This window comes from Cygnus atratus, chromosome 14 (assembly GCF_013377495.2).
Source record: "Cygnus atratus isolate AKBS03 ecotype Queensland, Australia chromosome 14, CAtr_DNAZoo_HiC_assembly, whole genome shotgun sequence".
Lineage (NCBI taxonomy): Eukaryota > Metazoa > Chordata > Aves > Anseriformes > Anatidae > Cygnus > Cygnus atratus.
This window is the reverse complement of record NC_066375.1, coordinates 18,697,909-18,986,266: the sequence shown is the minus strand read 5'-3', so window position 1 is coordinate 18,986,266 and position 288,358 is coordinate 18,697,909. Positions and strand designations below refer to the sequence as shown.

At 36.5% G+C, this 288,358-nt stretch overlaps 1 protein-coding gene across 2 annotated transcripts; it reads right to left on the bottom strand.

Moving 5' to 3' along the window:
* Positions 1 to 84,542: 84,542 nt before the first annotated feature.
* Positions 84,543 to 251,804, bottom strand: GABRB2 (gamma-aminobutyric acid type A receptor subunit beta2). 2 transcript variants are annotated; one of them, XM_050713577.1, is made up of 11 exons: positions 251,728 to 251,804; positions 250,867 to 251,099; positions 250,652 to 250,743; positions 249,675 to 249,742; positions 185,162 to 185,382; positions 153,797 to 153,879; positions 107,940 to 108,077; positions 106,593 to 106,745; positions 105,218 to 105,462; positions 89,650 to 89,700; positions 84,543 to 86,144 (listed from the first exon to the last, which is right to left on the bottom strand). In XM_050713577.1, exons 2-11 carry the CDS (start codon positions 250,941 to 250,943, stop codon positions 85,797 to 85,799), a joined length of 1,476 nt encoding a protein of 491 aa, XP_050569534.1. In that variant the 5' UTR covers positions 250,944 to 251,099; positions 251,728 to 251,804; the 3' UTR covers positions 84,543 to 85,796. The 2 variants fall into 2 exon arrangements, with proteins under 2 accessions (XP_050569534.1, XP_035419871.1); XM_035563978.2 differs by lacking the exon at positions 89,650 to 89,700.
* Positions 251,805 to 288,358: the final 36,554 nt, after the last annotated feature.

Below are 288,358 nucleotides of genomic sequence, written 5' to 3'. Positions count from 1 at the left end.
GAGAAGAAAAGATAGTGAAAATAAAATATAAGATGCATACTTGCAGCACCTAGATGTTGCTAGATAGAAGGAAAACAAGAATTTTCCATGTAAAAACAGCATTCTTACTGCTACTAAATGCTATTGTTAAAATAAAATATTATATCAGAAAAGGATCTAAAAAAGATTTTTTTTTGGATCTAATTCATTACAGAATTTCAAAGGGAGTACATGTTTTAGAAGTCATGATGAATACTGCAATTGATGCTCTACTACACCACATTCACTGGAATACGAGAAACAATCAGATTTGGGAGCACACTGCTCTACAGATCAGCATTGACAGCTAGTGATCCAGAAGCTTCCACGGGGGAAAGAAAAAAGGTTTACAGTGTGGGGTGAGAGACTTATCCCATCACTTTGGTGCCACACTACACAAAGGAAGGACCCAAACTGGTACAGAAGCCAACTAAAAGTGTTATTTTGAAAATGACAGCCCTGAACTCCTTAACTGCTACTGGTGTATGGTTAACTAGCTTGGTACAGGCAAATCCATGATAGTTTTATAAGTAAACAGAGACAAGATATGCACCGGTAATGCCACAGGCATCCAAAAGAATTGGCGTAGATTGCAAATGCTCTTTATGTGTCTGTGGTTTCCTTCACCACTCCCAATTTATCTAACGAAGAGGGGAACAGATGCTGAGGGAGTCTTGGACCAGTCTGCTCATGTTAAATTGATTCTGTTGGCAATATAGACTCAGAGTCAATGGAAACATAGGATATTGTAATTTGTTCCCTTCCATACTAAGCATGGCAATTTTAATGAGTAGTTGATTCATAAAACTCAGTCTGTTCTGATAACCCAATACTATAGGACATCTTGCAATATCATGCTAGAGAATGTTTAAGGTCTAGTTACAGTTACTGGCAATACTTGGTATGGGAACATATCTTTATGGTACATATTGTGCCTGATTGATAGTATATGGGTGCATATTGATAGTATGTGGGGGGACCTAAATGTTATTCTAAACCAAACCAACCAAATTCCCCCTTGTCCCTCCCCCCCCCAAAACCAAAACAATATGTGAGAAACAAAAAACAAAAAAACAACCCAAAACCCACAAGCCCCCCAAAACACAAAACATCCCCCAAAAAACCCAAACCACACAAATAAATATAAGCATGACTTACAGAGGTGGTTTGGAAATATAACTTCATTTCCACTTATACCTTTTACACCTTTAAAATGATTTATTCTGTATTCCTTCCTTCCCCCCCCCCCCCCCCCGCAAGGAAATGGGAATACAACCATGCCAATTAAGAGAACCAAATAACGCAAAGCAGAGAGACACTTTAAAACTTACGTATATATGCAAAATGAAACAAAACTACAAATGATGCTGTCTGACACACTTCCTTTACCACTAACAGAACTGGGAATTTTTGCAGAACTTGACAGTTTCTGTGAAAAAGGGCCAAGTACTGTAATTTTTGTGACTTTTGAAACTGTTAAAGTTTATGCATGGAAAGCCTTCAATAGTTCATGAATAAAATAAACCTTACTTTTATATGTGTTTCATTAAACTATAATTCATGAATGATGTGGTATTACAAATTGTTGCTTGGCATTAATAGAAAAAAATCAAGCCCTTCAGTTTTTCACAGTAAGTCCTGATGTGATGAAGAATGCATCGTCCAAGTTGCAAAAGCATTATTGCTAAACACTTAGCCTTTGAGTTAGACATTAAAACCTTCCCAGTCTCTTCAATCAGTTGCTCACTGCCAGGAATGCATTCTCATCAGCGATAAATTCACTGGCTATCTGTCAAGAAATCTGTCCCATTTTGTCTTAAAGCAATAACAAACAGAGGCTGGCATTCTCTAACCCGGAACTTCAATACCAGCATTTCCATTTCTGTAGGAGAAACTGTCTATAAAATATCCAGTTAAAAAGCAATAACAGTAATATCAACTTTTACGCAGATTTTAGGTTTTTTTTTCCTTATGCACAATCAGATGTCATTACTTCTTCTATTTTGTAATAATTTTATTACAAAAGATTTTTAGCCATGGATAACAAATCACAGCAGTAATTTAAATCAGCAACTCCTCCCTTATTTCCAGTTATTTCGAACTCCTCCTGTGTTCAGGGCTTCGATTCCCCTAAGATTACAAGGACTAAATCTTGATATTATTCCTTCATTGGAACTTCAGTTGTACAATCTTCTATTTTTCTTAGTTGAACTCCTAATTAGACAACCAATTAAATAAAAGATTGTGATAAATTTATTCTATACTCTTGGATACTTAAATCTTTGCATTTGCATCTCACACAGGAATTTATTCATTTTCCAGAGCACTGAGTCCTGTGACTGTGAGAAAGGACAGGAAAAGAAATATTTCATACTTGCATATCTTCACCTATTTATGGAAGCTACTATGTGGCAGTTCCAAGAGTCTTGCATGTCATTTTTTCTCATAACCTTGTTTTCAGGTCAGTAAATCTTCACTGCCTTTTTAAAGGGTAGTCATTGGATGCTTATTGATTTCAGTAACTCATACTCATTATATACAATATCTTGAGGGGAAATAAAAACTGTAAATAAGACAAATGCATTGCATCTCTTGAAACCTTGCTTTCCCTGCCTGAGCACACAATCACCTTGTTTTTTCCTATTTCTAACAATACTCCTATTAATCAAAAAGAATAAAGCAAGTGGCATAAGAAGTTAAGAAGTTAATATGACATTAGCATATAATTGCACTTGTTCTTTGAAAAGATATCTCAGGGGATAAACACAGAATAGATGATTGAACTGTGCTGCCTTTTTCACTTTACTAAAAGCTCACTCAAAAGACAAATAGTTTGAAATATTTGAATCTAATAAGCACACGCATATTTACCTATCTCTACCTTTAGCAATATTTAAAAGATAACTCTGGAAATATCTGTTTTTAATTAAAAGTCTATAATTGTATATTGAGTGAGAAGAAATGAGAGCATATTCTGAAGATTCAGACAAAATGGATTTAAACCATCTGGTTGTGTCCTTTACTTCTTCCAAAGCCTGAAGAATGACATGCAGTGAAATGAGATAAGCTAGTATGTTACTAAAGGAAATTTTGAAGATTTTCATAGTGCTCAATTGTTGTTGGTAGTCAAGGTCAAAATTGGAAGATAACTGTATTTGAACTGTAGTTGAAGAATGTGAGACATCAAAGTTCTATTGATTAAGTCTAACACTACTTTGTCTTGAATTCATTCATAATGCTGTTGGAATAAAGAAAAAAACAGCTTATTATTCTGTGCTTGTATAATAAATGTCACAATGAGATTTTTATCAATGAAAAGATATTGCAGATAAAAAATAGTTCTTTTTTATTTTTAGTCAGTTTCTGGTAGTCTGAATAACCTTTTTGATGGTTAAGATATTTTAATACACTGTACAGACGGCAAATTCATCCTGATAGCAGAGTAACTGCTCTAGGAACATAAACAGCTCTCCTAATCTAGAGAAATGAAATAAGTGAGACTTAAGAGTTTCACAGTTGTTAATGTAAGACTTTATCTGACAGAGATCTTCCTGGGTGTAGTTTCACTATCTGGAAATTACCAACAGAATGTGGCATGAAGAATAGAAAAGGTTTATTCCTTGGTGAACTTCTTAGTCACTACAAGAAGATTTTGAGGTTTCTGAAAAACCCTCTTCTATATTGCAATTATAATATTCATACACAGATAAAGAGGCTTACAAGATACACCTACATTTCAAACAAGAACTATTGCTAAGTGTAAACAATATGTTTTTTTTTTACAACAGTGAGATTATATAATTACAAAATATTTGAGCATCAGAGCTGTGAACTTCTGACCTGGAAACTGCAGAAATGATAAGAGGTGGTAAAAGTGGAGAACAATTGAGTTAGAATTTTTTTTTTCGATGTCACTGTGGCAACTAGAAAAAATGTGAGGTATTTTGGGCATTAACATGTACTTAGAATTTAAATGGATTTTGTTCCTGTAAAATATGTTTTGTGATATATTTTGCAGTTTCAGAAAAGGTTTTGTGAATAAATATGAAAATGATATATATATTTGTTAAAAAGTAATAATAACAGTGTTACTAAATCATCAGATTTATTTATTTTGACATTTTATTTCATTTGCTGAAATTTTAAAACATTTAGGTAAATTAACAAATACTTTCTCCTATATAAAATTGTATCAGAAAGAAACTCAATAGTTTGGTTTAACCAGTAATCATCATCATGAATTTACAACAGGGGCACTGTGCAGCTGTAAATCTCAGTGCTATCAAAGGGCAACTCTTCTGGATGCCTTAAAACTGGGGTACTAAAATCCAAAGAGATGAGAAGAGACAAAAAAAAAAAATATATATATATATATATATATTTTTTTTTTTAACCAGAATCTTCATGTGTCACGGGTCTGTTGTGAAAAATTTAGCTTTGTTTCAGGTTATTTCAGAAACCTGGAGTAAATACTTTATTATTGTTATTATTATTAAAAACTATCAATATGATTGCTCAACTTTGGATTTATTTTATTTTATTTTTAATTTTACTAGCAGTACATTATTGATAATGTAGTAATGTTTGCAGTAAACAGCAATGCAAAAAACCAGACAATTTTATATATGTGCTGAAATTTAACTGAGTCTGCCAAAGCACTATGGATGACAACTGCTATTGTATTCAGGTGTAGAATTTAATTCTGAACAGTAATATTGATGCCAGTCCACTAATAACTACCCGAAGTCAGCAATTAAAAGCATCTTTGAAAAGAAAGATGGTTGCTGGTTTCAGATGACCATTACAAGTAGTCTTTCCCCATCCTTCACTCTCCTCAGCATTGTAAAATATGGAAAACTAATTTTGACCATCTACTCAACCCATTTTAGGACTTCCTGACTTATTCTTGCTTGGTTCTAAGGATTAATATTAGGTTTATGAGGATTAAAATTAGGTTTATCTCCTAAACTTCTACAGGGATGTCCCTACTTTTAAACTTCACTAATTATAAATTGTTGTCCCAGCATTTTTTCTTCCCTTTAATTTTCCATCCATATTTATTTTGGAAGCAGATTATACAGTAAGATGTGAGACTGAGCACACTTCAGAATATTAATGCAGAACATCACCTTTTAATGTCTAAATTATTGTTTTCTAAGTTTTTTTTTTTCTACCTTGTTTTGAACTCAGATGGCCTCTAGGTAGCCATTTTATGTAAGGTAGAAGCACAAAAAATACTGCTGAATTCAGTTCCAATTTCTATAACCCATCATTTTCTTTGATTTCCATAAAATAAGTATAGTTTATTTTCAAATGTACCTTTTGACTATGACCTGATCAGAGCAATTATTTCTGCTGCTAAACTTTCTATTTCCACCTAATTCTGAAGGTTTTTTTTTTTTTTTTTTTTTTTGTAGCTGGGTACTTAATTTCAACTATAAAGCAGCTTTCGCTTATGTCAGAAGACTAAGACAATACAGGTAGGGAGACAAGACCTTCCATTGCCTAGACAGCACAAAACACACTTCTGTCCCCTTTCCAATGAGAAGAGTGCTAGTTACAGCAAGGAAATGAAAAGTATGGTAATGATCTAGTTTGGCCCTCACAGTTGTCCTTCAGTTGCTTCTTGTAATGACAGATGAACTTTAAAACTGGTCCTGCCTCTGAATTAATCACACAGCAGATAGGTAAAATTGACTTTCCTTTTCAGTGATGTATCGGGTTTACATGACAAGGTTTTGGTAGCAGGGGGGCTACAGGGGTGGCCTCTGTCAGAAGAGTGCAGTAGCTGTCCCATTTTAGATGAGTCAGTGCCTGTTGGCTCTAAAAGGGACTTGCTGCTGGTGGAGCTTGGTTACCTACTGGTATTAAACAAACATAAATGATCAGTGGTTTAGAAATAATTACTGCAGTGTCAAAATATGTTCAAGTGGTAGGATTGCATGATGATGAAAACATTCCTGTCTACTAGAAACTTATCTGGGAGACTATGGAGTTCCCTCAAGAGACAACCCTTCTCCTTTCCTAGATGGCTCCATCTATTCTCTGCTATGCTTTAGGGTTGCACTGAATTAAATGCCAACATATTATGCATGAGTTTGCTCAAGGAATTTTTCTGCTGTTCATCAGTAATAGTTAATTGACCAAGAAATTTCAGATCCATGTCAAAAATGCTCAAATTAAAAGTATTTTACCAAAGAGGTTTTACATGATGAAATATTATTTCTAGGATGGTTCTTTCGATTTATAAGGTTAATTCAATTTTATTGTGGAATAATCCTATTTGCTTTAAAAAAATAATCTGAGTTTATAATTTTTTTTCAGCATCATCATGAAAAAGACTCTGTATATAAAGAATTTCATATCTGAGAGATATTTTTGGTAACAATCTATTTTTATTAGGCACAATATTATCATGTTATCACATAAACCAATGGGAGTCTTTTGCTTTGGCAGAAGGAGGATGTGATGAATCCCACTGAGTTTACACAACCTTTCAGGATCACTCAGAGGAAGCAAGAAGTGTCTTAATGATCTGCCTACTATTTTTATGCTTTTGGAGGGCATTATATCATTTAATTTTTTCTCTTACTCACTTCAGAGCAGACAGATACATGCACGCAGCTGCATTTTTCTGTTATCACCTTTCCTGATAAACAAGACAAACAAACCACATTAAGTGGCATTGGAATAGGCTGCCCAGGGAAGTGGTTGAGTCACCATCCCTGGAGGTCTTTAAAAGACGTTTAGATGTAGAGCTTAGTGATATGGTTTAATGGAGGACTTGTTAGTGTTAGGTCAGAGGTTGGACTCAGTGATCTTGGAGGTCTTTTCCAACCTAGATGATTCTGTGATTCTGTGAATTACCATTTTAGTAGGCCTGCACAGAGCTGTATGGGCAGGGATGCTCCATACAGCAGCTCAGCTGCAGGAGTGAAAGGCCACACGACAGTGCCTTCAGCCATCTTGTCTACTTCTGAATTCCATCTAAGAGAAACACCAGCAAATCCAGAGCACCTCTTATATATCACAGCTTTAGAAATATGGGAAAGATTTCTGTTTTGATTTAATTTAACAAAAGTTTATCGGATTAACCCACAACACTATGTGCAGAACATTCTCTTTTCTTTCCTAACATATCACAGCAGGAATCTTACAGTCTCCTATATCCTACATATATTTATATATATTATATACTATATTTTATATATATATAAAGGGAAAAAAAGTTGGGAATCATCTCTAGCTGCAAGTGTACACAGCCAAGAGCAGACAAATGTACACATCCAAGAACAGATATTTTTATATTCAGAACTGCCTCTAGTCATGAAATTTTTCAATATGTTACAATGCTACTATAACTGCATTAATGAATTACTGGTCTTTGTGACCCTGTCACTACATCTCCTTCAGGTTCATTAATGCTGACCCTGTCTCAGTGTAATGTAGTTACACAGCTTTGGCACCAGCCTTTCACTGTATCTTCTGCAGAACTGGCTGCATAGTATCAGTCCCAGTCTTGTCAGTATTAAATAGATCAAAGCAAAGTAGCTTTAACAGGTAGATCAAAGCGAAATAGCAGAGCAGATTCTGGACAAGTACACCAGTGCTTTCACTAAAGGTTCAGGAGATTGCCAGGCAGATGTAGGCAACTATATTTACACGGCAATTCAGTTTTCATAATGAGGCCATCACAGCAACACACAACATAGGGCAGTCCAGCTGGCTGCGATATTCCTACATCTGTGATTAGAAAAGTACAAACAGACTCCTCTTGGTCTCTGGACTCTCATCCTCTTACAGACTTTTAGGAGTTGCATGGCATCAGCTAGAGGATTGAACATTGTCTCCAACATAATTATTTTGATTTCATGTTTTTTCAAATGAAAGTTTCTTTACTCCTCTCTGGTCTCAATTAATAGATACAACACTCTAAGCTGAATTCTCTTTTTTGTATACAAATATATGAAAACTTTTAGACACTATTTCCAAATTTGTTTACAGAGAGTAACATAAATCAACAATACTGTTCTTTTATGTTTTTCAAAAGTGGAATTTTACTACCATTAGCTGTGTGTGAACAGTGAGAAAAGACTTAAATAATGGGGCAGCTAGCAAATTCCTGTACCGTACATTCATGTATGTGGCCGACAAGTTCACTTCCTCCTCTTTAAAGTCCTGCCTCAGACAAAATCTCTATGAATCACAGTTAGGAACCATTATGCTACAAGTGATATCTGTCATTTCTTCCAAGGGTCTCAGAAGAGCTCTGAGCATTTCTGTGAGCTCTGGACTTGCCCTCAACCAAGAATGAATAAGATGAATATGAATTAAATGGAGCCTTTTCTCAAATTGCACTATGTATACTGTATCCGATGAACAAAATAGCAGACCTATCAGCTGGATATTTCACCAATATGCTTTTTTTGTTAAAGCCTCATAAATTCATTTTTATAGTAAAATAATTTGTTAGAGATACTGTTATCAATAGTTTAAGGAGGTAAAATGACTCTACATTATCCCTATCTAGCAGTATCCCTCTTTTTCTTTCATCTTAATTTTTAACATTATTATAACAGAATATGTAACCCTTCATCCTGAAGTGTCTGACTGAATAGATTTTTGAACAGCAATCTAGATTTTACCTAGAACTTCTAGAGTGCTACCAGAAGAGTGTTCACTGCTGTCCCCATATATGGATATACTGAATTTTCACTGCTTCTACAACAGCAGATTTCCAGTCCCAGAAATCCCAAGAAGCTCAGGCTGATTACAGTTTGTTTGCTGTGCTTGACACCACAGGATAAATGGAAAGCCTTCTTGGAAGGATACCCATTCCCCCTGGCATAACATTCATTTAATGGTGTTCACAATTATCTTTACAGCAAAGATCCTGGCTTATTATGAGCTATCATTTAGCCTGTGGTGCCATGTCCCTCTCAAGAAATTGCCAGAATTGATACAGACTGCAATGAAAGCAAGCTGTGTAAATTAGCTGTGCAGGGAGTTGCATAAAAGTCACAGTGCATGTTAGGAATTAAGATGGGGACACTCAGCCTTCTGTATAGTAAATATCAGTATGCAGTCACACGGTAAAAGTGGAATATAAGGTTTTCACATAGATGTGTCCATGGCAACTGACAGATTGTTTTCACTTGTCTTCAAAGATGTTTCCAGCATGAAGGACTCCATTAAACCTCATAGATAAAAATTAACCTCAGAAAGAAGACAATCTATGTTAAAACTACATTCTGTTTTTAGAGGGGAGTGGGACTTAGTTGTTTCATAAACCAACTCCTAATCACTTTTTATGACAGGAAAAAATGAGAGGAAGTTTTTCATATACACAGCATATAAAAACCTAAGGATTTAAGGTGATTGTAAAATGATATTGAATTAAAATTGTAATATTCTGGACCCATTTTCCACTGAGCGAGTTGTTACAAGAGGTTAAATGTAATTCATGAACTTCAAGAGTCAAACTAATTAACAATTAGACATTGGAACAGTTGACTGGAACATATAAGCAAAAATGCAATACAGAGTGCAGATGTGTGACTTAGATCCTGACTGGTGTTTCCCTGACACAACTGTAATGTTATAAATCCCTTGAAACTGGACTTCCCAAGAAGCTATAAGACATGCTGTGAGAATGCCAAGGAAGTAGTGCTCTCTGGAAAACCTACGATCATTAGATTACGAGGGAATTACACAGTTAAGGATAGTATGAAGAATGAACGACACTGATCCCTTCATTAAGATGGCCACTGCAAAGATCTGTGCTGGGGATTGCAATATTACTGGAAACTAGATATTCGTTTCCAAAGCAGTACATCTATTAGAAATCCCTACCACAGCACATGCCTTTTCATGCATTAAGTCTTATAGTAACCTTAATTTTTGCCCTAGTGTTGCAACTTTTCAGGGCTCTTGCGACTATTTGTGGTTATAGAACAAGCTCTCTTCTCTTCCAGTTCAAAATTGCTTTAACTGAAAATCAAGCAACATTTTCCACGAGAGCTAGATATTATTTTTATTTTTACTATGCATATCTTTCATTATTTGTTTTAATATTACTAGATTTTCAATAACATTTTTTGATGCCATTTTTTACCTTTTGTCTAAGATTTATGATGCCTGAAGCAGATTTCATTGTTGATCAATCTGTCTCTCCATTCCCTGGGGGCTCATTGCATATTCCTAATTTTCTCCTCTTGAGTAGACATCCACCCAGTGGCTTTGAAACCATTTCCTTCAAGGAAAGGAAAAGTTTGTAAAGATGACTCTGAAGAATTACAGACTTTTATTTAATAGTAGAAAAAGAAAAAGGAAAAAAAAAAAAAAGGAACAACAAAAAAACCCCTCATCCCCACTAAAAAGCTGGAGGTCTTCAATACTACTGAATTCACTGACAATTTTACTTTCTTAAATCTTGTCCTTTTGAGATAATAATAAAAACAACTTAGTAACCTATTTATTTTACATTTATATTACATTTAAATTGAATTAAATTAGGGTCACTAATCCAGAAATATTTCCTATGAACAGTTCTTCTCAGTAAGTTCTCTCTTATCTTTCTGGCTGCAAAATCATATAGCCTGCTCTTGATTCAATAAGACGTCTGTCATTTGCCATAGCCAGAAATTCATAGGCCTACCAAATACTAGTAGTATTTTGTCTCTAAGCTATAAAGAGAAACATGAAATGTACCTCAATGAAATCGTTGTGTTCAAAATCATCATTTGTTTTGACTAATATTAAATCTATACCCCAAATCTGGCCCTGGGGTTTAATAATATCAATATCATAAAAGACAGCATATGGCCTATCTCAGTTTTCAGGCTCAATCTGCACCTTAGTGCATTTAGTAGTAAGTGAAATGGTAGAATGAATGGTCATTAATATTTATTTTTTTGGATTAATCTAGCTCATCTATATTTAAATAGATGAGCTAGATAAAACACATTCTAATATTGTGGTCTGGTGTGTACCAGTTTTGATTTCTGAGACACATACTGGACAAAACATTCAACAATAATTGGTAGTAGACTGTCTCCAAAGAAAGAACATCAAATCTCCAATTTAAATCAATGATACTATTCACTATGTTTAAGCTCATAAAACATTTTTTTTTCATTTGAAATTTACCAAGCTGAATACAAAATTGTACCTGAAACCCTAGTGTCTACTTAAAGAAATTTCTTAAGACAACATTTTCCATGTGATAGAATTGCTTATCCAAGGCTTTCATATAAATCATTTAAAATATTAAAACTATAATATAATTTCATCTAGTTCTCATTACTTTCATGATGATAAATTTGCACATACATATGTTTGTGTGTGGGATATTATGCTTGATATCATGCCTTAAGGAAAAAAAAGACAAAATGTGCACTGCACTTGTCCAGCGTCAGGTCATATATGATAGTCTGAAAGAGTCTGAAAGTAAGAGCAAGTCCAAGAAAGAAAGAAGCAATAGAAAAGAGAAAATAGCTTCATAGAAAAAAAAAAAAAAAAGACCTAAAGGAAATACACAAACACACCAGAGTCTGGGAAAACAATAAAAAAATTTAGACCTGAAGACCTGTGGCAAAATGAACAGTTATCTGTTCATATGGACAGGAGAATAATGAAGACATACATCTTTTTGGTAACTATTATTTAACCACCACTTCACCCTCTGCAAATCAGTATAAAACAGCCTGTTGTACAGTTTGTCTCCTCTGCCTTGTTTAGGAATTAATTTGCATTTTTATACTTATTGTTTTTTATTGGATTGTCAATATTATAGATTTCTGCTCTGCATACACAAGCAGGTTCTACTAAGCCTATTTTCATTTAATTGTATGAACACTAAGAATTTGTAAATTTAACTTTTTCTTCATTGAACTCCAAACAGCAAATCATCATTAGTTAGACACCCTGCAGGAACAGAGATTAGAGATACGAAACGAAACCGAAAATCTCTCTCTCTTTTTTTTTTTTTTTCTCTTCAGTTCCTGCTATGCAATATTTACCAAACTATATCAGAACACTTTGAGTATTTGTTAAAGCAGCAAGAGTATGTTAACAACTAACGTAAGAGTAAATACTTTATGCAGTTCCTTGTTCTCTTCCCCAAGGAGAAAATTGCTTTTCAGGAAGCACCAGAAACACCCAAATTATGTTGCTTAGATCACTAATGAGAGCTGACCTTGAGTTCCCCCTTCCTTGAATTCGCATAGACCATCAGCACTGTCATTTAGCTTGAAGATGGCAACAGACTTATAGTTTGAACCACTCATCTCAAGTCTGCTCAGTCTCAAGGTACATTTAAAACTAACTGCTGCCAAAGCATACTGCTATATTGCTGATGTTTGGCCCATCTGTGATTAGAAACAAATTCAGAGTGCAAGTGGATTTCAAATTTATTTCTCCATTAACTTTGCTTGGAATGGTACAAAGGGACATATTTGACTTTTCAGCACCAGAGATGACAAATATGATTGATAATGAAAAGCTTTCAGTGTGATATTGATTAAATAAGAAACAGGAATCATAATTTACATGGCTCAGGCTGTTGCAGATGACTCCTAGTTTCATCTAGAGTATCAGTGTCTCATTCACTAGACATGTCTGGCCGTGGACTGCTGTTTTATACATTAGAGTGCCAAGCATGACATGTCCTGGCCCACAGTTAGTTTATGGGGACTAAAAATAAAATAAATAGTAATGAATTGATACAGCAATATTGATCACCAATATTCACACTGCATAATCGAGTCACACCCCAAAGCCTTCTGAGCATATACTAAAGAATAGAGTTGATTTGTTTTTAATTGTCTTTTGATTTCAGAGAGATATAGATCACATTTTCAAAGGTTCACTAGCAACTGTGATGCTTAAGAAAGAACTTACTCATTTTTCAATTTATTTATTTTTAGAAAACTCTTACTCTTAAATAGCTAACTGTATCTAGGTATCAGTAACTTCAGTTTTAAGGCAAACGACATATTATGAGTCATTATGAGTCATAATACAACATTGACAACATTATAATCAATCACATTCACTAAAGTGAAGGATTTTGTTTTTAAATAATTCTTGTATATTTGTGTGTGTGAGCAACAAACAGGGAGAGGGAGAGGTGGAGACAGACAGACAGACTGAGACAAATGCCTATAGTGAGAAGGCAGGAAACTCAGAAATATCTCTTGGGATTTTCCTGTGAATATTATAGTTGTGAAATGGTAGATTACCAAGTCTGCCCCCAAATCAGTCACAAAATTCCATTGAGATAAAAACCCATGAAATAGCAGTCTCCACTGGCAACAGGCACAGGTAAACTTCAGAGCAGATTGTTCTGTCCACTTTTCTGACTCAAGAAAAATCCTGGTATGTAACTCAATGCTTATTTAAGAACATGAAGACCATGCATGTCCTAGTGGATAAGCTTTTCATCGGGAGATATTTTGCTATTATCCTTTAAGAATTGAGCTGATTGTGGGGAGTTAGCACAGTTTTCTCCTACTTTTGTTTTCCCTGAATCACATCTCCTGCATTCTACAGCTGAGAAGTTTAATCTGTTTAGTTGCTGCTGTATTCAGTGCTAGTAACTGTAACCTCAGTTTTTACTATGGCCTCCTTTGCTTTATTACTTCAGCTGACTTGTATTCTGCATTTCTGAATTATATTCTGCATTGTATTCTGCGTTTGCAGTTTCCTCCATTCCAATATTTTGTCAGCTTCAGTTCCTCTTACCATTTGCTTACTTAAAACCTTACTTAAGCTAAGCACTTTACATTTCTATTCCCATTATCTGTTTTGACTGCAGGCCTGTGACTAGAGTTATTATCGAAAACTTATCATCTTAAGGCGTGCTGGGCTATGCAGGGGAACAAGCAGTTTCTAGCTGGGGAGATCAGTCATTAAGTAACACCCTGTTCAACTGATTTTACTTGTACTTAAGCGGAAATAATCAAACCAGTAAGCCATTTCTCATCTATTCATTCTATATATATCTATAGAGATTAGCAAAAAAATGTATCTTGTTTTCAGGCTTTATGGAGGATGTATTTCTTTTAAACAAAACTTCTGAAGTTTTGGGCATTTGTCATTTTTTTCCATGGAGAACTACAGAAATATTATAAGAAATATGGATGCGTTACTAAGATTTATTTTTAATTTCACCTATCAACTAAACAAAAACATTGAGCAACTCATTTAGAACTAAATCAAAAGTTATTTTCAAATTTTGATGTATTTGAAAAATAAGAAAAACTTCAACATATGTATTATTTCCATGTTATGCTGAACGTCATTTTTCATTCACATCAGATTCACTTGGTAAGGAGGTGATTTTGTTGTCTAATAAATCTCTGGAATGTTAATTACATTTAAAAATATTTTTGCATAGTGTTTTCATAATGAAGAAATGATCATTCACCAAGGAGCTACTTACATATGCATTTTCAAGTTTTCTCATAAATTATACCATAAATTCTGATTAAAACATTTATAAATCCATCTACTAATGGCAAGGACCCTGCACTCTTTGACATTACACACACTTGCAAAATTCTCCTCAGAAAAAATCAGTGCAGAATTATACACAAGAAACAAAGTTTCAGTGAAAAAGTTGTTAAGTTAGAAAAAGAAGAAAACTCAGGTTTGAATATCCAGAAATCTGACACGGTTTAATCCAATAACAAGTAGGTTGAACCTACCTATCTCAATCAACCTGATCAAAAAGTTGATCCAGTGTCTTCATTTTCTAAGAAAATACTTTCAGTATTACCTGGTATTTTCACCCTCTCATGGCTGTTTTCTAGGGTAAAAAGAATAAATGAGACTGTAAACAAATGTCCAAAGGTACATGAGACAATTTGTACTTTCCCTGAAGTTTCTTAAATTCTCATTTTATAGAAATGAAAAATTTCACTGAAAATTTAATGGCATAATTTTTTTTAGTATTTGCAAAGATCTCATAAGACACTACATTGCTGTGAATGAGGCAGTCTTTTACACAATATATTGCTCTTCCTGATGGATTTTGAGAAAAGCGAAAAGTTATGGTAACTCTGGAAGTATTCTATTTTAAACATAGCTTTGTTTCACTAGAAACAAACTTTAGCTTATACGGATTCAAATATCCTCCAAACTTATAATTTTATACAGCTAGAGGTCAGATACTGTTCAAAATCATCACAGCACCTCATGCAATTCTAAATTTAGGCTAGCTCTTCCCAGTCTGTGTTCCTTAGTGCTTTGATTTGCAATCATGATGTTTGACTGTGTAAACTGTTTTACCATTTTGATTAGCAAAATATATTTTTTTAATCTCACTACCATTACGAATCACACGGTAATGCAAGTCAGCAACAGAATGAACCTTCTCCTATCTTCCTTCTTTTCTACACATTACTTCAAGTTCTTGCACCCTGGGTTCCAAGTTAAAAAGACCGATAGCAGAAGTGGAATGATTACTGGTATGGTCAAATGTGAAATAGATTTGGGTCCCTAGAAAAGATTCTCTTTCTGTAGGAAAAGTACATTTTTTTTCCCAAATTCATACATATATATATTTGCCTACAACTTAAATTACAGATTGCACCTGAAATTTTTCATGCAGATGAAACTGCATTTTTATGCACGACTTAATTATTTTGTTGGTAATAATATGGCTTATTAATAGCTATATGCTCTTAAGCCGAGTAAGATTTAAAGAAATATGGAGAGGGCAACAAAACAAGTAATAAATTTTTTTTATAAAATGGATAAATCTGGATTTTCACGCTACTGGGTTAAGAAATATCAAGAGCTAACACTGTCATACTCCTTTGTAAGGATGATATTTTAATATAGTTCTTTTGGTCTAATGATTTCCTTGCCAAATTAGCACCCACATATTTGCACACTGGTTGCTTTCTAAAATTTGGAAACACTTGCCTAAATAAGCCTGAATTCTTCCTTGTAATTGAAGGGAATGAGTTGCAAGAATTATGTGTTTCTGCAGGACTCTGACAGTGCAAAAAACACTAGCCATATTGCCTGCTTAAACTTAGCTGTTTTATTCTACTTTATAGGAGTTTAGCCTGCCGTCCCTGCTTCTGCTAAAAAGTTTTGAATGTCTTCATCTATATCTAATCTCTAAATTCTTCCTAATCCATATTCACAAACACTGTTTAAATAACTGAGCTAAATCTTTCTCTTTAAAAGACTCAGTGTTTTAAGGCATTTTAAAACTCCTTAAAGTGTTTTAGAACTCCTTGATTTTGACAGTTTATGGTTACTGGACTTCTTAAATCCCATATAAGCACTGCTTTCACGGACTAATGACTTTAGGAATAGTTTATTTATAGTTCAGTTTTGGTGTCTGTTATGTCATATTTCCATAAACACAATCATAAACCACAAAATAAATCCAAAAGCTCATACAGGCACTCCTACTTTCAATTTATAATAACGTCAATATTTATAACAAGCATAACAACTCTGTCAAGTATATACAATCATAGCCCCATTCTTCCTTCAGGCACAAATTTATCCCTGATGGTTTTCAAAGGGATAACTTTTGTTCCAAACCATTACATATATAGAAAAGCAGATTCCATGAAAGTAATAGACTAGCACATTGATATTATGGTTCACAGAAGAAAATGCTATACTAAACTTAATTAATATGCAGCAGGAAGATTGGCACTATTCTCAGGTTTGTTCTTTTCTATCCATTTACAACAATATTGGAAGTTTTACTGAAATAGTAGCTTACTAATTATCTTGTGTTTATAAGGTCATTTGGTAATACCAAGGTATGAGTAAATGAATTCAACTTATGTTCCAGGAAGCCATTACCAATAATTTATTGTATTCAGCTGGTATTTCTACCCTCCCTCCCCCCCTCAAAACACCTCAAAAGCTGGGATCAGTGCTGGATTAACCTCATATCCTCTGTGAATACAGCTTTTCCAAACTCAGAATTGATCATCACAATGAAGTATTGTAAAAGCAATGGAGTTGGCCTTTTTCAAAAACAAGAAAAATGAGCCTCCAGCTCAGGAACTGGACCACACTGTCTCAAATATTTTGTAACATCTTGTTATCTAATATCTAAAATGAAAAGTTTGCTGTATCTATTTTTTATGGGTATTTGTTTAAGACACACTGTGCTATAAAAGAAACGTAACAAAATAATTTATTTGAGCTGCTGTGACACAGTTAAATATACTTTTGGGTTGATAGTGTTTTAATTTTACTGAATAGAATTATTTAAGTATACATCCTTGAAAAATCCTTGTATTATTTTATATAATTAACTGTGTATTGATCCGTACAATTCAGCAGAAAATTCTTTTATCTTATGATATTTTAAAAGTCAAATAGATATATTTCAGGAAGTCAGTTTTAAAGTTTTCAATATGTTCTGGCTCATTAACACTTCCAGCCTTGTAGACACAAGGCATGGTAGTCCTTGACCACAACAAACTTCCAGCATGTCATTTACTGGAGGTTGCTAAGTCCTCTCAAATTTACATACTCAACATGCATCTTACTAGCACTCTTGCACTTTTCAGTTCTTTCCCTGGAACACTGAATAACTCCTTCATCTTATCACTGTTTGCTTGTTTGTGTATTGCCAGCTACAGACCCAAGAAGGAACAGAATCACATTGCAGTTGGTGCTGTAGGTGAATCTAATCCAAAGAATGTACTGAGTAACTTCAGCTGAATAACATCATCAAATGACAATACAATACTTGTAATGATTGATTACACATGCTTCTTACTATGAGTATCTAATGAATGATTTTAAATCTGCTTTCCAAACAGGTTAGTTTAGTAGAGCAGATTTTAATAGGTTTAATTCCAAAATATATGTTTATGAATTAACAGGAGATACTCTTTAGACCTTTGATGTTATGTTTTTAAGTATAATGGATTGTTAATTGAATCACACTTGTGTTGGCTTTGGCTCTCTGCAGTCTTTCCAGTGAATCACTTTTGCTTAGAAACAAGTTATCTATAGGCTAATAGAAAAGCCTTTAAAAAAATAAACACTTACAGCAGGGCAGGATAATAGTGAGAAACCATAGGTTTTGGCTGGAACTTGCCACAGTGAAGAAGTAATTTGTAACAAAGCTTTCAGAACTTTTAGTGAGGTGGAGTCTCATTATAGGAGAAGTATACAAACCAAGTCACTCCTGCCATGAACAGCTCACAGTTAATTCTAAATTTAATTAATTCTAAATTAGAATTAAAACTAATTCTAAAAGGTAGTAATGTAAAGCACAGAAATAAAAATACAAATGAGTATGAATTTGCTATTATTCTTAGTCCTTTTCCCCCCTCTATTCAGTTGGACTTTTCTATTGCATTAAGAAAGTTTATTGTTGCTCTTAATATTGAAGCGTTAATATTAAAGTAAAATAACTACAATTCTATCCTCAAATTATTATACTTATTGGTCCATTAATTTTTATGTTCAAGGACTTTTGTTTGATTTTTAAGTGGACCAAATGGAGAAAATCCCAGGAAAGCAATAATAAGAAGTAACCTGCAAGCATAAAATATGAAAAATGTTTGAAGGAAGTGGATTTGGTTAATCTAGGAAGGAGAGGTGTAGTACAAAACTTTATGTACACTAAAAATACCTGAAAAGAAGGAGAAAAAGAAAATCTGTTTTCTCCTGTCAACAGAGGATATGATGAGATACAAAGGTCTCTAGATGGAGAGGGAGGAGAGCTGGGATTGCAAAGCACTGAAACAGATTGTCTGTTTCAGACTGACTGATTTCATTCAGTTTACGAATTCATCACCCCCCACTAGCTTGTTTGGATTTTTTAAAGTAAAACTAAGAAATGAAAGGACAGTTCTTTTTGGTACTAAATGAAACAAAAATAACACCAAAAATGACACTGTTATAGTATGTTCTGACAGTGGAACATGATGCCAGTGTGTGTGTAGGTGTTATTCCACTCAGGAATGCAGGACAGCAGCTTCACAAATTGCCATTGTGACTCTAGAACTCTGCAGTCTCCATGTTCTTACTGTCTTCCATTACTAAAACACAAAGACAATTGTCTATTTTTGGTCTCTTGAGTTCTTTTGAGGTAACAAGTTTTGCATTTTCTTGAGATGTAAATATAAATCATGCTTGGCTGTTATACAATTAATTAGGTACATAATAATTAGACTTTACAGGTCACTTACTTGTGAAAGAGCCACAGGCAGTAGTCTGAAAAATCACAGTTCTTTTGGTCTGTAAATAAAAGCAGAAAGGTAAGAAAAAATATGAAGTAGAAGAAAAATTATGAAGGAAGTAGAACTAGAAATCACTGGAGGTCTCAAACATCTTTCTACAAGAGTAAGTGAATTGAAAGAATTTGCCTCATAGACAATGATACTCCCAACAAAATTATTCAGAAATGATAGAATCCACTTTCACGTAAAGATGCAATGGTTAGAGGTCTTAAGTAATATGTGGGTATTGTATTGATGGACATCCTTACATTAGGCCTATACGTCACCATAGGCTTTCTCTCCCTGACATTACATGGTCTTTTCTTTCAACAAGGATACTTTATTTTCATGTTATGAACCCAACTGCTGCTATACTTTAAGGCAGTGGGAAATAAAGTGTAGGAATAGGAGTAAGGATATAGACAATTAAGGCACAGGAAAAGCAAAGGAAACAAAATTGGCCATCTCAGGTCTAATCTAGTAGAGAAGAAAGGTAAGTATATACAGTTTTCTGCTTCACATACTTACACCACTGAGACAGCTTGTCTGCCAACAATGGAAAACACATTAAACACTCCGTAATATAACAGTCTGTTTCTCAAATAGGAAAGAGAGAGAGAGAGAGAGGGAGAGAGAGAGAAAGAGAGAGAGGGAGAGAGAGAGAGAAAGAAGTGTATGTACTTACTCTAGAACTGTAATGTAAGTCAGAGTAAGAACACTAAATAAAATGGTTATTCCCCCCCCTCCATCTTCACCATACACACACACTTTGGTTCCAGACATGTGCTTTGCTTACTGGATCAGACCTCCTGACTGGACAAAGGTCAAGTCAACTCTTTCAAGAAAAAATGTTAGGAACATGATTTTATTAGTGACTGTTCTCTCTCTCTCTCTCTCTCTTTCACACACACGCACAAAAGTTAAGGCTCACAAGCAATTTCAGCCAACTGATGATTGCCAGGCAATAAACAGAACCTTGTTCTAACATAGGGCATCTTTAAGCACTTTCCAGCAAGATGGGTAAAACCTTATTTGTTCAAGGTCACTCAAGTGATGGAATTTGTCATTCTCGACCTGCTTGGTACTTAGTTCTGGGCTTCCTGTAACCCGTTGTTATTCTGAACTGAAAAAGAAGCCAACAACTCTTTTTCCTGTGTTATCTGGAAAAAAGTGAGTTCAGTAAGAAAAAACAAATCACCTTAAAAACACTTTTTTGGCATTTGGAAAATTTGATTCAATGTGACAATTCTAACAGCATTTTCCCATTTATTTTAAATTTTCTTGAGGCTGTGGTAAAACAAATTAAAAAAAGGAAAAAAAATGATTGAAAGAAAGATAAACAGGTACAAGGTTGAGATTGCATCCCACAAACCAAAGATATTAAATAAAAGATATTTTAGGTATATTTAGTATTTAATAGCAGTAATAACACTTTTTTTTTTTTTTAAATGTCTCAGATTTTAAAGCAGCTAAAAGTTATTGTTAAACAGTTTTATAGTTAAAGTACCAGCAGTTTCAGAGACAAGGCTCAGAGGAGGTGATACGCCGACATTTTTTAAGTTTGGCCTACTGTGCCAAATAACCATATAATGTCAGTTATGTATTATACAAGATTTTGATTTAGGATATTTTTCTCAATGCATAGGTGTATTTTCATAGAATGACATGATTGCAATTGTGTGTGTCCAGCAGAAGGAAGAGTTAAGTCCTCTAGGAATTGGAAATTCATGGCTCCATCAGTCAGTGCTAGCTTTTCAGCTTCTATATGTTTATTACGTTCATTCCTGATCAAAATGATTTATTACCCAATCTCCATATTTTATTATTTTGCCTTACACATCTTTCACTCAAGTGGCTGACTATAATTCCCTGCAGTTGTTCCAATAATAAAAGAAGTCTGTTAATATGATTTCCTCCATAGATCATTTAATATTCATCACGCCTGGATAACATAAACGATTTATGTTAGGTAACTGAGGTAACTGGAAGAAAGAATCCTACAGCTCTGTTCAGAAAACTGAAAAACAGTGCCTTATTACATCTTTATTATGTCAACTAACCCATTTTGACTTCAGATCATCTGGTAGAAAATGAGCTTTTAGCCAAACTAAAGAGCAAGAATTCAATATCATATACATAAGTCATAATAGCGGCTGGTCATAACATGATATCTTTACATAGGTCTGATTTCATAACAGTAACAATATCCATTGTATCAACCGAGGCCAGGATTTCACCTTTGACCTTACAAAACCAACCTCTTAACATGTATTTGAAATATTAGGCCTGATGCAATGCTGGATCTGTTATATTTATTAAAAAGCCTTCTAAATAACTTTGAAAGGTTATGTTATGAACCTGTCTTATAAGAAAGAAAATATTTACTGATAGGCAAGTTTTAGACTGACTGTTCCTAATTATATTTAGTGAAATATAGCAGGATTATATAATGTATGGAAATAAAAAGGACAACAGTGGAAATAATATTCAGGAAAACATGACGTAAATCTAAAATTGGAAGGCTGAATTTTGAACCAAGTTCAGAAACATTTTCTGAAAAAATAATATATCTTGGTGGACATAACTTTGAATATTACTGTAAAATACTTTTGAAGTGGTGACTTCCTTCTTGATGACTTTCTAATACTTGAACAAATATTAGTGGTGGTTTTATTATCATATACATAAAAATGAAGATAAAACAAAGCACATGGCCCAAGAATTCTTGGGCATAAGTCTTGCTTTAGTGGTCACAGATGTCTATTTCTGAAAATCAACAGTTTCAAAGGTTCTCATCTTTTCACAGAGGGTATCCCAGATTAGCGCATGAAATGCATCTTTCATTTTATATGTAAAATATTTTTTTGTTTTATGATTTGTCTTTTGTGGGAACCATTTTAATAAGCTATATTTCAAAACGTACCTGGGATTATAATTTTAAGCATATGTAGAATATATCAGAGAAAGCAAATCTAAGTTTTTTCTTACATAATATAATATCTCAAAACCTCTGTAACAACAACACAGTAAAGAAATGACATTTGCTTCTTCAAATTCGTACATCTCAGATATGTGTCTATCCTTTGATTGAATGTGTCAATGAGACAATAATGATACGTAATTATGAATGTGAAAAGAATATGGAACAATAATGTTCCTATTTTACACAGCCATAATTGAGACACAAATGCCAAGGTTTACAAAGTTAGAGAAGCTGTGTGTATGAATTCAGGTTACATATTTGCCAAACAAATTTCTAATAAACAACCTTTTGAGAAAACTGTTTCCATCTGGACTACTTACAATGATACTTCATTATCTTGGCAATTTTGCTTCTTGCCATAAATGGGCTGATAAGGACAATTGGAAAGACAAAAGTATAAACTGAAATGGTAAATGTCAAAATGATTAGGTAACAAACTATTGTTTACATTCTTTAAAATCCTGATACAGAAAAATTGAGTAAAGGACAGCAAGCATGTAGAAGAGCCAAGAAAAGAACTTATGTTTTATGAATCCCTGTACAAGAGATAATTACAAACCAATGCAGATTACTAATATGGTTCATGATTTGAAAAGGCCCTCAATGTTTTACATGCTTATTATTTGTTCTCAAAGATGCATATGAGCAAAGAGACAGATCGATACTCTGAGTCAACAATAGATATCAGGATACCTTGACGACCACTGCATGTGAACTAAATTAGCACCTATGAACCCATGGTTATATCCAAATACTTGCGAATTTTTGGGGAATACTGGATATGGGGGGAAAAAAAAGGATTAAGAGAAGTTGACATGAAGTGGACAATTTGATCAGATACTATGGAAGAATAGGGCAAATCCTACCCATTCCAGCTTTTAGGCTATTCTTCAAGTGGAAAATTTTAATTTCACATTAGCTAGAAAGGCACACAGCACTGCATGTTCTTATCTTTCACAGAATGTTTGAAATATTTGAATGTTTGAATATTTTCAAACCATTTAGGAGAATAAAAAAAAAATTAATCACCTCACTTTTTGTTCAGAATCATGTTCAGTATTTTTATTAGACCCAAAAAGAGACTTCTGCATAAAATGGGATCTGCATAAAGTGGTAAAATAATTATATTTTACCATTACAAAAATATTCACTCTGTCAAAGTGAGTACTTTAATTTGACATGTTCACTAAACCAATTTGAGCTGCATGTCATAGTTGTCATTTAGCTGGGAGTAAAGATACCTTTTTGCTTTCATACACGCAGCTCTCAAAGTATTTATTATAGCTCATTTATGTGCTCCAGAGAAACTAACTGGTATCAAAGGAAAATACCAATAAGATATAAATAATTACGTCTAGCAAAGGGAGTGATTGGTGATTGCGGCTCCTTTCATCCTAAGTTAATGGAAACTCCTTACAATGAACTTTTGCTTGGGCCATACATGTCCTAATTTGTAAAACACCATAAACACCAATTGTACAACCTTCTTCTCAATATTAGAGATCTCTTAGGAAATACCACTTGGCTTTGTGAGACATAATAAACTTAGCCTCAGGACCAAAGTTGTGACTTGACATGAGCGCATAAATTCAGAGGCCAACAGTGTAGAAAAATCCAAACACACAGTTGGATACTGTTTTCAGATACCAACATTTCAGCTACTAATACTGAGTTGATAGGGTCAAGCTGCACACAAGCATGCCCTGGGGCTGAGGGAGAAATAAATCTTTAGAATCACATCAAGGAATTAACAAATCTTTTCACTAATTTGATCTATTTTTGAGCAAGTCATATGGGGGGGTGTAATACAGACATCGTTAACCATGAGTAATTAAGGCAGCAACAACAGCAGGACTTGCATTCTGTCACTTCCAACTTGTAAGGACACTGTATTCTTTAATTCCTTTGCTCGACTGGATTAAGATTCAGCTGGACAAATGTATTTTGTCATTTATTATTTTGAAGGATACACCTCAAATAAAAATAGCAATCTCTTCGAAGACTCAATTTTCACCTTCTTAGTATGAAAAAGCAGTAATTTATGGACATAATAATATTGGTTTTATGCACCTCATGTTGGCTTTTTTATATTGTAGACACTACCACAGCAGTCGTTCTTTTGAAAATCCACACTATAAATTTGAAATATTAAAGACTCCAAAAAACTAAACAAGGGATTTTTTTTTCTTTCAAGAGCTATTAACAATATCAAGATTTCTTAGAAAAAGTAGAGCTAAGGTCAAGAACTGAACATGTTTTTATTCTGTGAGTTCATATTTCCAGAAACCTGCTACAAAAATCAAAGATGATAAATAATATGTAGTTTAATAAATATCTGTAACAAAACAGAAAACTTTATTTAGTTACCTGGAAAGCCAGAAAAAGCCATATTTATATACAGACATTTTATATACAGACACAAAAAGAATTTTTATTAGACAATTAGAAGAATGAATGTCTTTGATATAATTTAAATCATATTTGATAACAGCATCCTCATAAAATATGTAATCCAGTCAGTAACAATCTAGGTTTTACCATAGTTAAAGGAAAGAGGGGGGAAAAATCTTGCTTAAGAATCCTAAGGCAAAAAGATTACTTTTGCAGTAAAGATGATTCCCTTGATCTCTAGAACAAATTTGCATTTATAAACAATTATTTGTTGTGTTTCCCATTAGGGTACATCATCACAACTTACGTGTTCCATTGCCAACAGGTACTTTTTTCTAAGTGAAAATTTTCAGTAGAATGTAGAATTATATTAGAATTATTTTAAATTATAAAATCTTTTACTCAGATTTTAAAATTGCATTTTTGTTTCTTTGAAGGCCATATTTTTGCTATTTTTTACTTTACTGTCAGAAAATTTTGGAGGGAACAACTGATATTATCTAATTTCAAAAAAGTGAATTTTTTTTTTCCCCAAGGGAAAAAAAAATCCCTTTTAAATATCCCTCACAAAATTTAAGGACTATAAACCTTATGCCTTATGGTCTGTTTTAGACTGTGTAAGGCTATATCCTTTATCAGACATTGTTGCTTTTAATTCCCTTAGCATAGCATTGGGCAACTTAATGTACTTTAACAGAATGAATCTGGAGAGTTGAGGTAAAAAACAAACAAACAAATTAACAAACAAACAAAAACATATAGCCTGGCCTGAGATAATACGGCTCCCAAGATCACACTTTACTGTCTTGCTTACTTCAGAATTCATTTGTTGACCCTGCTGAATCAAAAGACTCCTTCAGTTAATACATCTTTGTTTAAAGGGTGATGGTTCAAACCAGTAGCTCCCATTCAGCAGCTGAAGTTATGGAAATGGCTGTGTGGATTCATTGATTTCTATATGGAACTAGTAGGACAGAGAAGTTCTTCTCTAAGTAATCACTCACATCACTGGGTCCTGAGTATGTTTAATTGTTTACCAAAAAAGTATGAAAAAAAACACAACAAAACACTAAAACAAAAAAAAAAAAAACAAAAAAAAAACACTAAGTAAACTCAAGTTAACATAGTTCAGAAAAGGATGAAGATTTTCGGTTTTGGAAAAAAGGTTAGGCTCTTCCTTCTTCTGACTAGTGGAACCTCAATTAGTTGCTGCAGACTCATTAAATTTACACTTCAGAATTTGGTGTGCGTTGGACATAATAGATAAGTTGTCATAGTTGATAATTCTGAGGACAGTGGCTGAATTAACAGAAGGTAGAATAACAGTGGAATAGAATAACAATAAAAATAGGTAGATGTTCATATGGAGAGATGCAAACCAAGTTGTTAACATAAACTTACATGTTGTCTGTGATATTGGGATAGGCAAGCCATTAGTAAATTCTAAGAGAGATTCTTGGAAACATGATACAAAATGGGATGATAAAGTAAGAGTAATTTTAGTTATAATCCTTGATTCTAACAGTAGTATCCTCTTTCACAGAGGTTAACACCTAGAAAAAACTACCATATGCTGGTTGTAGTAGGTCTGTTAGGAATCAGGAGTATTAATATGTAACCTAGTGAGTAATAAACACACTGAAATAACTGCTCTTGTTAACCTGATTTTTCCACTTTAGTGTACAAGTAGCATTCACCCCTAACAACTGATTTGTGTTCCTCTAATTAGACCCCAGCTTGGCTCAGTTAACAAAAATGCCCTGCTTTTATCCTTAAAGTTATGATCTAAGCACCTGAAAGAGATTTTTTTGAGAGCAAATCCATAATTTGTTAAGAACTTTAAAAAATGTAACTCTACTATTGTAGCTGATTCTCAAGAGAGGCTATTCATGTTCAAGTATGCTCTTAATATCCTCATAATCAACAAAGATGAGAAGGGAAAAATACATTCTAATATTCAAGAGGATAATGAAGCCAAAATGACTGAATTTCCTGGCTTTCAAGACAGAGCATAACGAGAGGTGTTGGCCATTTGTTTATTTTTATTTTTTTGAAATAATAGTATGCCTGAACAGTTACTGGACCCCATTACATAAAGGGCTGTATGAGTAATATTGCATTTACCAGGTCAAATTGGAACAGCAAGGTGAAAAACATGATGTTTTGTGTGAACTGTATTAGCAGTATCTGATCAACTTAACCTCCTTGAGCAACTGCAGTTATCATTGATGTAGTAAGACCTGTAAAATAAATTGGAAGTAACTCTTATTTTGTAACTATTGGTAAATTACGTGACATTTCTGCCAAAAAAAGCCTCGCAAGCTGCCATACCAGCTGGAAATACTTCTGTTTAATATAAGAAGTGCAACTCTGAAGAGCTTTTATAGATATGACTAATTCAGTTTAGCTTCATTGTAAATTAATGTATTGGGACAGCCAATAGTAAAGCTATCAAATAAATGAAACAGCGGTGGAATTGTCAAAATTTCTCCCTTAGCATGTATTTAAGAAGATAATTACAGCTACATGGGTCTCCAGTCAGTGGCAGAGATTGTCATACATTACATTCAAACATGCATGAGATTTTTTTGGGGAAAGGACTTGAGCAAAACAATCTGTCTTACCCACTGAACAGAACTATGTGCATGCAAATGAAATTTAGTTTAGTTAACAAGACAAAAGGTATAACACTGCAATTAAACAAAGAATGCACCCTATCAGGCAAAAGCCTGTCCAAACAGATGGGCTTTCCAATACCCTTGAAGGTCAACAGAATCTGAATTTGCCTATGCATTTGTCAGTAATTGCAAGAGATGATAGTCCTTTTCTATTGCAGCTACTGAATCTAACCTGTACATTTCTTGGCAATTAAAAGGTAGGGCGCATAAAGTAACTACCAAAGCAAACTGAAAAAGAAAGTATGTCCTGTTTTGTTAAAGAGAAAAGAAATTGTGCTGGCCCTAACTGGGAGAAGGCTGATAGGCAGTTTTAGTTTCACTGGGGGCTATTTGAATTTTGTCTGTAATCACAAAAAAACAAACAAACCAACCAAAAAAATGAACCAACCAACCAAAACAAGAAAACAGCTCCTTCCCTCCCCTCCCCCCCCCCCAACATTTAGAAACTACAGGGAGAAAATTTTCTAAGATTCTTTTGTGAGACTGACTTAGAAAAGATGTAACCTTTGAAGGAAGGAAATGTAAAACCAGAGGTAGTCTGGGTTGATCATCAAAGTTTTTTTTTTTTGTTGTTGTTGTATTTGGAAATTCTTTTTTGTTTTGATAAATGCATCTCAAGGGTAGTTCTTAAGTGAAATTTAAATGAATATACAAAATGGACTTCCACATGGAATACTGATGTTTTAGCATGACTTATTGGATGCTCCATCTGTACAGTCAAAGCAGGCAATTCTTATTTGAGAATATTTACAAATATATGGATAGAAGATGGGATGTGAAATTCTGAATCCTAGCCTTTGGCAAACTGAATGGGCAGACTGAACAGGACCTTTTATTGTGATAGGTGTGGACAATGTCCAGGCACTGAATATTTACCACCAAATATCACTGCCTTAATATTATATTTTCAATAATCAAAGCAAAATGACAATTTTTTTTTCATTGATACAAATCTTACATAGCACTATTCAAATCAATGACAAATCCAGTATAAAATTTAAAAATAAAAACAGAATTTAAAAGTTTTTCACAGTCAAGTTTTCCAGGACTAAGAATTTAAAGAATAGCAGAGTTTGATCCAAATTAAAGTGGTTTATATATCCTCATTTCTCATGTACCCTTTTCTAAAATCTGTGTCTTCGCTCGGTTTCTTTCTTCCATTTACTTTTCTTTATTACTCTCCTTTAGCTTTAGAAGACTACATTTGAATAAAAAGCACCTATAGAATGTAATACTTAAGTAACTCAAGTCTGTTGCTCTCAGTGAGGCTTTATTATGTTTCTTATTCTGTTCCGCTTGATTCATCTATCTTTATATTCAGCCTATCACTCCATCCTTTCCTTTTTCACACTTATTTTTAGTCTTCTTCCTTTGTTTTGGAAAAAGAAAAAAAAAAGGAAAAAAGCTCCTTGAACCACTAAAAACAGACCATCCACTCTGATAAATTACCAACACTGAAGACTTACTTGGAAGATAATTCTAATTAACTGGGAACGCTTTCTCAGGGAAATCTCTTACCCTAATATTCTTCCCCATCCTTACATTGTGGTCTGAATAACATAAAAGCAATTTATTTAAATTTTTTATGTCTGAAAGGCTGCTCCTATCCACCTCTGTTTCTCCTCTCAGCATCCCACATTGTGTTTCTCTTTCTGCCACAGAAAACCTTTGGATCTGCCAAATTTAATTTGGATTTGTTTAAGGATAAACCCACAGAGCCAGCCAGCCAGCCAGCCCCCCCCCCCCCCCCCCCCAACATACCAGAAGGAAAATAAGAAGGTAAAATTTAAACATTGGTGGCAATATGGCTCACCCAATCTTCTCAGACGTATACAGTATATGGTACAAAACATTTTCATTACTAAACCTTATTTCTTCATTTCTTGCCTAAATCTTAAAACTTAAAACTACAGTTTGAACAACAAATGATTATCACCAGCTTTCTTTGTAGCACCTTTTTCTGAGGTTCAATCCACTGCAGTAACCCACAGTAGTATCTCTACACTCTATATCTTTGTAAAGAAATTCTAAGAGGGATTTGTGTTTTAAAATAACGAAATATGCATCTCTGCATGACCAGTATCACAAGTCAGAATAAGGACCGATATTCTTTAAAAGAATCCTTCCCCTTAGCTCAGCACAAAAACACAATTCAACACAGGTTTTCGGTAGAATAAAAAGCCAGCTTTTTCATTTTAACAAAAGGAAGCAATTGTACAGAAAACACTTTTGTACAGCAGTAATCAGATGTACTGTATATGCTTCAGATTATTTGCATAAAAAGACGGGAAGATCTTTCCTCTGACAGAGGAAAGTCACAGCCCACAAACGCTATTTGTGTTTTTTTAAAAGAATTAGTAAATATCAGAAAAGGAGAAATTGTCTGGATAATAGTATATGTGGACTTCTAAACACTCTACACTAAGTTCTCAGCAAAGACACAAAAAGCCTTCGCATTCATTTGCAAGAAAATGATTTTATCTTGAGAGAAAAGGGAAGACATTTTTGTTAAACAAGAAAACACAGGTAAAAACAAATTATATGATTACATAAGTTCATAACGATAGGATTTCAGTCTCAGAGAGTTATATCCAGCACCTGTGTTGCAGATATACATACCTATATGATCTGAAAAAATGTCTGAATACTAAAATTCCTGTGCTAAATGTTTCATAATAACCAAAAATAAAAGTTACTACAAAGGGCTGCAGAAAAATCTCACAACATAACATGGCTTGGCAATAAAACTGCAGATGAGATGCAGTATGAATACAAATTAATACGCATAGGGGGAAAAATCCCTAAGTATATATACATAGGCATGGGTTCTAAAATACTACAATCAAGAATAGAAGTCTACAGGAATATAAGTTATTTCCTCCACAACAGTCAAGGAAAATTTTAGAACATTAGAGAAATGGTTAAAAGAACTGAGAGCAGAACAGAAGGCATTTTTAAGTGATTGTTCAAATCCATCTTGTAAATAATAGTCACCCAAACTCAAAAAATGATGTAGAAATAAAGTGCAAAGACCAGGGTGACAAGAAGATACAAAAGACACACTAGAAGACTGTATGGCTGAACAATATAATGAGTTGGAAACTACGCTGGTTGAGGAAAAAAAAAAAAAAAGAAGGTTAAAAATAATAGTAGTAAATTGAATCAGTTCTGTTATCAGAATCACCATATGGGCACAGAAGCACTTGTGCCAAAGCAAGTGGTAATGCAACATGGAGACAGGGATTAAATAACTGGGGGGATACAGTGATTACACCTTTCAGGGACAATCCTGTCTTAAAACATGTTTAAAATAACAGATTAACTAGACCACAACACTTCACCTCAGAAAGAAAAAAGCAATCGAGAAGGGATATGAAAACAACAGAACAAAAATTTCATAACTGAGCTCCTACATACAATATTTCCAAAATCACAACTGAAGGGAATTAATTTTTGCTTCACCTCGTTTTCAAAATCTCTTGGGTACCAATTTACTATTATCTGACAATCCCTTCTGTACAACATGGTCCATTCTTCAGGCATTATATTTATGTTAATTGAAATGTCTTAGGCAACTGAACAATTTATCAAATACAGAAAATGTTAATATACCATTTTTTCAGTCGCACAACTGCTCTAAAGGATGCATTTTTTTTTAATTTGTCCTGGTTTCAGTTAGGACAGAGTTAATTTTCCTCCTAGTAGCTGGCAGGGTGCTATGTTTTGGATTAGAATGAGAAGAGCGCTGATAACATGCCGATGTTTTAATTGTTGTAGAGCAGTGCTTACACCAAGCCAAGGACTTTTCAGCTTCTCGCTCTGTCCTGCTAGCGAGCAGGCTAGGGATGCAGCAGGAGCTGGGAGGGGACAGACCCAGGACAGCTGACCCAAACTGGCCAAAGGGGTATTCCATACCATCTGACGTCATGCTGAACAATATATAGGGGTGGCTAGCCGGGGCTGGGGGGCCGGCTGCTCGGGGATAGGCTGGGCATTGGTCAACGGGTGGTGAGCAATTGCATTGTGCATCACTTGTTTCGTACACATTATTACTATTAATACTATTATTATTATTATTATTATTGTTATTATTTTCCCTGTCTTAATAAACTGTCTTTATCTCAACTCACAGACTTCACTTTCCCGTTTCTCTCCCCCATCCCGGAGAGGGAGGGGGGAGGGTGAGCGAACGGCTGTGTGGTGTTTGGCTGCCAGCCGGGCTAAACCACAACAGTCCATTTGGCACCCAACGTGGGGCTCGAAGGGTTGAGATATCGACAGATTTGACCAGAGTGTGTTAAACTAAAATTGGTATAAGTATTCGACCTGCTTAATAGTTGCTAGTCACAATGTTGATTGCCTTAATCTCAAGTCTGCTGTGCCTGTTTCCCAAATTGAGTTTTATAGCAAGTTACTTTCTGTATGTGCTCCCTGTCGTGCTGTTTATCCTTTCTGGGCCCTGGTTTAAGATTGTTATGGTACTGTGTGGTGTAATGATGGCTTATGAAATGATGAGATATCTGGTCATGACTCTAACCTGGTATTTGTACTCAGCAGTGTCGTCGACTCTATACTTCGGAAACCATATCTCAGAAACTATTAGCAATTACACCTATTGCCTTTTTTCATCAGGGAGTCAATCTGTGGAGGGGACAGGGGAAGATATTTTTTCCTACCTGTTCACTCTCCCTTCCTCCTTCACCACCCTCTTATCCCCCAAGCTAGTTACGGTAGCTCTCCAAGATGTTGAATATCCTTGGGATACTCAGACCAGCATGTTCTTGTTGTTATGTCTCCTGAATGCGCTTCAGGTTTTGTTTAAGGTTAAACAACTACTTAGGAATCTCATCCGGAGATCTGTCTTGAGGCGGGATATTTGCGAGTGGCAGGGAGTGTGGGAGGATATGGGCAGGTTTCTAGGGCAGTGGGCACCTCCAGTGTTTTGGACATTCACCCCTGAACAACTGCAAAATCCTAAAAAACTGGTAGAATGCTTGAAAAAAAGGTGTCATGACTCTGGCAGTTCCAAAGTGACACAAATCACTGTGGCGTGCTGAGGTCTGGCTTGTGCCTATCGAGCTGCAATTGATGCTACTATCAACCTAGTGACAGACCCTGCGGCCGTTCCAGTCCCGGCTCCTGCAGCCGTTCCAGCTCCCGCAGCCGTTCCAGCTCCCGCAGCCGTTCCAGTTCCAGCTCCCGCAGCCGTTCCAGCTCCAGCTCCCCCAGCCGTCCCAGCTCCAGCTCCCCCAGCCGTCCCAGCTCCAGCTCCCGCAGCCGTTCCAGCTCCAGCTCCCGCAGCCGTTCCAGCTCCCGCAGCCGTTCCAGATCCCGCAGCCGTTCCAGCTCCAGCTCCCGCAGCCGTTCCAGCTCCCGCAGCCGTTCCAGATCCCGCAGCCGTTCCAGCTCCAGCTCCTGCAGCCGTTCCAGCCCCTGCAGCTGCTCCAGCTCCTGCAGCCGCTCCCACTCCTGTGGCTGGGTCAGAGAAACGAACTGTAGCAGTGCAAGTTGCCCCTGCAGAGGGTACTCCAACCCCTGTGTCAGACCCTGTGGCTGGGTCGGAGAAATGAACTGTAGCAGTGCAAGTTGCCCCTGCAGAGGGTATTTCAACCCCTGTGGCAGACCCTGTGGCTGGGTCGGAGAAACGAACTGTAGCAGTGCAAGTTGCTCCTGTAGAAAAGGTGAAAAAATGGTATAGAGACTCAGGTCGTTTAGAACGCAGAAAGTCTTCTGCTAAGTCTGGGTGTGGAGAAGACGAGGCTGGGCCATCAAGTGTGCAGGAGGATGAAGATGAGGATGAGGATGTCAGAAAATCAACAGTAACTACCCGAACCCTATACCAGCGTGAGCTACGAGATGTGCGAAAAGATTTTGGTCGCTGTATAGGTGAACAGCTTGTCACCTGGCTGCTCTGGTGCTGGGACGCTGGAGCCAATGGTGTGGAATTAGAGGGCAGGGAAGCCAAGCGGTTGGGATCCCTTGCTAGAGATGCAAGCATTGACAAAGCAATTGGAGATGGAGCACGATCTCACAGCCTCTGGAGGCGTCTCCTGTTAGCTGTGAAGGGAAGGTACCCCTACAAGGAAGAACTTGTATGTCTACCGGTCAAGTGGACCACCATGGAGAAGGGAATTCAGTACCTGAGGGAATTAGCCGTACAGGAAGTAATTTATAAGGACCTAGACGACGCACAAACATCCACAGATCCAGATGAAGTCCAGTGTACTCGACCCATGTGGCGGAAGTTTGTACGGAATGCACCATCAACATGGGCCAGCACATTGTCAATAATAACCTGGAAAGACGGTGAAGATCCCACAGTGGGTGACATGGCTAAACAACTCCAGGAGTACGAAGGAAATCTCTCCTCTTCCCTACAGGCCTGCGTCTCGGCTGTGGAGAAACTCTCTGAAGAGTTCCACCAACTTAAAGAGAATTTATCTTCCCCCCCCACCTGAACAAACCAGTGGCCACCAACTAAAAGAGAATACTTTGGAGAAACTTTTTGAAGAGGTCCACCAACTTAAAGAGAGTGTATTTTCTTCCCCACCTGTACAAACCAGCGTCTCAGCTATTAGGGGTAAACGCGCATCCGTGCAAAGAAGACAATATGGTGGGTACACACCCTGCGCCACCCTGTGGTTTTACATACGTGACCATGGAGAGGACATGAGAAAATGGGATGGAAAATCTACTGAGACCCTAGAGGCACGGGTACGTGAGTTGCAAAAGAAAACAATCGGGAGAAAGGGGTTCTCTGAAAAGTTTGCTGCTCCAACTTCTAGCAGACAGTCTTTTAAACACAGAAACGAAGATTCTGACCAGGACTAGAGGGGCCCTGCCTCCAGCCAGGGGGAGGAAAGGGACAACCGAGTTTATTGGACTGTGTGGATTCGATGGCCTGGCACGTCTGACGCACAGAAGTATAAGGCTCTAGTAGACACCGGTGCACAATGTACTCTAATGCCATCAAGCTGTAAAGGGCCAGAGCCCATCTGTATTTATGGCGTGACGGGGGGATCCCAGCAGTTAACTGTATTGGAAGCTGAAGTGAGTCTAACTGGAAATGAGTGGCAAAAGCACCGTATTGTGACTGGCCCGGATGCTCCGTGCATCCTTGGCATAGACTATCTTAGAAGAGGATATTTCAAGGACCCAAAAGGGTTCCGCTGGGCTTTTGGCATAGCTGCCTTAGAGACAGAGGACATTAAACAGTTGTCTACCTTGCCCGGTCTCTCAGAGGACCCTTCTGTTGTGGGGCTGCTGAGGGTTGAAGAACAGCAAGTGCCAATCGCTACCACAACTGTGCACCGGCGGCAATATCGCACCAACCGAGACTCCCTGATTCCCATCCACGAGCTAATTCGTCAACTGGAGAGCCAAGGAGTGATCAGCAAGACCCATTCACCTTTTAATAGTCCCATATGGCCAGTGCAAAAGTCTAATGGTGAGTGGAGACTAACAGTGGACTATCGTGGCCTGAACGAAGTCACGCCACCACTGAGTGCTGCAGTGTCGGACATGCTAGAACTCCAGTACGAACTGGAATCAAAGGCAGCCAAGTGGTATGCCACAATTGATATTGCTAATGCATTTTTCTCCATCCCTCTAGCAGCAGAGTGCAGGCCACAGTTTGCTTTCACTTGGAGGGGAGTCCAATATACTTGGAATCGGCTGCCCCAGGGGTGGAAACATAGCCCTACCATTTGCCATGGACTGATCCAGTCTGCGCTGGAGCAGGGGGAGGCTCCTGAACACCTGCAGTACATCGATGACATCATTGTGTGGGGTGACACTGCAAAGGAAGTTTTCGAGAAAGGGAAGAAAATAGTCCAAATCCTTCTGAAGGCCGGTTTTGCCATAAAACAAAATAAAGTTAAAGGACCTGCACGAGAGATCCAGTTTTTAGGAATAAAATGGCAAGATGGACGTCGTCAAATCCCAATGGATGTGATCAACAAAATAACAGCTATGTCTCCACCAACTAGCAAAAAGGAAACACAAACTTTCCTAGGTGTCGTGGGGTTTTGGAGAATGCATATTCCAAATTACAGTCTGATTGTAAACCCGCTCTACCAAGTAACTCGTAAGAAGAATGCTTTTGAATGGGGCCCTGAGCAACGACAAGCCTTTGAACAAATTAAACAGGAAATAGTTCATGCAGTAGCCCTTGGGCCAGTCCGAACAGGACCAGATGTAAAGAATGTGCTCTACACCGCAGCCGGGGAGAATGGTCCCACCTGGAGCCTCTGGCAGAAAGAACCTGGGGAAACTCGAGGTCGACCCCTGGGGTTTTGGAGTCGGGGATACAGAGGATCTGAGGCCCGCTATACTCCAACCGAAAAGGAGATATTGGCAGCATATGAGGGAGTTCGATCTGCTTCGGAAGTGGTTGGTACTGAAGCGCAGCTCCTCCTGGCACCCCGACTGCCGGTACTGGGTTGGATGTTCAAAGGAAGGGTCCCCTCTACACATCATGCAACTGATGCTACATGGAGCAAGTGGGTTGCACTGATTACTCAGCGGGCTCGAATAGGAAACCCCAGTCGCCCAAGAATCCTGGAAGTGATTATGGACTGGCCAGAAGGCAAGTACTTTGGGATATCATCAGAGGAGGAGGTGGTCTGTGCTGAAGAAGCCCCACTGTACAACAAGCTACCAGAGAATGAGAAGAAATATGCCCTGTTCACTGATGGGTCCTGTCGTATGGTGGGAAAGCATCGGAGATGGAAAGCTGCTGTATGGAGTCCTACACGACGAGTTGCAGAAGCTGCTGAGGGAGAAGGTGAATCGAGTCAGTTTGCAGAAGTGAAAGCCGTTCAGCTGGCCTTAGATATTGCTGAACGAGAAAAGTGGCCAGTTCTCTATCTCTATACTGATTCATGGATGGTAGCAAATGCCCTGTGGGGGTGGCTACAGCAATGGAAGCAGAACAATTGGGAACGCCGGGGCAAACCCATCTGGGCTGCTGCATTGTGGCAAGATATTGCTGCCCGGGTAGAGAACCTGGTTGTAAAGGTACGCCATGTAGATGCTCATGTGCCCAAGAATCGGGCTACTGAAGAACATCAAAACAACCAGCAGGTGGATCAGGCTGCTAAGATTGAAGTGGCTCAGGTGGACCTGGACTGGCAACATAAAGGTGAATTATTTATAGCCCGATGGGCCAATGACACCTCAGGCCATCAAGGCAGAGATGCAACATACAGATGGGCTCGTGACCGAGGGGTGGAACTGACTATGGACACTATAGCACAGGTTATTCATGATTGTGAAACATGTGCTGCAATTAAACAAGCCAAACAGTCAAAGCCTCTCTGGTATGGAGGACAATGGCTGAAATAAAAATATGGAGAGGCCTGGCAGATTGATTACATCACACTCCCCCAAACCCGCAACGGCAAGCGCCACGTACTTACAATGGTGGAAGCAACCACCGGATGGCTGGAAACATATCCTGTGCCCCATGCCACCGCCCGGAACGCTATCCTGGGCCTTGAAAAGCAAGTCCTATGGCGACATGGCACCCCAGAAAGAATTGAGTCAGACAATGGGACTCATTTCCAAAACAACCTTATAGACACTTGGGCCAAAGAACATGGTATTGAGTGGGTGTATCATATCCCCTATCATGCACCAGCCTCCGGGAAAATTGAATGATACAATGGACTGTTAAAGACTACACTGAAAGCAATGGGTGCTGGGACATTCAAAAATTGGGAAACACATTTGGCAAAGGCCACCTGGTTAGTCAATACTAGAGGATCTGCCAACTGAGCTGGACCTGCCCAATCAAACCTGTTACGCACTGTAGAAGGGGATAAAGTTCCTGTAGTGCATGTAAGAAACATGCTGGGTAAAACAGTCTGGGCTACTCCTGCCTCAGGAAAAGGCAAGCCCATTCGTGGGATTGCTTTTGCCCAGGGACCTGGATGCACTTGGTGGGTAATGCAAAAGAATGGGGAGGTTCGGTGTGTACCTCAAGGGGACCTAATACTGGGTGAGAATAGCCCATGAGTTGAATTGTAGTATGTTAATTATCATATAACACTGTATGTCATCACTACCATGGTTGCTATATATCATAGATGAAAATGGTGATTAATTAGAAGGTATTGGAAAGAGTGTAACCTGAGCATGACATAAATGGTATGGAATAAGGGGTGGATATCTGTCCTGGTTTCAGTTAGGACAGAGTTAATTTTCCTCCTAGTAGCTGGCAGGGTGCTATGTTTTGGATTAGAATGAGAAGAGCGCTGATAACATGCCGATGTTTTAATTGTTGTAGAGCAGTGCTTACACCAAGCCAAGGACTTTTCAGCTTCTCGCTCTGTCCTGCTAGCGAGCAGGCTAGGGATGCAGCAGGAGCTGGGAGGGGACAGACCCAGGACAGCTGACCCAAACTGGCCAAAGGGGTATTCCATACCATCTGACGTCATGCTGAACAATATATAGGGGTGGCTAGCCGGGGTGGGGGGCCGGCTGCTCGGGGATAGGCTGGGCATTGGTCAACGGGTGGTGAGCAATTGCATTGTGCATCACTTATTTCGTACACATTATTACTATTAATACTATTATTATTATTATTATTATTGTTATTATTTTCCCTGTCTTAATAAACTGTCTTTATCTCAACTCACAGACTTCACTTTCCCGTTTCTCTCCCCCATCCCGGAGAGGGAGGGGGGAGGATGAGCGAACGGCTGTGTGGTGTTTGGCTGCCAGCCGGGCTAAACCACAACATAATTTGATGAAGCCTCTGACCAATAAAAAATGATTTCATGTTTTTCTATAAAATCTACCATTTTCAGTAAATGTTTGCATCTTTTGATCTACATCTTGCACTTCCACTGATTTCATCACTTGCAAGATCAGAGACAGTGAAAACAGAAAAGACAATTGACGAATGAAGTAACAATCATGAATAGATAACCTGAAATTTGTAACACGTACTCTTTGTAAAATTCTTTCAGGTTCAAATATTGACTACTTTTTTATCCCTGCTTTACAGTTAGATAACTTACAAGTAAAGCTCCATCTGCAACATATTCAGTAGAATACATAACTAAAGTCTGAACATTTTTGCAATGACTATTCAAAATTTGGAAACTACTAACTTGTTTTTCCTTTATTTCACTTCTTACAGTGGTTTGTTTAGTTACAGATGGTATTAGGACAAAAAGAAAGCAGCAGTTTTTAATATCATCCACATCCTAAAATGGAGCAAAAACAAAATTTCAATTTTCCCAGTATCATTATTTCCCCAAAAGCTCAAAAGGGAATCACATGTTCATAGTAGAAATATAAGTTAGAAAGCAATCCATGATGAACAATGATTATAAAACACCGATCCTCACAGAAACCGAAAATTAGATAGTTCTGAATTTAGATCTGTCTTGAAACAAGTTTTCCCTGTAGTGTTACAGGGACGCTTTGCTTCTTGAGGGAAAATAAACTCATGTCCTATTTAGAAGATAGTATACAAACTTGTGGCTCTCAGAGAATATAAAATAACCAACACCTAATCTCCTTTAGTTGTTTAGCTTTTTTTTTCTTTTTCTGTTTTTTAATCTTTCTCACGTCATTAAAAAAAATGCTTCAAGTAATGTTAATAACTAAGCTTCTTCAGCTTATGAGGAATTATGTAACAACTCTGAGAAACCCATTTGGCAAAAAAGTTTCAGAGTTGAAGGATAGTTAAATTTGAATCACCAGAGATATCTTTAAATAAAATTAGTGGGAGAAAGACTATTAAGCATTCCAAAGGGCTATTCTTGCTTTGGTATGATTCATGCTGGAAAACAAACTCTTCTTTTAAACTAAACAAGGCCTAACACAAAGCCAGCTGAATTAGGCCACCATCCTGATGAAGAAAGGCTCCAGGTAGCTGATGTCTTGATGTACCTGTGTGCTGCTAATTTCATCTATGCAGAAAATGAAGGTGAGTCTGTGCACCCAGCATGTCAGTCGTAATAGTTCCATTATACATTGAAGTTATATTAGCAGGAAGGGTTTTTCATGCAGTTGTAGAGTGGCTGTGTACAAATATTTTTAATGCTTTTTCCAGATTTGCCTGACAAGTCTTTGAAAACTGCCATGATTTAGGAACCCAGAGGCAGGGATTGGTTCATACAGAAGAATGCTGGGATCACCATTGAGAAGATCTAATAGCAGAATGGAATGTGCAAAGCTATGACAAAAGAATGACTCGAGAATAGCAACAGAATTGTTTATTTGGGATTTAGAAGAATTAAAACCGGTATATCTTGGTGGTTCACCGCTTTACCTTCCACCAACTGAGTTAGAGTCTGAGTTAGAACATACCTAACCAAACACATATAAATGTTGGAGATGACTTACACCTGCATAGGGAGATTTACCTGAATTGTTCTAGATAAAAATTGTAGTACAACAATTAAATTTAATCACTTAGTACAGCGTCACACTTTCACCTATCATGCAGTCAGTATCAAGTCAGTATCATGCACTGTAGATCTTATTTCCAAGCAATTTGCAGGCCTGAGCTGAATAAATAAATTAAAATAAAGGAAAGAAGGGAAGAAAATCAAAATATCTTATGGTTGTCTTTTTTCTTTTTTTCTTATGAAATCTTCAACAACATGTTTCAAGCCTCAGGTTGTGTACGATGAACACAACTAAATTAAAGTTAATCAGAATTTATTTTCTTTCTAAAGCAAATTGGACAAATTCCAGGGTTACAAAAAAAAAAAAGAGTAGGACTGTTACAGAGAATTGAATGATAAAATCATATTCTCTTGTCATTTTGTGACCAATTTTCAACCATCTGCAAGTTATTACAAATTAACAATTTTTACTCTCCCTTGACCTCAGCAGGGAATTTATTTCACTCTCTGATGAAAGGATAATTTATAATAGAACTTACGATCTTTTTGCACATCACCTAGGTCCTCCTACCTGTTATTTCATATTTCACACAAATATTTACCCACCTCCTTTTCAATGAAATGCCCAGATTCTTAAATCTTTTTCAGAAATGCATACAAGAACTTATTTCTTGGCAACATGATTCACCCCAGTGTCTTAGCCTTATTAGTAAGCAAGGCAGATGCTCGGATATTACTGCTGTCTACAGCACATATATTTTTATTTAGCGTTTCATTTATATCTATATTTTTATATAGCATCTCATGTAATATAGATGGTATGATTATACAAATATGTATACAGAATATATAAAATATATATATATATATGTAATGCCTTGTCTTGGGAAACAGCACGAATTTTTGGTTGCATGTTAACAATTCTCACTCATACTTACAACTATCTTATTTACTTTATTTCACTGCATGGTTTTCTTCTTCAATTTTTGTCATGAATTATGCCTGCTTAGAAGAAAATAAACCTCCTTTGGGACATTTCATCTGAGTGCACTGCATATTCCAAAATGCCAATGGCAGAATCTCTTATGGGTTAGCAGTTGATAGTCTGCAGACTTTAATCAAGCCAGAAAGTTTTAATTATACTGCTAGAAGCATCCCATTAACATTTATTTCCTTTAATAAGAACTCTATGAGAAATTGAAAGAAAGAAAGAAAGAAAGAAAGAAAGAAGGAAAGAAGGAAAGAAGGAAAGAAAGAGAAAAAGAAAGAAAAGGAAAGAAGGAAAGAAAGAGAAAGAAAGAGAGAAAGAAAGAGAGAGAAAGTGAGAGAGAAAGTGAGAGAGAAAGAAAGAGAAAAAGAGAGAGAAAGAGAAAGAGAAAGAAAAAGAGAAAGAGAAAGAGAAAGAGAAAGAGAAAGAGAAAGAGAAAGAGAAAGAGAAAGAGAACGAGAGAGAAAGAGAAAGTGAGAGAGAGAGAAAGAGAAAGTGAGAGAGAGAAGAGAAAGAGAAAGAGAAGAGAAAGAGAAAGAGAAAGAGAAAGAGAAGAGAAAGAGAAAGAGAAAGAGAAAGAGAAGAAAGAGAAAGAGAAAGAGAAAGAGAAAGAGAAAGAGAAAGAAAGAGAAAGAGAAAGAGAAAGAAAGAGGAAGAAAGAGAAAGAGAGAGAAAGAGAGAAAGAGAGAAAAAGAAAGAGAGAAAGAAAGAGAAAGAGAAAGAGAAAGAGAAAGAGAAAGAGAAAGAGAAAGAGAAAGAGAAAGAGAAAGAGAAAGAGAGGAGAAGGAGAGAAAGAAAGAGAGAGAGAGAAAAAAGAACAGAAGGATAAACAGAAAAAAGAAAGAAAGAATAAAAAAGAAGGCTAAAGCTTGCAGTTCATTGGAAAGAAAGAGGAAGACACTCCTCTGTTTCTTAAACACAACCAAATCTGAACATTATCACTATGAAAGAATGATATAATTTGTTTTCTTTCATGGCAAGGAAGAGAAAATCATATGTTTGATACTGTTAATTATAATGCATTTGGACAATGTGACTGTACTAACAATAGCAGGACCTTTAAATAGAATTCTCCTCCCTAGACATTTCCCCTTTTTCTGTCTTCTGGCATTTAGTATAGGTAGTGGGTAGCCACATGCAGTTGGAATCTGTGCACCTGAACAAATACAGTTGTAAGAACAGCATGCCTCTTGCCCTATTTAAGCTCACCTTGAACAATGGCAAAGCAGGGGATTTTAGTTTGGGAAATGGAGCATCAAATATAAGACCTCCTCAGATCCCGGCTTTGTGAAAGAGACCATTATAAAGCGATCACATTTCGCTGTATCTGTTGGCCTCTTAAAGAGATTAAAGAAAAAAGAGCAGAAAGACTTTGCTGTCACCCATCAAGTCAGACTTTCTCTTCGTTTTAGAAGGACAGCATCATTTCACATAATAATTTCTTTTAGATTTACATGGATGTTCCAGCACTGCTACTAAAGTCATGATTGCAGTTATTTTTTGAATAATATTATTTGTTATTTCATGAAATAAAAAACATATGTGGAAGTAATGATATACTTTTGATCATCTGCACTTTTGGGCATGATTTCATAATTTGCCTTGTGTTTTCTGTGAGAATGAGCTCATTAGCCCCAGGGTTCCTGACTTTTCTCCAATTCAGGTAGCTCTTCTCCACAAATTCTCTTTAATCTTCATTTGGATACACTATTTCTCTCCCTGTTCTGAAAGTACTATTTATGTAACATTACTATTACAAAGTTTTTCCTCATTCATTGTACTCCATAGTTGGCAGCACCATAAGAGTAAAAAATAATATATATGTGATCAGTAATGGCTGTAAAGATACAGCTGGAAGATATATGATGAATAGGACTGTTAATTTATGTCACAGTAGCAGGATAATAGACAATTTGGCTGAAATTGCACTTAATACCAGATCAGCTCTGTTGACAGACTTCAAGTTTGACTGAGCAAATATTGCACATTTAAAACAATATAACTGCCCCCCAAACAGATAAGATACCTAACCACAGCTTCAAAAATGGACTTGAATGTCTAATACATAAATTACATGGAATTTAAGCTCCCAGACCCAAAGATAAAACTTTTCAAATATGCCCTTGCATTATTTGGACTCTAGGTAGCATATAAAATAAAAAGGAAGTTCAATATTACAGTTCTCCACGTACACAAATTTCTGCTTCTCTAAATGTCAAGAAACAAATTGGTCACAATAGACTTAAGTGTCAGGTACCTCACTACAGTTGGCAAACCTAACCATTCCTCTGCCTTACTCTTGTGAAAGTCTTGAGCTAGCAGGTTTTAGAGTGCACCACAATCAAACTCATTTCCTCTTAAAAAAATAAAATAAAATCAAAATCTCAGAAACTGTTTTCTATTTCAAAATGGCCAGAAAGACTTAGATTGTCCTTCCTAGCCAGAACAGTGACCATGTTTCTGTATCCCCCATCCAGAAAAAAAAAGGACAAATGTAATAAAAAACAATAAGGAGAAAAAGTGAAGGAAAGGGGATCTTTTCTTAAATGTTGTCTACTTCTCTTCATTATCTTCCAAATGGAACCAATTCTCCATCTCAAGCTGACTCCAGCAACAAGTACAGTACATTAGGGTACAGTGATGCTTATGCAACATATTTACAGCTGTTCCTATCTGGAACACAGGTGTCCCCTTTTGATATTCTTTTGGCTAGACAGCCACCATAATAATTTTTTGGAGATCATCCACAGCTATTTCATAAAGAGGATTGTACATCTTCACTGCCACTAATTATAGTAATCATCTTCCTCCATAACAAGCCAAGAGCTTGTGCCAGAGCAACTAATTTTGCTTTTACTCCTGACTCCAATTTGTTACTACACTGTCCAACCTTCTTTCCATTAGAAATTGTCTAAATGTTTAGTTTGACTTAAAGCAGAACAAGTAATAATGTTTGGTTCAAGATGTAGATCAGTTTCTAGATGTAGATTGTTCAACAATTCTGGATTTAGCAGAAGAAACTACATTTTGAGGTGTTTCTCAGGAGACTGGGTGTCAGGTATGTTTTAATATCATGTTTACAAAGAATCCACCTTTCAGATAAAAAGCACTTCAGAAAGTCTTGTTATGTCAGCAAGAATAGTTAAATCATCCCCCAATATTATCTCAGTTTTGATGAATGAAAAAGGACTAAACAAGGTAGCTATGTCAGAAGTGTAATTTTATGAGGTGTCAAAAATTGTACTAATCTATTTTTAATTAATATTCGGTAGGTAGTTATGGGAGCCAAAAAAAAAAAAAGAGAAAGAAAATGGGAATTAAGGGATAAAGGATATACTTAGTTAAAAAAATGAAATAATTACATTTTAATATCTGTGACATTCAGAAAATTCTTACAGAAATCTCCTGATTGATCTGAAACCTAGTTGTAACTTTGAAAACTACAGTACATATTAGAGTGTGGATACTATTCAGAGAAATTAAAACAATAACGATAATAGAAAATATAACAATTCTTGTTTGCAGTACCTTCCTCAATTACTGATTTTTTTAAGAACAAATATATTTATCCTGTCTTGTAAGCATTGTATCTGAAGTCATGTTAGATTAATTCTGTTCCATGTTTTTCCCATTGCTAATACTTTTGTGATTTTAAAATTATTTATACCTATGCAAGCTAGAAATTTTCAAATAGTATTTTAATTTATTTTTTGTGGTCACAAATTATTAGTTAGATGCACAGCACGAGACTGATATGACTTCACTCGGACATCTAAATGATACATAAGACTCAGCTAGCCACTCCGAGCCTCTTTAGTAACTGAAGAGCAAACATCTTTGAATGTCTGTGATTTGACCAGATAAATTGCCACTCTCTCTCTCCCCTTAATACCTAACAAATATAGGAATTACCCCCAAAAACTAGACATACAATTGTCTTAAAATTATTGAGATTTTCTATCTTGCCATTATGCAGTGTTCTGTTCACAGTGCAAGTTAAGAGAGTGCAATGAGTCATAGTTTATTGCATAATGGTGCAAAGTCTCCACATCTTTTCTGTACTCTTCACTGCAAATACCAAATGTGAAAACGTTGAACTTACTAGCTTGCGGTGGAACTTCAGTTGTTGTTCTCTGTCTCTTCATAGTCTTACTGTCCTTAAATGCTCTTGAGGGATTAGGATAACCTTGAGTTAAATAAAAAGAAAAGAAAAAAAGTAATTTATTGTGAACAGTACAACCACAGAAGCTATTATGTTGATAACGGAATAGCCCTGGAAAATGACAAATGCAAATAAGGCAGGCAGTAATGTACAGCATGTTTAAGAACTTCTTATATATTAGCGAAGTACGGGGGAAATCATTTCTTATCTAGTATGGCAGTTTTTGATATATTTGCAAACACCATGATGCTGTTCTTAGAAATGCACTGTTTCTTATCAGTCCTCCCACCCTTAATGTGTACATATATACACATTTATAAACATGATTAATAAAAACCAAAATCAATTCAAAAACTATTTTACATATTTTACAGTGTGCGCTTACGAGATGAATTTTAAGTAAAACACTCAGTTCAAAGTATGTTTCTGAACAAGTTATTGCAGCTGTAGTTTGAACAAGACAGGATATTTACAAGGTAATTCTCATTATCTAGAAAGGTAATTATGAGAACAATGTAAACAGAAGTAAGTAGAATCAAAAACATTCAGAGCCCCCCCCCAAGTTTTATGAAGTTACAGAATTAAAAATGGAAAACATTAACAGAATGCAGTTTAATAGCTTGGGTTTTGCTTAGGGAATACCCCTTTTTCTGTCCCATGCTCCCCGAAAGCATTTTGGATCCTTCAAGATTGTAGCATGATAGATAGATGTTCATGTAGCTAATGCACAAATGGGTTTGTACCTCATCCAGCCTGAAGTTAAGAAAATGAGACACAATAATAACATAATAAAAATAGAAGTGATAGCAATTTACCATCTTTTTAATTACTCAAAATTCAGATCCCTTTTTCCTCCAGCAGGCTGTTTGATTGCAGACAATTATATTGTCAGAATGTTTAGTATGATGGTGCTTCTCCTATCAAATGTTTTGATATGCAATGAAACAATATGGGGGTTGGACCCAATGACCTCTTGAGGTCCCTTCCAACACCTACAATTCTGTGATTCTGTGAATATTCTCTAAAAAGTTTTGGAACTGCCAATGGCTTTCCTGTTACAAAAATTAACAGACTGGCAAATAACTCTCTTGGTCACTTTCTTCTTTAAACTTTTTATATCTAGAAGGTTATTTGTTCCCCTTTGCTCATTTGGAGAGGTATTGCACTGGACAACACTTACATGATAAGGTACCACGTTATTTTGTCTCGTCTTCAATGAGCTAGTCAAAGAATGTGAAAGAAGTTTAAAAGATATATCATGTGGAAAAATATATTTCAGATAGCATATGAATAAAAATGGAGTGTCATTAAAGCCAGACATACAAAGAAGTACTGTCAGAACCAGAATGTTTTACTCAGCTTGATAAAAATGTCAGAGAAGCAACATAGTTATTCTGTATTTGAATTTCTATGCCTGTCAGTGATAACTTTTCACAATGACATTTGAACACCTTATCCACATTTGTTAACTGAAAGTCATGACACTATCCCTGCAAATCCAGAAAGTGTTTGAACATGAAAATTTTATAAGTAGAGGAAACAAAGAAATTATGGATCCGGTGTTCCAATACACCAAATTCTAATTGCTCCAGATTTTTGCTTGAGCTGACATGAGAAATATTTGTCAAAATAAGAAAACAGTTTTCCAGTGACTTGTACATAGAGTTATTCTTCCTGTGTAGCTAACCCACATTCTTGTATTTGGAAGTCAGTCTGTTTTATCTTTTATTATCTAAAACTGGTATGCTCAAATCCATGGTTAACCTACTGACATTTTCAGAAACTAAGAAAGAAATCTTTGATCCTTGGAGTAGCAAAATCTTTGCTTTACTGACCAAAAATTTTATTTCTACTTCCTTAGGAGTACCAATTCTAAAACATTTTCATATCCCTTTATCTGTTACTCAAACGTCACCTTTTCTGAATACTTTTCATTAAAGTTACATTTTTGAAACTGAGTTCAGCTTTTCAGTCAGAGTAAATCACAACTTCTTTTCTTTAACTTTCCACTTTTTCTTCAGCTAGGGTTGACACAAACTTTTTTCAAATATTCAAATTGTTTTTCTCTAGTGGAAGTTAATGTAGATTTGTACAGTATATTGCTCTCATATGACTCCATCAGCTTTTACAGACTTTTACCTCACCTATAAGGATGTTTTCCAGTGATATATAAATCAATAGTTCAGAGACTTCATTGTCAAACAGTTGATACTAGGCACTAATACACAAAGCATTTCAATGTATAATATACCAAAGCAGGAAACTTCCTCTCTCCCATTCCCTAACATCATCCATTATGTGAATCTTTACAGCATGGCTATTGATTTCCTAATACAAGAACACAGAATCTTTTATTTCTCCTTTTCTTAACACAAAAATCACTTTTAGACACCTTACGCGAGTTTTTTGCTCTATTCCACCCACTAACCTGGAGGAAGTGAGACTGAAAGCCTCTTATGCCATTGGTTGAGTACCTAAATGTTCACTGAAACAACAACAACAACAAAATTAAAGATCACTACATCTCAATTATACATTCTCTCTCTGAAGTTTTCTGTTTTCAGATAAAAACTTTTTTTTTTCCGCTAATGATGTTGTCTGGCTTTCAGCTATATTGTTGTTTGTTTTCCTAGACTATTTGAAGTGAAGGTGTATGCAGGTGTCTTATTTTTGAGACTTGAAGCACTGGTGGGAAATTACTGGAAATTACTGCTGAAAACATACCCACAAAAAACCTTTAACTTAGTTACTTCCTTTTTGTGTTAAGGTGAAAATGCTAATACTTTTTTTTAAATGATCTTTGGGTAGGTGTGCAGTCTCTTAAGCGATTTTCTTCATTCCAGTCAAACAAATTTCCTTACTCTAATCTCTGTGTAAGAAAGCTTATGTTGAATAATTTGTGGCTATTGGTGTTTGTATTCCCTGCACAGGCAGAGCACCCACACTATCTAGCTCATTACTGAAAATTGCTTCAGAATGCCTTCAGTATGAAAGGTGCTATTATAGTATCAAATTCTCCTCCAGTCTGCATTTCAAATTCTTGATTAAAAGAGTACTTTGGGGTAACAGCTTCTCCATTAACAACTCACCTATATGTTTCACCCTGAATAATTCTAAATAATTTGTTACAGCCAAGGAAGTTTAAGGCTGCTTAGAATAATAGCCTACTATCATTGCTTCAAATGAGATGTTTATTACAATGTTGGATTTGTTATTATCAAATATTATATTCAGTCAATCACTGCCACCAACAGAAGCTTCTAAACTTCTGTGGTGAATGGGAGCAATCCAGGGCTAACATTAAACACTGATATAAGTGTATGATCTTCAAACATATAAGTTAAAGGTAGATTCAGATTTATTTTTTTCTATGCATAACAGTCTGAAATACAATTTTGAAAAATTGCCATTAAAGGATACATACACAGTCTTTGCAGTAAGCATTATATACACTTTTGCAAGAGTATGGGCAGGACCAGGTTGTCTTACTCTTGCTTTTGGGAGTCTGGTAAGATGCACAACCTTAACATAGTGGTCTCCAGAGAGACAAAGGCTTACCAAAAAGAAATTAAAATGAAGTTCAGGACACAGAAATCCAAGGCCTGTTTATGCATTAGTTTGTTTGGTTTAGCAGCAGTTACTGAGGACTAGAAAAAGTTAAGTATTCTGAGGGAAATGGTGCCACAGACTGCATTTCTTGTGTCCCTTGTCAAAAAAACAAACAAACAAACAAACAAAAAAAAAACGTTCTAAAAGCACTGAGTGGGTGGTGGTGTTTTTTTTGGTGTTTTAGTTTTGGTTTTGTGATGGTGTTGGTGAATGGGGGTATACCAAGGTAGCAGAGGCCTAATTTGATTACCAGAGGTCAAGTCTAGAAGCATTGGGTGCTGAGGATGTCAAGGACCAAGAACACCATCATAAGCCTGGGTTATGGCTGAAAAGGCAGAGAAACCCTGAAAACACCAAATAGCTGTATCCTGACTATACAGCTGAAGTTGGGATTGTAGGACTTGGAAACCAGACTGCTAGGAGAGGCTCTGTGGAGAAGACCTGAGGCGAGACTCCCTGGGCCTTTGTCCCGAGCAGCAGAGTAACATTTACCTCAGGCCCTCAGCGTTGGCCTGAGCAATGGTGTCCCCACACCTGTGTTGGCCTTTTGCCTGGCTGACGGGACATCTCAGCCTGCTCTCACTGTGGACCAGTGTGGGGGGCAGTGGCCAACCTCAGTTATTGCCACCACTGGCACCACTCTCCCTGTTGGATACAGAGGGGCTGCGACTGGTGCGTGAGGACCCCAGGCGGCCATTTTACCTCTCCTCTGCTGGTCCCCAACAGGATTTTCCTCAGAGCTGCTTATCCTCTTCGCCTCCCCACAAGCTTCCCAGCACAGCAGCAGGAGACAAAGGCCGCCTTCCCTGCAGGCCTGTGTGGAAGAGCTTAGGTTTGGCATACTGTTATGAGGCCTGACTCATGGCCCATGTCCTGCTACAAAGTGCCTCCTTTGAAAAGAAATCTGATTGCCCCGTTCCAGTGGCCCCTGACCTCAGGCCCCGGAAGATCCTTCTTCATCAGCACAAAGACTTTTATTTCCAGGTAAAACTAAATTGCCAACACACTTCAGGCACTGAGATATGTGACAGAACTGCTTTTCTCTGCACAGGTATAGCTGTAAGCTGAGCTGTAAGCTCAGTTATGTTTAACATTGGATCTTCTCCCCACCAGAAAGGCCCATGTCCTGGAATTTAGAGGCATAAAAGCAGTAAAGCTGCTTCAGAAGAGTTTAATATCCAAGACAGGAGTGAGTAGGCAGAGACAAAGACAGCTTCAGAAGTGATCTAAGAAATTAGGTCAGACTTAGTTCCCATCAGGGTATGCCAATCCCTTAAGTGACTTAAATATGCATGTAAACTGCTTTATCAAAGTACTTCCTGACATCCTTACACAGAGAAAAGTTTCTTTCTACTATTCATACAATTGATTACCAAATCAAATCAAAAGTAGTTTTTAAAAATCAAATTTGTGAATTTTGATGACATTCCTTTACTTCTAAAAAATGATGTCACAAGTTCCCAAAGGAAAAACTGCCAAAGCCAAATGTGCAGGGTGACTTGATACTCAGGAAACTGCAGCCATAGGCTGGATTAATGGTAGAGAAATTATGAAATTGCATCTGCAAAGGTAAATGTCAGACACCTCAGGAGCTAATCTAGAGGAGTAAGAAAAAATCGACATATTTTAGTCTTGTACCATAACTTGGTCGAATAATCTTCAAAAATGGTACATCTAGTAGGAATATATCAGAGCCATTTTCATCTACGTCTGAAAAAACGTAATACTGAAGGTTGAAAATCTGTAATAATTTATGGCAGCTCATAAAATTCCAAAAAATCAATCCTTACATATCTTGGATGATACTTATATTTTCAGAAGAACTCTTGATTTAATTACTCATTATAAACATTTTACAATCTCTGGAGAACTGTGCAGGTTGTTTTTCCCTGTACATCTTTAGCAAGGATATCAATTTGGTCCACAATGATCTGAGTAGTTTACAGAAATGTGGGAGATAGAAACTGAGAGGCAAGCCTTCCATTTAATAATAATACATATCATCCATGAAAGGCATAGCCTTCAGTCAAGTACAGGCAATAAAATTAATTAGGATAAAGTCAGAAATGAGATTTTGATCAAAAAAGTGCAGACTAACTATTCTGTTATTTACACTTCTCCCCAATAAAGAAGTTTGAAATAATGCTTTCCCCCACTGATAGCCAAATAACTCTAGGCTATGTTTCTTTGATAAAAGTATAAAGCAAAATACTTTCAACACTGCCGAAAAAGAAATCCACAAGCTCAGCCTCAGTTCTGATGACCTTGATCTAAGTACCTCACATAGACTTTGAAATGAAGAAAACAACTTAAAAGGAAGGACAAATAATTCAAGTCCTGTTGTAGTTCAAAGTTAAAATTACATATCTTCCAATAAAGACAAAACTTTGAAAATTACTTGGTTTTGCATTATATTGCTACATGTTCACTGTAAAGTTAATGTTTTCTAGCAGGTCTTCACTATGATGAATTTATCTATGCATTTGAATCAGAAGCAAGCGAAATATGTTCAAAATTAAATTCAAATCAGTTAGATCTATTTCATCTTCATTTTGGACATGGTCCTGGCCGTGTACCACCAAGAGGACACTATAATCAGATATAGGAAGAGGACAAATGGGTGGGCTGACTAGACCATAATCTGAACAATGAGTCTACAAAGCATGAGAAACAGAGCCACTAAGTAAACAGGTAAATAAAATTAAGTGGGACAAGCTGAGATAGAGAAGACGTGGATCTACAATTAGAATAAATAAGACAAAATGAATGGGAAGGGATTAAACATGGCAAGGGAGAACAGAAAAATCTTTGATTACTGGCATAAACCCTTCTTTGGAATCCACATTGGAAACAAGATTCCTGACACTTACTGTTCTGTCAGCTATGATCTGAAAAAAAACATCAACCATGTTGAAAACACAGAGTTTAAATTACGGCATTTACTTTTTTGCTACTGTTTATTTTGAATCCATAAGATTTTCTCTTTACAGATATCTGGAACTTTTAATAAGTAACATTCAAACATTTGGTTATTAAATGAAACTCATTGATCTCAATTCAATTTAGAATTCGACATTTGTTCATGTCTCTGACTCAACATTCAAAATCAATTTGCTCTATCCTGGCACATTGGTTTTTTATTTATTATCATCCTGTTACGTGTGTGTGTCTGTAACTATTTTGTTCAGTTACATATAAAACAAAAATTCTAAAACATTAGCTATATTTAAATGATAGCCACCTTCTGACCATGAATTCAAAATTGGCATTTCTCAGCATCAAACAAGCAATCCAGGTAGCAAGATGTGATACAACATCCTACTTACCTTACAGCCCACTTTAGACTGGACTAGGAACAGATGTAAGCTCATGGACAAATGAACACAGTTACATATATCTCCTAACTTATTAAGTTGCTAACTTTGCAAGAATTAACTGCTTCATAAGCATTGACTGAAACTTCAGTGAGAGTAACTGTTATGGTTTCAGGTGGTACTGACTCAGTGATATTCACACCATCCCTCTACTATAGATGATGCCATCTCCCTTCAAAGTAAGAAGGACAGAACAAGTGCCCATCCCATGGTCTTTGAATTTAAACTCATGTTTACCTGCAACTTCAATTAAAGGTCCAGAAATTGGCTAGAAATTGTTGAAACATTATTTAATGTTCCTGATTCTGTTAAGAAACCTGTCACTTCTGACATAATTGGCAATAGCAAAAAGCTTAGGAACTGTAGTTGTTTTATACATTCGTCTTTACTTGTGAAAGATGGAAAGTTGTGTCTTTTAAAGAACCTAAGTTTTTAAAATTGTCATGCTATATTTACAGAGATCAAAGTATGCATGTCTTGCTTACTGCATTTCACAAAATAATTATATCTACATCAAACTCTGAGCAGGGAACAAAGCCCTGCAGGGAACAAAGAGGCAGCTCTCTAGAAGTGTGGTACCAGACCAAGCAAGACTTGGCTATCCCACTCACAAGAATGCAAGACATGTCACAGTCAATAAGAGAACTCAAGAATGCACTGGAAAATGAAATAGGGTTGATAGTCTTTTGCATTGGAATAGTAAGCGTAAGGAAGACACGATCACATAATCCCTTTTGTTCAGATAAGAATCTTGTCTCATGTTTTTTTTTTTTTTCTTCTTGTTTTCTTCATTTTATTTAGTACTGTAGACCACGGATCACCCATGTCAGTCCCTGAAAAGCAATTTTTAGAAAATAAATTGAAGGCTTTACTTGACTTGCCTGAATGAGGTGATTTTTCTGACTCTAAACTTCGAAATTTAGAGCTTATTTTTATTCCTTTTTTTTTTTTCTCCCATCAAAATGTGGCAGGTTTTGAAGCATTCAAGAAATCATCATTTTCTAGCTGCCATACATGCTCTCTGAGGACATAAACTCTTACTGCTAGGACAAGTGAAATCAAGACTTATAATCTAGGATGGTATGTAAACAGATCTCATTCCTTGACCCCCTGTTGCTCACAGGATGATATTTACTCGAAAGCGTTTGTTTAGCATAGAAAGGCTCAGCAAAGCTTGCTAGCAAATAGCACCTACATTTGCTTCCTATATGTTAAACTGTAATAACTCTACTTCTAGTAATTATTTCTTGAACTATGACTGAGTAAATAGGCAGTGCAGATGCCTCTAATGCCTTTTTTCCTCACTTCATATTTTGCTACATTTCAAAGAGAAACTGGCTGTCCATTTGAAGTACCATGCTGAACCACAGAGGGTTACAGTCCACACCAGCTGGGAGAGCCTGTGATGTGGTAATGGTGTCTTAATATATAGGCAATTGCCTGGTTGGCTCATAAAAATGGTGAAAAAAGCTAAAAATCTCTTCCCTAAGTAAAACCAAGTCATCTGAAGTAACTCATTTTTGTAACTAAAAATCTCCCAAACCACATTTCTGCAGAATTAGCTTTTCAAAAAGGGAGCATTTGCACAATTTTCTAGAGAAAAATCAGCATAATGGAGAAGAGCCACAGGGGAGCAAGAGAGTAGCCTGAACAAAGTTCGATTTACTGAACAAAGTAAATTGAAATACCTTGGCAGCATCATTTACTATTTCCTGAGGAAGAAATAATAGAATTATGAAAAGCTTTAAATGGTTATGAAAAAAATTTCTCACATTGACTGAAATATTGATGTTAAAATTGCCTAGGTATGACAACCGAGATAATGTTATTCAGATAACTTTTTATATTTATTGATTCTTCTTATAACATGCAAACAACTTCATTTTTTTCCCCAACTATTTTCTGATGTTGTGTTGTGGTTTAGCCCGGCCAGCAGCTAAACACCACACAGCCGTTCGCTCACCCTCCCCCCTCCCTCTCTGGGATGGGGGAGAGAAACGGGAAAGTGAAGCCTGTGAGTTCAGATAAAGACAGTTTATTAAGACAGGAAAATAATAACAACAATAATAATAACAATAATAATAATAATGATACTAGTACTACTAATAATAATGTGTACGAAACAAGTGATGCACAACGCAATTGCTCACCACCCGTTGACCAATGCCCAGCCTATCCCCGAGCAGCCGGCCCCCCAGCCCCGGCTAGCCACCCCTATATATTGTTCAGCATGACGTCAGATGGTATGGAATACCCCTTTGGCCAGTTTGGGTCAGCTGTCCTGGGTCTGTCCCCTCCCAGCTCTTGCTGCACGCCTAGCCTGCCTGCTGGCAGGATAGAGCGAGAAGCTGAAAAGTCCTTGGCTTGGTGTAAGCACTGCTCTGTAACAAAACATCAGCATGTTATCAGCACTCTTCTCATTCTAATCCAAAACATAGCACCCTGCCAGCTACTAGGAGGAAAATTAACTCTGTCCTAACTGAAACCAGGACATGTTGATACATGAAGACTCTATTATTCTCTATTTATTTATTTTATTATTATTTTTCCCCTAACCATTCAGATCTTTGCAAGTTCCTCTCTACTCAAATAAAAGCTTAATTTTGTTTGGTTGATTTTCATGATATTTTTTTCTCCTTTTAAAATACTCAGTTATTTGCTAAATAATATACGTGGCAGAATTTTCTCTCCTGTAAAGCTTGGAGGGAAGTAGAGCTCCTGTGATTAAATTTGCCTGTAAGAGGATAATATATTGTAAATCAGCAGTGATAATAGTCCATTACAATTAAAATACAAGAATTAAATGATTACTTTATGACAAAACATTTCATAAACCATGAAAAGTAATTTCATTAAGAAGTATAAACTTGGAAAAAAAAAGTACAGATGCATATGCCAAAGGTTTCACTTGTGTTTTTTTTTTTTTTTTTTGAAGTCAGGATAAGAACAACTATGAAAATGGACTGTGATGTCAAGTTGTACATACATTTCAAGGGATGTGCTATCATATGACATGTATTAATGCAATTTGCATTAATTCCTAATAAAAATATAAATTTCATGTTAACTATTTGATAGGTCTCTTTATAATTTGTCTTATGCTAATATTTGAACTCATTCTCTGTGCCATAAAACATTATTTGAAACAAATTAACCTCAAACCATAATCAAATCAATTTATTTGCTTGTCTGATAATTTGTAGGATAGGCTATAACATCAATGACTGTAAAGTGGTGTAGCCTGACCACATCATGTGAGATCACACTATCAGATGTTTGAAGATGTGGCCTTTGTTTATTTTTGTTTAGGAGCTATATGTAATATAATTATTTATTATAAATATCATATAGCTGTTGGGTTCTCTGTATGTCAGAAACTATCTAGAATATCAGAAATAAGTCAGAGAAAGCTATTTGTGAGAAAGCAAATAAGAGTCAGCCAATAAAGGTTTCACACCAAGAAAGGATCTTTTTTACATGCACAATTAATTACTAGTTCTATTATGGCCAACACGGATGACCTAGTTTTCACTTCTTAAAGCTAAGACATGCCAAGAGAGTACAACTTTTGAATCTGGAGTAATAAGGTAGTAACAGAGAACAGGAGGGTAGTGAGGAGTTCACAGGACTGAGATAAGTGGTTCTGACTGTCCCTCTATGTGGCAGAATGTGCTCTACTAGTCTTCTCACAGATTTTAGTCCTTTTATATCTTCTTCCTTTCTGTAAAGAAAAAACAAACAAACAAACAAACAAAACATAGAACACAAACAACCCACTGTTTTGAAAAGGTTTCAAATCTTCATATTCAGATATGGTCACAGTCTTTTAAAAGGAAAGACTCGTAATTGCTAATTTGCCTGTCATGTTGTGTTTAAAATAGTCTGGAGATAGAGAACAAGTTCTGTACTGTATTAAACTGTAGGGGCACCCAACTTAAGAAGATGAATTATGTTTATATATTATCTACCAGAATAATTGCTCTTCTTTGCAAGAATACTAAATTATTGGTGTAATAAAATAGCCCAGTTTAAAATAAATATCTCAATTCAATGTACACAAACAGGATAGTTTTTAATCAATGTAAATTAACTGAGGCTATATAACCTTCTCTCTAAATCTATTTTTTTCCTTTTAGATTTAAATAGTGTGTAATTTCTCTGTATAATACAGTCTAACTTCTTCATGTTCGCTGGAGTCATTTTTTCCTTTATTGTCAGTTTAAGTGCTCTACAAATCCTCCCAAGTCTCCAGGTGAACATTATCATAACTACCAAAAGCTTTTTCTGTGGTTTAGTAGCAGCATCAATATCACCAGCAAATCCATGGAATTCTTCTCAATAATCTCTTCTTCCTTGAAGACTTAGGACAAAACGTGAAAAAGCTGGGACACTGTCTTCCTGTCTAACAGAACACTTCCATTTGCTATCTTAACCTCTATAGTCAAGTTTAAAAGTCATGATGCTAGTCAGATAGGTTCAGCTGAATTGTTTCATTTAATTTTACTTTATCTTATGTCTTTCATACACAGAATATTAGTGCTTTCTCATTAAAGATAAGAAATGAGAATGAAGTGCTGTAATAAATTGGGTACATTGCCCTCATACAAACAGAATGACAGATGATTTTTGAAGATTGGCTAAAGTTTGAAGAATGTGGGTAGTAATTGCGCACAGCAGGAAACAGTAAAAGATAGAGATTTGAGGAAATCTTTCCAAAACTAAATATATGACCTGTGCATTATCCACTTGAAAACACACAGCCCAGCTATACTAACTATTTATAATTTTCTCTTCGTATTGGTACTGGAAATTAAATAACAAAAAATGTTGGTTAAGAAAATGATTATACATGCACTTGTTCAATTTATGCTTTTTTTTCCTGAAGTAGAGTTCTAAATGATAATGCAGGAGTAAGACTAAGTCACAATATTTCCTCTCCAATCCTATCTTTTGTAGAACAAACTTACACTATTCACTATGCTATTGCCATCCTATTATGCAACATAGTTGTGAAATTCTTAGAATTTTTGTCAAGAGTGAAACTAGATAAAGAAGAAAAGAAAGAAAACCCAAGACATTTCAACAGCTGTGGAAGCAAAATTATTCCTATTTTTAGCATTCAAATATAAATACTAAAAATAGCACAAGAAATAGAAACACTTGAAAAAAAGTCTGTAGAAATAAGGAAACACTTTGGAAATTGACAGGATTATGAACGGAAAAAAGAAGAAGAGATTGGATTCTGAGATTGTGTTTATGGAGTTAAAAATTCATCTCAGTATTCTGAGATAGATCAGAAAATCAGAGAAGAGTGATGTGGAATTCCTATAATGGATTCTGCAATCAGTAAATAAGGTTTTGCAAAGGATCTGAAAAGTGTACTGCCAAGTGACATTCACTAGAACTTAATTCACTCTCCTTTGACAACTAATATATGAGAAATTACTTGCAAACCTTATTGTATATGATTGAAACCTTCTAGTAGTTTGTAGTACTAGAAGTACTACAACAATACTTCCTTTCTTATAGTTATCCAGGAATAAGCCAAAGCTGATTAAGAGCCCCAGGATTTGGCCCTCTATTTTTTAAAAAAGTAACTCTTCAAAGAGATGATTCTGAGTCAAAGTCACAGCTCTATGCTGCTCTCAGACGTCATTGGTATGAATCCAATTATTAACTTGAATTTTACCACTGCACTTACTGTAATTGTTTCTAAATCCTGAATATAATTTTAGATATTGAAATCCTGAAAAGATTACTTCTTTGTTTCACCTTAAAAAGTAAGAAGAAATAAAAGAGCTGGCAAGAAGGAGTAACGCGGAATATCTGATTTGCACATGGAATGAGCATACTAGTACCTTAAGGACATTGTCATCTTCCCTTTCTATTTCTTTACTTTATCTTACCAGATATATGTGAAATGGTGTCTGAATTTACCACTTCCTACAGTAACTTTGAAATGTGAGTTTCTGCTGAAGAGAAGTAAACCTCAGATCTCAGCCACTGAAAATTTCAATGTCTTTTACTCAGCACTGAAGACCTCAAAACCAGACTACTTGATTTTTCTGAGGGAAGGGTGTTATCCATACACAATAAAAGAATTAGAAGTCTATGAAGAAAGTGTTTTATTATTTGAAGACTTTCTTCAAACAGTTATCCCTGGACATTACATTTATTGCTAAATCTACACTCATTGCTTTTATTTAATGAAATGCATCTTAAATGTGTTTCTGATAGTTCTGTCAGTTTTTCCCTTTTTAAAAGATGAGTAATAAATGCATTAATCATAAGTGTTTGTTCTGTAAGCACATACATATCTTCATGGTAGTGAGGAACACTAAGTGACATAGGAATTAAATATTATGTTCAGGGTTACCATAAAAGATTAAATGTAGACAAAGGTTCTATAAAATATATTAAATTGCAACCAAAGTTAACATGCATGTCCATCGATCCTTAGATACATTACAAACTAGATAGAAGATAATTTGGTAGAAAACTGCCAGTAAAAATACTGTCGTAAAATTTCATTGCCAAATGACTAGGTCTAAAGTTAAGCTTATAATTTATACTTGAGAAATAATCTTTGTGAGACATTGTGCACTAAAACAGTTGCTGTTGCTAGAAGGTGTCTGTATTAATTCTTGGATCCTCAAGATAAAAGCTCCATTCATAAATTATTTTTTGAACAATTCTTGAATGAAAGTACTTTGAAGTGGATTAATTTGTCAGAAAGAAAATGTGGAATTAAGAAGCTAATACCATTTAAAGAACACAAGTTAGCACTACTTGAAAGCAAAGTCATTCCTCACAGAAGAGCATTTTTTTTTTTCATTATTGATTCAATTTTGGGTAGAATAGAATCAAGAAAATATCAGGAGCTGAAAGAAGGAAAGGAGTTGTGATTCTAACAAATTACATTATTTAAAAATTAAGCTGTGGCTTGCTGTAAGAGAACAACTGAGCCAAAATCCATAGTGGAACAAAGGTTTTGCTAGGAAAGTGTGTCAAAATCCTTCTTCAATTGCCAAGTGGCTCTAACTGTTAAAAGAGGAACAAGGAAATAATTTTGCTTAAAGTGAGTTGGAAGTGAATGTGATGACAAACTTTTAGTGCATGGCTAAAAAGATCTTGTATAATTATCTTCTAAATTTACAACAAATGTGGTTCAAGTAAACTATGGAAAACACTACAGAAAAGATTTTACTTTATCTTCCTTCCTGTTTTCATATATAAGTATAAGGTTACTTTCCTTTCTCAGTACCCCTAAAGCACTTCTAGAGTCTTTCTTCTCATCTCAGCAATTCCTATAAGTCCCTGTTTCTTAGAGTTCACACATGTAGATTCCTTATTCCACCCCTATACACATACCTAATCTCATTATGTAGTACTGTTCAATATTCTCAGTATTGGCCTCATGAGGAAACACAACAAAAGTTGAGGAAAAAAAAACGCCACACACAAAACAAACAAACAACAACAAAAAATCCCACAAAGTAAAGAGAGAGAAAAGTGGTAAACTGGTCCTGTACAATTGTACAATTTAGGTTAACATTTTTAGATTGGGAAGCCAAGAATTCTACAATATCATTTTTCTTATGCAATTAAACAAACAAACCAAAAAGTGTAATTCCTGCTATTATTTTGGTAAAACCACCTTGAAAACATTTTTATTGTGTAGCCATGTCTCTTCAAAGAGAAGAGCTGGGATGTTACAAAGAATACTCGCTAAAACAAGGCAAAAGTCTGTAAACTTATTTTGAAAGGCAATTTGTATTCATATTAATGAGTAATTTGGAGCAATAGCAACAAACCTGTAGAACAAAAGAATTGGTACTGAGGCCTCAACTTTTACACTGCATGTGGTCTGAGTTTTATTTCAATATTCATTCTGACCCTCTGGACCTCTTGTCTCCACCAGTAAATGGTTGAGAATGCTCCCTATCTTCGTTACTATTCCCAACTAAAAGCTAATCTAGACAGAACTTGCAAGTATTAACACACACACACACACACACACACACAGGAAAAGGGAAAAGAAAAAATGGGGGAGTTTCCCCCTTTCCTCCCATTGTTCCATCAAAATATTTACAAAATGATGAAATATTTGTCCTTGGAACATATACCTGTGCAAAGGTTTGCATTGTTGACTTCACTATGGTCGTAATAAACAAGGCAGCAACATTATGGTAGAAAGCAGTGTGAGTGCCTGAAGAAATATTTGCAGAAAATATTTTATGGTCGCAGTTTGCTGTAGGCTAACATTCATTGTATACTTACAGAGTAGTCACAAAGTTAACGTGAACAGAAACACCTGTAGGAAAAATGGCATACTGTTTATAGATAGCCCACTAGTGTTCATCATAGCTGGCTTTTAGAAACACTTTGACAATATATTAGTGTGCCCAGAAAGAAAAAAAATAATAAAAAAATAAATTGGCAAAATAATTTTTTCAGAACAGTATAACTCTCCACATGAGTATCACAGAGACATTTTCTCTCAATATAGTTTTTAAGGTTTAAAAAAAAAAAAAAAGGAGCTAAAACAAACAACCCCCCTCCTTCACCTTATCTAGGTCGAGTTAGTTTACTGCCTTCAGTGTGAATACCCCTGTGTACAGGAGTTGGCTCACTGTGCCTCCAAACAAACCAGAAAGATCACTAGTTACAGATGTAAATACTCAGACAATTTTCTTTTCTCCTCTGAGATGATAAAGTGAAGATTCTGGGTAACTGACTGTGCTGAACTCTAGCAGAAACAGCATCTTCATATTTTTTAGAAAAAAACATACAACATTTGTTATTACATTAAAAAAAATTAACCTTCTCAACATTTTTCTTTCTGGCTTCAGTAACAAATTTTCTTTTTAAGCTTTAAATCCCTGAATGTGTTGATTTTTTTTTCCAGATGCAATGAAAGAATAAAAATGTCATAGATTATGTATGAATTATTATAGCTGTACTATTCCACCATAGTTTCAACAAGCAAGGGATTTAATGTGTGAAGACATTATCAGCAGTCTCCTTTCATTTCCTCATCATTTTAAAACAAAATTGACTTAATGGGCTGGATGAAAGATGGAGTTTCCAATTAGGGAGGAGGAAGTCATTGAAAAGTGGGCTGGTGGAATTTAGGCTCTTCTGAAATAACAGCATTCAGCAAACAATATTACTGTTTAAATCCAATATGTAATAAAAGAAGCAGATGGATGAAGTAATTCAGGTCAATATGCATATATAAGCTGTGTGGCATTTTGGCAAATGCACAGTTTGATACAGTTTCAACTATTCTGACTGCCTGTACAGGCTGAACAAATGATAAAAAGCAAGGCCCACCTCCAGTAATGAACCATATCAATGGCCACAAAAATTCCCCAGAGTATTCAGTTACACCTCTAAATATTAGGAAAAACATTGAAACACAACTCAGACATTCCCTGAAAAGCAAAACAAGATTTCTCACATTACTTACTGAAGAAGTAGTATGGAATTTTGTAAAACAAACAAGCAACAACAAACCACAAGAAATAGCTTATATTACAAATATTCAGAAAACTCATTATTTTCCTGCTGCCCTGTGCCACATAGAAAATCTGGTTAATATCTGTCACTATTCTGCAAATCAATACCCAGTCTTACAATATTTCAACTTTACTGCCGCTTCTTGGAGGAGGCACCCTGGGAAGGGAATATCTCTGAATTTCCAAATTCCAGAGGTAGCGGTTTCAGCTGGTTAGAACATTTTCGGAGCTCTCATAACAGCATTGCAATTATTATGCAAGAACTTCTGCCTAGATATTGTTTTCACTGACCAAAATCTTGATGAGGACACACAAGTACTCACTTGTAGCTAGCTGCTCTCTTCTGGAAGTCTCACTTGTTCAAAGTTGACCCCACTTCAAGGAGATGCTGAAATTCATCAGTCTGAACATTACTTCAAACTACGGGTTTTAACACTGCAGAAGGATTATTGTCTGACTCTCCCATCTTTAAATGTAATACATCCCTTCAGAATGACTAGACTATCATTTCCTGAGTAAAGCGTAACTTACTGATATGAAACCTCAGGATGTTTTTCCACAGCACTTTAAGTCTGATCTAAGTGCTGCCATAATTCTGTCAACTCTGTCTTTCTCTGGTAGTACATTCCTACTTCTTCCCTGATGCCAGCAATCATGACTGATGAATTATGAGGTGGAGAAGTTTGGGAGCTAAATGGGGATGGGCTATTTCTCAGCAATTTTAACTCTGGTATGATACAATGCACAGACAACCAAAAGGAAGGGACTGCTTGCCTGGATAAGCATACTTAGTACCTTGCTCTTTATAAACTGAAAGCCACACAGGTGTAATCAGCAAGAGAACTGGGCACAAAACTGTGTTTGAAGGTCCTGTGACCACTGGTCATAGAGAGAATCAAGCCATATGGGATAATAGAGGTTTTTATAGCGAATTCAGATTTTGTAGATCCCACGGCAATCCTGTGATGTACCTGCAACATATGTGATACTTCTAAAAACACCTAGGAAGGCTACTAGATGTGGTGTCAGAAGTATTCACCTGTCTCAGAGTTCAAAAGATAGTATGGATGAATGATGCAGGAAAAAAAACATGAGCACATGATGGAGTGAAGTCATGGTCTAGAACATGGTCTAGACTTTATATTTAGTTACATGCCTCTAAACAGTTGACTACAGCAAAGAGCCACAGGTTCTATCTTTTGGCTGTTGCTGCTTTCTGGCATGATGTTGCCATCGCTAGAACCAAAATTAAATAACTGCCATGCTGGATAAATAACGGAAGCAGATGGAAGGACAAAAACAAGCAAAACAACAACAATCACCAAACAACAACAACAAGCCAAACCAACAAACAAAAAAAACCCAACAACATAAATATTAATCTCCACATGGCAGGAACTTGATATTAGAAGAGCCCTAAGGTGGGTCTGCCCCACATTTCCTCAAAATAAATATATCCCTGTCCTGAGTTTCAGTCTCTGAAGGAAGGTTTTATTACAATATGGTAAACCTGAAAAAAAATATTGAAAAAATGACACCTTGAGGTCATCTAGGTGAGACAGACCTTGGGAGTGCCAATATGCCCAGTTACCAGTGTCCTCAGAGGGCAGCTCCTTGCCCCTGTTCTTTAGTGTCTTTGAGATGTAAACGAACCCCATCCCTTTTGCTGACCCCTGGCAATGTCCCTCTCATCTCCATGGCTTGGCTGTGTGTTCACCCCTTCCTGCTGCCAGAAACCTTGCTGTCAGCTCCCTTGCACCAACGTCTCACAGTTTTCTTTTTAAGAAGTCCAGAAAGCAGAGCATGTTTTACTTCTCTAAGTAAAAAAACATTCTCCTTACTAGAATAAGCGATCCATGGTACAGAGCCAGGGTACCCTGCACAACATCGTCTTCCCTCCTTTCCAACCCAGCTGAGTCTTTCATCCAAGTGCTGCACAGTACCTCCTCACAAATTGCTTAAGTAGCAAATTGAATACTTACAGTCTTCATCACAAACAGGATATGCCAAAGGCCCTGAAAAATGACCCATGTCCAGCAATAGGGTTAAGTAAAAAAAAATTACCATTTCTTTTTTCTGTGTGTGGTATTGTTGTTAGTAGTTGGTGGTGGTGATGTTTTTTTTCTACTTTTAATTCTCTTTTTTTTTTTAACTAAAAAAAGTAACCTGGAAGGAAATAAAACATTAAAATATGAGCTAATTATATAAAGTTCTATTAAATAACAAAATCAAAAAGTAAAGCAGAAATTACTTTAAAGCAAGTCTGTCAGTCTTTCACTCCGGGGTGCCACTTGACTCTGTGACATTTTACCACCATATTTGATTCTTTGTGCTTACACAATTATTTTTCCCAGGAGACTGCACACAGTTTCCTTATTCTCAAGAGAACAGTAACTAAATCAAAAATAGTCTTGCAACATACTAAACATACCAAAAGGTGCTAATCTGTAAGAAAGGAAGAATTTGAAAAATAAAAGAGGTTAAAATGAATTCTGCCCTTCTGCTCAAGCCAAGCATCCATTTTTTTAATACTCAGTTAAAGACTTCCTACTGCTGCTTGTGCCTGGACCACCTGTTCCCATCATGCACTCAGATCAGCAGGTTTTGGCACAGTGGGAAATAGTTCATAAAAATACTAGTTCAATATCAGGCATTTGGGGCGAGCAGTCTGAACCAGGTGACCTGAGTGCTATTTCATTGGCATGAAAAAACAAATGGTTAGGAGGAAGGAAAGAAGGACAAATACTGAGTAAAAATTGAGTACTGTATGTCAAGTTGGTGGAAGTGAAGAAAAGAGTTGGAAGGAAGTTCTAAACTGTATTTAACAGGATGAGGAGGGAGGAATGTGGATCATAGTTTGTGGAGTATGAATGATGTTGAATAAAGAGGTGAAAGAGGCAGTTTTTCTACTGATAGATAAGAATTGGAAGAGCAGGTGATAAATAATCTTATGCAAAGAAGAAATGGGTAGTATAAAAAAGAACAGAGATCAAGGGGAAAGGAGCAGGTGAAGTGATCAATGGCTAACAGATTGAATAGGCAGGTTAGTTAGATAAATAATTCCAAAGTGCCAGTTTTAAAAGCTCTCTGAATTATAAATTTTAAATCAACCCTTTCATCTGACCTCTAACAAAACTTTGTTATCGATAGCAATATATTCACATCTGGAAGAAAATATCCTGAAAGACAGTTACAAACCTTTTATATTTAGTTCATAGGAAACTCTTCTAGTTGCAAAGATGGAGATTTCTGGTCTTTTGTCTTTGAATTTCTCTCATTGTTTCAGACATAGACTCTGCAAATAGTTCACATCTTCTCAGGCAATGAGTGAGAAAGTACTGCCATCCCAGGACGTGAGGAGAAAGAGGGGCTCCTTCTCTTTTTGGAAGGAAGAGCTTGTCACTCACTCCAGTCATAACAGCAGGCCGGACCTCTGTCACTTGCTTTTTTCATGTAGAAAATATTTTATTCCAGGTCTTGGCACTGCAGTGTTATTTGGCACTCAATCCACAGGGGCATTATCCCACAAATAACACCATACTATAGGTCAATTCCAGACTTTTAAATAAGCAATACGAAATCTCATCCATTTCTTCCTCTAAATCTGAAAAAAATAAGGTCTTTTTGTATCCTTTCACAATTTGAAACAGAATGTACAACCTTATCAGCTCAGTGCGCATTGCATATTTCCTGGTAAAATGAGAGGCTTTCTTGGGTAAAGGTAGCTTTCTCTGAAGAGAACATGATACTTCTTAGTTAATTGGAACGTTAGTTCTGGAACTTGAAGAGGGGTTGAGAGATGGGTTAAAAAGGCAGTTCTTTGTATGAAGCAGTTCACAAAGGTAGAAATAAATGAATACTGGAAAAGAATAACACTTTTTATGTGCCAGCTTGTATCTGGCAGGGCTAGTACAGACTCAGAGCCAGTAAAGCCCCCAAATCCCCCTGGTCATTCTCTCCAGTGTCTGTGCTCGCAGACTCACAATTATGGGCAAAAGGTGCGTCCATTACGGCTGGGAACGTACAGCTGGCTCTGATCCATAATGCTGAACAGTTTCATAATATACATAATGATTTCTTCATACACTTTAAAAGCTTTTATAGCTCAAATGTTTCATCATCCATGGCAACCTGCAATACAGAAGACAGGTGAGAGTTGGCACAATTAAATACATATATATATATTATATTGACTAGGATATATATATATAATCCTAGTCAAAGCAGAAGTCTAAATTTTTAGTAAAGATGTCAGGGAATTAACACAACATGAACCTAAATAAGTATTACAGGAAAATACCTCCTACTTAAAATGCATACCTTCCTTTAGGATTCTGCTCATCTACATACCACCACGTTCTTTTTAGATTTCACCTGTGCTGATATCAAGAGTCATTGTTGAATTTAAGACAATTTTCTGAAAGAAATTTGGATTTTATTAGTACCTGAAACTGAAATTAAAAATGATTCCTCTGTTTCTTTGTTACGCAGGATTGAGCCCTTTATAACAGTGCCTTTGTGGTGTCTTGCCACTTAAACTCAGTACACAGAAACAGGTAGAAATTATTCACATTTTCTATTGAGAAAACACACTACATTGCACTGCTTATTAAGCTGTAGGACCTGTTCTTTTCTATTCTTTTCTAGGAACAAGGATTAAGTTAGTCTTCAGAGAGCTACATTTATTTTGTTATTGTCATTTCTTGATGAAAGTAGAAGAACTATAATACTGTTTTCTTTGAGTGATGCCCAGCTGACTCATGGTCCTTTTGTTTGCACCGCTATAGAGAATTTAGGACATCTGCCCCTGCATTTTTGTTGGTTTGGATCCCTCCACTAATCCTGAACAAATGCGTATTTCCTACACTTTCTGACATCATCAAGCTGGCAAACGTCTCTTCCAATTTCTGGAGCAAACCAAGACACTGGCATGGCTTTCTTGAATGGCAAATATCATCACTGGCGTGTAACAGCTGAGAATGTTGCCTCCAGCATCTGCCCACATGCTGAAGCACTATCTGGCACATCCACAATCTGTCTGCTACCAGAAAATTGTAAAACAAACAAATCAAAACAAACAAAAAAACACCTCTCAACACTACCAAAACTTTCAGCTTAAAGTGAATTTAGCCCTTCCTTTAACAAATACAAGAACATTACCATATCTGCTTCAAAAAAATAAGGCTAACAAGGAGAAAATCACTTATGCTACCCACACTCTGGCTCCTTCAAAGCTGCAAACATGATACAATAACAGAGGAAGAAATTATGTCAAATTTTGTGTGGCTACTGTTGCTTGGGAAACCACTTCCTTGGTAACTACAATACATTCTCAGCACGTCTCAATATCAATTTCTCTCCATCTCTGAGACACACAGACCTGCAGTATTGGTGTGAAGACAGAAAAAGAAAAAAAAAAAAAACAATAACAAAACCAACCTGAAGGAAAAAGGAGAGAACGAGCTAAAGATTTGCTGTTGTTGTACTTTCAGATATGTCTAAATGAAAAATAACATAACTGAAAATATAACTGGGAGCTGTTTTTAACATTGTTAGGAGGTGAAATTGCTGGTATATGTCAATAAGTGTGTCTGGAATCATAAGCATGAGGTTGGAGACAGGTGCTCGTGGGGCTCTGGATTACTGGCACAGTGGCTGGCACAAAGGTGGCTGTTGCTGCCTTTTTCTCCTCTCTGATCCACCATTTGTCAGGGCATTTGTTACTGAACTAACACGATGTTGCAGAATTCAGCTTCAGAAAACGTCCCTTAAAATAATTTCTTAGCATTTAAAAATAATTTCTTAGCAAAATCATTATAAAACAAAAAATATCATAAACCACAGAATTCTCTTACAGGCTGCTCTAGAGTCATGGCTACAGGAAACAGTGAACTTCTCCATCTCAGCAAATATGGAAACTTAAATAAGAATGTTAAACAAATACTTTAAATCACCCCTGTTATCACTGTAACAATGCATTCTTTTTATATGTATCTGTATGGATATGTCTGTACATAGATGCACACACACACTCCTGCTGTATTTAGTCCTTTTGTTGCTATTTTTGCAGACAAAATAACTAACCGGCTGAAGTTGTTTTTGTTCTCATGGGGCAACATCATCCAAAACCATTAATAGTGTCATTTTAACACCCTTAGTTCAAGCAAGCCTTCCACCCACAGTCCAAATGGTGGAGGATATATGTAAACCACAGCTCTTCCAGAAATTCAGTAATTTACCAAGTCACTGGAAACATTGCTGCTAAACTACAGCAATATACTCATCCATTTCCTAGTGCTGATTCCTGGATTAAATATGAGTACAAATTAAGAAATTTGAAAACTGAAGACTAGACTTTAAAGTTTGGTCTCTGAAAAAGCAGTTTGTATGATATCTACAATATAATGTACGGCTAGTTGGGAGAGGGCAGGAGGAATACTTTTCTTATTCTGATTACTAGAAAAGAGATGATGGAGGGATACAGTAGAGCTATGTGACAGTAATGGAAAGCATAGGAACTCCTTCTGTGATCACCACCTGGGTCAGCACTAGTTTCTCTCAAAGTATGCCTTAATTTAGAAAAAGAAATGAGGCTGTCTGGAAGAGTTGGGCTGATAGTCTATTGGGCTACTCTTCCCAGGTACTTGAAATACGTTCTTCAGCATACGCTTATTGCACTTTGAGAATGAAAATGACAGTGGGAAATGCCAAGTCTTCCACATTACTGCCATAGCACTTGAAAAGATTTGGCAGTACACCTTTCTCTCCCTGTGGAAGTTTAGGTACTCTATCCAAAAGCACCAACTAGCCATTAGTTTCAAAATTATTCAACTATGGATGCCATAAAAGCTCTAGCGAATGTGAACTGTAGGTCATCTGATGTATATTATTGTTACCAAATTAATTTTGACAAAAAGTTACATATATGGAAAAAAATGATAGCAGAGGGGCCAAATCAAGCTTGTATGTTTGAAGTCTCTATATGCTGACATTTAGCCTTCCCTGTCTTTAAATGTGAGCTAAATGAGAAACTGCCAGTTTCATTAGGGCGACATTCTGATTTTCTCACAACACACTGGGTGACATCTTACTTCAACAGCATCCCATTCACTCTGGGTGAGAGGACTTACTAGAAACATTTTAGACAAAGAATAATCTAGGAAAAAAAAAAAAAAAACAACTATAGAAACTTGACTGAAAAAAATCACTCCTGTATTGTCTCACATATTTTAGCTTACGATCGGATTATCTGTTCCTCTTCTGTTAAATAGAAAGATACCACTGATTCTTGTGTATTGCTGGCTTGATTCATCTAGCTCTTTAAAAATCACTGTTTGTATATTTAATTTCTCAGAGGATGATTCAACTATGTCTACAGTCGATGGAAGTCAAGTGAGATAATTACTCTTGCCTCCCAAATATTCACTTGCAGGCGTATCAGGTTTCTATGACTTTTTTTTTTTAATTTATGTTTGCAAAGATATGCAATGTCTCTTGCACAATGAGGTATATGTTAATATCTTTATTTGCAGCATGTTAAAAGATGAATGGGAGTTTATTATTTATTCTATGTTAAAAGAACTTCTCTTTTATTTCTATTGCAATGAGGGACAGTATCATCATCCCTATTTCTAAAATAGTCTCATTACAGAAGTCTACCTTTCTCCTGAAATGTTCAGTGCCTGTCTGTGAAGCTTTCCAAACCATTCACAGCAAGCTGTACTGCTCTTAAATATTAGAATACACCGATAAAATTTCAAAAGAAAGGCTTTTTAAAACATAAAAATCCTCTGAAGTATTTTTACATACAAACATATTAATTGAGAAGGGCTTTACAGAGTAAAACTGCACTGGACTAGCGGTGATTCCTAGCCAGAGCAAGGATTTGCACAGAACAGGGACAAATCTCTCTCTCTCCTGTGCCTTTAGTGGAAGTCCTAATCACCGGGATATTGGTATTCTGCACCATTTCCCGTACTTCTTTAAATATTCATCAAACTTACGAAGGGTGATTTGGAACATTGCCCATGACGTTAACGAATCAGGAAGCACATCTCAAACCTCAGGCTCCCAGCAGCTATTCCATTGTTGCTCTCTCTGATGTTTTCACAAACTTAATTTGCACAGTCTTAATTTGCTTCAGTGCAGAATAAAGAACGAATGTCAAAGCCTTACAATTTTAACAGAGCTACCAGTTTTCAATCAGCCTTTCCTACCTTTTCTAAAGATTTTTCCTATCACCCAGCAGAGTCACATTCTCATAGACAAAACCTGAACATAGTCCCACAGAAACAAAAGTTTTCACTGAACTAGGATAAACAAGCAAGTATGTCCAAATACTAACTAACAGAGCCCAACAGAGCCTCTAAAAATGTAAAGCTCCAGCTGGTAACTTGGACCAATAATTTAGTACTCTATCTATGTGGATTTAAACACCATTAGGGTTTCATAATGCCTGCCTGTAACGAGAGGAATCTTTGAAGCCCAATGAAATTCACACAATGAATTTCACACAACCAATAATCTAGATCATTATCAGTATCACAGAGAATGCAGGAACCATCATTTACTTTTATTTCTACAGGTAGTTAATGTATGTCTCGCTTTCTAGTTTCTCGTAGACTTATAGCTCTATATCTTCCCTTTATATGTTTTCCCTATATATTTTCACGTAAATTTGACTTATTCCTTCAAGTAATGCTAAACACACAAATCATTTTAGATACTTCATTTTCTTAACATTGACATCACATTTATTTTAGATTTCCACAAAAGTGAATAAAGGGATAGTCTGATCAAAAATACTATTTTTTTTCCCTTTTACATATTCATCCAAACACACAACAGTAACATGACACTGTACATATAGAACATACCCATGATTTTGGGTATAAAAATAAGGTAAAAATTAACAGTTTGCTACAGGATCAATACTCTATGCACAGATCACTACATTTTTAAGTTTTTTTTTTTTTTTTAAAACACCGTATGATATTTAAGCATGGCCATCATAAGTCAAAAGTGACTTTGCCTTTAGCTGCTGGCTATACTCTGTACTCAAATACTGCCCAAAATACAGTTGGCTTCCCTGCTGCAAGAGCACACTAAAGACTTGCAGTCATCTGCTTGTCCCCAAGGTCTCTTAGGCCCTTTTCTCCAAAGGTGACACTTCCTAAAGGTAGAAAACTGCTACCCACAGCATAAGCACTCCATTAAACCTGATTTTCATATTCTTATCTACTTTTACAATATTGATATTTATGAAGGCTGGAAAAAAGCCCTTTTCACCATTATTTTGGATTATTTTAAGCGCCTCCTACATAATCATCAGACCTAGCAAACAAATGCTTGTGTTACTGAATCTGACAGTGATCTTCATTTAGACTGTTGAATTATTTTCCTACCCAGAAGTAGTCCAAATAATGATGCAGAACAGTACTATATTTCCAGCTGTGTTCGTGGATCAGTAATTACAGTCTACATTAACCTTTTCTCCATTCAAAAACTAACCTATGAAAGCTCTGGTTCTTCATTAAAATGAGCTTAAGAAAACATTTTTTATAATTTATGAACCTTCAGGTTATGCATGAACTTTCCCGATGTCCAGATGATCAAAAGGAGTTTATTAGCTCCCAGACTTTACACAGCCTGCAAGGAAAGGTTCAGGTTTTAAATCCTCAAAACTTTATTTCCTTCCCTTGCCCCAAACTCTTGACATTTTCTCTAATGTCATTTGAAATGGTAGCACATATACTGTCCATTTCTTTGAGTTTCACTTAAGCATGTCTTTTCAGTGCAACACTGTAAAGACAAAAGGAAGCTGCAAATGCATGTAAACTTTTTTTTTTTTTTAAATGCAAACACAGGAAGATATGTTAGCAAATTCCTTAAGAAAAGTATTTGTTAAGGAATATGTTTTACTATGTATTTTGGTGTCCTTTCAATTCTTCAGAGGAACAAACCTGATTTAGACCCAACGCATTTTGAAAATATTTTAAGTTCAATTGGAATGCATCTCTTCCTGTCCACTGTTGATAAGAGATACACCTAATCTAAATCTATTTAAAAACGAAAGGGACTGGATGCACAATGTTGTAGAAAGATCAGGATAACCTGAGTTTGAAATTTTAAATGAAGACATTGAAATCCTTTGGGATTTTAAATGAAGACATTGAACCCTTTGGGTTTCTTAAGCAGAACCTCAGTCCTCTCCTGTTCAAGAGAGAGAGGATTATTTTCTGCAGAAAGCTCCAAAGGAAGATGAAGGGGTAGGGGCTGGGACAGCTTGATGTTTACTATCGCAAAGACCATCAGTGAAACATAATTCTAGCCCAACATTCAGCTAGTGTAATGCGATGTCAAGACACCTGGAGGAAGAAAACATACTTCTGTCACCCATCTCTGCCTATCCAAGAGGGGGAATAGAATCTGTGGAAAGATGAGTCCATTATCACTGCCCATAACTTCACTTCCACAGTTATCAGGACCAATGGATGTCGTGCCATTTTCTCAGGACAAAAATCATGTAGAATCACTTAAGCTTGAGGAGATGTTTCTTGCCTGAAAGGATGCAATTTGTTAAAGTCTAAAGAAGAAAAAAAAAAATAAAAGCAAAAATCCTTTCCATTTAACACACTTCTCTTCTTTCATATAAGCTTGTAAACATCTACTCTACACTTGTAAACATCAACTCTCTTTAATAAATTATCAGCTATTTGACCATGTGAGGAAGCCACATCAAATAGTAACATAATAGTCCTCCCATATATTCTTCTCTTTACAAAGTAAGGAAGATTTATGGCAGAATTCATAGGAACGTACTTCTTGTAGATAATGGCTTATAGTATATAGTAACCTGAAGACATTTTGAGCCTGAGTCTTCTCTCTTTCTCTCCTCTAAGAAGAGGGGTGACAGTTATGCTTTGCTTTTTTTCATTTTGTTAAAAACATGCTGGAATTTGGAAGGATTCTTCTCACATCCTACTTCAATAATGATTAAAAAAAAAAAAAGCTTTTAAAACAGCATCATAGGGCATATTTTGAAACTGTGCAACTAAACTGCTGTTATCTATACGTTAGGACAACTTTTGCTTCACAGTCTTTTCTATTTGCTGTGCTGTTTAGTAGCAGAAGCGGCTATAAGCTCCAGCAGTCAATCTGCCACTGTTGTCTTTTTATACAATCTGAGAGAATTTACATGGGCTGACAGACAAAATTGCCCTTTGTATGCTTTGTCTGTAGGGGAATTTGCGAGTATGTCCAAGTTTTATAAGATAATGATAATCATACTATACACCAAGCACAAAGGACAGATTTTCCCAGAGTCTTTTCCAAGCAAGTTAAAACTGTGGACAAACAGAAAATAACAGATAATACTTAAAAGAAAACCAACCCATTTATGCATCAAAGTTAAAGTGGGTCACTCTGCAATGTAAAGCACATTTTTACTGGATATAAATTTAGCAGCTCTCTGCAGCACTATGCATGACAGCAGTCTTGTGATATTTCAAGTACAGAATGGGTCCCTGGAGACATCATATAATTTATAATGGACTAACCATAATAAACTATAGCAGTCAGAAAGGGAGCTGCTTCCAATGAAATAAGGCATGCTGGTTCATTTGTCTTATAGGAAAGTCCTGTTGAAGGTCTAGCTTTTCTGAGGTCAGTTAGGAGGCTGGTTAGTTGTTAAAAATATTCCAAAATGGAGCTTCTCCTTCTTTGTCTTTCAGAGAATAAGAAATTGAGAGAGGAAAAAAAAAATCAACAAAACAAAGGGAAAAAAAAAAAACAAACCACCAACAACACACAAATACAAAGGATCCCAGTACACTTCTTCCATCAACTAATAACACCCCTGTCCCCCAAGTGCACAGTAAATGCCTTGCTGTTCTTTGTGCTGGCAAGGCTGTATCATAATTGGTGCAGTAACAAAATCCAGCAATACCTGCAGGATCATACGTACTGTCTTCCTCAGGTTTTGCAGCAAATTAATTAGATGCCAGCTGTCTACAAAGTCTCTCTTTATTTTTGACATATCTGTAACTTCATTTTTTCCACACAGTCCTTGCAGGAAGACTGTAGGTGTCTGTTTGCTCTGTTCATAGCTACTGAGGGTTGATATCTAACAACCCACGCTCCAATATGAGAACTGATAAGCAGATTAAAGATGCTGTTTTCCAAAACACAGATGTATCTAGCATATCCACTCAGCACTGGAATCTACAAGGGCCACAATTAATGAAAGAATTAGGTTAACCTAATGGTATTCAAGACCCAGAACTTAATTTATGGATCCTAAATTCTTATAGGCCTTTGATGACCTGATAATCTAGAAAAGATATTATCAGCTTGGATCTCTGAAGAGAAAGTTTCATTTGACTTTTTCCCATTATGGCACTTGATCATTTGAAATAAATGTTAAAAAAAAATTTGCTCTAGTTACACCATATTTTTCAGTTACCACTTAATAATATAATGAAGGCACAAGTAATTAAAAATATACTTAACATTAAATGTAATAAATTAAAATACTTAATATTTAATTTAACAATAGTTATGAGAGGTAAAGGGCTGCAGTAAATCTTGTAGGACTGTTCTGTTGCAAGTTGTTAGCAGGTGTCACTGACCTAGGCTGTGCGCTCAAGGTGTTTCTCCTTGCACTTTGGTGCTGTCACTCACTCACACAACACCACATGTGAGGACAGCAGAGGGAATTTTTCTCTTCAAGGAGAGAAAAAGGGAGATGCCACATGGGATACAAACCTCAGGCAAATCCCCATCTGACAACAGGCTTATTGTCTAGCTGCCAAAAGTGTTTAGAAATCCAAAAACATCTTTTTGAGTTCACGATATGCAAAAGCTATGGTAATCTTGATTTAATTCCTCAAAGCAAATTGACCTGGGTACAACAAACATAGTGCAAAATAATTGATTGCACTTTGCAGACATGCATATTCATGGATCCTACCTTGCAGCAAGCAGAGAAGTTGAGGAGGCCAGGTCTGCAGAAAGAGCACCACGCAGGCACCCAGTACTCATGCTTTACTAGGTCTCAGAGCTTTGAGCATATCTCATATAAGAATGTTAAACAGAAAAAAGAAATGACAACCAAATCAGTTATACAGTGTACAGAATGAACCAGAAACTTTAAGATTATGGCCACCAAAGCAGGCAGACTGAAAATGCCAAGTCATTGCTAGAGTTTTCTTGTCCATTCCTACAATCCTGATTCCTCATCATGCCAAACCAAAGTGTTGCAGAGGGAAGCTGACTGCTGAGCTGAAGTGCTTAGCTTTTATTTTTTCCAGAAAGCTTGGTGGAAAAAAAAATAACATTTTAGCAAATTTAACACAAACAGCAACATTTGACATTAAAAATGAAAAAAATGTTTTAGTTGAAAGTAAGAATAAAATCTCCTAGAAAAGAAAATCACTTCCCTAGGATATTAAAATAACTTCTTTTTTTTAAAGTGTTAAATAATGTACTAATATGATAATGTTCCTTTTTTTTTTTTAAAGCTTTCCTAAGATAAATATTTCATATAAATTTAAATCCAAAAGCATCACAAAATTTTTCAAGGGTATAAAATAACGAATACCAAGTTTTCAAAAATAAATATCCACAAAGTATATATTTTTCCATAAATATTTTTGATAGAGATAGACTCATCCAGCAAGAAATGAACAGTGTTTTCTCCAAGCAGTCACTATTAGGCAGTACAGCTATCAACAGGGATATAACTTTTATAACAGACAATCATTGCATCTTCACAAAGCAAAGTGTTTGGGAATATCAAATTTAGACATCTTGCTAATGAAAAAAACAAAAACAAACTCATCTATTATTTTACGCATTATGATTTACTGACAAAGAAATGGTTACCATGTGCTTTTAAGCTGGGAAAGTACTGGCACAATTCTTATCCTCTTTCAGAGTGGATCTCATAAACACAGAAACTAGCAAGAGGCATTCTGCATCTACTAAAGAATAATGGTGCAGAGGTTTTATAAAAATGACTTTTCAGAGTAATATGTACAGTGGAATAATATACATCATTAGAATTAAATAGCTCACTTTAAATCTGCCACTAAGGAGCAAAGCCAAATCTGTTCCCAATACCATAGAGATTTTGCATACAGTGTAGTTTCCACTTAGCAATGTGTGACTTCTTACAAAATCTAAGCAAGCAGTTTGAGTTTATAGGCTAACAGGTTTGCATCGTTATGTCAATTATTATTCAAGGAGAAAGATCTTCCCTCCCCTCCCTTGCTGTTTGAACCACTTTGACAACTTTCAAGGTGTGCCCAGTAAAGAGAAATTATTGGTTTTATACATGGTGTTTAACCCCTTGTGAAATCCTTTGGGGCTGAACCTGCTCACCTGAGCAAAGGGAGCAGGATTTGGTATTTGTTTTCAAGCACTCTCAGCTGTGAAGTACACTCCTAGGGAAGAAGCATGGACTTATGCCGGACATCCTTCCTGCTCATCAGCACCAGGAGGGCTTCCCTGACCTATGACTTCCCTGTAAGCAATCTGAGTCAGGGAGGGAGCAGGTGATGGATGGGCAGGCTGCAGTTAATAGACGGAAATATGCTATGACAGAAAAACAGCCTGAATTTAATTTAAAGTCTTCTAGCATGAGTGAGAAATTGTACTTTATATTTTATTTGCCTCTTCTATCCATTTTTTATTTTTATTTTTATTAAATATTTCTTGCTTTTGTAAATTTCCATTTGGATCTCATAAAAAGGTGGTTTTTTGTTTTGTTTTGTTTTTTCCCTCTTTCTCTTATCCTTAATTAGTGTGAATGTCAAACCTGTTCAGTAATCATGTAGCTTTGGGTAGTAATGAAGGCAAATAAATAATGCTTAACCTTTCACAGAGAGATCTGGAGACCCTTCCAAAAACAATTAAGGCTTGTATGATTCACAGGAATTAACAAATGTCAGCAAGTTAAGTTTCCAAACTTGTGTAAAAACAATAACATTAAAATAAGGGGGGGTGAGGGTGGGGAATAGATAGCCTGTCCTTCCTACAGTCTAAACCCCTCTAATTTTAAAGTATCTGTTATGTGTCGGAGAAATTAGGCAATGTTGATTAGATGCTGATGTTGGTTGGGAGGATTTCCCATGCTGTGGTTCTCTTGCTCTTTTCTTATCCAACACCCCTCGTGATTTTTTTTCTGCATGCTTGGCACACACTTTTCTTTCAGATAAGTTTTGATGCAAAAACAATTTGATGTGTCTGGAAACATTGCAGACAAATCTTTCTGTTCTGACGTGGAGGTTCTGGCCTCTGTATTACCACGTTCCTTCTCCAGACAATGCCCTCTTTCCTCAAGGAACAATTTCTTTGCATGACATGGAAGGGGAAAATACCATCCTCTCTAACTTAAACATTACTGGATCCTTCCATTACTACCTCAGCTTTTGTGCTGTTGGTTTATCACCGCACATCTTGTCCTTTTCGCTACTGTCCAAGAGCGTACAAAGGCCTTTGTTCCCTGTAACATGCATGACATTGTACACCTGTGCCTGCCTGTCATCTCTCCTCACAGGGTTTTATAAACATCAGCACTGTAAAATTTCAATAAAAAGTTGAAGATTAAAGACAAAGATGATCAATCAATTTTTCAGACAAGATCTTTGGAAACATCTAACAAGGAGATCTCAAAGGCCTCATACCATTCTTATGTGAGCTTAGGAAACATCAGTTTTTAGACATATTAACCAAACTTAGAAATGTAAGTATGTGTGACTATGCACATCAATATATATATATGTATCTCTACTCAAGTACTATTTGAACAATAATTAGCACCAGAACTAAAAATGTGCACAGTTTACATGACTTAGGTTTTAAAGCATTTGTAAGGGAACCTGAGTCGATCCAAAACCCAGAACTACAGGAAGATTTTGTTTCCTTAGCTATATTCTTTCTAAAAATGGGAAAATTTAAAAAATGGTCACAGCTGGAAGCATGCTGTTAGCCATTAAAGTGCCAAAATGAACACAGTGAATCAGCTCCGACAACCCATCAGAAATATAGAAGAAATACCCTTTTTCCAAGAATAACATATTTTCAAAATCTTTGCCCTAAAATTAAAAATGAAACAAAACAATACAATCACAACAACAACAACAAAAAAAAACACCTTGTCTTGGCCAGAGTCTTAGTCCAGTGAAGTGTATCTCTATTTGCATGAGTAATTTACATCACCTGAATATGCAACCCCATTTCTGTAGGTAACCATCCCTTTTTACTTTATTGAATACTTAGACTCATGAACATCATCATAAATCAGTCACTCCAAATATCCTTCAAGTATAATAAGCATTACAAATTAATAATGTCATGCTGGTTATTAATTTTGATAACCAAAGAATTTGCATTAGTGAATTTACTTGCTATTTAGTTATTAATGTTAGATTTATTTAACATGCAACAGTTACAATGTGTTAGAAGCAAGTTCCCACTATTTGATTCTTTCACAGCTGTTCAATATTTGGCTAATGCATAAGTTTGTTCCTTTAAATAATGATTTCCCTTTTATAATTTGAGAACTGTGATTTGTTAGATAATTTCCGATAAAACATTTTGTTACTCTTAGATTATCAACAAATAGTCAGTAGTACAATTTACCAATAAGAAGTTGGTATTAATATTTCTAAATTGCAGTCAAGTAAATTGAATGAAGGAAAGGCCATGTTACCCAAGTCGTGAAATAAGTGTTAAAACTCAGAATAGAAAAAAAATATATATAATAATAAATTTATTCAGATATTCTGCAGCAGATATTCTATTTTTGATATTCTATATCTGCAGATATTCTATTTTTGTGCCAGGGAGTTTGATATAACACTTACTAGGATGTGATAACATTAAATGTATTTATAGATACAACAGGTAAAAGGGTAGATATATAATTGCTCTATTTGGATTTGGAAATGATACTCACTAAAAATATTTGAGATATTTGATACTCAAGTAAAAATATTCTTAGACCCCAAAATCATGAATCAGTCTTAAAACTGTAATACATTTATTTCTAGCTTGTAATAATCTCTGAAAATAAGGGGTAACTGTCCATCACATACTTGTAACAAAGCAAATGTGCTAACATTTTAGTCTTTTCTCAGAACTTGGATCTACAATTCAGAAGCTCAGAGGAAGATGTGATATATTACAAAGAGTGAAGAGCTGAAATCATACTCAAGTTTTCCTTAACAGTCTGGAATATTTTACTTCTCTTGTATGTCTCCTGATGCATACCCAGCATCCTGTCATGAGCAGCTCCTCACCTCAGTACCAGGTGCCAGACTCCGGATCTTCCCATCTTCAATCTCCACTCCTTTTCTTCAGTAAAGGTACTCTTTATCCACAGGAGAGTGATACAGATCAGTCATAAAACCAAGACTGTTGGGCTGGGAACAGAGGGTAGCCAGGTGGATTACTTCAAAAGGAATTACCTGCTGCTGTCTGTGTTTCCAGACAAGAAAGAGGATTTGGCAGTTTTAGCCTTTGGCAGCCTTTTGCCTTTTGGCCATTTGTTCTCTTTTCTGGTGCTCCATCTGCTCCCCCTGGTTGAGCCAACCAAAGAATCAAGTTGTGGCAGGACCTGTGGGTATGTACGCCTAAGGCTACCTATAAATACCCTGCCATCTCCCCCATGTAGCAATACTTAGGGTTTGGAAACACAGCTATGAACTCCCTTTTGTTTGAGCTTCAGGCTGGGCTGGCATAACACAAGAAAAACTAATAGACATGAACTGTTCCCTCAGCAGTTTGACAGAGCTCTCTTCCTGGTTTGTTAATCTTGAATCATCTCTTATGCAATAGAACAACTCCAACTGGAAAAAGAGCTAATTCCACTATCCTTAAAGAGTCAATAATTTGGTTATCCAGGCTGTCTCCTGTTAGATGTTAAGTAGAAAGAGGAAGGAACAGAGCTTGGGTTTTCCATATGGGAACACCACATAAAATGATGTAAGACTGTTTAGACTTTTTTCTCTAAAAGGAAATACTATCCCACCACAAACAGCCACTGCCATATTTCTGTAACTAGGGCACCAGCAACTAATCAGAAGAGTTGACTCTGAGAAGGACTTACCAAACTTCTGAGGGGAGATTTTCAGCTGTTCCCCTTCCCTCAGCGTTTTCTGATTGACTAGCACTAAGCATCTCACTATACATTGCTGATGTTCCTGAGATGACGAACTCCCCAATGGCTGCATAGGCAAATCAACACCAAGTTATGGGTTCCCCTTCACACATTAAACCTACACTTCAGATGCCTCAATGCCCAGCTTCCTTGAGGCCTTTTTTGACCCCCAAATTCTTAGGCATTCACTTCAGATGAGAGCTGTGACCGTTAAATCTTCTGCAGCTTTGAGAAAAGAACCTGCCCGACATGACACAACTACATATACATCTTTTAGGTTTTCTTTATTTATATTTTTTTAGTTCAAGAATTACACACTAGCCAACATTATTATATATTTACATGCTGAAACTGGCTGCAATAATTTTAAATTCAAGAAAATATCTCTTATGTGCTACTCATTTACAATCATCATTTTACTACCTCATATATCCCAGAGGTTAGCAGTCCTTTTGAGAAAGACATGAAGATCTGATGCGATGATATCCACTAGTATTTTGCATTTTCTAGCCATTGAAAAATGTGCATTATGTGCATATAAGAAAGGCTACAAGGTCATTAGTAAGGCTGATGATTACTACATTATGAATTAAATCGTACTAACTAAAAAAGATAAATCAGAACTGTGCAAAGACAGTACTAACAGAACCATTTAAACACCCATGCAAATAAAAATGTGATAGAAGTCAAATCATAGTCAGCTTGTTAGAATTAATCATGTTTCAAATGTTCTTTTTGTCTTCAACTGAAAGTAACAGGACAGACCATGAACAATACAGCCTGGTGAATATCTGTCAAATGACACTAACAGTGAAAACATACAAAACATTATCAAATTGGAATAGATGACCTTATGTCTGAAAAAACATTAAAAAAATACAACCCTTAGTATGAAAGTATATGTGAGATTTTTCATCATTTAAGTTTTTTATTTTTGTCAAAGCACTTACAAAGAAAATGATTTTATACTTATGAAATGTTTCTGTTGCATATTCTTGTGCAGATGAACTATTTCAATTTAATATTAATGGATATTTAAATTATTACTATTTTTACAAAGTAAAATAGGGCAGTATTTCTGATCAACATTCCATTTGCTTCTTAAAAATTTAGACAAAGTGCATTTTATTAAGTTTTACCTTTGGTGTTAAGCAGTGACTTATTAGATTTCCCTTTTAAACAATTTCTGGAGTTAAGATTCTTTGGCTTTAGGGGACTATGCTATCTAATGGCAGTCAAACTTTTTCTTCTCTAAAGAAAAACTGTAAGTCTACTATTAGATACCATAAGAGATACAGATTTCAGAAACAGACACAGTATGCAGGCTTTCTGTAACAAAATCACTAACAGCTGAATTCTCACCTACTCTGGATTCCTTCATATCGCCCCTCACAGCAGCAACATAAAGGTACCTTATTGTATGTGAAAATCAGGCCCTATTTGTTTATGCTGAGTACTGAGTGCCCAACTACCGTCTTCTGCTGCTTGAACATTTTAACCATAAAAAAAAAAAAAAAGATCTTGCTAGCAGTAATAGAGTCGCAATGGCTATTTTACACAACAGTACTTTCAATACGTTTTTATATCTGGAATCCAAATCTGTTTATGCAAAAGGGTGTTTAAATTACTCTGCTAGAGCACTGCAATTATTGTACTTAGTAAAAAAAAAAAAGTCACTAAACAATTACTGTATCTATTGACTGCTCATTTACAGCTTATTTAATTATTTACATAATTTTAGGACACATTAATCTAAACCATAAATAGAATTAGCTTTTTGCCTTACCATAAAGTACAAATTAGAAGTTAAAAATGTTTAAGAAATCTGATAATATTTACACACGCTCAGCTTAAGTTATGGTTGCTCACATTTTATGTTTTATGTACACATAGCAAAATGTTATGATCTCTACTGATATAGTATTGTACCCTGGCCATCCCACTCTAGATTATTTTCTAGAAATAGTTAATATTTTTGCCATTTTTTCTTGATTCCCTTAGGACTGTTTTTGAAAACTTACTAGTGGACAATGTTGTTATAAAAAGAGAGAGAAGAAATAGGCAAGCAATGTGAGGACTAGTCTAATTTCAGATGCTAGGAGGTATAGTACTATCATCATGTCAAATGGTGCAATGCTCCATACAAATTATATGCATTGATCTGCTGATATAGAAATGCCCAGTTACCCTGTATAGTAAGTTGTTTTTTTTTTAATACATGAATCTTTTTTTTTTTCAAAAATATATTCATACACTGATTGATGGTAGAAACAAAACTATTATTAGCTTATTCCTTTAACACGCCAACATATGAATGTGTGTGCATATATATACACTCGTTTGTGTATATACACACATATGTCCATACAGACATTTAGACATATGTCCATATGCACATATAGTTGGATAATGTTTAACATTTGTTCTCCTATGTTCAGTACTGTGTTAATTATAGAATTGTAACTGACTAATAATTATAATGAAAAGTATTTGAACTTTAATTTTAATGCATATTTTGTCTGAAATAAGTAGGATTTACTCCCCAGGTGTGAGACAACCTCTCATTTTCTCTATGCATTGTGCTTTTGTACCTTACAGATTTTATGTCCTTTGTATTAGAATGTAAAAACTCTCTGAAGAACTCTGTGACATACTGTTATCCGTTCTCCCCTGGGAATGAGAAAATAAATGTTCACAATGTCATTGCTTGAGTCTTTCTTCCCAGTCATTAAACTGCAATAGGATAGAAACATAACATTCCTTATGCAAACACAGAAATATGTTGCATGGATTTTCAGTTCTGAAAATGTTTATCATACTTACTAGCAGTCATATACAGTAGATATTTACAGATTGATCTCAAAGATTTCATTAAAACTGTGCCATGTTATAGTCATAATTTGCCCATGAATTTCACAAAGATGAAAAACACCTTAATTGCTGGCTATCATGTATAGTAGAACAATAAAATGTGCAACTATAATTACATTACAAGGTTCATCTAAATTATTAACTTTTATATTTTGCTTATTGAAACTAACAACAATCAACAGGATTAGTAAGATCTAGAATGTTGATTTTCTGCCAGTTCTAAAGCAAAAGCAAATTTCTTCTGGTTTACCTGGAGGGTAGCACACCCATTAAAACCCATACCTCAAAGTACGTTGACATAATTTCTCACTTTCACTCAAGTATCTCAGAAGAGGAGTGAGTGCTCACCTTGAGTTCTACCTTTCCCTTGACAGTGCCTCACCAGTCTTTCTTACCCGCATCTTTTTGTATCACAGTGTTCAGCCTTAGTACAAAACGGTAACAACTCCTTTTCTGGAAGAAGCCTTCCCTTTCACTGATTTTATATATCACATTAATAGCCAGAAGGACATAGTAAAAGCAAAAGAGCTCCTTCCTCCCAGGTAATACATCTGTCCTAGTGGTACCTGAGCAGAAACCAAACATTTTCTTTCACGCTCTGAATAGTGACATCAGAGAGTATTATGGCTTATACTATAACTTCAGATAAATTAATGTGCAGTTCTAGGATTCAGTCTCTGCGGCTTTCATAATTAGTTCATTCAGTAAATCAATGTAGAGAGTCAACATATTCTCTGTAAGGTTTCATATTTGAGGTGTATCAACCACAAGCAGGCTGCCAGCTCCCTGTATTCACTCTATGCTTCTGTGAAATAAATAAATAAATAACAAATGAAAAAATACAGAGTTGGTAGCAATTTAAGAAATGAAAGAAAAACGTCTACAGAAGAATACTATAAGACGGCTTTTATTTATGATAATGAGTATCATTATTAAAGAACAGACTTTGAAGAGAAATTCTGAACTGTAATGTGGCACTTTTGATATTTTCTTTGAATTGGGAAAAAAAATCCAACGATTCACTCCTAACACTTGAAATTCCACATGCGTCTACACAGCTTAGTGCATTGTGCATGAAATGCAGTCAGAAAGTAAGTATATGAATTAAAAAGCAACATTTTTTGACTTGGAAAGTTTATCATATGATGAAAGCTTGACTCCTACACATTGCGGAGTCCAAACCTGAAAGTAGTATGTGAACATACAAAACAACTCAATTAAGAACAATAGATGGTGTCTATGCCCAGCAAATCCCTTTTCAGGCTTAAAACTATTCTCTCCCCATTGGAAAAAGAAATAAGCAAGCCACATGCTCAAAACAAAGTCAGAAAATCACCTATTATTTCACAGAACTGTTTTGTTCCCATCACTGTCATTGACTGTTAATGGGGGGCGGGGGGGACCAAACACACTAATTTGCAAGAAAATTACTTTCTTAAAGCAAGAACAAAAAAAAATAAAATATTTTATGAAAAGTGTTCCTATGAACTACTTTAAAGCATTGCCAAAGTTAAACAGGGAAATAGTATCTGCCTGAAAAAATTTCCTTTGCTATTTGGAAGGTACTGGAACTGGAATTTATTTCAGAAATATGTATGCAAAGGAGAGGTAGCATAGATACAATAGCATGTGGCTTTTGCTTCATTAAATATTTTCTGTTAAACAAGACTGGGGATCTGATTTTTTAAAAGCCATCAGGAATTTATACTTTTTATACCGTTCTTGGAAATGTTTAATTTTTTCATTACAGAAAACATTTCCACAACGGACTAAATGGCAAACTCCACTTTAACCTATAAAATTCTATTTTTGTCTATTCCATTTTGCCTATAAAATTAAAGCTCTATAAAAAAAAATATACTAAACAAGTTTCCTACAGCAAAAGCTGAATTTTGCTAGTTTGTCCAATGGAAAACACCCTAAAGCAGGAGACTTGCAAAAGGGTGGTGAGGCACTACCACAGGCTGCCCAGAGACGCTGTGGATGCCCCATCCCTGGCAGTGCTCAAGGCCAGGCTGGCTGGGGCTTTGGGCAGCCTGGGCTTTTGGGAGATGTCCCTGCCCATGGCAGGGGGGTTGTAACTGGGTGATCTTTAAGGTCCCTTCCAACCCAAACCACTCTATGAGTAAGTAAAGCGATTAAAGCGATAGCTACCAAATCTTTCCCTTTAAAATAGTACATTAAGCAAAACAAAACAAAAAGTGAAATGGTATTACCTACTCCAGACTGAGAAAATACCCTGTCAGTATCTTTGTACTGAAGTACATACGCTCAGATATTTACTGTTGAAAGAGGTATGATATCTTTAATCAAACTGAATGTTACGTGTTAAGCATAATGACAGTGACAAGCATAACACTAAAGAGACTGCAAACTTTTAAGAAATCACACAAACCCATATGAATATTTCAGACTAAGGTACGTACTGTGACTGACAACATTAATTTGCAGTGTGTGTGTGTATTTATGTCTGTATACACAGACAAGTAGGTATATGAATGCATGCAGACATATATACACACACACACTCTTAGATATATATAGCCTTGTCTTTTGTTGGTGCTTGATTTTTAATTGTTCTCTACCTTTCAGTAGAATGCCAGGGCACCATTGGTTTCCTTCAGCTACCTAGAAAATTATTATCTGGCCAACCAACTTTTGGCACATTGGAAAAATGATTCCCCTTCCCCAACACAAAACAACAGCACGTCTACCCATTCAGGACATGATCGCTTGATTCATTTTTATACCACTGCTACATTCCTCTACAGATCACAACCACAGTCATTGAGACTGCAAGCATATGCTCTCTCTTTAAAACCCAAACAAAACTAGTGCTTTATGCTTCAGCTTCTGTGCAAACACCCAACCCTAATATTATCAGTCAAAGGTTTAGCTCTTTCAATAATCAGGAAATATCTGAATATGGTTGGGAAACCTCTGACCATCATCATCTTGGAAAGATGATAGGCACTACTTGTTTTCAAGTTTACACCTTTAAAAGGTAAACTGTGTGTTTCATAAGCATAATAACAGTACACTCTCTTAAGTGTAGATGCATGTCTTGTGTACACAGTTTCACAGGGAATGGTATATACTGCTGTTGAAACTAGAACTTGTTACACCTGTAATTTGTGTCACTAAACTTACATGAGCACTAAAAGAAGATTGTGGGGGACAGCGAGACAGAGATGATTGTCAGAATCTAATTTGCATTTGCATTTGAATGCGCTTGTAGTTTGATAAGGGGATGTGTCCATACTGCAAATTTACATATTTATGACTTAGCAGGAACAACCAAAATGTTATAAAAGCACACCAGAGAGTGGGCCAGCAACTAAGGTGTTTTAAAATAACTTTTTGTCCTGAATAGAATTTTTCTAAGTCCCACTTTTGGCTGTACAACTGATTTGAAGAGAAATCCAGTTCTTGCTTCCTGTGTGGCTTTGTTTCTTAGTTCACATAGTAAAGCCAATAGACAATATTGAAGAAGGAAAAAACAACAGGGAAGAATATGCGTGACCATCTATCTATGGCATTTACATCAGTCAAGTCAGGGATGGTAATTTTCAGTTGAGATGCACGTCTCCGTAGCCTACTTTTCTTCTGTGCCACGTGCCGCTCCAGGGCATTGCGACCGAAGCTGTGTCTGGGTAAGCCAGCTTTCCGGTACTGGATGCTTGAAGTGTCATAGGCCAGCATCGTGCTCCTAGGGTCCCCAAGCCCCATCACAGCCTCAGAGGCAGCCATCTCATTTTTAATTTCAAGCGTGCTCAACAAAATATTTTCATGTGGATCCATCTGTAAGAAATAAGAAGGCAGATTTAGAAGGTAAGAAAAGAAGCCCATTCAGTTGCAAATTGAAGCCATGCTGACTACTCATTCTTTGGATGCCAGCCTATCTGAAAGACTTTAAGCATAGCTGTGACTGTATTTTTTGCCATTTTTCTGAGAACTCAGGGAGCAATATGGCTGATATCATATAATGGAATAAATGGTATCTCTCTAGACCCCATATTTAGTCAGCAGAAGCAATACCTGCATATGGTGTATATGCTCTGCTCCTGAAAGTGGGATTCTGCCATTGGGTAGGATATCTGGGGCTATTATTCTACTTTGTAGGGTTTATGGAGTGAAAGCAGGTGGAAAAGCCTTTGCTTTTTGTTTGTTTGTTTTGTTTCTTTCAAATGAAAGCTTCTGCTTTGACAAGAACTTCAGGTATTCACAAGGTGTCTCTGCCTCTATAAAAAGAGGCCTGGAGCATTGCACAGGAGGATGCACCTTTTCACTCCCCATTTCCAGACAGGACTGCTGTTTACTTGGGGAAAGATTCTGGCACAGTATAACCATGCCTACATGGAATCTCCACACCCCAGTGCTAATGTGTTATGTAACTACAGTGTGCATATTGTGGAGACCTGAACACTGGAATAGCAGATGGTTGCAATTTAGAGCAAGTAAAAACTTATACATGTAGTTCAGAGTGTAATCACATCAAATGTACTTTGAACACTTGTTTCAACTGGACAGTTTTGACTACTATATATATTCTTAAGACAGTTCAGAGAAATTTTGAATATAAAATCTTAGAAAGTTAAGAGGATTTCAAATATGAACCAATTCCACTCTTGGTCGATCTGAAATAGATCTGAAATATAGTAGGAGAACTTCAAAATAATTAATATATAGAAAACTAACATAAGGTCATTTAAGGAGTTCTAATTCTCCTCAGCCTCTCCTCCAAGCATATATTTTGAATTGTGAGATTACAGAGCATAATTCAATAAAAATACTTTCAAACGCAATAATAGGTAGTGAGCAGCTAAATAACTACACTACTTGAGTGATGGCAGTGCAGGTATACTCCAGGCCAAATAAGAAGTGGAACTGTTCCAGAGCTCCTTTAGGAATAACTCATCCATTTTAACCATTTATCATGTACATAATATATACTATGAGTATTACTGAAAGTGCACAAATTGTGACTTTTGTGGATTTCTAAACAGTAACACAGAATTAATTCTTTTGTAATATTTAAAAGCCGGCAGCCACCACCAGGCACCTCAGTGTGCTACCTGATATAGCGCAGTATTTCCCATTAGTTTAAAAAAAAAAAAAAAAAAAAAAAAGCTATGTCACTTCTTAATAGCATCCATTGCGTAGTGTTATGGAACAGGAAGATAGGTACTCACAAAAGTACTTTGGACCTACTGAAAACATTGCCATTTGAGTGATTACATCTGTTCAAGTGATGCATGAAAATCAGCATCGAGATGCCAGATTTCCCCTCTATTTTTCTCAATTTATGAGAGTTTGCACCCCTCTAGTTTCATTATATTTTACTTTTAGATTAAATGTAATGACTCAGTGTGAAACAGCCAACATCACTTATTTTGCTTGCTTCCAATCACAACTATATGAGATCTCTGAATTTTCTAGCTAGAGAAATCAACATTTGTTTTTGAGAAGCACCAGGAAAAATAGGAAAGTTGGGCTGAAACTCACGATGAATTCCTTTAAGTACTTTGTAGCATGATAATGAACACAGCAAGGAAATACTGTGTTCTAGCCAGGAAGATCATCAAATCAGTTCTCATTTGCATGAAGCAGAATTAAGGCAAAAAGTGTATTCTGCTATTGTAATATGAACAAAAGCAAACATATGGAAAATTTATCAAACAGATATATGAAACTTCACAAGAGGGTCTGCAATTATTTCCTTATAATGAGTACAGTTATTTAGAAAATTTTGAAGAGATTTCTGGAGACAAAATTGGCTGTCATAAGACTGAAAATAAAAGCAATTGTAGGCCCTCAAGAATTTTTAAAAACAAACAGGTAAATTATCTTACAAGAGGGGTGCAAAGACATTTTGGAAACTACATTGTTCATATTTTCACATATCCTTACCAAGACAAAAGAAATTTTAGTCCCAATGACATAAGGGGAAATTTGACATAACATCTACTAATACAAGGGCTTTACCCCAAAGCCTAGAGCTTGGGTTATTTTCACCTATGTGTTGTGCATTCAAAGACACTATCTTTGGAAAGATTTTGGTGCCAACAAATTTGTTCACCTCTTAAATATTCTTAGGCTGAATACACTCTAAAAAATTTTATCCTTTTGATCTGCAATGATATTATAAATTTGAGTGCTCTTTACACACTCATACACTTTTCTATGGAACACAAATATAACAAAAGTTATTTTAGTCTACCAGAGTTTAAAATAGACAGTGTACAGCTGGTATCATTCCCTCAGTTAACTTTTTGCTTTGATTCATTTGACATTGGATTTTACATTAAAATCAATGAAGTAAGAAGTTTACTGAATATATGTTGCTAACAGAAAATTGCTGCAGATATCTGGCAATCTTTGGCAGTAGTTAGCAATATTAGTGATGGTGGGCAGAAAGAACATCCAGCAATATTCTAAACTATCTTCTAGGGCAAAGTGTCTTCTGCACATACCACACTGATATAGGAGTTGGAACAAAGCATTTCTCAATATTCCAAGAATTTCTCATAAGAAATAATTCAAAGTAAAGTAAAAATTAGTGATGGGCGAACCTTCAAGTGTTAGAATAGACAGGTAAGCACCATAAAGTTCAGGTGCTTCTCCAGCACTAATCTGAACTTCCTGCACCCAGAACAGTGGATTGACAGTTACAAGAACTGCATTTTTCATACAATTTTGAAGAATTCCAATCCAGTTCCAATCTAGAAGTACAAGTAAATGAGTAAATGTGAAAATAAATGAAACAACAACAATAGAACAAAATTAACCTGACTTTTCAACCTCTGACAAAAGGTTCCTCAGTAGATTAGAGAGAGCTGGAAGTGTTATTTTCACCAAACAGGTTCGCCCAACTCTAATAAAACATGCTTCACAACTAAGGGAAGTCTGAGATAGAATATTAATGATTTACATTTATTGTACACAGCACCACCCATTCAAAAGGATCCCAAAGCGCTTTACAAGCATTAGAAAGTAGAACCACTTCCTATTGAAGTGCAATCACCTCTGAGGTGAAGTGCTGGGTCTGACAGTGCAGAACAATACACTATATTTTAGTCAAGGAAATGGAGAATGCTGTAGCCAATTAAAACTATGGGGTGGGTGAGTAGTGGTGGGGAATGTTAGGTAAGCAGAACAGTTACATAAATTGATATTTGGTCAGATGCTTGGGGCTGAGATGACCACTCTATAAAAAAAAAGTGCCATGGGATCTTTAATGACCATAAGTGGTCAGGACCTGAATCTTAAGTCTCTGAGGATAAAAACAGAAAACAATGAAAGATACCTTTGTTGAATACATTTCTGGACAATGATATGTGCCAATTATTCTTCTGTCCTGTAAGTTAATAAAATCAAGACCAGTTTCCTTAGAGATAAGGCAGCTATTATCTTTCATTTAAAATTAAAGCAGTCTAGGGTATTAATAGGACAACTGATTAAAAGATACAGGGACCTCTAAGCCAACAATTATCATAGGTATATTCTGGCTTCAGAGGTGCCATTACTGCCTTGCCCTGCTACTCAAGGTAACATAACTTTGTGATGTAAATGTATTTTTTCCAACTGGTCACTGTGACCAAGGAAGATATGATGATATGAAAACAATTGTTAAAATTATTCTGGGGGAAAAATAAGTGTAAAAGTGATTTCAAAAGAAAGTGGTAGAAGGTTAGAAAGCTCTCTCGGTGCTGAAGGACTGTTCAACCATAGAACTAGACTCTTTATGGTGAACAGGAGAATTCAAACAATGGAAAAACTCCCAGGGGCAAGGAACAAAGGGAGGACGTGAAGATGAAGAAAAAGCAGCAGCAAGGGCCATGAAAATAAAAAAGGTGAATGTGAAAGTGAAGGAGAAATGACTAGAGCTCAGCAACCATGCAAGAGGGTGTTTGTTTTTTCTTAAAATCAATCTTAAAGGTGGATGACAAAATATATGATATAAATGATATTCACTTATAGGTCCAGGTCAACCAGTGAAAAAGCTGACTCTGGAGCCTAGAAAGTGGCCATGACATTTTGATGGCCTCAAAGGGAATACAGAGGAAAGTGTAGAAATGTTACCATTATATATTCTTCCTGCTACCTACACATTCCAAAATGATGGCTATCTTGAGGAATTCCTCTTATGCTAATATATTAGCAACTGCAAAATACAAGGACATTACAACTCTCACAATCATACATACAGGCAGACGTATGTACATTAAGAATCCTCCAGCGATGACCACATCTCTGAAACTAGTAACATCTAGTAAACCAGCACCTTGGTGATTAAACTCTGCTGTTATGCCAAACAATTCCATAGTAGGAGGTAAATTCATACTGATGAATTGAAAAGATATAGCATTGACCCTTTTTACTTTCTCATATTCAATTCTTTTTCCCCTGTAAGGTAATCTTCAATTATAGGCAGGTACTGATGGCTCACTTTATGGCAGAATGGCACAAATGCCATGGATAAAACACTCGGCAGGACTGAAATTTCCAACTGAAAAACTTTATGAAACAAAACATTTATAAATTCCATAGAAATAGTTGTTTGATAAGTAAGGCTGCCATTAACTAAAATAAAATATGGTAAACTAAACCAAGAATGGAGAACAGTAGTCGCTGGTCTGCTACAAAGTTAACACTACAGATTAGGTTTCAGCATTTATAGGTCCTGTGAACCAACATTCTTAAGAAGTGAAAACACAGAAATAAATATCCCTGTAGCAATGAAAGTCAATGTGGCATGCCTAGATATATAATTTAATTTGTTAGAGATAAAACTCTTAGTGTTATCCATAGTATAGTTTCCCACCTCTTTGTGACTGAACTTTACTTAGAAAACAAGTAACAACCCATTCCTGACTAATCCCAGTAGCTCTAGCAATATTAGGTGAAAGTGCAAAACACTCTTTACATATAATAGGGATCTTCCACTTCATCAGTAAGGATTGCTTTATTGTTCAGGAACCACTGATCTCTGGGGATTGCACTGACTACTCAAGGTAACACATAGAAGGTAGATTAGTTTTGTATAAGATGCTGCATGTTTCACTCTGGAAGAAAAAAGAACTAATGATTTTCAAATGGCACCTACCTACAACTGTACAGACAATTCTACTGAGACAAAGCTATATCAACTAATAAAGCACAAATGCCTAATATTTTAAAACATCTGTATGTGAAACAATGCCCCTAAGAACGTAACTAACACTGTATTTCTATTGTCTGTATAAGATGAAAATTATTGCCAACATTGTAGTAACTGTTTACGAAACCACATTAGCATACGTTGACTCAGTTTGTGTTATACACCTATGACATGAGTCAGGCTGTAAAGTATGCAGTTAGAGGACAGTAAAAATAGACTTGACTTATAATTTTGGATTACTTCATTTCATTTCAGATCAGAAAATCCAAACTCTCCAAATTCAGTTGTGATTTTTTTTTTGGCTCTTGAGCTTCTCAAAGCCTAAAAATCTAAGAAAAAAAAAAAAAGCAAGCCAATAAGAAATAAAGAAAAAAACTCCAAAAAAAATGTGAGATCAGGACACAGAGCTTTAAACACTTTTCTAATGCCTTGTAATTCAACTTCTAAGCATCTAGTTTTACCCCCCAACATATGTGATTTCTTGATCATTATCATTAGTAACACATCGCTAAATTAGTCGTTAAGTATTGTAGAACTCTGGAGTAATGGTTGAAAACATATGCATTCTTTTGGCATCCACTACTTACATACAAGATTCCATACTTAAGACATTCTAGAATAAGTGCTTAAATAAAATTAAAGAGGGTGAACTATCTTTGACTTGACACTGGAATAAAAATCATGAAATAGGAACTTGTGCAAACTACTGCATGGAATCTAACATTCTGAACCAAAATCCAGCAAGCTAAATAGGCAAAATCAGGGGGAAGATAGGGAGAAACAGGAAAATGGCCCCTATTTCTGTCCTGAGGCCTGAAGCTTACACCAACATCTTGTGAAATATTACAAAAAAAAAATCCCTGTTCTGCTTTTTTTTTTTCTTTTCCTTGAATAAAGTGGGCTAAAGCACCTTAGCCAACCAAGAAAGAAAAATATAAAGTACACTGTAATCTACAGAAATGCATCTTCTTCCATCTCACCTTTGACCAAGATAATTCAGTACAATGCAATCTCTAATATAAAGTGGAAGGAATAAATTACTTAAGGTCTTGATCTTGCACATAAAATTTCCATTCCAGTATAGAAAATATAGTATACCATAAATAGTAAACAAGTATGTAAATCAGGAATGGAGCTTGTGACTTTCTTTAAGTGGATACATTAATTTAATGGGCCTTAAACACATACTTAGGTTAGTCATGCTTTCAAGCGATTTCCTGACCTCTGAATAAGACTGTCACTTTTAATCCAAAGCCACAAACTGTTTCCTTCTTCTGTGTATATGCACTGTTTTATTTTAGTCTACAAGAATATGTTACAGTGGTGGAGCTAAATATTAGTTAAGATGAATTCTAGCTGGTAAGTTTTTTTTAATTTCAATAAAGTTTGTATTGATGATATTTAAAGGTAGTTGCCCTCTCTTCTGGAAGCTTCAGGTACAGATTTCTTTTTATGTCCTTGAGACTGCAAAACAATCATTCAGATCAATGTCTTGAGTAAGTGACTGCATTTTAAAAATTAAACCCTTCCATACACACACAAAACAAAACAAAACAACAACAAAACACACCACAACTCTTCTACAGTAAAGTGTAAAAAAATCTCTAGGATAAAAGTTGAAAAAATGAAAAATGAATCTCTCTGAACCACCTGAGAGCATGTATTTCTACAAGGCCAACTCTATAAACACTAAACTGGAAGAAAATCAATCTTGAACCAGAAATAAACATAAAGAAAGTGACTTAAATAGAACTGGAATTTTTGAAATTTCAGCTTCAATTTTCAACCACATTTTTTTTACTACTGATACATTAAGAAGGAAGCAAAGGTAGGATATTTAGAATAGAAATCTCCTGGGGTACTGATTAATGACAGTTATACCATTTCACCAAGAAACAAGGTATTAGGCAGCTCTCATTCTTATTAATACTTCTCTAACAATATATATTGTTTGTTAAAGTGTCACCAAAGTTACATGTATGCATTTAACTCTCTTGGAGATCCTATAAATGAAAAACACACCTGCAAGAGCATTCAAGCATTTTCTTTCTTTAGTAGTTTCTATTAGAAGAACTTAGAAGATAATTTCATCAATTTCCTCTGTGCCCATAAACCGAGTTTCCTATTATGCTGTCTTGCAAAATATACTTCAACAGATATATCTAGCACCAGAAATCTACTACAGAAACTCAGTAAAATTGCTTCTATATATGTAGAAAAGCTTCATGAAAGATGAAAAATACATGAAACATTTGATTATCATTACAACTGGCAAAATTTTCAAGGTATAATTTGAATATATTTATGATTCTGATATATGAACTAGGCAGTAAAAATAAGGTTGATAAAGTAGCTTTTCTAGAACAGACTTTTATAAAATCCATAGATGCTATTTTTCTTGCTTAAAGTCAAATACAACATGGAAAGCACTACACATCATGCATTTGTCATAAAGGTGGGTGGGCTGTATGGCAGTCTACCAGTTTCATCCGCCTGAAACTTCCATCCATTTGCCTACAGACTTAGGCTTGTGATTTTGTAGAAGAACACCACCATAATGCTTGGGTGCAGCCCAAAAAGTAACATGGTCAAAGGCAGTAGACCGTACAAGGAAAGATTTCAGGAGCAGTGACAAATGTCAGATAAAACACTAGAGAGAAATTCAATTGTGGTGAATTTGACTCAGGAAATTCCTGAGATTTTTTATGGAAAAAATCAATGTCAAACTTTCAGTGTGGGGAAAGTGAAGATGAATTTCTGATTTTTGACACTATATTTTCAAATTAAATATCTAGAAATGTACTTATGATCATGTTCAGGGCTGATTTAGAAGCCTGAAACACTGCCAGTTTACAGCTATACACTTTGCAAGGTTCAGAGGACTGGTTCTGACAATATTTAAAAGAACAGTACTTAAAATAATCCAAAAATCTGAATTTGATGACAGAATTAGAATATTCCTGCATGATTCACTTGCATGCTGATAGTCTAATGTTTTGGGGAGAATCTAACATTTTATCACTCATTTAGAAATGAGTGACAAGAATGAAAAAAACTTTGTTGACAAGGAACGTTTAGTCATTTCAGATTTGTTTCTAAGTAAATTTCTGTGCATTCACTATATACCAATATTGCTTATCATGCAAATTATATAGCAATATTATGCACCTTTGCAAATTTTGTATTGTAATTTGTTTTTGTGTATGAATTAATCCTAGAGAAAACAAACAAAATGAGTTATAGTCTTCTTCCTGTCATTTTAGTGTTCTTTTATGCTTATATATTAAAATTGTCTCGAGTTTGATTACTAAAAAATATTATAGTTTTATAGTAATATATATACACATACAAAATATACATATTTGAATAGTAGGAAAATTTCAGCAAATATTTAAAGTGAAGAAAAAATGACTTTTTTCCTCCCCCCCCCCCCCCCCAATAATGTGTGGAGACCAAACCTAGATGTATTTTTAGGTTGCAAATGATTGTATATGCCTCATACACAGGCATATGAAAAGGAAGAAGAAATACAAGTTGAAGAATCCTCCCCCCCCCCCCCCCCCCCCCAGAAACCCTCTTCTAATGATAACTATATGGAACTGGCTTTTGGATCTTCTCCTCCAGATATATTATCATGTATTTTAGTAAACCCTCATGTAACAATTGAAACTTATGTAAAGAAACTTTTCCTATCCCAAATTACTATACCTTTTTGAAGCATAAAACCCTAGAATTCCATCTAGCAGAAAGTAAGCTAAAATCTTCTGTTTCAAAAGACTTTCTTTTAAAGTTACCTGCAGAAACCTTTGAATAGTCAAATAAATAGTAAAAAAAAAAAAAAAAAAAGGCCAGAAAACATTACCCCAAAATAATCATGCTACTTTAGGCTGTGTGACCTTTACTGTTACGACCCTCAGGCCAGCCCCAAACTGTTAAATTTCTGACAGCTAAATTAACAGAAAGTTGAGTTTGTTTTGAGGATAAAAGCAAGAATAGTTAAGCAAGGCTTTCTGTAAGATGCATTAAGTTCAGGGAGAAGACAATTTTTTTGGGTGAGGAAGAAAACTAAATTTCAGTCTCTCACACCTCTAAAAAGAGCAATGGAGACATATGGAAAAAAATAATAAAATCTCTCTCTATATATACACACACACTTCTATGTTTTAGTGTCTCACATCATTACAGAGCGATTTTTAAACCTAGTATCTAAAGAGTAAGAAAGATATATACATATATATACACATTTTTATATATACATACTTATATATATATATATATATATTAACTTTAGGCACAATCCTACCAGTCTCCTAAACCTTTTCCTAAGTTAGATAAAGAAAATAATACATGGTGTCTATCTTTCTCCGTATGCAGGATTCTGAGAAAGCAGCTAGTACCCAATGAATGAGTAGCAAATTGAATTTACAGAAAACTGTAGGTCTTCGTAGCCCAGAATTACTGTTTTTTTAAATTTAACATACACATATGCAATACACTCCCTAGCATGCTTTAAAAATAATATGTATAAGGAAATATAATAATTTGCACAGATGTGTATGGATGCCCCATTCATATACTACTTGAGTAATATTTTGCTGTGACTACTGTTCAGTATGTTATTTCTAGGTTGTATGGGCTATTCTGCTTGCTCTATATATTTTTTATATATATATATATATATATATATATATATATATATATAACCTTGCTCTATCTTGATCTTCATGTAAGGCATGCAGTGTCTTTGTGGCAGGGTGACTGCATGGCTTCTCCCCAAAGGAATTAGAACATTTCCACTGTTGAAAAAAAAAAAAAACCAACACTATTTTTGAGGAAGACGTGTTTTTGAAATATTGGGAAAAAAATCTTTAAGATGTGTTCTACCATAAACGCATACATTTTTTAACATTGTTGAAAAAATTAAATTGCTTCAGCCTAGTTGTTCATACAGCTTAAAATGTAAACTACAATAATAAAAAGTGAGGCATCATAATTAACAGTTACAGATTGACTACAAATGGGCAAAAATTACAGAAGAGGAATTTGAAATATCTATCTTTCTTACTAGTTCAGGATTCTATCATTCTATTTATAAACAATTCTGATATGAATTTTAGATTGTCTGAAATTGATTTCCCCTAAATTAGACAACAACATATTGTTATTTGCTAAAAGAAACTAAAGAAATGATAATTCCAGTCACTATAAATAAAGCAAAGGTAGCAGGGTTTGACAGACACCTCCTACATTACAGTAATATTTTTACCACTTAGTGTACACACGATCCAGTGATCTCAAGATTCGTCAACACAACCAGGTAACATCCCCTAGCACACAGCATTTAGTACAATCTTTATAATGAGTTATGATGATTATTATTATTTTTTAAATAGGAATTGGCTGACTCACGGCCATTCAATTAAACCTCGTGAAACTCTTAAGAACTGATCTGCTTTGGGAAACCAATTCCCCAGATTAACTAACCAGACATCTCTTATAGATTGTAGCTTAGTACATTTCTTCTACTTCACTATATATCTTTTTTTTTTGCTTGTTTGTTTTTGTGAAGCAATGCTCTTTTCCACCTGCAATCTGAAATAATAATATAAATTGTATTAATGGATTCTTTTTTTTTTTTCTCAACCAAAAGTGTATTTAATTCAGGGTCACTGGTGGATGGCAGGTTTGTAGATGTGCTACAAAAGCAAAGGGAATAATGTGCTTTCAACAAATGGATTGTACAGGCACTGTTCTTATATTAATTAAACGTGGCATTCAAAGGAGTGCAGCTGCAGAAAGAAACCCTCATGCAGTCGACTTGACCTTTATTCAGATGTCATGTTGAATACCACTACAGTTCATGGAAATAAATCACCTTCTGACTACTTCTGCAAAGTGCTGCAGGCTAAAACTGGAACTGCCTCAAATTTTACTCCTATCATACCCCCTGTTTCAACAGCACGTGCAGAGGCTGGCTGAGCACTTTGCATTGCTGGTTGTTTTGTTTGCAGTTATTCACTGATAACACAAGAATGTCAATTGAGGAGAAAGGCTGAGCTTCTATAATCCCTGCCTACTTTTGCTCCATGTCATTCAATAAACTTCTGTGTAAGGAATATCCTCTGTCCCTGGCTCAAGAATCAGTCCTCATGCAGTTTTATGCGTACTTCAAACAAAAGAAAAACTCTCCTTGGAGAGAAAGGAAGAAGAATACTTCCACTGAAAACTGGACAATGGCAGAACTAACTCAAGTGATACAGAGCAGTGAGGATGTAAGATTTTAAACTGAAATTTTAAGAGCTTTATGTTGCTACAGTGTTTTAATATCACACAGAGTTCATTAAGTGAGTTAATGATTTAAGATCCCTATGTGGCACATAGGGATCTTAAAATTCCTCTTCTTTTTTTTTTTTTTTTTTTTCCTAAAAGCTTTTACAGTATTATCTCCCTTCTCACATAGACTAGAAGCATCTCTCCTGCTGTTGGTATAAGGCATAGTTGTATGTAATAAACAACAATTCTTTTAAGGTACCTTTGCAATAGTTCTTCCTCCTCACCAGAAGTGCATTTACATGATTTTTTCAGATAGAAATGAACAAATAGTGCCATGAACTGAAAAGGATGGAGGGATGCCAGCACTAAATCAGAGTGGAAATAAAAGCATTAGCCAAGGCTAAGCTAATGAGCGTTGCTTTGGAGCAGGATATATTATCTCAGGCGTGCGGCTCTGTTAATGCATCTTTACACCACAGTCTGAAAACTGAGGAGAGTGACCTTGTGCATTTGCAGTGTGCCAAAAGCTCTCACAAGTTGGCCTGTAAAGGCCCACATTCATGGATTCTCATTGGCTGACATTAACGCACTCCTTCCTCTAATTCTACCACTTTTTTTAAAAAAAGACATACTTATGGATATGGCAGTAAAAAAAAAAAAAAAAAAAGCACAGACGCTTCCATTTATTCATTGGTAAAGAAAGCTAGGAAGCTGTCATGATATCATGAGAGAAAAGCTAAGGTGGCACAGCAGTACCTGAGCTCACTCTGCCATTTCAAAGCATGCTACTGTAATGGATGGCATTGCAGGCACAGTGAAGCAGAGTGTTCAGTCTTTGTGTTAGAACAGCCCATACCAAGCCAGTCAATCTAATAATGGGCACCTGGAGAAGAAGGATGCATGTCCTAGACCATACAATGGCCAGAAACCATCTACCCCCAACCTGCCCAGCTCCATAGGTGTAAGAATTAGGTGTGATCACTTACAAAACAGGTAATTGCATACTCTTGTTTGTCTTAAACTCTGGTAATGCAGTGGAGTCCTCTGAAAATGAAAGATCTAAGATCTAAGTTTTCTGCTTAAACTTGGTCTAACTCTTCCTTGGTCAAAGAGGTGTAGGGAAAAACTCAATTAGCAGCTGATGCAACATGAAGGGAAAGAAAGTTACCATGTTAAGTGCAGCTGAGGGGCAGGTTAGGCTTTTATTTGCTTTGTTCTTGCCATCTCCTTTAGCAACTGTGTGCTAATTTGGATATAAAAACAGTGGGTCAGGAGGGCAATGAATTGCCAAGATACCTATATTTGCTTAAATCTTCTTAGCTGCCTAAGCCCCACATTCATTCTTCTAGAGAACATTTCTATTGTGATTCAAATCTATTAATATTCTGTTTAATCTCATTATCATACTTAAGTTCCATGTTCTCTACATGCTACCCAAATTTCTTATAGAAAAAGGTCATTAGTCTGACAATTTCTGTTGGTCGTGACTTGGCACTGTGTTAACAGCAACACACTGCAACTCTCAGGCATGCTGACTTCGAATACCTTACGTAACAGACTACTGAGTAAAGAATTACTCATTGTTTTAAAAATACATGCAGTATATTCTTAAAAAAGTCTGTGTCCAGAAAAAAACACAAGCAAACAAACACCTCAACACCTTATCTAAACTTGTAGAGGCTAGCAATATCAGAATCTATAATTCTATGATTTTATGTCAGTGACATTTTATTTAAAAAAATGCTGAAAAAAATATGAGCAGTTTAATGAAGTGTTGCACAATATGCTGACATACTCCCCCCGCCCCTCCCCTTTTTTTTTCCAGAGGGAAATTGCTTTATTAAAGCTCACAAAAACAATAGTGTGATTGCAACATCAGAGGTAGAGTTTTATTTATGTGACTTATGTCATCACATACTTCAGGTATATAGCCTGTACACTTAACAGCTTCTCTTTGCTTCAAGCTAGGTTGGTAACTTCAAGGCTTCAATTATTACTATAGTGTAAACATTGCGATCTATTTACATTATGCAAAACACTTCTGTGAAGCGGCAAATCAAATTACTTTGAATCAATGTAATGAATAAATTTTATATAAGAAATGTTAATTTACAATAGCCACTTAATTTTTCTAAACATAGCTGACTTACCTATACAGAATAAATATAATTTTGAAATAATTTAAACGCAGCCTGAATAACAGAAATGATAAGCATAGGACTAGAAATGAAAGGCAAAATGCACCTAATCATCTTATGGTAACACATCTACTAGGTTATATATCTAGATTAAGAAAAAAAAAAAAAAAGAAACCAACCAAACAACCAAAACAAACAAACAAACAAACAAAAACAAATTCAAGTACTCTGTCCTGTTTCTAGCTAATATCTAGTAAGGAAGACACACTGATGTCCAAAAAAAGACTGACAAGGTGTTCCATGCAGAGATGGATCTGTAGCCTTTCTTTTAACAAGAGCCTTGATGAAGGAACTGATACCAATACTCACAGCCAGCACCATCTCTCTGCTGCCTGACACTCTTCCAGTCTGTTGTTTTGGAAGAGGATGGCATACAGCTGCTTTTCCACTGTAATCACCCCTTGTCAAATGTACAGCTGGTAAGACCCAAGAAGTGCTTCTTTACAGAGGAAGAGGCCATAAATCAGCCTTTCATTCAGCCCAGTATGTTTATCATGTTCCTTACGATGACAGTTCTGGTTTCCATTAAATTACTAGATAGCTGTAGTGAATGTTTTCTGATCTATCTAGAATAACAAATATACAGATATCACTGATATTGAAAAACATTTTCACCTTCCTTACACCTCCAGAGAAGCTAATATATTTAGTAATCTGAATTAAATAAGCAACTGTGGAGAAAACAGCAATGAATCCAAAAGACATAACAATAAGTAGCAGGTTGAATGGGAATTTAGTAACACAGGAAAATATACTGGAAACTTGAGAGGCAGTCAAACTAAATCTCATGCAACACAAAGAAGAGAAGATGCAATGGACACATCACAGTAATCACCAAGCCCATTCAAACCACAATTCCAGGATGGAAACAATCAAGCTAAAATTAGTGGATCCAACAATGCAAGAGAAAACACCAAAATTAATGAAAAACACTTTGGCTATTGGATACCTGAAGAAATTTCTGGGGAATAAATCAGTACTGAGAGAGCACACCAAGAAGTTAACTGTTTGAACTACAAGAAAAGAAATTAGTTATATTAAAATGGCTGTTGTACCATGTCTACACTGAGATCCTGGCTAGGCTAATCATCTTGAAGATGATATCAGGCTTCATAAAGGAGAAAACTAGGAGGGCTGTATCACAGTTACTTGTTTAACAGATGGAGGTTATGGATTTCACTGAAGCCTTTGACACATGATCTTAAAAACTGAGGATAAAATAAGACAGGTGTGTGCACAATTGCCCACAGGAATAGTCAGCTGAATTACATTTATGAAGCCAGAGGTTATAATCTGCCCCGCCCCCCCCTTTATATAAACATATAAATATATATGTATTAATCATGGGGAAGAACCACAAGAGAACATGAGAATGAACCAGATTAGTGCACTGAGCCTAAAGAAAAGTTGGCACAAAATGAGCCTACAGAGGATCAAAAGAATACAGACTCTTGTCAACATTCCTATCAAAAATAGAAAAGTCCACAGAATAAAATTTGTGAATAAAGTATCACAGAATAAAATACAGTAGTTAATGGGTTAGAGCATATATACACCATAGTTCACAACATATATTGTATCTTCAACAGCAGAAATGCCACACTCCCTGTTTATCCACCCTTCCACATGTGTTTGCAGTATTATGCTCGTCAGAACAGAAAAGATTCCTAAATCAGAGACTATAGAGATAATAAAGGCATTTGAAGAAAGGGAAGACATGAGGACATGCTTGGAAAAGAGATGTGAGGAGGAATGCCATCTCCAACAATGGAAGGATCTCTAGAGTAAGAAGAAAGGCAATGTAAGATAATTTCCCTGCAAGGAACAATATGACTGTTTACAGAGAGAACAATTAGCCTTGACAAAGGCAAAAGATGATGAGAGTTAGACTAAAGGAATAAACTGCTGAAAGCAGCTTGAGAAGTTTCAAGAGTGGAATGATTATACACACAGCCATTTCAACCTGAAATCATGGCAAAGAAAATTGAGCATGTGAGATTTAATGAGTCTGTGATAGCATATCTGCTGGTAATGAGCACGAGTCTTCCTCGACTTTATGTCCTTTGAATTTATCCAAGATTTTATTATTCACATTTTAGAATGCAAGAAGAAAACCAAGATACAGCTCTAATCCCTTCTCTTCTTTTCCTCTCCATATCCCAGTCAGAGCCAACAATCTTTGAAAGTAAGAGACTATACAAATTCACAATCTTCTGTTACATGACAATTCAAAACAACAACAATAAACCCACAACCAACCAAAAACAAACAAAAAAAAAGTAAACCAAAAAACACCACCAAAAGAAACCCACAAAACCAAACTCACCACATTTGGCATATGACATGAATTCAATCTAAAATTTAAAGAAATATTTGGCTACAGTTCCATCTGGAATAGCCCAGGGGAAGTTCTGAAGCCAGCCTGATGGTGTGTGCTCAAATAGAAAAAATATGGCATTCTCTTTCTGAGTCACCAAATCTCCAAGGGATTACTTGGGATTTAGCCAATACCTCAGACATGGAAGAGCAGCTTCTGTTTTTCTCCTGTACTAGTCTGTAGGCTCTGTGGTATCTTCTGAATAACACTGAACAAAAAATGAGAAGCTATCAGTGCCTTTACCTGCTCTAGAACCTCTCTATACCAGAGAATTTAACAGCATAAAGGGCATAGGTATTAACTGGTGCCCACGATTTTGCAAGTATTTGTGGATGGAAGAACTAATGGGCACTTCTCTTATGACCAGCTTTTGCTGTTCAGACAACTTCTAAGATGCTGTTACAAGAATTGTTGTTAGAAGATGAAGAAATTTATTATAGATTTGCTGATGTATACTGTATAAACAAAGATGCTGCACTGCAAGCAGCAGTTCCAATAACTATTCACCTGCCTTGTTTACAATGTCTATATGCAGTAACAGACCTGTATAGAAGTGTTCATCCTCATCATTTCTAGGATTATTGCTACTGCTATTAATTTTTTCCTCACGTTGTATCCAAAGACACAAGCGTAATTTCATAATATTCCATGTACTGATATTTGAGGAATGTAGTAATATCACAAAAGAATACTCGTACTTCATAAAATTAGTCCTTCAATGTTGGATCCTAATTAGACACAGAGTGCTCATTAAGGCTCGTTAAGACACACTTCTGGTTCTTGTGCATGAAAATATTACACAATATAATAAAATATTATAAAATATCTGGCCCCCTTTCAGAAAATAATCAGGTCCATTAAATACAAATCTTTTTTCTTGCTGATGGTCAGAAAGAAAGAGCAACTGTCAACTCCTCTCCTCCTCCCCAAAGCTGTCTATGTGCAGCAGGACAAAGTTCTCTGATCACTATTCTTTTCTCCCATCCTATTTGGTTCTAGGTCTGTTGCTTAAGGGATTGCAAACCTGATCATCAGATCAAGGTGTGATTGGGATCCCAGAGCAGAACTGCCACAGATTATGAACCGCACTGGCCTGATATATTAAGCTGAAGGCTCAATTTCAAAAATGTAAATACTGTAAAGTTTTCCCCAGTGTACTCCATGTTAATGCTGTGAGCTGATGAATTTCTGCAACAGACATTCAAAAGGACTAGTTAGTGCTTTCAAATTCTAGTTCGTGATTAGCGATTTGCCAATAGACTTTGATATTCTATTATATGGCTGATAGATCTATTGTATTCATATAGAGAATATCACAAGCAAAACAGTACAGGGGCTTGGAAGACATGCTGATACCTAAGAATCTTAAATTTCCACAGGAAAGGCCTTAGGTTGATGCAGATAGAGACAGAAAATTATCTACATGGTTTCTTAGTTAATGGCTTTGATTGTTTAAAGGGAACCTGATTATTAAAAAATAAAGTTGAAAAATGAAATAAAAGGTTATAAATAAAATGAAATTTTATTATTTTATACATTACTGAAAAATAACCAATAGAAAGAGAATTTATTTTAGATTTAAATAGTCATCATGAACATTGCAGCAGTAAAATGAGCATGAGCTGATCTACGGTATCATACCATCAAAACTGACTTCTTCATTATGCATTTGCCCTCATTCATTAAAACATGTTTCTCTCAAATTAAAAGAAAAAAATAAATTAATGAATGGGTGAGATCTCAGCCATGAAAATGTAATCCTGCATCTTAAAATACTATAAAACTATATACACCATAGGCTTTAAAACTGTAACTGTTTAATATTATAGATATGTGAGTTTTTGCAGTTCCATCCTCTGTCCACGGGCAGTCTATGACAGCACAGAAATTCTGAACAACCATGAGAAATTCCACCACTAGAGCTGTATGAAACTTATGTTTCCACTCAGAAATTGTTTTTTTTTTTCTCTTTTTCTTTCTGATTTAGATTTCTGATTTATTTATTTATTTTTTTACCTCCCTTGGAATATCATGTTGAATTACGAATACAAGAAGCTTTCCATACCAAAAGAAAAAAAAAAAAGGAGAGAGAATATAACTTTATTTAACTTTCTAATTTTGCATGTGTGTGAAATTTTATACATTTCACACTGAGTACATTTTAGCATTCAGCCCAGATTTGCCACTGTGTGAAACTCATCCAAAATGGTCACAGTGAAAAATGATAAGTACTTTATGATAAGTGCTCCATTTTCATTAAGCATAATGGATACTTTTTCCAAAAGTGTACATCTTGGCAAATGTCTTTTCTGCCTCAATTCTCCCTCCCCAGGGGACCATTTTCAGATTCAGAATTAAGTGCACAGCAAGTTGATGCCTTATTTCTGAGCAGTTTCTCATTTAGTCAACAACATTCTGGGCCATTATATGTTGAAAATATGCAAACTTTCCAAGCTTTAAACACTTTTGTAACAAACATTTCTTATCTAGGTCACTTGAAAGATTTATTGAAGTAGGTTAAATTTAATTTTTATTTCCAATGTTCCATACAGCTCGTACTAGAATATCAAATATAGCCATCATTTTGGGTTTGTTCCTTTGCAAACAGATTAGACATATTTAAGTCTACAACCCCACTGAGAAAACAACTCACAGTAAAGTTTATCTGAGTGCATGCCTTAGAAAAAAAAAAAATCATTCCACTTTCCAGGCTAGATGGCAGCATTCATTGATGAAGTGGCTAAGTATGCTGCTCTACAGAAAGCTAAGGCAAAATCATAATAATCCTGCTGCATTCATTTTGTATCAGAAATAACATTTTAAAGCTCTATCTGGCAGAAGTGAAAGTCAGCTAATTGAAAGCTACCTTATTGACATCCATTCGCAACTTCTCATTGTTGGCACTGGCAGCTTTTTCTGCTGCTTTCTTTTGACGCTGAGGTCCCCTGCCAAAGAAGATGTAGTTGACCAAAGCATACTCCAGCAGAGCCATGAAAACGAAGACAAAACATCCCATGAGATACATGTCAATGGCTTTCACATATGGAATTTTGGGAAGAGTCTCTCGAAGATGGGTGTTAATTGTTGTCATTGTGAGTACAGTTGTGATTCCTGAACAAAAAAAAAAAAAAAAAAAAAGAGAAGTCTGATTGAATTCATTTTTAATTTTCTAACATTTTAGTTCATAATATTCAAATGATAGTGCTGAAAAAAATCTAGGTGCTTCTAGATGCTTTTTTTTTTTTCTGCAAACAAGTAACTTCTGTTCATATTCCTTCCTTATCTTGTCTTTAATTTTTTTTTGCACAGCAAAGAAAATTATGCACATAACTAATTGTAATCAAAGAAAGAAACAGTAGTTGTATTCAACAAGCATGCTTTTAACCAGCTAAACCACAATCTTCTCTAACAGTCTCAGTTATAAATTACCAGCCTAGAGTCATTGTATCTTGCTTTCCTCCAGCATTTTCATGCTGTCTGCAGACTTAAATTCTTACTACAAAATGCAGAAAGGCCTGGAAAAAATAAATGTTATATAAACCTAAAATGTCAAATTCTCAATTGTCTTTTGTGGTGATTTACTTACTTATCTGATTCAGGACTATGCAGGAATCAGTCTGATTTATACAAAATTTGACAATAGATACTCATTTATTTTTGTAACTTGCTTGGATCCTCTGATGAGGGGCACAGTATAAACAAGGACACATGGGATTACTGATGAGATAAGAGTTCTCAACAAATTAATCAGGTAAATGGTTTTACTTTTAGAATGCAAGGTAACAGTAAAGAAAAAAAAGCCCTCAATTTAAGGAGCTTCAACTTCAGAGAAGTTACCTATAAAACCCTAGTAAAATTTTATTTAATTCATACCCAAAAGGAAAAGCAATCTATATTCCATAATATGGTGCTGACTGTGTGTTCTGGACTGCCATGAGCAAAACCAAATGAAATGCATTCTCTTTGAAGAACAAGCAGTAAAACAACAACAGAAAACATTGAGACAATTAGGCTAATTCTGGTTACAATGATTATACAGTTAGCTAATTCAGACATGAAATCACTTTAATTTTTATTTAAATTGGGATGATTTAAATGCTGATTCAAGTAATACAAAGCTTACAAGCCAGACATAAAAAGATCTGAGATTTATTTTTCAAATCATGCACTATCCACTAAGCCAGAAGCACGAAAAAGAATTCAGCTAGTGCACGCTACATGAGATGTGTAAAAATGCCTACCTAAAGCAACTCTTGCAGCTGAAGCATCGTAATTAATCCAGAAGGAAACCCAGGACAGGATAGTGATCAGAATAGAAGGCATGTAGGTCTGTAGAATGAAGTAACCAATGTTTCTCTTAAGTTTAAAGCTGAGAGACAGCCTTGGGTAGGCACCTAAAAGAGAATATTTGGTATGGCCATAATTTACTTGCACAAAGCCTGAAAATATTTTCCTATCATTCTGGTTTTATTGCTTCATGCAACATAGAATACACACAGAGTTGAAAGATCCAGGATAATCAGCTGTAAAATTTCTAGCAAGAATTGTGATTAAATAATCTTTTATTTTAAGGGTAACAAGGATGCTGCTAGGTTCTTTCCTGATGGTAATCATAATATTCAGGAATCAGCAGCCAAAACATATTTCACAGAATCAAAACATAAAAATGCTTCTTCACTGACAAGCTGCAGCATGCCTCCTTCGGGGTAACCTTTGTTCTAACCTTCTATCCAAACAATGCAACACTTCCCCTTTGTCACTGGACAGCAGAAAAAAAAAAAAAAAAGTGTATGAAACACTCATTGAAATGGGTACCTACAGATCACTATGTATTCAAGTCCTGCTCTCCCTGGTTTTGAAGAATTTGGAATGCACAGTCGTTCTATACTCCTTCCCAAGATGATTTCTGTCCATATCTAAAAAGCGTTGTTTTTTTTTTGTTTTGTTTTGTTTTTTCCTAATTTTATTTTGAACATACCTAGCAGCTATCTCAAGTAGGTAGAGAACATAAATAGAAATAGCCCAAGTCTTGTTTCTCTTGAATGATTTAATATATCTTTGAAATGTTTTAGTTGTTTGTTCAAGAATTCCAATCTTATTTTCCACTTCTTGTCCTACATCATATTTTCAGCCTTCCAAAAGTCATATGTTAGCTAGCATAGGCTAAACTACAGTCCTGTGGAAGGAGGACATGAAAGATTTTACAGTGAAGACAAAATAATTAGCCTTACACTGCTTGGCACAAGAAACATCTAGAAACAGTGAGAGAAAGGTTTCTGCAAGCTGGGCTATGTCTTGTTGGAGCTAGGGCACTGAGGTGGCTTAGTCAATTTTCATAGAAAAAAAGAAAAAGACTTACTTGACTGAGCCATAACGAGACAGGCTATTGTATCTTCTTCATATGTTAATGACTGATACACTGTGGAAGCTGTAATAACAACTGCTTTTTATTTTTTAAAATTCAGTTGCTGCCTTAATTTACTTCCATTTCTAAAATTCTTGTTCAGATCCTGAACTACAGATTGAGAACTCGCCCATTTTTAAAAGTCTTTCCAGTGAATTCCCCTTGTAGCTTCCCCTCCACAAACCTGTAGAGAAAACAACATTCTTGGTGATAAGCTTGTAGTCTACAATGGAGAACTGTGGCAGTTCGATCTTTGTCACTCCTGTGACTGCATTATCACCCCCTCGCCAATAAAATTCAATGTCATCTGTTGTATAGCCATCTATAAAACAGGAGCAAAGAGTTAAGATACACATCACTTTCCACATCATGGAGAACAGTCAAAAGAATTCATTCATAAAATACTTTTAAATATATTTCTAAAAAAACTAATGATAAAATAGATAAGTACACAGACATGGGTATCATTTCAAATGGCAATTCTAGGTATATTTCTTATCTTTTTTTTTTTTTTAATACTAATATATTCATAAAGCAAACCTTTAAGAGGAAACTACAATTACACACATCCTATCTGTGGATAGTAACTGCACATTCAACAGCTCAATGTAGCAGCTGATCCCAAGGCTGGAGAAAACAGTGTGGGTTTACTGCAATTGCAACACCTGGGCCAAAACATTAGCAATGGTAACCAAAATGTAGGCAGGTCACCAAGAGAGGTACAGAAGAGATGTATTTGTCTTGTGCAACCTGGTCAGCATAGGAAAGAGGACAGTGAGAGGAACATGGTTAAGAAAGAAGCTCAGCATACAGTATCTTACGACATTTGCTCTGAATGCAGAGTGGTTTATAACCTCACCTGTTATTTTATTTAATTTTTGTTTTTGATGAAAAGGAAAAACTGTGGTTCAAACCCATTTAGATTTACTTATAAAACAAGGCCACTCCTTTTCCCAAAAGAGGCTTGAATGCAAGAAAAGACAGTCACATTTAGTGTGGCACCCATAAAAAGCAACAATAACAGATTCAAAAGCCATCATGCCCTGGATAGCTAAAACAAACAATGACATCAAAACAAACAAAAAACCAACCAACCAAACAAACAAAAAGACAGGAAAAAAGAAAACAGCATTAGTGTTCTCACACTCGTGGAGCATATGCATGAAATCTGTATCTGAGTTCTCCTAGCAGCTGTTGAGCTAACCTGAATACTCTATTGGTGTAGAAAACTGACCAGTGGAGAACAGAAATAAATCTGCAACAAAAATAGGAAATAAGACCCTCGCAAAGGTTTGTAAATTACTGAAGATTTTTGCTGTTGAAAATTGTAAATATAAAGAAACAGTTATGAGCAAATAATGACTATTATATTGTGGGAAACTCACATAATAAAATTATATATATTTGAGTTTGATCTTGCCCACAGACAAAAAACAAAACCACACTGAATGACATTCACGAGTGCTCAAATGTGATTTGATTCCAAGTAATAATGCAAGTAATATCTATTTTGTGATAACCCAGAATTTATAAAAACTTGTACCATGCATCATTAATTTTTGATAAACCTAGTATAAACCAGGTGTACAGCAGTAGCAGAAAGCTAGCAAGTTTGAAGATATGAACCAAATGATACATGAAAACACTGAAACAACCATAAAAATCTATTCAATATACAGTAAGTTTTAAAGTATTTTGGTAGTCACATTCTTACAGCATTTTGATGGCAATTCCAGTTTTGTGTGTGTGAGACTTTTCTTCTGTTTTTCATGATGCTAGCATCATGAAAACCTAAATAAGTTTGATGGCAGAAAAATGAAAATTAAATTCAGCAACCAGAGCCATCTTATTTATATGGGACAGATTTTGAACATATGGTTGACATCAAGAATTCAAGATGGAACCTGCTCTTCTTTCAGAATTGCTGACATTAAAAGCAAAACTAATGAGAATAGATTTTTTCATCTCTTTGTGAAATATGTTCTTTCTTAACCTTGCCATTTACCAAAAAAAAAAAAAAAAAAGACTGGAACTAACTGACAACATGAACCAAAGACAAGAAGAGACCCATATCTTCCAAATAAGCTTCAACAGTGCAGGGATCAAAAAAACCAATGTGAAACATGCTATGACTTTTGACATATTCAGACTCCTTAAGAAACAGAGTTTGAATTCACATCATCAAATAGCTTACGTCAATAGTTACCAGTTTGTTGCCAGTCATACTTTCTCTTTTGCGTTACCAAGAGAAGAAGCAAAGGAAAAACTTAACATAATTTGGACTAATAGCCTCACATAATATTTAGCTTCCCTCTTCTGTTTGGACATTGCCGTCAAGTAAATCACCTAAATTCCTCTATATTGATTTTTTTGTGAAATGAAGAATCTCATAGATGTCAATCTTTACATTCAATGCATGTTACTTGTTCATAGTCTAAAACATGAGAGGTCTGAAAAGGAGCCAAGATTAATGCTATCTGTCAGTGGGTCTAACCTCTGTAATCAAACAAGCAGTAGCTTTGATTACACAATTGTACTGATGCTTCTTACATACTTTGTGATAAAAAATACGTTCAAGCTTTCACTTTTAATCATCAGAACCTACCAGTTTTGATTTAGCTCATGTAGAAATTTACACCATAAAACTGTAGCCTGTTGACCAAGAGATGTAGTATCTAGAGATAAGAACAGTTTTAGCACGACTATTTCCGATGACTATGCAATGCATTTTTTGTTCAGCCAAGCCTCTTGTTAGAACTGATTTTGAATTGTTCTATAGCATCAGATAAATTATTAAAAAAAAAAAAAGAAGTCAAATTTCAGATTTACCCAGGAGAATTTGTTCTCATGAGGAAATAACATAATTTGCTTAATTAATTATTATTTTCTGAAACTGCATATTTACATGAGTGCTTCCCTCCCTCTCTCTCATTTCTTCAGTTAACCTTGTTATATTTGCTCAACAGACTAAAACCAGCAAAAGGTGGTTGAAGATGGAAGGATGGAAGAGTACAATACTTTGTCTCTTCCCTTCCAAAATGTCCTGAGGCCCTTCTAAGTAACGAGGGATTAGTTTCTTGAACCAATGAATGCTATCTGTGAAACATACAGCTTGAAAACATTTAATAATAATAGTAACAACATATACAAAGCAAGTGATGCACAATGCAGTTTCTTACCACCTGCTGACTGACGACCATCTCATCCCTAAGCAGCAGCAGCCCCTCTGACCAGCCTCCCCAGTTTTACTCTCCCCTCATGATGCTGCATGGTACGGGGTGTCCCTGTGTGCACCCTGGGTCAGCTGTCCTAGTCCTGTCCCTTCCCAGCTCCTGGTGAACCCCCGGCCTCCTTGCTGGCAGGACAGCATGAGGATCTGAAATGTCCTCAGCTCTGCATGGGCGCTGCTCTGCAACAGCTTAAACTTCAGCGTGTTATCAGCACTATTTTCTCCTAAATCCAAAACAGGGCACATACCAGACCCTATGAAGAAAATTAACTCTGTCTCAGCTGAAACCAGGACAGTAACATAATATAACATATGAAAAAATCGGCTGATCTTGAGCTTTAAAAACAAGTATATATGAAAGAAATAAAAGAGCATCCTGTGAGAGTTTAGAAAGAATATTACAAAGCTTGTTGTGAGGGTTCACTCTTACTTGCTGAGTTTTTCTTAATACATCTCAAACCTACCCAACTAATTCAAACAGCAAGTTCCAGATTCTAAGTCTGTTTAAAAAACTTGGAAGGATTAATCAAGAAAATATTTTGAAGTAATTTAATTGTTAAATTTTAAAACTAATGCTTTTTATTTTTTTTCCTGACTAAAAAAATGCTAAAATAAATTCCAGTATGGAAAAAAAAAAAAGTTATGTTAGAGAAAACACATTTATAAAAAGTCCAAACAGTTCTTAATTATGTGTTTCAGAACATCTGATAGTAGAACTTTTCTGCCCAACTGCCCACATATGGTTTGGTCCCACTAATACTCTGCGGAACCGTCTAATCATACCAGGGCTCACACAGGAAGGAACTCCAGGATTCAATTTCTAGTACACTGTCAAATGTTCCAGTTCTCCCTCTCCACCAGTAAAAATGAGAGATGTGGTTACAGTGCTCTCTGTATTCTTACAGCCTTAGTACTAGGCAAATATCGACAACTACTTCTTGAAGAAGAGCTGAACTCCTTTGAAAAATCTCACCCAAAAATTCAAATTGATGATTCTAGACTATGCACTGCTGGGCTGCTCCAGGGAGACAGTGCAGAACTCCCTGCTGCTTAAGGTACTTTATGCTAGGAAAAATGTTCAACTGAGGCTTTGATGTTGAATGACAAGACTGGTTAGTGGGTATCAATAAGAAATATTTTAGGAAGTCTCTTCAAGCTTTCATTAAAGTACTTCTCTTTCCTCCCAAGAAGAATACATTCTCACTTTCATTTCATAAAATGGAGAAGGGGAGAAAAGAATATTATAGTCATCTTCAAATGAATACTTTTGTGAACTGCTAAAGTACCCAAAGATAATGGGATATAAGTCTAATATCTGCAAAACATCTGCCAGAAAAGAGAAAGGGCCTATTCAAGTCTCTAGTGGATGTTTTACAGGTATTAAAGTCCAATTATATGTGGTTATAATAAACCCCATCTGCAGGTATTTGGGACTCAAAACAACTCTACTGACAAGTTAGAATTATTTAAAGACCAAGGAATTTAAAACAGCAATAGGAAGCCTAAAAAGAATCAACTAAGGCCCTTGACAAGAAAGGCAAAATTAATGAATTTTAGTTCAGTATTTCTTAACAGTCAGATTACATCAGTAATGCAGAAAGTAAAGCATACAAAAAAAAAAAAATTCTGCAAGTAATTTTTTGCAAGAATCTGATTTTAGTAAACAAACAAACACACCAATATTTGATTTTGATTGCAAAAGAGTTGTTGTTTTACCATATATTAAATTGTACGTAGCACTGCTACCAGGACAGAGAATCTGATTGATTGCTTGTTCCTAAATCATTTATATATCAGCAGCAGCACGATTTACTTCACGTTCAAAATGTTCAATTTCTCATTTCTGTCATGCATCACACATCGGCAGTCAACCAAATCAATACATTGCCCTGGAAATATGGCACCAATCCTGAGGGAAGCAAAGCATTCTCAACTCCCATTAACATGGACAGGGTGTTTATCATTGCCTGTACTTCAGTGCTTTATCATCTGTCATTCCTTGTAGAAGGAAAACAAACAACTAGAAGCATGCAGAATAAAAACCTCTTCATACAGAAACTACAAAAAAAACAACAACACTTAAGTCTTTTTATCAGAAATCAAAATTTAGAAACTCTTTAAATGCAGACAACCTCAAATGAAAGCTGTAAAATTACTAGCTGAGCATGAGATTATTTGAACACAAGACAGTTATCAGAAACACCACACGTTAAAAAATGCCAATTTATCTAAATTGGATTGATCAGTGGGATTCATTGCCTTACAATGCTTTTGTTTGTACATGACAGCAGGGCTATATTCTAGATTGATATATATAGATACACGTATACTTCTAACAAGCAGCGTGCACTCTGTATGGAAATTCAAGTAGTCCACATATTAATGCTACTGTAGCACATGGAGACTAGAGATATTTGTTGATTTTAGGGGAAAAAAAGTAATGACAAACATGAAAAACAGTGTAAATACAGCCAAAATGTAGAGAGGATTCCGAGGCTGTGAATTAATGTCATTCTGTTCTGAACCATCAGAAAATTGTCTGAGCAGGTTTAGAACAGTGTTGGGGAATGGAAGTTTTCATTCTGCATCATGTCCAAACTAAGGAAAACCACTTCAGCATTAACAATGAGCCAAAGGGTTCTGTTGGGAACTTAATCCTAACTCTGTTCAAGTTCATCCGAGAAAATGTCCAAGTGTCCCTCTAGTTAGCTCTACTATCAATTGTTCTAGGCATTATCAGCACTGAAGCATGATGAAGGACTACTTGGCCACTCCAATGAGATTTTTGCCCAGCAGTTCTGGAGGTTTGGTAAAAGCTGGCATTGCACAATCTTTCTGATGACCTAACATATTTGACTTTTGGTCAACACCACCAAACACGTAAAAACTAAGCAGCAGGATCTGGAAAGAAATACTATTATAAAGCAACCTTTTACAGGAAGAACAGCACACATGTTGTGGAGAATAATACAGCTGTATTATAAACACTATTTTTTGAAAAATGACAGCGTCTTTACAATATACAAAAATCTATAGACTCATAGGGAGGGAAAGAGTACCAATGTCTGCTGCTATCAAATGGATTTTCTTTGCCTAACCCCTCAAAATAAAGTAGCTTCCCAAAGTAAAATGGAGAGCACAATGGATTACGCTGTCTATACCAGACTGAATGTGTTGATAAGAATACACAAAAATATTCTAAGGCGACAGTCCTAAGACGTATTAAATTAATTAAAAGCAGACTCAGGACTATCAGCCTAACTGAGAAAAACTTGACATCTAGAGACCCTGTAGCATGAGATGAATGCTATACAGAAACACTAAATAAATGGTTAATCTTGTTTGTATTAACAGATCACAGAACACCTTTAATAGTAGTATATGTGCATTTTATTTATTTTTAAATTATGAACTACTGAATTCTTTCAAAAGCAATTTCTTCAGCAGCTTTGCATTTGCACAGAGCACACAGCTAAATTTCCTTGTAAAATCATAATTCACATGCAAAGCATATTCTGAAATCCTAAAACCCTTCAGAAAACACAAACTTACTTCACTGCACCACTTCATTCTTCACCATCCACTGATTCATTGAAAAACATAGCCAGAAAAAAATAAGTTAGAAGTGTTTCTTTGAGTTTGTGGAGTTCTTCAAAGCTGAGGGAAATACAAGTCACTGCACACCAAAATCAATAGGACGATATGAAAAGGAGAAGGAAAGTCAGATTTGTGTACAGCTGAACACATTTGGCATTGAAGAAATTGAAAAAAAAACATTTCATACTTATTTCTTTCTCCTCTTTCTCACCCCTTTCTATCTTTCTGCATAAAACATTAAGATTCTTTTTACATTTCACATGAAAGACTTCTTCCCCAAAGACTTGAAAGATTTGGATACAAAAGGCAATGTACAATTTTCTGACTACAGTGAAATGCAATTGATTTTTAGATTAAATTGGTAACTTCTCAAAATAATAAAAAAAAAACTACAATTATCTTCAAGGTATAAAAAAAAAACAATTATTTTCAAGAAATAAAAATGGTTCCTTACTGGGGAAAGTGGACTAGGAAGAAGAAAGAAGGGAAAAAGGAAGTTTGACTCTATGATTCTGTAATCACCATAGGACAGCAAATTGCTTCTTTTTTTTTTTAAAAAAAAATAAAAAAGGCTTTTGATGGACAAGTGATATTACAGAATTGATTCCAGGGCTCAGAGTGAGCTTTTTATGGCTTTATCAGAACCCAGTTTAATTTTCATGTAGGTCTGATTCTTGCTTATGGTAAACCCTGCAACCTTTGTAGAATAGGTGCCCTGGTACAACACAATAAACCTACTTGCTGTTTTTTATTTTTTTTAATTTTTTTCCTTCCCTAATGAATTCAAAGGAAATCATGCAAAATGCTTTCAGAAGTAAACTTCCACTGTTAAAATACTTCTAGGAAAAGAAAAAGTTCAGAAATAGATGGGCAGGACATCAACGTAGTAATTCTCAAAAACTTTCAAGCACCAAGATCTTTACAATTTCTTGCAATCCTTCTACTTCCAAATTTGAGTTACTCTCACCAGTATAAATGGTCTAAAAACCACAGAGATTCTGCAAAGTTAAGGGTTCTTCAGGTGACAGAGATGAGTATATGCAGCACAGTGGCGCAATGATACGAAGCTAATGATGTCTAATTTGGCCAAACCAGGTGCCACATTGACAGAAACTGTCTTGTTTCTGAGATTCCACCAACACACTGTCCAATGCCAGTCTCTACAATGCCATAAACTGACAATATCTGGTTTGGTTTTATTTATTTAAATGTCTAAAGTTTAAGGATTTCCATCACCATTAAAATTACATATCTAATTTCTGCAACCAAGCAATGTAACTACATACATATATGTATGTAACTATATATACATGTAACTACATACATATATAGTACCTAGAAACATCCTAGCCCAGAGCTCTGTCACAGTTTGTATCTTCTTACTCATTTATTTCATTTACCAGATGACCAAGTCTTCCCTTCTGAGGATGATGTTGACAACAATCTGTTGGTTTTTGCATTGATTAACTCTGGATCATCTCTGAAGGGAATGCCTGCTTGAACTTTCTGCCATACCCAAAACTTCCAGTGTAAAAAGGATGTTAATCAAGTGCACTTATTTAATATACATAGCTAAAAATTATTACCCGAACAAAATTCAGTAAATGCATCATGCATCTCTTAAATATTAATTGGGTCATTATATAAAATCCATCATTAAACAAGTGGACAATAGTTCTGTTCAACTGTAATACTTTTACTGGATTTGTGCAGTGTTTTGTTAACTTATTCTCTAAGGGACTGAATAATTAAACAAGTACTGTATTAAAAAAAAATGAACTTTACAGTTCCTTTAAAAAGGTCTGTGGCACTTTTCTCACATAACAAGCCCACAACAATTGGATAAACTGACTGAGCATACTGGGGGCAAAATCACCCAAGAAAAAAAGTAAGTCATAGCTGTTTTAAATGAGTGAAAGGAAGCCACAAATCTCCAAGGCAATAAATACCATGATTTCTGGTCCTACACTATTTTCCTGCCCTCCTTCTACTGTTGATGGTACATTTCCTCAACTAAAGCAATTTGAAGGCATTCCACTATCTTGAACCTACTCAGCCTTAATCTGCTTAGTCTTCACTTGTCAAGTATCCTGTGCTATGTGTGAATATAACTGAGGAAAAAAAATTGACAGAATCTACCTCATAGATTTGAGGAAATACCTTTGTCATTAACAGAAGGACATACTTGCAAAATAACTAAAAATTGAATAGATTTCGCATGGGTAGTCTCTTCAACTGAATTCAAAGAATCACATATGAAGTCTCGTGTTTTTAAATGACACACGTGTAACTGAAGATTCAATTTGTACTTTTGAATTACATTAACAAAGTACTGTTATCTTTTGGCACAATATTAAGGATCCAGGTTGGGTGTGGAGGGAACATCTTTTTGGATTTTGATGCAAATATATACTCAATTTCTCAATTGTATCTCAAAGAGATAGTGTAGAAGGTTGATGAAAACCCCAGCTTTTTGGACAAAACTCAAGATTGCTTCTGATGTTTGAAAACAACTATTAGTAATTGTCTTCTGCACCTGATTAGGAGGCTATGTTTTCAGGAAGAAGACTCTGATAATAAAATGTGCACCCACACTGAGTGAGTAAAAATAACAAATATTCTCCTCCCACCCCTTACTATGGATACAGATCACATAAGAAAATCAAACACCTACATTTACACCAATGCCATCATTACAACCTGTATTCATCCTCATATTTGTTCTGATCTCTACATTTTTACTTTGATTGGCCACATTAATTTCAAATATATGCCTTGGAAAATCTGTGTACAAAAAATTGTATATGTTCCGGAAGTGATGAAAGGGTTCAGACATTGAATATTGTTTTCTAAGAGGTAAATAAATCTCCAAAGTTTCTAATTTAAGAGAAAACATCAGTGAAATACTATGTAAGTTGGAATTTTCCAATCAATAAATCTGATTTGAGATTTAGCCTTTTCAAAACTGAAAATAAAAAGATGAGTACATCAAAATAAACGAATCAGTAAAGCATCATCTACATAAGCTCATTTAAAATACCTTACAACATTTGATTTTGATATCTAAGTTCCCCACAACCCATTATCAGCCTACAATTTAAACACCAATGAACATTAAAAAAGAGAGAAAATTTGAACAACATCTGGCAACCTTAACATACTAGTTATAAAACTGCATTAATACTCCACTTTGCTTAATTGTTCCATAGCTGTACAAAAAAATCCAAGGCTGCAAGGAGAAAAATGTAATTTGTAGAAGAAAGCCCTGCTGTCAGGTGCCTGTGCCATTTGTTCAATTTAGAAAAATATTTATTCATTAAGATATATTAGTTTGCAGTGATGTGCAAGGCAATGTTCTTGAATATTATTCTACCCTTACCTGCAGTTATTCAGCACATCATAGTAACCAAAACATTTTAAGTAAAGATTTTGTTATGAAAGCATAGAAACATTGCTCCCTTTTTCAGACACTGAATATCTTAAAAACCTACTGATAACAGCTAGACTTCATTAGAATTTTGGAAACAAAAAAACAAGCTGTATTTACACACGCATAATTAAGGTTGGTTTGGGACACTTAATTGAGCTTGCAAAAATTAGTTTTCTTTTAGTAGTTTTCTTTTTAGTAGTTTATACACATAGATTTTTGAACTTTTTCTTAATATAGTTTACTATCTGGATAAGTTCTCTGTCTTCTAAAAGCTTTTTCAAGGATAATTACATGTACCCTTGCTGTGGACAACTATTTATACAGTATGTGTGAATGAAGTTTATGGGAATGTTAATTATATCCCCTGATCTTGTTAGAACTGCATCAGTATTTCCTCAGAACTGCCAGAGACCTGGAACATTCCTACACGACCTTCACACAGGCTGGCTGGTATGGGAAATCACATTGCTGCCTTCTCAAAATATTTCAGTGGGAACTGTGTGCCTCAAGGCTCAGAGGACTTTTCCGTAGGAAACTCTGTTGTGACACCTATATCAGAAAAGACAGCAAAGGTTGGTTGGCAGTATTGCAACTACTTTCCTAGGATACTGAAAGAGGTGAGAATAAATTCTTTTGACACCCCAAGCCTCCAGGTTGTACGTGCAGTAACAAAGAGAAGTTACTTGGTGGGTAACTAGATGCTAATGGTTGTGGATAGGTATGCATAAGGTAGCAGGAAGTGGAATTGTTTTAACAGGAGATGGGACAAGGCCAAAGGAGGAGAAAAATCATCTCTCTTCATTTAAGTGACACAGAAGCTGTAACCATGGAGGGCCCCAAACTCTTTGTTCAGCAGATGACTTCTGTAAAATCCACAGCAGAAGCAATGCCCCTTCCTCTTGGTCACTGGAACTGTTCACTTACTCTAGTCCATTCTAAAGTTTTGTCTTTTATGTTACACAAAACCATGTGAAATCCTTCCCTACAAGTACTACCCCGCTTTACCTTGTATTCTCTGCCACTCTCTGTGGTTGACCTTGATGTTGCCAGGCACCACACCAAGACGACTTCTTCACTGCATTTCACATTTCAGAAGGGTAAGTTAACAAAATTGTATAAAAGTTAACATTCACTTTTCTTGTGAGTAGCAACTCCACACATAGCTTGAGGATGTACTTATTTCATGAAGTTGATGTGACTGAGAAAGGATAATGCCAAACCTTAAAGGAACTTTTCTCTGCAAGTATATTTTGATACACACTGTTGACTTTTATTCTGTTTTCCTCTAGTTCTAGTATCGTAACTGTGTCAATATGCAAATATGTATTACGTAAGATTGCCTCTTGGGCTGGAAAAGCAGGATATCTGCATGTAAATGTTCATTAAACAGAATCCAGTACAATATTTTAACATACATAAAAGGAAAACAGCCTCAAATACAAAAGTTAAAGCACTACATCTTTATGCTGAGAGCCCCATGTGGACTGCACCTCTCCCATGCCTTTGAAATAAATACCCTTCTTCAAAAAACCCGAAGTCATTTACTAAAAGAAAAACACATGAATAATACAATAATGTATAATACACAACGCGGCAATGGAAAATGCTATTATTAGTACTTTATAATCACTACTTCTTCTGAAACTCAGAACTGCACAACTTCATTCTTGAAGGAATTATGACTCAAATTCTGTCCTGAAACAAACTAAAATATCAAGCAACTTGATGTTTTCACGTGAGAGTTCACAGTATTCCATAACTGTGCTTAAGTGTTCCCTATTTAAACTGTCTTCTTCCTTTTGCAGTGACATTCCTAGCATATTCTTCCAACCCACTGCTTATTTGCATCACACTTTAGTACCTACATTTATATTCTTATTTCCTAACTTCATCCTTCTTTTAAAAAGTGTTATCCTGCATGTATCATGTGTCATTCACCAAAGTTATATGCAGGAAGCGTGGTGCTACTGTATAGGAGCAAGAGGCTGCAGGTACAGTGAACTCTGTTACCACATGAAAGCTGTTTCCCCCCACCCCAGCTCTGTAGCATCCTGGGTCTCCAAGAGGCTGTCATAGCTCAGGAGCACATCAGTGTTGCAGGTATCTAACAGTCACTTTGTCACCATGTTTATTAAGCCACTGTCATACCTGCAGTGCTGCCAACTTTGCATAATATTTGAATTACTGTTGCAGTCTGTTTATAATTATTTATATGCTATAGTATTTATTATGATAGATTTTATTACTACTGTTGTATGAGGTAACTATTTGTCCAAAGCTTGGAATGAAAGGCTTCTTACATAGCTAAGTATAAATGGGAATGTGTAACACACACCGGAGGCGCTGAGTTGAAGATACTGATACATCTCATAGCGGTTTTATCATGTAATTTTGTCACAAGTTAGAAGTGAACTGCCCCAAAGTGGCTTTTAACAGCCATGTTGACTTGAAACATCTTGTGGAACTGTTAGACAAGTTGAAAGGCTGCAAATCCAATGTTTTCCTGGGTACAAGGTCTATCATTACACTCAGCTAGCATGTAAAGTGCTGAAATGGCTAAGAACACTACATACTCAGCACCAAGCACTCATAGAAAAACAGACTAAAACTGATTCTTGCTTTACAAAGTACTAGGTATTACTAAAACAAAAAGTGCATGTTGAGTGCTATGCCTAATAGTCCAAGGTGAAGAAATAGGATAATTTTTCTTTAAGGAAATGAAAACCAATTCATGTCTGCAAATTCATACCAATGCAGTGCTATTTAAAAATTGTTGGTGAAGATGCATTTAAAAACCAAATGAAAAGGGCTAAAGAAAAACAGCTCTTATTGGAGAGCCAGACAGGTTACTCTTCATGCTGTCTGGCAATTAACTACAGTATATTATATAGTAACAAACGCCATAAACATAAATGCATGTTAACATAAAGGAGGTTTCCCCCCCCTTCATTCTCCACTCCTCCCCTCAAACAAAAACAATAAAGCACCTGTATGGCTCTTAACACAAGCATAGCAAATACCAGCAGCCCAGCAGCACAGAGGCAAAGCTCATAGAGCAGCTTTCTGAGCGGATGCACCACCAAGCATTAAGCTACACACAACCACTGCACTGCCTCAAACACACCCGAAATTCCTCCTGCAGCCTTACTATACATACAGTTGAAAGGCACCACTTAAAACCTTTCAACATCAGAAACGTTATTAGAGAATGGAGTAACATCTGTATAATACTTCACATAAATGGGGAAAAAGGACCTAAAAACATTTAATAATATCTGTGTGGTTATATAATGACAAGTTTCCTTCCAAGGCTTGTTTGTTTATTTTGGATGAAATTATATACATAGGAAGCAGCAAAGCTAAATTAAAATAAATATAAAAATCTATGGTGCACTGATCAAACTGCCATCATATTCCCTAAACTAAATATATTCATGACCCTGTTCATTATAGCTATTTGATGCATCATTAAATAAGGAAAATGACACCATACTCTTAACATTTTCTGTTCGATCATCAGCACACTTAGAATGCGGTCAACAGTTGAAGACATGGAATTAACATAATACCAACATTTAAAGAACATATTGGCAAACTAGCAAGCAATCCATTGAAAACAATAGAATATGGGGAAAAAATGGAATGGAGTTCTTTTCTGAATGTATACATTAAAAATGCTAAAAGTATTTTTAAATATAGAGATTTTGAAATATTTTACCACTCTAATAGAATACATGGTATAATGCATAAAACCATGCATATAAAAACATACACGGTGGCAGATAATCTCTATATAACTTGAATATCAATTAAATCAAAAAAGATCACATACAAACAGCAAATATCAGGAAAATCAGGAAAAAAAAAAGACATCACCAGGCAGTCATATTTGTTGTATATGATAATGGCAAAATTCCTGAGAACCTAAATCTGAACTGCATATTCAGAAATGATGCTCTGCAAAAAAGAATTTTCACTGAGTTTGTTGAGAATAATCTTAAAAATACAATTGTACTACGAGATTTATTAGAAGTTTCATTACATCATCTGTGTTCTGCAAAGCTACCATATGCCAATACTTCAGAGTCATCGGTAATTCAGAAAGTGCAGTAAAATTGTTTCTGAGAAAAGAGATACAGTGGCAGATGATCAGATGGTGTTGATCACCAATAGAGTTGTGAGAGTTTACACCTTTTGAGGATCTGCCAATAAACTCTTTTCAGCCTGGAAAGAAGATCTGAAAGAATGTCACACTAATACTGAGTACCTGATTTTCAGTAGCTTTTGTTGTCATGACAACACTAGACAACATTAGAAACTGGACTGTATGAAAAACAGCATAATTGAAGGAAAATTAATTCCAGCTTACAAAGACTTAAAATATTTAAGCACTTAAATTACTGGAAGGCAAAACCAAATCAAATTATGAAAAGAAAAAACAATAATATTGCCACAAAAAAAAAAGAGTCTTAAAACAGAAAATGAATTAGAAACGTATTAGGAAAAATGCATGGGAAAATTTTGGTTACAAGCTGTCTGCCTTCACTTCAACTTTTGTAGACTATGAAGTGTCTATGGCTTATATCTAAATTCAGTTCAAGTATATATTTAAGGTACATGCAAATTCATGCATAGAGTGTTATGAAATGCTAACTTGTGAATGGTCTAACACATAGAGAACAGCAGTTTTTAGTAACATACCTCCAAATCATGTCTCCCTTATGAGAACAAGCAATGTTTCAGCTTAGTTCATTTTATAGTTTGTCTTTATACTACATACTGTTTTTAAATCATTTCTCAGCATGGATAGAAGTTTTTTTCTTTGTTTCTTTCTAAAGAAAGGGACAATTTACAGTTCTACCTGAACATTCCCATTAGACAATTCTCCAACAGCGCTTTTAGCTGAATAAAGTCATTTGAGAACACTGGGGGAACCAAGAAACAGTTTTGTCTGATGAGGATTTCATGAATTGTAGCTATCAGCATTAGTAAATTTTAAATCATTTCACTAATGATAAAATATTTTCTCACTTTGTATTTGGGGATAAGGGGTGTGTCACCTACCAATTAAAGGCAGACATTTAACAGCACAAAGTAGCATCACACAGCAATTTATGACATTCAGTGAGGAATACAAAATCCAATTAAAATTTCAGGGGGAATTTAGCAGAGCAGAATTTAATTAGCAAAGATAAAATTTTGCCATGAGACTGTGGCTAACACCTGTTCTGAAGTGTAAAGTGACATGGAATATGTAATAACAAATGTGTAGGTCATAATTTATGTTCTGTTGGCTACACAGTTCCTCTAGTCTCATTTAGATCCTTGTTGCTCTCAGAATGAGAGAAGTACTGCTTCCTCAGCTACCAGAGCTGCTTACAGAAGTCTAACTCATTCCAAACTTCTAATCCAACTCAAGCAATACTGTTTGAACACTGAAATATGCTTATTTTCTCATTTCTGCCAGTTTAAAACCCACTGATTATCACCTTTTACCTACTGCATACGTGAAAAGCTACAACGCCTTCTGTAAGCTGTTGTGAGTGGCCACAGGGATACAATGGTTGTGCCAACTCCACGTAGCAAAAGGACAAGGAGGACTTGCAAACTGTGCTGTGAGTCTTCTTCCCTTTGGAGGAAAACAACTGGATACAGCTGCAATGTCCCATCCGTGAAGATGGTTCAAAGTACCTTCTCAACAATGTATGCAAAACCAAGACGACTCAGTTGCATCACGTTTTTGAAGTTGACTTGATCTGAGACTTTTCTAAATCCCACTGTGCATCTTTTGCATGTCCAAACTAGCAGTGACCACACTGATTTACTTGACAGTATTGGAACACCTACAAAAATTAGCAATCTGTACTTCAGTAAGCGTTCCCAACAGTTGAAAATTAAATGATAAACCAAAATCATAAACTCAATCATTACCATTTTCTGTTTTATTCTCTCAGTAATTTTTAACTTTGGAGCAAGTTGGTATTTCTTTGATATGTATGCAAAACATCCACGGAAACGTACCTTTCATATCCAATTCTAAAGGTGCTATCTTGCAAAATTGTGATGAAATTATTTTCTACACCTGGCAAGTTGCTACAGTAACCAACTTTGTGAATTAAAATCCAAATTCATTTTTACAAATTATTGCAGTTAATGTTTTTCTCTGGCTTCAGTGATAACTTAATTAGAATTAACAGTAAGTCACTGGACTACCTCAATGATGAAAAGCTGAAGTCACTAAGCTATTCATTCTATCCATCCACATTATACTTATGAGTTAAAATCCTATGTTATTAATGATGAAAGGAATAAATATTAGAAGCCCATCATTAATGAGCCCTACTGTTAGTAAATCCACATGTATCTGCAGTGTACAACAAATAAAACATCAAGATTAAAGCTTTGATAATTACATAAATAACGAGAGAGAAAGTAATTTTGAAAACTGCACTTAATAAAGCCTTGTCAGAGTCTCTAAGTGGAAACGCAAAGAGCATTTCAAAAAATGTTCATTGTTGCCTCAAGGCTGTCCTTTCAACAAAGGACATCTGGAACACCATTACTTTAATTGTCATTTAGCATTTTGAATTCTATATTGAAAATACAAATTTTCATCATAAAATTGTATGCTCTGTATTTCTTAAAATTACTTTTATTGAAAGAAAAATAAAACCTTGCAATTTGAAGAAAAGAATGTGAACTAGGTTTATGTATTACAGATTACTTAGATCAGCAGCTACAACTTCAGGTTTTAATTTAAAAAAAAATATGTTACCAGTTCAGCTGCATACTCTGTACAGTTGAACATGACATTGCCAAATTACTAAGCTGTCTTTTTTGAAAAGTGGAGAGGGAGAACACCTGGTACTAGATAATCTGCTGTTATAACTAACATGTCTCACTCCACAGAACAGCATAGTTAAAATTGAGGGTGATGATCATACTGTGTATCATAAGGAAGGGCAGAAGTAGTTAATCCTTCAGCTCAGAGGTACAAAGATACTTATGGTAGTGAAAATTCAGTGAGCATCTGTAGAAAAAAGCTTTATAATTACCATGCTGAGAAAGCCAGGCCCTTTTTAGTGGCATCTACCGCCAGGACAAGAGGTGACCTCCAGAGGGCCCTTTCAACCTCAACCACTCCCTGATTCTTCAAAAACTTGAGCCACTTTATGTTTTAGCAAACAAGAGGATTCCGAAGAAGTCAAAAACTATCTGACTGCGACTTATATAGATTTATGCGAAATGTATTATTGCCTGACATTTTAATGAGAATAGATGGACAGGACATCAAAGAGGAGTAGGAATGACTATAGAAAAGCCTCTTCGTGGCAAATCTCGGCCCTACTGTCTACAGCCTGACACTGATGTTCTTCTTCCTCCCTCCCCAGCTGAAGCATTAATGAAAATACAGAATTGCACATTTTTCACATTGATACAAACATAGCTGATTGCAGCTACTACACAGTAGCTAAATGGGTTTGTGCCCATCAAGGAAAATGTGAGGAAGCATTCTTAATGTTACAGCCACTGTAGCCCAGCTGCTAAGATGTATTTCCTTTCTAGAATATATACTTATCAGTATTCCTGGCAACTGGTATCAATGCAATGGTTAAGAATTCAGTGCTAACTTTTCTTAACTGTTTTTCCTGGTGGCATAAATAGAGAGAACTAAAGCAGTAGGTTGTTGCAGAGTGGAAAAAAAAACATGAACATGTAGGCAATAAAGGAGGAAATGTTTAAAGTAATGTATCTAATCTGGCTGGAATACGAACAATTACTGGTATAGATGAGAGAGAACAAGCATGTTCTGGGAGTCCACCATGCAAAACCATCAAAATGATAGAAATGTCTGGATCATTTCTGTAGTGCATTCATTAAATACATACAGCTTTAACAAATCCTGTTTACTTTGTAAACATGTTTTAGAAGCAAAGTTGCTTTTACACTGGCAAGAAAATTTTCAGGGCATGATGTGTGCTGTGCAAATGCCACCTGTTTGTGCACTGTGGATTTCCTTCCCACTTCTCACCAAGAGCATTTGGTTACCCTAGCTCAGCTCTCACTCAGCAAGTGACATTAATTATCCACTGTAAAATAGCTGTGATCTGTTGATTAAAAAACAATGACTTAATTCCTGTGTATGCATCTAGAATCAATTACAACATGCACCCATAAAATCAGATATTTAAACTGATTTTAAATCACTGCAACATGTAGGAATTGACATTAAGAACAAACAAACAAACAAAAAAACAATAAAATCTGACTTAAGATATCTTATAGGGAGTTCCACTTCTACAAGCTTGATTGCTAAGGAGCTTCTGAAAAAAAAACATGCTGGCTGCAGTGGTACCTCAAAAGCTCTGTAGGGCTGTGATCTTTGAAGCACAGCCCTTAGCGTAATGTCTCCTGCCATGAAAGCTTTGCACTTCCACAGCTCACCATTAGTATTCCAGAAGAGCAGTCAGAGGAAAGCATATCTTCCATCTAAAATATACAAGCAATGAAGGAAGAATGAGTGTGCGCTGTCAGGTTTTGAGTGAAAACATGGACCCAGGACTGGCAGTCCTTCCTATTCTAAAAAGCTCCTCTCTGGACTTATTTTCCATTTGTCTTTTGCAGATGGTCTCTTTTGCAAATTGCGTTTTATAGTCCATGCTTGCTCTAAGTCTGTCTGACAAAAGATACAATGATTAAAGCATTACAGCATAGGCCTGAATCTCCACTTTCCATTACTGTCTCATCTCCCAAAACAGAAGATTTAAGTCTATGTTGTTGTGATTACTATTGCTGTCCTTTCCACTGTGCTCCCTACTTCATAGCCATCTGTATCTCTCCTGTCCGTCTTTGTATCTCATCTTTGTTAAGTGGTCAGAAGTGCTATGGTTGTATAAACAAGGCTAAGATTATTATTGGTAACAGACAAATTCTAGTGTGCAGAGCACACCTCTTTGTTGTGGGAGTTAATGCAACTAGGAAATATTGCAGGTACCATGAAATAACACACATTCCTGGTGCTTAGGCTGGGACTCACAATCACATAAAGTCATTCATAAATTTTTCACTGTCTAATAACTGAAGTGTATCTATTAATGGACACATATATATAACCAAACAGAAGCACATATGTATTTTTAAATGAGAAATAACTGCAAGAGGGAAGGTAAGAGCATGGATATGCTACAATATTTTTCTCATCTAAGTCCCCATCTGGTTCATCTTTCTTTCATAGTAATAAATTACACATTTCTTACATGCTTGCTTTGAAGTTGGTTGAAGTTGGCTAAAAGTTGACAGAACCTTACAGTGAACTTTTTATGCTTTTCATTGCATGTAACAATAGCAAAAAAGATAAAACAATCCGACAGAAGTTCTCTTTGGCTGGTCAATAGTTTAAACAGCTAATTACTTGTAATAAATGTTTCTGCAAAGACAAAAGAACATTTCAAGTCACTTAAACACACAGATCACTCAACTTGATTGAGATGCAAGGCACTACTTTATAACCGAACCTGTAATAGAACCATTCCATCTCCTCCATTGATTTTTGTACATTAACTTTTGAAACTAACTAGATTTCTGTATTAGTATATATATCATTCACCTAGTACTTGAAATAGGCAACTGATGCTTTAGAAGAAACAAAAATGCTACTTCATGTTGATTTATATACATATGTGCACATATATACACAGTCTTCGCAAATCTTTAACGGAAATCAATTTCAAGGCTTTTAACATGTATGCAGCTTTTTCCCCATTTGCCAGTTGTAAATTTCTCATTTTCTTAAGACCTATAATGAACTGCAGGAATACATTAAAGAATTTACAATCCCTAAGGAATCAACAGTTCCCCACACTCACTTACACCAGTATCTTAATGATGTGCTTGAAAAAAAAAATCACAAAATTAATACAAAAAAACACTAATTCCCACTGCTTATTTTCTGTCTAGGAATAACACCTCTAAGCTGGATCAACTATTACTGAAAACTGGAGAAGTCCCACCTCATTGGCTTTCAGACAGGTTTGATCAATGTGCGATGCTGAGAAGTAGCTAGAGACTTTACCATGTTATTTTGTCATGTAATATGGTTCCTTCCTCATCCTAATAGTGAATTCCCTTAATAAGAAACGGTTTACAACTGAAATGAGACAAAGCAGCTGTAATAAAACTGAAGAATATACTTGCACACATTACTTTGGATTTATCCATTTCACACTTATCAAAACTACTAGATTTAAGCAATTAAAAAAAGTGGATTGATTCATGATGTACTGATTAGTACTCTATTCCTTTTGGCTTCACCCTTGTGGCTTCTAATGTCTGTGTCTTTCACACAGTGATGAAGCCAGTTATATACAATTTAGTTTCCCTCTGAAATCATGGTTAAGTATCTGTGATCTCAAGAAATATGCTTTGTGCATTCCGTATCATTTTTATATTGTGCACAATAATAAAGCAGGTAATAGCATAATCTCATCATTTAAATTTGCAACCCAGCCTTGAACAGAAAGCCTTACATAGTATTTTCTTACAGCTAAGTAAATTGAAAGTCATTTGCTTCATATGTTTAATATCATTATTTGAAAGATAAGATTGTTTTCCTTGTACTTCAATAAATTTGCAGGCCTTTATTTAATAATACTGCCTTTATCAGGATACTATAACAGATTGCTTTGTCTCATTGGATTGTCATACCATAGATTATTGTTCAAAATAACTAAAGAAACTCAGTCATCCTCTAATGGTTGTATCATACAAAAGAAATATTTACACGTGTCAGGCCTAATCTCTAAAAAAGTACACTATAGCATCCATTTCCACACATATACTAGGAAATTCATCCCTTGAGTTTAAGAAAAATTATATTTAATCAGGAGGAAAAATTGTCAAAGGCACATACATTCCACATTATTACAAAATAAGTGATCTCATATTCCCACATTGATTTCAGTGGAAGTTGGATCTACGTAACTCTTTCAGATTGAATGCCCCGATCACACTCCACTGCTGAACATTCTTCTGTAAAATTCACTGCCTTTTTCAGAGGAAAATGGAATTTTCTCAATGGAAAGAACACGGTGATTTTTGCCTCCTTCTAGAGAACTAACTAGAAGCATCCAGCTTCTGGCTTCATCCCCTGACCCATCTCCTCTACATCTTCAGTCCTGAATTGTCCTGAACTCTCACCCTTCCTGTTAGGGTTTACACTACAGGAGAAGGGGAAAAGAAAACAACTGAAAACCCAAAGTGCCAACAAACAGCACTTGAACCCATCCTACAAACCAGATGAAAACACTGGCTGGTAGCAAAGATGACAAAATAATTGTGGCATCCCAAAGATCATGACCTTGTTGCTCGAGTTTTGTTGAAAGCTCTGACCTGAGGGTTCTCAAAGAAGCATTTTAGAAATTTTTCAGATCTTCATGTTTCCTGAAATTCTGCTGCTGTTAATAACATATGCGCATCATTCTTCTTCTTTTTTTTTTTTTTTAAAAAAAAAAGGTGTGCAAAGGAATGTCTGTTTCCTGTGACAAACATTTATTCTCATGTTTGATACTCCACAGTTTTAAAAGCAAAGATTAAAAAATGCCCTTTTTGAAGATAGGTTATGGCACAAAAGCAACTTTTTTTCTCTGCGCTGCACTTACATTCTTATGTGCCAATGTCCTCAATATTTGAAGTGCTTAGTTTTAGCCAATCTCAACTTCCTCTACAGTCAAAAATAAAATGCAACACTTGAACCATTTCAACTAGAGGGAAGCTGGTCTGGGTGTTTCTGAAAATTACATACTCTGTCTCTTAACTACCAAAATTCCAAGTATTTTTCTGTTCCATAAAAAAAAAAAAAAAAAAAAAAGGCAAAAAAAAAGGAGAGGTATACAGGGAAAGAAAAAGAATGCAGAAAAAAAATCAGAAATTCATGCATATGTTATATAAATGCAATCAGGTGAAGTGCGTTTAATCCCTTGGATTTCAAGATACCTGCTCTATTTTTCCTATCTTGTTAATACTGTAAATCTCTTGATTACCTGAAATAATTTACTTCCCTTGAAAATACACAGATAAATAATACTGAATTTATCTTTTTCTAACATCATGTAAGAGTCCTGATATGGTATGTAACTCATGTTTTGCTTTTGTTTGTTTTTTTGTTTTTAAACCAGAGGTCTCAAAAACATATAATAAGATGTTAATTGTGTTTAAGCAGGACAGACCACATGTAACCAGTAACCTTCAGGAACAGGCAAATCAGATTAGAATACTCTCACATACACTGTCTAATGGTATCAATTTCTGCTTGGAATCTGTAAGAAAAGCAAGAAACAATCATTGGAAAATTCATGTGTAACAGACTAACATATTATCTTATTACGTGGTTTACACTAATGGGGCCAATCTGTATACGGCGTGTTTTCTCCTGAGGAATCATTAGATGCCTGAATCATAAAACATTATGTGGAATAAGAGAAAAAGCTTTAGAGAAAACAGCTTTATTTAAAGAGGTAATTAGATGTAAAGGGTATAATGCTGATTGCAATTATTACTGACAACCTGAAAATACAATGGGCTATTCAGTAGTTACTTCACTATATTACCATCCTCTGTTTGAAACCTATGTGATATTGTATCTCTATTATATTACCAGCTTTTTCCTAATGTTCTGAATAATAACAACTAAATTATTCTAGATTACAACAGCTTCAGTTTTTACAGTTCTTTGTGGGTTTGTTAGCCAGAGGAGCATTTATATATTTAATAGAATATATATTTTATATATAAAAATATATATATATTATATATATGAATAAATAAAATAAGCACAGACAGAAGTATGCCACCACAGGTCACAGAAGTGACAAAACTAGTAATAAACATAGAATCAGAATTCAAGTCTGTTCCCCAGTCTGGTGTTACCTCAACTCTGATGCTCACCCTTACTGAGACACAAATCTCCTAAATGAGTTCTCTTCAAGCAACACAAGATTTTATCAGCCTAGCAATGAAAATTAGTTACCTGATCTATAAAAAGAAATGCACCTTCTCTTACACCTTTTCTCTTACACTCATTAAGTGGAAACCTTTTTCATCAGTTACAGTCTACAAGGGCCAGTGTTAGTGTGCATTACTTTGAAGTGGGTTACATACCTGAGGTATGTGACTTTTTTGCTCCTTTTCTTTGTAACAACTGTACTTGTGTATCTCTGTGTATATAGCCCAGAAATTAAAAAATATCAAGGAGAATATGCATACAATATTAGAGACACTAAGCTTTGCTTCCTATGTTATGGCATTAGCTTCCCTAGCCTGGACAACCTATCATCCTAAAGATACCTTTGGAATTAACACATTTTCTTTGAGATAATCTAAAGATACAAGTACTTTTAAAATGAGGTGTTTTTTGAATGAAAAACCTCCAGAAGAGTATTTGTTTCCTCTTAATATGGGTGCGATAACCCAATTTCTGGGGGATATACAACTGTCACTTGACAATACATGGAGGCATAACAATATTTAGCTGACTTTCAGATGACTCCTTAGGTGAGCTCTGCCCTAACTCCCAAGGCAAACTGCACTCCAAGGCTGTGTTGTTACCTTACTCAGCATCTAAAAGAGTTCTGTAGAATCACAAAGCAAAATGATGCTCTTCTGAACAGGATAAAATTTCTTTTAATACTGATCTTATACTATAGAAAAACAAAAACAAACAAACAAAAAAAAACAAACACTAAAACACATCAAAAATGTTATCCAGCTACAGACAATCCCTGTTCACGAAACAATGTTTCATTTGCCCATGAAACTATGCCATTTTTATATCTCCTGTAAACTGAGGACACTAATAGCCTCAAGACGTATAAAGCTTCACAGATATGTGAGGTATGCTGCTGGCAAGTACTTGATCTATAAAAAATGAAAAGGACTAACACCCTCAAACATCTCTCTTCTACAACGTATGCGAAGAATACAACACAGAGGATCCTAAACCCAACAGTAGATCCTTGTTGTCCACCTTTGTTACCTGAATTTGTTGAGTTGTGTACTTGCATTGTTACAATCCTTAGTCAGGCAATCATACAATGTTTGTCCAACGGAACTCTCCCTACCACACAAAAGTCAACAGTGACTTACAAACATGATTCTCTCAGATACAGTGGTTCAACAACTAAAAATAATTGTGTACATGTATATCTTATTGCAACCTTGTCCTTTTATATGAAATAATTCACAAAACCGGGCATTGATTTCTCTAACACTATCATTAGTTAAGGAAAAAAAAACAAACAGAAAAGTAAGAATACATGAAAAGTATAATGTTCAGGTACAGATATCTTCTTCCTGTCTATCCAGAAATATCTCACAGAACAATACGTATGCAGTCAGAACTTTCATCCTTATTTAAAAGGAATTATTCTTCTACAGGAATGTATCAGATATGACTTGCTCAGTCTGTCTGTAATGTATTCAAAACAATTATTAGATCTAAAAGCCAGGCTTTAAGAAGAGGCTACAATATGTCCATTTGGACAGCTATAGATGTGGCGAGAATTAAGACTGCCTGATGATTTGTGAAGATCCGAGGCCTTCTAGTTCCTGGCCCTAACAGCATGAGGCTGACAACTTTCCCTCCAAGGCACCAACACTTCCCGGGTGCTCAGGAGAGCAGACTGCAGCGAAATGGCTGTCACATCTCCCCAGCAAGCACCAAGACAGATGTACCACCCCCCTGCCGTGCCTCCCAGCTGGTTGCTCAGGAGACCTGTTGGGAAAAGCCTCCTCACTGACACATGCAAACGGTGCCTTGCTGAGGCAGCAACCTCAGCAAAAATCCTCAGTTACAACATTTAGCCCAGGTTTACCTTCTGTGGAAAAAAAAATAAATAAATCTGAACTCCTTTCCCAGTATTTGATTAATCAGTGTAACTATGACCACTGTTGTAAAGTAACACTGGAAAGTACTTCAGCTGTGAAATTTTAATAAAATCAAATACATTTTTATGTGGCATTAGTGATATATTACAGCTACAGTTACATTACAAATCAAGTTCACCAAGAAGATGAATTGAAAAACACATGAAGGTATTTACTTAGGAGCAATAGGAATAAAAATTCACTGTGATTCAATCACTTTTTCATATAATAACATCTTTGTAAAACCAAGAAGCATGGTAGCCCAAACCACAGCTTATAAATTGCAGCATATTGAAATAACTTAGGATTTTTCTTCAGGGTTATAGACAGACATTTTAAAACTCCAGTTCCACTGGAAAGAGCTTCACTTGATTACTGCTACATGAGATCTTTTCCCTCAAAACTTGCTCTGAACTAAGTTTTGTCTTCCCCTTGGGCAAGTAGTTCCACAGTTCATACCGTACTTCTATCATGTTTCTTTGCTAGGCTACACACGCTAATGCTGAGAACAGCAATCCAGGGTAACAGAAGACAGCAGCACCACAGATTTCCATACAGCAGGCTGCCAGTCTTCAGGACACTCTAAACTAGATAGAAAAAAAAAAGAAAACTTGGGTTCCAGTGGCAAGATCGCTTTTGAGTAAAACTTAATTCATTGCATTGTTCCAAAACCACTAACTTTTACTATCCTAACAAATTAACAAGTAAAGACATCTCTGTTGCAATCACGTTACATAAACATCTCACCGATAGAGATATATCATTAGATTATATTTTAAGCTCCCATATGTCACTAGAATTCATGCTGAAACAACCTTACAATGCAATCTTTATGACAGATTTCTGTGGATTAAGTAGTTTCCATTTTTTTCTGACATTTTGTTAAAACTTTAATACTCTAAGCATTGCCTTTTGACATGCTTTCTGCCATTACTTTTTCCAAGCACAAGCATATGTTACAAAACAGTAAATGTTGCTCTTCGATTTAGGACATTTAGCAAGAAAAGTATTTTGCACTGATACTGCATATCGTTTTGAAAGTACAAAATGGAATAATATTTCATTTTATATACGTGACTTCACTTCCCCATGTTTTGTTAGCTTTATCACAATCTGTTTAGATAGAATATTCTGTGAATATGAAATTCACTGGCTGTTTCAATAAGCCATCCCTACCTTTCTCTATCATAACAGGGACCTGCTAAGGTTAATGAAAAGAAAGTCAATTCCTTGCAGTTAAGGAGTAGGACAGAGTATAAAACCTAATGGAGAGGAATAAAATCATGGTGTTTGAAGACAGAAAATGGACAACCTCTACCCACTTTCTGGGTCACACATTATACAATTGCAATGGCAGGGGAGATATCTGGCGTATCTGTGTTTGATGGAATAGTATTCTCCTGTCTTCTTATTTAAGGTGTAATTTTTTTCTCGTCAAACCTTGGGTTAAGAGAGATAACTCTTGCACTTGAAACAGTTAATACAGCATGAAGAATCCAAACTTGATTTCTGTTTAATTTCTACACATTCATCTGAAAAATCCTGGAAATATTTCCTGCAACAAGGGATCTTTAAGTGATACAGTATGACATCCCCTTGCCTGCTGAGCCTCTTTTGTAGAGAGAAGTGGAACCACAACACCACCATTTCTTCTTCACACCGGTCTCTTTGGGATATTAGGACCAGTGTAACTAATACCTGATTATGGTCCCCATAAGAATGATGTCTGTTAAGCAGTAATACCAAAAGAAAAAAAATGAGCAAAGAAGGGGAAGAAAAAAAAAAGGAAAAAAAAAGAAAGAAAAAAGAAGAATATTTTCCAGAGTAAAATATTGGAAGAAAAACAAGGTCAACAGAAATATATTAGTTCCTAAGCAGTAACCCAGAACGTTGCCAATTTCCTGAACATGCAAAGCCAGCACTACTGACAAACTGAAATTGCTGAAAACCTAGCAATGCCAATGTTAGTTCCAGACGATATTAAACCTGCTATCAAGTACACATTTCCTGGATTAGAACATTGTTAAGTTTTTATGGGCTTTTCCTTTTACTGTCAAAAGCAACAGAAACAATGAATAAAACACACAAAGTAATGAAGCCAGATCATGTCTACAGCCAATCATTTTTCCTCAGGAAAAAATATACTAGTATTTATCCTCTTTTAAGCTGTTTTCATAGCACGGAAATTACACACAAAAGGCAATTCAGACACAATGCCTATTTTCCAGGGCTATTCTAGAGGAAAACCCAACACAAATTTACAAAGTCAGATCCTATAAACTTCAACATGTTTTACAGCTGCAAGTAGCAAAGGACTCCCTCATTTTGCATACTTAAATACTACCAATACAACAGCAAAATACTTATAATTACTGATCCCTGTATCTCAGGAGGAAGTGTCTACTACCACATGCAGGAAATGCAGAAAGCCACCTACTGGAAAACAAATCAAAATAAACTGCTACTCTCTAGAGATCTGAAGAGGCAGGTTAAAAGAGAAAGACAGTCAGTGCTACAGATTAACCTCAGAGATATTTATCCTAGCTCTGCCTCAGGCTGTTAGGAGGAAAATGCAAATATAGTCCTTGAGTGTCATCTCCTTGAACTATTCAGCAAACCTTACTTTTGGTTTTTAATAACTGTTTAGAGAAGAAGACGACAGCATGAAATTGCCAACCTGCTATTCATGTAAAAACTATGCATTAGCAAGATTAGTGGCAAGTGCATCTCCACAATTACTATCAGATTTTGTTTGTTTTTAAAAGCCTACAGTGGGTGAAAGAGCCACAGACTATCCCTGTCATTGCTTAGTATAATGATGGTTATCATCATACTCTTCCATACCCACCATGTTCAATTTGAACTTTCACTGCTGCAATTTAAGCTCATTACTTCTTATACTAACCAACATCATAGAGAAAAAAATTATCATCTTCCTCTCTGCAGTACATTTTGTATATTTGAAGACTCATTCTCTCTCTTCCTCTGATTCCTCTTCTCTTACCAGAGCAATGTCCATTCAATCTAAGTCACATTTTCCAGGCCCTGGATTAAAATTAAAATATATATATATATTTCTTGAGGTGCAGCCCTTGGAAAAACACAGCCTGACTACCAAGCCGTTGCTGTTACAGAATAGAGCAGAAAGATTACTTCAGGTAACAGCAAATAGCAGTTCTACACCTTGATGTAAGCCTTGCCATTGACACAAAATGCTGGTAAGGAACCTGTGCCAATTGCAACCCAAGGTATCTCCTCAGGTTTGCTTTATTTAATTTTTTTTTTTTTGGGGGGGGGCTTATTTTCTTTTCTTGTTGATGTTCATCCCCCACTACGGCAAAGGATTGACATCCAGCTTGTCCTTTCCTAATTCTGAGGTGGGTGCCATTCTTAGGTGTAAGATTTGGAATTTCATACTTTCAGGCCACCTCTCCAGCTAGCTGAGATCCTTTAAAACCCAATTCTATCTTTCAAGCTGCTTAAAGGTTTAGGCAAGTTTCATTATTTTCAGATCATTAATGAAAACACTGGCAATGGACTTGATTCCAAATTCTTTCCCTCCAGTTAACTACATAATCATGTCCCTCGTGTTATTTTACAAATGTGGTTCCCTCTGATCTGTGTTTTCCTACATTCTTTGTAAGAAAGTCATTTGAGACAATGTCAGAAATCTTATTAATGCCAAAATACAGGACATCGACTGCCTCCAGCAAACTACTCCATTGTTCAGAAGTGGTCCAGCCACCACCACATGGGATGCACTCATGAAAAGGAATGTTCAATTCAAAAATTAAAAGACAGTCACACAAATAGGAAATATTTGCACTGTAGGGGCCATGTAGGATACACCTGTCCAGCTTTGCAGACTAGAGTATTAAAAAAAATAATAAATTGGTCAAACCATTCTGTTGCTCATTTAAAAGCATCAACATTTCTGGCTCTTACTGTGACTGCCTAGAGGTGATCTTTCTCTAGAGACAGTGCCTTTAATGGTGCCACTGTGCTGGCAGCAGCCTTGGGCTCCTCAGTGGGCAGCAGAGGGTGCAAGGTCTCACCGTGCTGCTAGCTTCATGAATACTCTGGTGAATGTTTTATTTAACATGGTTTGGAATAAGGAGATCAATCCCCTGTTATAATACAAGAATTTAGAAAACAATCACAGATTCAGCAAGAAAATTTCAGCAGTTGTATAAATTACACTCCCTGTAAAGTTGACCCATAAAGTTGCAAAGTAAAGAGACAAAATGCATAACTCCTTATTTGTGCCAGTGCTACTGGGTCAGGATATACCATTAAAAGCAATAAGGAAAAAACTAGAAATATCTTTTCTGAGTGGGGTATATCTTACTAATCCACTTAAGAGATGCATACAGGGAAGTATATCTGTGCATTTATTCCTACAAAGGGAAATGATGACAAAAAACAAGGTAGAAAAATACAAGGACAATCAAAAATAGAAGGACAAACAAAAAATCCAAACAGCCTAGAGTCACTTTTATGATCAAAAAGGATAACCCTCTATAGGCAGACATTTCTGAGGAAAACACCCAAGAAAAAGTTTCAGGTTTGTTCAAACCTATGGACGTATTTCACAGGACATTTAACATCCCCAAAATTATGGAGCAGATCTTAAGGAATTAAAGCAACAAACATGTCTAGAAATAACACGGGAACATGTGAGTAGTCAACTTGGTTTACAATAGATAGATTAAAACAGCTAAGCTGGTGCTAGCCTACCATCCTGATATTGCAGGGTTTATCACTAAATTGTTTGACTGTGAGTCCACAAGAACTTTGTTGAGCTTTGGAAGAATCCAGACGTTTTAAGAACGGCTGGAATTTTACAGATATGTGGCAAGAGTTTATTTTTTGTTATTCAAGAAGTCAGTGATTACTTCAGCTTTCTCTAATACAAGAAAGAACTTGCCAAGTTAGTTGTTCCCTCGTATTACTAAACTGAAGATTAAATAAGCAAGAAGGGGTTTTCTTAATAAATCTGAGGTTCTAAGACTGGTACTTTAGAAATACTTTAACAGAAGAGATGGAGAAATTAAGACTGGCCATGTAAAAAGAAAAATAGTGAAAGCTGAATTTAAAAAGTAAACACAGGATCAGGGAAAAACAACTACAAAACAGTGTAAGGGAAACATGAAGGCCACTGAAACAGAGGATCTGCAGTAAGATCCTAAAAGACATCTTTTTTGTATAAGGAGCACAGCAGTGAATCATAAGTGTATGAAAAAAGGTGAATGGGATGAAGGAAAATTGTTGCTTTTTACGAAGAAAATATGACAGAGGGCTGCTGACACAGAGCCCTCCTCTCAGCCACTCAACCTGCCTCCCCCAACTATATCAAAAGGGAAACAAAATTAGATTTTTTTTATTATTATTCAGGGTGGGGCAAAAAAAAAAGTCTTTAATAGTTTATTTTATATATAAATTACCATAAATTACCTGCTTATACTTGATTCTGGTAACCTCATAACCTTTGAACTGACATGGCTAGTCTCATCTCAAAGATGCTCATTTTTCTTCATGCACAAAAGAGGAAATGCTCTGTAAGGCATCAACTCCAATAAGGCAGCTTTTCTTTCTTAAAATGTCCTCAAAGTAACTCATTTTTTTTAATCATTCTTTATTGCCATTGGTTTTCAGATAAGTTCTATAGTTTATAAGGATAAAGTAAAACATGGATGAATAATGAACAATAAACCTGTCCCATAGATGAAATATTAAACCATTACCAAGATTTATGGAAGCACAATCACACTTTCATAAGCCAGTATATCTATCCTTGCAAAACAGAAATTTCTGAGATATCTATCTGATCACATACATCCCAACATCTCTAGATCACATGCATCCCATGACACTAGCCTGATCAATTGAAAATGCAATAACATGTAACTGAGCTGCAGACACCCAGTAAACACCACCCAGTAATTTTCTCATCCAAAAGAAGGTTACAGGAAAAGAGAACTGAAATTAAATTCAAATGGGTTCAACTAAATTGCTACAATTATTCTGAAAAACAGACAAAACAGTTTTATAAATTAGTATTTACTTTTGCTTTTTTTCCCTTAATTGTAATGTTGTGTTTTCAAATGTGTCTATGTTAATCACTTTGGAAATATCAGGAAGGGTTTCATGCTGCATACACTAAGGCACTGATGCCAAAGCTAGTGGTCTACTCATATAGTCACTGTAGATGGGTCCCCTTGAAGATGTTACAAAGCACCAAAATCTGCCTTCTCTGGATGGTGGTGATTCAAAGCAGACTCCCAACTTGAACTCTAACATTATCCATCAAGAAGAGATTTCCACAAGTTCCTCTCTGAACAGACGATACAAGAAAAACATCATTTACACACTGTATCACACTGATGACAACAGCATGTTTCTGCAGGTAAACCTTCGTAACCTGATTTCTTCGAAGTACAGTTTAGATGACAGTTTTTTTCCCCCAGCTTCTCATACAATTATTTGGAGTTGAAATGCATTTTTGAAAGGCTTTTGGTGTCACCACACACAAACAATAATAGGTATTACAAGAGACCAGAAACATTAATTTCAGAGGTACTTTCAAATCATGTGTTTCAGTTGTAACAATGTCTTTAGATGAGAACACCTCTTCTCATACACACGTCTTTAAATGGTAAGAGTTCTTACTCACTGTTTGTTTGGGTCAGATTTTAATGAGAGGTAAGGACTCTGCATCTCTGTGTCATCCACTCCTCCATCCACATTCAATGGGAAACTAAACTAGCATCAGCCATTCCCATCACAAGTAAAATCAGAATGTTAAAGTTCCATGTGCACTATGGGATGCACCACAGAAAAATAACACTTGAATTACTATTAAATACTCCTTTTTGAAGAGAGCCGCAATGCAGTGGATGGATACTGATAACCAAGGGGCTGAAAATAGTCCAGGTTAAAGAACACAGAGCTCCACATCAGCTCATCTGCCCTTCATCTTTGACTCTGTAAGAACAGATGCACACTATCTACTAATTATCTTCCTCTGTGCAACTGATTATTATATTTTGCTCAGATATTTTTACAGCATACTTTGATATTTTTATCACGAATAGAAAAATAATTTAGATAAGGAAACATCTAACTAAAAGGCTTGCTTACTCATCATCCTCATAATTATTTAAGGCTTACACTTATCCTTCCTTTGGAAGCAGTTTGTAATCTATTCTGAATAACTCACCAGGGATGATAGCACTTGAGCTGATAGCTGAGCTTACTTCTTCGAAGGTCAGACACTCATGAAACAGCCAATATTCATGAGCAAATTAGGAAATTTGGAGATATACTTGTCACAACAGAAAGATAGGCCTATAAGAATAGCACTTAAAATCAGGTATTATCTCCTTTCTAACAGACTGAGTTCATTTTTGGCTGGTCAAGTGGCCTCATGTTAACTCATGATCATGTGGAACCAACAATGCAGTTATTTTCAGTCCCAGCTGGAATCTCCCCAGTGAGCTTTACTCTACCTTCTGGCTAAAATACTTCGTACAATCATCCAAATCCCTGAAGGGAAAAAAAGGATTAAAAAAGAAAACAAAACACAAACAAGCAGCTGCTCTAGGTTGCCTAAACCACCGTATTAAAAGAAAACATGCTGCATTCAAAAATACTCTGTTTTCCTTGTAAAACCTAATAACTTCACAAAATTACATTGTTTCTTAATAATACCCTCAGATCCTTCTCATGTCCAAACAGCCACCTTAATATCATTGTATTAATTCAAGGTGATGGTTTTCTATTTAATTTTTGTGGTCAACTCTGTTGGAGGTGCTGCCTTACACTCCAGCAGGGACAACAGTGCACCTGTCCTTTCAAGAAAGTTCTTCCTCTGACAACAGCATATTTCATACCCAGAAGTGCGGGACTCTTTATCAGCAGAGACAAAAATGCTGCTTAACATGCAGCCTTGTTTTATTGGCTAATATCTCAAGTATAACAATACAGGCGAGCACTGTATTGTTTGTTTGTTTGTTTTTTTAAGATAGATTAAGATTTTACGGTAACCAACTGCCTACATTTCAGCATAATCTTCATACTCATTCTATCTGTAAGCCATTGAGTATATGTACTGAAAAAAGAATGATAAAAAGTAAGACTATAGTCAACTCTCTCTGACCAGTAACAGCACAGAGTTGGTAGGCACTCTAAAAAGCCAGATATGCACATATTGGCTACTGAAACCAGCACTATGGCTGAATGAGGGAAAAAAAAAGATCAAATTCCAGCATGACTCTAGTCATCAAATCTTACCAAAATGCACGCCCAATATCACTTCACGTTAAAGGCAATAAACCAGATATTAAATCAGAGAAACTCTGTACTGTGTTTGCAACCAAATTTGAGAAAACACTACAGTGGAGTTACCCAACAGAAATCCAGCCATCTAACCTGATGAGATCCCCAAATGCTGCTGTACAATGACAAGGGCTACATTTTGCTAATCTAAAGAATCCTCTCAAACTAACTGAGAACCTTTGAATTAAATTATAATCTTTACCATACTGGAGTCCATGACAAAATATATGTACATCATGTCCCCAGCTCTTCTCTGGTTTGTCTCAAGAAAGAAAAAAATAGGCTGACTAATTTTTCTGTTAAGCATACTGACCTAGAAAGGCATTATAGACAATTTCTTCTGCTTTTAAGACAAAACATCAAATTAGTTATACATTTCATATTGCGCTGTCTGATAAATGCCTTAACTCAATACTCAATCCTGGAAACAAGTGATTCTAAAACCACTCCGCAGGCCCCAATTTTATTTCACCATCAGAATTAGTCTGTGATCTAAATTTCATTTTGCTGAATGCCAGCTGTAAAAAAGACAAAAGTAACGCTGTTCCCACATGTGCATTTATAGGGAAAGGTACAAGACTCAATTCCTATCTCACTGTCACATAGTTCACACAATTGAATCAAAATAGTCACACTTCATTGTTTAAATTACTGAGGTATCTGTTAAAAAATGAGTGAATCTAGGTGAAACAGAAATAAGTCTAGAATAGAATTAATTCGTTTTTTGTCAATATATATATCCAATGCCTCTGGATGAATATTTAAATCAGTAATAAGAGAGCAATAAAGATTCACAATTTCAACACCTAATGCTGTGAACCAGAATACTGAATGTTTTTTTCTAGCTAACATACAGTGTTAGAACTCTTGTTCCATTTTTAAATAATGGATAAAAAGTGAAATATTTTTCCTAGATTAAATATGCATGCTGATGAAACTTTGACACGTTTCTAGGCTCCACGTAATTATTTCTTCTTCTACAGAATAAGTTCTATGACAAAGATGCAAGAGATTAATTTAAAAAGCATCCACGCTTTTTCTTCTTCTTTTTTTTCATACAACAGCACAGGTAAAGTCACTAATTTTATTAAGTTGTGAAAACATTATTCTAAATAATGTAAATAATGTCAAGCTAAAAATTTTGATTTTATTGACTGCAGCAATCTCTCTCTCACTCTTTCACTCAGAGTATTTGAAACAATCAGTACTGAAGTATTTGTAAAAAATGCTTTAGGAAATAGTAGCAGTCTAATCTTACTGTCACTGAAATCATTTGGTTATGTATCATTTGCATCAAGATGTCTCAAAGTACTTTAGAACACTGCATCTGTAAAAAGTCTCCCTCTTCCACTGAATGATTTTTTTCTTTGCCTTTCTGTTGAATTCCATATGTCTTTTTTTTTTTTCCTTTTTTTTTTTTAAAGTACTTTTCTGATGTCTTTTGAGAAGGTAGAATCCTAAATCAAAAAATCAGGTTTTACAGCTTTGAACACATTTATCAAAATTCTTTTCCTCCCCCTGCAGAAGCTCAACCAAACAAGCTCGACCACATTCTAGGCATACAGGTTATCAGCTTAAGTGTGTTCCAAATAGCCCAAATAAGCCTGGAAGTCCTAAAATTTGCAGCTATTGTCTACATTTACAAGCAGAACGTTTTCGTAAGTTGAGCTGTGGCTTTGTCTCAGCATGGAATTGTGAGTTGTGAAATTTTGCTTGCCTAATAGAGTGGATAAAAATAATTCAAACAAAACGTAAGAGTCAACAGTCCACTTCTTTGTTGCCTTCTCACTCAACACAGTAAATTGCTGATAAGCTTTCCTGATGGGTTTTTTAAAAGCAAAAAAGACCACATGGGAAATATTTTAAAATAACAAGCCTTTAATTTAAGTTTGCAACATTATCATGAGGGATTGTTGAAAAGGATAGGTGTGAAACTGTTATCTGTATTTGCAATACTCTACCTTGAAGTCTATGAAGCAAATTGTGGACTAAAGTGGAACGCCACTTTTCACTGGTTAAAAAAAAAAAAAAAAGAAAAAAAAAAAGATAGTTTGCTTATGTACACTTCAAAACCAGAACAAGTTAAAAAAATGAAATGGCAACAGAGACTGGCTGACTTTCACAAGGTCACTAGACAGTCAGAAGATACTCTTGCTCAGAACAGCAATAACAGAGGTGTGGATAAAGCACAGGCTCCAGTTTTGAACTCTGACTCAGTATTCCTTGATGGTCAAAGCTCAAGTTGTAATTAGACAAGAGAATTTCCTCTAAAACCAACTCATTTAAAGATATGCTCATTTAAAGATATGCTCTAAAGTATAAGACCATGTTAAGACGCCTGTTCATACACAGCTATTATAACAATGAAAATCATCCTTAAATGACAGTTACACCAATGTATTTGCAATTTGATGTCCAATCAAAAATTATAACCATACCATTTATAACAGGCACAATGACCTAATTTATCAAACATCACCTATGCGTTCCTTAAAATAAAAAGCAAGTTGGCATCCAGCCACAGAATAATGTGGCCCTGAGTAGTTTCACGGCCAAATAACAGCTAGTACATATGCCAATGTGTGCAAGAAGAAGCACACTGCTCTTTTGCAGAAAGATAGATGTTCGAAGAAAAAAAAAATTACTAGAAGTCTGTACATGCATTACTCAGTAGCACAAACTGACAGTGACATGCAGAGCACAGATGCTACTTATATTTGTATCACTTTCAAAATCTCCCATCCAAAATAAAAAGATGACTTTTTAAATTGGTATATGAAAGAAAAAAATTAACTGCTGGGGATTCAAATCTTGTGGTCATCTTGTCTTAGTAGACTTATTTTCCTGTGTTTTAGTGTGTTTAGAATTCCTTTATAATGAAACAGAGAGAGGCATTAGTTAAAAACTCAATTTTATTTCTTTAGGAAAGTTAACATATTTTGTGATTTTATAATGAAAGTAAGTTTTCTATACTCATAAAATCAATTCCATAGTATTACCAGCAGCACATGAAAAGTCATTATAGAGTACAAATAGAAGGCTATGCTGTATATAGTATATTTTAGGCTACAACAAGAATTTTGGACATATAGTGAGATGTAGGTTTTTCCTCCCTCAGAGCAAAACGTGAAGCCCACCTCTTTAATCCTCTCCATAACTGAAAACAAGTGAACAAAAAAGTATGGATGAGCAAAAGGTAGTTCCTCTTGGTAACCAACAGAACAAACTTGGATAAGAACTTAGCTACCTTTTTCAAGAGGAAAGTAACATACATTTACCTAATAAGACTAGGTCTTTCTAGACCTGCACAAGGTCATTCTTGAAACCTGAAAGGAAACGAATGCTCTAGTTAGTAAGTGTACATAGGACCACTAACACCAATTATGCCAGAACAACGGAAGAAACTTACAGTATTAATGCATTACACTTGTAGCATTATCCATTCCTTTGATGCGCATCTGCTCCCATGCATACGTTGCTAAATCTGTGTTAGTTGTATATGAAGAATGAGAAGTTCCTTGGCATAGATGCCCTCCCTAGGACAACAATTCTGACTGGAGTTACCAATGTTAATGTTGATATTACTCATTTTGGCTCTGCAAAAAAAAGATACCAAGGAACAGTAGGTAAAGAGGAAAAGAAGGATTCACTTTGTGTTCTTGGACCCCGTTCAAAAATTTCCCCAAAACAGTGATATAACACCTGTCAGATAACAGGTCACACAGGTTCAGACAAACAATAAACAGAAGAATAAAAGTAAAATTCACAAGCAAAACGTAACTTACCAGTATTTCAGCTTGTCTGGGTAATGTTGTGGTACAGGTCATTCTTCCAGAAGTGAGTTGAAGAGACTTGATCATTCCAGACTGTGGTGAAGAGGAAAACTGCTCACTTGAAGAACCCCAGATGTGCACAGATGAGCTCCCACACAGTAAAATACTGCTGTACTTAAATGAAAATAATTCTTGTAGCAGCCTGCAACAGGCCTTTGCCTCAAATAAAGCTGTCTGCTATTGAACACATAGACACTTCTAATACAGACTGATTGTCAATTAACCATTTCAGAAACCAGAACAAGAGTTTTGATTTCACCAGGAACTTATCATATTAGGATATAAAAAAACCATCAAATCCTTGGATAAGCATCTTTCACAAATCAATAACGTACCTGAATTCAGCACAGTATTTCACTCCATTCATCACAACCACAGACTACTACAAGATAGTTTCAATATTGTGTAATCTCATCTAGAGCACAGTACCTTCACACATACAATGTCAAAGTGGAAAGGTGCATTCTTAAGGCTAAATACTGACTTCAATCAAATCCTTGTTTGCTTGTTTGTTGTTTTGTTTTTCCTGTTATTATGTAAGATTATTACCTGGACTCAGGTAACATCTCAGATTCTGGCTATGGTAACACATCAATCACAAGATGAGATAAGGCCATACCATATCTAATGTAAGTAGTGGATTTTTCTGCAACTGAAGAGTTGAAATTACATACCACAGATTCCAAAGCTATAACTTAAAGGAATGCATTCCAATACAGTCCTACAGAGCAGACTATCCATATGTGTGCTCCATACACAATAAAGATGACTTGTGCATTGTGCAGTTGCAAAATATAAAGAATTGCCTTTTAGATGTATATACAAAAAGAAACTTTTTACAGAGTCAAAAGTTCTACTGAAAATTCTTTTGCTGTTATCCAGGGGAAAAGAATTCTTATTTGATTGTGGAAAGGTTTACATATAATGGGATCAAGAGATATGGACCAGATCAAAAACAGAAAGAAAAGCCTATAGAAAAGCCTATTTCATTAACTCAAAGATGTCTTTATCAATTTACAGGGCTACTTGTACAGTATATGATTTTTTTCAGAGCATTCTCATATCATTCAGTTATATGACTTATAAATTCTATTCTTACAAGTCAGTTTGCACACCACTTGCATTCTATTTCAGATTAATAAAAATAAATACTTCTTTCCGAGGCAGATGCAGCCAGTACATGATAAAATACAAAAAAAATATTTCCCTTTCCACAGCTGCTATGAAACTTCTTTACTTTTAGGAGGATTATATTCTGGAACAGGTGGCCTAGAGAGGTTTTTTTTTTGTTCTTTGTCTTCTGAGATTTTCAAGACCAGACTGGACAAAACCCTGAGCAACTTGGTCAGATCTCAGAGCTGACCCTGTTTTGAGCAGGAGGTTGGAAGAGAGACCTCCCGAGGTCCCTTCCATCTTGAATTATTCTGGAAGTATGTCTTGAAATATAAGCATACATTAATAATAATAAAAAGAAAAAAAACTGCTCTTCCCACCCCCCCCTTAAAAGTTACACTGAAAATACATCTAAATTACGACCATAATAAATAGGCAAAAAAAAACCACATCCTTTGGATAAACAGAAAATAAATGATTGAGACTGTGGTTTTTATGATTCTCTCAAACTACTAAGACCTTTCTTAGATGCATGTTTTTTCACAAAACATTTTTGATAAAACTTATAGTAATATAAATAGTCTTTGCATTTAATTTGGACTTGAAAGAAATATAGCATGAAAAAACTATGAAATATATTTATCTAACAGATAGAACTTTCATAAACAAAAGATCAAACTCTTGAATTTCCATCCAAATAATTTTGGACAGTATTGCAAATATTTATGCCACTCATATTATTCAGTATGTACCAGAAATATTTCTTAAGCTACAGAAGAACTAGGAAAATGAAACTGCATTCAGTATCAGAAAGCTCATATTTTCTAGCTACAGGTTGAATTTGAAGAGTCTGAACTACCAGTACAAAATAAAGAGGAACTGAACAAAAATAACTGAAAGCAAGTGAAAAAAAACAAAACAGAGGTGAACAAGCTATACTGCTCAACGCAGCAATTGCTTTTGTGCAATTAACATCACCGATTGACTCAATCTACAGCAAAGATTCTGCCTGAATTGCCTATGGACTGAATCAAGACTCTAAAGCATTTTCAGTACAGGAAAATTCTAATAAAAAATGTAATCCAAGAAAAATAATAATCTCAGATTATACACTGCATGGAGCTAAGATATAGAATAGTATTCCACATGACCTTTCCAATAACTCTTATAAATGCTTCTTACTTTCAAGGAAATCACCAGTTACAAGGTGTTTCGAAAAACACTAGACCTACAAAAATATTTACTTTAAGTGTGTGATAGTATAACAGAGATCCTACTATTCAGTTCAAAAAAAAAAAAAAAAGAATACCTTGTAAAATTCATACTTTCTATAAACAGGACTGTAAAGTGCCAAACCCATCGGTTTTCCACTATTTCACATAATTTATTGTATAGAGGATTATCAGAAAAGATGCTAGAAAGACATTCTTTTCTCTTGGGTGACTTTTTTTTTTCTTCCCCAAGAGCATCAGAGATATCCTCATAGACCTTTAGTTTTTTCCAAACCCTTTAGCAAATGAAACTGGTGCTCTTTGAATATGGGCCCTTTGAATCTGGCCCTTTTTGTTTCCATTATCCCTTGGTAAAAGGCACTGTTAGGTGCAACCGGACAAACATACCACAGCTCAGACTAGCTATGAAAGGCAAAATGCTTTAGAAGCTTTAAAACTGCATTTTGTCTCTGTATCTTTATGATTCTATATATTCTCCACATTCATCAGTAAAATGATATAAAAACGAGCTTCAAGCTATGAATTTCTTTTGTGGAAAACTACATTGCCTATATTGTCCCACGCTGATAAGCAGAAACTGGATATTAGTATCTTGACTCCCTTTTTAAATTTAACTCCAGGTTGCTTCAAAGCATTAAGAAGCTGGTACAGCATTTCTGTATCATTCTTTATTCATTTGCAAACAGTACATGCTCTCATTTGTGTTATAAGAGCTTCCAAGATGTAGAATGTAGTAAAGACGCAATTAGAGATAAAGAAAATAAGAGATAGTACTTCCTTCTTGTGTACCCATAATAATAGGTAATAGGAAAAATATACCTTGGATGTTACTTGAGTTCTTGTCTGAAAAGCCTGACCAAAGTCCCCAGAGGTCATTGTTCATGCTTGGTTATCAAAACATTACAAACAGTGGTTCACTTGTACAGAAGCTGCCCCAATCATATATACATGTGTACTGATGGTTAGTCTAAACATCTTTCCCCTCTTCAGACTAGCCAGAAGAAACATTCACCATTTTTGTTGGTGTTTTTTTAGCCCTTACTGAAACTCATACATCTATACACTAAAAAGGAGTCATGGATTTCCTACTCATTGCCAGTATGCATTACATCACTGAATTTAAACCTATTTTCTTTTCTTCTCAACAGAACTGAGATGAAATTACTATGGAAAAATAAAGACTGGAGTACCTATCCTGAGGAAGCCACATTACAAGTTGATGATGCTGAAATGGACAGTGTATGGATACAGAGGTAGAATTCATGACTATTTATTAATGCATCTTTTCCTCCTATCAAAGTGCTGTGTAGGCTGGATTGTCACAGAGTCCAAATTAAGACATGCAAACATATAGATGATAAACAAGAAGGAGAAAGGGGCACTTTGAAAATAAGGTTAACTTCTCCTGATAGAAGAATATTCTCCCTGTACAACAGCTACTAAGCAAGAAAGATTTAACTGAAAGGTTGAAGAGGACAGGTTACATGCTAAACTTGACAAATTAAAAGAAAAATAAATGAACCACTATGAAGATTCTAACCTTTAATGGCCCAAATGTCACATATTCAGCTTTCCACTTACTGTGTAAATGTTGGAAGTGACATGTTGACTTCCAGCAGAGGTACCTTCCTCTGCTGAACATCCCATTCCCCAGGGATCAGCAGAGCCTCTCACCTGGTATCAGGCAGATCCACCTCTAACCCAGAAGGGTACTGCCTGGTCAGCTCCTGCAGTTCTACCATTTGTCCCATGTGCCCTGATTATAGCTTTGATTTCTGGCCAGAGCAGCTGTCTGCAAAGTACTCAAGGCTTCAGCAATAGGCAACTTTTATTTCTTTCTAAAGACTTAAATGTGCTTGTAAATTGACCTTCAACACACAAAAATGACTTCTGTTTCTCTTGGTGATGAGCTTTCAGAGGATCTGATTAGAAAGTGTTTGATACACAGTCACCACAGTCACTGTGAGGCATGATATTCTTTTGCCTCTGTTCTTTCTGCCTTTTTCTAGATTCTTATGCAATGGAAGTTTTTAACTGGTCTTATTTAGTGTGCTACTGTTGCCTTTTTGCCATTATACAGATAAAATAATTTAATCTGTAACTGATTCCTGGTCCAAATGCCCCTAGCTGTTAAATAAAAGAAAGGTCCCAAAACAATCATTCTTCATTTGTCACCAAAACACTGCCTTCTCCCCTCCTGTATATGCTTTCTAGCACTGCCCCTTTTCCTGGTCAGTAAGTTTGAGGGTCAAACTGCCTGTTTGCTGTGGCTTCAGACAGTAGGGCTTTCATACTCTTTTTTTTAATTGCCATATCTTTAATAGACTATGGAAAACTTTTCTGAGACTATGCTTCTAAGGTGAGACTCAGTGTGTTTTTGTTTATTCAAGAGCAACAAAGAAATTTTAAAAATATCATTGTCACAAAGCAAGCATTTTCTGAATTACACCTCAATATAACACATATAGCTACGTCAAACACGTTATCAAAAAAATAGAGTTGACATGAATTTTGATGTCTTTGTGTGTCACTGTGTAATTAAAACTAACAAAGGTCCAAATGTACTAGATGAATATTGAATATTTACATTGGAAAATATTCAAATCACAATAATTCCTCTCTGTAATGCTAGAGGAGTTACAATATAACTTATTTATATCAATACAAACCAGTATTCTGCAAACTCCCTCATACTTTTTTGCCTTTTAGCTTCCTCTATTCTTTAGGCAGATTAGCTAAGGAATTCTTTCAACAGTTACAACTCCAGAAAGGCAAGAGACAGCAGAGAAACAAAAGTATTCTAGAGCATCATCAGAAACAATCATTCATACTTCAGTGGCAGTTGTACAGAGCAGAAAGGAAAGGCGTTTTACTGACTCAACTCAAAATTCAAGTAACAAGGAAAAAAAACACTCTGTTGCCTGCAAGCTGGGTATCTAAGAAATGAATGCACAATAAAAGTGATTTCTGGTTTTATAGCCCCACAATCCAGTGTCTTGGGAGATAAAAGAAAGGGAAGAGTAGCTACATTACACCCTGATGTGAAAGACGTTGTACAGGTTTAAAAACATACTAGGAAAACTAAAGATTCAACATGTTTCTGCCCCCTTTTAAGTGTGAGCAAAGCAAAATAAAATGATCAGAGATGTAAACTGCCTTTATGTTAAAAAAAATTAGATTTCAGTTCTCAAAACTAAGGCTCTTCGAACCAGTGAGGAATAGTCCTCTCTTATGCCTTCAGTATCTAATCTTGTTACTACTAATTTAAACTGAAATGGGTAAAATACTGCCTCTTGTATCTAACAAATGATACAGCCTCCCCCATTTATGTTTTAGCTTTACCATAAAACCCTTTTCTGCCATAATTTCTAATTTGTAGATTCATCTAGGTTTATGTAAATCTAGATTTACAAAAATTTGACACTGGACCCAAAATTCAGTAAACACAATGTTGTGTGATAAAACATAATCCAGGCATATAACATGAAAAAAGTCGACTGGCATCAATAACAGAAGAAGGGTTAAAGGAAGACAAAAGCGGTGAAAGAATGGAAGAACATTAAAGACATCAATGTGCATGGAAATTGGATAAAATCTATCATGACATAACTCATAAAGGTTCTGGCTAGCTGATAACTACTTTTCTATGCAAAGTACAACTGACCTGGAATGTTTGAAAGCATTTAATATGGGACTATCTGAGAACAGACAATTAGTAAAGACTGATAAATAATATGTAGGCAATTGTACTGCATTGAAAGAATAGATAGTGCTCAGTATAGAGAATGATCATAAGCAAAGCTCTTCTTTGTTACCATTAATATTCTTTAGTGTTTGTGTGTGAAGGATATTCTTAATGAAACAAAATATGCAGGTGCTGGTCAGACAAAGGATGATCAGAACTAAAATACCAAGAACTTGATAACCTTGAGGACTGTGGCAAAATTAAGAACACTGATTTATGTGAACAGTGTTATGAAACGTTAAGTCATGTGTTATTTGAACTATGCAAAAATATTTCTATCAAGAGCTAGATCCCACTGCTGGAAGATGAGTGAAGGCAAAATCTTACTGTAATGTTCCAGGAATGGCTACCGCCTATGGAAGCTATGCAGTTGTGAAAAGAGGCAAAGGTCACTCTTGGGAAAAAGGGCAGGGTAAACTCAATAGAGATTTCATCTGGGATACAGTTTGTGGTATGGATTTATTCATAAAGAAGGACGATAAACTATAGCAGCTGTAGAAACTAGTATTAGCTAGTTCTGCATTTCTCTTAACATAGAATCACAGAATGCACTCACATGAGAAAGGTAAAAGGGACCAGCACATTCAAGTTTCATGAAATGAAGACTATGAGAAATTAAGACCACCTTCTTTAAATACATTGTGAGGGTCACAGCAGGGGTGGGGAAGACATTAAGCTTGAAAAAAAAAGGGGGGGGGGGGGAGAAAAAAGACTGTTGACATAAGCAATGAGTATAATTTTATGCCTTCTTGGCCATGAAAACACTTACGATAGAATTTAGAGTGTTTGTAAACACCATAAGAAAGCAGTAGTGAAACAGGTATGCAACAGAACCAGCACACCAAGACACTATGATACTTTCAGCATGGCAATAGTTTAAAGAAGTGATTTTGACTTGAGTACCTGCACAAAATGACTCAAAGTCACTTTCATTCTTATTTATTCTACCTAACTGCCTACTAGCATTTTGTCTGAAGCAATTTATAAAGATTAGACAGACTCAGGTTTTTACCTGGACAGAGTGACATGGTAAAGAGTAATAATTTTCTAAAGCAGCAATAAAGTTTTTCAAAGCCTCATTCAAGTACTACTTCTATCCTCATTCTTTAATGACCCTTTTTACTGCAGTCAAAGACACACTAGCTACATGCAGTATCCTATTTTAAAATTCTCTTTTACTTTTGCAGGGCTGCAACAGAGCTAAGAGATCCACAGAGGAGCTGTCCTGTCCTAACCACTATGGGAAATTAACCCCCCACCCTTTCTATGATATAACAAATTCTGTATTTTTCATACTGCAAGAAAAAACAGTGTCAAGAATCTCTGTAAGCCAGAATACAGTTAGTCTGTACAGAATTCTCTCACATCACTAGTATAAGTGGGCTGACTTCTAGAGGCTGAAGGTATGAAATTCTGAATCTAATGTAATCAATGGAAATTCTATAATCAACTGAAGAAATAACAACAACAACAACCATTTTATCCTTTCTCAAAAGAGCATAGTCCATCATCACATTTGCTGTTTGTGCATGTAAGCATAGAGAAGGGGTGAACTTTAATGATAAAAACTTATTTTGCTTACTTCAGGCATGTAAATTATTTCAAACAGCAGTATCACCAGTGCAATTCAGGAAGAGATTGTCATATCTTCCAATTACACTAACATGAATGAAACCTGGACACAAATTTAAAGCATATTCTTAAACGCTTTCTAAAACAGGAGAAATAAGCTGTACCAAGCTCTTACTAGACTGTAACACAAGCTATGATCACTTTTCTCATGCAGAAATCCCATAATGTTTTATAATACATGCTATTTTAAAAACACACATTTTTGCATACTGTATCTTAATGACATTACTTTTCATTTTGCTTGCTGCATTCACCTCAATAATAGACCCCATCTATTACCTATGATTCTCCTGAAAAAGGAAATGTATCTTGGAAGTGCTGTTCTTCATTAACGTCAAGTATTGCATATTTACAATATTGTCTTTATAGAAGTGATCACAAGTAGTTTTTTTTCCTCAAATACTTATAGCACCCTAAAGATTATTCATTGAAAAGATATTGGAAATTTTATTTCATAACACAAGATTTATTGACATGGAAAACTTGATAGACAGTCCAGCTATTAAATCAGTACATATAATAAACTGCATTGCATGAATTGAAAGCTTAACTACAGAACAGGGTCTAGAAAAACAAACAAACCGCAAAATACCTATTGCAAAAACAATTCTGGCCTCTTGCTATCTTTTATAAATGGAAACAAGCTGCAACATTGTTCAGCAGTAAAGGGGGATAAAGAACTGATAATAATCCTCATGCTCCTCACATGAACTCCAACAATGCCTTTGAATGAGACTTTTAAAGCTGGTAATTGTCCATCAAAACAGAATAACTTTTGTTAATCCTTGTGCCACAAATTACTAATCCATCTGGAAAGTTTTTTTGGTTTTTTTTTGCATGTGTTTACAAGGATCTAAATGTCATCGGAGACACAACTAGGTTAGTAGCATTTAAAAACAATAAAAAAGAAAGACGGAAATAAAAAGTCTGAAGCAGTTGACCACAGAATAAGTAGGATTTGCAGAAGTACTTACAGCTCTCAATCTCCAGTGTGCAATTCTGCTCATCCAGCGGATATCTGCGTAGGTCCATCATACAAGCAGCTGTCGTTGTAATTCTAGGAAGGAAAAAGAAGAGCTTGTTAACGTGTCTCATTCCAATCTTTCTTTGATTGCACTTGGTTGAAAGATCAAAATATATTTTTACTGACACTTGACTATTTTTACTAAAATACTGTATATACTGATTGTTTGTAACTAATACCACTACAAGGTTATGCCACTGGTGGGCAAGCAGACAGCTTCCCATTTATTCACCATTATCACAGTACCGCAAGCTTTAATCATCAGCAATCAGTCTATCCTGAAAAAAAATTAAATCACCACAAATTAGAATAGCACTAATTCATTCATTATATAGCGGAGCAGTTTGAGCCAAAAAGGAAGTCTCAATGAAAAGCGGCAGAGGAAAGCTAGGGATGAGCAAAGAAAGATGTGTACTTCATATCCTGGGTTAATACCCTAATCCTTTCATATGAAATTTAATTCTGTCTTCTCTTCAACAGTGCTTTCTTTGTAAATGAAATATTATTTTAGCTTCACATTAGCAAGTGAACATTTTCAGGACTGTTTTCACAAAATGTTTAGACCATATTTGATTTGTGCCCCCGGATGACATGAAACCTTAACACGGGTCAAGTGTTTCTTTTAGGTGTTCAGACGAACATCTGTATTTATTAATAGACTCTTTTGCTGATAGACCTCCTGGAAGAATAATCCTGAGCATAATAATCTGAACCAAGGCAAAATGCTCAGCAGCCTTTTATTAATGGTTTACCTGCAAGTCTTCCTAGAATGTAAACAAAAATCAATTCTATTTTATTTTTTCCTCCCCTCTCCTGTGAATATGCAGTATCTGTAGAGACTGAAAAAACAAACCTAAAATTTGGAATCCGCCAACAATCAAAATAGGTATATTCTGCACATACTGTAAGTAGGGCCAGGTGGGGATTTAGTCCATCAGCTGAGAGGTTTCTAGCCTTTCTTCTCTCCTCTCTCTACTCCCTAAGAGCCCTTCTCCTGCACAGCTGCTAAAGCCTGGCAATTTATACAGCATCCTCAGACAAACAAGGATTTTCTTTAGTCCCTGTACTTTTCTGTTAAGTACGGCCGACTGGCCATCCGCATCTGGAAAATCTGCTTCCACGCCCGTAGAAAAACTTGAGCACTGCACAGCAGCCAAGTGTACAAGTTTTTTTTTGTTTGTTTTGTTTTTTTTTTTCCCCCCAGCTGGAAGTTAGGCAAATAACTTAACTCAAATCATAAAATCCAAGATGATGTAGGTGTGCCTCCAAAACGGGACCCAACTCGATAGATAAAGTGTTTATAGCATGTGCAGACACCATACCACCTGATGGGATCAGCAACTGGGATTCAAGGGAAGACTGATCGTGGGTGACCAACATTCTTCTCAAAATCTTGTTGCCCTGTACGAGGGTTACTGGTCTTCTATAGAATATATTTAGACAGTTGGATAACGGCTCAAAAACTTCTTTTATACTCTTCAATCTGACAGAGAACTCTGTCACTTGATGGACCTCAATCTTTCTCCTTAAATACCTTATGACAGTTCATTAGAAGCAGAAAACTATAACTGCTTCAGATAGATTCAAAATTGACTTTAACAGTCCTTTCCACAAGGCATTAAAAAGTGTTCAAGCAATACAGCCCTCTCATTAGTGTCCTTACAGTCCTATCTAACAATGCTTTGCTCTTGTTTACAGAAGAAAAAAAAAAAAAAGCCCTGTAAATTTCTTCAACAAAAGGAGGAGAACAAAAGTGGAAGCAAGTTACTCCTATAAACACTGAGGAAGTCTTACCTCTTTCTTGTACATCTAGACAAGATTCCTTAATTTTACATTTTAACCGTACATATCTATTGGGTTCTGAGAGAATTCAATAATAAATGAACACCTTTTGGCGGTAAGTTCCTGTTTCAATCGCTACATAGCTACTCACAGAATTGCTTTTGAAAATATGTTGTTTTCCGTCAGTGTGGATCACCACAAATACTTCCAAAAGAAATCTTCCTGGAACGGACAAAAGCAGGGGAGAAGAATCTTTTGGCTCCCTTGAATGGATTCTTTCCAGCATTTAACAAAAGCAAAAGCAGAGCAATGAAAATGATTGGTAGAGCAGGGTTTTAATCAAACCCAAACAGTAGTTTTGAATAACATATTTAATTCAGCTCACTTGATCATTCTTAACCACAATGCAAATCCACTGGAATAAAAAAAGAAATCCGTCTTTTCCTCTCTTCATGCCTCCCTCATATTTTTACCCTGATTTTCCTCACCTTTGGAAAAATAGAAATAGTTCTCTCTCATCTTCAAAATTATTTAAGCAACAAAGCTACCTTTTAATAATTATTAATGGCTTGCAATTCACATTGAATAGCTAAACAAAATTACTAATGCAAGAGCACAGAAGAATTGACACGTTTAAATGCTCTTAAATTCAAGACTCATGATCTATACCTTCACAGAGGAAGGAATAACAGTTTGTTATAGCAGGTAGGAATGCTTGAAACAGGCATTCTGCATCTTCCCCAAAACAGAGCTATTTCAATTTTCATAAAAGGATTAAAAATATTTTTACTAGCAAGGACTAGTGCACAAAATATAAATTTTTTTTTTTTTGCATAACATAACCTTGAGTACAAACAATGGAAAAAATGACAGCTTTTAAAAAAACAACACTGACTCAACACACTAGTCATTAGAATGATAACAGAATAACAGTGCTCTCACACCGTGTGAAATGAAACACATTACAGAACTGTCTCATACACTAATCTTTTTATCTGCTGTGAAAGAAAGCGAAACCTTGTAATATTTCATTTCATGACTCTTAATGATGCAAACCAGTGCAAAGAAACCTTCACCCCGATTATCTTGCAGGGAAAGTGAAGTTTGCTGTCAATAATACCAAAAATAATACCTATTACTTCTGAGAAAACAGAAAATCTGCCATTGTCTCCAAACCTTTGGGAAGGTTCTGTGCTTCATAGGACCTGGAAACTGGCACTGCTCCTTTCTCAGGCCATAAGGAACTTTTAAAATGCTTTCAAATTTTAAGTGTTGCAGGAAATAATACTGTCCTGGTAGTTGAATAATACTACTGTCCTACTAATGGTTCTTTTTTTTCATTGCTACATAGGGGACAGTTTTTCAAAATCTAATAGATGTTGCCCTTCCTACAAGTTCAAGTAGAATTTGAAAATCAAAACAGCAACTAAGATAGTTCTGATATCACTGCAGAAGAAAGAACACCACTAGAGACTGGAGAGCAATGCTACTGATATGTGGAGACGGGCAGAATCCAAAGCCCTCTTGGAGCTGCTGCAGCTCTGCAAAGCTGTAGGGAATAAGTCGCAGCAGAAACTTATCTTTGCCCTCGAAGGAAACAGCTCTGACCTATCACAGACAGAACAGAAATGATGACTAAGGAGGTGACAATTTCAGATAGTTCCTCAGAGCAGAGTGGTAGTATGAGAACTATACAATACTCTTAGCTCTAGCACTGACACATCACGATCCTATTGAATAAGAGACAAACCTGAAGCCCAGGAAAATACAAAGATCAATTATTTCTTCAATTGTATGCACATATACAATGTCCAGTCAAAAGCAATGTGAGATTTTGCTTCAGATCTCTGTGTCTGAAGGCAGAATCTGGCTCTCCACTAACAATTTCCAGACAAATCCAAAGAGTTTGCAAGGAAGCCATGCTCTTTAACAGACTGTATTTCTATCGGGACTTTGTCAGAATGTTCTGTGCCCACCGACTGGCAATCACTATCTCTCTCTCAGAATTCGTTACTGAAACCACACACTGCAGCTATACCCACTGTTCACTTCTGCTTCTTGGAAACAGTCCTGCTGCATGACAGTTGGAAACAGCAGCAGCAGCAGCCAGCATACCCAATTTCAAATACGTGGAAATCTGGGAAAAAAAACCTGTAATGGGATATATCACTCTCCTGAACAGTAATACTGGATTTAAACATGTGTCACGGTTGCTAGAACTACCAACAGATTGACATTTAAATTAAAAAACATTTATTACTAATTATAGAGGTCACGGAATTCTTCTTCCTCCTGTTTATTCACATCAAGCGTAAGCTTCCCTTATATAACCTTAGGTTAAGAGCTGGCTTTCACAAAGGATAAACAGTGACATTTCTACAAGTCCATCATTAAAACCAAACATTCAGCTACTGACTGCTATGATTTTTTCACTTTAAATCGTGCATAGAACTCTCAGTGTAGTTTAACGTGAAAAAAGTAGAAATGGTTTTACTGATGTTGATAGCTTTGTTTGAAATGCAATGATATAGTCAGCCACACAGAGCCTGTAATATGCTCTCTTCTAATACCACTTCTCAAAATTTCATGAGTATTTCAGCCTAGCTTGTTTTTCTTATTAACTTCTTTCCTCATTTCCTTAGTCATTACCCTGTCCAACCCTCACATACTTAGATACTCTCTCAAAACACTAAGTGTTATTTGTTGAAGTTAGAACTCATGACCATAAGTTAAGCATATGATGCTTAAACCTTTTCTAAGGATAATACAAGATTCAAATCAAATTTTGCAGCTGACAAAAATCAAGGAGCTGGAACACATGCAGAAACTTCAACCTCTAAGTTTTGTTGGTTTACACTGTTGATTAAAGAAGAATAAAAGATTTTTTCAGAGGAAACAAATATATAAGCCTGCGATCTTTCTTTTTTGGGAAGAAGTTCTCTATTTCTCTGCTGAAGGATTGGCTGTTGTGCTATCTGCCCGTCAGCCCAGAAAAGTCATGGAAAACTGGTGAATTTGGCTGCTATTTCATAGTAAAAGAATTGTGATTCTGAAGAATGATAATTTTGTTGCAGCAAATGATAATTTTCATGCAGCAATGCCCAGCTTTCTGCTCTCTCCCCACAAAGCTCTCTAAACTGTTGTTTAAATTAGATAAGCATTGCCTTCTATCCTGTCACTGAGTCCAAAACTCAGCCACAACATCATGCTCATAATTTAAATCCCTGCAAAAAGCAGACGTCACTCTACAGAAAATCTTCTGGTACAATAATCTCAGCTTTAGACCGAAGGTATTCAGGCCTCTCTCTGAAATACTACATGCTCCTTTAGAAGATTAACACCCATATAACACAATGAAACAGCTATGCCAGAAGAACTAGGAGGAGCACTTCAGATTTTTAATATTTTATCACTGTGAAATGCATCTTTGTCTTTCAGCATTCACTTCACTTCTCCCTTTCAACAGAAATAATAAATAAACAAAAGGAAGATCCATAAAAAAACTATAGGATTTACAGAACAGTGAAGCAATATGAACTGTGCTGACAGCACACAAAACAACAACCTTGGAGAAAAAATCCAGTACATCTCCTCTGCTTATACAAAGTTCATAGCCCTTTTGCTTTATGCCCAACAATATAAAACTGAAAGTTTTACTTTCAAACATTTTGCAAAATGTTTCTTATTCCAGTTGGAAAGATTACATGTCCATTTCACTAAGATAACGTCAGCACTGCAATAAAAATTGCAAAATTTCAACTTCTTTCTCTTAAAAATTTACACTACTACCAGCCGAGACATGCTGCATACAACAGATAAGTTGCATATACAAAACACCTTTGAACAAGTTGTGTCCTTTTTAATAGGAAAAAAGTTTATAATTCCTAAAGTTCTAAGACAAAACTGTTTAATTTCACATGTTTCAGAACATATGAAACTCCTTTTTCACAACCTTTCATAATTTTTTTTTTCTTGAAATTCCACTTTATATACAGGAGGGTATGAAAATAATAAAGTTTACTGCATTCTCTCTAAAAATAGTTACTTAACAATTCTGAAATTATATTAAATTTAATCTAGACTCTCAAACTGTGGAACTGAGATAGAGCTCTCTAAGGAGCCACCTGGATTTGGTTCATTCTCAGTGCCTAAAATAACTGGTAGTTAGTTCTGGTCAGTACGTTGAACTGTATACACATCCTACATTAATATTGTTTATTCCTGATGATAAAAATATAACGCTTAATTAAATAATTGAAGAACTAGGGGGGGGGGAAGGAAATAACTTCTCCACAGGATACGTACTTTTCAGTGGACAAATTCTGGAGATAATGCTGCTGCTAAAAATGTAGAAACATTAACTCATATAGCACGAGCTTTGCCCACAGCCTACCTGTTTATGTCTACAATAGCACTACCATCCTATACTGCAATGCTTTTATTTGGGAGAACAGTCTTATTTTCCCAGGAATCTACATCAAAATGTTAAATCATGTGCTTCTTAGAAACAAATGTATAACCTGCTTCCTACCCACAAAATGTCTGCAGCAGCCAACCTCCAACAACGGCTGGGCACAGCTCCTCGTGGAACCAGCTTTCAAGGCAGGTGGTGGTGGTGTTTACACAACCTGCAGCTCCTGCACTTTTCTCTGTTGGTGAAGAATATGTACTCTGGATGATAATCTCATAAAGAAACTGCATTTGCTATTTCTCCATCTTCTTAATTTATCACTTGTGATAGAATTAATCCTGCAAAACTCTTTCTTCTCACAAAACACCACCAAGAATATTACCAATTACTTGCCCATCCAAGGAAACATCCAAGTGGATGATCTGACAATATGGTATTTTCAGTATTCTGGAGAAAGGAATTTTTACGTGAGTTAAAAAATAACATGAAAGTCAAAACAACCTGCAGTAGAAAAGGCATATTCAATTTTATGGTTGCAGCTTATTTAGTAACTCTTACAGAAGAAGCAAGATGAGAGCCCAAAGCATCTATTGCTCTGGTTTTTGTGAGTCAGAATAAGACAACTCATTTTCCACAGGGAAATGTCAATAGAAATAATAAATTTAAGTAAATTCTTCATAAGCAGAAATACTCTCAGATCTGAAAAGGAGAGAAAAAAGTCAAACAAAAACACACAGCTCTAGCGCAGACCTAAAATTATGTTTCCTTCAAGAACCTTTAGAGCAAGGCAGTGACCTGTAAAATTCTAATGCTCACAAAATTGTAAGACAAAAGTAAAACAGTAAAATGAAGCCTCCCTGTCCTAAAGTGGGACTGGTACTTAAAAAGCAAGCACACAAGGAGACAGCAGTCAGAATTAAAGCAAACTGTAAAACACTGTACAGTAACAGACACAAGTTAATCCTTATTAGATCAATTATGATTACAAAAGACTGGAATTGAGGATAGAGGCACTGCCTCCCTACATGACTGTAGGATTTCAGTTAGACTAGTGCTTTCTATGATTTTTTTTTCTCATTAAGCAATTCACTATGTATCTTTATTATTTGAGGAAAAAAAACAACAGCTCACAACATATCATTTCTTTCCTCTTCACCTTGTTCTAACAGAATTTCACCATTGTTAGGAATGAAGTGTTTAATCATCTTGTCTTCATTTACTCTTCTACTTTCTCTCTATAAACAAACTGACATTCCCCAAAGCAGTACCAATTTGATCCACTACAGTGAACTCACCTACTGCAGCTCTAATGTGCTCTGCATGCCTGAAGTACTCACGTAGAATGGAGCCCCTTACCTCTATTAATGCAATCTTTCCTCCTCTACCTGAGAAAGGTCACCCACAGTCAAACAGCTTTACAAAATCCAGAATAAAATTATTTATTTCTGATGAATGTTGAAAGCACAGGCAGCAGCTAAGCACATCAGAAAGGCCCTCGTGCCAGTGCAGCTTAATTTCTCTGCCGTTCTCACCTTCCTCTAAGTTTAACACAACACAAGCAAAAATGGGAATGAGAAACTGTCCATTTTTGTACTACCAGTAAGAAAGGCAGTCCAGTGTAAGTGTCCAATGTAAGAAGTCCAGTGTAATCATTCAGTAGAATAAACCAAATATCCTTGTAATTGACAGTTATTATAAGATTGATATCTCTTGCTTTGTTTGATTAAACATTTCAGCTTTGCTCTGGTATTTAGGGAACAGTAAGAGACACTTATCCAGAGACATAATTCCACCCCACTGACATCCTTTCAAATATCACTATAATACCAACCGTCAATAAAGAAGGAACACAAACAAATAGCACAGATGATCTTAAAGTCTCAAAGCATCTGATGCATTGCCCTCAGACTATAAGCCTACGATATTAGCAGATATTAACATCACCATTGTCTAGATACAGAACATCGATACTAATGTATCATTTCAGCTTTAATTTTACTGAATGACCATTGTTTGTAGTTAGCATGTAATGCTCCTTTGTCTCAAAATATTTATTTCATTTGTGAAGTTCATGAGAGATTTTGCAAGGCTCATGAATACATATATCACTGCTCCTGGTAAACTAAAAAGTAAAGGGATTATATTTCAGTGAAGTTGAGATCATCAGTATAGATTTTAACCTGGTATCAATAATGTCAATGTATGCAATACTAATTGCAAACACGCTTGAATATACCCACCTGATTAAAAGATTGGCATCTCCAATGGGCACATACCAGGTTTTAAATATAAGTAAATACATGAAATTACACCTGTAATGAGAAACCTGCTTCCTCAGTACCTTCCTCTTTTTTTTTTAAGCTTTGTGACTTGGTATTTTCAAAAACACATCTTTCAGAACCCAAACCAAATGACACTGGGCAGCCAATTACTCCTTGGAATAATAATATATAATTATATATATAATAAATGTAATACATAATTATATATAATTATATAACAATTCTCCTCCCTTGTTACATTCTCTTCCTGCTTTCCAGGGCTCCTCCCTGCAGTTGTATGTTTCTTTTTTGCAGCCAAATACTATATCAAATCCCTACCAATCAGACTTAGAATTGGCTTTCAGTAATTTAGAACCATTACAAATCACCTACTTTGTTATCCTCAATTTTACACAAATCTTTACTGTCAACAACTCCACATTGTACTTCACCACTAGACCATCGAAGTCAATGTATAGATTTCACACAGCAAACAAAATCCGACCAAAATATGAATGTTATGACACCCCAACTAGAATCTAGTACTGATCCATACAGTTTAATTCCTAGGTATATTAGCTTTTTCCATGATTTTTATCTAATTTCTTTGCACCATTTGAGTTACTAATTTCTGTAGCTCACAGGTTAGCAATAAATTATGTTTTTGTTTTTGTTTTTTTTTTTTTTTTCCCAATAATTTCAATTTAATATTTTAATATTTACAGCAAAGTTATTATCACATACCTGGAAAGAGCAATAAAAATAAAATAATTCAGTCCAATTGTATTTATTTATTTTTGAAAGATATGGTGTCAGCCCATTATAAAACTGCAGACAAACATATCATGGGCTGGTTTCCACAGCCAGTTTTAAAAACCATTCACACATGCATTTAGAGTGTAGGTATAGCAGTACTGCGGGCCTACTTCGAGACAGAGTGTGACAGCTGCCATAGCACACAGCGACCTGGACTGTCTAATAGAATTAAAAGGGGCATTGTGAAATTACAGGCATATGCTTGGGGGAAAGAACTCATGGTTCTTTCTGAGGCTATTGTCATGTCCATAGACTAGTTATTACTGAACAGATTGAACATATCATTTGAGTCCCCACAAGAGAAAGCTTTTCCCTATAAAAGGCAGCAACTGAAAGGGTTGAAATCACTCAAATTTTGTACAAAAAAAAAAAAAAAAAAGGAGTACAAACCCAAAGCATATACCTATGATAAAATTTTCACTTCCAACTACTTCTCTTGCTTTTAACTTTGAACCAGTCATGAACCAATCATCCTCACATGTTTGCCACGGTCTACAGAAAGAGGCTGATATTGCACTGGTAAGTGAGTGGGAGGCTGTATTATCAAACGAAGGACAAACAACTATCCTGCTCATTGGATTTGAATCGCTTGGTTTTGTTTTGGTGTTTTTTTTATTTTGTTTTGTTTTGTTTCCTAGAAGATACACTTGGTTGTATTAAGCAAATTAGGTCATTTATTAGGTAGAATATACTTTTATTTAACATTTTAAATATATGGATTATTTAACAATTAGTGATTTAGCACCCATATTCATTCTTCCAAGCTACTTCACTAGGCATTTATGTATGCCAAACAGAATATATCATAAATGCCTAATTGAATCATTTACAGGTTTATGGATGAGACAGGTTTACAACTGAAGTTGTTTTTTTTCTTTCTTTCTTTTTTTTTAATATGGGAAATACTATGTGTGGCAAACAAAAACCACTTTGAAGTACAGAGTAAATGAGACGCCACGTCTGACAAAAAAAGTACAATAAGAATACAAACTATGGATATGCAAATAAGAATCACAGAATCATTTAGGTTAGAAGAGACCTCTAAGATCATCTAATCCAACCTTTAACCTAGCATTAGGCAAATTATTCACTTAAAATGACTCCCAAAATTCTTAAGATTAGCAACAATTTATTGTTTATTACAAACCATGGTTAGCCAAAAAAGCAGTATCCACAAATCACTGAGATATTTTGTAAAGCATCCTATGCATAGGCATGAAGAACAAACACCCAGTGAGACAAGGCTACAAAACTTTGCCCTTCACCTGAGCCCTGTACATTCACCAAGCATCAGTGAAGCTTCCCCACCCCAATTAACAGCCAGATCTAGTGCAGTTTTACCTGCCTTTAATAAATCACCTGTTTGCGTTGTGCCTACAAACCACATCTGAACAATTATTCCATGTGAACACTTAAGGACAACAAAAATTTAGGGGATAGTTTTAGGCCTCATTCATAGCATACAGATACCAAACGACAGATTAGCACCACATGACTTTAGGTAAGACTACTACAGAGGGGAAAAATAAATACATAAATACGTATGGTTTTATATATAAAATGCTACAATGGAAAGAACATTCTTCTTATTCATATAAGTGCTTTAAGGTAGGTCTGACTTGAACAAAATATGAACAGTTAATTCTGCACATTTCATCCTAAACATTATTCTTTTTCCTACTCAACCTGATCTGCACATAGGCATCTGTGGAGAAAGCTTGTTTTACAACTATTTCTTTTTTTTTTCTTCTGACAGATAGATCTACTGACACAATACCTAAGCCATTAAACCTTTATAAAAAATAAATCAGTAATAAAACTACCTTCTATCACATTTTAGATGTTGTGCCCGGACTCAGCGCTTTTCTCTTGTATTATGTTAGGCTCATAGCTTCAATCCTCTGTCTTGTATCTGGTTTGTTTTAAACACCAAATGCATTTACAACTTTCAAGCTGTCGAAGAATTCAGTCATTTTCTGCCTGCTTTAGTATTTAGTCATAGTACTTACTGCTACCTTTTAATTTTTGTTTGCAGCAATATTACTTTGAAAATGGGAACCCGTGTTCTCCTTCAGCATTTTCAGAACTGTATCTACACTTCAGAGAAATTCAACCTTAGTTAGGGGTTTATCGACGTATGAGGATAGCATGCAGTTTTTTTCTTTAACAATGAGTCAAACCTACTGACTGCAATTAACAGGCACCTAAGTTAACTCCAGCTATCCTACTGAAATTCAGTTTCCCAAGGGCTACATGCACTTCTGTGCCAAAATTAAGGCGTTCAGTTATGACCCTCATGTTTCTTATCATAGAATCATAGAACAGCTTGCGCTGGAAGGGACCATAAAGATCACCCAGTTCCACCTCCTCCCCTCACCCCCCCCCGCCATAGGGAGTGACACCACCCACTAGATCAGGTAGGCCAAGGCCCCATCCAGCCTGGCCTTGAACATCTTCAGGGATGGGGCATCCACAGCTTCTCTGAGCAACTTATTCCAGTGGTTCACTACCCTTACAGCGAAGAACGTCTTTCTGAATTTCTTCCTTATCTTCATTTCAGAGGAACATTAACGTCATTTGAAATGGAAGTGACAAAAAAAAAAACAAAAAAACCGTCTGACATACTAGCAGCATCATACTGTCAACAAGAACTGAAAACCTAATAAGCTATAGAAAACACAAAACATCAGAAATATAAAAAGCAATGCTGCATATAGACCACTTTTCTATGCATTGAATATTCAAATGGTCCTCTCCTGTTTCTAAACTAATACCTTTGAAATTTCTCAGTAACTAGATCTCCGGGGCCAAAACACAAATCCATACACTGGAAAAAAAAAAAGTTTACAAAAAAGTTTACTCCTAAAAAAAAAAAAAAAGCCATCAATATTTTGCTGCATGTGGCTTTTAATAAATAAAATGTGTTCATTTAAGACAAACTCCAGTAATTTTAACAAGGTCCCTTCTCTCTTTTTCCACTTTAATGTGTGTTTTGTTGGTTTTTTTTTTTTTTTTTCATTTTAAATATTAAGATCCATTTTTAAGATCCACAATTGGTTATTGGCATTTGCGATCAAAGTTATTAGATTTGGAAGATACATGACCGTGATTGGCCAAACAGACAGATTATTCTGTACGCAGTGCTGTTATCATACAACGAATGACTCTCAAAGAGTATCAGAAGAGTTCAACTGATTCTCAGACTTTATTCACATTTCTGATTTCCATGTATTTCTGCAGACGACAAGCATCACTTAACATTTTGCATAACCAGATTTGCACTTTACCATGCAGCAGAGGAAGTTGAATCAATGCATTATATATATGAAAGATTTCTTCCATATTGTGTACTTTTATAATTTAGATGACATGCTCACCATTGCTTTTAAAGTATCACACTTGTAACTTGACAGGATATTCCTGAGACCTTCTTTTTTCCAAAGAAAAGTTATGACTAGCTCACATTTTAGGTAGATGAAGAGTCAGCTCAAAAATATCAGTCATACCTGAGTACACCAAATATACATTTGACAGGAAAAGAAATGCTTATCTGAGACACGTTGGACCTGTTCAGGAGCCATTCTATATATTAAGGGTTCTTTTTAAAGTGACCATTGTGAAGATCAATAAATAAATAAAATTAAAAAACAGTCTTTTTCTACAAGCCTTTTTTTTCTCCCCCAATACAATCTCTGAAATAACTTCTGTGCTTTACTTAAAAGTCTCTTATACATAAGCAATAGGACAACACTTGCTGATTTTCAGTAAATTAAATTCATAGCAATGGCCATTATGTCAGGATGACATTTACTTGATTAAATGTACAGGTGCTTTGAGCTGAATGAAAACACTGGCACAAACCCGCAAGGTGAAAGCATCGCTTGCATAGCAGGTTCAGCACAGATTCAGAGGCACAGCGGTGAGTCTGACGGGGACCATGTCCTCTTGCACGCATTGTTACTTATTTATGAGCCTAGGCATGGAGTAATGGCCATCCAGCCACAGACTTATGGCACAATATAGATGGCTTCTCACAAACCGAGCCATTTTGATAGGCTTTAGAGGAGGGAATTTCCAGGAACAAAAGAAATACTTTGTAAGATTCATATTTATAAAGCAGGTATTTCACAACTCAGATCAAATTTGTTCCCCTATGTAAAATCTGGTATTTTACAGAAGACTCCCCCCTGAGCATCTTTTTTAAATGTTGTTTTTCACATTATGGTGTATGATACCAAATGATGGCACAGTGGAGATGACAGTATGAATCAACTACCTGGACAGAACACATTTTAATTTTCTTAGTGTACAAGGATAATAAGAGGTCATACCACTCCCTCCATGAGACATAGTACTTATGGGAAAGATAATAGCTGAACAGAAAAGTCTTAGCATGGATGTGGACTTCAAGTCAGCACTGTTTGCACAGTAGGAGACAATGCTATACAATGAAACAGTCACACTTCTATGGGCAAGCAGGTTTCTCCAGTGAGAAATAGGGAAAGGCACATGAAAATGATCTCTACCATGTCCTGAACAGGTGAGAATTTTCTATATTGGCTTATATAGAACAGCACTCTTCTCAAACTCCTTCATTTCACAATGCATATTCTCAAGTAACTGATTAAATGTTGCACAGGTAGAAACATCCAGAAATATCCTCCTGTTTTTTCTTGTTTGTTTGGTCACATTTCAGTATTTCACTTAAAAATTTGTTTTCAGATATTTCAAACATTGACCAGAATTCATCACTAATGTTGTGTGTTACATATGCTCATTTAACCTAAAACTAGAAGTAGTGACTCTGCAAAACATCTCTTATAGGTAGTAAATCTCATTTTCATCAGCAGGCCACAACTTTAGCAAGTAATGTCAGCAGTTAATAACTTCATTGCTAGGGTTAAATATCTTTCCCAATGTTCCTCCAAGCTGACAAATGAGAAGACTAATCATATGAACATCAGTACTGCATTAAGGAAGCAGGCTCTCAGAAGTTCTATGGAGTATGCTTATATTGTAACCCACATTTTACACAGATACAAACATTGAGATAGTAATTAACTTGCTCGAATCTGCTCTATTTTTCTGAACTTCCAACACTCAGCAATCTCTAGACTACAACACTGAAAGCATATGTTTGTGCCACAGTGGGTCTGTCTCAGTTTTCATTTATCCCAGTAAAGCCATTTTCTAGTCAACTGGTTTGTTTAATCATTGCAGCAGTCCCTTAACAAGGCCCTAATAACTTCACTTTTTTTGGAATAGCAGTATGACTCCTAAATTCAGAATACCAACACCTCAAATCACAGGGCAAATGAGGTACACGAAGCCTTTGACATTGCATCTGTGTTTGGCAACAGAAACCAGGTACTGGGTGCAAGTCTACTGTTCCCTACAGTAGAAGAAAGAAGTTCCTTGTCCTTCAGTCATTTCTCCACTCACACTTGTGGCCATCTGTATCAGAAACTTTGGCACTTAGCAAAAGTAGCCCTCAGAACTATTCATCTCTCTTACAAAGCATCACTCCTCTCTGACCCAAAGGCTTATTGTCTCAATTTGCACAAATCCCATTTGAAGAGAAACCCTGTACTTCCTTTGTTTGCATCTGCAATGCAGGATCTTTCCTAAACAAATGAAGAGCAAAATAAGGCAGGAAGTCCAAAACCCATTGCCCTTGTATTTGCAAATGATGATCGGGAACCCAGGAGTAATGCTTTAAAGTATGCATGCCTATAATTTAAAAATAAAATAGATACATAAACTCAGTGACTTTTGTGAAGAACAATCCCAAGAAATGTTTGAACACAGGAAAGAATACTATTCAGTGAAAGAAGTAACAGTAGATAATGTGATGTGCAGCATGGTCATTACAGGTGACATCAACAAAGAAATGAAATTTTAAGGAATTATCTTTATGAGTTGTGCCTTAATTATTATTTTTCCTGTTTCTTACAAACTGTAAGAATTACTAAACATATGAGTAAGAAAGAAAACCAAAACAATGTGTAAGTATTTACTTTGTCACGTACAAATCGTATTTGATTTCTAGTAATTCAAAAAATGCTTGCAGTGAAACCTAAATATCTTTAAACCTTGCATTAAGTTTTGGCTAGTTTACAGGCTCTGAAAAGTCTGTGAATCTTTTGAATGCATAAGTAATGACATAGTTACCCACACAAAAGAGGCACTGCAAGTTTTACATGTTGTCAGTAGGAACGAAGATGAAAATTCAGTGCTCCTGGCTGTGATTTGCTTGAAGATTTCAGGCAAAGCTTGGCACAGGTGTGCTTAAAAGGAGAAAGCATAGATACAAATTCTGCCTCTTAGCAACAAGATATAATCTTAGTACTTGATTTAAAAGACAGGTGATGAATCACAAGTCTTCATAAATAAGATGGCAATACACCCTCTTTACATGGTGTAAATGTCATGAGAGGAGGAGATGGAAAGCAAACTATCACATAGCTAAGCTGCTACCATCTGCACAATTACTATATGTTCTAAGCAGCGAGGGAGTAGGAGGGAAAAGCATCATCAGTCATGACTATGCAGTCATTAGCCAAGATCCCAATCTTCATTAGAAAAATGAATTAAAACTCACCATTTACTGTAGATGTCACAGTGGCTCCAAAAACAATACAAACAATGGCCCACTGAAATTGGGTAAAAACCATGCATTTTGAAGTGGTTGTTAGTAAGCAGAAGTATGACATCAAGATAAAGTGATAATCTAATGCTGTTAATTTAAGGCAACAACTTCTTCCTTCCCCCACTTCAAGCAATTTTTACTATAAGGAGGAAGAGAAAATAGAGCACATTACAAATTTTAGAGGAAAATGACGACTTGGGATAAGCAAGGTCTGTAACTGAATGAAAAACTGACCACAAAACCACAACAGGCTTTCAAAAAGGTTTAGAGAGCATATAGACTTTACATTAGGTAGTTGCAGAACAGAAAGCCTGGATGAGCACAGGGAGATGAAGCAAAGAGTGTTAAGCAAAGCCAGAAGGGGAAAGGATAAAGCATTTTTGAAGCAGATACAAGAGAGGAGAGCTTTCTCAGTGTTAAGAATACATTTGATCAATTACAAATGGGGGAAAACCTCTCATACTGCTACTCTGCTGTCAGCCACAGATCTAATCTTACCTACTCAGTTTATTTTCATTAGAATTCAGTATTGAAAACACAGTAAAAGTAATGCTCTGACATAACGCAGGGAAGGAAGGGAAGGATGCCCCTTCCCACCTCTCTTTGGTAACACAGACCCTTTTTGCCTATACCACTGAGAAGTGTTTTTTGTTAGTTTGTTTGTTTTTTAATTGGAATGGAAACTCTCCCATGCTTTTAGCTATGAAATGGCTTCTGAAAGACCTTTTTATTTATTTTTTTTTTTTGCAGATAAAGCCAATAATGCAGAGCTGACACCCTACTCTCTCTTAATTGATATCACATTTTCAGGATGGAGTACAAAAGATATTTGTCACACCAAGTCCAAGCTATCAAGTCCTTCTAAAAAGCACTTTGGATATTGTATTTTCCATAGCCAGTGAGAACTGCTGAACAACAAACTACTGCAATGAATAAAACTTTTTGCTTATTCATCCCTGTCAAGGCTAATTAATACAAATGCTCCCTCACTTCCTGAACTTTTCTCTCAACTGAAATGGAGTTAAGAAATCTGAAAGTATCAGGATACCTTTCTCTTTGCCTTATTTCTATGCATATTTGTGTTTTTCCTGCTATGGGCAGAAAATTTACATTTGCTACATTTCCACCCCATTTTGCAGACTTCAGAAATTCAAGAATATATTGATATTCTGAGATATTCACTCAGGCACAACAAAGTTTCTAGGTTTATCGTCGTGTCCATCAGTAACATATCTAGCATAAGACAAAATGCAATACACAAATACATTACTTAATGCAACAAAACTAAAAGCTATTTTTGCTATTTATTGCGTGAACAAATGTATCAACAACAACAAAAACAAAACAAAAACCAGAAAAGTGAGAAAGATTGCTTTATCAATGCTTTCTTTTCTTTCATAAGGTTAAGTCAATCATCTTCCCCTTCTTGAAGCTACATAGTTCAGGCATCTCATCTATTAGTCACGTATTTCCTAATTGCCTTTTATTGATCTAGTATCTATTCCTTCCTCTGAATAAATTTCTAATAAGATTCTGTAATAGCTATAATGAATAGTGAAGGTACCACTAAATATTTACTTTCATTCTTGACAGTAAACAAATATAACTCTCCATGCCCTTTTCCTTGTGCTCAATTCTGCAGGGGTAGTATTCCCTTTGCTAACATTCTTCAGTCTTACCATTATTTCTATGACCAGGACACAGCATATTTCCCTAGTAATCCCATAAATCACATATATAGATTGTATTGAAATTAAAGCTGTCTTGAAATAAAATGAACAGATTAGGCTTAAAGAAACTTAAATGAGGTGAAGCAGACAAGATGTGACCTGATAAGACAGATGGAATTAGAGTCTATATCCCTCAATACATTCAAAATACTTTCAGTACTTATAGAAACAAAATACTAACACGAAGGGGGAAAAATTATACTATATCACCACAATAATCCATTCTGAGTCTTCCCTATAGGTAATGTTTTTGGACAGTTTTGGAAATAATTCATATCAAGTGTTTAATGTAATAGAAGAAAAGGTACTGTGGCATTTAAGCCCCTTGTCAGCTTTGGGTCTATGCAGCTAAATCAAAGGAGTTGATAGCAAGTCTGACTTAAACAACCAACTACAGCTGCTGTTGATTTACATGAAAGTGACCCCTAATGCACCTCTGCAGAACTACCTGAGCAGAGGGGAGACTTCCTCCTAATCCTTGTACACACAAAGATCATCCCTTCCAGAACTGTAACTTGTACTCATCTCTCCTCAGATTTTGCTTTTTTTATTTTTTTTAAAGCTATCTTAGCATCTTTTAAACATCAAACTCCTGCTGTGGATACCCTATGGCAATGAATCCTGCAGAGTAGGTATCTGGAAAGGACTTGAGGACCAGGCTGAAGTTTTATGCATTTGTATTATTTAAAAAAGACATATATGTAAATGCGAATAAAGAACATCTTCCTGAATGCCAGCATCAAATATTTTATCAATATTCTCCAGTCTTAATGACGTGCAAATGATTTTCCTGAAATCTTCTCTATGAAATCAAATTATTTTCTTGCATCAGAAGCTGAACACAGAAGGCTCTGAAAAGGAATTAATCTTGCCTATATCTTCAGCATCTCTTCCTTCAGAGGAAATAAACTCCTCGGTTTGGTTGGGCAGAGAGGGGTTGTGATTGTTTGTTTGTTTTAAATGTGTAGTAATGCCCCTACAGAGGCACAATTCCTTTTCAAATAAATAATTCAGCACCAGAATTTATTCTGTTGAAGGCATACCAAAGTTATGTGAAAACAAATAATGGCACATCTGTCTTATGGCTACTCCATTACCTCTTTAAAAGTCCAAAAGCAAAAAATATAATTATGAAATAAACTTCTAGTGTGTACGATTAAAAAAAAAAAAAAAGGGATGAACTTCTGAAGTTTCAGTATGTGCCTCCTTGCCTTTGTCTTATTCCTTATTTAGTGCACCAATTGCCATCTCTGCTTTTTGCATAATGAACCAGATGGAGTAGATACAAGCTATCTTCTACAGAGATGGGAAGATGAACAAACAGATGATCTCTCACTGAAAGATGGAGCTTATCAGCAACGTCTATAAATTATTTACATCCTCAAGTGACCACACAAAAATGTTCTGTAGTCATCTAACTTTAGGAGACTTTTCTCTTTTCAAGTAGTTTTTGTTGCCAGAAATTTGCAATAATTCAGTAAAAGAAACATCTACATTGTGATAAACCTTATGTTCATGGTAAATTAATATTATGTTGCTTTCCCACATAAGCAGAGGCATTTAGAACTTTGGAGTGCTTCTTTCTATGCACAGTATCAGCTATATTACCTGTTAAGATGCATGGCTATTATTTATTTAAAAATAAGATGTTTTAGAAAAAAAATGAATCATGCAAAAATAAATTATTATAAGCAATGGTATCTCTCACATGCAAAGGCCCACTGAAACACATGGTTCTTCTTAATTGACACTCAGACCCACGAATAGGAAGGAAATCAATATTATGACTTAAGCTGATCTGAGTAAGGACTTAGAGAAGACCCCATCATTTATCACTTTGGTCCCAAAGTCCCTTATATATCTGTATAAACTTGCACTTATTACAACAGAGTTTAAAACATTTAAAACTACTTAACTACTTTGCAACAGCCAATTACTACATTCTTACACTCTTCTTCAGAAAAAAAAAAAAAAACAGAAAAAAAAAAGTTAAATACCTTAATAGTTTGCATACAAACTACATTTAGTAGAGCATTTGAACTCACCAAAACCAAAGGCAAATGGCTGTCATTCCCTGTGATTTTGCACTGAGCATGTTTGTTTTTGAATTTTGCTAGTTAAGAGTTCTAAGAAAATCCATGAGACGGAAGCCTGCAAAACAATTGCTAGAACACTTTGATCCTAACCATATTGCGCCAGTTTCAGTTAACACAAGTGAAACAGATCGCAAAGTGTTTCCCCAACAGCTATTCATCCCTAGCTCTTTTCCATTCTGATACTGAAGAGGAAAGTGCCATAACATTTTTCAATATATGCTGAATACATTTTCTATCAACACTTTAAAAAGGCAATGCACTTGCATGCAACACCTTCTGCAGTAAAACCTAGTCTAGCAGTGGTTGTTGTCTTCCTCTACATTTTCTAAATAGAAACAAATGTTAGCTTTATAATTCTCAGTGGCTTCACAACCCTTCAAAGGGCTGTGAAAAAAGTAGGAGGGTTTTTTGCATAAATCTGAAAATCCTTTAAAAGATTGTATACCTTTATATACCTTTCACTTTTCAAGATAAATTGTTGGAAGAAATATTTTTAAGTGTCAGTTTTAAAATACATCCCCAGGAGAGAAAGCCTTGTCAGTATAATCTATAGCTTTTATTTATTGCAATTAAAAATAAAAAAAAATTTAAAAAAAGAATTTCAGTGTGTTCTCAAGAATGACACCTTGTATCACATACAAATGGAGAAAAATGCAATGATCTCAATTCAGAGATTAGCTGGGAGGATAACACACTGGCAAATCAACCCCATGAAATGCTAAATCTGGATTTACAGTTCACATGTAAGAAGAATTTAGGGACATGAGCTTGTTCTCCCAGAACTGAGAATGTCCACAGACTACAAGCCATGGGATATTGATTATGGCCCCTTGAAACATCATCTGCTATGCAGACAGCAATTTCTGAGGAACCAGTCTCCAGGTCAGGCCACTGCAGTAATTGCTAAGGTCCTTTTTGTTCTGACATTCCGATCACGCCTGAATGCTGAAAGAACCCAGTTCTTCTCTTGTAGTCTTCCTCTGGCCCTGAGACATATTTCCCATCTGCTCATACAGATGGCACGCTCACATAAATTTAGAAGAATGGTTTTCCAAACTTTGTTTTCTCTCTCCTTAAATTACATGGTTCTAGACTAGTAGAAGTAGAATGTGTTCCAGGGATGCCAACTCAGAAGGAAAATGTGTACACACATAAACACAGACTTGTTTTCTTAAATGTGATTTAGCACAGAAACTACTCACTAAATGGCTACAGCAAATGCCTGCATTGCAGCTAAACAACCAACATTACAACCAGGGATAAGCATGGCTTAAAAACACTCTTCTGCAGATGTTTACATGTATCCCTTGAGTCTGGAGAACTTATCTGGAAATACCACAAGGACAGAATTTCTTGTAACATCCTAGTTTTTCTCCTTCTAAGCAGGATTAAATATTCTTCCAGGAAAGGCTTTCCTCTAGTCCTCTGCACATTGAGGGTCAATAAAATTTAAATATGTGGAGGAAAAAAAAAAAAGTCCCGAACCATCTAGACTTTTTAATTAAAAAGTATTACATATATTTTAGGAGTTTAGGTGATTACTATTTCTCAAAAAACATATTTACCATTTGAAAAATCAGTAACAAAACAAGATAAAACAGCAGGTTAGCAAGTCAACTATTCTCTTCACAGGATGTGCATTGAAAAAATAAATGAAAATATTTTGAAAAAAAATCACTAAAACTAGATATTTTGCTAGAATGAAAAATAATACCAAGCAAAAATAAAACACAAGGAAAAAAGTCCATTCATTTAAGAAGTAGTTTCAAACAGTGCCTTATAATAACGCTCATAACAGTGTACAGATAGTTTTTCTCTTACAGTCACAACTAAAGCGTTACTACTTGTGACTACAAGAAACAGGAGGAATAAGATGTATGATCAATTCTAAACATAGACTCATAACATTTATTTTTCTTAGACATGCAAGGCCTTACAACTTCATTCGGAAAGCTGTCTGACCCTGCCCCAACTTACAACCTCCATCTCAGAATTCAACAGATTTTTGATTAAAAAGAAATGCAAATATTCATACATATATACATATGCTGTACATATACGGCAAATATACACATCATCATTTAAGCATGTGTACATAAACATTATACATACATTTAACACCCATCTCATTATCTGAGTCTTGATCAGAGCACCCTGCAATAAGATTTTATGTATACCTTCCCTAAATGAAAATTTCCATTGTCACAATCACAGAATACCAGCAAAAGTGATATGATTAAACACATTACAGAAAGAAAATCAGATAGATTTGTGTTGCTGTAATTCTAAATTATGCTAATATTTAAATTTCAATTCAAGATTAAGTGTCTGATGACCCTTATTTGTTTTTGGAATACATCTATGCAATGTCCTTGGAGCAACTTAAACTATTACACGGTTCTTTAGCTGATGGAGATTTTCTTGCTAATAGAGAGTAAATGCCACAGTTTATCTGTTAGGCTATAAAACTCAGAATTTCTTTCACTTCATTGCAATGTAGTAATCTTGGATAATAGAGCTTTTAATGGAAGAGATTCCTGTGACTTAAAGCTTTTTCCTTATTAAGCTTAATTGAATTAATTATTCACATACTAATGATTTAACAGCTACTCCATACAAAATAGAAGCAAAAGACCCTCTTGAGTACTTATGCTATACTTAAAATCTAATAAAGGAACTGAAATAAAAAGATACCTTTGTTTTCTTTCAGATGGGGAGGTATTTAAAATCTGACTACCCTCTCTCCTGCTGTGGATGGAGGTGTTGTGAAATGATATCATCCCAAATCCTACAGCAAAATGCATCTTTAATCTATGAGTCCTTAATTGAAAAAAGATACTTATGATATTCAGTGATCTCCTCTTTATTCCAAAAATTGCATCTTTCCTAAAATTGGCTCATTTTGTGAATGTGTTACAATGTAGGAAGAATGGAACAGTGTGATTCTAAGGACAATGGAACAGATTTGTATCTATAGAACAGCTATCATCCCAAGGTGTATATCAAGGCTGGCATTTTATAATTCTTCATAATAATGCTTGGCACTTACATACTGTTTTATGGGATCAAAATACTTTACAAACTAATTAATTCATCTTCACAACACTCCTGTGAGAAGGTAGGTTTTACTGTTCCAATTTAATAAATGGAGCAACTGAGGCAGAGGAGTTGTATGATTTGTTTCGTGTCACAAAGGGAGTCCAGGTCTTCAGTTTGTAGACTAGAAATAACAGCAGCAGTAGTTCTGTGGCAAATTCCTTGGGACTTTCAACTGAACTATTTGCATGAGTAAGAAAAACAGAATATGGCCCACATCTTGAGCCAGAGTTGATGCCTTGTTTAGTTAAAACTACAGTTAATTCCCTTAAGGAATGTGCTGGGATTCAAGAAACCCAAGTTCCTTTCCTCATGTTTGATCTAATTGACTGTGCAACGCAAGAGCTGGTAACTTGTCCTGCCCTGGGATTTCCAAATAATGAGATTGGGAGAATGCTGCTTCTTTCTGCTCACACCCTTGGATGCTGTAGGAATTGTTAGTTCATATGCTTTGTACTCAAAATTCTACATAACTGTGCAGAATTCTTCTTAGGCAATTCAAATTTTCAGTCTCCATAATAGCTACACGACTTCAATTTGAGACAGTTTCTATTATATTTGCATTTATCTCTGCCTGTTTTCAAATGGCTCCTACTTTGAATGGTTGCATGCAAGATTTAAGGGTTCTTATAAATGTGTATGTATATTTTAACAGTTTGAATACAGAAATCCAATTCACCCCTTGTGCAAAACTAAACTGCATGCCAGTCTGAGAATTAATTTTTAGCAAGTGTTGGCAACTGAAAGTTCAGTAATTGCTAATATGAACATGCACAGTAGCACAAAAAATTACCCAGTTATCATAATAGAAATACTTGTTCACACTATTGAGATTCTCAAGTTCAAACAAGTCTGACTCAAATTACTCTTCTCTTACACTTTTGAATGCTTGTATAGGCCAGTATTGTCCTATTACGGCATTTGGTGTTATATGTTTACATGACATAGAAAGAATGACAAGTGGCATCCAAAGCTAAGAAAACCCTTATGTTTTAACTGTGTGTGACAACACTATGGTACCATTTAATTTCTTATTTTAAGAAAAACTTTGGAAACTTTGCATTCCAGAAAATATTTTTGATCTGATTGTGTATCTCATTGTATGACATATCTTTCCACTGGGCCAAAATCCCTAGGACAGAGACAATCAAAGGACCTAATATCTAGGACTGTTAATGTTCTCAGAATGGCATTTAATAAAATGGAAATAATGAACAGGTAAGCCACTACATGCATTTTATCCACCTAAGTATAGGGAATAAATTCAGAGTTTTTCCCCCTCAAACCCACATTACACTTTCAGTGGTGATTCGGTATCCCTCACATGACATTTTTAACACGCCCTTCTGAAGACATGCAGGATGTTTATAAAATTATAAAAATGGCAACACTATTGAGATGTTTTTTAAAGAGGAAGCTGGCACTTCCAAAGACATAATTTTAATTCCAGATAGCACAAAAGATTTTATGATCTCAAAACAGAAAATTGGAAATTTAACTCCAAATTATCCAGGTTTTATTAAGAAATAAGCCCTATCAGGGGGAAAAAATATTTTAAAAAAAGTAGCAAAATAAGAATCAGATGATTTACTGAAGGATGTCTGATGTCAACAATTCACCTCTCAAATACTATGTTCCCCTGAAAACTAAAGGCACTTAGAAAGGGGATTGCTTTTCACGCTATCAGATAAGAAGCTCCACATGAGATGTTACATTGCTGAAAAAATCTACTACACAATGAAAACGCCCAAGGCTGTTTTAGTACACTGTAGTGCAGGGGAGTCTATTTTACTTGCAACAGTGCAATTTTCCTTGCACCAAGAACAAAGTAAGTAGATAACAAGACACAGCTGAGAGGGTACAAAATCCAAGCATCCATGATTACATTGAATCATTGAATTCACATGACTCAATGTTGGTAGAAAAAACAAACAAACAAACAACAAACAAACAAACAAACAAAAAAACAACCAAAGGCAGATAAAGCAAGATCCTCATCCCCATTTAAGAGAGATTAGGAGGTTATATCTGTTGAATATGTTAGGAAACATTGGTTGGGCTGGAAACATAGTCAACAACATATTAGATAAAACTTGACAATGAAAACTGTTAGGCTTTCAAATGGGACAAATCTTTCATGTTTGACAGAACTACACCTTCCTACTTAATTTTGTCTTTTGGCTAAAAAGGATGGAAATGTTGCCATCTCCCAGGATGTGGCCCCTAGCAAAAGTTCTGGGTATATTTTGTTTTAAAACAAAAAAAACAAAACCACCAACAATAAAATCCACAAGCTTCAGTCACAAAAAGCATAAAACTAGCCCCCTGAGGAAATGGGACATTCTTCATTACGCAGTCATCAGTCCTCAGTGACTATACACTATCCCAGTGTTCACTTGTGAGGACTGTTAGAAGCACAGAAGAGTAAAAATCTCTATAGATATCCTGGTGCAAAACCATGAAAAACATCTTTGTGTTCAGCCACTTCAACTATATTTAATCCTACTATTCTAGTATTTATTTCATCCTTGTTCTGACACACATCACCCATATGCTTACATCCAGCAGAGAGACGAATTCCAGGAGGACCACCCCAAGAAACAGTTACACAAGTAGAAGCTCCAAATTGGCAAACACAGGAGTCTTACTTGTCCCCCTTCTCAAAATATGCATTCTAACCTCGGGAAAAAAATAAAATAAAACCATAACTAAAAATTCCAATACTTCTACAGGCAGAAAAAAATCAGAGAACTGTTTCTTCATGTTGTGGTTTAGCCCATCAGGCAGCTAAACACCACACAGCTGTTTGCTCATCTTCCTCGCACCCCTCCCCAAGAAAGATAAGTGAGAAAATTGGGGGGTGGAGGGTGGAAGGAAAAAGGCAAAAGCTAATGGGTTTAGCTGAAGACAGTTAAATAGGACAGAAAAGGAAGCAATAACAATAGTAATAAAAAATAATATACAAAGCAAGTGATGCACAATGCAATTGCTCACCACCTGCTGCCAACCAGACCACAAGAATCTACCCCCTTTATGCCAGCCAGCCCTCCCCCAGTATTACTGTTCCTGCATGGTGCCACATGCATGGTACGGGATGGGTATGGGATGTCCCTGTGGTCACCCTGAGCCATCTGTCCTCTTCCTGTCCCCTCCCAGCTCCTGGAGCACCCCTGGTCTCCTCGCTGGCAGGGCAGCACGAGGAGCTACAACGTCCTCGGCTCTGGGGGCACTGCTCTGCAACAGCTAAAACATCGGTGTGTTATCGGCATTATTCTACTCCTAAATCCAAAACACAGCATCACACCAACTAGTAGAAAGAAAATTAACTCCATCCCAGCTGAAACCAGAACACTTACAACTACACAGAATGAACCAAAACACGTCAGAATTATCCGTCTGCATTTTGGAATAGATTTGATGTCAAAAGTCAGAGGAAAACTATATATATTCACTTAAGAAATAAATTTTATGTGCCATAGCAACTATTTCTGCTATGTGTATTATATAAATCAGCTATTTTCACACACAGAAATTTAACTAAAGCCATATCTTTTCATGAGTTTTGGCTGCATATGTTGTTCCAGATTTTTTCAACCTACAGTAAACTGATTATTTTTCTAGATTTGAATCTTTGTCCTCAAAATCCACATTTCTACACATGTTGTCAAAGCACTTAAATCCTAATGAAAGCCATCTTGTCTACCAATAATAATTTTCCCCGCCATGACTCTTCATTTCAGTCTGTATCTTGCAATTTTATACCATTTTTGTGATTTGAGTGTATCATCTACTGAATGTCCTAGCCTTCACGTATCTGGCAAAGAAATTTTCTTTTCAGATGGAATATGGAATAAAGTCATTTTTAAATTGCAAAAAAAGAAAAGTTCAGTCATTTTTTAAAATACCATCCTGAAACTTGCATGGAGAAGAACAAACATCTTTCCTTTATTTCTCCAAAACATAAAGAGCTGGCAGCTATCCCTCAGAAATAAAAATCTTTCTGAAACGGAAAGTAACCAGTACATCACATTATCTGTGAAAAAGCTGGTCACAGTTCAGTCATGCTCTTAACTAAAGCCCTACAGGAGCAACACTGCAGGCTATGAGAACATCGTAACTACCATATAGATGTCTACATTGACTGTTAGCCATTTCTCATTCTCTCCTCTCAGCGACAGCATAAGCCAGTTGCTTACAAAACAGTCTCCTAGATCTTCCTGAAATTTACCTTCACAGTGTTAAATCTAATCAGATCTCACATGCATACCATGTATGGGTTCCGCTTGGAAAAAAATGAAGAACAATGTTAAGAGATCACCACTTGCTACATCCAAAATAGAAATTAATTATAGGAGCATAAAAGAATGGGACACCTATGTGTCTTCATTTTAAATTGAGACCGTTTTTGTAATAAATCATTCACAATGCATTTAATTATGGCAATCAAGGTAAATGAACTTGAATTCATAGAAACACATGTATACGAGTGTATATAAATTTATAGATACATATTCATGTATAGAGAGGCAAGAAAGCAAAAAATTAATGTTGATATTTAAAAGAATCTTAATTTTGTTGTATATATCTCAAAGTTCTTACTTTGTATGCCATTGAAAATATAAGCTAAAACAAATTAATAATAATAGTGATTTCAGAACAGTAGTAGAGTGCAGGTATTTTTGTGTGTGTGTGTTGGGGGGGTGTTTAAGATAAGTGAAAACTAATGTTAAGCCAAAATTAAATATATCACTATGACTGACACTTTAATCACATAACTTTTAATTCATTTTTAGATAAAATAGCTATTTAATATGATTTAAAGCTATAAAACAAACCTTAACATTAGAATCATAACATTTATTGCCACATGGCCCAGTAAAGGCAAAAGCAGAATACAGCCAATAGCATAATGGTGGTTTTTTTTTTTTGCTTTGTTTTTTGTTTTTTAATCAGCATGTATGCTTACTCCATCTACCCCTGTGTTTGACCTCCAAAAACTTTCTGAAACCTACTCTACTGAGTAGGTTTCAGGAGGCTAGGATTTTTTTTCCTCCTGCAAGGAGCAGGAGGAAGGATTTTTTAAATTTTACTACAAAGATTTGTCCATGGATCATTAATAATTAGGGAATATAAGAACAATTTTTGAGTGTAATTACCCAACTATCATAGAATTATACTGATAATCAGGTTTGCCTCTTGCCTTTGGCAACGCTTTTCTTGGAAATGAGCTGCATCCCAAGAATGACAGAGATAGAAACCTTACAGAATTGACAAGAAAAACATAAAGCTAGAAACACACATACTTAAAAAAAAAAAAAAAGTAATACAGTCTATGCAACAAATTCCCAGCAAGCACTGTGATGCTATAATACAAACATATGTATACACAGATGCAGTCAAGATTTATTTAAAACAAGCTTTCTTTTCCAAGAAACTGGGACCAAAGAAATATTTTTCATTGACAATTACTACATATTTTGCCTTTAAATGTTTTCATTTTCTTTCTAACCAGAACATGTCACAAAAGTTAGAAAAAAAAACCAAGATTTTTTTTTTTTTTTCATTTCAGGCATAGAGTTATGTTTCCTCCAAAACTCAGGAAAAGAGAGAGTGTGTGTATGCGTGTGTTATCTTGCAAGAAAGAATAAATGCAATGTTATCTTGTAATAATACGAAAGGTATATATTTTTCAAAATTGTGAAAATTAGAATTGTCAAAAAGAAAAAAAAAAGTAAAACTAAGCTTTTAGTTTCCACTTTTTTTTTTTTTTAACCAAATATATCATGTTTCTTTTGGGAAACAAAAAATATAAAAAAACATTTTTCACAAATGTTTTAAGCATTTCTAGTGAAAAAAACTTGCCACATGTTTCTTCTACAGAACAATCTTTTTTGAGTTCCACTTCCTGTTTACCAATATTATCAAATAGAGAAATATCAGTTAAGTAGTCAGAATGAAAAATAGCTTGTCAGAAATAGCAATGAAAGTGTCAGAAATAGTTATTAAATCTGATATTTATATAATAAATTGTTTCAGTCATGAATTGAAAATCATACTCAAAACCATAATGCTCTTATTACTCTCATTCTGTCGATACAAATGTGTTAGGTAGTTACTTCATACTTTACTGTACGGTCAATAGAACTTTTCAACATTTTAAGGTGCCAAGTATCCACCATTTAATTCAACAATAACAAAAACTCAACTCGCTCCCAGCCATAGTGACAACACCTGAACTGTTCTCACACAGTAAACACAACTACAGACAGTAAAAATTGGGAAATATCATAACCAGCATAAAATATCAGAATTTTCAAATCAAAGTGAATTCCATTTAGTTATAAATAACAAAACGTTTCTCTACAGTTCATAACAATATTTAGTCTGTGCTACAGATCTAGGAATGAAATGCATTGTTTTAAGTTTCCATTAGTTAAATACATAAATGGACTTAATTTGTATAATTTTTAATTAAATTCTCTACCTCATCTCAAGTGTTATACAAATTTCTATGTTGGTGCTCTAAAAAATAATAATAATAAAAATCTAATTACTTATATACTATTCATCTGTGGTCATAACCAAGATGCCATACTTTTGATGGCTAACAAATCCCACTAGTCCGTTCTGTTTATTTTTAGTTAATTGTTTTTGTAGGTTTAACTGCCCTTTACTTTTTAGGTAGAAAAAAAAAACAACAAACCAATAAACAAAAAACTGTCAAACATAAGGAGAAGCACTGCCTCTTATCTTAAGGGTAGAGAAAGCTAAGGAGCCAGGAAAAGCCCAGATCTATCCCACTAAGATGATGACATTGGTTTTAGGTTTTACAATGAAAGATGATATCAGCATGTCACACATTAGGAGAGTGCATCAAAACCATAAAGTGCATTTCTAAATGAACATTTGCACACTTTTCATCCCTCTTTTCTGAAGGTGAATCACCATCTAGCACAAACTGCAAGAGTCCAAGGATCACCCACACAGGAGGCATTTGATGCCAGACTCCAGCATAGTGGTGAGAGCACTGATCTGATATCAATCTCTTGATCTCAAGGGAAATGGTTTCTAAGAGATAAAAACCTACTATTCTGAGAAAGGCATTTCCTGGCATAACGGAGTAGGCTAAACTTTACTACCCTTTCCTACCTGAGGAAACTTTCAGATCAGGGCATCAATATTGAAGTCAAATGCCAAAAGCATTAAACCTGAAGTCCCAGAAGAACTTAGGACTTAGTTTTAGACATTTAAGTTCCAATTTAAGTAGCTATGAATCTAAACAAGAGGCTCTAAGGAGAATTATACTTAAATATATGAAGATTAGTTACATTTTCTCAGTGATCTCATTGATCTAAGGTAAGGATTCCAGAAACACCTGAATGTTTAATTTTAAAGTGCTGTAAGAAAAGTAAAGGCATCTAGCATTTTCAAGACCAGTGATTTCTAACAGATTATCTTAATCAGATATGAACTTCATGATACATATTTGTTAAAATGACAGAACTAAATACACAAGACTGTGCTGCTCTCCTTTACATCTGAGTAGAAAATAACCAAGTTAAAAATGCATCCTCCTTGTCCTCAGTTACAGGCAGACAGTAGAAAAATCTTACTGGAAATGAAAGATATACAGTAATAAAAGTTTTAAGAATTAGTATTCCCCAAAATTAGTATTTTGAATTTTCCTCAATATGAAAATATCAGACATTCTAAATTAAAGTTCTGCAGTTTTTTTGTTTTTTTTTTTTTAAAGCCACTCAATGCTTTTTATCTTGTTACCTACTCACTCCATATTAAATTAGTCATCTCTTGCAGGAATGTATTTAAATTACCTCTCATGGGAGTCGCTTTTTCTATGAATACTACCAAACAGACATTTTCCTCACTTGGACATCTGCTCAAGTTCTTCTGCTGATTTGTTCAGTCATTAAGAACTTGTTTATTTAACCACTGCTTTCCATGTAGTCATACGCTAACAACATGAGGTTGAAGGACATTTCAGGTCAAATGTCATCAGAAAACTGATTTTCATGAGAGTAACATACACACCAACTGAATGCTCAAAAATATTTATAAAACATACCATTTAGTTAAACAATCAGTTCTGTTACATATTTTTTCCTTTTTTTCCCCTCTGATTATCATTTGGTGTTTCTTATTTCAATTCCATTGTGGAAGCAGTTCTAAAACCAGCTTTTAATCCAGAATGTGCATTTACAATAGTATTTATAGCCTTATCTGTACCTAAGTATCTTTGAAGTGTACTAAAAATGGAAGCTTATCTCAAAACTTTATCACAAAAACCTTAATCCATTCTTAAAATACTTAAGTTGAAATTGTTTGTGGAATATCAGCAGTTTTATAGAGTATAGCAATACAAAGAATAGTATTTGAAAAAGGCAAAGAAAAGATACTAATTTGAAACTGTAATTAAAAGACTAAAACTAGAAGAGTCAGAAATGGTTTGTACTGACCTTAGTCCATAAAGAACTGTCCCATCTGGATGCAAACGGATCATTCTGTTCTTCACAGTGACACCATGTACAAATGACTTCTTGTCATTCAGAAAATAGGTATCGGGAACCCATAGCTGATCAGCTACTCTATTGTCCAGAGTAAGGTTTAGAGGTATTACATTATACGACAGCCTCTTATCTCTCCATGCTTGCTGAAAGTACATTGTCAAGGTATAGTCCTGTGATTATAAAAAGAACAGAAAAATTGTTTGCATTGAAATAGCATACATATGCAAAAGGTGCAAATACACATTTACACATTGTGACTTTTCTTGAAGGTAAACATTTCAGTTAGAATTTCTGTAAGTAATTTTATTTATTTTTACAGTACCAAAGAGCTTGTGTATACTTAATACGAGAAATAAGAGTATAGAAAAGTGTAATTGTGTATTGATATTTGGTGAATGACTTGTGAGTTCTTGTTTCAATATTAAAAAAAAAAAAGGAAAATATTTTTAGATGGTTAACAACCAGCAATATCTATAGCACTTTACAAGCCTGCAAGTTCTAAAAAACAGGAACATTTACAGATCTGAATTTCATCTCATGGTCTTCACTGAATTCAGTAAAGCAAGAACTCTGAATCTGCCCTTGTATCTCAAAAATTGCAGCTACCCCTTCAAATACTTCTCTAAATTAAAATCTCTTCAAAGTCTGTTAACTTTCCCCTGGGCACTGAAATCAATGGGAAGTCTCCAAGGTTTCTATGCTACAGAGTCTTATGCTTATGCTTAATTTTACAGATGAAGTAACTCTGGTTACTTCAATGGGATGATTCAGAGAGCACAATTAAGCATCTGGCTAAATATTTGCAGTATTAGGAGACTGCCAGCTTTCTTTGTCTCAGTGAAGGCCACTAATGAACAGTACTTGGGAGATATTTTTATGTTTTAGTGGACAAAATAATTACTAAAATTACTAAGATCTGTTAAACAGACATAGAACATTCATTATATATTATACTATATTAAAAAAAAATCCATTAAAAATACAAAAAGGGGCTGTGTATCTGATCACAGGTCGCAGGGTCAAGGGCTGGCAAACAATACTGAAGGAACACCAAAGAAAAACTATTCTAAACCCACTCTTTTTTTTACCTTGTTCTACAAAATCATAATCAGACCTCACACTATTTGGATTGATCTGATCAGTCTTCAATGATTAGTAAGAACTGGTAGCTTACAAAAGCTTGTTTTCAACAAAAAAAGTCACCGAAAACTTATCAACAGAGCCAGGATTCAGCCATGTCACAGTATGAGAGCCTGCATCTATGCATCAGTCTGGGGCATTTGAAAACAGGAACAACACACACACCAATTTTGAAGAAATAATTACCTATTGTGGTGACATATCACAAACTAATTTCTAGCATTGAATAACTGAGAAGATCTTATACGGTATGAACATTTTGTTGCATAAATTGCAATATGAATTCTCAGTTAGGAATCGAGTCTGCTTTCAAGAACATCCCACCTACATCTGAAGAATGTTACTGTTGTGCTTCAGCACTGTACTGCAATATTTGCTTCATAAAGAGACACTGGAAAATGTTCAGTCATATATTGCCAGAAAGAAAATGTATTAGTCTTCATTATAATAACATACCACAACATAAAGTAGACGAGCTGTAGCAATTGCTCCCCTATTATCCTCGGGATATTGCATTTTATGCCTATTCTAAAGTATAACCTACATGTATTAATATAAAACATATATATAGAACATCTTCCCTCCTCTTTACACCTCAGTAAAAGCAGAAAAGGAAAGGAAGAAGAAAACGAAACAAGCATGGTTCAGTGCATAAAAGTGAATTACATAAACCTGTAAATTTGGAGCACTGGTATAGCAGAAGGAAAAGCCAAGTCATCATGCTGGAGTTCAGAACCAAACACACTGTGTTCCAGAAACAGAGCTGGTGTACCAACTAAAAATTAGTTGGCATCAAATGGCCCTAGATTTCAGATGTGCTGTTTTTGATGGTTGAAATCGGATACCTTAAATATACATATATACATTTTTATAAAACTCTCACAGCCTTTTGAATTTTTTTTTTTTGGGGGGGAGGGGGAGGTAGGGAGGGAGGTAGAGGAGGTATAGGCACTTTGAAGTTAAGAACATCATTAACTTGCAAAATTATTACAAAGAATAAAAGTCTTAAAATTTCACAATAAAGATAGGAATTCCCCTCTATTCTAAAGATAAACATCAAAACAAACACGCAAATGTCTTTTAGGAAGACGGGCACACAAAAGGCAGCGAAGAAGTGGAAGAAATGAAATGTCTAGGAAAGGATGATTTTACTTTGGTAAGACCGTAGCATCCTATTACATTCACAGAACAGGATTGGTAGAAGCATAGTTTAAGTATAGAGATGAAGCAGGAGCCAACTCATTTGAGAAGCCTGGCACAATACACTAATTACAATAGGATGAAAGAATAATGAAACAAAACCTCAAAATGACTGTGCTGACTATGCTCTGTACACCATTACACAGACAAAATATGGGTGCATAGAATATTTAAAGTACTTGCATATAGATACATTTTACAAAGTGTAAAAATATAGGTTTGTCAGTCACCCTGAACACGAGGCTTAAAAAATACATTGTGCAAATTTCTACTAGCATAGACAAATTTACAAATAAAACCTAGAAGAGACAATTAGTATATTTTCTTAACATACACAAATATTATTATTTTGTACAGCTTCTATCATCCCATTGTTTACAGACATTTTCACTTGGCAAACTTTCTGATTCTATCCCAATGCAGAAATGGAGGCAACAGAAAATGGATGGCTACTAACATTCTATCCTGATCCAAGAAGAGATCTCTTTTCCTCACCAGTAAAATTTCAGCTTCTCAGTTTTCCTCCTTTATTTCACACAGTATACAGAAAGTAACAAATAATTTTAAGGCAATTTTTCCTCATACCATAATAAAAAATGTTATTTTTTAGTATAAGTTAAATTTTTACCATATTCATGAATATTTTTATCCTGAGTTCATGAGTTATCTTTGTGTGGTAGTTGTCTGGAAACACATTTGCTGCTGGAACCATGTATACAATGGGAAATTTAAACCCAAATTTAGATCGATAGAATTGTTACAGACAGCCAAGTTGTCAGTTAATGGCCAATGATCCATGGAAAGTTACTGTGCAGGAAAGCATTAAATCTGAAAACCGGCACTACTACTTATACTGTCTTATTTATATTCATCTTATATACATACACACACACACACATATATATGTATAAAGAAGAATAAAGGCAAAGATCTTGGCAAAAAAACAAATAAACCTCCTGAATGTGCACACTGACAATGGGAGTCTAATGCCAAGGATGGAGACAGATGTAAATTTTTTTCAAACCATTTAAGAGGATACTCCAAATTGACAATAACAACATTTAAAATACAGCTTTTTTTTTTTTTTTCCTTCTACATTACAGAAAACAAGGCTGATTCACAGTATAGCCTGACAATGTGTACCAGCACTTTTATTAACAGGGATATAACACAGCTACTGAAACACTTTGGAAGTAATAAAATCAGAACAGTTAGGTGAAGAAAAATAACTAAGTATAAGGAACATTTTGTGTTTTATAAATATGACATACAGCAGCATGGAGTTGAATAAGCTATTTATTTCTACTCATTAGTAATGAATGGAGAACTCATTTGTGATTTGGCTTAAGTCCCTTCTCATCGCTTTCCTGGTTATTTCTAACTTGCATAAATAAATGCTTTACTGCATTTCCCAGTATGGCATTTTTAAAGCCAGCTATTTTTCTTTGAAAATGCTTGAAGCTGAAGATTTTGCCTGAATGCTCTATTTAACATGTACGTTTTAAAAAAAAAAAGTCTGTTGATGACATATTTAAAAGTGCTGCTTAAGTAATTATGAAAAATATACATCTACACTGCAAAATATATCTTAATATATTAAAAGTTATATACTCAAGAAGAAAGGAGTAAATGTTAAGTCTACTCCCTCCTTAGACTTAAATGAAGTTACCAACGAAGGATGCAGTTGCACTGAAGCACACGACATGTTTCACTACCCAAACGATACGGAAAACAAGCCAAAATGGAAGCACTCCAAGCTAAAGCAGCTTCAGCGAATTTACTTCAAAAGCAATGGCTTTCCCTGAGAGCTGTTCACTGAACACCCTTTCAATCCTTATTTTCTTCAAAAACAACCAGTGCAACACATTCCATCCATAACTACCTATCTCATATATCAAGAAAATTACCATGGAAAGTCTGTTCTATTACCATTGGAGACACCAGGAAGTGACTTACGTGAAAGCAGAATAGAATGGATAATAAAAAAGAAATGCTAAAATAAATTGTCATGCCCTTTCTAAAAAATGTATTTTTCACATTCTATAAATATTCACTTCAAAAATGACAATGAATACTTCATTGACATCAAGATCCTTACACAAAGTTCAAGTAGAACTCTCTTGATCCATCAAATCCCACTTCCCAAAGTGGCTCCAAAGCCATGAAACACTTCTTGTCATTTATGTCTGCTAAAATTTGATGGCTGATTTTTCTTGATGGGAATTGTATGATCTGAAGTCTACAATATTTCCAAAAAGAAAAAGATCCCAATACCTAAGCTCACCATTATTCTGCAGCAACTATCCCCTAGTTATTAATCAGCAATTCTCATTTCTCAGCTGAACAAATAAACAAAGATGTGCTGTTTACCTTCTGCAACACAGTTCTTAGAAAAACACAGTATTATTGAATCACACAAGAGACTTGTGTAGGAAAGCCAAACAAATGTTAGTAAAGCTTGAGTACTAGACATAAAACTTCTTTCTACCGATTTTATGAAATTTGCAGTAAGGGACTGCTTATCATTTCAGTGACAAGACCATGAATATTTGTCTCCTTACCACTACTGACAGTAGCCAACATTGACGTTGTTTCTCCATAGTGATTTATACACTGCACTGTGATGCAGTATCATTGTATTTTGTGCACTCCAATGAAATTAAGCGGTTATGGCTAATGTGTTCCCTGTCAGCTCAATTAGTTTAGCAAGACACTAAGACACTTGGTTTTCATTTCTGACAGTCACCCGGACTGAACAATGATACTGCACTTTTACTGATCAAGCAATCTGCACGTCGTTCCACTCAAAAAGCATATGCCATGAGTCTTTTAGCTTTCTAACTTGCTGTCTGTTGATAATAAGACAAAGATTGATAAAAGTGAACTTGGACTGAAGGCTTTAATCTAACTCTGCTATTTGCTCTAGAATCACACATTTGATATCTTCTGATTTTTCTCTTTTGAAAGGATCTTGTCCTCTCTTCGCAGGATTTTCAGTTGAACAATCCAAATGCGAAGTAAGATGAATAGTCTAAACTGTACTCACTTGAAATAAAAGTTATGGAAACTGTATTTTTTCCTCAAGACAGAAAATTAAGTGGTATTATTATTTAGTTGGGTTTCTGAAGTACAATAAGCTATTTTAAGCTACAAGAAATATCCAAAATGTTTATTTACAATTGCATTTGAAATATTTCTTTACTTGTATATTTCTATGTTATTCTTGTAGAGAGAATAATTCTGAGTTCCTATGTAATTGTACAATGCTACAGATCTTCAGCAAGGTAAATACCTAGAAGAGCAACCATTTATATTGCTATCAATTCCAGGTTTCCCTTACCGTAGGTTGTTAAAAGCAGCATTTCAAAAGAGTAAAAATATTATTAAAAATTATAAAGAATAAGGAAAAAACACATCTGCTTAAATAGAGTGGAAATAAACTGGTGATTAAGCAGACCACCAGAGATGTAATTAGAAAGTCTGATTACTGTAAATGGCGAATGAAGCTATTGTTTTGAAGAGACTGCTACCAGAAAGTTGTATTACTTACTGATAGTTTAAATAATCTTAAAATAAAAGTTTAAAATATTTTTTCCAGGATAAGAATGCAGTAATTGATAGTGAGATTGCATCTGGGTAAAACACGGGAATTTTGTGTTTAGATGCAGAGCTGAACTAGCATGACATTTGGGCAACTGTTCCTTTTCCTGGTGCTTTACAGTTTCTTGAGATACTAGCGTATACGCGAATCCTTAGGAACATATTTATAAAGTAAAAGAATTGCCAAGTCAATGCTGCTCCATATCATTGTAAATAACGTCTGAACAGCTTACAAAAGTATTAATAAAATGAGTGGCTTTTCATTTAAAGCATGTGATACTCATTTTTATGATAAGTATTTGCATTATTTTTCAAGGAAAGTATCAAATAATATATTCCGAGAAAACAACATATGCACATGTACATATATGCATCTTTTAAATATAGCCCTGCTGATGAACAATCTTTCCATCAAAGATCACTCCAAGGCAAGGAGACCCCAATGACAAAAGAGCCACTACTGTGACTGTTGTGATAGCTAGCTCCACCTGCCTGTTCACATCTAAAAGGCTGCACAACTAACCCTAAATTCCCAACTGCAGGCTTTGGTCCAATAGAAACTGAGTCCTAACGAGAATAAAACAGTTTGAGGTGCACTCAGCATTTTACTACTAGAACAGGTTATTTACATCCTTCATAGTTTGCCAAAAGACAAGGATAGAGAAACTGACTGCCCGTTACAAAACCTGTTAAACACACAATTACAGTCCTTCCCTATAACATGCAACCTGCTGACATTTTAAGGAGTCCTGCATCACCTTGCTTAACCTTACAGGGTGTTCATTTGTTCTGAACTAGTGACAATCATCAACAACTCAAGATATTTCAGCTTCAAGAGTGAAGGTCTGAAGTGCTATAAGCAGAGCATTGTCAGTATTTTCTGAACTTGCAAATTTTACTGTACAGGTAATTCCCCAGATTGCAAACTAAACCAGTAAAAAAATCTCCTCCCCCCAAAAAAAACAATAAAAAATCTCAAAGTAATCACTTCTGCTGCTTCAGCATCGCTGAAATGGAAGTATATTCATGCTACAAAGATACAGTGGATCTCTGAGGAGAAGAGGAATTCTAAATGCTTACAATACCCCTGAAAAAAGCAATTGCAACACTCCAATTAACATCACATCAGTGATGACACAGTCCTTCCTTCAAAAATGTTAAAACAAACTACAAAGGGATCACAATGAAAAAGTATACATTTGGTTTTTAATATTAAAAAAAGAGAGAAACATTTGACCAATTTGATTATCTGAGCTTTAAACAGAATTTGTAAGCTTTTTGCTGTTGAGAGATGTAATATTCTAATAAAAGTGTCCCTTCTGTGATCCCATTTAATTAGGCTGCCTAAGGATGCACCTCTAGAAAAACAAAAACACTATATATTTTATTTGGGCATATGGATGAAGGAAATGACTTCGCTATATTTAGGGGTTTATTATTTTATTGTTTTATTGTGTTGGGGTGTGTGTGTGTGTGGGGGGGTGTTCTGTTGTTGTTGTTTAACCAAGCAGATTATTTTACTAGTATTTCCTTTCAGGTAAAAAGGTATCTTTCTTCTCAGTTAGCAATGAAGAATTTTCTGCAACATAAATTCCCCAGTGGATATGCTAAGGAAAGCATAGATGCATGTACAAACACACCTACATGCACACACACATCCTTCATTTTCCTTAACATTTTCAAGTCATTTTTCTATTCTGCTGTTCTGTTAAATATAAATGGTAATACCCTATGTCAAACTACTTTATATTCCCTCTGTATCATGGAATAACAAAATGCTTTAGTTTGCTTTCAGATACATTTTCTGGCCTTCAGGATTTTTTTTCTCTTATGAATTCTTGCACGGGTGAGAGTTTTTGCTTTGCTTGTGACATTGTATCTGCACAAATTAAAAAAATAAAATATTAACCTATGTGACAATGCACTTCTGATCTAGAGAGGACCAAAGACATCTCCTCTGATAACCTTGCTATAAGTATAACCATTCTTAAACTGTTTGAAAATAAATATGTAATGGTGGGCTAAGTGTGAATGTTAATCAATCACTATTGATATAGTGATTGATATATTTTTGATTGATTTTGATTGATTTGATTGATTGATTGATTTGATTGATTTTGATTGATATATCACTATTGATATAGTCACTACCTTGAGCCTTACACAAGTGTTACATACCAACTCCATGTTACTGACAAAGATGTAAGCAAAGGTGAAAAGCTCAGACTAAAGTATTTAATCACAAAAATTTTAGGGTGCATCAGCATTAAATTAGTAATTGATCTGGGCAACCCTATATATTTTTTTTCCCCAGAATTCAACTGAAATTGCAGTCAATAGTTTTGATTACAGTACCCTGTTATACCAGCATTGGAAACACAGACAAAAACAAAGCTGCTTTTCCAAATGTTGCCCTAAACATGATGCCTGATAACTCAGATAACTCATTAATTCATGAGATAATCACTGACTTCAGTGCTCATTTTGACACTGAATGCTGCTGCCCCCATTATCTCTTTGAACTTGGAATAACCTTAAGCAAGATTCAGTTACAATTCCTTTTTATCAAAGCAGTTATGGTTATCTTATATTTGAAACAATTTAACCTAAATCATTTACACTGAAGATTACATTCCATAAAAAAATCAAAACTTTAAAGTAAATTTTAAGATCACCTCACAAAGTAGCATCTAATCCTATTAAGTAACATTCTCATGGGCAACACTGAAATAATAGAGACTGAGTGGGAGTAGGAAAAGGAGTTGGAGGAAAAGTTTTTAGAAAAATCCCTCCAAGATTTGTTTGTTTAAAAACAGTATGCATCACATTTTATTTACTAATGTATAACTGGAATAAAGTTGGACTAATTTATTCCATTAGCCTCTAATGGCCTCCAAGAGCTTGCTTCACAGAAATTTACAGGAGAAAAACACCTGGGACTGTGCATAACATATCCCAATTTATTTATTTGGCTCTGTTTTAATTCTAAATGAACCCAGAGTCCTTCTCCTTCTATTTCTGTGTGACAAAATATGTATGTGGAGTTTTCAGGTTGGAAGTGTCGACAAAGTTCAGGTGAGTGATTATACTATTTTTTCCTTGTCATTTTAGGTTTGCAAAGGAAAGAATCTGTAAGGATTAGCATTTTAAAATAAAAAATTCAACTACTAAATTCTACTACTAATCACGTTAGATTTTTATGCTGTTTTTCTTGGCCTTGTGTTTTTCAGTGTAAATAAAAATAATAATAATTAAAAAAATGGTAGAAAACCTGGATACCCACCTTGCTTTTATCACATGAACCCACTTTGGGAGCACAGATGGAAATAGTTCCAGGCAACGGTAATCTGCCCATTATTTTTAAAGCCATTTCCCACTCACATACAAAGCACCAGCAGCAATTCATTTCTGTTAAACACTTTCACAGATCCTGCTACTCTTCATCTCTCTGGCCTGCTGATTCCAAGAAGTTCTCTAAAATGCTTCATTAATCTGTTAGTGACAAACTGATGTCTCTAAAGCAGCAATGTACTCTGGAGAGTACAAATCTCCCACAGATACATTGTTATAAGCATTTATATATCATGGTCTAATACGCTGGAGGCTACACTCTGCACTTCAGACTAATGTGTTTCCTTCCTGTTTACATATAAATCTTGTGGGAATAGACCAAACACCCTGATTCAGCTGCCCTCCTCCTCTCTTGAATCCTTTAACCTTACATACAGATTTCACGGGGTTGAACAGTGAGGAGTGTGAGGATGAAAAAACAAACAAACAAACAAACATATAGTGCCATGTCATCTAGGGTTTTTCAGTATTTTAAATGCTCTCCCCATAACCCAGGATGTGACAGGCTGCTTCTCTCAAAAATGTCAGGCACTGCAGAGAGCTGGCAGCACTGAAGTAAAAGGACAATTTTAAGTACATATCATTTCTTTCATAGTGATGACAAGCCTGTGGAAACTGATAGAAAGTCCAATTTGCATGACAGCCGAACGCTTCAGCAAAGAGAATACACTTCTTAGAGACACTTCCAAGAAAATCAGTGATGTATTCAGATGAAAAAGAAATGAATATTATTATATTCTACGGTGAAAAGTTTGGGGAAAAATAATCTGGAAAAACATTGCATCTTTAATAGTCATTGCACCTGCATCAATTATACTTTAAATTGTTTATGGTTCAGCAATACCAAAGCCTATTGGAACAACCCACAGGGAAGAATTTCCATTTTAAGTGCCTCTATTACAAAGGTCTATTTTCCCTGACAGACACAAAAAACTTCTTAGGAAAGAACAGCTGCAATGCCCACAAAAACAAACAAAAATCCCAAACCCACCTGATTTTCATAACCAATCTGCATATTTAAGCTACAAGAAACCAACACAAAATTAACACAGGAAGGATTTGCAGGAAAAGTACTATGTCATTATTTTCACAATTAGTGTGGTCACAATCAACACAAACAACATTTTAATAACAATGAAATTTAAATTTGCATTTAGAAAGAAATTTCTTATGCTTCAAAACAAAAACAAACAGGACGGTCACTCTAATATCACAATGACTGCAGTTTAATTTGTTTGCTTTAAAATCTCTGTTGTCTAATATTTACAGCCACTACACACTACAGCTTCTACCTATTCTGTTTAGTGTATTTTTATCCCAAAATATGTGTGCAAACGTGTTATTTGCTTGGTAATTCCCACAGTCATTCTCACAACTATTTGAGCCACTTAGAAATAAACAGGACTTATTCAATGTTGAGTTTTAACAGCAAGACCAGTTGTTCTCTAGATACCCAGTACCCTGAGCTGGTGGAAGGGGCTGGGGAGCAGGATGTGGCCCTCACAATCCACAAGGAAATGGCTGGCGACCTGCTACAGCACTTAGACGCATGCAAGTCAGTGGGGCCAGATGGGATCTACCCGAGGGTGCTGAGAGAACTGGTGGAAGAGCTGACCAAGCCACTTTCTATCATTTATCAGGGGAGGTCCCAGTCGACTGGCGGCTAGCAAATGTGACGCCCATCTACAAGAAGGGCCGGAAGGTAGACTTGGGAAACTATAGGCCTGTTAGTTTGACCTCAGTGCCGGGGAAGCTCATGGAGCAGATTATCTTGAGGGTCATCACGCGGCACTTGCAGGGCAAGCAGGTAATCAGGCCCAGTCAGCATGAGTTTATGAAAGGCAGGTCCTGCTTGATGAACCTGATCTCCTTCTATGACCAACTGACGCGCTTGGTGGATGAGGGAAAGGCTGTGGATGATGTGGTCTACCTTGACTTCAGTAAGGCTTTTGACACCGTTTCCCACAATATTCTCCTCAAGAAATTGGCTGCTCTTGGCTTGGACTGGCGTACACTCCATTGGGTTAGAAACTGGCTGGGTATCCGGGCCCAAAGAGTTGTGGTGAATGGAGTTAAATCCAGTTGGAGGCCGGTCACTAGTGGAGTCCCCCAGGGTTCAGTACTGGGGCCAGTTCTCTTTAATATCTTTATCGATGATCTGGATGAGGGGATCGAGTGCACCCTCAGTAAGTTTGCAGATGACACCAAGTTAGGTGCGTGTGTCGATCTGCTTCGAGGGTAGGAAGGCTCTGCAGGAGGATCTGGATAAGCTGGACCAATGGGCTGAGGCCAACTGTATGAGGTTCAACAAGGCCAAGTGCTGAGTCCTGCACTTGGGGCACAACAACCCCAAGCAGAGCTACAGGCTGGGAGATGAGTGGTTAGAAAGCTGCCTGGCAGAGAAGGACCTGGGAGTATTGGTTGGTAGGCAGCTGAATATGAGCCAGCAGTGTGCTCAGGTGGCCAAGAAGGCCAACAGCATCCTGGCTTGCATAATAAACAGTGTGGCCAGCAGGGCTAGGGAAGTGATTGTCCCCCTGTATTCGGCTCTGGTGAGGCCGCACCTCGAGTACTGTGTTCAGTTTTGGGCCCCTCGCTACAAGAAGGACATCGAGGTGCTCGAGCGAGTCCAGAGAAGGGCAACGAAGCTGGTGAGGGGTCTGGAGAACAAGTCTTACGAGGAGCGGCTGAGGGAGCTGGGATTGTTCAGCCTGGAGAAGAGAAGGCTCAGGGGCGACCTTATCGCACTCTACAGGTACCTTAAAGGAGGCTGTAGCGAGGTGGGGGTTGGTCTATCCTCCCACGTGCCTGGTGACAGGACAAGGGGGAATGGGCTAAAGTTGCGCCAGGAGAGGTTTAGGTTGGATATTAGGAAGAACTTCTTTACTGAAAGGGTTGTTAAGCATTGGAATAGGCTGCCCAGGGAAGTGGTTGAGTCACCATCCCTGGAGGTCTTTAAAAGACATTTAGATGTAGAGCTTAGTGATATGGTTTAGTGGAGGATTTCTTAGTGTTAGGTCAGAGGTTGGACGAGATGATCTTGGAGGTCTCTTCCAACCTAGATGATTCTGTGATATTTCTGTGAGGTTTCTTTTTGTTGTTGTTTTTATCTCATATATCATTATTTCCCATTTTCCAGTTTTGTAAAAAAATATAAAAAATAAATATACACTTTTCCAACTGTTTTTCTCATGAAACTACTCCCTGCTCAAATACAGAAGCTATATATATATGCACACATTTTTTTGCCAAACTATTTTTTGGTTCTTCCTTCTCCCCACCCCTCCCAGCCCCCCCTTTTTTTTTTTTAATTACAGTCTTCATGGTTTCCCATCTGTGCCAGGGGACTTCCTATGCATTTAAATAATTGATTTACACTTTCCACAGTAGCTGATAGTTTGTAAACAATCCCAATTCTACTTTGTAAGACTGAAGCTATATTGTCATCAAGACATTAATTTAATGTCATTGCATTTGTAGCTATCAATTCCCAGAAAGACACTCCAATTAATAACAACAACAACAAAAAAACACCCTACCACCACCACCAACAAACGATCTGGTATGCTTCATTACTGAATGTATCTACTTATTTCTCTGTTTACTGCTAAATTAAATGTCTCATCTCATCAACCTTCAAAATTTGTCTCATGCTTTGTGATTCAGTATTTCTCCCAGAGCTGAAGTCAGGCTTGTACATTTACCAGTCTCTAGATCCTCCTATTCTTCTTCTGAGTACGAGAAACACCAAACTAACAATTCTGCAGACCTTGGGAACAACTGATACACTTATGAACTATCCATTATTTTCACCAAGGGCTTTCATGTTTCCCTCCCTACTTTTATCATAGTTCTAAGATAAAATTCATCAATTTTTTTTATTTTATTATTTTTAAGAACAGTTTTATTATCTGCACGTGTAAGAGGTCATACTGTCTCTCTACCTCCAGAATGCCCCCACTTTAGCTAATATGAAGAAGAAGGTTTAATTTTAACCTCTAATACTACTAATTGTAGATTGGTGTCTTGATTTGCTCGGTTACTGCTTAGTTTAGTGGCTATGGACTTTGACATTTTCCTCCTCCATTCAATATTCAAAATAAATAAATAAATAAATAAATAAGAACCTACAGCAGAAAGGAATTAAAATCTATTTTATATTCAGTGGATTAAAATCCTTGATTCAAGGATCACTATTCCATGGAACAGCATTCCCTGTATCAGTTGTGATGCAGACCCCACTATGCTAGATGCTCCGTGAACAGAATCACAAGATGGGTCCCTTCCCAATAAACATATGAGTTAAGCATCTGAGACACACACACACACGCACACACACAAAAAGAAGTGTTCAAAGACATATAAAAGGAAAATAAAAATAAAAATAAATACAAGTTCAATGCATGGTCCTCGTTACTACGGTACTTCACAATCCCTGAACATTTTTGTTCTAACATCTGTCCTGTAAGAACAATTCTCTACATTTTAATCGGGGCATTGTTATCCTGTACAGTTTTAGCCTTAGAGTAAATTCAGTCATCAAACTTCCCTCTATACACACAAGCTAGAATGACTCTCTCAGGGAATTCATGTCCTTAGATGTCAAGGGAGCACAGTAAGACATGAACCATTTTCATTTCTACTAAAGGAAGACTGGTCAAACCACTCAGGTTACACACCTAAATCTTAGGTATTCAAAATATGAGAAAAAAGTGCTTAAAGTTCCTAAAGTGCAAATATAGGCTCAACTAGGTAACACTGGCCTCGTCCAAAGTGACATGCTTAAAACAAAACCGAGGTACACATGAATCAAATAAAGAACTTGCTCGAGGAATACGACTTTAAGCCTCAAGACTAGTGTTCTAACTACTCAACTAAGCTTCAGACACACAGTCCAACAGCTATTTAGCACTCAATACACAACTTTTTTAAGTTGCAACAAAGACCATTGTCTGAATGCTAGTTCAGCTACAGGCTGGGAGATGAGTGGTTAGAAAACTGCCTGGCAGAGAAGGACCTGGGAGTATTGGTTGGTAGGCAGCTGAATATGAGCCAGCAGTGTGCTCAGGTGGCCAAGAAGGCCAACAGCATCCTGGCTTGCATAATAAACAGTGTGGCCAGCAGGGCTAGGGAAGTGATTGTCCCCCTGTACTCGGCTCTGGTGAGGCCGCACCTCGAGTACTGTGTTCAGTTTTGGGCCCCTCGCTACAAGAAGGACATCGAGGTGCTCGAGCGAGTCCAGAGAAGGGCAACGAAGCTGGTGAGGGGTCTGGAGAACAAGTCTTACGAGGAGCGGCTGAGGGAACTGGGATTGTTCAGCCTGGAGAAGAGAAGGCTCAGGGGCGACCTTATCGCACTCTACAGGTACCTTAAAGGAGGCTGTAGAGAGGTGGGGGTTGGTCTATCCTCCCACGTGCCTGGTGACAGGACAAGGGGGAATGGGCTAAAGTTGCGCCAGGGGAGGTTTAGGTTGGATATTAGGAAGAACTTCTTTACTGAAAGGGTTGTTAAGCATTGGAATAGGCTGCCCAGGGAAGGGGTTGGGTCACCATCCCTGGAGGTCTTTAAAAGACATTTAGATGTAGAGCTTAGTGATATGGTTTAGTGGAGGATTTCTTAGTGTTAGGTCAGAGGTTGGACTAGATGATCTTGGAGGTCTCTTCCAACCTAGATGATTCTGTAATTCTGTGAAGAACACTGGAAGGACAGAAGGAAATATCAGAAAGACTATAGCAGAGATGCCTTTTATCTTTTGTATTTCAGTGACCAAATGGAAGTAACAAAAACAGCACTTCTTCCAAGCTCAGGATCAGTGCATCCCTAAGAGTGGGAAATCAGGGAAGGCGGGCAGGAAACCTGCGTGGATGAGCAAGGAGCTCATTGACAAGATCAAAAGGAAGAGGAAGGTCTATGAAATGTGGAAAAAGGGCCTGTCCTCTTGGGAGGAGTATAGAAGTGTTGTCAGGGCCTGCAGTGACGCAACGAGGAAGGCTAAAGCCCACCTAGAGATGAAGCTTGCAAAAGAGATAAAGGATAATAAGAAGGGTTTTTTTTTAAGTATGTGAACAGTGAAAGGAAGACTAGGGATAATGTGGGTCCCTTGCTAAACGAGGGGGGTGTCCTGGTAATGGGAGACACTGAGAAGGCGGAGATTCTGAATGCTTTCTTTGCTTCAGTCTTTGCTTTAAGGACTCCCCCCCCGGAACTCCTGGACCTGGACGGAGGAGAAAGGGTCTGGGAAATGGAGAGATCCCCCCTGGGAGTAGTTCAGGAGCATCTGAGTGGGATCAATGCACACAAATCCATAGGCCCCGATAGGATGCATCCACATGCGCTAAGGGAGTTGGCAGTGGTGGTCGCCGAACCGCTCTCTATCATCTTTGTAAAGTCCTGGAGAACAGGAGAGGTGCCTGAAGACCGGAGGTTAGCCAATGTCACTCCGGTGTTCAAGAAGGGCAAGAAAGAGGATCCGGGAAACTACAAGCCAGTCAGTCTCACCTCTGTCCCTGTAAAGGTGTTGGAACAGCTTGTTCTGGATGCCATCTCCAAGCAATTGGAAGAGAAGAATGTTATGAGGAGTAGTCAGCATGGATTCACCAAGGGGAAGTCGTGCTCGACCAACCTCGTTGCCTTCTATGATGGCATCACCAGCTGGGTAGATGGGGGGAGAGCAGTGGATGTCATCTACCTTGACTTTAGCAAGGCTTTTGATACTGTCTCCCATGACATCCTGCTAGCAAAGCTGAGAAAGTGTGGGATAGATGAGTGGACAGTAAGGTGGGTTGAGAACTGGCTGACTGGCCGAGCTCAGAGGGTGGTTATCGGCGGCGCAGAGTCCGGCTGGAGACCTGTGACTAGCGGCGTTCCCCAGGGGTCGGTGCTGGGTCCGGTCTTGTTCAACATCTTCATTGACGACCTTGACGAGGGAATAGTGTCTGCCCTCAGCAAGTACGCCAATGACACAAAGCTGGGAGGAGTGGCTGACATGCCAGAAGGCTGTGCTGCCATTCAGTGAGACCTGGACTGGCTAGAGAGATGGGCAGGAAGAAACTAAATGAGGTTTTACAAGCGCAAGTGTAGAGTCCTGCACCTGGGAATGAACAACCACACGTATCAGTACAGGCTCGGGGACGACCTGCTGGACAGGAGCTCTGAGGAGAAGGACCTGGGGGTCCTGGTAGACGACAGGTTGACCATGAGCCAGCGGTGTGCCCTGGTGGCCAAGAGGGCCAATGGGATCCTGGCGTGCATTAAAAGGAGCATGGCCAGCAGGTCAAGGGAGGTGATCCTCCCCCTCTACTCTGTCCTGGTCAGGCCTCACCTGTAGTACTGTGTCCAGTTCTGGGCTCCCCAGTACAAAAAAGACAGGGATCTCCTGGAAAGAGTCCAGTGGAGGGCCACAAAGATGATACGGGGCCTGGAGCATCTGAGGAAAGGCTGAGAGACCTGAGTCTGTTCAGCCTGGAGAAAAGAAGACTGAGAGGGGATCTCATCAATGTGTATAAATACCTGAGGTGTGGGAGACAGAGGGATTTGGCCAACCTCTTTTCAGTGGTTTGTGGGGACAGGACAAGGGGTAATGGCCACAAGATGGAGCCCAGGAAGTTCCGCACCAACATGCGAAAGAACTTACTCACAGTGAGGGTGACGGAGCACTGGAACAGGCTGCCCAGGGAGGCTGTGGAGTCTACTTCTCTAGAAATATTCAAGGCCTGTCTGGATGCCTACCTGGGCAGTCTGCTCTAAGGAACCTGCTTTGGTATGGGGGGTTGGACCCGATGATCTCTCGAAGTCCCTTCCAACACCTACAATTGTGTGATTCTGTCAACTGTTTCACAGCTGGAAACATCAAGAGAAAGACAGAAGTTTGCCTTTTCTCAAAGCAAAAAAAGGTAAAGAGTTAATTGGAAATGATATGAAAAACATTTATTCCTGGGCATTAAAGCACTGAATTAAAAACAAAAAAAGAATGTTTCTATATATGTATTGTTCCAGCAAAGTAATTGTATTTTCATAATAAAAACAACATTCTCCATAACATGTAATTGTGTGCCTGCCTAACTCTTTTATAATTTAAGACCAGGTAAGAAAAAAAACAAAACACGATTGGCTCTCAGTCACTGATACCCATACGTATGTTCACTGTTATCCCCTGCCAAATAAACTGCCATTGCACTGTACAAATCACAGTTCCATAACACATTAAATTCCAGTTATACAGTATCCATAGCTTCATGGTTCCATAACCCATAGTAAGCATATATATTTTTGAATGTATACACATTACTAAGAAAACCCATTTTGAACAATTCAAGCACACACAAAAGTAATAAATAGAAATCAAAAAGCTCTGTTATGACTCCTCTGAGACTGTCTTGAAAGTAACAACCCTCTCTGGGTCTCTCTTGGCAGCTTGGTCAGTCTTGAGTTTGTTTGGTTGTTGGAGTTTGCTTTGTACCTTCACAATAAAAATTTGGTTTAATATTTTAGTCTTATCAGCTTCAAGAAGACATTAGCTGAAATGTTTTGTTTATTCTCTTGAATGATTAGACTTTAAGCTATTGCAGCACAGCTTTAGCAGGTGTTGAACAGGCAAAATCTCAAATAGCTCAGACTTCCAGCCACTACCTCATATGTGCTTTACACAGTATTTCTGCATGAGCAGCCTACATATTAGATGGCAAGCAGAACACATTGATTTGAAATCCACTAGTTTGTAGATGTTTAATTCATGTGTGAAACGCGTACATTTATACATCAGTTCACTGGCTTGATTTACCACACATTTATTCTTTTAAAATACCATGGTTTCCTGCTCAAGAGTCACAAAAACACTTTACAATGTATTCTTATATTGATATACACTAGTTAGTTGAAATTTATGATTTTTTTAAAGAAATGATTTTGTGACACATTCTTGACAATGTCAAAGTGATATACAAATTCTAAGACTTTCCTTTTTGAAAGGATTTTGCCCAGTTTGAAAAAGTGAAATCTTAAGTGCTACACTTGTCAAGAAGGGTGTTTCACTGAAGTGTCAGTTACTTCTCATTCTCTCTTATTTTCCTCACTCCCATTATGAAGAAAGCCAGCACAAAATCCTCAGCACTGTTAGTTACACCCCAGAAGTTTGTTCCATAGGGTTTTGCTTATCAGTGCCCTACTCTTGAATTCCAGTCATCACTTTTCCATGGAAGTTTCAGAAAGTTGCTACTACAATTGCAATATGAGAAAGGACTCAGATTCATGTTTGTAAGGAGATACAACAACATCCATTTTTGATCCCAACATCACTGAAAAAGGAGGCTTAGGTTCCTTTATAGACATTTTTTTTGTTGTTGTTTTTTATTTTATTTCCAGCTGGTCCATAATCAACCATTAACAGCTTGATATTTTCATTACTCTAGAAGAACTACAGGAAAAAGAAATTAAAGCTGTAAAAAGAAATTAATACATGAGTAGTAACCCACATGCACTACTTTATTATTGAAGAGATATTAGCAGTACTATTATTTTGAGACAAATGTGCCATTTCTTATACTGTTTAAATTTAAGGTATAACTTTAATTAAAAATCAGTTAAAGTAAGAATAGATGATAGATGTATCAGTATAATGACTAAGAACCATTAGTACAGATTAAAACTTTTTTTGTTTTGACTTGAAATCTAAAATATGAGAATGTACCAGATGTTTTCACATACCAGTTTAGAATTATGAACATGCATAGGATTTTGAAAATTTGATAGGTCTTGCTGCAGACATTTATACTGCCTCAATCCATTACTATCCCAGTGCCTAAGTCAATCCTAATATATTAAACAAAAGTCTTCAAAAATAAACAAGTGACCATTCATTTCAAATAGCATTTCAGAACCACCATTTGTGTTCTCTTCCTGTAAATGCCTTCATTGATTTTACTGTCTGATATATAATCACTTACCACTTTCATACCAAATTGACTTGAAATTTTGATTTATATCTCCACTACAAATTCTTTATTGTTTTTTTGCTTTGTTACTTGACGCAATACTTCTTCACCTGTACCAAAATTCTGTTCCCATTTGCTATAGTATACTATGATGTGTAGAGTAAATTGTATTGCATTGCTATCTCTAAAACACCGTACCTACTAGCACCCACACAGAGACACTGATATTCTAACTCAGTCCTATCTAACAGAACTGTTGCAAGATTCTTTTTTTTTTTTTTAAATTCTCCATTGTGAGATGGAGGCGAAGACGACAGAATGGATATAAGATTGTTGTGCTTACTGAACATCGAGACAAGTACATTCGAAATTAATTGCTTAATTTCTTGTATTAGACAACTTGTTATTAATGTCACCAAATATTACAATTAAGTACTCTTAAATTATCTCCTGATCTCTACAGTGTTCAAAAAGTCAAGCTAGACCTCAGCTGGCCTCTCGCATAACATGATTATCTACAGCAGTTTATAATTAATGAATTAAAGCTATGCTGCACGCACTCTCAAACACACTTATTTAGGAACTCATTGAAATGTGAATCTTAGTATCCGCTTGTTTGAACTGTTCAGCAAGGAAAATGAAACACTGAAGTTGTTCTCAAAACCTATGAGAATTAAAGACTGTTTAGATGAAACAGGAAAATAAAAAAATGTATAGCAGATTAAGTACCTAAAACTAAGCATATCCTTCAGCAGCACTTCCCAAAGGTGCTTTGAGCATTTTCCCAAATCAATATGAGAAGGATTTAAAAAATAAAACGGATGAAAACACAGAAGGGAAAAAAAAAGTTCATTTTTATACCTGCAAAAGGCCCAAAGATTTTAGGCATAAAACTTCACATAGTTTAGTCATCCTATACCAAGTAAAATTATCATCAAACTCCAATGCTGGACTATGAAAAAAATGTGGTACTATTATGTAAGACTATACAGATGGTCATAATCCTGAGCTTCCCTGAACTGATGATACGTGCATGGGCTGTTTATAAGAGGATTCTTAAGATTTTATTTGATTTTAAGATTCTATTTAGATTCCATTCTCTAGATCTAGGTGCAAGGAAAGCCTCTACATACCCTATTCCATTAGGAGTAACTTTATTTCATTTGCATTTTATTTACATTGCTGTCATACTGTGTCAGAAAATTAACCATTAAACAGTCTAATAAGCAATAAATACCCTTTATATTCCCTAGCATAAATTTCTTCCAAATCCCTACACAAGTATGATTATGCAAGGAGTGTGATTTAAAAACAAGACACCATGCTGCCATAAACCTCTCAATACACTTTTTTTTTTTTCTTAACAAGAACAAATTTATCTCTGCATTCAGCTGTATTTAAGATACATACTCGTAAATATCTACTTGGATAATTTCAGAAATGTACAACTCCATACCACAAAACTTAATTTCTATGATTACATCACTCTGAGAGTTATTGAGTTTTACCCTCGTCTTCTACCTTGATGAAGGTGAAAAAACACACTATTTAATTACTAAGTGTATTTCTTCAAGAACCTTGTGACACTTTAGCACTACTGCACTATGGATTTTCACTGCATTGGAAATGGCAACACAAAAAGAAATGTCCACTCAAAAATTTAGATCTCACCTGTTACATAGGAACTGTAATTTGTTATGCAATTTTAGAGGGTGCTCTATATATTCTAGCAGTTTGCCCATTAACACTTACTTTAAAATCAGGAAATGACTCCATCATTCAGAAACTCCCTGCATGATATTGAACTGAGCAACCCAACACAATTTTTTGTGTTTTTTTTTTTGTTCATTTGTTTGTTTTAGGGGGGGGATATGTCAGTCAGGTGCTTCAAACCAAGTGGAAGAACCTTAAGTTAACCACTGCTCAGTAATCTGCTGATGACTTAAGTTCCTTCTTAACTCCCCTTTCAGGTACGACAGCCTATATTTTGCGAGAAAAATTATTTCTGCTATCGTCATTGCCAAATCTTTTTTGTTGTTGCTGTTTTTGTCTTTATATCCTGTGATCAAGAATACTGAAAATCTCACAGGAACTTTCTGATCAAAAACTAAATCTCAGGCTAGTCAGTAGTCCATGCTTATTTGTAGTACAAAAGCAACTTTTTGCATTAGTCTTAGTTCAATATAATCAGTCACTCTGCTTAGAACAGACCAGATGATGAAAAAAAAATCAGTCAAGGGGTAAAATCAGGCAAGATAGGATTCTGATTCTAACCATTGTATAATTTACACAAAACTCATACATATTATCTATTATTAACACTAAAACTCATGGTTCGTAAAAGCCTGGATGTTGAAAACTAGTATTCCTAGCCAACAGTCATGCACAGAAAACTGTCAGGTTAATACTAAAGAAAACAAATTTTTATTCATTTACCTTCTGTGTGAAATGAACTGTATAGTGAATTATTTAAAGGAGGAAAATTGTAATTGCATGTGTAATAAAGCTGAAAATTAAGGAGAAACAGATGGGAGACTAAAAGTTCTTTTTTTTGTGATAAGAGGATGATTCATAAGTATTTGACAGTAGTTAAAATTAGTTATGGAACAAATGTTTATGGAAAAGTGTTCTTCTCAGGACAATATGCCATCACACAAGCAGCAGAGAATTATCTCAATTGAGACCCCTAAATCAAAAAAGAGAAAAGGAAAAACTCAGAAAGATGGGCAAAATTTGTTCACTTCTCGTAAACTTACGTGACTTGTGTCCTAGTTTCCCACCTGAAGAATTCAGGGTACTATCAGAAAAATCATAGATTACTGTAATTCAATTAGTTTGTAGTTTTAAGGCTATTTGATACTGTCATAAAATGGTAATTCACTTCCTAATGTCAGCTAAAAAGAAGTTGGGAAAGAATAGGTGCCCGTGGTACGTCACAGATTTGTGAATTTACCTCGTTTTGTTTTAAGCAACCCTTAGAAAAGGCTATTTTTTTCCCCACCTCAAGTATCCAACAAATTTTAGAGAATACTTGAAATGAAAGACAATGATTTTATATAATACTTACATTGTTGTATATTGCTTCAAAAATATTAAGTGAATATTTTATGTATAGCTAAATTGTTAAAGCATCAAGAACAGAGATAACACAATTCCCTAATGTCATGTCATTAAAAATACAGCTACCTAATAGATGATCCTTTAGGGATTTTGTTCATAGTAAATAGGCTAGCATTTTCATTATCCAGTCAATGTTTCTCTTTATTCTACCATCAATACACATGATTCCCATGCAGTTCAGAGGCTAGCCTTGCTGCAGTTGGGAGAGGATGGTGCAGAATACAACTTATTTATCATCTTTCAGCAGCAGAGAACACGTGTCTTTCCATTCTAGTGCTAAGAATAATTGTGCTTTAGCTCAGATCTTTTGACACAGTAGACAACTTGAGTTTAAGGTATAATTTAATTTGTGCTAGAGTTGTGCATGTGCCTGTAAGAGTTTTTTTTGCTCTTAATTCAGAGGTAAAATTCAAGTTACACCTAGAGCTAATAATGCAGTAAAGCAGTATCTTAATTTTCCTATGAAACTTTTGTTTTAAAATATACAGCTGTTACTGCTTATTCATAGCTCATACTCTGCTATACCACATTCTGAATCAATTATAGTCGCGTATTCATAGGTATTTATTAAGTATGTTAATCACATCACGTAGAGAAGGTTTTCCTGAGAATTTGAATAAACTAGTCCCTATTAACTGTCAATATGCATTTTAAAAGATCTGCAAAGGCAGTCTGCAAATTGGGCTTCCTCTTCCATGCTGGCCATTTAAATTGATTACTGATAATACAATATGACTAATTTGCTCTTCAGTATTGTCTGGCGACAGAAAATAAATGGCAAAGTGATGTCTGCCAAAATTTTGTATCAGAATAACCAGCCACTCAAATTGTACTTCGGAGTAAAAACTCTAAGGCTGAATCCCAAGAAAATGTTTGTTGCCTTTTTTTTTTTGTAGTACCTTAATATTCTGTTAATTTTTATTATTTAAGTTTCATGCCATGACAGGATTAGCCTGCACAAGTGATTACAGCGGTCTTATTTTGCTCACAGAACTTTTTCATTTTGTTCTCAGATTGAAGAAAGTACAGTGGCTTTAGTATGTTTTTTCCTTCCTGTTAGAGAAAACAGGTTTTCATACGGGTTGAACTACATTAACTCTTGGTCTTACATGACTTAGAACCGTGATGGATGTTGTTCAAACTTTTACGTTTAGGAATGGTAATTGAAGAGAATATTCTCTTCTTTAAACACCAACGTGCATTATTTTCACACCTCTATTAACTATAGAAAAAAATATACCTCCCTGAATGCTGGCAATATATTCATTAATACGTTATATCTTGTTCTTAGATAATTATTCCATCTTCATGCAATGTTTAGAAACTATGATTTCCTTCATGTCCATCTGGTCAATCTGAGCATAGCAGCTCATATCACATTTTATGGGGTCAATGCAGCCTTTCAGTTTACATTATTACACTAATTGTATCATTCTTTCTTCCTATAAAGGAAGATATAGTGACTAGGTATAGTGTTCACATCATAGCCTTCAACAATATTTTGAGAATTTATGTCACCTAGCATTTCAAAGAAAAAATGACTTCCCTTGGATTTCTCTGATTCACTTATCTGTCCACCAGGCAGGTATAGAACTCAGAATTATTCTTAGCTGTGAGGTGTCCATCTGTTTAGTTTTTAAAATAGTTATCAGAAAACCAGCACTGCTAGTTCAGTAGCAAGTATTTTAAGATTTCTCATGGAAATGTACCAACTCAGTACGAGAGTTTGCGTGATCGTGCAGTCAGACAAGCAGAGGATCTACATGAGTGGAGAGCTTTGATTCTGGTCTTGTTCCATATTAGCATATTGGACTAGACATGCAGTAATTAGAGCAGTCAAGTTCACCTGTCAGCTGCTTAGAAATTCTTCCAATCTTTTACTATGCCTCTATGTTGCATAAAATTGGCTTATGAATGTAAAGGAACCTAACTTCTGGGAAAACCTTAGCTGGAATAACTTTAAGGAACACCCTGAAAAGTCCTTCCCTCTTCTCTGTGATAGTCTATTAGAGTACAATAATACTTAAAGGTTTTTGTTCAACACTAGCAACACTCATATCAAAAACAAGAACAACATAACATACCTGTTACAATACATCACGATTTCACAATAGGTAGACTTACGGCCTCTGTAAGTTGAAAAGAATGCATTTTGACGGACAAAACTTCTGGAAAACTTAGAGCCAGAAAGCCTTTCCAAATGTGAAAAAGAAACACCTAACTAAACAGATCTAACAGCAAATTGCTTGTCCGTAAATGCATCGTAATATTATGCATTTCTGGTTCTGCAAGACAGCATTTTCTATCTACTGTTCTAGACAGAGAATGGCATTATTATGCATTGGAAATATTTAACTGGAGCATGTATGTCAAATCAAAGATGCCGAAACTTTCTTGTGACAAAGCAACTGTAACGGATGGTTTTTAATATCTAGGGAAATCAAACCGTGACTGGTTTATTTTTACCCCTGTAGAGATCAAGGATATTCAGCAGTTCCTCCTCACATACTGATATTTGGATACCCCTACATATTCATTCTAATTAGCTGTTTGTATTTTGATTTTTATTTGCTCTTCCTGTGATCCATTATTGCAGGAAGTGGCATGCTGGTATCACATAACACATGGCAGAACCCAGAACCTTATGTAGTGGGGAATGAATTCTGTCATTCAGTAATCTGTCTTCCAAAACAGTAGAAGGTTGGCTTGTGTGGTTTTGTAATTAAAGTTTTCAGTCCAGTGTCATTGTCCCCCCACCTGAAAGCATCAGCAAAGAAGATTGCCCTTCTTAATTTTGTTCAAACCACATGAAAACTTTCCTGCAAAAAAATAAAACATTCTGGGCCTGTCCTTGCTCACAATCCTGTCTCAATGAAGGGAAGATTCAGAAGATCAACGGAAATTAGCTACATAAACATAAATTTTGGATTTACATGTGTGGTGTTTCTTTTCTGTGCATGTGTAGAAGGAAACACGCCTAGACAATTTCTTTCTGCAATATTGTGTTACTTAAGAGATAATGTCAGTGAAATAGTTAGAAGATAATGGTCTCCTGCTGCTATTAAATGCCAAGGCACAGCTAAGCCATTTATTTGCAAAGCAGGAGACATTAATCCTATGATAATGTTCTACTACAAATGACATTTCTACTATACTGAGTAGGGTATGTTGATTCAATCATGTGATCTAATACCTGTGACAGAGCAGCAGTTGCTCAATTACACTGTTCTGAACTCGCAGCATTCGAACTGACCTCTGCAGAATACCACAGCACTTACAGCCATTCATCCAAGCATGTAAACCTTAACTGAGTCTCAAATAACATTGGCTAAGTATTCTTTCAACCATTTTGTAGACAGAGAAACTAAGACTTGCCACACCTTACAGTACAGCTTAGTAGAATGACCAGAAGCAGAAATAGAGAAACATTTACCTTGAAGGAGAGGTACACTCTTCTATGTTCTTGGGTTCACAACCCTTTGCTAGCAGCCCAGAAAAACTTGCATATGTTACACCAGCAGCACGAAGGGATGATTTTCTTTCAGCCTTCCAAATGAGGTACATTGTACACTAACAAAGGGCATAGAGGGCATGTGCACACCACATTTCAAAGAGTTTCAGGTATCTGGAGAAAGTAGACTACTCTTTTCCTTTGACTCATTGTTCGTGCACCAGTCCTGCACAGTGGGGACCTTAAAGCAGTAACAACTTGGTTTGAAGTCTCAGAAGCATGACTCAGTCACTACTTGAAACATATTTCTTTTCTGAATTTCTGCACTGAGATTAACAAGCAACTTTAAAAAATACAATCCTTCTTCCTCTCGGGGAAAATTTGAGCAAGGCTTCACATGTCCACGGACTGGATGTGGCTTCACACATTTTCCATTTTCTTCAGAGAGATGGAGATTTTGTAATGGTCTTTGTGGCAGAGTCTAATATAAAAGGAAACTATAATGACAGAGCTTGTTGGTGAGTGTCTTGGTGAGCACCCACAGCTTTTAGTAAGACCATGCAACAGCAGTGGATAGAGCTACTGTTGCCAAAGTGTTGGTTCAGCAACAGTCATCCCCAAATTTGTAAAGAAGCAAGGAAGTTGCTGTAACTGTTGGATAAGGATAACACTGTTGAAGAAACAGAAGTGCTTACACAACATCCAGAGACAGTGCCAAGACTGTTCATATTGAAATGAAATCGCATCAGGGAATCCAAAGCCATATGGGCTAAGATCCTTAGCACCAGTGGTAATTTTGACTCTTGCTGCACAAATAACTGCTAGTGAGTCAGGTTTGCTCAGTGATTTTGGCTGGTTCATGGCACACAAACATGCGGGCAAAACCACATCTCTTTAGGACATGTGATGGCTGACACACTGGTGGTGCATCTGAGGCTTTTAAGAGCTTTCAATATCAGAGAAGTAAGCTGAAGAATCTGAATCTTTTTATGCATCAGCTTTATAGCCTTGTATGTCAATGCTGAATAAGCATCTCTGGATTTCAGTAAGTACCACCCACTGGCTGGTTTCCTTCCTTCACAGCAGGTGAGGTGGTGTCCTGATGGAAAGCTGACAGAATGGATAAGCACGACAGTGCAGTACAAACTTAACCATTATTAGTTTATGAAAAAAACATTACTGAAAAGCAATTTACTAATTAAAGCAAAGATTCTCATGAGGTCCAGCTGAATATAGTAAAAAAAAATTAAACTTGCCTATAACTCAGACAATGAGCATTTGAGAACAATGGCACACAAGATGCATTTCTCATTTTAACTGCTAGAAGTATCTTGAAGTTTGGGAGCCTGAGACACTTATACATCCACAGCAAAACAAGTATAAAATCAATGGAAAGAAAACCATGACTGTTCTAACAATTACCATGATCATTTCAGCTAACATTAAAGGACCTCTGCAGTCATAACTTAATGAAAATGTTGATTTTGTAAGCTTGCTTCCAATCCTTTATTTTACATGATTTATTTTAGTGCAATTGTCATCCAGCTACCTCCAATTGTCTGTCACAGGTTTCATGTTTAAAACTAGATGTTACTACATAGTTAAGGTTGTTCCTTTTAGAAATTTCAAGCTTTGCTGCATCTCACAGAACTATTTATTGCATTATTATTTCTTTCAATTTATATCTGAATTATGAGTCATTTCTCAGGGAGCTTTCACAATTAATAAAAGCACTGGATCCATCACAAGTTAAATCATCCATATAATTCAGAGGTAACTTACATTATTAATGCCCATCCTGTTCAGATGAGAAAAGCATACGCACATAAAGCCAACGTGATATAAAAGCTTAAAATGGTCCTCTCAGGAAACTCCATAGCATACAGCTTCCCCACCACCACCACCACCCCAAATAATGCTAATTTTTCTCTCAGATTTAATCTGAGAGGACAAACCAGTCCCAGGACATTTTTATACCCTTTTATCCAGTCTCACTTCCTCATTTGGTGGTCTAGTGACGGCACTAAACCTCAGTAAAGTTCATCTGCCTTCTAGAAACTTTTTGTGTATTCAGGAATAAGTGACCGAAGACTCTCTGTAAAGTCGGTTATATTTTCCTGCCTTTGTGGGGTGAGGGATAAATATATTAAAAGACCTGGATCTGCCAAAATTTATTATGGTTCCACCAGAAATCTATAGATTTTTAAATGTATCTCAGCAGACACTAAGAAGCTGCTAAATGCTCTAGAGGTAGACTCAAATTGCGTGCTCTGCACATTTGTGTTTATGTATGTCTGAATAAAGGATAGTTATTTGCTTCCTTATACTCCCTTTGGCATAAGGTAATGTGGTAGCTAAAGTAAACAGCACCAGACAGACTTAAAAATTGATCCTGCAGTTCATTTTACATTTTCCTAAAGGGCCTTTCATTAGCAGTACCCAAAGGGTGAGAACATATTTTACCTTATGTAAGGTAGAGTTAATTATCCCACATTAGAGCCCCAGTGACCAATCTATAAAACAGCTGGTAACATCTATTTTTAATTGCAAAAGCATTGTCTCTCTTTTCTTTCCAGAACACTATGTGCAGTTTTTATTAGTAATTTTTGCCTGCCTCATAAAAAGCTGACCTGATTATCTTCAGATAAATACTGCATTAACAATTTCATAACCTCATAGATGCTAAGGAAAAACAAACTTCTCTTCACTTCTGTGAAATCTAAATGATCTTAATATAACAGCACAGAAAATGTAATATATATATATATATCACTTTTGCATGACATTCTGCACAATGCATGAACAATAAATTCACGATGGATTAGGACTACCATGCATAGCCCTACAAATACTCTAATCAGAGGCTTCAGACTCTGTATCAAAAACAGTTGTTCCCACTCCCATACATGAAAGGCAAAATACTCCTTCAAGAAGTGGAAGTTTCCTGAAGACATCACCTTTGTATTAAGAACTGCATGCCTAAAATCAATACACATTCTCATGACTAAACTTTTTTAATAAAGTGATAATTTGTGGAAACTATTAGCCAATTGCAAAGCAAATGACACACCTGAAGGGGGGGGGGGGGGAGGGGGAGGGGATGGAACAAAAACACAACCAACCCTATCTGACCAGCAACTTGCATATACTGCTAATAATCACAGGGCAAAACAACTATAAATAAAAGCAAAAATAAAAGCTTTTAGGGATATCTCTTCTGTTTAGTTACTCAATATTTAGCAAAGCCACGTTCTATGTTACCATCGCACCTCACACACAGGGAGGCAGAGGCACCGTGTGTGTGAGGTGCGAGCAGGTGGATGACCTGGTCCGCCTGGTGGCAGAACTCAAAGAGGAGGAGGATAGGTTGAGGGCTATCAGGGAGTGTGAGCAGGAGATAGACTGGTGGAGCGACTCCCTGCAGGGCCTGAAGGAGAGGTACCAGGGTGAGACACCCCAAATGGGGGTGGACCCCCTGCCCTGTCGCTGTCAGGCAGAGGGAGGCAACCTAGGAGTTGAGGAGGAATGGAGACAGGTCCCTGCTCGACCTCGCAGGCAACGCCCCCCCCACTGGCCCCACCTTCCCAGGTGCTCTTACATAACAGATTTGAGGCCCTGGAGCTTGAGAGACTGGTGGGTGAAGATGAGGTAGAAAGTCTACCCAGGAGGATGCCTAGGGCGAGGAAGCTGACTCCATGCCTCAAGACTGCCTCCACCAAGAAAGACAGAAGGGTGATCGTTGTAGGCAACTCCCTTCTCAGGGGAACAGAGGGCCCTATTTGTCGGCTGGACCCTACCCATAGGGAAGTCTGCTGCCTCCCTGGGGCCAGGGTCAGGGATGTTGCCAGAAAGCTTCCTAACCTGGTTCGCCCCTCTGACTACTATCCACTTTTGATAGTCCAGGCTGGCAGTGATGATATCGAGAAGAGAAGCCTGAAGGCTATCAAACGGGACTTTAGGGGATTGGGATGGTTAGTGGATGGAGCGGGAGTACAGGTGGTGTTTTCGTCTATCCCTGCAGTGGCAGGGAGGGGTACCGAGAGGACACGGAAAGCCCACCTGATTAACACGTGACTCAGAGGCTGGTGCCAACACAGAAATTTTGGGTTTTTTGACCATGGGGCGCTTTACTCGGCACCCGGCCTGGTGACCGCAGACGGGTCCCTATCTCTAAGGGGAAAACGGATCCTAGCCCAGGAGCTGGCAGGGCTCGTTGAGAGGGCTTTAAACTAGGAAAGAAGGGGGATGGGGCTGAAATTAGGCTTGTTGGAGCTGTACCAGGGGGAACAATGGCAAAGCCGGGGAAGAAGGCAATGGCCCAACTGAAGTGCATCTACACTAATGCACGCAGCATGGGTAACAAACAAGAGGAACTGGAAGCCATCGTGCAGCAGGAAGGCTATGACTTGGTTGCCATCACGGAAACGTGGTGGGACCACTCTCATGACTGGAGTGCTCCAATGTCTGGCTATAGGCTCTTCAGAAGGGACAGGCAGCACAGAAGGGGTGGTGGTGTGGCTCTCTATATTAGAGAGTGTTTTGATGTTGAGGAACTTGAGGCTGGGACTGATAAAGTTGAGGCTCTGTGGGTTAGGATCAGAGGGAAGGCCAACAAGGCAAGCATCCTGGTGGGGGTCTGTTATAGACCACCGAACCAGGATGAGGAGGCAGATGAGGAGTTCTACAGGCAGCTGGCAGAAGCCGCAAAATCGTCAGCGCTTGTTCTCGTGGGGGACTTCAACTTCCCAGACATATCCTGGAAGCACAACACAGCCCAGGGAAAGCAGTCTAAGAGGTTCTGGAGAGTGTGGAAGACAGCTTCCTGACGCAGCTGGTTAGAGAGCCTACCAGGGGAGGTGCCCCACTAGACCTTCTCTTCACAAACAGTGACGGACTGGTGGGAGATGTGGTGGTCGGGAGCTGTCTTGGGCAGAGTGACCACAAAATGGTAGAATTCTCTATTCTTGGCGAAGCCAGGAAGGGGACCAGTAAAACCGCTGTCTTGGACTTCCGGAGGGCTGACTTTGAGCTGTTCAGGACGCTGGTTGGCAGAGTCGCTTGGGAGGAGGTTCTGAAGGGCAAAGGAGTCCAGGAAGGCTGGGCAGTCTTCAAGAAGGAAATCTTAATGGCTCAGGAGCGGTCTGTCCCCACGTGCCCAAAGACGAGCCGGTGCGGAACTAGACCGGCCTGGCTGAACAGAAAGTTGTGGTTCAAGCTTAGGAGAAAAAAGAGGGTTTATAATCTTTGGAAAAGAGGGCGGGCTACTCAAGAGGACTATAAGAATGTTGCGAGGTTGTGCAGGGACAAAATTAGAAAGGCCAAAGCTCATCTGGAGCTCAATCTGGCTACTGCTGTTAAAGATAACAAAAAATGTTTTTCCAAATACATCAACACAAAAAGGAGGACTAAGGAGAATCTCCATCCTTTACTGGATGCGGGGGGAAACTTAGTTACAAAAGATGAGGAAAAGGCTGAGGTACTCAATGCCTTCTTTGCCCCAGTCTTTAGCTGCAAGACCAGTTGTTCTCTGGATGCCCGGTACCCTGAGCTGGTGGAAGGGGATGGGGAACAGGATGTGGCCCTCACTATCGACGAGGAAATGGTTGGCGACCTGCTACAGCACTTGGATGTACGCAAGTTGATGGGGCCGGATGGGATCCACCCGAGGGTGCTGAGTGAACTGGCGGAGGAGCTGGCCAAGCCGCTTTCCATCATTTATTGGCAGTCCTGGCTATCAGGAGAGGTCCCAGTCAACTGGCGGCTAGCAAATGTGACACCCATCTACAAGAAGGGCCAGAAGGTAGACTTGGGAAACTATAGGCCTGTTAGTTTGAACTCAGTGCCAGGGAAGTTCATGGAGCAGATTATCTTGAATGTCATCACGCGGCACTTGAAGGGCAAGCAGGTGATCAGGCCCAGTCAGCATGGGTTTATGAAAGGCAGGTCCTGCTTGACTAACCTGATCTCCTTCTATGACCAAGTGACGCGCTTAGTGGATGAGGGGAAGGCTGTGGATGTGATCTACCTTGACTTCAGTAAGGCTTTTGACACCATTTCCCACAACATCCTGCTCAAGAAACTGGCTGCTCGTGGCTTGGACTGGCATATGCTTTGTTGGGTTAAAAACTGGCTGGATGGCCGGGCCCAAAGAGTTGTGGTGAATGGAGCCACATCCAGTTGGAGGCCGGTTACTAATGGAGTCCCCCAGGGCTCACTGCTGGGGCCAGTCCTCTTTAATATCTTTATCGATGATCTGGATGAGGGGATCGAGTACACCCTCAGTAGGTTTGCAGATGACACCAAGTTAGGTGCGTGTGTCGATCTGCTCGAGGGAAGGAGGGCTCTGCAGGAGGATCTGGATAGGCTGGAGCGATGGGCTGAGGTCAACTGTATGAGGTTCAACAAGGCCAAGTGCCGGGTCCTGCACCTGGGGCGCAACAACCCCAAGCAGAGCTACAGGCTGGGAGATGAGTGGTTAGAAAGCTGCCTGGCAGAGAAGGACCTGGGAGTATTGGTTGATAGGCAGCTGAATATGAGCCAGCAGTGTGCTCAGGTGGCCAAGAAGGCCAACAGCATCCTGGCTTGTATAAGAAGCAGTGTGGCCAGCAGGTCTAGGGAGGTGATTGTCCCCCTGTATTCAGCTCTGGTGAGGCCGCACCTCGAGTACTGTGTTCAGTTTTGGGCCCCTCGCTACAAGAAGGACATTGAGGTGCTCGAGAGAGTCCAGAGAAGGGCAACGAAGCTGGTGAGGGGTCTGGAGAACAAGTCTTACGAGGAGCGGCTGAGGGAACTGGGATTGTTTAGCCTGGAAAAGAGGAGGCTCAGGGGAGACCTCATCGCTCTCTACAGGTACCTTAAAGGAGGCTGTAGAGAGGTGGGGGTTGGTCTATTCTCCCACGTGCCTGGTGACAGGACGAGGGGTAATGGGCTAAAGTTGCGCCAGGAGAGGTTTAGGTTGGATATTAGGAAGAACTTCTTCACTGAAAGGGTTGTTAGGCATTGGAATGGACTGCCCAGGGAAGTGGTTGAGTCACCATCCCTGGAGGTCTTTAAAAGACATTTAGATGTAGCCCTTAGTGATATGGTTTAGTGGAGGTCTTGTTTGTGTTAGGACAGAGGTTGGACTAGATGATCTTGGAGGTCTCTTCCAACCTAGAGAATTCTGTGATTCTATGAGCAGCAACACGTTCATCTTAACCCATAACCATTATTTCAAATATTGGATTTGAAAGCCTGAAATACACCGAATACATATTTCTTTCCATTTCCCATTACAAAGCATGCAGTGGCAAGAACCCCAACACATCACTAGACTTTCCACATCTAAGGCATTTATATACAAAGATAAAAACAAGCAGACAACATATTTTATCATCCTTTGATACACTGCCTAAAATCTCACATTGCTTTAAGCAAGATAAAACGTAGCCTCACCTCATTAAAGGTGATCCTACAAACCAAAAACATACGTGGTACAATACAGAGGTATCCACAGTCCACATGTGCTGGGTTTGTTTTGGTTTTTGGTTTTGTTTTTTTTCAATCTGCCTAGTATCTTGATAGGTTCTGGGACCTTGGTATTTTGGAGAATAATGGAATAAAACAGAAGAAATTAAATCAACTAAACAACTGTATTACAGTTCAGTACAACGAAAAAAACCTGTGAGAATATGGGAGTGATTGGGGTATCATTCATTGTACCCCTTTGCCTTGATGATTCCACTGTTCTCTATTTTTCCATTCTCCCCATCAGATCATCCCAGCTGGCCAGCACAAACTGAAAGGGTTGTTAAAGAATACAGCACTGTTGTAGAGTTATTACAAAACCATTTCAGATGTTTCAGATCATAATCTATACATCAAGTGCACTTGTTCTTGCAGGTTTTTTTTTCTTTAAATTCAATTCATTGTGCATATTATACCAAAACAAATGCTAACCTTTGCTGATATTCAATGCATTAATACTACTGGAGAGAAAAAGAGAATACTTTTTAGAAAATTCTTTTGTTCAGAAACCTATAAAATGCTACTAGTTGCATGTGACTGCAGCTAAGGCAAAGCCTAGCGGAATTATTTTCTTTCACATATTTCTTCTAACAAGAAGAGAACATTAATGACAATATTTTTTTACTTGCTCATTTCCCCCCCCCCCCCAAAAAAAAGGGAAGAACCTTCCCCCCCCTTTCTTCTTTCTCTTGCATTTTTAAAAATCCAAAGCACTTAGTAAGAACTTAAAGCCCATTCCTGCTGCAAAATGTTCAAGTGACATTACTGATGCATTACAGAAAAATCTCACAATATTACACTATGTGATGGTCAAGAAAGGTAGAGAAGCAATTATGACAACTGTGTTCATTTTGAAGCATGGTATTACCTATTAATAAGGTATTGTCATATGCTTCACAGGTATGAACTTGCACATTGCCAAATGTTAAAGAAAACAAGAGATAAAAATCAGATAAGGACACTTAAAATTAAATTGGTGACCATATTTACGTAGACATAAGTAGTCCAATTTAATCTTAAACTCTATGCCAATTAACTTTCAAGCATACGGCAAGGGTCTATTCTGACTCATTATCATGCCTTAATACCAAGTTGCAGTACCATCAATTCAAACATCTGCCTTCTACTAACATTGCTCTGAAACCACAGGTATTTCCCCTCTTTTATTTTGATTATTTCTGATCACTTTCCCAAACTCCCATCACAATCTAGATACATTTTTCAGAGGGCAAAAGCACTGTTCAGATTCCTTCTGCTTTAGTTCAGGTGTCAAATTAAGCACACAGCTATTAAATGATAATTTGGCCACTGAGAACATGTGCAGGTAGATTTAATAAGTGCCCTTCTGTGTTCCCAGTAATTCATAAAATGGAAAATTACTTCCAGCAACATCCCTAAAATCTTCAAAAATCAGTTCTTTCTTGAGTAATGCACAAACAAAATTTCTGGACACAAATCTACAACCAAGTATTTGTAGAATACCAGTGATCACAAATTCTCTTATTGTTGAAGTAGCAGTCTTTCAATTAAAGCTTCCTTATAATAGGGGTCTTGCAGGAAGATACAAATCTCTCAGAATGATATGTTACTGTTCTTTACAGAACCAGATGCTAACAGAGATACTGCCTTGAAACAGAAAAACTCACCATTTGCATAAATTTTACCACAGCACAACTGCAAACGTGCTGGGAAATTAATCAAAGCACCCAGTGTACACACCTCAAAGAAAACAAAAACCTTTCAAAATGGTGCAGAAGTTACCCTTGAGGTCCAAACTTGTCCATCCTGATCATTTCTGTGTGGCTAACGGGTATTGCTTTGGCTTGACAGGACATTTGTCTTCCTGAATCTATTTCTGCCCACAAGACCTCTTATAAGCCATTTTACGGCATTTACTACAGAAACTACTCTTCTTTAAAAAGTGGAATAAATAAACCATATTTTTCCAACTGTAATTATTTTTACCATAGAACCTTCTCTGTGATGTAGGTAAAATATCTTGATTTTGTCACCCTCTTGACTGTGTGAGGAAGAGAGGGTAATGCAGAAAGGCAAGTAAAAGCAAAATGCATCTTTATTACTACTAAGGTGAAAAATTGTTTTTTACTTTTATCTGGGGCTTTGGATTGTAAATATTGCTATTCAATGAATCTTAATACCTCCAAAAGCATGGAAGAAGCATACTGATTTCTCTAAATTTTGTAACAAATGTTCCACCAGATAAGCACTGACTTTCTCTGCCTGACAAGGCCAAGTGCTGGGTTCTGCACTTGGGGCACAACAACCCCAAGCAGCGCTACAGGCTAGGAGATGAGTGGTTAGAAAGCTGCCTGGCAGAGAAGGAACTGGGAGTATTGGTTGATAGTCGGCTGAATATGAGCCAGCAGTGTGCTCAGGTGGCCAAGAAGGCCAACAGCATCCTGGCTTGCATAATAAACAGTGTGGCCAGCAGGTCTAGGGAAGTGATTGTCCCCCTGTATTCAGCTCTGGTGAGGCCACACCTCGAGTACTGTGTTCAGTTTTGGGCCCCTCGCTACAAGAAGGACATCGAGGTGCTCGAGTGAATCCAGAGAAGGGCAACGAAGCTGGTGAGGGGTCTGGAGAACAAGTCTTAGGAGGAGCGGCCGAGGGAGCTGGGATTGTTCAGCCTGGAGAAGAGGAGGCTCAGGGGCGACCTTATCGCTCTCTACAGTTACCTTAAAGGAGGCTGTAGAGAGGTGGGGGTTGGTCTGTTCTCCCACGTGCCTGGTGACAGGACGAGGGGGAATGGGCTAAAGTTGCGCCAGGGAAGGTTTAGGTTGGATATTAGGAAGAACTTCTTTACTGAAAGGGTTGTTAAGCATTGAAATAGGCTGCCCAGGGAAGGGGTTGAGTCACCATCCCTGGAGGTCTTTAAAAGATGTTTAGATGTAGAGCTTAGTGATATGGTTTAGTGGAGGACTTGTTAAGTGTTAGGTCAGAGGTTGGACTCGGTGATCTTGGAGGTCTCTTCCAACCTAGATGATTCTGTGAATATTTGACATGGGAGAAGGTTACACGGTGAGAATAATGCAACACACTGCACAAAAATGCATTACTTTCTCAGCAAGTACAGAAAGACCAAAGGTAACACTGCCAAACTACCCAGCTGTGGAACATGCAAGGAAATATTATTACACTGCATAAGAAAAAAACATTATGAAGTGTAAATCTATCATATTATTAAAACTTAAAAATGGTAGACAGACATGGATATATCACCCATCATAGATTTCATTTAGATCATAGATTTCTTTTGGTTTGTACCACGACAGTATCAAATGTTGCAACACAAAGTTGACAGTAAGTTGCATTCTCTCCCTACCTCAGGAACTGTGAAAAAATATTATCCTCTTCTTTCATAATTATTTTTTATCCCTTTTCCAAAAGACTCCATCTTTGTTTTTCTTGTTCAGTCAGCATAGGTTTACGAAAGGCAGGTCCTGCTTGGCTAACCTGATCTTCTATGACGAGATGACATGCTTAGCATCCTGCACAATGTGCTTTAGGTGATATTGCTTGGCAGTGGGTTGGACTAGATGATCTTCAGAGGTACCTTCCAACCTCAAACATTCTGTGATTCTGTGACAGGGGAAATACTGTGGATGTTGTTTACTTGGGCTTTAGCCAAGTATTTGATACTATCTCCCACAATATCCTCCTGGAGAAACTGGCTGCTCATGGATTGGATGAATGTATTGTTCAGTGGATAAAAAGCTGACTGGATGGCCAGGCCCAAACCATCATTGTGAGTGGAGCTAAATCTGGCTGGCAGCCAGTCATAAGTGATCCCCAGGGCTCAGTATTAGGGCCAGTTTCTGATTAATATTTTTTATCAACAATTCTGATAAGGAGATCAAGTGCACCCTCACTAAACTTGCAGCTGACACCAGGTTGGGCAGCAACCTGGATTTACTTCAGGGGAGGAAGGCTCTGCAGAAGGATCTGGACAGGCTAGATTCATAGGCCGCATCCATTCACAAGACGTTCAACAAGGTTAAATGCTGAGTGCTATGCTTGGGCCATGATAATCTCATGCAGAAGGATGGGGGAAGAGTGGCTGGAAAGCTGCCCGGCAGAAGAGGATCTGAGGGTGCTGGTAAAAAGCCAGCTGAATAGTGTGCCCAGGTGGCCAAGAAGGTCGATGCCATCCTAGCCATAGTGGGTTTACATGGCAAGGTTTTGGTAGCAGGGGGCCATAGAGGTGGCTTTTGTGAGAAGGATCTAGAAGCTGCCCCATGTTTGGTAAGGGCCCCACTGCTGACCAGAGCTGAGCCAATAAGTGATGTTGTTTTGCGCCTCTGTGACAGCATAGTTAAGACAGGGGAAAAAAAACAAAACGCTGCGCCACACAGCAGCTGGGAGAGTGAGAGGAGTGAGGAACAGCCTTGCAGGCGCCAAGGTCAGTGAAGGAGGAGGGGGAGAGGTGATTCAGGCACCGGAGCAGAAGTCCCCTGCGGCCTGTGGTGAGGACCATGGTGAAGCAGCCTGTCCCCCTGCAGCCCATGGAGTACCACGGTGGAGCAGGGTTCTGCACTGCAGTCTGTGGAGGAGACCACGGTGGAGCAGGTGGACCTGCACCGACAGAGACTGCAGCCCGTGGAAGACCCCTGCCGGAGCAGATTCCAGGCCGGACCTGTAGCCCGTGGAGAGGAGACCATGCAGGAGCAGGTGACCTGGCAGGAGCTGCTGCCCGTGGGGGATCCAGGTTGGAGCAGCTTGCTCCTGAGGGATGGACCCCGTGGTACAGACCCATATCTGGAGCAGTTCTTGAAGAGCTGCTGCCTGTGGGCAGCCCACGTTGGATCAGTTCAGCAAGGACTGCATCCCATGGGAGGGACCCCACAGCACAGGGGACAAGGGTGACCGAGAAGGAGCGGCGGCAAAGTGCTATAGACTGACCATAACTCCCATTTCCCCGTTCCCCTGTGCCGCTCGGGGGGAGGAGGTGGAAGAGGGTGGATAGGGGGGAAGGTGCTTTTGGTTTATTTCCTTTGTTTCTCACTTCTCTAGCTTGTTAGTAATAGGTAATAAATCTTACTATCTCCCTATGCTGAGTCTGTTTTGCCCGTCACGATAATTACTGTGCGATCTCCCCGTCCTTATCTCAACCCTTGAGCCCTTTTCATCGTATTTTCTCCCCGTACCTCTTTGAGGAGGGGGAGTGAGAGAGCAGTTGTGGTGGAGCTCGGCCGCCCACCCAAGTAAAACCACCACACTAGCTTCTATCAGAAGTGTGGCCAGCAGGACCTAGGGAAGTGATTGTCCTTCTGTATGTGGCACTGTTGAGTCCACACCTCAAATACTGTGTTCTGTTTTAGGCTCCTCATGACAAGAAGGACACTGAGGAGCTGGATTGCCTTCAGAGAAGAGCAACAAGGCTGGCACAGGGACTAGAAAACAAGACCTATGAGGAGCAGCTGAGGGAGGTGGGGCTGTTCAGTCTGGACAAAAGGAGACTGAGGGGAGACTTCATTGCTCTCTACAACTGCCTGATAGGAGGCTGCAGTGAGGTGTGTTGATCTCTTCTCAGACAAGAAGTGATAGAACTTGAGGAAACAGCCTCAAATTGCACAAGGCAGGTTTAGATTGGATACCAAGAGGAATTTCTTCATAAAAGGGCGGTTAGGCATTGGAACAGGCTGCTCAGGGAGGTGGTGGCATTGCCATCCCTGGAGGTATTTAGGAGACACATGGATGTGGCACTTCAGGACATTTTAGTGATGGACTTGGTAGCATTAGGTTGATGAATGAACCTGATGATCTTACAGGTCTTTTCCAACCTAAATGATTCAATGATTCAGTTTCTCTTCTTTTGTTTCCTATCTCCTGAAACGTCTTCCTGTACAGATCCACTCACTTCCACATAGTCACGGGAAAACAAAAAGCAAGGTGACTTGCATTCATTACCTCCTAGCTTCTAATCATCTAATAGCTCTGTGTTCCTGCTGCTATTACTGACCCTTCTGCATTTAAATGTTTCTGTGCGGATTTAAACACCTTAAACTTACAAACTAAATTGCAATGTATAATGATAGCTCTGAAAAACAAATCTGCCTGTAATTAACTGTTTTATCAACACAGATAAACAGTTAAGCCTCTTTCTGAAGACCATTTGTCTCAGATTCTTAGTCTGACAGTAATAATTGCACAATCGTTACTGCCTATGATTATCGCCCCAAAGCTCTGACAATAGATTAAAGTTTAGCACTGGTCAAACACATAGCTGAAGAATGGTCTCCACCTCAAGAACTCAGTTGAAAAAAATCACAGTCCAACATATTTAACTGTGCTTACAAATCAAAGCTGACCGAACTGCATCTTCACAGACTTTCAACTCAAACACCACAAATGCTGCTCTTCTCAATTACAGCTGAATTTCTCCACTGCATGAAACCCTCAGTTTTGGCTGACTTCTCATATGCCAGCTGTTTGTCCTCTTTTTCTCAGGTCACAGCCCTCAGTTAAATATGTCTGTATCTTCTAAAATAGGTGCCCACTTCCTCACTCAAATTCCTTCTTTAGACTGAATTCCTCAGTGCTGTTTTGCACTTTTCAGCATTGGCCAGATAAATTCCAACTGTAGTATATTTGAATTAAAATGTGAACTCACAGGTCAGAAATGTGTGCAGTTGTACATAAAATAGAATGCTCCAGAAATAACTGTTTCCCTCGACAGAAAGTAGAGACATTTCACAATGTACAAAACTAAGTTTTGTCTTTTGTCTCAACATGCAGTTTATGTAACAAGGTTCAGAACATGGCAGGTATACAAGCAAATAAAAGAAGACCTCAGGGGATTCAGTTCTGATACACAGACACCTATCCATCAAAGGTGCTTCTAACTAATCTGCTTGTAGGAAGAAATTTGAAATTGCACATGCTTGTGAAATTGCAACTCTCATTTCCTATCAGAAAACCCTTAGCAATTTACCTGTGCAGAGGTCTGAGAGAAGCCCTGAGTAAAACATTGTGAAGATGCAGGAAAGCAAATATAAGGCCTTAGGAGTAGGCAGGTAGCAGACACCTACACAAGGACCATGCAAGAAAGGTAGAAGAGCTGAAGAAACCCACTGGAGACAGAACCTTGAAGAAAAGTCAGAAAGACTGGCTAAGGGGTAGCAACAAGTGATGAACCAGATACTTGCCTTAGGGTGCACCCAAATTGTACATTCTTCATACCCCGCTGGAGGGAAAGAATACAAACAAACTTTCATTCCTCCTCTGTACTCTCCAATTTATAAACAAACTATACGGCCAGAGAAGAAAAAAAAGCAGGATTTCCCAAATTGACAAGACCTCCACGTTCAACATGTTGGAGAAAAACAAAAATAAAAACAAACAACAACAACAAAAATCAACAACTCTCAATCCCAACATTTCCAAGTAAAACAAAACATGAGAACTGAGATACCACAGATGATATGGTCAATAAAACCAGTTCTATAATTATTAATATTTACAGCAAAGCGATTGCAAACTGAAAACTGAGATCTGTCTCCTGCCTCTCACCATAAATCAACTATATATTGCTCACAGCAAGAAAGTACTGTTACTAATTTTAGTCTATTATGTTCAACCTCATTCACTTCTTTAGTTCTTGTTCATTTGACTTACTGACATAAGAAGTAAGACTAGAATTAAAAAAGAAACAAATCACTTTCCTGACTACAAAACACCAGTTAAGTAACATTTAAGACTGATGGGCTGCTGCTCTAAAATGAATATTTATTAGTTCCTGGACTCATTTTTTTCATTCTGATTTTTTGGAAGATATTGCAGTTGAGATATTATGAAAGTAAACTGCGGAAATAAGATACACAATTTTCTAGCCTAAACACTATTTATGCAATGGAACTAGTTGACACCAACACTGAGAAGTAGATTATGGCATACAGCTGTGGTCTGGAATAACTGTTCATTACTACAGTCTGCTGTTCTTATATAAGCCACATAAATTGTGCAGAAAAAATATAAATGCCCTAAATCCAAAAAGCCATTATTGTAATACTGAAGCTTTCTTTAACCTTCCTTTTTCATACAATTAAGGTCCTTGGAAATTTCAGTCATTATTAATCACATTGCAGATGTTAAGCTTGAATTGTCCCCCCCCCCCCCCCCCCCCAAAAATGAGTTTCTCAGATGACGTATTTTAAGGCACTAGTGCTTCTGTCTTTCCTCTCTACTCTCAGTCTGTGGTTCAGTCCTGAGAGGAGAGAAGTAATTTCTGGGAAGCTCAATTCCAATCATCTCCACCTCATGCCACTGGGATGTCATGAAAACACTGGTCCCTAAAAACATGGGGCTTACAACGCAGATTGATTTGAAAACAAATGGAAAAAAAAAAAAAAAACACCCACATATCAGGAGTATAGATTTGGAATTAGCTAATGACTCTGAAGTGCCAGAAGAGTTTGAGTGTGAGAACACTTCTGGAGAAAACGCTATGTATGTCACAGTGAGGTTTCCACAATACACAGGTCAAATAATATTTTCCTTGAGATTTGACTTTCTGTGGACTAATAATAGAATTTTTCTGCTGTCTGTCATCGCATCACTTGTCAGCTGCATATCACCCTAAAAAATTCAGCACGCCAGTAGCTGGTTACTAATTTTAGCTTGTTTTATTCATTTATGTTTTTTTTTTCTCCTTTACTGTGACCAAAAAAAAAAAAAAAAAAAAAAAAACAGAAAACCACACATCTCCAAGAGGCTTCTTTGTAATGATTCATGAATGCTTAAAGATGAGCTATCGTTTTGTTGTTAGGTGGAACACAGCTCCACTGCAGACATATTTCCTGCACTACTTCCTACATATTCAGGTATGTTCTCAAATGGCATATGGATATACTCCAGCTACTGCTATTCCTTATTTCAGTGGAAATGCTATGGAATATTAATACACAAAACAGCAAAGTATAGCATGTATGCCTCTTTCAAATTAGAATTTGATATAATTTACCTCTGAAACAAAACAAAGTCTATTTTTATGCATATATTTCCCATCAGAATGGGATGACTCTAAGGGACTACTTATGGAGTGTGTGCACGTCTGTATACATATATAAAATAATGAAAGTGCCTTAATATCCAAGTTGGAATTACTTTACAAACACAGCTGTATTTTCTGTTGGGGGGATAAAACTAAGATAACAGCAATGCACCTCTGGACATACTTGTAGAAAAGCTGAAAAAATTCTACTGCAGGCAGGTACATTCACCTGGACTTTTGTCTGTATTTACTTGATTAAAAAAAAAAATTGTTTGAACTCTCAAACAGCCTTCTAAAAGGAAGATGGCATTTGCCAAAACTGTACAAACGTAGAATATCGGTATCAAAAGATAGTCCTGTATAATAAAGCACTCCATTGAAGATACATATATGTCTTCTATGCCACTCTCTTGTACTCTATTGGCATGAGAATAACATCAGATTGCACTGAAGAAAATGCCTGTAAAGAATTTAAACATCTCATTCATGTCTTCATGAAAATTTTAAGAAAAACTCTTCTCTGTATTATTCAGACAGAGGCACATAATCCTTTATTGCATGTGTCTCTCAAGGCAGGTTGCCCTCATGTGACAAAGTCTGTTGCTACCATACTTTCCAATGCGCACTAATAACAACATCAATAAAATTACTTTAGTCACAGGATGCAAATGCACATGCAAAGCTGCTGAAGCTGAAAAATTATGTTCTCCCAGTAACTTGAAAGAAAAATCAAACCACTGAACAACAGAGACTGAGATAATCCTGCAGAAGTAAGGCTCAACCACTATCCTTAACTTGTACTATCCTGTACCATCTTGAAGCAACAACTTTCAGTTGTTGACCTAGATACTTAGCTTGCACTCCAGATGTTCAGAGTCTTCGCTGCTGCATTTCATTTGTTACAGGCGGTATCAATAGGTACTCCATTAAAATTCTCAAAGCACCAGATAAGCTGAGGAATACAGAAGTGTTATTCAGCCTTTCTTAATGCTCTTACCCTACATTGTTGTTTCACTATTTTTGTTCAGTAATGAAAGGTTTGGGAAGCATTAAGGAAAAAGAAAATTAAAAAAGCTGTTAAGAAAAATGCTTTAACAGTATCTGGAGAAACAGTTAAGAAATTATTAAGTATTAGTAGTACTTAGTACATCATCCCTTCTTCTGTGGACGCTGACTACAGAAAACTCACAGTAGTCTCTGACCTGAGTGCTACTGTCATTACTTTTCTAGGCAACAAAACAAGCATTATGTTATTGATTCTCTCTGTGATACTGACAGCCTAGAGCCAGACATTTAAATTTAACTAGACCGCTCATTTAATTTGCCATTCATACTACACAGGATTTACAGCGAGAATATGGCTAAAGGAAACCTGGGTTCAGCTCTTGGATTCAAATTATTATAGTGTTGTATTTTAAGAGGAACCCCAGTACAGCGTTCAAATACTCCAACACATGATACACTAAGATCACTCTCCACAGATTATTTTAACTGTACATAAGTCTGTGTGCGGTATTCTAGCCCTATTTCCTTCTTCTCTAGGCCACAGCCTTCGAGAGGAAAGGCATGAAGTGTGTATCAGAGAAGGCAAAGTTGAAAGATGGAAGGAGAAACAATGGATTTCATGCAGGTACAAAAAAATCCCAAAATATTAAAAGTGAATGTCTTCTACACATAGCCCACCTGTGGGCCTAGGTTACGGGAGGCAAAAGCAACCTCAGAAATAAACCCTCACTTCTTTATACCTGATATTAAAGCTATTTTAAGCTATTTTTACAATTCCTTATTTTGCACTTCCAAAAAAAAAAAAAAAAAAAAAAGGAAGACGGTTGCTGAGGTCTTCACATTGTGAGTCCATACTCATACAAACAGGAATCCACACAGCAGGGACTTCATACCATTTCCTAGTTTATAGGGATGCAAGAAGAAAACAGAGGAATACATAAACTGCATGTATTTTATAAAAATGCTATCAGACCTTCCCAGAATAGATAACAATGCATTGTAGGAGTGCATTGGAAGTGTCAGATTGAAAAGGCAGCATTTATCTGGAGCCGGTATTCGCTGACATTTTAAAGAGGTTATTATCAAATATACAGAAGTTTTAGCTCCATTACCACTGTGTGGATGTCACTGGTAAGTGATAACTTCTTAATGGCAGTCACTGCAGAAGTTAATTCAAATCTTTTAAAATAATCAAATCCACATCCAATATAAGGGATAAACACACAGCTAAAAATCTTAGATACTGTCTGAAGACTGTTATGGCTGTCACTTTGACACTTGAATGATAATATAACTGTTAAACAAAACAACAGCAACAACAAAAAAAGGATTGCGTGCATCCAGACTGCACAGCCTTCAGAGAAATATCTTGAGTGCCAACAGACACCTAAGTTGGAAGGTATTCATAGCCTTCAGCTTTTGTAAGCAACACTATTTACTATAAAGAACATAAGTTCATAAGGAATTGTTTCCAATTATTATAAACACTAAAATTAATTATTTCCAGAAAAAAATAAATATATATATATATATATCTTGGATTAAAAAATAAAAAAGACACCACCACCACCAAAGCATGAGTAACAACAACAAATGCTCATCCAAAAATCACCTGCTGCCTTTGTCACACCTTGTCTCAGAACAGATAGGTAAGACAGACAAAAAAAAGTGAACAACAACAACAAAAAACACCACACAGAAATTTAAAGAAAGTCAGAGTAGTAATTGCAATGGTGGAGGACAGGGCAAAGATCACAGAGAAGATTTACAGTGTGTCAATGTCAGGCAGATGGATTCCTGGGAGAACTGAAGCCCCTCAGTTTTGCTATGCTGTCATTACACTCCAAATCCTCTTCTACTAAAAGAGAGGAATATTGAATAAAATACCTATAAAATCTTAGTGGTGGTAGCTGAAGGAATGCGACTTTTAAGTAATTGCACTTCTGTGAATATCTTTGCAGGCCTGAATGGTGAGAATGATAAATCATAATCACACCTCTTTCCAAGCAAATGAATGAAAGTAGCCCTCCCCCCGCCCCCCCCCCCCCCCCCCCAAAAAAAAAAAGGACAAAAAAGTGAGTATAAAGAAAAAGATCAGGAATCTAGCAATGTTATTGAGATGAAATACTGGTTATTTTATTTAATCCATGTCACCTCAAAACACTATTTTCATAAGAACAATAATTATGGAAGATAGATATTGCTGGTGTGGGAAATATTGGTATACCTGTATTCCATTTATTTATTCTCTTTAAACTTCCTCCCCTTCTGCTATTCTGGTTCACATCATTCCTGTGCATAATAAGACTTTAAAGGAATCATTACCCTTACCCTATAAAAAAAAAATGCTTTGGGCTGAGAACAGAGGAAGTGAAAATCTCAGAGGAAGGTGAATAATCAGTACTCTTTCAAAACCAAGTCTTAAACACTCTGAAAACTTCACCGCAGTTGAGTGCCTATAAAGAGGAGGCAACTAAAAATCACTAGTCTCACAAAACTCTACTCTTCAGCACATTAAGAACTCTGCTTAAAAGGGTCCTTCTTTATGAAGAACTATTTTCATTTCTACCAAGTTCTGCTCACTTATAAAATAAATGACTAATGTGATATTTTATCTAGACATATTAATGCAGATGGCTTCAGAAACCAGACTGCTGTTGAGTTATATTTAGAAAACATGAGGGAAAACAGCCCAACATAGCAATTCTTTTCTGCTGCTGAAGACTTCTGAGACAGAAGCAACATGGCAACTGTTCTTACCTTCATGAATAAATATCTATGCAAATTCCAGCTGTGAATTAGCAAAAAATATCTTCACAAAGGAAAAAAAAATGTTATTGTTAAACCCTGTAACATAAATGTTGAAGGAGGGGAAAATTTTCCAAAATCAGTAATAATGGCACATGACTATGAAAGAGAAGTCATATTTATAACACAGCCATTTGTTTAAAAATCTGTCAGAGGCATACAGAGGTGACGTGGCGAACAGCACCATTACTCCACCTCACTTCAAACACATGAACAGCATATTGGAAGGCAAGGCACCAGGGATTTCCACCACCAGAGGAAAGCCTGCTCTTGCTTACAAGCTTACAGTCCAATGATTTTTATAGTCATATTGCTAAAAGCCCAAGAAACTACTTCAACCTTCTGTAAAATAGAATTGTTACCTGATTGATGAGACAGAGAGTCCCTTCCATACCTTCCTACAACCCATCTCTCTCAACTATTTTTATGGCTTTCATCAGATGTTAAGATAACGATTTGATGATATAACAAGTTAATGATATACAAGGGTTGCCATCCTTTAAAAAAAGGTGTTATCATTAATACTCATTCACAGTTGGTGTAATTACTTAGAATTGGAGACAGAATTAACTTTCTTGTAAGTAGATGTAAAGGTAAAATGAAATGAAACAAGAAGCTTCTACCCTCTCCTATATTAGCCAGGTGTAGGAGGTCAACCAGCAGTTAGCATCACAAATTTGAAACAAATGCATTAGAAGCTGGGAAGCCAGAAATGACTATAACATTGATCTATCTCAAGGGAAGTTCCAAGTTTCCCCAGCAACTTATTCAAATTTATAAGAATGATCTTTAATTCCTTCTGTCTGAAGATCTCAATCAAAACCTTAATTCACTATCACCATTAATTCCCACATCAGTTCATTTAAGTCTCACATTCTCTTAATATCAAAAGTATAACTACACAGAGAAAGAAAAATCTAACTAGCCGTAATAAAACTCTGCCCGTAAAACTAAACAACTCCAGACGTTTTGCTTTTTTAAGTCATAAACTTAGTTGTGTTTTAAGATCACTAGAAAAGAAGTGTTCCTCCTAGACTCATTCTTGTTGTTTTTATTTTGTTTTTAAATACAGAAACATAATCCAAGCAGGACAAAAATTGGCTGCTCTAGAGGCAGATGTTTTGCACTGGATAGTTTGCAAGTTTATTCTACACTACCACTGGATTTGGAAACACTTTTCTTACTAGTGAGCTTCAGAAGTAAGGTTTGTTGGAAAACACTACACAGTGACAGCCATACAATGTTTCTGTTGCTTTTTGTAGATGCTTTTACATACATTGCTAAATGAATCTTTTGGATATTCTTCTAAACAGCAGGGGAGCTAGAGTTGGTTGCCACTTTGAGACAAAAAATTGTAGTTCATCTCCTCCAATCAAAAAAATCTTTGTCCTGATCACAACAAAGTTATTACAAGGGCTTTAATCTGATATTGCAAAAGAAACAGCAACTGTAGCACTACAAACCCCACAATCTGGAAGATGTTATTATTCCACGTGTGAAGAAACTCACAAGACGGTCAAGCAAAAATTATAAACTGAAGTCAATTTTTACATAAATTGAATTAAACCTTAATTCAAATTTATTAAGGCTTTTTGTCTAGATAGTCATGGGGGACTTCAAATATCTCAAGACCACCAGAGATGAATCAAAATTCCAATTACTTTTCCTAACAGCCATTAAAAAAAAAGGATATATATATATTTTTTCCAGGATATAATACCAAATATCACATTTAAAAGTGCATGAAATCTATGAGTGCGCAGGAAAAACGTGACAAAGCATTTGTCCTACTGATAATATGTGATATAGTTAATACAAACGCTTTTTCTCCCATTGTTATCGTATACTGCCAGTAACGTTTGTATATATTTTATTCCCTTCTTTAACACATTTGTTACGCATTGCCATCACCAAGATTAAGCTCCCACCCCAAAATTAACACCTTTCTCCCTTTTCTCTAGAAGCAAAAGGCTCAAGCCTCACTGACCTCTAAAGGAATATTTTTTTCACCTTGCAGTTTCAATAGACCATGTAGCACGAACTCAGTAACCACGGCTTTTTGTTTTGGTTTGGTCAAAATGATAACTTGTATGAGTGCTTGTCTGCAATGGTACCCGTTACATACTTGAAATTTTTTCTAGGATCTTCCTATACCAGGCTATCAGAAAGGCAGTAAATGAAGAGTTACCCAAAACTTCCTATGCCAAGTGATGCCAGAGCTCTTATTCCAGACAGAAGTTGCTTTTGCTCCTCCCCCTTGGCCTCCAGTTTACTCGGTCACTGTTCATTTTAAGGGACTGAGTTATTTAAAGTATCAGTTCCACATCCAGCATCACAAATCACTATACTGTTATGTATTCTAAATGCAATACTTTCCAGCAAGGTAAGCTTTCTAAAAATAATACTAATCATCTATAAAAAAAGTCTATGAAATCTGATGACTATAATCAAAGTACTTCTTAAATCCTTAACTCAGGAATTGTGAATTTTAAATACATCAATTACTTTATTTCTTATTTGCTACTCTTATGAGTCAGCTTTGATCTGCTAAAATAACATAAAAAAAGACATGTTTTTTTCCCTCTCAAGATTTTTATTTCTGCATGATAAACAAAATGATTCTTTTGTTAGCATTTAAAAATGACATTAAGATGACACAGCAAAGTGGTAGGGGTGAGAATGAGTGGGAAGCTGATCAGAAGCACAACGTGCTTCTTGGATGTTCAGAGAACAGATGAATCCTCAAGGGAAACTTGGAAAAAATATTCTGCACAGAAACAATTCTAGATATATACTGCATTTTAATCTTTCTCTCCTACATTTTTTTTTCTCCAATGAGAATATTTGCTGGAAAACATATTTTCTTTATTGATGGTTGTCTAATCTGCCACATACAACTCAAGGCATAATCCTGTTTATGACATTACCACTGGTTACAATGTAAAATTCCCCCACCTCCTAGCTAAATGCAATTATCCAGGCTGAAAGCAGGATGATCAAAAAAGGCTCTGTTCAGCAAAACATTTACAAGCTTAACTTCTAGCACACGCTTGTGTCTTCAAGGATACCTGTCTTCAGCAAATGAAGATGTGAGGACAGAACATACAGAATTTCTTTCTCTGTGCTGGTAAGCACTCAGGCTGCCATTATTGCTGTGCTCCATACAATGATATAACCACAGCAGTGCCAGCTGGGTTAAGGCTGACTGTCAGACATTCACAAGCTACAAATTCAATTTCACATTTTTTTTTGTTTGTAAATGCGTTTACATTTGCTGAACCATTAATGCTCAACCATTTTTCTGCACCAGCCAGAGTAAACGTAACTGACCCAGGGAAGCAGAGAGTGCCAAGTGTTACAGAAGCATGGACAAGGAGGAGGAGGAGGAGAATACTCTGCAGAGCCAGGCATAAGATGACAGACATCAATGAATATTCGCAGGCAACAAGCCTGAAGAACAAGATGAAACACTGGTGAAACAGATAGCTATGATGAGGACAGTTTTGTACTTCATCAATACGTGTACTTCGTGTTCAATACAAGGAAGTCCAGGCATGCAATCAGCACTTATATACCCCTTGTCTGTGTGCCTGTATTACCCAAAGCTGCTGTGGCCAAACACCAAGTAAAAAATATGACAGGAAAATGAAGATGATACAAGCCACAAGTGCTGACTTAATCCCGGGACCAGGAACATTTCCCCAGATCATTCTGTAATCACTAAGAGAAAAGGACTGTTCTCAAAAATGCAGAAAGGGCTCCCAGGCAGCCTGTCTGTAACAACACGAACCCAACTTAAAACAGAGATTGGGGGACAAAGGAAAAAAAAAATAGAGGAACGAGTTGGGTTATGGTTTACCAGCCAACAGTAAAAGCAGACAGCAGTATATTTGAAAACTGTCTTTTTATTTATTTATTTATTGGGGGGGGGGGGGGGGGGGGGGGGGGAAAGAGGAGGACTAAAGCACAAGAAAAAAATGTTAAAAGGCCAAGATTCTCAAGAAATGTCATGTCTCTTCATGCAAAACAGGGGCACGCTGGAAGAGTGGCATATACCAATTAAAAGAAAATCTCAGATCTAATTTTTGAGCCAAATTTAAATAAGCACTGTCTTATACAGCAGGCATTATAAAATTAAATGAATGTTTAAAACTCAAAACCAACTACATGCTTCATAGATTTGCTATTACTGACGATTCAAGAGCATATTGATGATTCTGTTAAGGTTGCTTTAACATAAGATGGAAGCCGTGAGTCAGAAGTGGCACAGCTAAAATGGAACTATATATTTGCTCTTTAAAGATCCATGAGATCTGTATCAATTAAGACCATGTTAAAATACAGAAATGCTGATTTACAAAGCCCCATCCATAACCTACATTCACCTTTCTCATTAAAGCTCTCACTTATATTTTACTTAAAAAGGTGAGAGAAAATTCAAGTACATATTCTACTTCTGTAGCCAAAACCCAGAGGTAGTGGCATGCAGTTTCACCTGTTACAGATGAGATATTCTTTATCTGTCTTCATCAAAGAAGCTACCCACACAGCCATTTACACCAGCACTGTCTCTAACCTAAACATATATATATATACACACACTCCGTTTATTGTCTCTTCTCTGTTTTGAGTTTGCAAGATACATCAATACATGTCTAATTGAATATTCTCATGAAACATATAATAAGACTCTAGAAGCAAGACTTCCTTCAACACACCCCTGTGTGAGCCACTGCTTACAGGCTGATATTAGCTGCAGCCATTGCAAAGGAGCCCTTCTGCCCCAGCAGCTGACAAAACCTCATGTCATTTATGGAAACCGAATCTCCAATACCACAGCCATAAGCTTGCCTTACAGTCTGCCCCTCCTTAAACTGATAACAAAATAAACAAATTTATATTACACACACACACACTGGAATGTCAATCTCAACACATTCAACTCTAGCCATACAACATACCTTAGATAATTGCTTGCACTGACACTTGCATAAAGCCAAGCAAAAAATATAAAAAAAATAAGAAATCCATGTTGGCATGTCTATGAAAGATATAATGAATGGTTCCAGAATCTCCAGCCACAAATGCTAATCAAGATTTTAAAAACATGCATTTCAAGGTAGGAAGTCTCTTTCTCCCAGAAAAACCCACATGATATAACTAGCTCACACAAAACCAAAGCAGTATTTTCCTGATTTATCCCCATCAGATACAGAGAGTTATTTTTCAATTAGTGGAAAACAGTCTGACTTCAAGCTTGGGAAAGCAGTCTGTCATTTACTATCTGACCTATGAAAAAATATTTATGTACAATAATTTATGTATTGACAATGCATTAATAGTATTAATCTATAAATCTTTGATTTAATATTCAGCTCCCAATTACCTACTACAATGAAATGCAGATATTGGACCATCCCTTTATTCCAGAATTCAGGCTACCAGAAGACAGATCCTTCCCATTCACGTTCTCATTTAAAAAAAAAAGAAAAAAAAGAAGAAAAATTAGAATCTTTGTCCTAACTGCAACAAATGCATGTATTTAGGATGTACAACTCCTGCTGCGCATTTCTGAGTCCAAACTCTCACGTACTTCTCCACATGCTAGTTTCTATTATCCACAGCCTGAAGGACTCACTGACATCCTCTCCCCACTGAGTTCAGTTATCCAATTTTCAAAACATGCCCATGCTTGACGTTTTTTTTTTTTTTTTTTCTTTTTCTCCCTCATAACCAAAACACAAACAAAAATGAATTTCTCCCTAATTTCTGTGAATAACCCCCCTCATATTTCACAAGCATGTCCAGATCTTTTCTAAGTGTCTGGCAACCATTCTACATGTTACTTCTCATGTTGCATCCTGCAGTTCCCAACAGTAAGTTTCAAAGTGGCAGAAGTAGACACAAGCCCTACACCAGCCAAACAACTCAGTGACATGTTTGCTTTTGACACTTTTTGTACTTGAAGAGTAAACATTCCTCAAGTACAGAAGCCTCCAAAATGATTTTCAAGAGTCAAACAGCAGTTTTACCACTGAGTCACAAACAGCCGCAAGCATACAGGGATTCATTTCTAAAATGGGAAAGACACAGTACAGTATAGTCAGAAAAAAAAAAGGCAAAAAAATTGTGCTATCTTCTTAAATATAAACTGAGAAAATTTCAAATATTAATCTCCTAATGCCTACAGTTAAAAAGGCTGTGTATACTGCAGTCAACATATTCTTTAACTATAACAACACAATATCCAGTTACTTTTTTTGAGTTAATTTAACTCAAAAGATGTAATTAAAGCCACATGCAATATGAAACACTACCTTACAAAAATATTTTTTCCATGTGAAACAATTATACCAAAACTCTTTTCTATACAAGAAAGAATTTTGAATGAAATCTCTCATTTTGATCTTTCCTGAATGACTGCTACCTTTATGCTATTACAAAACTGTTACCTAGTCAGCATATTACTGTAGCATAAATGCCTCTCTCTAAAATGTCAAATGACATACAAAATGTTCATACATCAGTCTGTTCTCAAAAAGTCAATCCAATTATGAAGTTGATCAAAATTAAAATATACACTTAAGTCTTTTCATTACCTGCAACCTTAATTATGATGATTTTATGATTTGGAACAGAAAGGTTTTTTGTTTTGTTTTTGTTTGTTTTGGTTTTTTAACTCAGAAGTCAAACTGGATGCCAGAAAGATATAGGTGTAAACTGATGTCTTCCACTTACCAATGGTGGAAGTTTGGTCCTGGCAGGAACCACAGGAGCCTCCTAATGCTGCCTCACCAAAGCATTTAGTTATGGCACATTACAGACTCAAGCCTTAGAGCGAAGAACTTCTTTCCTACACCTAGAGTCTCCAGCTTTTAAAAATCCTTAAACCAAATCTATGTGCAAAGTGTTACGACTTTCTGGCCAACAATAACTACCAAGTACTATCATTCATTTCAAAAGAACACCTATCACACGGTAATAATTTTGAAAACTAGTACCCTGTCCACATTCACGCAATGTCTGAGAAAATACAGGAGCCACATTTCATTGCATTTCAAGTCTTCTAAGTATCAACAAATCTGTGAAAACAGTCAGAAATAGCATCAGTGGAAAAATCAGCATCAGATTTGAACATTTTAAAACTCAAAACAAGTCTCGTGTGGGACTTGAGCTCACACAAGCACGCTGCAAAGCCTATGTATAAATCTCGATACTTCTAATGTTTCGAATACAGCCAGTTCACTAGAATTATGGATTTGTCTGTAAGTGGTCACTTGTGTCACATAATAGTAGATCAATGAAAACTGTACTCATTCCTAGGCTAACGAGAACAATCATAGTTAAGGGTCTCCTGGCATTTCCATTACAAATCTATTTTCAGGGACTTGTATATCAGCTATAATAATATACTTCTGACTGAAACTTGATCTGAACCTATGCTTAACTCAATAAACATTCCTACACCTTTGAAAAGGCTTCTTTCAAAATTGGAAATAAAGCAAGTAATTTTTCCATCTACTTATGTCATTAAGTATTTTATCCTGAGCAACATAAGGAGGCATATGCTATTAGATATAAATATTACATATGTAATTTTATTAGGGATGGAATTACTAAAAGCATCTCATCTTGCAATCTTGCAAAGTGTCAGTGAAAAAGAGCAACAGGACAGCAGAATTGATTGAATGTTCACATAAATTTAAGGAAGATTTCAAACTGAATAAAAGGCATCCTTGGTCATTTTTGGACTTATATAAGTAGTGAAATGATGCAATTAGTTGCAAAATACAGCTTCTCATTTGTAAATATGACATGCATATTTACTTAATCACATTTCCCTCTTCTCTGTATGTTATCTGAAAGAATAAATCACTTCATAATAAGGAATAATAAAAAAGTTATGTTCCTAAATTATTTAATTTAGAAACTCAATCTAATGAACCTTCAAACTAATTTTATTTTACTTAAATTGTATGATTCCTTCAGTGCACATCTTGTTAAACGTGGAGTAACACTGTTACTCTAGTGCCCTGAAGGGATCCCACATAGGTCATCAGTTCTTGAAAGAGGAGAAAAATTCCACAATGCCCAACAAATTCCTTTCGAGCTGCAGGGTCTGTTAACTCAAAATACATTTTATAAAGGAAACATAAATATGGACTCAAAAAATGGATCATAATGACCTCTGGACGTTTGGATAATAATTGTTATGCAAATGACAACGCATATTGACCCTTTCAGAACCACAATGAATTGAACTTACCTCACGACTTTTGTTAAATGGATGCAATAAAAGCATGCATATAAGAAGTTTTAAAGACCTATAGAGAAAACAAATCTGCGCACCAGTTTTACTCAGATGAGCATAACGGATCTCTGTTCCAACTATTAAAAAACAAGTTAGAATTCAGTTAAAAAATCATTTACAGTAGAAATTAGGACCAGATTTTCAAAATGGCTCTGCACTCATAGAAGTGAGTAGTTTTCTCATAGAAGTGAGTAGTTTTTCAAGAGGCTTCAGTACCTTGTTCACATATTTAAGTATTAAATTTTTTTTAGTACGTAATTTTCACTGAGAAAAAATGCCTTCAGTTACTTAAAAGCAATAGGAACCTCTGGCTACTTCATTTAGGTACACAATGGAAGAAGTTGGATAATAAATACTTCTAAACATTGTAAGCCATGTGACTTCAGTTCTCAGACATCCCAAAAATTATGAAATATATATTTCAAATTATATATGAAAATCCACAAGTGTTGCTGGAACCCCTTCTCATCTGAAATGGGTTTAGCACAACCTTTACCTAACTCTATGCCTTCAGCCCAATTTTTCTCCAAAGGTCATATCTAAACTAAACACCACACAAACACACACCACACTACATTTAGGGCATATAAAGGGACCTTTGCACTGTGTTAATCCAAAACAACTTTTAAAGAAAATTCTCTGCGATGACTCATCTCTGGAAAAGTTTACATTAACAAGTTTCTGCCAATTTGCTTAGTTTCCTAATTGCTGAAGAGCAGTACTGTGCTTCTACTCAGGACAGAGCTCCTACTTCAGTGAATTCAGACAGGTTTACAATATATAAATATAATGAAAAAAATAGATAAAGCTAATATGCTCAAGTCATGCCTAATACAATAGCAAGTCAAGGCTACTGTCATTCAGAAAAACAAACAAAACAAAACAAAAAAAACATTTCCAGTGATGGAGTAGAAGGCAAAGGATGTGCTGATAGCCTTTCATAGGTTAACTTGTGACAAAGACCTCTGCTCTTGGCCCTCTGCAATCTAAATACTTCCAATCACAATCATTAAAAGCTAATAAACTATCTTGAATAGGGGTTCACTGCACCCAGGCTATTATGCTGCAAATAATTCAAAATTAATGGCAACAGAAACAAAGCATTCAAAAGCAAAAATCAGGATACTCAAATGTGAAGGTAAATTCTGTTTTTTAATCCATTTTCAGAGTCACTTAGTTAATGGAGATGACTATTCATTAAAGTAGAAAAGAAAGAAGTAACAGCACCCAGAGAGCAAAGACTGAAATGAGGACTTTTCACTCCAAGCAGCTGGTTCTCAAAACACATACATTAGGGTAATTTAATATACTACCCCATCCAAGCCCAAACTTTTTACAATTTCCACTGGTTTTGCTACAGATAAACCACCAAAGTGCCATATCCTCCACAACAGTGCTCAGTTGAGGTGCAAAACACATCTCTCAGAAGGGTTGATTTTCTTTCCCCTACATAGCTAAATTCTTTTTCCTCTGGGCCTAATAAGTGAATCCATTTGTTAGTATTTACAGAATAAAAATTAAGAGGATTTAAACTTGATAGAGATACGCAAAAAGTTGCTCAAGACAGTAGTCCCCGCGTTCTTTAAGTCTGGGTGAATGGGAAGACCACTGACTCAAAATGCTTCATCTAGACTGTAACAGCCTACATTAAATATGATCTAAAAATACTACAGTCAGTTGCCCACATGCCAACTTCCTGAATGTTAAGTGTCTTTTCATATTTAGCACATAAATTTTAATTTTGATTGGCAAGTATGTACAAAACTGCTTGCAAAACTCATTTAAAAGGACACATGCAGTAGATGTGATGCAAGTCTCAATCTTTGCACTGATTAGCTAATTTGAAAATACCTAGCCAGATAATTAATACACAAAGATCTTTCTAGACAAAAACCTATGAAGTGAGAGCACTTACCTGTCTGAAGGCCAGGATATGAAGCAAGACTAACTATATATACCCATTATAGCACTATTTCTACAAGACTTGCATTATACTAGCCGTTACAAGTCTATTGTAAATACCACTGCTGTCACGAAATGTGAGCAGGGTAGGCATCCTTGTAGAAGCACAGCAAAAATAATCACAATAAAGCACAAAGGCTGCTTCTGTCATGTTTGTCTTTTTGTAAGCCCATAGTATGCCTATACATTTAATATAATTATGCATATTGCTTTATTTTTAAATTACAGATTTTATCCATCCATAGTAGACAATTTTTCAGTACTAAGAACTCAAGACGTGACTGCTCCTGAAGCTCTTAACACTAAAGACAGGAAAGATACTATTTTTCCATTTCTTTCAAAAAGACATTTAAAAAAAAACTCATGGAAGATAACCCTCTTTCTAAATGCAAGGACCAAATCCTGCTTACCAAATCCATACGAGCTCTTGCAAAGACCTATGGTGTTAACCACTAGGAGTCTATGAGGGATTTGGCTTACTTTTAATAAAAAATAAAAGAGTTATTACCATATAAGACAGTACTTCTTCATGGTTGAATACTAAAAGCTGTAATATAAACCTTGAAGAGAGCTGCATGGGGTATGAGGAGAAAAAAGGGAGAGATGAAAAATAAGGATTTAGTTGTGGTATACTGACAGACTTTAGAGTCACCGAGAAGCACAAATAAAACTATGGGAATAGCTTAAACTTGTAACAAGTTTATAGAGCACAAAATAAAATTTTTCATTCTACTACACAGCTCGTCTATAAAGGTTTTATGTGATTTTCAATAGAGAAGTTATGAAATGAACCAGCCCTGTACTAGGAACTAACAAAGTACACTTTACGTTCATTCCCACTCTTTAGCACCAAGACACTGACCAGAAAACATATTAAAAACAAATATATTTTATTATATGGCAGGTGTCAAATTACTTAAATATTTATAGGTCAAAGTTTACTAAAAACAAAGCAGCATTAATTATTATTTTAATTGTAGAAATTATCTCCAAGGCAATCTCTTTAAATTACTGACAACCATGCCCTGGCCTGCAGAATACATCTAGAGCAATCACTTTGAAAAATCAACAGTAGGAAATCTTCTTGGTTCATTGGTGCTGATTAAAGTTTTCCACCACTGCAGCACACAAAGAACAATCCAATTAACTAACTACTTATATTGACCTTAAAAAGAAACAGAACAAGAATTATGTCATGCTTCTAGGAAAAAAAAAAAATCCCCATTACAGTTTTCAAAAAAAAAAAAAAATCTTGTCTTAGCTTAGGTGCTGTAACTGCTTATATCTAAGTCAAACTGCTTTGTACAAAATAAAAGAGCAGTAACTGTCCCCTATACATGCCACCAAGACTAGGACAGCTGATTAATTTCTTCTGTTAGAGAAGATGAAAAGAAGGAGGAAAAAAGAAAACGCACACCAAGAAAAAAAAATAAACGCCAAAAAACACCAGCACCAGACTCTTTTTGCTACCAGTAGTGTCGCTGGCCTCTCACTGCCTTCGAATAAGAAGGTAAATAACATACTTTCAGAAAAAAAAAAAAGAAAAAAAAGATAATGCCTACAGGATCAACAGCTATAAGTAATTTGCTTATCTCTGCATAATAAAAATTCATGCTTGGGTCTACTGAGACTCCACAGTGGAACTCACCAAAAAACAACAGGAAAGTATACTGCCGTAACAACCTAGGGTGCTTACCAGGAGCTACTTTTTTAAAACAAACTAGACGAGGATACAAAAATATGGGTTTGACTGGACAGATGACTCCAAAGGGGATATCTATATAGCCATTTTTTCCACTTCTCAGGTAAAAGTTGCATGAGCCTGAACCCACAACTACCACGAGCTCTGACAGTGCTAAAGAAAAGTTTCCCCCTGTGAAACAACAAAAAAAAGAGCAAATATACAAACTCTCAGTCTCCAAGGCTGGGAAGCTGGGAAGACCTCAAAAAAAAAAAAAAAGGCCACATGAAGTTCAGCTAGTCAGGAATTAATACCATCATAACAAGAATTTGCCAAGCACAAGATAAACCAAGGAGTCAACATTTACCTCTGAAATCTCTAAGCAGAAGCTAGGACACATAAAGTAAGTACATGATGGAATTAAAATGCCTTTCACTCCCTTGTTGAAATTCTTATAAAAATATATTTCCAGACACTGTTCAAAGAATACACCTAATGATAGTATTTATGATACTAGTATATAACATATCATGTATATAAACATATATAATTGCTTCTGAGCTGGCTTATGAAAGTAGTTCCCAACATGCTACACTAGTGTATATGTTCTAAAGAAGTAATTTCAGACTGTGACTATGTGTATTCTAACAAAACCAGTATGAAAACTTCAACCCATATGTAGTGTACCATAGGAATATATGCTTTGGTCCCCAAGGATAAACATTAAAAAAATAACTCCCATGTTCAAATAAATTTTTACATATCTTAAAGCAAAAAAAGAAAACTGCATGAATTAGAGACATAGTACAAGAGATGCTAAATGGAAATTCATATTAATGTATTTTACTACAGTTGGAGAGGAAAGGTCTTCTGATGCCATCGCAGACAATAATCGAAGAAAGAGATAAAGCAGGCCTTTCAGTTAAAAAAAAAAAATAAAAAAAATTCAGTTCCTAAGATAGACATCACCTACTTTGCGTTCACAGAAGTCTTTGTAGATAATTCAACATAGGCCAGCTGTGTACGAGCACAATAATTTGACAAAATAATTTCGCAAGAGCCAAACTCAAACTGTCTGCCGAGAAACACTATTTTATGTGAAGAAGCATATACATCTACAATACAGAAGATATAATAAAAACAACTGTCTCTAGCACTGGGAAGCGTTCAAGATTAGGAAAGCAACACCTAACAAATATTTCTAATATTTTCCTTTCTATGTATTTCCAATTCTGTACTCTCTATGGATCATGTACAGCAATGTGCACAACTACAATGGATCAATGAAAGAGGATACTGCTGACAGAAAATATTTTCCCACTTCCTTCCGTACCAGTGTACATAGGGCACTCTTCTTTATTTTGCTATTTTCTTTGTCACTCTCTCCAATTTTATTTACCTGACCTTTATCTATGTTTTACACTGAGTTTTCTGGTTTGGAACAGCTCCATGCTACTTCCTTACCAGTTAACCCCTATTTCTTTTTATATCACAAGCTGTCTCTTCCTTTTTCACACATAAGGATAAATGCTGCTACTTGAGAGGTAGCAAGACAGCTCCTGTTGTTTTCACAATATAAACCTATGTCTGTTGGGTTCTGTTAATGAAAACACCTCAAGGAAGCATGAAAGATTTTAAGAAAACCAGTAGTGGGCCTCTATTATCAAAAGCAACCAAAAGCCAAACGTCTATTGGCACAACACAACTGTGCCTGTTTTTTGCTGGACTGAGATTATTCAGATCTCTGAGTGTTGTGCTTACTATTGGTATATCCTGAATACAGAATTCAAAACATGATACAAAAAGCATTTTTTTTAGAGCTCTGAAGTTACTAGGCTGTGCTCTGTAAAACTTGGCATATACTAATAAGTAAATCTCACGCTGTTAGATGATGACCACTCCTTTGTTTCTGCAGCTCCCACTCGATGGATTATGCACTCAATCAATCCAAATGGCTCCCACTAAGACAAACCAGTCTATTGTGTCTATTTAACTCCATGTACACATCCTAAATCTCTGTGCCAAAATCTGTACAATGGTAGGCAAGCAAATACTTTAAATTAAATAAAAACTGTTCAGATTCTTCTCCACAAACCCCCAATGTGAAGAGTTGTATTTAAATAAATGTACAAATCATTACCTAAAAACATGTATATATATATACATATACATATATATATATATATATATATAAAAAACCATGGAACGTCTCTGCCTCTTTTCAAGACATCCTGTACTAGATTCCCAAAATAGCTGTAGACCAAGGGAAGAGGAGGATGGGAGGGGAAGGGTTGATTTTGACCTATTTAACACAGAATAAGCCAAGACATTGAAAACCACCACATAACCAACATTATCCACAGAAATATTCATGTCTTATCTGGATGGATGAAATGTACAACATATTTGCAATCTTCAGCTGCTTCTGAAAAAAGTTATTTTAGTACTACCTAATGAACCTGCACCATTTTCTTCCAGCAATTTATGAGTGAACTGTTTGGAGGGAGTGGGAGAAAACGAAGATGAAGGACTGCCTTGGTCACTGTGTTGTCAACTGGACTGCTCAACAGCTAACTATGGAGATGAAGATGGGGAAATGTGGCAACCCAGCTGGCATTAGTTATTTAAAAAAAAAAAAAAGACAAGCTCCCTAGAGGCATTGTTTTTACAACGAATGTTTATTATGATGGAAAAGGAAGCTAAGAAGAAACAATCAAGTAAAGTAACAAACACCTGGAAAGTCTCTTGAGAATACTGTTATCACCAGTGATAGGACCCGCGGGAACAGTGTTAAGCTGAGGCAGGGGAAGTTTAGGCTGGACATCAGGAAGAGGTTCTTCACCGAGAGGGTGGTTGCACACTGGAACAGGCTCCCCAGTGAAGCAGTCACTGCACCAAGCCTGCCTGAATTTAAGAAGCAACTGGACTGTGCATTTAGTCACGTGGTCTAAACTTTTGGGTAGACCTGTGCGGTTCCAGGAGTTGGACTTGATGATCCTTATGGGTCCCTTCCAACTCGGGATATTCTATGATTCTATTGCATTAGACTCACTGCAATATATCTAATCTCACATAAAATCAAAATAATTAACATAGGAAAATACTTTCAGTTTAAATAGCTTTCACACCTGTCCATGTTGGTTTTCTACAGTCACCTGAATAAGATAAACTTAAAGAAAATCTACAGTGTAACCAGCCTAAAGCATATACTCGACAAGTGCACGACCTGGTCCAAAGAGGTGAGTGGAGTTAGCCATAGTCTATACTGTACTACATAGAGTCATTACCTGATGTATATTATTTCCTCACAAAATGCAAGGACTGAGTATGAATAGCCATGACACCTGTTGACAGCCAAATATGCCTGAAGCTCTCACTTCCCTCACATTCATTGTGTTCTGCATTATGTTCAGAAGTACCATTACTTAAAAACTATTTTTGAAAAGTAAGATAAATGCCAGTTCAACTTTCTGTCTACAAAAGGTTAAACAAGCAAACAGCTTACAGATTTAACTCTATTGCATACAAAAAGGTTTTGGAATGCAACCCTAAAACCTGTTACACTGTGAGCTGGTCATAACGAGAAATATTCATCAGCTCTATAAGAACTCAAAGTCTAAAAGCATCCCTAGCATACCTTTAATTTCTGTAACGGTTGTTCTAAGTTCTCCTGTTCAACAAAGTAAAAGCGTTATGATATTTCATGATACTGAAGACAAGCCTTCTGCTCACACAGAATGTGACAGGACTGGAAGAGAAATGGAAGGCTGGTAATTTTAAAGTAAGTTAACATCAGAATTAACAGAAATGAGCTCAAGCCAAATAACAGTCATTGTTTAGTCTCACCTCAAAGCAAAAATTTGATATCGTTAATGTTAATACATGACCCCAGACAATGATTTTCTTTTATCTTAAGTCAATGGTGTTTACCATGACTACACAGTGAACAACAGCAAGCCCACTGCTCAGAAAACAGGCCCATAAATCCAAAAGATTATTTCCATGTGTGTCTCTCTCTGTCATTATTTCAAAAGGTTTTGTATCTAAAAATTACAGCTAGTATTCAATGGTATTCCTTTTGGTTTCTACCAAAATCAAGGCCAAATTCTGGTGACTTTGCAATGAAGAAGTTAAGGCCTTGTAAGCCAAGTGTTTTGTTCTCTGCTTGAATGCCTCTCTTCCCATTTACTTCAGGCCTATCAGGATATATTAATATTTGTGTACAGTTCATTGCTAAATGAACTGTTACATGTTACATTTAAGCAGATTAAGAAAATAATCGTGGTTTGGAATCTCTTCTGAAGCTGTAAAATGAAAGAAAAAAGCTGGAAAATTAATGGCTGGTTTTAAGAAGCAGGTATCATCTTCGAGTAATTTAAGACTTTAGACAAACCTGTAACAAAATGAACTATACATGACCCCCCAGCAGTTTTACAGACAGTCTGAAAAAACTTCTCACAAAGGTCAAACGTTTCATTATAGAGACATAAACTGACTTCAGAATACTAAAAATAATATGCAGTTTTATAGTCAGTCTACGAGCAGCGTATCACAGTACTGCAATATGCTATCACCTTTAACTGGAGACCAAATTTCTGGAAATCACTGAAACATTCTCTCTTTATCTAAACAAGAAAATATTTTGCACTACCTTCCACTTTGGAAGGGGTGAGATGTAATACAGACCTAGCAGATTGCAGTTCCATCAAGAAAACCCTCAGCATTCCCACACTGCTCCTAGCAGCCTAAGAAGTAACTATGTTCATCTCTCTCCTTTCCAGATTAGTTTTAATGAAAACTCTTTTAAAATACAAGACAATTTTCTTTCGTTGCTCTTAAAGCTCTGGAAGGGAGAATACTAAATACTAAAATAGGTCCTAAATACTAAAATAGGTCCTAAATACTAAAATAGGTCCTAAATAAACAGTTTAGCGTAAACAAAGTTTAGAAGCCCATTTTAGTCCCTTACTTTACAAGTGGTGTTGCTCAGTGTGAGATTATTCAGCATTTTCCTGGCACCTTGAAAGAACAGCATCAAGTTCTCTGTCACTGAGACCTCACAACACAGCTACCATTAAGGTCATCCACAGATTAGGCCCAGGGCTACAGCTTACGTTATGGAAAAACTCCTGTACATCACAGAATGCCCCGAGTTTGAGAACAATGTTGTCAACACTGCTGAGAACACAAACATGCCACTAAGGCATTAAACAAAGTATTTCAGTAGAACAACCACATTAACACAACTGATAAGTTTCAAAATATTATTTCCAAACGCATCATTACAATTGCAGCAGTATCCCAAAAATCCCATTTCTGTTTAGAAAGATGTTTCTTTACAATTAGTTCAAAATAACTGAAAGGTTCTTTCAAACAAACTTCTAGAAGTACTCACAAACGTTACATAAAAACACATTTATTTTGTACCAGTTACTACTACCATGCTTCAGCATCTTCTTGTCTTTTGGGTGTAAACCCTCAAGAGTCTAAGGCAAGTTTTGTCCTTAAAATGTTGAAATAACTTCAAAACTTGACCTCAAACATTTCCAAGTAAGCAAAGTAAATGCTGGACAATTTTAGTCTGAAGCATGAACAGCCTCTTCACTAAGAAGAAGCTGAGACTTGTCTTATTTCATCTGCTCTTTAGTTTCCCACGTAATTAAAGTAAAACACACAAAGCAATTGTCCTATGAGCAACTTCAGCATCTGAGCACAGATGGTTGAAACTATTCAGATAAGAGAGATAAACATCTTCAAAACTAAACACACAAACTTCTTTCACTCAGCCATGACCATGAATACTGCAACAAGCTACAGAAAAAATGGTGCTTTGGTTACACACAGAAGTAAAATCTGCCTTTTATTATTATTATTATTTGAAAGCGTCCTGGTCAGACAAAACAGCAAACTATTTGTAATGCTTACATAAAAGGGGGGTGTTATGCCTACAGATGACAGCGCGGGGGTGGCGAGAAACAAATGCAGAGGTCAGCTTTTTTTTTCTCCTCGCCCGGAGGCGAGGAGGGGAGGCCGCGGAGGGCTGCACGGGAGCGCGCCGAGGCGCGGGGCTGGCGGCGGCGGCGTGCGGCGGGGGCGCGCGGCCGGCAGGGGGCGCTCTTGGTCGCGGCAAGGCGCGGGCACAGCCCAGGGAGCTGCCGCAGCCGGGCGGCACCGGGGCGCCCGCCTCCCCCAGCCCCATAGGTGGTAGGGGGCGCTCTGGGGGGTTAAGGGGGGGGGGGGTACACACACGACGCCCCCCCTCCTGGAACTCCGGAGGCTGCGCCGGGTCCCCGGAGGCCGCGGGCAGCGCTCCGCCTCGGAGGAGGTGGGGGGATGCGAGAGCCCCCCCCCGCGCAAAGCAAGCAGCCCCCAGCCCCTAAGTACTCACCATATTGACTTCTGACACCATATCTATACTGGCAATGTCTATGTTCATGCCAACGGCCACTGGGGGACCTGCAAACCGACAAGATGGTCCGCAATGTGATCGCGAAGAACTTAACTCATTCTTACCAGAGTTACAAGGGACTAAGGCATGGCAAAAAACGAAACGAGGATTACGAACACGAAGAAGAAAAAGCCAGGAGGATGACAGCGAGGTGCGGTGTGTGTGTGCCCCCCCCCCCACCCCGTGTCCCCCCTCCCCTGCCCCCAAAGGAAAGCAGCCTGCCCCTATCCGCGGGGAGCGCCGGGTTCAGCTTTTATATAACGCGCACACGTGCGGGCAGCTGGGCTGCGTGGGGGGACCGGGGGGGACGTGGGGGGACCCGAGGGCTCCCCCCCCCGCCGCGCCCCGGCAAGCGCCGCTACGCCACCGGCCGCCGCGCTCAGCCCGGGACGGGGCGGCCCCGGGGGCTGCGAGTGCCCGGCCCGGGGGGGAAGACAGCCCCCAGCGGCCTCCTCCGAAAGGACTAAATGGCCGGAGAAGGCAAATAGTGGGAAGGGGGAGCGCGCAGGGGGTTAAATGCCGTTTGGGTAACAGCGAGCAGCGCAGCTTGTACTCAAAAATAGTAACCGCGGTCACAGGCACGTTAGGCTCTGAGGAGCCAACGCTGGGTAAACTTGAGGGGTTTGCATCTCGAGAAAGCCAGGTAAAGGCGGGCTGAATTACAGGTTAATTAATTGTCAGCGCACACACACAATGAGGGACCAGTTCTAAATGTGCAAGACGTGTAAATGATCGCATTAAGAGCACCCTATGCTAAGAAAATCGAGTACCAATTGGCTTAACTTTGGATCTGCTTGAGAAAACGGCATCACACATGCTCCAGAGCAACAGCATCCACAGCATGCTTCAAAACCACGCACAGGAAGGTACAGCAGCCCAGATATGTAACGTCTCCTAGTCAAAAGCTGTCAAATTACCTCCAAAATCTGGCCTCAAGCGAATGTCATAGCCCTTCAGCAGTCTATCCACGGTCTCTTTTACCAGTGACATATTACTAGGGTCATTGACACTAAAGAAAAAGAGAATAATTATACATCATTTCTTATTTCTCAGACCCCAGCCGTACATTCCCCTTAGCAGTAACATGCAGAGCAATTCAAAGTAAAGCAAAAGAGATACGTTCATCACTCACCTCTGGGCGCACACCACGGCAATTATTAAAGGGAAGGACCAAATCCCAAAGTAACCCTTCTTCCGGACTCTCAGCATCCCTTTAGCTTTTGATATGATTTAGGGTTTCAGTGAAGAGAAGAAGAGATCCAACTTATTCTGGCCAGTGCAGTAATTCTAATGTGAGGCGCATGCGCACGGCGTACCACAACATCAAAAGGAGCAGTGGTTGCTGCTGGAGATGGAGCAAATTTCCTTGCAAAAAAAAAAAAAAAATTAAAGGGGAAGAAGGAAATGCATTATTTAAAAAAAAAAAAAAAAAAAAGTCATGCACAGGAGGCTCGAGTATATTTTTGTTGTCCTTTTTGTTAGCAGAGAATATAAATCCCAGCAAGCAGCGAAGTTTTAGGAGTTGTGCAGGGCACAGCGGCTTTGTAACCCAGTTTAAAAGGGGGGTGGGGGCTGGACGGGCTGGGATTTGACACGGAGGGGGGAAAGGTTAGAAAAGGGAATGCACCGGGTACGTACGGCGCCAGGGGCAGGTGGGCAGCCTAACTTTTCGTCCCTGGAAAAACCCGCCTGAGGAGCTTGGAGGTGCGGACAAAGGAGCCGGAGCTTGCAACGGGGGCGGGCGGAGGGGGAGGAGGGGAGATGGGCGCCTACAGGATTTCTCACGAAAAAAGGGAGGAAAAAAAAAAAAGCAAGCGATGACGAATAGTTTATTGTAAAAGGGGATTAGGCTGCTTCCTGCCTTACTGTGCTGCCAGGCTCCGGTCCTGGGGTAGAGGGGCTCCGGCTGCCGCCGCCAGCTCCCCCCGGTCTCTCAGTGCCGCCCGCCCGGCCCCGCTCCCCCCGGCCGGCTCGGCGAGCGCAGTCTCCGTACCTCAGGCCGTGGTTAACCTCGGGTTGCGAGGTCCTCAGGTAGAGAGGAGCCTGACCGGGGAAAGGGAAAAAAACAACGCCCCGAAAGGGAATCAAGCGTTCAGTGGGCACAGAGACCCGGTGCAGGTTCGCAAGCCAGCCCCCTTACCTTCGTGGGTGAGCCACCCGAGCTCTCTAAATGCAGCGTGTGATCCAATTAATGCCTCAGAAGAAACCAGAGACGAGTAGAAAGCTGATTTGGGGATGCTTTGAGTGACATTTAAATCCTGAGCAGAAAAGGAGAGACAGAAAGAAGAGAAATAAAAAAAAGAAAAAGAAAAAAAGCACCACCCAAAACGAACCAAAACAAAAAAACGAACACAAACAGCGGATTTCAAGAATTCCTCGCCAATCTGCCTTGTGCTCACAGCACCTTTTACACCTCCTCCTCCTCCTCCTCCTGCTGCTGCTGCTGCTGCCGCCCAGAGCCGCCCGGCGCTGCCGGAGCGATCGGCGCTGGGCGTGCACACGGCCGGGCCGAGCCCGGGACCACCGGGGGCGTCAATTACCAAAAGAAATCTTTAACTAGCTGCAGGAGGGAGGAGGAGAAGGGGGAAAAAATGCAGCGGGGGGAGGGACGAGGGTGAGGTGAGGTGAGGGAGCTCCGGAGAGCCGCTGCGCCCCCAGCCCAACGCGGTCCCGCACGCCCCGTACGCGGCCCCACGGCCACGCGCGGACTCGACGGCAGGCGTGGGGCTGGGGGGGGCTGCCCGGAGAGGAAAAAGAGGAGGGGGGAGGAGGGGGAGGAGGTGTCCCTCGAAGGACGGACTGGTTGCGGGGGCGGTGGGACGCTGTGTCCGCTGGGGGAACCACAGGGAACCGAAGCCGGCGCGGCGAAGAGTCGGTGCCCGGCAGCAGGCGGCCATTTCGCGCAGCCCGGCGCCTGGGGTGCCCGGCCCCGCAGCACCCCCCTGCCGCCTAGCCGGGACCCTCGGGCAGCCCACCGGGACCCTGGGGAGCCCACCGCGATCCACCGGAGCCCTGGGGAGTCTAGGGGCGCGTCCCGCCGGCGGAACCGCTCCCCCGGCCCGGCCACAGGCGCAGGTGCCACAGGCACGAAGGAGCCGTATCCCCCCCCTCCCCGACACTACCTTAAAGCCCCACCTTGCGCCGCCGAGAGCAAGTGTCGGGTCGGTTTTCTGCTTGCAGGGAAAAAGGGAGCTTCCTTAGGGCTGCTGGAGGGGGGGGAGGGATTCACTGGGGCATTCTCACTTTCCTCTCCCATTTGAAAACCATGACAATTACCTACTTTTCCAAATGAAACAGACAAGACCTGGTGTGTGTGTGTGTGCGCGGGCTAAATATAAAAATTCCCCTGAGTGTATTTAGATAGAGCCCAACTGCAAGGGACGAAGCACGAACGGGTGCGCGGCTGCCCGAGGCAGGAGCCGCCCCTTGCCCCGCTGCCGCACGGAGCCGCCCCCGGCCGCCGCTGGAGGTTTCGGCTCTCACGATGCTGGGCTACTTCGCTCAGTCCTCCTGAAATACAGCCCCGAAGGAAGATGGTGGATACCCCGTGCGGTGAATCAGGTTGCTTTATGTGCATAACAGGCAATTTTTTTCCCCTTCCGCAATCATACGGCAGGACGGAGGGCTCAAGGTAAAGCACGTTGGTCTCGCACTGTGAAACTCACCCGCGGGTGCTAACATGGGACCACATCTAGCGCTGCCCATCCCTCAACTGGTTCCAAGCCTCAGCTACTAATTGCCTTTACACCACAGAACTGGTGCGTTCACCGTGTCTGAACGTGAACCAGCTTCAAACCAGAGCCCGAGAGCTGGCAACAGTCAGTGCTAGGGCGACAGGACTTACGTAGATCTTAATGTAACATCGGGGCTAGAAAAGAACCGTCTGTCCCTAGGAGTGCTAGCCTAGCGCACACAACGAATTTGAGAATTCAGTGTATCCAGCATTTGGTCCCCGTGTATGCACGGATACTGAGGGAACGTTTGTTCTGCCCTAGGACACCCCTGTGCAGGGAAACCTGCTCTCAGGCTGGCTGCTCCAATAAAGAGGCACGGAGCATCCCTCAGCCAAATGCAGTGCATATGGATATAATGGTGCACTCCATGTGGAAGAGAGAGTGTATATCCTTTTTTTTTTTTTTTTTTTAAGTTTAAAGCTTCTGTTGAGCCACGCTTGGGATGCTCTCCGTAACTTATGATTTTGGCTTGATGTGAATGCCCCCCTGTCTACATGGGTCTATACCAGTAAAACATCCTACCACCATGCCAGTCCTTGTGTGCCTAGACAAGCCTATGTGATAGAGATATCATCATAAAGTATTGGCATGGAGTACAAAGTCATACAATACTCTACCTTTTGAAAACTGTTTAATGATTTCCTATACGCTTTTGACAGTACCACTTTTTGTCTGACCATGAGTTCTGGTCTATCTCAAATTCAAAATTTCAAAATTAAAATTTCTTAGCACCTTCATTATTAAAAAATTTTCAGCACCCTCAGAATCTCCATCTTATTTTAAGCAACTTGTCAAATAAATGGTTTCCTCTTTCTCACTTGTGTCTGTGTGTTTGCTTGAAAAGGGAAGGAAATGACTGGTGTGAACAACAGTATTGGCAAGATACAGAACCATTTGTTTAACATATTTAAGGATTGCTAAGATTTGGGGTGTCTTACAATGAAGAAACGACCTGGTTCCTGGTTGGATATGATAATTACTTTTAGCTCTAAAATTATTATGAGATTACAAGTACTACAGAGATAACAGAGAAACCAAAAATTTGGATGCCAATTGCAGATCATTGTGATTCTTAGCTTTCAGCTTTGAAGAGTGCAAAATAATACCCAGATAACATTAAAACACGCTAAAGTAATAGTCCACTATCGTTGCTGGCCATTGTGTGACACTGGGTAAGAAATGGGCTATAGGCAATGTCATACTTTGTTTCTCTTGTCAACCCTTGACTGTAGCAATATATTCCTGTCACCATGAGCAATATCCCAGGCCATGTACCAAGAACTGCTCTGAAGTGATTTTAAAATACTTTGCTGTAAATGTATAGATTTTGCAAAATATACTTTCAGATGGGATAAGAATTTCCAGACAGGTTCTCAAGTGAGCCAGTCACTCCAGTCCCTAGACATAAAAAATGCTGCTGATTTATGCTAGCCCAGGAACTGCATCTCTGTACCATGAGTAATGTGAACAACCCCTCTTTAAAAAGGGGTAAAACCCCACTTTAAAAGAAATCATTTCACTGCATCTCAACAGGTAGGTATGCATACTGTTCTTTGGAAGTAATGTTTCCTGAGTTCTTGAGCATTTGGTAAGATGCAGTAATACTGGAAACACTCTGTTGAGAGTTGTTTCCATCTATAAGATAATTTTATTCTATAATTTTCAGCAGAATCCTTGTAATAATTTACTTTGATGCATTTTCTATTTCCAATTTTCTATTTCCAAACTCCCGAACAAAGTTTGAATGTACTCCCATCTTGGTTTCACTTGTCCTTTTAGGTGGTCAGATCTATGTCAGCATCCATGCACCATACACCATCCTGTCTGCAATCAGCCCATCAGTATAGACATTGACATTACAACACATGCAGAGAAACAAATGATTCATGGAGATGCACCTTGATTCTACTCTTCACGGCCAATGGAATTTGGTTTTGTGTAGTGAAAATCATCTGGGATTTCCAGATTCGTATTAGCTTTGAATACTGGATATCTAGAAATCTCCAAAGTGGTAAAGCAACCAACAAAGGCAATAGTGTATGACCTGCCAATTTTGGCCCTTAAAAACAGGTGAAATCATCAGTACTGTACAGAAACTGAGTGTGATAAATTGCTTAGGAAATAAGTATCACGTGATACAGTGAGAATTTCATTTAATTGTGAGAGGAGAGCAAATGAGAGGGGCAAGTAACAGTCTCTATTTGGTTTACATCTTTATGTAGGACTTCATTTACTGGGGTTCAGATTTGTTCATTCTGTGACTCATTGCATGGTGTCCCCATAGGGTTAAAGGGTTAAAGACACTACAGATAAGAACTTAACCCAGCTCATGACTCAGATAGCATTTTCTGAATCAAATAACTGTTATATCTTTTAATAAAAATATAGCCTCTTATTTTTTGTATAGCCTGGGATCAATATACCTTACATGTATATTGAAGAAAGTCTTTTAATGTGAAATCAAAGTACAGATTCAAAAATGGAAGTAAAAGGTTGTATGAGACATCCACAAGTGCTTTGATTGAAGGCAATTGTCAGCAACTCAGTGGGGACTGGAGTGAAATACAAAATGTGCAGCACCTGGAATTATGATGGAATGAAATCTACAGTCCTCATATGAGGCACCACAAAAAGCCCCATTTCCTTCAAAGTGGGGCAATAAATTAGTTTAACAGTTACATAGACAACAATTTTTGAATTCCTCAATTTTGGTTACATTGGCATTTATATAGCTAGGAAATATCTACAGTATACACATTCTTTGACAAGAAAGCAGAGCAGGACATGAGGGATGACTGCCTAGGTTAAGGATAGTAAAACATTTAAAAGGCTGCACAAAATGCAGACCAAGATTATGTCACTCTGTGAGTCTAAATCTCCTCCACTCTGTTCTCGTAAGATTCAGCCCTGAAAGCAGATTGCAGAAACCTGTTATTAAATTAATGGAGTGGCATTTGTCTGCATCAATTGATTGCAGGATTTGGTCTTCATTTATAAGCCCTCTTGAACAGAGTTGACTTCAGAATTTGTTGTTGTTGTTGAATAATACATTCCAGAATATTGTTAAAAACAATATCTGAGGGTTCTAGAGCTTTTAAGTTAGAAGCTTTTGCTGAAAAATGAAAACTATTTTCTTTTCAAAGCCATTTAAGCTTCTAAAACCAATTTTGGGTCTGGTTAAAAAAGAAGTATGCAGGTTTTAAGACTAAATAGAGATCTACATAGTTCCAGATGGATTTTTTTAGCAAGGACAGCCTCGCTAGTTCAGAAAATTCCTCCCCATTATGGTCATCACCTTAACCAGTTAAGGGGATGACACTGGAAAAAAAAAAAAAGCAAGAACTGAGACAGGAAAAGTAGTGAAGTGGAAGAGAAAAAAATAGCAGAGGCAAGGGTTATGCTCCAACACAGTGAAATATGAAGAAAAGAGAGCCATTTATTTAAAAGGGAGGCCAGGGGAAGAAAAAAACTACCTGCTCATTTAAAGTAACATTTAAAATGTGAAACAGTGCTTCTATCTCAGGAATCAAACACAGCTCTTACATGAGTTCTTTATTCTCTGGACAAAGGGAGACTACTGAAGTGATCATTGAGACTCCTGAGCTCTGTGATATCAACTACCAAATATGTTTTGATCCAGATTGAGACTTTAAAATGTATTTTATTTTCCTGTAAATAACTAAACTTCACAGGAGACTTTTAATCTAATTTGCCATTTGTAGTTGTAAGAGATTTCACATTAAAAATGTCTTAATAAATGTAAACAAAACCCAAAGAAACCAACTGTGACCAGCATATGACAGCTGAAGCATAATCAGTGGATCAATTTTAAAAATGCAAAATATTTTACACGTTTAATTAAAAAGATAATGGTATTATTCAATACATTTTCCAACTCAAACAAGATCCTTATATCATCTGGTAAACAATCATTCTGGTTAAAAACAAAAAAACAGAGAAACTTAGTGATAGAGTTCAAAGAGAACTACTATGAATGAACATAAGCAATACTTAAACTGCTCTTCAAGCATTTTTTTTTCTTTAAGAAAACTAGGAGAGTACAGGTTTGTATCTGACTGTACAATGGATTATAGCTGTCCTTTTACTGGTATGCTAGAAAGGGAGATGAATTTGCCGTCTGCAAACACACAGAGCTATTACTTCCAGCCTTCTCTGAGAACAAATGGAGAACACACAGTGCTCCTTATTGTCTTGCACCTTCTTGTTTTCCCACCCCAAATGGCTCAAGCCAATATTCTTCCTTCAGCTCTACCTTAAAACCTTGGCTAGTCCAAGAGTAGAGCATATGTCCTAAAGTGCTGTAATAATCATACATACATGGTTTGGAGCACATTATGCCCTACTGGTGGTTTCTAACTTTGTGCATACAGGCCAAATGTATTACGGAATCAATACTTGGTGTACAAGTGATCTTGCCCCTACTTGCAGATGCTGGAAGACAGAAATTTCACACAAAGATGTTTCTGTTCAGCAGAAAATGAACAGAATAGTTTGTTGAATTGATTTGAGAGTATTTTATAGAGCTGTATCGCTTTTCTACAGAAAGGGCATTATTACTTAAATGGTATACCATGGAAATGGACTTAAGGCCAGTCAAGATGGCAATGTGCCTGGCCAGCAAATGCAAATACACTATTTTGACTTGTCAGAAAGAACATTTTAAGATGCAACTTATGTGGGCATATCTAAAGCAGTGCAAATTACTTAAAACCAGATGAGTGAATGAACCTGAAAAGTAGAAGGTGAAAACAGAACATTAATTTAGTGTGGATTACACAGGTGCTGCAAACATGTCCTAGAAAAATAACATGGGAAAACAATTCAAAAGACCAAGACAAAACAAAGCAAAAATAAAAACAAACAAAAAAACCAACAAACCACAAGCAAACAAAACCACAACAAAACAACCGTAGAATAATCCCTCCTCTCAAGAAGCCATACACTGAGCAAAACTTAGCGATACCATCCGTATTTATCACTTTGCATCCAAGGATCTGTCTAAAATATCTCAATGTTTCTGTGGGTAGTTATCATTCATTCTCTTCTCCCACCCCATTTTGTGCTAATACTTGGTAATTTACAAACAACTATGACCTGAAGGAGGTCTCATTAATGCAAATGAGTTACTTTCTATCATATTATGCCAAATCTACAGATGAGATAGATGAAGCTCATGCTGGCTAAGTGCCCAGGCCACTTCCTACTGAAATTAATGGTAAAATCCACATTCAGCTCGGGAGTAGCAACATCAAGACCCATCTTACAAAGCACCAAGTGGCAGAAAACTGGAAGAGTGCCCAAGAGCCCTGATTATCCAATATCTTCCTACCTATATGGTCTATACCACATTTCCAGGGAAATTAAAAGGAAATAAGTTGCAAATTTTATCTAACAAAGTACTAGATGGAAATGAAGTCATCCTCAGATTCTTATGCTTTTTGAGGCTTGATTAAGTAATACTAATCACAGTATTAACTTTGTTAATTTACTCTCAGGTGAAAAAAGGCAGCTGAGTAATACCCATATTTGATGTTACACAGCAAACTAAGTACTGCTCTACATTTAAATAATGTTCATGTCTTAAAATGGCAATTTTTGACATCCTACATCAATGTAAGTCAGGAATAACTCCACAAATTTCACATCATTATAAAAAAAGCGAAGTTGAATGCAAAATAAGACCTCCTCTGTATAGTGCAATAATTATTCATCTTTATGTATTTAGCTTAACTTTGGTTACAGCTAGCTGTTTAGCTCACTATGAAAAGCCAAGCATGCTTTTCGTAACTTCCACAACAAAGCCTGATAATCTCACTCTGTATGCATGAAAAACTTGTATGTTCAGCAAGTCCCAGAGTTCAGATAGGTCCAGAAAGAGATGGACCTATCTTTCAAATATATTTTCATTTCTGTAGTTACAGTTTGTAAATACTGGTCATTTGTATCACCTTAAGGAATCAAGACTCATTTGAGCATATCAAGAAATGAAGGGCTAAAGACCAACTACAAAAAGCTATAAAAGGAAAAGTCCCATTTAATTTTTTTCTTGTTTTGAGTTTGACCAGCTTCTGCTTCCCTGCATTAGTCCCTATTGTGACCTTTTACACTAAATAAAAGATAGAGTTAACATGGTCACAGCCTGTTGTTGAGGTTACAGATGAGAGTTCTCTTTACAGGGCAAGACTGATGGATGTTGCTGTCATATGCACTTGGCATTTTTTTCTGAACCTATCAATTTTCAGATGATGTTGTCCATAGCCCCACAGGGGAACTTGCCATATGCACAGAAGATTTGACCATTATTCCACATATAATTCTGCATGAATAGTGTTTTTTAAGGTTATTACAATATAGTTTTGTATTTCTACATAATATATTTTTATTTTAATTTATAATGCCTCTAAAATAAAAGTGATTATTTCACCATTCAGTCTTTGACTTTGTCTTGAGGAAAAAACAGAACAACTTTCTATTTCCTTCTATTTCATCACCTTCAAATACTTTTATGTATTTGCAGGAATGAACTTATCTCTTGGAAGAATGCAAACACTCCAGGCATCATTATGTTTTGAATATTCTCATTAGTAATCCTGCCTTTCTTTTCAGGAAAAGGATTTTAAAGTTCTCTTTCCTATGGCCTATACCAGAAGAGGAAAACGGTGAGCAGGATGACAAATCCTTTTAAAAATACATTAGAACAATAAATACATAAGTAACAATTTGCAATGGGAAACCTTAAGGTAAGCTTCAGAGTTTTTTGAGAGAAGGTTTGCACTTTTGAAACAAGACAAGATAAATTTTTCAGTCAGTGCCAAAGACACGTATATAAACATATCTATGAAGAAAATTGTGTCGGTAACAATTGGAGAATATATAGTGTGTTTCCATTATATATGTAAATTAGATATGCATATAACCTGAATCGTGAAAGGAAAAATGCAAAATACAAGTCAAATATTGTTTATTAATATTACCTTTGGCTCTTATTTGCTTAAAACTAATGATGATGACTCTACACATCTAATACAGCATTAAAATATTTTGAAGTCCACACCGATGTTATGTTGTCGTTTTTCACTGCACTGAATGTGTGGTTCAGTATCAATGTGACAACAGACATCCTGCCTGCCCCCTCCAGCCAAAAACTCCTGACTTTTTTTTCTCCACTAGATAGGCACTGGGTCACTACACAAAGCTTCTGGTTCTGTGTACCTGATGGATAACTCTTATACTAAAGTGGTGTATCCTGAGCCAATTTAGCAATATTGCTAAATAAGCTTTGTTCTGTTCTAGTTCAGATGTCAGAACCTAGGATCATGCACATGCTACTACATGAGCCAGGTTATAAGAGCACCCCTACAGCTGAAAGCATTTGGTGGTCTTCAGAACAAGTAGGATGATCTATAACAAAGTCTGCTAGGAAAATATCATACCAAATATAAATTAGTTGGATGTCACATCACAACATAAATTGGAAAGACAATTTTGAAAGTAATAAACAATTGCATCTTCGAACAGCTCTTTCTGAAGCATACAGGAGAGTAGGCTATTCTTGACTTTGCCCTAAGTAACTTCCTGAAATAATTTGTGTAAATAAGTATGGTTGAAGTAGTACAGAGTAAACATAATCTAATTAAATTTGACATGTTTTGTGAGATCAAACTAAAAGATAATATTGTGACATTGAAACTCAGGACCCAGTTACTTTTCAAATGAGTAAGCTACAGCAGTTATGAAGACAATGAAGAAAACTCAATGGAAGCTAAAATCTGTAGGAATCAGCCTGGACACTCTCCTGTTAAACATTTAGTGAGGATATCTGAAAGTGTTTGTATAGCAAAGTAACACTTTCTGAATGGAACTGTCAAAATTAAGGGAGGAAGATTCTAAACAGTGGCTGGCTAGAAGGTTGCAATTCAAATATGATTGCCAAAAATAGGAAGAACAAATTAAGTTTAAAAAAACCTTTGGAATTTTGCAGAATGCATGTGGGAAGTACCCGTATAGATCTTTAAGAGAGACATTTTTTTTTTGTTTGTTTTAGTTCTTTAGATACAGTGAATAAGAAATATGTATATTCATATATATATTACATGTATTGTTTAGCTTGGAGAAAAGAAGGCTCAAAATTGTACTTTACAACTACCTTAAAGGAGGTTGTAGGGTGGTGGGGATCGGGCTCTTCTCTCAAACATTAAGTGATAAAATGAGGGGAAATAACTTCAAGTTACACCAGGGGAGGTTTAGGTTGGATATTAGGAGAAGTTTCTTTACAGAAAGGGTTTGGAATAGTTTGCTCAGGGAAGTGGTTGAGTCATTATCCCTGGAGGTCTTGAAGAAATGGGTAGATGTAGAACTTAGTAACATGGTTTAGTGGTGGACTTCAGTACTAGGTTAGAGGTTGGACTAGATGATCTTAGAGGTCTTTACCAACCTGAGTGATTCTATGATTCCATATAGGAGAGAAAGAAAAAGGAGAGAAAGAAAAGCACTCCCAAAGAAAGAAATATTAAGAAGTATAAGAGCAGTGAATGAAATATGAGGAGCGATCAGATTGTTATGTGAATAACATGACTTCAATAGTTTTGAAAGAACTGAAGACTGCAGTAGCAAGCACTATCAGACAACCTATGAAACTCAGAGTTGAAAATTTTTATGTGCATACACCAGACTAAGTTTTGAATGAACTCTGTTTCTCTACCTGATGAGCACTTTTTGCAACACTTGACAAATTAAAGATAAAGTGAAAAACTGGTAGATAGTATTTTCAGGCCTTTTAAGAGTAAGAAAATTCTTTCAGGTTACAGCTGAATTATACATAGTATGCTATGTGGATTCTAATTAAGGACTCATAAGTATGCTAATATTATAGTAAAATTTTACACTAAGAATACGAAGATAAATATAAAATAACATGCCACTTCAAAGTAGCTCTGTTAGTCAGATGAAGCATATGCAAAAGGCTGCGACTTTCCCAAGAACACAGGAGGTGTCCCTGTGCAGGGCAGGCAGGTTGGAACTAGGCGATATCTAAGGTCCCTTTGAACTCACACCATTGCATGATTCTATGAACAAACAGGAAGGCAAAAGTAGAAAGGGGAACATGTGTTCTCTGCTATGAATGCTGGACTGTAATTCACATATAATCATAGGATTAGACTGCAACAAGATGCCAAATCAGGTACATCACATGGCTTCATACCTCTCTCTTAAGTCCTGTTCTTGACCACTGAAGCAGACAGACCACTATCCTATCCTAAGTTCTGAATAGAATAAATACAATAAAGTCTTTGCTTGGATCATTCATGTCTAGATGCAGTATGCAGAGAACTTATGCTGTTTTTAATTGCTGCTAATTTTGGAGTCAGTCCATACTCTTCTTCGTGACATATAATTCAGCACAGATTTCAATGTATAGTAGGGAATCAAAACATTTAGAGTAGGCTACAAAAGATTCTGCATTACTCCTATCCCACTGAAGCCCTGTTTTGATCCTTCAAGAAGGATGGTAGTAGTACGTTAACTCTGAACTTGCACCTTTCACAAAAACTCATCTACATTACAGTATCTTTGATGGGGCTTCCTGTGGAACTATATTTAGCCTAGGTATTAGAAGCAGAGCTATAGCAGCATGAAACTCAGCGTGCACTAATTACTCAGGCTTCTCAGAAAGCACTTGCAGGCCACACTGAGCTCAGTGATACTACTGATATTCGAAACACATGCTAGCCTAAAAGTAACCACATTTGTGACTGTTGTGATTGCAATATAGGGGACCCTTTAAAAAGAAAAAAGGGCATTTTGCCCTTTATTGCAAATGTCAGTGTGCTTGAAAACAAGACTTCAGGCAGCTGAAGATTAACACAGGCTAGACACGTGCACATTGTCATATCTTATTTATCTTCTCTATATAGTCATGTATAGAGAATAGGTACCTATATTATGTGTATATATTTTTAACACTTCTGTCATCTTCTTTCCCTTACTTCATCTGAAATTTTATATTATGCACAAAACAACTGAATCATGAATAACAAAGACATTATTTAATTCTTTTAGTGGAGACCAGTAATTATTATATACTGACTGTTCAAGGGTGTTATTTTTGTAAACAAGAAAAACTAAATGAGCATAGAATTCATCATTAGGAAATGGTCTCTTATTCAATTAATGCACATTCAAGAGAGCCCCATATGCATGTGCTCTAGTCAGTGAAGTACTGCAGGAAAATAGGAAGAGATCTCCCAGGGTGCAGCACACCCTGCTTTCTCTACCATATGCCTTCTAAATATGTTCCTCTGTGTCGCTATATCACAAAGCAACTTGCTGATTCTTGGCAAATTGCTTCAGATACATGAAAAATTTATTCCTAAAAAACAGTCTTTACTTATTTTTTTTTAAAAAAATACATTAAAACAACAACAACAACAGAACCCATCCAAAACATTGTTACAGAAATGACCAGTCAATTCCGGAAACAAATACATACTTTCAACGTTGTGATGCCGTCCTTTACTTTCTGGAATAATTCCATTATATGCCCCATTCCTTTCCAAGGTATTGGATTTAAGAAGGTGCTGAAATGACCTACCAAAGCTTAAAAACCTTAAGATACTTCATGATGCATGAAACAGTACCAGTATTTCGATGAGGTCCTACAGGCAAAAGTTATTATAAAATTAAAGAGAGCATGACAGATTCATGAAAAATTCAGCTATTAACTGCTTTGAGGTGAGCCTAAATGCACATTAAAAAATTGAATTTTCAGGAAGAAAAACATATGTTGCCTGTTTGTTTTTAATATAAGGCTAGATAAATCCTAAAGGGTTGGAATAATGAATCAACTGCTACCAACTCACAAATTCTAAACAATATACTAAAATCGACTTCTGCAGCATACATCTTAAACATTGTTCTATAGGTTATGTGACATATTGGGGTAGAAAGTTTTGTTCCTAAAAAGACTTTTAAAAAGCCCTCCCTATATCCACAGAATTAGGGAATTATTAACTAAGAGCAGATGGGGAAGGAGAACGCAGGAGGAAGAAATATATGATTTATATAAAATGCAAAGAACATTAAAACACTTTAAAGGGATATTTGTGCGTTTAAAGAAAGAACAAAAGATGAACTGAGGTGAAGTAAGGTTGGATAAAGGTAAAAATCTTATGCAATAAATTAGTACCCACAGGTGATATGCAAGATTAGAAATTCAAGAGTTGACATTAGCAATTACCATTAGAAACTTTTTGATAACTGAAGAGGTATCAGTTGATTGGAAACCAATGACTTGTTTCAGTACTTAGAACAGCTTTCTTAAAATTGTTTAAAATAGGTACACATCTGCAAGTTCTGCATACCTTTACTGTGGGCTTTAGAAACACAAGTTTCAGTTTGCGTTTGTCTATTTGCTTCCTAAACTTAAAATTAGTACGAAAGTATTTTTTCCAACAAGATAGGAAACCTAAATTTCTAACCACACAGCCCGTAGATCTCCTAAGAACTGCGCAGGTCTGGGGATAACAACATGTACTAGTACTTAACAGTGTTTTGCCCAGGCATGACTTCCACAATACTTTGTCATGTTTTTTCTCAACTTGTGCTGTCAGTCCCAATTAGCAATTGTTCTGGAAAGTACTCTTAAAACCAGTTTTATGGTTTGGCAAGGTTCATTTTGAGTCCAACAGGCAGAAATAATAAAGGAAGAAAAAGGAATATAAATGATTAATAATAAAAGTTACCAGGTGTCTTAAAGACATCACATACATGAATCTTTATTTATGTAATGCACTCCATTTGAAGTATCAGCTGGTTAAGTGTCTCAAGACTTAGCACGATTTTTAATGTATATATAGCGTGTACAAGCGTTCTGTATTAATCAAGAAAGATTTGGAAATCAATGCTCTCACATTACTTCATATTATGTGGTATAATAAAGGTTTTTACAATATGAAACAATTCATTTTTAATACAGAACATTTTTACAGATGGTTGTTTCAAAATACAAGCAGAAAAGTCCATCTTCAAATAAGTTGGATAAATCAGGGAACTGGTGAATATTCGCTGGGTAGGTAGATACAATTTATTTTCACTGTGCTCAAAGAATCCATCAAAATCCATCACATACAATGTAGAAATGATGGGATCTATGTTAAGAAGATTTCAGTGTTTAGGAGGCTCAGTATAAATCTTTTAGCAAAGTAAATCAAAAGCTAAGTCATTGCATGTTATGGTGAAGAGAATAAGGAAAATTTCGACTAAAACTTGACACTGATTTCTGCCATAATATCATAATTCTTAGAAAGCCATTGCTCCAATTTTAAGAAATTTAACCATGTTATAAATCACAGATAAAAGGAGCTCTCCTATTCTATATTCATAAGCACCTCATATAATATGTAACGTTTGATTGTTTTCTTATATTCTAAACATTCTTTAGTTGTTCTACAATAATGTATAATACAAATATGCAGTGACTGCCAATAGCATCAACAATATAGTGAGTTACTAGAGAGTTTGTTTGTTTGATCTTTGAAGAGAGGCTTTCTGTTGCTCAGAAAAATATGCTATTCAGCTTCTGAATCTGAGCTTTTTATTGTACACAGAGATATATCCCTGTACTTCCTGAATTTTATGCTCCTTTCAGTGAGTCTCCACCTATACTCAGGGTCTCGAAGATACATCACATGGCCTTTTTGCCATAGATACTGATTGCTTCGAAGACTCATGTTAGGACCACATTTGTATGTTACCAACACTGTTTTAACTTGCTGTCTTTGGCATCAGTGGGTCCCTGGCTCTCAGGCTGGCCCCTTCTTCACTACTCAAAATTTCATAAGTTAAAAAAATTTTAAACATTTTATAGAAATGGTCATCTTGAACAATAGAGAATAATGTAAAAACTTCCCATTACACCGTTCAAAGTTTGACAAAGACATTTTTGAGATAAAAATGCTGTCCTATGTACAAACTATTTACACACAAAATCGCATTCCAGCTGTTCCATGACATTAACACTTCGCATCTAATTTTTGCTTCCTCAAATTTTTGCATCAATTTTGTCTGTGCAGATCTCTCTGGCTATTCACATTTAAAGATCCTTTTGAGACCTTTTTCAAGATGTAGCCACTAATGAGACCGATGATTATGAGACCTACTTGTTTGATATTAGCATATGGAAAAATGAAACAGTTTCCATCTGTATACCTATTTTTATCACTGTTTCATCTCCTGCCCTTAAAGTAGAACTATAATATTAGGTTATCTGCCTTGCTGTAGCATTGGAACAGCAATCCAAAGTGGAAAGTTTTCTATGATTGCTGAGTAAGCCAGTCTAGAGAAGCACTGGCTCTTCTACCTGTTATTATCTTTTTACCTATATTGTGCATCTTAGGAGAACTATAGCTGTATTAATGACACCTGAATTTAAATTAGTATTTGTTTAGTTAAGTTCATTGTGTATATTCGACTATTTTGAATAAATCAAGATGTACCGAAGTCTTGCATTAACAGCAAGTACATGAACTGATAAGTGATATATGTTAAGCATCTTTTCCAAGTTCATATATTTAATTATTGGCTTTGCTCCTTTCACAAGATGTATTTCACAATTACTTGTGAATATTCAATGCAGTACATTAATTTAATCTCTAGTATCCAAGGCTAAATATTCTAATAGCTTCTTATTAAGCATATTAATATAAATAAATCCATTTTCCATTGGAACTCTGCAATCTAATATACATATTTATGACAGACTCTCTCTTGCTTAGGATTAAGCATCAAATAGGTTTAATGTTGGATTCATCATAGAGAGGACATTAATTATTCTTCAATGTAAAAGCAAAATTATGACTATTTCCACACTAAAACAATATGTAAATCACAAAGACAAAAAAAACTTAAACTGTGAAGTATTCGATCTTAATTTTGTCTATAGGTTGACCCCAGCAAAAAGTCACTTAGTCATATCTGGAATGCCAAGTTAACTTTTGGTTTGGAAAAATATGTATCAGCCAGACCACACACATTTGGCAGGCAGATGAGAGCGCTTTTGGCAGGAAGTTCTTGATAGACTTAAAGGGGGGCAATGAACTCAAACCTGAATGACTGGTCGTTGCCTGCCCTCCCTGTTCTGCTGCCTCTTTCCTAAAGGACAGAAAGGGAACACAGTATGATACAGTACTTGCAAATGGGATACTTCAGTGGGCTGCTGGAATAGGTGTCAATGGCCTGAAAGAAGTTGCTGAATTCCCTAACTGCCTGCTGCTTGACCTTGCCTGGGTCAGGGGAGGCAACCTTAAACCACCCCACAGTAATCGGCACCAGGTAACTTTCAGTCCAAGCAGCTGTAACAAGTGAGAGAAGTTTGTATTGTGTAGCTATTCTACTTCCTACAACACAATGCCTTGTTATTATTGATAAATCATATTATAATACGCTTTTCAAATGAAAACAGCCAATGACATTTCTTAAATAAGTAGTTTTTATGAATTTTAAGCCACTGTAGATTACTGCTTGTCTAAATGCAACTCCGGAAAGAAGAGAGAAGAGGGAAAAATGTAGGTATCCTCTGCTCATTCTATTGTCAGGTTTCTGAATTTATTTTAATAGTATATTCAAATTGTGTAAGTACTTCTGGAATCAAGTATTCTTCCAAACATCAGTCTAGAAGATGTGTGCGCACATGTGCATGTTCAAGTAAAAAACAAAACAAAAAGGAAATACATACATGATAAAGTCTGACCGAAATTACTTGCCTGGGAGCATAGATAATAGTAATTAAACAAAACAATACTAAACAGAAAGCTACATCTAGAAGGCTGGATTTTTCTTGTATTAAAAATACTCTTTCCAGAAAAGAAAATATGTAGTACAGATAGAATAAACTGAAAGCAGGCTTCGGAGTGGCCTACTTACCAGAAAGGTAAATCCTGTAGCTGCTTGACACTCATTTCTCTTTCAGTATCTCATAGTTCATATATATTTTAGTTAATATGATGCAGTAAATGAAACTGCCTAGTTTCAGGTAAATGGGAGATAAAACTGTGCCTCATCTGAGAATCCCCATAGACAAGAAACAGCATTTCCAATTTGATTAATCTATTTATTCTTGAAAAATTATTGCTATAATGAAGCCAGTGGAATAGTCACCATATATTTGTCTTCTAGCAATGCCAATACTTAAATTTGGACTACAAAAAACATCCCTGCCTTTTCTTACGTAAATCCAGCCAAACAAAAATTTAGTTTCTTTGAATTGGGCCTGTAAGCAGTCTTTAGGCAATCAAAACATTGGTACTTTGGTACTGTTTTTTTTTCTTTCCCCACCACCAGCTGTGACAGCTGCTCTGTATCTACCAGTTCATCACAGTGAGTTTCCTAGGATCCAAATACTGTCTGATGCAAGTCTGATCAGGGTTACAAGTCTACAGCTGATTTAACAGGGAGATACCAGACTGAAGTCAAGTCAGCATTATTCCTAAAATCAGCTCAATTATGTGAACAGTTGAGATGTTACAGGAGACAATTTCCGAGTCTAATGCTATATTCAAAACACCATCCATTAAGTACTATTATATCCTCACTGCTTCAAACATAGCCACAGGGATCTGATGCTAAAAACAGCACTTAACCGATGAAATCATTTGGTAAACCAACATGCAGCCTGGGAACTACATGGCACTGCAGCTTTCTACCTATGGTAGATGTTTGAGTGTCTCCCAAAACTTAGAAAAAATAGAGTGAAAAAAATCAAGGGTTTCTAAAGACCAGCATATTAAACTTCCCAAATTTATGATTGTACTAGAAACAACTAAGTTCAATTCAGGGATAAAATAAAGGTTAATAGAAGAATATTAGGTTAATAAAAGAAAAAAGGTAAGGAAATATTAACTAACAAAGTAGAAGTTAGGAAGCATAAAAAATTGATCAGATAAAGTAGAGTTAGTGTCTTTATCACAGCAAGTCTTAAGATATTTAAGCCTATATGTATTTTTTCTAGTTTGATTTTAGGATTAGTGGTACAGAAAGCTTTTATTAACTTCTGTTCTTCATGTTTTAATAGGAAATATACAAATGATAGCCACTCCAATCCATTCCATCTCAGTTTGGAATTTGGAGTCCTCTCCTAAACAGTTGGACTGTTCGGATTAAGTCAATTCTGTCATTTCTAATTTCGAATAAGTTTTAAAGCTTTTTTTCCTTGTAGGTACAGTCAACCTTAGTATGCTATTTTAAATAATTTAGTGCAATTCCATGAAAAGTATTCCCCTACAAAGGAGAAAAACTACTCTAGTAACAATATGTATACAATACCAAATAGTATAATTCATATATTAATAATTACAGTTACAATGAATGCATATATGAACAGTCTTTTATTGTGCAAGGAGGTGGGAGACAGACAGGAGAAGTTATTGCAGAGGAAGAAGACAAAATAATTTGTTGACAATTAATTATTAGTAAGGATGCTAAAAAAGACTTACCAGGGATAAACATCTTAAAATCAGGAAACCTGGGGAGCAGAATCTATCAAAGAATACTAAAAGAGCATAGGCAAAGAAAATCTTCGTCTGCTAGCATTAATTTTCTAATAAATTATGGAAAACTGGAGAAAATCCAGAAGATTATAAGAGAGCCAATGTTGTGCCCATACTAAAAATGCCAAAAGGGATGAATCAGGTAACAACAGGCCAGCTGCCCAAATTCAGTTCTTGGCAAAATAACAGAAAGCTGCTGTAACAGCCTGACAAATTAAAGTATAGAAAAAATATTTAATGTCCAGCTACCTGATTTTAGAGACAGTTGGTCTGGACAAAAAGCTTGATTTTATTCTTTTGGATGATTAGAATTTTGTTTGATGAAGGTAATTGCCTACATGTAATAAACAATTTTTGCAGGGCATCAAAAAAATTTGTACAAATTCAGTATTATACTCCATCCATGGTGAAAAGGGTAGCTGACTGCTGTGGAGAGTTAGTCCATGAATTCCTGGGGTTTCCTGCCTCGAAAGAATGAGTGATATGGCTACAGTGGACCTGAGCGGAACAGCCCTGCAGAAACCTGTGTCTGGCTGTCTTCACTTAACATCTGGCTGACCAAATGGTAAACAAACTTGTTGCAAATACAAGAGTTTGCTTCAGATCCCATTTTCAATATACAAATAAATGAAAATAAAAAGAACTCTGCATCCATCCTCAGAATATGAAACAAATTTAAACATTCTCGTTCTACCCGGTCCAGGGTAAAATAGAGCACATGAGTCACAGGGTAGACAAATGTCTGTCTAGCTGCTTGTCTGGCAAGAGACTGAGAGGTAGCTTCCCAGATGTATTTAAGTATTCTTACAGAATGAGAGAGGCATGAAGTACTGTGGAGTTCTTTAACAGGACACAGAGAAATGGAAACCAATAGCCAAATGCTCCAGCTAGAGAAACAAGATCTGGAAATAAGTAGAGATGCTTCATAGGATAGGGTAATTCAGTCCGAGAGAGACCTCAGTGGTCATTTACGGCCCAATCTCCTGCTAAAAGTAAGGTCAGCTCTGATGTCAGAGACTCTTACTCAGTTTTATCCAGTCAGATTTTGAAATTTACCAAGGTGGAGACTGCAAAACCTGTTCCATTCCTATTACTTCCATCAGGGCTGAGCACAGAGGTGAAGATATACTTCAGCTATACATTTTCTGAATTGAAATAACGTCCACAACTAGAAAATAAGTATTGGTGTTGTTCAGACATACAAATGAAGATGAAAAAGCTACCCCTGAGAAAGTGATAACTAAAAAATAAAGATGCTAAGTATATTGTTAAGTGGTATCATAATTTCACTCCCTGTACATTCATATTCTTGTCTCCTAATATAACCGCTTAAGCATCCTAGAGTAATCTGGGACATTAGCTCTTTGCAAGATGATATAAACTCTTATATCAGATATTGGACTTTAGGCACAATAATGGTCAATTAACCTAAGATATTAAAGACAACCACTGTACAAATGCAAAGTATAGGTAAACTATATAGATAATGATTTTTTTCTTTATGCCATATAGTTTGCCTTTTAAAAGTATATGAGAGAACTTGACAAAGTCTTAATCACCAGTGCATTTTTTGGTTGGGATAAAAAACATCTTCCTGTACCATTGAATGGTTGATGTAAGAATAATGCTGTCTTCAGGATCACTATGTACTGCAAGGTGAACCTCATAATGCAAGCAGTGATTTTTTTACACCGATATTGAGCCTGAAGTATTTTTTCAAACTGCAGTAGTGTCTACATGTCTCTCCCAACACCAGGGTCTCAATGAAATGATAAAACCTGTCAAACCTGTCTCCTTGAAGTAGTCTCATTCCAAAAGGGACACTTGTAATATGGATTTTTGTTCCTGAATATCTAACTCACTTCCCAAAGGAAGGGAAGGGGAGGAGGGCAGAACAGGGAAATAGTCTTATGTACATCTGCAGGCACAAGAATTCCATTCCAAACAATTGCTAGAAACAAGCCAGAATTGTAAGAGCTCCATTAGATGCACCTGGGACTTTGTTACTTTCACCTCTGAAATGCTCCTGGAGGAACTGAAGCATAAAGCCTTCTTTGGTAAGTTCAGACACATGGTAAGCCAAGCACTCACTAACATATTGAAAGAATTGAAACATTTTGAATCCATAAAAAACAGGTTAAATAAAGTCATCACAAGTGGGTAAGTAAGCTTGTTTCAAACACCATTGGTATGAAATTCTCATGATACACTATCAGGAGTCTTCAGTGACTCTCATCCAAATTCAGGGCAACATGAGTCATTCTATCTGCATTTAGTTCTCAGCCATCTTGAATACAATCAAATTTCAGAGACAGATCTGAGTGAAGAGTCAGGGACCAGGCATTCTGACAGACGTTCAAGAACTGCATCCTATTCATCTCTAACGACAAAAAAGAACATAGCAACAGGATGCTCTTGCAAGGAAAATTCTTAAGCCATGATTTAGACAAGTATCCACCAGCCATGATTATAAATAATAGAAGTTATTATAACGATCGTGCTTTCCAACTGTAGAAAATGCTATATATTGTTACATTAAAAAAGAACATACACAGTTCTGCTTTCTAGACCTTTTTTTTTTTTTTTTTTTTTTTTACGATTCAATCCCTTTGCAACTCTTAATTCCTTTCTCCTCTCCTGAGGACTTCTTTCAATGCCTTCTGTGCTTTCTTATTCTTCTTTGTACCACATGCCTTTCTCCTTCTGGAGTCAGTTCTCCCATCCACTTCTGCAGGTCCTTCACAGCCCCTGTCTTGTCATGTCAGCCCCCTTCTTAAAAAAGAGGGATGACAACAACAAAAAGCAGCTCTACTTGCCAAAGCATCTGGAGTTTATTAGGCTTCAAGGCCAAACCGTAAACTGATTAGAACTCCAACAGTAAAATGGCAAAGAAGGGAAGTCTTCTAGCAGACAGATTGGAGAAAAAAAAGTCAGTGAAGCACAATCAAGGTTATTGAATGCATCACTTTGTAGCCCATCAGTATTCATGAAGATGGCAGCGTGAGCAGGACAGACTATTAAATAATTTTGATGTAAATTCTTAAGACTTAAAAAAAGGGAAAAAACATAGGCAGCTCAAAAGGTTGTGACCCACTCCTATTTCTCTGAGAACAGGAGATTATATTTTTGTTTTAGGACTGTTTGGGAGAATCCCCCCCCACCGCCAGTACCGGAAGCATGCTCCACAAAAGATCTCAGGAATGGCTCTAGGCATTAAATGAAGAGTTAAAAGTATGGGGGGGGGGGGGGGGGGGGGGGCAGGGGGAAAGAGCAAATACTATCCAAATAGACCTTTTTTTTTTTTTCAATCCATTACTCATTCCAATCAAACTTTAAAAAGGTATCACAGACATACCGCTTCATGCGGTTTACTTCAAAATAATAATAAATAAAAGTAATCTTAAATCGTGAATCATTTAGTGCTACTTACTTCGTGCAACCTATGAGATGCCTGCCACTTGAAACTGCCCACGACTTTGGTAATCAACTGGAGAAAGCAGCCAATCAAATTTCACCCCACGATAGTTTCCAAGGTAACCAACAAAGATACTGACATGGGCTGCATGCAGTGGAAAGAAATGCTTGAAAAAAAGCTGCTGCATTTCCACTTTTTTCAATACTTTGGATCATATATTATAAAGCACTATCCAAATGCATCAGTATTGTCAATAAACAGTAGCAAAAAATCCAAAGCAGAATTAAAAAGCAATGATAAAGCACTTCTGTCTTCAGTGACTCAGAAGGGCTACAATGCCTTCTTGAAGCTTTGCCACTTATGAACCACAATAGGGACCCCTCCTTTCTGGAGAACCCCTGAAAATAAGGGCTCGTAAGAATCTCATAAGTAGTAAGACACCTTGTGTTTTGTCCCTGTAAGTAGTTGATCAAATGGATATTTGTTCATCAGTGATTAAAGCAGGAGTGAATCACATTTGTCATCATGCAGTATGAGACAGATTTTTTACATAGATTTACATTAGAAGTTTAATTTGCCAGCTACAAAAAAAAAAAAAAATATATATATATATATATATAAAATCAATACTGCTTCAGTGTAAAAGAGGACTCAAAACTACTCATTAGAAAAGCCCTCTCCCCTTTCCCCATTCCATCCTGTCATTCAGAGCAGGATGTGCAGGGATGTTTGATGTTTGATTTATTTGATGAAATGTTTGATTTGTTTGATCCCCCTGCCATACCTTCATGCTAACACCAGCATTTCAGGTCCTAGTTCCTTTTAAATTAAAATATCTCAAAATAAGTGGTCTTGGTGAAATTTATCTCAAAGAACCAAGCTGGACTGCTATTAGTCAAAGACTTAGAATTGGGATTTAGCAAAACACAGGTTCTGTGACAATATCACCAAGCATCATCTACACATATATCAGGTCCATCTTCGATGGTTGTTATAAAGAATAAAGGTCTTGAACCTAATAATGGGCTACAGATTCTGGTACAGAAAGGTTTTCCTGAAAGACATCTTTATACCACTTCTCTAATTTTGAGGTTTTCCTGAACAAAGATTGTGAATTATGTTTCTTAGTACAGAGCCAGATAGTGGGTATACATCACATTCCCCAGAATCTAACACAGTCCAGAGGCTTGCTTTTTATTTCTTTTCCTCATGAATTCATGAAGAACAGAGTCTTTGATCTCCAGAACAGAGGAATACTTTCTGCACCAGGAAAAACCTGTTTTGTCTACAAGTCTGCCTTCAAACAAAAAACAAACAAACAAACAAGAAACCCCACACTCAGACTCCCAGTCACTGGAGCTATTTCACTATGCTCTCTGTTTATCATCTTATAGGGCAAAGCTTTGGTGGTTAGAGAGGAATATTCCCTGTTCATGAAGACAAATCTTTTCATGAAAGCATTAATTAGCTTTTATGAAGTGCTGAATGACACAAAAGCTGTTTGGTGAAGCTTGTGAGACAGACTCTTCAAGCTCACAGATTGGTGAGCTGATTACTGAGGAGTTTGAAATATACTACCAACTCAAATGATTTTTAATGATTTCAGTCAATCTGGTTAGGTTATTAAATTTAACAACTGTGCAGTAGTCACTAAATATTTTCAAATGCAATAATACTTTTCAATTATTGAAAAATTTAACGCTAGCACTCTAAGATAACCAAATATATAAGCATTAGAGAAGATCAGAAGTTGGCAATCAAGGTCTAATTTTAATTACATGTACTTCATATTAAATCTTTCTGTAAGATAAAATGGTTTCAGAACAACCCTAATTCATTTATATTCCACAGCCCTTGTGAAATGTGGCACACTGGAATCAACTTCCTACATTATTTAATAAACAGCTCTGTAAATAAGATGAAGGGCAAGTTTTGAAAACAAGGTGCAGGCAATGAGACTGCAATAACCTTTGTTTGCACATGCAGACAGGATAACTACATACTTAGCCATCTGTCTGCAGAAATACCAGCTTTTATTCTTTGACTCAGAAAAATACAGTTTTGAAATTGTACCCTGAAACTTCACAGAATACAATAAAAAGTAAGTTTCATTTTTATAGCCCTCATACTGTATTGTAGTAAACAATAACAACATTTCTTGGAAATATGAAGATGCAATTCTTCTAGCTCGCCCGTTTGCTTTACATCTCCATCTATTCAGACTGCATAGAGGAGGGAAAAAGAACGTGCTTATTAAGAATTTGTATGAGAACAGATTGACCCAAATGTCTGTTACCAAAATAGATTATATTAGCTAGAATGGAGTGTGTTGCTTCCATGCAATCAGCAATAGACTTATGAAAATGTCAACTCATATATATACATTCTGATGCAGGGTAAGTCAAATTCTTTTTCAAGTCTGTAAAATAAACACATTAGAAATACCATGCTTTGTACTATGAACACAGACTATAACTCACAAAATAGTATTCTTTGCAATCAGTTTCTTTCAACACCAGCCTTTATTTATCACTCTTGGTAGACAACCAAAATAAGCCAACCAGTTTCAGACAGTCCTCTCAGGTTCTTAATCATTAAGATCAGGCAGATAGACAGTAGGTATGATCAATAGTGGCCTCTGATAGACCAGCCCAGAGCTCCCCGTGTTTGGTCGAATCACCACTGAGCAAAAGAATACAGCAGCGCATTCTTCTAAATTTAGGATAATATACAATTATGCTTTAAATTGCAATTATAGGGAAAATCTTCACGCTAAAAAACAGTGCCATACTTGCATTTCTTCTTGAATATAAGAAGGAACCCCTTGACATCAAAAGTGCCAAAACGTTTAAGTCTGTGAAGCCAAACCTCAAACACAGTACAATCTGCTCTAACAAAGACTGCGCACCTTGTTCTGTTCCTTTTTTTTTTTTTCCCTTAACAATTTGTCACTTCAGTGCCAGTTAACAGCATCTCTATAAGGGCACATGGGGGAAAAAGGACTAGTTTAGTCACAGTAAGTTATTTTACTTTTATCCACAGTCTTTCTATAATTAGCCAGCATAGGAGCAGCAAAACAGTAAGATCTGGATTAAATAAAAAGTCACTATAGAGTGGCATCTTAATTATGAACTCCAGAATGTTTCATAGCACCATAAAATCATGTGGTAAACCAGTAGGTGCTCATTCAGTTCATGTTAGGAAAGATATAGCAGAGAAAGAAACAAAACAAGATCACAGAATCATAGAATACCCTGTTAAAACATCTGACAATATCAAAGCACCTAAATAGCTCTTCCCCCAGTAAATCCATCTCTCGGTCATCAGCATTGCTGGAGAGCACGTCTAGCTACAATCTTTTCTTTTTGTCTAGCAATCATACCAGCTTTGAGATGTTAAGCAGCAATTTGGTCATTTGGTAACACTATCTGAAGTACCTAAGAAGTACAGAGCATCTTGCAAACTGGAAGTTACATTCCTTTGAAATCTCTCAGTTTCAGGACCAGAATATTGTTAAATATTGAATATATTTAGCCCACACATTACTAAATGAGCTCTTCATTATTTTCAAAACAAAATACTGTCATGAAACTAAATGAACTGCAGTTGGAATAAATGTAATGATAGTCTTTCATCACTTCCCTGTGATGACGTTATCAAACATCCCCAGAAGAACAAAGGTGAGACTACCAAAACAGACAAAACTGAATGAGCAATTTACTTTTAGATTTCTTAGTTGACACATTACACATTGCAATTTAGTAAGAAAGTGTGGTGGTGTGTTTTTTTTGTTTTGTTTCATTTTCCTTTTTTTAATACAGCATTTTTCTATTTAAGTGATCTCTCTCATCAGATGCTGCCCTAAGAGTTCTGACTGGCTGATGGATGTGCCAGGAAGTAGCTTCTCTTCCTCCCTGCTGTGAGGTGGTAACTGACTAGAGACCCATCACTCACCCAATCTACTTCCCACATAGAATTCTCTCTCAGATCAGAAAATGATACTGTACAATAGGAAACAGGTAAGGACGTGCTGCTACCAGACAGGTTAGATGCACCAGAATGGACTTTATTAACAGTACCCTCTGTCTTGTGCTCAAGACTTAGCTGTGGCCAACTACATTGGGACTTAGTTTCTGGCCACTCAGGTTTGAGCACTTGAGATCTGGGGCTAGGACAAATACTGCTAAAACAGCATCAGCCTGTACTGGGCCACTGAGCATCAACACTGCATACTAAAATGGTGTAAAAAACAATCAGATGTGTTACCCAGAAGGGCTACGTACAAAGTAGGTAAAACAGACACTTAGCAAGAAGCTGCTATTAACAAACTTGCTAATTTTCAAATTCACCTGCCCATAAAGTTTTGGTAAGACATTAGTTTTGCTATAGGGAGCTGAAGTTAAGAGAAAAAGGCAGCAAAAACTGTTTGGAACTCAGTAAGGTGGATTTCTTTATTTTAGAAGATAACTAATTTTATAAAAGGAAATTCCAAAACGGATAACCTTCGGACAGTCTACTTATAATATATGGTTTTCCCTTCCAAGGGTTTTCTTATTCTTCATTGGATAAAGGGAGAGAAACAAATTCTAATGTTCTCTGAAACTCCAAGAAATAAAAAAAAAGTGCTAAACATTCAAAGTTCGGTTCTGAACCTACACAGTCATATGGAAAAGCTTGACTCTTTCCACTCATCTTTCTCAACCACAGATACTTCTGGCAGAACAGCATGGAATTTGTTTCCACATAAGTTACTGTTGAAGATTCTAGGAAAAATAAATAGGCTTTGCAGTAGTTTGGCAACATAGATTATGTAAATCGTTATTTTAGATTTTAAAATCAAATATTTATCTCTAAAATCTTAGAACAAATGTAATTTACACAAAATTACTGTCTTTGGATTGAATCTTTAGGTAGTATTGTTGCAGGTTATCTGCTTTTAAAAAGCTTGGTAGTAGCATTTCAGCATCTGGGTGGTGATTTGTTTTTTTTTTAGGCAATCCATACACCCCTGTAGTGATGACTGTAGATTAACAGAAAAGCCTGATATATCAATTAATATTTAGCTCAAGCTATAAGAATTTAAATTGCAGTTCTGGAATTTCACTTTTTAATCTTATCGTTAAGTACAAACATCATAAAAAGCCACAGATGCTTTGTGCACATAGTTAAAGCCTTTTTACACTACTGAAGTAAGAAGACAGCAGTAGGGGAAGAGTTACCTCACTTTTTCTAAGCCTCAATTTTAGATATTTTGTAATCAGGAGAATCAAACTGGAATCTTGAACAAAACCTTAGTAAGATGATAAATTTAAGAATTAGAACTTAATTACTGTAAGATAGGTTTTCCCATAAGCTGTGATTTATGGAACTTATGCCATGTTAGCAGATGCATAGCCATTTTAATTGTTGTAAAGAAAAAATATTTTCTTCTGTCAGGTCGAAGTATTTGGTAGCCCTGAATGTGAATAAAGAGTCAACTGGAATCTAAAAGATGAGTGATAATGAACTTGAATTTCCACCTTTAAACGTTTAGAAAAATGCATTAAAATATTTTTGAAACTTGCAGGTGCTCAAAATATTGCCATTAGTCTTCAGGATACCTGAATGCACAATGGTGTTCCAGATTTAAGGTGAAGACTCCTTTATCCTCATCATTTTCAGTTCCTTTAATGTAGTAGCATTATGTACACTATTTGGAGGGCAGATCCATGAATTATAAAAAAAATTAAATACTTATCACACTGATAAGTAAGGTTATGTACAATATTTAAATTGCTACTTTTTTAGGTTATAACTCAGGGGTTTAAGTTCAACAAAGCTGTTTTGTTTGGGAGTGAAGCAGAAGGCTTTAATCTTGCTCGCAGTAAATGGAAATAGAATTTTTTGGAATTTACTTCCATACTTCAGAGTTGGTCCATACTGTCAAAAGGGAAACACTTCAATGAGCTTCAAATCAGGCCATAAACTACTGAACTTCTAATGACCTCATTTCCTGGAAAATTATTTGTAATACTGTGCTAATATGTTTGCATATGAATTCCTCTAATACACTCTGTTGGAGATGAGAACATTGAAAAAAGTAGGTATTTTCATACAGATCAAACAATGTTGTTCCAGTAATTAATTTCTTTATGATGCACTATGGAAATGCCTTTTTTTTTTTTTAAAGAGGTTAAATTGTTAGTCTGAAACTACATGACAGTTTTAAAAGGAAAAATCTTCCACTACCTTCCTGTATTTCTTCCTCTCTCTCTCTCTCTCCACCCTCTTCTCTCCCTCCCATAAAGAATTTGAGATTAAACCAAATACATAACTGTATACAATAAGAATTTACTTTGCCTCCTTCTGAATTAACTCAGAAACAAGACAGGTCAGAATCAGATCACATCTCAAATATTCTGTAATTCCTTCCTTACTAAGGAGAAGGATAGGTTCTTATGTGGATTTCAGTGTGTTAACTAACTTTTCTAAATTACAAAATACAAAACCTCAAGTATACTTTTGTCCTATTAACACAGTTCTACAGATTAAAATCTTTCACCTTTCCCTTAATAATAATAAAAAAATCAGTACCTAAACTGTATTTTCTGACAAAACAAAAAATTATCACTTACAAGAGACAAGACCCTAAGCCTGAGAACATCACATAACTTCAATGCAGGTCAATGCATTTGTATGTGTTAAACATAAAAGTATAAGTGTGCTGAAAGAAACAACTGTCCTTATGGGGACTGAATCATACATTGTCTACAGTTACACCTGGGCAACAGCTATTGAAGTTATACCTAAAAGGTCAAATATTTTTCTTCCAGACCACCTGCAACTTTCCTTTAGTATTAATGACAGATTATGCATTATCAGGTCTATTCCAAAATATTTCATCAGTTATCACTGGCATCATTCAGGCAATTAGGGGTTTCATGCCCTGATCATCATCAGAAAAAACATCATCATAACTGGAAAGATTAGGGAAAAAACAATAAATTAAAATCCTCACAACTGTTTTGTTAGATTTTCATTGAAGAACACAAGGTATTTCCTAAAGGGACTCAACAGATTCTCAGTTAAATCATCATCATATTTCTAGTGTAGATCAACTAATGATTTGATTGAATCACATTTAAACTGTAAGTTTAATGTTTCATTAAATTGGAATTGCTTATTTGTGCCATGATCTTGAAAAAAATTTAAAGACCAACTTCTTAGTGGAAAGTTAGTGATGGTAGTAAGATTTAGAAAAAGTGGAAAAAGAGGAGAGCCTACTAAAAGTGCTATTTTTATTAGATTATTTAAAATTTGCTAGCAAGGTAATCACAGAATTGAGACTCCACCTCATGCATGACATAAGTGGATTTTAGAAATTACACAGTTTCAGGTTTAGATGAGGTGGATTTTGCAGAGATTGAGAAAACTCCTCACACCTGTAGCATATACAGAATAGCTCATAGAAATGGGGATTATAACAGATTTGTATTACGATTTTGTTTTAAGACTTCTGCATAAAGACGTGTATCCAATAAAAATAAAATTATTTTCCTGACTAAGCTATTTTCATGGATGCTTCTGTTGACTGACCAAGTCAGAAGTTCAAACAACATAAAGTGCACAAACAACACCCTGCAAAAACAAAAATGAATCTATAAAATTACCTAAGAGAAGAGGAGAGTTCTAAAGGTGTTATCTTTTCATATATTGCTGATTTGCACAGGGGTCAGATCAAGTGAAGTATCACAAATTTTGTGAGAGAATGTATGTAATATCTTCATATTCAAAACACAGTTTTTGCTATGTATTAGAGAAGGGATGAGCTGTCCTTCATTAATGAATTTCTGAAAAAAACAGTTCCCCAGAATCTGTTATTCCATTATATTTCTCAGCTGTTGAATATCATTTACTATGGCATTATATCAAGAATAGTTGCTTTTTAAATGCTGAATGGCCATTTTAAATCTTTTGTTTTCTTCTATATTTGCATGAGTGAGAATTGGAAGACTCTGTAACATACACATAGGAAAAATAGCGTTAAGTATCCTTTCAAAGGAAAGCCTAATTTTAAGGCTCCTTCTGAATCACTAGATAAGTAATTCTCTAAAATTAAAGGCATGGATATTTCCTTCAGGAAAAGTATTTCATCCTTAGAACAGCAAAATCTACGAACTTCATAGCAGTTTCATGCACAGCCATACTTTTATCTGGCTAGGGCCAGCTAAGCTGAGTCACAGTATTTGATACAAACTCTTGAAATACAACGGAATATAACATCAGGGCTGGCCTAAATTCTAAACCAAATTTTGATGTACATGCAAATTTATTTTTTTTTGCCTTGAAACCAATGCTTTATATCTGAAGTTGTCAAGAAACAAATACACATTAAGATAACCTACATTTAAGTTGGTTATATATCATCCATGTTACTTGATTGTTGAAATAAGATTAAATTGTAAAATTCAGCAAAATACAATCCAAGACCAATGTAATTTTCTTTAGATCAAAATCATCATTTTATCATTGTAATTGACTTTGGAAAAAAATAATAAATTCGTATATAATGAATGCACATCAAAACTTCAGTTTGATTGTAGTTCAAATAGAAGAAAACAGAAAAATAGTAGCCTGATCATATTCTTGAAATAAGTAGTAACTACCAGACTATATTCCAATAAAATTAGGATCAGACCTCCTAATGAGCAGAAGTTACTCATGCAACCATGTTGAGATAAAAGGGAAATAAGTTGGAAAGGTCTAAGAAGAACTCTCAGATAGCTAGTGAGATTCACATATGGTTGAACAAACATCTGTATAGATGGTATTTGCTCAGACAAATATTTTGGTATAATATGGTACCTAATAAAGAGTGGGCACAATGACATCACTTGTGATAAGAAGTCTACACTTAGCCAAATTGGGTTTCTGGTGTAACAACAACAACAGAAGTAAATTTCAAAACCAGTGGCTGCCTTGCTAGGAAGTTCCAGTACTTCTGAAACACATCATCAACAATAATCAAGCAGAACAGTCATGTAAATTTCAATTGGTCCAGTGAGCTAAAGATGTCAAACCCTACTTTATTCTTTACTTATGTGACAGGAATTTGGCACACAATGAATAACAAAATAGAAAAGTTGACCCAAATTTTCACAGCTATGGAAATATATGAAGGCCATAAAGGTAATTTTGATAAGGTAATGGAAAACAGTAAACATTTTTTGTCACTTCTAAAACATTCAGGCCATCATCGGTTAGAGAGTTTACCAGTGAAACTCCATAAGACTTACTTCTATAGTAAGAAATGAAGTGTTAAACTTCACAGACTGCTATTGCAAAAAAAAAAATATATATATATATATAAAGCATTTGTAAATACTTTAAGTGCATATTACTCTAAAACTCTACTTACTCTAGAAATTAGTGTCATGGACCAAAAATACATTAATAATAATCAAGGGTGCCTAAATATACTGTGTTTAGGAAAAAAATATTCCCATTGCTGTTCTCCAAAACCTTGCACCTTCTATATGGTATGGGAAGCTGAACATATAGGCTGGTAACAAAATTTTCAAGAAAAATATCTGATTATCATCTATATTAACTTATTTGGTTATTCCAGTCATTTAATACGACACATAACATAAGTTTTGGTTGAGTTCTGAAGTAACCTTAAAGGCAAGGTAACCATACATGCCACTGCAGACAATTGTGTAATATAGCCTCCTCCCAGCAGATGGAGATAGGAAAACAACCGAAATTGAGGTATAGCAATCAACTTCTGTTCAACTAGCTAGATCAGTGTTCTCTCCCTCTTTTTTTTTTTTTTTTAAATGCTGTTTTTAAGAAAACTCTGTTCCCCTCAGGTACTCAGAACACATCCAATAGGAATACTTCTGACACTGAAATACGATAGGGCAAATATAGGCTAAAGAATGCATGTTACTACTCAGTCATCATTACAACCATTTTCCTTCCCTTCCCATTTTCTTCTGCAATTTCTCTTTGTCTATTATACCCTGTGACATAGATTATTATTATTGCCTATTGTTCACAAACAGGGTCAAATGCTGATTATGTAGCTGAAATGCCAGAAAGCATTTAACTAACTTGTGCAGACTCTTAGCAGCAATATATGAGTGGGGGATTGAAGGGGCTGGCGAGGATGATTAAAAGTTTCAAACACAGCAAAATTTTTTCTGATGACATGACTAACTTTTGATCCAGAACAGGAAGACTGAGCCTCAGTTACACCTTCCCTCACACTTCTAGATAGCTTTTATGTCACACATTGAAAAGATTTGGATAGTTTCTTTACTCACTCGTAGAAGGTATTAATGCAGTAATATAACAATGGAAGTGAATGGACACAAATAGACACAAATTTCAGAAAGATAAATAGGAATAAAATTTCACAAGAATGTCAGTCAAACATTGGAACAGACTACCCAGAAAATTTGTGCTAACACCTTCCTTGGTGTTTACACACTCAAAAATGAGGTGGATTACATCCTAAGAAAATTGACTTTACTTCAGAGTTGCCTCTAATCTTGGATCAGAGGGCTAGACCAGATGACTTGCAAAGGTTCCTTCCAACACTAATTATTCCATGGTTCTGTGAAACTGTTTTCTTAGCTCAGAAAAAGAAAAAAAAAGTTAAAGCTTTCCTTTTTGAAACTAGCAAAAGGAAAAAGTCAAACAACTTTTCGTTTTTAAGTTTTTAGAACACAATAGTAAATAATTGGAACAAAGAGGACCAAGGTCTGAAGTCTTTTACTTGTGAAGAAATGGTAGTAAAACTAAAATTTTTGTCTGTTGATAAAATGTTTCTTGTCAGACCATGATAACTGGAATTATTTGGCGATTGCTGAAACTGACAGACATTCAACAATACTCCCACACAGAAAGCATTTTTAACTGAAATTTATCTGTTAAATCTGCCATTGATTTTAAAAATATATTGGGGAAAGCTGCCAATTCCCATGAGATATTTGATCAGTAATTTTAAAAGCTTCAGTAGACAAATGTTAACCCACCAATAAAGGCTGTCATACAGTAGCACCACAAGATCCAACTGTGCTAAGCACTGTAGCAACTAAGATTAATCAACAGAACTCTGCAAGCTAAATAATATAAATCAGTGAGGCAGACAAATGAGGGAAAAGGAGGAGGAAGGCAGTACCATCATTACCACTGACTAGGAAAAAGCAAAGAAGTTCTTTGCAATGGATTTTGACATTTATGATGGACAGCAAAACACAGAAACGCTGATATTCTCTGCATAATTTGTGCTTTTTTTCAGCCTTCCAACAGGATTTCCTCTTGATCTGTGGCTTATGGGAGCCCAGATAATAACACATGGCAAGCAGCCACTTTCTTCAGAACTACTCTTGAAAGGATAAAAGTCCAAAGGTTTTAAGTGCTGATCAGGAGGATGATCATGCTCCTCTATTTAGCAGTCAGTGGGACTGCTGAAGACCTAGGATAGAAAAGCTTCAGAAAACTTCAGACGTTCCTCATAAGGAGAAGGCTGAGGTTCTTTGCAGATGAGGTAAAACTTATCTGTTCCTCAAAACAGAGTTTGAGGGAACGGTTTTCAATAAGAAATTTTCTTATGGTCAGAATTTTTCATCCGCCTATTACTATAACTTATCTTTAACCACAAGCATGGACTCAAAGTCACACACAAACAAGTTTTAGTAAGACCAGAGCCATTATGAGAAACTCCTATGATTTTATCAGCTGTAGACTTTTCATGAGGCAAAATTTATACACACTAGTTCTTTCTCATATACCTAGTATTCCTGCATTTGTGTGAGCTTACATGTGCTTGCAGGATCACTCAAAAATGTTATAACTAGATTAGATAAACACAAATAAGGTGACAATTAATAAATTCAGGGTAGTTAAGATAAAACAGAAGTAGCTAAGGCTTTGAAGACCTAAAACAAGGCTTCAGAGGTAAACTACATTTGATGGCATAAGAACATACAGAACTTGCACGTTTTGGATACAATGGAAGCCATCAAAGTCAACAGTCAGGTAACGTCAAGTAACTGCTAGCATTTTCAGAATATCAATTTTACAGCAAGGGCTACCTAGTAAAAAGCTTAGAGGTTGATTACCAAGAATTCGGTTCATTTAAGGTCAGGGTAACAAGCAAAAAATAACCACAGAAGTGTACTTCACAAAGATAGTGTGATTGACTTCTCTGTTAGAAATTTACTGGGAAAAAGCTGTTATATGCAAAAGTATTCATGCACTGATCAGTTTCATCTACTGATCTAGGGATATCTTAGAGGGAATCAGTAGCCTTCCCCACCCCCATTTACCCAGGGACTCAGACTTCAGAAAATTAATTTAGTTTGGGACCATAAGCCTACTATGACCCAACACACTAATTAAAGTGAGAGTCATAGCATCTCTATCTCATTATCTAGAACTACAACATATGTATAGGTCTACCGCGGCACTGAAGGAAAGAGAAATAGTGTTTAAGATTCAATTAGAAATACGAAAGCCATCATTTGTACTAAATAGAAAGAAAAGCTGACACTTCTAAGCGGAAATAATATGCTTACAAAATAATGTAAGCATTAAGCAACAGTTTTCAAAATGCTACGAATACTTTTGTGAAATGCAGAGAAAGGGTAGCTAGAAAAATTGGGAAAAACAAATTAAAAGGATAAATTACTGCTAAGAAAAAGTTTAGTATATTCACAGAAGCCTGCATGCAGAAAGGAGGACACTGATCCAGAAATAATTATACTGGGAAATAGGATAAAGAGAATAAAAATAGCTGCCATTAAACTGTTACTTTTCCTCCAGTTGTCCTAAAACAATGTTTTTGTCCACTGTCTAAGCTACTTAATCTCATATTTTACATGTATTTAATGCACATATGAAAACATGACAGAGCTGATCAAGATTATATACTTGTATATAAAATATTTTTTTTATATCCACAATACATATAAAATCTAATTAACACAACTGCTAAAATAATTGTGTTTATTGTGTTATTCCATTAAATGGAAAGCCTTCAGGTGAGCCAAATATATGTTTTCAGATTGACTTACTTGTAAATTGCAGAGATTTCACTACTATCAAGTTGGCAGGAAGCTAAGGAAAATAAAATTACCAGTAGTGAGGTGGAAGGAGGTGAATAAACTCAGAACAGATAGGCACCATCCCATGACAGTTTGATAGCAAGCCTTCTCATAAATATACTAAGCTATAGCTTCACTTGATTGGAAAATACAGATACACTGTACATGTTTAAAATGTTGTGGGGGAAGGTGGAGCAACCAGACATACAGTGAAACCTGAAGAAAAAACTAAATATAACGAAGAGGGATTTTCTGAAACAAATTGCTCAGTAGTCATTGCACAAATGAAGCTGCAGATATTCCTAAAGTCCTTGACATACAGCTTATGCTACTCCCTCTGTAAATCAACACCATGCAGACTGTGGATAAAAGCACATGATTTTTTTTGTTGTTGTTACAAGTAGATATACCCAATATATTTGTCTTGCTCTTTGTGACACAGTGCAACTGTTGACTTACTTTCTCCAAAATTCAAAGTAGCAACTGAATTCTTTCAGCCATTGTGTACTTAAGATCTAGGGGTATACTGCATAGAAGAGTTCTACGGCCCTCTCTTCATGTTGTTCAGGAAAACAAAGATCTCTTACATGTTCCCCTCCACAAGACTGTACATAAAAATTGCTATTCAGGATCAGACTTCATAATCCTATTCCATGTTATTTCTCTCTTTGGAAGAGTGATTATTATATTAGAAGATAGGAGAGTTCATTAAGTGAGGGCAGTATCTGCCTTGAATATCACCTAGACATGAAGAACTATGAAAAACTCACTTGAATCCAGCTGTTGACGTCACGTTCATATATGTATCTTTCTATTCCAAGACAGAAAGGAATATTTTTTCATTAAAATGGAAGCATTAGAAAATCAAAAAACCTCTGATTATTTTATCTATAACAACATTGATCTATAGTTTCTTTCACTTTCAGCAGATATCATGTCAAAGAACTTCTGAAAGGTATTTGAAGCAAACAGTTGCTCTTTTTTTTTCCCCCCCTCTTTCTCTCTCGCATTCTCTCCCTGCCTGATCCCCTTTCTAGTAAAGGCTATAAATATCTAAAAGCACTTATTCTAATTAGTGTTTCTCTATTTTATAACCAGTGAGAAATTAATGATTCCAAGATGCTCATCTGAAAAATATGAATTTATCCACTATAAAAATACTAGTAAATAGCATATACAGTACTGTAAATCATTGAGGAAAGAAAAAATCTGCAATAAATGACAAACAGATTTGAATACTTTTGTATAAGAGGCAGATTATTCAAAACTTAAGAATTGAGGGTGTTAAAAAGCAAATGATTAAAATATTAATAGCTTATAAAGCTTTTGTATGAAATGCATCATGAATGATTTTAGGTTAAATATGTAGCAAATACATGAGCAATCTAATAATATATCTTAATTCACAATTTTCTATAATAAAATTCTGCATTAAACTTTTGAAGAAAAACTACAACTAAATTACATTCTTACTCAGGATTTCATCGGAAGAGAGTAGTTTTATATTTATTGAAAACATGTATTTCTGTCGTGGTTTTTTTTTCCAAACTTAATGTTTTTCCATTTGCTTATTTCTATTTTTCAAATATATTTACACTTAAATAATGCTTACTTTTCATGTTAGGAGATAGTAGCAAGTAGACATAAATGTGCATTCTGAAACTGCATTATACTGGGCTTCATTTGTCAATATTTCAGCTTTCAAATACAATTGACTAAAATAGCTCACTCCTGTTTATAGAAAGGCATTTAGGGATAATCATTATGGAAGCATACATCCAAGTAACTAGCTTTGTGTTCTCTGAAAGGCCTAACAACA

Excerpts from the sequence above, each read along its gene's own strand:
- GABRB2 (XM_050713577.1), bottom strand. The coding sequence starts at position 250,943 with ATGCTGAGAGTCCGGAAGAAGGGTTACTTTGGGATTTGGTCCTTCCCT. Across the intron at positions 108,078-153,796 it reads CACACTGGAGATTGAGAGCT|ATGGCTATACAACAGATGAC; the intron begins GTAAGTACTTCT and ends CCTGTTTTATAG. Across the intron at positions 89,701-105,217 it reads TGCGAATGGATGTCAATAAG|GACAGAAGAATAATTGGCAC; the intron begins GTAGCTTTCAAT and ends ATTAACTTACAG.